The 222380-nt window shown below is 39.9% G+C and overlaps 7 protein-coding genes across 16 annotated transcripts; 4 read left to right on the plus strand and 3 right to left on the minus strand.

The window, feature by feature from the left end:
- Positions 1 to 6451: 6451 nt before the first annotated feature.
- Positions 6452 to 8167, minus strand: c2cd4a (C2 calcium dependent domain containing 4A). Of its 2 annotated transcripts, none has more exons than XM_084734441.1 (2): positions 8023 to 8167; positions 6452 to 7894 (listed from the first exon to the last, which is right to left on the minus strand). In XM_084734441.1, the coding sequence occupies exon 2, from the start codon at positions 7887 to 7889 to the stop codon at positions 6555 to 6557; it is 1335 nt and encodes a 444-aa protein (XP_084590567.1). In that variant the 5' UTR covers positions 7890 to 7894; positions 8023 to 8167; the 3' UTR covers positions 6452 to 6554. The 2 variants fall into 2 exon arrangements, with proteins under 2 accessions (XP_084590567.1, XP_084590566.1); XM_084734440.1 differs by having other exon boundaries at positions 6452 to 7916.
- Positions 8168 to 11781: 3614 nt separating this feature from the next.
- On the plus strand, positions 11782 to 126694 carry tln2b (talin 2b). 2 transcript variants are annotated; one of them, XM_084733442.1, is made up of 57 exons: positions 11782 to 11916; positions 57978 to 58151; positions 58238 to 58335; positions 58495 to 58624; positions 59835 to 59990; positions 60477 to 60619; positions 67879 to 68006; positions 68293 to 68356; positions 68551 to 68655; positions 71509 to 71664; positions 73882 to 73983; positions 74088 to 74164; positions 75441 to 75624; positions 76803 to 76916; positions 77317 to 77425; positions 78807 to 79015; positions 79240 to 79338; positions 80644 to 80811; positions 81092 to 81386; positions 83468 to 83634; positions 84422 to 84550; positions 87176 to 87289; positions 87719 to 87832; positions 87954 to 88088; positions 88271 to 88399; positions 88747 to 88849; positions 90749 to 90957; positions 91398 to 91517; positions 92297 to 92494; positions 93001 to 93140; positions 94882 to 94975; positions 96162 to 96251; positions 96362 to 96484; positions 97410 to 97553; positions 97790 to 97975; positions 98094 to 98234; positions 99560 to 99741; positions 101204 to 101336; positions 101450 to 101551; positions 101677 to 101847; positions 103375 to 103521; positions 105218 to 105319; positions 105466 to 105585; positions 106242 to 106388; positions 107960 to 108126; positions 109552 to 109735; positions 110784 to 110909; positions 113037 to 113153; positions 113825 to 114010; positions 114480 to 114587; positions 116815 to 116920; positions 119202 to 119326; positions 122563 to 122688; positions 122789 to 122851; positions 122938 to 123120; positions 123205 to 123330; positions 125038 to 126694. In XM_084733442.1, exons 2-57 carry the CDS (start codon positions 58016 to 58018, stop codon positions 125164 to 125166), a joined length of 7659 nt encoding a protein of 2552 aa, XP_084589568.1. In that variant the 5' UTR covers positions 11782 to 11916; positions 57978 to 58015; the 3' UTR covers positions 125167 to 126694. The 2 variants fall into 2 exon arrangements, with proteins under 2 accessions (XP_084589568.1, XP_084589569.1); XM_084733443.1 differs by having other exon boundaries at positions 97790 to 97951.
- Positions 126695 to 146391: 19697 nt separating this feature from the next.
- Positions 146392 to 160293, plus strand: tpm1 (tropomyosin 1 (alpha)). Of its 6 annotated transcripts, none has more exons than XM_084733866.1 (10): positions 146395 to 146637; positions 146981 to 147106; positions 151219 to 151352; positions 151679 to 151796; positions 152459 to 152529; positions 153288 to 153363; positions 153634 to 153696; positions 153810 to 153879; positions 154380 to 154458; positions 155856 to 156069. In XM_084733866.1, exons 1-10 carry the CDS (start codon positions 146524 to 146526, stop codon positions 155857 to 155859), a joined length of 855 nt encoding a protein of 284 aa, XP_084589992.1. In that variant the 5' UTR covers positions 146395 to 146523; the 3' UTR covers positions 155860 to 156069. The 6 variants fall into 6 exon arrangements, with proteins under 6 accessions (XP_084589996.1, XP_084589995.1, XP_084589992.1 ...); XM_084733864.1 differs by lacking the exon at positions 146981 to 147106 and adding an exon at positions 147290 to 147415 and having other exon boundaries at positions 146398 to 146637; XM_084733870.1 differs by lacking the exons at positions 154380 to 154458; positions 155856 to 156069 and adding an exon at positions 159420 to 160293 and having other exon boundaries at positions 146392 to 146637.
- A 2026-nt stretch (positions 160294 to 162319) lies between these two features.
- lactb (lactamase, beta) lies at positions 162320 to 166394 on the plus strand. Of its 2 annotated transcripts, none has more exons than XM_084734670.1 (6): positions 162320 to 162793; positions 162915 to 162981; positions 163716 to 163906; positions 164002 to 164320; positions 164426 to 164591; positions 165688 to 166394. In XM_084734670.1, exons 1-6 carry the CDS (start codon positions 162422 to 162424, stop codon positions 166211 to 166213), a joined length of 1641 nt encoding a protein of 546 aa, XP_084590796.1. In that variant the 5' UTR covers positions 162320 to 162421; the 3' UTR covers positions 166214 to 166394. The 2 variants fall into 2 exon arrangements, with proteins under 2 accessions (XP_084590796.1, XP_084590797.1); XM_084734671.1 differs by having other exon boundaries at positions 162320 to 162781.
- Positions 166395 to 168441: 2047 nt separating this feature from the next.
- nrg4 (neuregulin 4) lies at positions 168442 to 172285 on the minus strand. Its single transcript, XM_084734672.1, has 5 exons — positions 171108 to 172285; positions 170865 to 170899; positions 170668 to 170761; positions 169306 to 169458; positions 168442 to 169149 (listed from the first exon to the last, which is right to left on the minus strand). Exons 2-5 carry the CDS (start codon positions 170872 to 170874, stop codon positions 169077 to 169079), a joined length of 330 nt encoding a protein of 109 aa, XP_084590798.1. The 5' UTR covers positions 170875 to 170899; positions 171108 to 172285; the 3' UTR covers positions 168442 to 169076.
- Positions 172286 to 172953: 668 nt separating this feature from the next.
- Positions 172954 to 212625, plus strand: tmem266 (transmembrane protein 266). Of its 2 annotated transcripts, none has more exons than XM_084733541.1 (11): positions 172954 to 174411; positions 176991 to 177099; positions 186785 to 186973; positions 201186 to 201340; positions 203959 to 204032; positions 205568 to 205624; positions 205797 to 205935; positions 207230 to 207345; positions 207940 to 208132; positions 210396 to 210458; positions 210665 to 212625. In XM_084733541.1, the coding sequence occupies exons 2-11, from the start codon at positions 177086 to 177088 to the stop codon at positions 211300 to 211302; spliced, it is 1638 nt and encodes a 545-aa protein (XP_084589667.1). In that variant the 5' UTR covers positions 172954 to 174411; positions 176991 to 177085; the 3' UTR covers positions 211303 to 212625. The 2 variants fall into 2 exon arrangements, with proteins under 2 accessions (XP_084589667.1, XP_084589668.1); XM_084733542.1 differs by lacking the exon at positions 172954 to 174411 and adding an exon at positions 176372 to 176579.
- etfa (electron transfer flavoprotein subunit alpha) lies at positions 212428 to 220839 on the minus strand. The gene is made up of 12 exons (XM_084733543.1): positions 220693 to 220839; positions 218954 to 219103; positions 218709 to 218790; positions 218306 to 218388; positions 217706 to 217805; positions 217351 to 217461; positions 217133 to 217234; positions 216790 to 216858; positions 216630 to 216712; positions 215352 to 215417; positions 214433 to 214513; positions 212428 to 212906 (listed from the first exon to the last, which is right to left on the minus strand). The coding sequence occupies exons 1-12, from the start codon at positions 220729 to 220731 to the stop codon at positions 212871 to 212873; spliced, it is 1002 nt and encodes a 333-aa protein (XP_084589669.1). The 5' UTR covers positions 220732 to 220839; the 3' UTR covers positions 212428 to 212870.
- Positions 220840 to 222380: the final 1541 nt, after the last annotated feature.

Raw genomic sequence — 222380 nt, forward strand, 5'->3', positions numbered from 1 at the left:
CAGCAACTTAAAGCAAAGCAGACAATCATGTTAAAGAGAACATTTTATAAACAAATTAAATTCATTTCCACGTGATTCCTTCTGTATAAGGTCTTACCTTAATTAGATAATGCAGACTCCAGTGAGTTCAGAGCATCATCAGACATTGCCTGTGTGTGTGTGTCTGTTTCAGCCTGTCAGATCTGGTTTCATCTTACGTGATGTGTTCCCACACAAACTAATGACGCAGCTAAAATATAGCGCATAGCCTGCTCATTACTTGCACTAATCTGGTGCAAAGCTGAACATTGAAGGCAGTGTTTACCAGTTTGAACAGTGGGTCATAAACAGTGATGTCATCATGACCCTGAATCACTCGCAGCATCATCACTGATGTCATGGAATATTTTGACCTCTTTAATTAGGTAATTTAATGAAAGTTGTGTAATATTCAAAGACCAAATTTGGCTTTTGAAAGGATTTATCTTTCTTGTAACAAGCATATATGATGTATATTCAGTGTGTTCAACTAGTAAAAGACAAAGACAATGTGAAGGTACTCCACACTTAGACATGTTTGAGGTGTAAACTGAATGATACTGACTGAACTGGGATGAAACAAATTAACTCTGGTGTTATCAAAGTATCATGGCAATTTATTATCATTATGCAACAGCATAATGAAATGAGATGTAGTTCCCTCCTGCTTCACACACATGCAATACAGATAATTTATTAAAATCAGAAGAATAAAAATATAAAACAAAACAAAATAAAGCAATATATACATTTTTTTTACTCTACACATAGAGACCCACAAATTAATTCTGTAGTGCATTTTTTGAAATTGCATTATGTAAAATCTACACAACAAAATTATGATGATGATTACTGTGGTCGACATCTACAAAAAGTTCAACATCTGTTCAAACATTGTCCATCAGCTGAGTTTGTGCATGAAGCATCATCGATATAAAACACCTCCCCTCATCCTGCCAGAGTCTTGCATATTGTGTCCTGTCAGCTTGAAACCAGTTCACCCATGAAGTGCTGCATCTTCATTCAAGATGTGGTGGTGGAGCAGGTCTCTCTCTCTGTGGGAACAACCGTCTCTGATTTTCCTGTTGTTTGGCCAGCCCAAATCCCATTTTGTCATTTTCATTTTCGTTAGCCAGGAGGAGCCTTAAATCCCAGAGGGGTTGGCATGACTCTTGATTCCGTCTCCTCCACTTCCTCTGGGATGATCTGCAGCAGTGCACACAAATTAAAGGTCCAGTGTGTACAATTTAGGAGGATTTATTGACAGAATATGCCAGAAATTGAATATATTATCCATAAGCATGTTTTCAGTAGTGTATAATTACCTGCAAATAGGAACTGTTGTGTTTTTCCCACTTCAGAATGAGCCTCTTATATTTACCGAGGATGCAGTTCCTCTTCCATAGATGTTGCAATGTTGCCCAGAATGGACAAACCATACACTGGCTCTAGATAGGGCCTTTCACATTTTTCGCAAGTTTCACAGCCACTACAGTTTGTCTCACACGTGGAAAGGGACGGTGAAATAAGCGGTATTCAGTTGTGTTCTACAACCTTACCGCTAGATGCCACTAAATCCTACACACTCAAAGGGAAAATTCAGCATTTTTCACATGAATGTCCAGTCAATGTTGCTGGTAAATGTGGTGAGTTGAAGCAATAAAGTCTTCAAGGCCAAAACAGAGAAAGCTGAGCTCAGCAAAAATCTGTCTGTCACGGGATGTAAGGAAGAACTACTGGCTATTTCAGCTTGGATTTTTAGGCTCCACCTCAGGGTAGCCAGGGGGTCGTTTTGTCACCTAATGCTAATTAAACATTAGGGTGGTGATAACATGGCAACATGCACGTGGGCACCAGAAGCTCGTCCGCAGTGCATCCTGGTACTTGCAGGCAAGTGTGAGCAAAACTCTGTTTTCTTGGTCAATATATCATGCACTGAGGAATTTACTTTTCCCAGCTAACTTTATTTACCATCAATATTAATTGGACATCCATAGGAAAAATGGTGATTTTCCCTTTAATATCAGCATTTCTTACCATACCAAATATCTTTGGGATTGGGGGGTTGTTTTTGTTTTGTTTTGTGTTTTTTTTGCAAGGCCAAAAGCAAGCAAAAAAAAACTGTTTATGTCATGAAATTTATATTTAAAAAAACAACAGCGAGATTTCCACCTTCTAATCAGAGAAGACCACCTCACTGAGCAGCTCATGCCTCACACATCCACTCCTCCTCCCCACTCTCATTAGGCTCAGACCTGACATTTTAATGGTCATCTACAGCATGCAGTCACTCCTTTGCCCATTGTATCTATGTTAGCCATCAGAATGCTTTGTCCTGAGAACATCATGCCTCTAAATCTAAAGGATGTTTTTACAGCACATTTGATGGATTGCGTTGGGAACGTAACCTTCGTCACTAAATTTTCGAATCAGTGCGTACCCTGAGAACATAAGGCGGTGGACTACATTGGTGTTACAGTGACATTTTAAGGTGTATTTTATATGTGTTGGCACAATATTAGAGCCTGGTAAAACAGAGAACAAGATAAGGAAGCTGGTTTGAACAGATTCGTTTACGTAGGAAGCTGTAAAACAGACAAGTGAGATATGGTAGGGGAAGGGAAGAGTTGATATTTTTTGATGGGAAAACGTTTTCTTTCCATTTCAAGTGGAGAACACTGAACAGGGAGAAGGGCGTTCAAGATATCTTAGTATACCTTATACTTTCTAAATGTAGTTGTTGTCAATTCTAGGTCATTACTTTGAAATTGTAAATGTGCATTAGCTGGGCGAAGGCATCCTGGTGAGTGAAGGTAACCAGGCAACTGTTATCAAACACTTGAGATTAAGCCAGTGCACTTCCCCTGTTGTGCATTTTCATTCATGATGCACAGCTCTTAGGGAGACAGATGTTTCCTACAGATAATATGAAATCACTTCGACTAATCGGTAGTAAGTACAAAACACGGCAAAGTCTATGTAAACAGCTCGAAACTCCTATTTCCATTTCTCAGGGTTGCATTGTGCTTTTTATTTAAGCAATGTTATATTCAAATGCAAAAAAAATATATCAAGTGTGTCTGTATTGTTTTTTATTGTGACGTATGTCCTTTTGAAACAGGTCAGTGAGGAGTCAATGTTACATTAATACAAAATGAACTAGGGACAGAAAGGCAGTTTGGTGTCATAGGGGTGGAATAGTTCAATAAAAATTTGCAGTGATTTTATTGGTTGGACTTACAGCCATTGCAACATGAGGTCATTACTGAAGATGTACTGTTTTCCAGGAAATTAAATTTGCCCATGAGGTTAAAATACCTGCATGTTTCATACACTACAGCAGGGCTATTCAGCTTCAACAACAAGTGGGCCAAATAGGAAAATCACTGGGGGTTCGTGGGCCACCCAGAATACTGACAAATAATGGCTACAAATGCTTCTTACGGCATAAAGTCAATAGGTATTCTTCTCCAAGCGTATGGGAAAACTGGCAGAAAAGAAACCATGATTTGACTTATGGTGCCTCTTCATGTTGTATTATTACATCACAGCAATGTATTTGTTGCACAGTGAACACACTGATGTATTACTTGTTTCAACTGACAAAGTAAATAAAGACTTATCAGTCCAAATTTTTACAATCAAATTTACGTTACTTTAGCTTCAATAGAGACATTATGAAGGTTGATGTTAGCTTACCTAATGTGAGTTTCTCTGTGGCCCACCAGCCTAGAGTGCAACATGAGGCTTGGATGAGCAAATGTCAGGCAAGAATCACATATAATGCTGTTGCAGCCAATCACACCACAGTCTTCAAAAAGATGCAAAAAAAAAAAGTTGTGTTTCAGTATCAGGACAACAGATCAGATCGGTTAAGTCAAGATACTTGTCTTGTTGATACTTACCATCTAAAGATTGTGCCAGCAGCATTAAAAAGGCTGTTACAAAACACCGGCCTTAGAAAAGTGTCCCACAGCAGACCTTTTTGTCAATATTCTTAAACACCTACATCCTCTGGAACAGATGACCTCCTCCTCCTCACAACTCCAAAAAGAAAAAGAGAGAAAAACTAAAAAACCTGTGTTTATTTAGCCAACAAGACATTGCATGTATGATCTGTGATATTTTGTTTTAAATTAAGCAAATTTGCCTTACTTTAGGACTACTGATTATCCAATTACCCCTTATTTGGTATTTGTTTTTTTGTTTTCTGTTCTTAAAAAATCAAAAAATGTTCTTCAATTATAAAAAAGAAAGATGTCAACAATCTGATCAAGTACACTACATAACACCACTACAAAACATCAAGAACCCTAATATCAACATTGAAAAATCATTAAAAAACAAAATCAGCACTCAGAAATATTAATTACCCTGCCATCAATGCTAAAAATCATAAAGAACCTTAATATCAACTCCCAAAATGAATCCTAAAAAACCCGATGTCAACACTCCAACATGTAAAAAAAAAAAAATAGTAGCAATGCTAAAAATCATTAAAAAAACAAACAAACAATATAAAAACTCCAAAATATCAAGACCCCTGAGATCAACAGTAAAAATCATTAAAAAAAAACAAAAAAAACATATCAACTCCAAAACATCAAGAACCCCAGTATCAACCCTAAAAATTATTTCATGTGAGTCGAAAGTTAATATGAATTGTTAATATGCCGTTATTTAATGCTTTCGTTGATAAAAGACCTTTTTGTATGGGCGGCACCAGCTTGGATCAAGGCTCTAATGCTGCTGTAACCGGCGTGCTATATAAAACCAAAGCTTCTGCTCCTTTGAATGGAGATAGATCAGTGGAAATCCCTCCGAATCCTATCAATGGTTGACCAGAAAGGGGAATCTCAGGTAATTCCCATTTATTACAGGGTATTTCACAGCTGAGTCAACACTCAATACAAAAGTGTCCAACAGCTCCGGGCTCTTCACAGGATCTGGAAACACATTCTGAGCTCAGAGATATTGTTGAAATGTGTAGTTGGTCTGTGTGGGATGTTTATAGGTTTCCTTTTCGGAAATGGGATGCTCCTATGTATTACGCTGACACAAAAGCCTGTGTATTAGACCACATATTGTAGAAACACAAAACCCTTATTTCCATCAAAACAACTGAGAGGGGATTGCAGGTCTTTGTGGCTCTGCTGAATCAAATTGAAAGTGGATCATGAGCTATATTTGTCCAAAGGCTTTTCTCAGTGGCTCAATTCAAACTGTAAAGTCTAGTATAATATTTGCATTATAAAGCATGCGTCATTACCGCCATTGAGCTTTAAAACCAATCTCTCAGCAGGTTATTATTATAGCTTTGGCAGCACTAGCTATTTGCGGATGTTTCTCATCTCAACGTACACACTACTGTATTTTGTTTTGTCTGTATGGTATATAACCAGCAGTTGTCAGTCCCTTACCGGAGCTTTTTTCAGCCCTGAGAAACCTATTAATCTTTAACTAGGAGCTATAGTGGCAGCCGGTGCTTTTAAGCCTGATCTTTATTGCTGAAAGCAGCAGGATATACTTTCCCAGAGTCTACATTTAGAGCTGCTGAACGCTTTAGTTGGGTAAACATGTATCAATATTACATAGAGAGATACTGCTTTTTGTCTTTAACATAAAGGGAGTGTGTTTTGCTTTGTAGTTGTCTGAAAAGAGGCCTATTTGAGTTCATACATCGTATTAAAAGCTGAGCGGGGCTGTTTATCCTGAACTTACAGAGTTTAGTTCACTTCATTTCAGCATTTAGTGTTTTAGCTGCTCAATTTTGAATTCTAGGCCTTTCATTCAGAGCTGAGGTACATTATTATGCCTAGTTTAAGTCATTTGTGGAAGTAATAAAAGTACCATTCGGAAAAAGTCAATGCATGATGACGAAAAAGGAAATCTTTATTAAATTTTCTGGTTCTGCTGATAAATATCACTGCCTTGTTTTATGAAAAACATGCTACTTAATCTCTATAAGCTTCAGCTGTTATTCACTGTTTGTGAAATATAACAGAAAGTGTTTGTGGGGGGAAAAAGGCAAATAGAGCTTCTTTTATGCACTGATTAAAATTATGCATGCTCAACGGTGAAAACGCCCCTCTAAGGTTTCTGGTTTCTGGTGATATTTTTAATCATTGGAAAGGTCAGGAAGAAAACAACAGGCTTAGGAGAAACATGAGACGCCAGCTGATGCTGCGGCCACATTAACACACAGATGAATGAAAAGGCTGTAAATCATTATATTAATATTTTTGTGTTTGTTTTTAAGTGATTGTAAGGGGAGGATTGACTTTTTGTTGGTGCAGTTGTTTTTCTTACAGTAACTTTATCCTAACTTTAGACAACATGTGTGAAATATTTGTCTGCATGGACACAATTTCTGATATTGGCATGAAACTTGTGAGCATAGTCTTATTTTGAAATGTATAAAAGACAAACAACCTCAGTGTTTTCCATAATTTAATCATTATAAAATCTCATTTTACAATACAAAAATGAAATAAATATTCAAAGACATAAATAAACATTCAGGGAAGTACTTAAGTTTATAATGTCACAATGCTAGAAAGAGGCAAATCACAGTCACCCAGGAGATAGTCTCTTTTCAGGGTGGACATTTTGTTCACCACTTTGAAGCGGAGTGACCGCTGACTGAGGTCTTCCTCTGAGATGCTATCAAAGAAAAAATCCTCATTGAAGATTGGATTACGGCTCTTTCTGATGACCGTGCTGCGCTGCTTCTGGACTTTTCCAGGAACCAGAGAGAGGCTAACACTACAGTTGATAATCTTGGGGTCTACAGAGAGAGGATAGAGGCCCTCAGCGCTGATCAGTCGCACTCGTAGTCTTTGGTTATCTGAGCAGTATTCTGCCGAGAGCCTCAGGCTGCCGTCTTTCCCTATGGGCACCATTCTCTCCTTCATTACCCTCTCTCTGTGCAGAGTCAAGTCTATGGGGAAGATGGTTGGCGGTGCCAGGCTGTAGCTGCTGGGCAGGCCTTCCACTAACCCCTCTGATGCCCTCCTCATGACATTGGGGCTGTTGTCTGTGGAGCTGCCTTCATCTGTGGACAGGGAATTGTTCCTGGACACCATTGCCTTCCTCATGTTCCTTGACAACAGCAGTTCATGGCTCAGTGCTTTGAAGAGGGAAGACTTGGCAGGGCACCTAGTCAGCAGCGGCGAGCTGAAAGGAGACGACTCGGTGGAGGAAGTCGTATCACTGTCCAGAGTGGCCTGCCAGTTTAGGGTGTATCCTCTGGGGGAAAGCCTGGAGGTCAGGGAGTTGAGGCTGAACGAGGAAGGAGAAGAGGAGGGCGAAGTGGAGGGGGAGAGCTTGGAGCACATGCTGGATCGACTCCTGGGCAGCAGCAGGGGAGAGGAGCCAGGATCGGCATGGAAGAGCGACTCCTTCCTTCTGGTGTGGGGGCTCTCAAGCAAGGTGCAAAAGCCATAGCAGGTCTGAGCTTTGGCCAGGTGTGGAAGGGATAATGCGGCCTGGCTCTGGGGGTCTGCGTTGGTGGTTTCCTCATCGCTGCAGCCATCGTAGGGGCTCTCATCCACGCTCTCCACCTGGATGATGTGCGGGTTGATGGGCTCATGGCGTGTCACCTCTAGTTCACAGGGAGACGCCGCTTTGATGACACGGGCAGCACGGCTCAGCTCTGTGTTCTTCATCTCCTGCAGGGATGGGATGGTCGGAGGGATGCAGAACTCAGGGATGTTGTCAGGGGTGATGACGTTAGGACAAAGGGAAATCCTCTTCAGTTTGTCCCCTTTTTCTCCGAACATGATGTCGCCAAATTTAAAGCAGAGTTCGGCTGATGGGACAGGCAGGTTAGATCTATCCACTGACACACGGATCTTCTCCACCACCCACATGGGTCCTGTGAGAGAAATTTGGAAGCTCTGTAAAATCAAAAAGATATACTTGTAAGATGCGGAAATCAAACACATGCAAAACAAAAAGGTCAAGGAAAGAAAACTGGCTCATTAACTTTGCAGGTTTTCTTACCTTATATTCTGAATATATAAATAATCCACAAGGTTGTGTCCCAAGCAGGAGGCGCTGATTGCTACAGCTGAAACTTGTGAGAAATTTCCTTGGCTCTTCTTCTTCACAGCAGACGGAGGCTCTCTCTTGTCAAGTCCTGCACATCTGTGGCTGTTTGAGAGATGTAGACAGTTTAAATGAAGCAGGAAACCAGTGAATCTAACACACGCCCCCTGTGCTGCTCGAACAGGATCCTCCCCCCCCGCCTCGGCCACCGGTTCCCATGGAAATATCCAAACTACAACAGAGCTCAATGCCTCTTTAGTAGCCGCCGCACTGGTAAGCAAGATAAGCTTACTACAACTCTAGAACAACTGTTCACAAATAAATGTCAGGCTTTTAATTCACATGTTTGTTTTTCCATTTATTTAAATTAGGTGGCGTATGTGACCTTCTTATGTGAGCATAAACAAGGTGATTTGATAAGATAATGATTCTGAACAATATTTAGTGTACCCTTCAGAGGCAAAAGTTCAAGGGATAAAGCTGGCCTAGGTATACTGAGATTAGGAGAACTAAAGGTCAATCAGGCCTAATAACTGCTTCAGTGAAAACAATGTTTGTTATTGAGCTCCTTGTGGCATTTGAATAAATGTGCCAAGTCCTATCGGTTGATCCATCTGGTATTAGTATATCTTATATCTGCTTATTTCATACTTGATCGATTCTATATCTCATTCATTTTTAAATGAAATTTTACATAAAATCCAACATTATTCCACATAGGGCTGCAATAGGTAGCTGATTAATGGATTAGTTGTCAACTATTAAATTAATCACCAACTTATGTGATAACTGATTAATAATTTTGAGTCATTTTAAGAAAAATATCCACATTCTCTGATTTCAGCTTCTCAAATGTGAATATTTTCCTTTCAATCTCTATGAGAGTAAACTGAATATCTCTGGGTTGTGGACTAAACAAGACATTTGAGGATATCGTCTTTAGCTTTGGGAAACACTGATCAACATTTTTCACTATTTTCTGACATTTTATAGATCAAATAACTTATTCATTAATCAAGAGTAGTTGCAGCCCTACTTTAACATCACTTCACTTGGAAAATTCAAGATAGAAATTGCATCAGTGCATACACAGGCCCCAGTCATTCAGCCTGATATATTTAGATCTCAGACATGAAATTCAACACTACTTCTTGTTCAGGTGAACAATGGATGTCATATATACTGAATATAGTGTATTCATTCATTCACCAGCCAACACGTCACCATCACTGAAGAACAGCAGTGTTGGTACAGCAGATCTTATCACATGTCTCTTTATCTTTATGTGGTTTGTGGTTTCTGAAAAAGTCAACATCCGTGTTAAAAAGGACAATGAGAACATTGATTTATATATTGTCACAGTGACAGTTCAGCCTAAGGTCTTCAACCTTTATTTAAAACATTGTCATGACAGTGCTACCCTCTTGTGGTGGGATGCAAAGCACATGTATGGTCAGTTATCATAAATGTATGACAGTTAATGAAATGCATGACAGAATGCTGTTGTGTTGTGCTGTTTGTGGTGGGTCTGCAGTGGGGAACCTATACTTTCACCACCACGCCCCAAGAAAAAAAGACACAAAATAAATAAATAAAACAAACAAACACCAAACTTGTGTCAGCTCTGCTTGTTTTTTTTTTTTTTGTATATTTACAATAAGATGTTAAAGCAACAAGGATGATGCCTTCAGTTTTGTCCTTGGTTTTCCTTCATCCTCCACTGAAAAGCGGTGAGACTTCCTGTCATAAAGCTCCACTCTGTCCTGATCAAGGTTCAAGTGGAGTAACTTGGTTACCATGTGTTACCAGGCGCTAAAGGAGGACAGCATGATGTCAGCTGCTAACAATATACCAGGAAAATGTTCTAAATGGAGGAACTTCTCAGAAATGTTTTCCAGAATGTTCTTGTCATATCAGAAACTCCAGTATTAGTCTAAAAGATCTCCCAAAGCAAAGGATATAATGAATTTGAGGAAAATTATAATGTTGCTACAAAGAAGAAAATAGAGTGAATGCAGTTTTACCTAATTCAATACATCATACTAATTGGCAGGAGAAGAATTTCACTGTTGTCTGGTTGTCATCAACAATAGATTTTAGGAAACAGTTCAGCAATTTCTGAAATTCAGAGGAAGGGAAGTGTGAATCAAGCAAAAATATCCAGGCAGAACAGGGAGACAGATGATCAATGCTCTGATAATATGAATACAATATACAAATAAAACATATTAATCATGTATATTCAACAGAAATAAAACATAACCCTTGTTGCTGAGTTGAAGAAAAAGATCCCAGACTTTGTCTATACACAGAAAAGGTTTATTTCTCTCAAATTGCATTCACAAATTTATTTAACTCCATCTGCATATAGAGATACTATTGCCCAGGTGTTTCTTGTACTGGTCACAGTAAAAGGCCCCTCTAAAATGAGCAGTTTTACCCACAAAATGCATTTATCAAGCACTGAGTTACAGCTATTTCACACAGGGCTAAGATACTATTTTTTTCCCAGGAGGGAAAAGTCATGACCTGCTCTTCTCTGCCTCTGATTGGCTAAGACTTGTTGCCTTTGTTAGCTGGGTTGGTTAGGTTTAGGTATGAGGAGTGATTGGTTGAGGAGTCAGCTGATAGTAGGCAGGGAGGTTTCTGTAGCCCTACATGAATTAGTCATAGTTCAGTGTTATTGTAACCAGTCCATGGCACATCAGTGCTATTTAATATCATATGTATCAATATGCCACACCACTCAGGGAGATGGATTATCTTGGCAAATGAGAAATACTCACTAACATGAATTTGTAACAAATTTGTGCTTAAAAATTGAGAAATAAACATTTTGTGTACCTGGAAGAAGTCTTAAATCTTTTATTTCAACGAATGAAAAACTGGAGCAAAAACAAAAGTGTTGCATTGATATTTTTGTTGAGTATATATTAATAATTAGTTGATTTATATTGACATGCCCCTATCCTTTTTCGAGTATCTTTGCATGGATGATTGAACGTCTCCATTAGGGGGCAGTATATGCTCAGGTTAATAAAAACAAACACTACACCCACAGAGATGATAAACTGAGGGGGAGATGTAGTCTGACTGATACATTAAATACACTCTGATTAATACAAAGATGTGCAAAACTGTAAATCTAACCAAATCGATCTCTTCAAATACAGAATGGTTTGTGAGTTCATCATTCAGATTGCGAAAACTCATGTACAACAGCCATGCATTCTGGCTGAAACCTGTCTCCTTGTGAATGCTTTTAGTTTGACATGTGCTGTATGGTGTTATTTCTCTGCTGTAGACAGGACCCCGGTTATAACATCATACTCCATGTGCCATTGATTTTGTGTCAAAGTGGGATAAAGCGCACTGTCCTCCGCTGATGGTTGGTGTGCTGACACGCTTTCGGCAGGTGCACTTCACTGCACAAATTCAAAGAATTTTCAAAATAAGAGACAACTCAGAAATCTGAATTTTCGGTGCGTTCATCTTTACGCGACTGTCAGGTTTATTTTATCTCGCAGTATTATCTAATTTAAATCAAGAACTGCCTACTGTTGAGGCTTTCTCAAGCCATCTTGATGCGGCTACATGTCTGATTATCAGAAACCACGGGTGAGTGAGTGTGACGCCGCTTCCTCTCCTCGGCGCAGAGATATGCGGTCGTTTTTCTTTTTTTTTTCCTCCATCTCTCTCTCCACTGTACGATAAACGAGGAGGGGCTTGATGCCGTGGAGGAGGCAGGCAGGCAGGCAGGCTGAGCTGCTGACCCCGCTTGTGGTGGTGTGTGTCGCCTAGCCTTCATCCAAAGCCAGGACGCATGCATTAACGAGTGACAGACATCAGGTAGGATTTCGCCTTCGTTTTTTAATCAGCTGTGTGTGTCTGTAAAACCCTGGCGCCGGTCTCGGAGGTGCTGCCGTTCCTCCCAAACGGGCTCACACTACATGGAGGCAGACCGCTCGGTGTTAGAAGCGCTGGAAACATTTCATATTAACAGCCCGTGGACGACCTTTTCACATGATCACTGTGATGTGCTCCACTTCATCTCCCTGCTCCTCTTTTCGGATTTAACATCAGGCGGTTTTGCTTCATGTGGTGCGTTTTTATAAGCCTGTCAAATCTGTTTCTGCGCCTGATAATGTGACTGACTGCTCTTGACATTGACAGATAAGAGGTAATAAGATGAATATTTCATTGACCTACTTGTTTCATGCGTGTTAATTGTGCAGGTTTGCCGAATTTCGTGTACAGAAGTAGGTTAAATAGGCAACTAATGGTGCTCAGCTCCAGCATCCTCGCTGCTCTGCAAAGAAATGTGCTGTACAGTAACTTGGACTTGACCTGAATGTTATCTGGATCGGCTCAACATCAAAGCTGTGAGACTGTAGTGCATGCAGCCAGGGCAGGGATGTAACCAGTGATGATTTATAGTAGGCTGACAAAAATGTGGGCAGAATAGGCAGGAGATTGTTTATCATGGTCAGTTTGGTCAAGTTTGTTGAGACTGGTAAAGCCCAGATATCATTTGCCCTAAGTGATTAAAAAATCTGCTACTTCAGGCATTCTAGTAGAAAAATGATTTCTTTTTCACCTGACACATGCAGAGGTCAGAGTACATGCTCATTTGACTGTATCTTCTGCAACCTGTTTCATTTTTAATGCACCAAATTGTGCCTTTTATGCATCGATTTGTGGTGGAAATGTCCAAATTGAAAACACAATTCGGGTGACATAATGTAATAAGGCTTGCTTTAAAATATGTTTTCTTATACTGATCTGCTTCAAAGATTAATTAGATAACACTGTCGTATTGAAATTTCAAAGATCAAATCACATGGTCCTGATCTTTTGACTGTCTTTGGACAGCTGCTATGTAGCAGGGATGTACCGATACATTGATCTGGATCAATCGATTCAATGATCTACAATCCAATATGATAGGTTCAAAGTGAAAATATTGATCCATACTGTGATCTTTAAGATATGCTTTTATTTTGAATTTCCCATGGCCATGGCTGAGTCACAAATGTATGAAGAGTTCAGCAGTCATAAAGTTGGCTGATCATAATTAAGTTGCTTTTTGCGAGTTGATATAAATGTAACTGAACATTTTAAAGGGACATATGATATAATCTGATAATCAGCGAGACCTGAATTGAATTAAATCAAAATCGAATCGTGGCAGACTTGCTAGCAAGCTTTAATATGGGCAAGCAACATAACCTTAAGATTAGTTAGTAAACTAGCAAACAACCTCTCAAACTAAACGCAAAGAACATTAATCTAGGAGTACGTTAACCACCATCACAACTCAAAAGTTACTTGGTTTTGAGACTTTTTGACAAAAATGTCACAATATCGGACCTCCTCCTCCTTTTCCCTTCTGGCTCCTCCATGGGCACCATAGTTAACTCTTCTTCTTTCTGTTTTATGACGTATTGCAACCATTACTTTAGAGGTTGCATACTGCCACCTCCAACTCTACCGGTGATACAGTTGCGTCACATTCTAGCTGTTCCTCGAAATAAAAGTCTTCGCTACTTTTATGTTTTTATTAGGGGGGCAAATGCACATGATCTAAATATTGAGGGGGACATGCACCTGCATCATCTCTGAAATCTATTCCTGTGATTTCTGTCACTTCCTCCAGCTGCAGGGAGGATGTGCATTCCCTGATTCAAGGACATATCTCCTTAACCTGCGGTAGGCTGCCCTGCCGCCTCATAGAGATGTGTATGTGCTGCGCTGTGAGCAGATATTTTATGAGCTGTGACATTTGGTTGTTTCACACAGAATGGTACAGGACAGTAATGATAGTCCAACACAGTGACTGTGTGGTGAACTAGCCACACAGTAAACCCCTATACACATCAGCTTCTTTTGACGTTCTTATTTACTGAAGAAGCTTTTGGCTGCTATGAGTGAGCAACTGCTTGAAAAAATGTATGTCACCCCACCCTTCTACAGTATAGAGCAGCTGAGCATTTTCTCTGAGAGGCATCTTGGATATTAAGGGTCAATTCAAGGATACTCATGCTGTGAGGGGGGGTTTCAAACTGATACTGAGGACTGACATGTTTTAGCTGAGTGATATAACTAGAAAAGTCAGGCTGTATCAGCATGATGCAGACAGCTGTGGCTTTATACAGTACAGTGCAGCACCACAGAGGGTGTGTGATTCCAACCGGGAGCACCTACACTCAAAATGTACTCTCTGGTGAAACTGTAAGGCACACATTATTGCAGCATGAAAGCATTCACCAACCACACTGTAGGATGCTACATGGGCTCCTCAGTAATGACAGCAGTGTTGCTTAAAGGGACAGTTTGGATTGTTTGAAGTGGAGTTATATGAAGTACATATCCACAGTCAGTGTATTACCTACAGTACAGTCAGCACAGCCACAGTTTGGAGAAGCAGCAGGGGTAATGGTGTATGAAGCTAGGCAATTTACTTTACAACTTGCTTACAATTTAGAAGGTCAGAAGTAAAATATATTTTCATCACCTAAAAAAAGTGGTATAATTAAAATATTTTCACAGCTTCATCTTGCCATCAGCCAGCGTTTTCTGATGCAATGCAACCAAACTCCTTTTGCAACACAGGAGTTGCTGGTCTACAGCTGCCTCGATCTGTTAGTTTGTGTTATTGTGCTCCTGTGTTCTGAGAGGTAAAATTACTGTTTGGTTGAGAGAGATATTTGGTTTGGTCTTAAGGTAAGGTGAAACAAAGAAAATATTCTAAATATAGCATATTGATCTTTTTGAGCTTGACCTTTTCAGGTGACTAAAATACATTTTGCTGCTGAACCTGTCCATAGCAGTTCATTACTTTTTACTACGCTGGTGCTTCTGCTGCTGGGGTCGTGTCAACCATCATAAAGTACTATAATACACTGACTATGGATAAGTACACCCCCACTTGAAAAAAATTATTTTATCCCTTCCTATCTGAATTTATATCATGTCTCCATAAGATCTCAGTCTTACCTTGATGTATATAATGTGCGAAATAAATGGCAGATGGCTGCACACTGGTTTGACATGTTCTGTCTTTGTGAAAAGTAAACAGTGTCTATACAGCATCTCAAGTCTGAACAGGTTTGATTTTGACAGTTGGAGGTGTCAAGCATGACCAATTTTGCTTTGGCGCTGTGAATTCTGCTTCATGTGTGATGGTCCAAAAGTCCCACCTAATTGATTTACTGTAACAGAAATACAAAAAACCATGAAATGTCTCTGTTATCATAAATATTGACAATTACAGCTGCAACTAATGATTCTTTTCCTTATTGATTAATTTATCACCTAATCATTTTCTCAATTAATAGATCAGTTGTTTAGTCAATAAAATATAAAAAAAAGGGGAAAAATGTTGATCACTGTTTTCCAAAGCCCACGATGATCTGCAACCCAAATATATACAATTTACTGTCAAAGAGGTGTAAAGAAGAAGGAAAGCTGAAACATTTTTCTCAGAAAATGACTCGGAACAAAAATTGATCATCTAAGAAATTTCCAATTAATTCAGTAGTTGACTACTAATTGATTAATCAATCAATTGTTGCAGCGTTATTGTCAACTGACTGTAACACTATCCAGACAAACACAAAGTTGTTGCAGGAATGTAGTCGCAATGTAGCTTTTGTGACATGTGATGTTGTAGCAACCGACCAAGTGCAATTCCAGAACGCTGTCTTCAACACGTTATTTCAGTCGTCGCCAAGTGTTGTCCCAGTGTTTCCACCGCTTTGTGGAGATGTTGTGATGTTTTAGCGACGTTGCGGAAATGTCATTACATAATGTACAGGAAACGACATGCAGAACGATGTTGCAGAAATACCATAGAATACCTGTTACGTTGTAATGTTTCAACAATGTAGCAGCAACTTAACCTGATGATAACTGTTGCAGTAACGTTGCTACAACATCACAAATGATACATCACAATCGCAAGGTTGCAGGGACATACTGTGTTTGTATTGATGTTCTGATACTCCAGAATCTTTTCACTGATCTATACAATTATAAAGATGATGGCTTAAACATTTTGGCAATTTTATTATATTTTATTTCGATCTGAGATGTATGTCAACATATTTTCAAAGAGAATTCATGATATGATCACATGTGCATCACTTATAGAATCTGGAAAAAAGATTTGTTGTTAGCAGATTGGTAAAATGTGCCAATAGAGAATAATCTCCAGATTACATAGTGCTGAACGGCTTTATGAATTGCAAATACCCTTTCCTTATAATGGAATTGAGCAGGATTGTCTGTAGGATTAATGCATTTATGTTTAGACCAGCCGTAACAGATTTGCTCATCGTGTGTACATATATGTGATTGTTTTTCTGTCTGTGCATGGACACAATGTTTGCAGTAGCAAGAGCAAATAACATCATGCAGTCAGGTGTGTCATTTTGTGAAAATACTCGAGCTATGTAAATCTCAGCGGTGGAACGCAGCACCTGTTGGTTCACAATATGAGCCTTTTGCTCTCCCATGTTTAATACAGAAGTGGAGACCTTCTCAGTCAATGAGTACTGCACACTTTCTCACCACGCAGTACACAGATATAATTAGATCACAGCAACACCGGTGTCACAAGCTCATATGCAGCATGCATCTGCCAGCGGCGACTGATAAAGGCTTAGTGTTCCATCAAACAAAACACTAGATGCTATTCACAGGACCCAAGGTTAGAAAAGCGATGCTTGTGCCAAAAGAAATCAGAGAAGTTTTCAGCTTAAAAAGTAGCACAAAATCGTCAAGATTCTACATTTCTTTCTGTCTAAGCTGTTGAAATATTAAATACTGTGATTTTGCTTTGCAGTGGTAATTAAAACCAAACACACTTTTAAATGCTGCCTTCTTCCCTCTCATTGCCAGCTATTGAAGAGGCCATTATCACAATGATTCTGTGTTATGGGAAGCTATTAAGGGTGTCTCTGCTACAACAACTTTAGTTCACACTTTCAACTCGGCGCCTAATTTACTGGGAATCACAAGTCTCAAACCTGGTCTTGAAATGTAGCACTTTTAGCTAGCGTTCATTCAAAGTCTGCGGTCGCAATTCTCAAACTGTTCCATAAATAACAACAGCAAGGTTATGCATTCTCAAGTATTCGAATCCGCAAAGTGTTAAGAACAAGCAATCGGTAAAGACAATGCCTCAACTGTATTTCCGTGCTGCTCATTAGAAAGTGATTTTCCTCTCAGCTGTTGCAGTTGCTCCGTCATCAAGAATACGTTCCTGGTCGGAATTCCCCAGGAAATGTTCAGTTGGAGGCTGGGAAGTAAGAGCATGGAGAGTCACTGGAGAGTGTGATTGTTGAACCATATTTAATGCATGAGTGTGTAGGAGGTGGAAACTAAAACACACCCCATGCTGTCGCTATGACCCAGCCTTTGTGTTTCATGTTTACCAGTGAAATAGATTCCTCCTGTCCTGAACTTTCTCTGTGATCACAGCCTGTTTAGGGTCTGGCTCGCCTCCAGATCGGTTTCTATAGAACAAGAGGTAGATGTATAAGCCAAAGCCGGCTGCCATTCACACTCCTCCACTAGTACATCAAACCGAATTCATAATTTCCGGTATTTTTCCCAACAGATGAATGTGGCAGGCAGTCAATATGTGAGAGCTATAATGCAGATGGGCCTTTTTTTCATGAGCAAACACTTGACCACATTCCCAGCGTGCTTTCAGATTTGAATGAAGGTTGATCTCACTTGTAATTAGAGATTGTAGAGGCTTCAGATGAAATCGACGGCATGCTTGATTAATAATTGGTGGCCATTACATCAATGCGTTCAATATCAGTACCTCTACAGGTCTCTCAGCTGTTGATCCTGTAATGTGTAGCAGATTAATGTAGGGGAGACCTGGGATGGTAGTAACACCCTTTGTTTGGCATCAGTAACTCAATGATTGTTTGCACTAGATGTCTCAAACGTTGATACCTGCAAAATGTATTTGTCTACTACAAATAAAACTCACTTGGACATCTACTACATAATCACAGATAATGTGAGTTAGTTTTAAATATAAAGAATTGCACTGTTACAACCCACCTCACTTCTGGGGTGAGTTGTAACACTAACTGGGGGTAGCTGTATCAGTATCTCCTGTGGGGGAAGAAATCAATTTTCTTAAATATTGTGATTCTTTTTTGTTGCTGACTTCACTTTGATAAAAATCAACTTAGCTCTTTTCTAATTGGTTAAATTGCCAATGTCACAACAAGTATTGTGTTACCACATCCCCCAGTCTCCCCTATTATTTTACTACTTTTAACTTGCAGAATTGTTAAGGAAAGGTACACCAATATAAGTGTAAGGATTTTTTTTGACTGAAGGTAGACAGCCAGAAAGCAGCTGCTGCTTCTTCTTTCCATTTGTTTTCAGATCAGCGGAGCAGACGTCACGTACAGAAGACATCACATCATTTATTGCAATTAAGCACAAAACAAAAAGAGTCCATAGGCAGAGTGATACTATACTGAACCAGCAGCGGAGACTGATACAGTACTCGCAGAGTATTTACTGTACATGTGGTCTGAACCGACACGGCTGTGCTAGTGATGCGTAAGCAGAGTCAAAAAGTAGGTCAGTAGATGCCAGCATGGTGTGCTTCAGGTCAGCGGCAGTGTCGCAGCCTGTGGCACTTCTCATCAGAGGGTCAAATGAGATGCCAGTTTGAAGTGGCAGACGACAGGTCTGACTTCACTGTCGCTCATACATACATACATACATACATGGTCCCAAATTGGGTTAGTGGCATAAAAGAAAAGACGCGAGGGTTCCCTGAGCACCAGCTGTCAGCTTAACTAAATAGCTGTCGACTTACCTTTTGGCTGCCTGGCTGCTTTTACATATTAATGTTAGTAAATTTAGGTGCAGTTTGTCAATTTCAGTTAATTCAATTAAAATTCCTTCACTTAATCTCCTTTTGTGTGAGTGTGTTTTGAGATACGGCTGTTTTTGTTGAAGTTTAATTCAGCAGCGAGTGAGTATTTGTGCATACTTTTTTAATTATTTGCTCTTGCGCATATTGGGTAAATTACCGTATCAGCATTCAGTGGTACTGGGGAATGATCAGTGAACAGGTGTGCAATTAACCCTACTTAATTTTGTAGAGGAAGGAAGTAGTGCTTCAGTGTGTTTGAAGTAGGGCTGCACAATTTCATAAAAAAAAGGTGATTGTTTTTGCATTACAATTTACTTTCTCACTGGAAAAAGCTAAAAACAAATCATGATGATCATGCAGGGAAAATCTGCAGCACTACAGTACTTCATTATAACACTGTTTTGTCACATTTTTCCTTTATTGCAAAAAAAAAATCAGCATCTGTGATTTGTCTACTGCCCTTTTTATTGCAATTCTGACAATATTGCAAATAATTGTTCTGCTTAGTTTAAGTGAAAAATCTCTGTTTTTGTGAGGAGGCTCACTGAATGAACAGGACCATGACCCACTCTGCCTGAGGCAAACTGATTATCAGTGGTAAAAATCATGTGATACATGTGGTAAAGAACATGTGATATATAGCCTTCTCTGTCAAGGGGAGAGTGGCTGAACTAATGCTCTTTTGTCTCTAATATCTCTGTAAAAGAGGTTTGAGTCAATACAATTAAGAATTTGGCATTGCATTTGAGCACTAGAGCAGCTGATGCACATTATTTTTGTTAAAGTCAGTATTTTACCATCTGTTCTTCCAGTGCAAACTGCTGCTTTGTGTTTTAATGCTCACAGAATACATAGAACACAGTTTATCACCTGGTAGTCTTTGTTGAGATATAATGGCTACTTGGGCCCAGTGAATAGTCACCTCGTTGTAACATGCCCAGCTTCCTTTTACTCTTTTGTAGGTAGTAGTGCTCAGAGCATCTAGCTGCCCGAAGTGTCTGTTGAGAAGTGCGTTTGAAGTCACACTCAAAAGAAGATTGCCAGCTAGGTGTTCTTGTGCATTCAGTATCTGAATGGCTGTGTTTTGATGCATAATAGAAGAAAAGTAATTACTCCTGTTATGTACATACAGTGCACTATGTATGTTGAAAGCTTTATGTTGTTATTACTTGTGCTGTGCTTTCGGGAGTGTTTTTTGTTGGGTTGGGAGAAAATTGATTTGTAGATGCATTGTGATTCTTGCCTGAAAGATTATGAATTGATGCAGAAAAGTCAATAATCCCAAATTCCAATGAAACAATAATACATAATGATCTCAACAAATTTGTAAGATCGGGGTACATGTTTCTTATGTATGAAAAAAAATTGAATGGTGCAACAGATGCAAACATGTGCATGGTGGTTACGTTAAGAAGGCTACTTCTTGAGTTTTTGTGAGGATTGCTGAGCGTGAGCAATTGCAAGTGGATAAAATCCTACCAGCACTCCCAGGCATAAAAGCTAGCATATGGAAGCATTTTGGCTTCTATGAAGTTGAAGGGGAAAATGGACAGGAACAACTGTGTGCAAGTTGTGTCTATCTACATAAATTATGGATAATTGCAAATATGCAAAAATAGCAGGTTGGGTTGCAAATTTTGTGCCTTTCCCTTAACCAATAGTTAAATACTAACAATTGATTAATAATTAGTGTTTTTATCATTACTTAGCCAGTAGTCACTCAGTACAAAAACAGATGCTTCATGCACCCAGGTTGAAATAGCCAATGTGGCTATTTACACCTGCAATGTGGCTATTTACAGCCGCAAATAGCCAGCATGGCTGTTTGCATCTTGATGTATGCAGCAAGCCAGAAACAAGCACCCTCGTGTCCATAGCCAACAATGCTTTTTGTTTCCAGGTATAAATAGCCAATACCTAAAACCATGACCTTTCCCTAAACCTAACCAAACTGCAAATGAAAGCTGAAAATAATTATAAAAAAAAAAATTTAACAGTTACCTCTAGGATGTAATTTCACTGTGAAGTAATGGTCGTCCAGGGCAGGACACGAGCCTCGTACCTGGGTACAAATAGAAAAATATATGGTGTATAGAAATCAGAACTTTTGATGCATCAAGATGCATTGATAATCACATTATAATCACATCCTATGAATCAGAATTAAATAGTGGGGGGCCAAGAGTTTTTTGTAGCTAGCATCACAAAGAAAGCACATTAGAGGCACTCTCTGAAAGCCTCTGATGGTTTCATCAGCATGCTGGGAGTGTTTTCCACTGGCAGGGGGTCCCCCAGGAACGCCACAGGAGCCAGAGGTCAATGACAGTGGGGCAGAGATCCTCGTGATCGAGCCACTTGCCATCGATCTGCATCAATGATACATCACAGCCAAATCCAGCTGAGTGGTAGGGGTCCTGCTCCACAGTACAGTTGAGACATTAATCACTCGATGAGAAGACGGACTGTTTTTTTTTTTTTTTTTTACACCCATGACACAATTGTCTAAAAAAAATCAAAGCATTTAAAGTAATCCCAGCCTGTAAATTGCCTGTGATGGGAGATGTCCAGAGGTTGAGAGGCTTACACAATTTTGGGACAGAGGGAGCAAAGGCTGGCTGCAGTTGGGCAGAGGCGAGACGGAGCAACAGACAGATAAAGTAAACCAAATGATATTGCAGCTGAATGGCACCGTTGATCTTGTTTTAGGGAGAATTGACGCGGCAGTAGTTTCACATCAAGGTTAATTGAGGGCCATCAGGTCCTTTGTGTGTACAGCAGCTGTCAGGCTGTTTTTGTGACTGCCTGGGGGAGAGGACTCTCCTGTCTGAAGAGCAGCACTGAAATTACTGCTCTCCTCTGCTCTGATCCTCTGCAGGCTGCCAGGGCTGCTGACCGAGCGAGATCTCTCTGTCTCTGTCTCTCGGCTCAGGGCTGTGTAGTGTCAGCACCTTGAGTCTCAAAGAAGAGCTGTGGACTGCTCTGACACACTCTTGTCGAAATAATTTCATATTGGCCTGGCGGAAGTGCTTTTAGCAGCTGGAAGCTGTACTGTGTAAGTGATTGTGTTACTTTAGCCTCGTGTATTCAGCTCATCAGCAGTGCAGTGACCTTGTGTTAAGGGCAGAGGGACTCTCTGGTTACCCTCACTCGAAGGCGATATCTAGGATTACATTCGTTGCTCTGTTTTTGGAGATGGAATGATAAAGTTGACTCAGGACTCAATAGTATGATTTGTGTTGGTCCTTCTCATAAACCTTTTTCTTACAGTGACCATTTTGAACTTGCATTTCATATCGGGTGGGGAAACTGTACTTTGAGGAGCCAGTACAGTCCTGATATAAACTACTGTGTTGCACAAAGGTCTATGGCTAAAGAAGCCTACAGTTATTGTTGTCATTCTTTTAACTGAAAAATTGGTCAAACAGATTAATGCCATCATGCAGATGGATCCTTCAAAATGTAGTGCTCATTGAGAACAAAATATTTGTCATTTCCCTGCAATAATTAACTGAGTATGTGGATGTGAAAGGGGTGGCTTGAATGCCAAAGCCAAATGGTTTCTAATCGAAGCCGACAATTGTTTTCAATGACAAAGCTCTATAAAAACATTGTACAGAACTTGCCCAGCAACAGAGTTACCGCCTAGCTGACCCTATAGAGGAGCATTAAGCCACTATAGAGACACATTTATTCATATATACTGCAGTACAGTAAGGGGAGTGGGCGGTGGTCAAAAAAGAGAAAGAAAAGAGAAAGATAAGATTGGACTAGAGTTGATATGATACCAGAATTTTAGACTTAGGTACAATAATAGTAAAAAAAAAAAAAATACTCAATACTTGTTTCAATACCACAGCAAAAGAAAAAAAGTTCTAGGGCACACATTTTTTTTATTCTCACTTTTTCAATCAAAAATCTGCACACAGGGCTGGTACAGAAAAAAACACTATTGGGTTTTGTTACACTGCAAACCAAATTTCAACCAGTAAACCTGAACTGAGGTTTTGAATGAGCACTCAGATTTCTTTATTATAGCTTTGGTAAATTCAGTTAAATAGTATCATTTTAAACAATGTGGTATTATTAGATTGGCCAGAAATGCATGCAACACAAAAACAGTTATATCCATATACACATATACACCCAGGAAATTCTGTAGTGCATTTTTGAATTTGATTGAATGTAAAAAGCAGAAATAACATGGTGATAATAATATGGTGAACACAAAAAAAAGTTAGATGTCAGGGAAACATTACCTTTCAGTTTTTGTTCATGAAGCATCATAGATGTAAACACAGAGTCCTCCTCCCCTCGTCCTGCCAGAGTCCCGTGTGTTGCTTCCTGTCAGCTCAGAACTGGTCCAGCTGTCAAGAGCAAGAACTCGATCCGGGATGTTGTGGAGCTGACTTTTTATTAAGGCTGCTGGTGTGCAGGCAGCATTTAATATATGAGAACTCTGGCTGCTTTTGCAAAGTGAAAAGAGGGTTTTTCTAAAATAAATATATGTTTTGTAAAGTAAGGTATCAAAAAATAGTATTGTTTTGGTATAAGTACCAAAGTCAGATATCTTAGCATCAGTAGTATAACAAAGTTTCAGACAATACTCAGCCCTAGTGACCACATTTGGATTCAGACAAACACTTTGCTTCCAGAGTGCACTATTTTCAAGTACAGTGTCCAACATCTGTTAATTTTATAACTGTTCCTTTCATCTGCCCTCCTAATGTGTTGACTCAACCTTAGTTGTTATGCTGATCCTCCGGGTCGAGTCCGACATAAATTCTAAATGGTCTCTGTGGGAATAAGGTCACCTGGCCTGATGGCACAAAATCATTAGCAAAGGAGGGAATTTTAATTCAAGTCAGACATTGATTATACAAAATCCTGATGTTTCATACTGTAACCTTGTTTGTCGGTGCACCGTTGTTCTCCCAGCTGAACGAGAGCTGAATATAAATGCAGACTTTCTTCTGAACATGCATTGTCTGGCAAATCAGAACCGACGAGCTGACTTGAGTTTGTGTTCAATTTCCTGTAACTGTGTCAGCAGCAGCCACTGAATACGGGGAGAAATCAACGTGCTCCTAAAAGTGATTCTAATAATCTCTCATCTCTTTATCGCCTGGTTACATGTTACACAGTTGTGTAATTTAAAGAAAATACAGAAAAAAATACATTATCAGATTACAGATGCATTTAGTAAAAATGGGCATTATTAGTAGGATTACAGTTTAAACATTTATTTTAAAATAAAGAACAATATACCACCATGCACAGTGCTCACACATTTCAATACTTAAACCAGTCAAACCAGTTAATCTTGCACTCTGTTCATCATCATGGCCTTAGTGAGACAAGGTGGAAATTTCAACATTATTTTGCCTTCAAATCAGAAAAGAGGAACAGTATCACAGTACAGTGACAGTTCTGCCCTCATCCCTAAAAAAGTACTGCCATCCTCCAAGAACTTAACATCTAATTTAAAGAAAGATTTACAGAAATCATCATGCAAAATAGTTTTAATGTAACCCTCCCAAACCTGCCCGTATGCACACATGTTGGCCTGTCAGTGACATTGCATAACATCTAATGCTGGATTTATTCAATGTGCTGAGAAACTGAAGACTCTGTTTCTTTGGAATGGCTCCAAGATCTTGAGTGAGTTTGTATATAACAGGACTAAGAAAAAGCAAGCATTCATTCATCTCCTGCAGAGTATAAAAGAGGAGTCATCACATCATCTGACCTCTACAGGGAGGGAAACAAAGCAACTCCAGGCTATAGGAGCTGTTGGCACAGTTTAACAAAGATATCATATCATGTGTACATTATCTGTTTTATTGTTTCCTTTCCATTATGCTCCTTAATTTCTTCCCGGTGGCCATTCTGTCATGTCACTGTTTCAACCTGCTTGTGAATATGTGCAGTGCAGTAAAACAGTCATTCAGTCGAATAATCACGTTATTTTTAGAGGCCGCGCTGAATTCAATCCACAGCTCTGACTCATGTTGTCAAAGTCAGTGAGACATCAAAATAAGTGGTCATTGTTTCGTTGATTCCCCGCCTGTTCAATACAGCACGGCATGAATAGACAGTGCCTTATGTAAGATGAGACATTATCTTGAAAATGCCCTAAATAGGGCAACCATTATGTGCCAACTCTATGGATGTGCTTGAATGTTGTCACAGACAGCTTTCCCAGCACTTTAGCTGTAAGAATTGCTCCCCTTTTCATTTCTTTAAAGCATAATATATCGACCAGTAATAACTGTATGCAATATTAATTGGATAAAGCAGTGGCTACTTAAACAAAGCAAAGGCTTAGTAGCTTTGATTCCAAACACTTAATGAGCTTTACTGTATGAACAGAGGACAGTTCTGTAGTGAAAAACACAGCCCTGTGTGCTACCAATATAGTTGATATTAAATCTAAGGAATACTCTGGGATATTTTATGCATATTAGAGGTTAATCATGAAGTGTTGCCTGTTGAATTTGGCATCTCAAGGCACCTTAAGGAAGAGCATCGCTTTCGAAAAAAAAACCCATTTTGACCACTTTCTTCAGGGAAGCAGTTGAACAGTTTCAGTTTTGACTGCGGCGCTGCTGGCACTTCACTAGATTTGTTAACATCCCCATGAAATACTGAAGGATGTGTCATATTTCTGTCAATGCAGTTGGCATAGGTGAAGAGGAGGCTGTTGATTTGGATTACTGAGGACACTGTGCAGTCACATAGTACCTAATTCCATGGCATTTGAGGATGACTTGGAGGCCTAGCACACATGGATCAGAGCATTTCTTTTCTCTCCCTTGGTTGGACGCATAAATGCACAGTGCAGACTCTCCCTTCCATCTTCTGTTCATTCTGTGAGTTCAGTATAGGGAATATATTAATGCAGACCTGGGCAAAATGTTGCCTGGGGGGTTGGATCCAGCCTACTAATTTCATGTGGTCCACAAGGCTATCATGAGCACTTGGAAATATTGCAATTAAAACCTAGTTAAGACCACCAACTGGTAATGATAATGAACTGTATCTTTTACATTAAACTCTTGTCACTCGTTGCTGTACGTCCATGTTGTAAATTGGCATGCATGAATCCTTTGTACAAACAGATTTGATGGAAATTGTCTCTGCAAACAATTTAAGAACTTTTGTAGCATTCATCAATACTTTCTTACTTCCCGTTTGTTCTTAGGTGAGATCAGACACCCCAGAGAGAAAAAGAAACTTCTCCAACGATGGTCTAATGTGCTCATCCATGACTGTTAAAAAAAAAAAAAAACTTTTTTGTTTGTTTGTTTTCTGTCCTACTTTGGCATTTTCTTTAATTTTCAAGCGTCCATGGCTTGTTGATTTGTGGTTTGCACACAGCAATTATGTCTGCTGCCTTTATCTGGATTTATTGGGGCGTTTCCATCTGCTAATTGCAAAGTTTCTGGGACATGCATCCACTTTAAGATCAAATACGATTCATCATCATACTCAGGTGGGTAAGAACAAACTTGGCTGTTGGTTTCATATTTCATAAATCCTTTGTAGGTTTTTCTTATTTTCCTCTCATTACTTTGTTTAAGAACACATATGAGAGAAAAATAAGAAAACATTTATGCATGAGGCCCATTGTTCTTCTACTGTTGGTGCTACTATTGTGGCAATCTCTATCCGGCATGTGTGGCATATCATAAACTTTTTGAAAAAGTTTTGGACCCTGCCAACAGTAATAATTAGTCCACAATTCCACCGCAAGAACAATAAAGCATCGTAACGACCCTGCATCACTAAATTATAAAGACCATGTCTCAGCTCATTGTCATTACTAGAAGGCTCTTGTATAATAAGCAGTATCCACTTTTATCAAAGAAACAAAACATTGTCTCATACTGAGGCATATGAACAAATTGCTAGGTGTGCAGGCAGTGTGCTGTTCGTAATATTTCTACAAGAGTATATAATGCAGAGAAAAAAGGGAATCAGAAAAACAACCATGAACCGTACATCACTCAGTCTAAGAAGTGTGTGTTTTTATTTTTAGATCTAATATTAGAAAAGTGTTGAAGTTGCAGACAGACTGTTCTTTGCCCAAATGGAGATGCTGTATATAAATTTAAAATGATACGGTGTTAATTTCTTGCCACCATTACCATCTGTTCAGTCCACTATATGGCAGCTGTTTGCTTCTCTCTCCGTCGAGTCTTTAGTTTCCTTAGACGGGAGATTGATGGACCTCGAGCCAACGGAGGGTAGCTGCCCACCCGCAGTGGACATGCTACCCCTACGAGGCTGTATACCCACGAGATGACACCCTCTCGCTCCAGTCTGGCTCTGTTGGAGTCATATGACAGAGCCAGGTGTGCATGCCAGCCTGAGGTCAAGGGTCGTTCTGGTACTAATGGCCACGTCCTGGAGATCCTGCCTTTAAAGTGGCTGTAGCGTAGCTTGGTGCCTCTGGTAATTCTTCATTTCCCCTGATTTGTTTCTGCCGTGTCTCATTCATTATCCATGCTTTCTGCCCTTTTCATAATCCAAAATCAAATGTAGCGCTGCCACATGTGGGATTATTGATGCCGTTATTTAATGACTGTCAGGATCTCTGGCATTTATTTGTGATCTGCAGTAGATGTATGTGAGGAGCTCATACTGGGAAACATGCACTATATTTACAGTTTGATTTGATTTCTCTGTGCTGGGGAAAAGGCTGTCATAAATTACAGGAATCTCATGGAGCGAGGCACTGTGAAGCTTTATAAATTCCCCACTGGGAGGAGGGACAAAGAGACGGCGGAGGAGGCTGTGCTCTGAAAGGCCGATCTGTATGCAGCTTCAGTGGGAGACAGCATCTTCGACACATGGCACAAGCTCAGAGACATTGCTCAGAATGGGGCTGGCTTGTCATGTAAGGTGGCTCACTCGGCTCTCTGTTAGCTCCAGCCTGCAAGCAATCCTCATTCGCTAACTCTTTGTGTGGATGAGGATTGTTCAGGGTATTTTGGTGTTGCTAGCACCAATATTCCTGGGTTTATTTATTCCCAGCAGTCCTTTAGTGAGTGAGACTATCGTTAATTCAGACCAACAGCACTAATGATGCGCTGCCAATATCTTCTGTGCATACACCAGGCCTGCACATCCTGGATGTCTCAATGAGATGGATCTGTCTGCCTCCCTTTGGTGCAGAACCGTGGGACTAATTGAATTACACATCCCCCTCCTTAGCTTCTCAGTCCCATGGGAGTGCACAACTAATCATTCAGAATCTCTGTTTTTCAGAAATGGGGAAGGGCGGCTGTATCAATGGTTCTCCTATGAGCAGCCAACTGTGTAACCTCTCGTTTAGTTTTGCATAACATCTCCATAGCGACCATAGGTTTAGATGTCGTCACTGCGGAAGGTACTTGACCTGTTGACCTCTGAAGGCTGTGGTGGCGCCACAGCTGGTGCCCAGATGTACCCCACAAAGTTGCATTGCTCACTAATGAAAGAAGAGTCCAATTTAGGAAATTTGCTGATGACTTTTCCCCAGAGGACAAAATCTTAATTTGATTAAGTATAACAGCGTATGTGACCTCACTCCACACATTTACGAGAGTTAATTATGTTGGTGTAGTTGGGTAAAATTGTTTTGTTTGGATTCTGTCTTTTGGAAGGATCTGTATATATTTTATTTGGGCTACCCCTGACTGAAGATTTTCTTAGTTGATTAGTTTTGTTTGTTTCAAGTCGTTCGTTTGTGATATCAATTTAATTATTTAAAGATATATTTTTGGAGAAATCTGTCTTTCAGATGCTAACGGTATAACATTACACAAGTTTTGTTATTCAAAACACAGGAATAAATTAGGGATGTTAGCGACAAATTTCACTGGCAATTGAACAGAAATTTTAATTTAGACTAGTTGGCTAGACCAAAAGTACAGAAACGCTAAAAAATTGAGCACAATTTATTAAATGACAGTGTCTGAAAAAAAGTATTGCATGTATTAAGAGCTATTTTAAGCCAATAATCACATTCTTCAATAACCAAATCATATTTAAATGCATCAGAAATGTGTGGAACTTTGTGCAGTGCATTATGAACATTGTTCATTATCCTATAAAACAAACAGCTGCAAATGCAAATGCATTATCTTTAAGATCAAGCAGGATCACAGTGTATGAGGGTAAATGATGCATGTCTTAATGTTAGCTGCTTAACTTTAAAGGACTAGCAGCACAAGTTTATGTATTGCTCCAGTCCAGTGGCAGTTTATTCTGACACAGCCTACATACAACCTGATTTTCATTTTCTAGAAAAAGCTGCAGCCCAGACTAGTGGCCGGCGACTACATAACATCTAATAGGCAACAGTATAATCGGCATTGCACATGAATAAAAATTAATACTAGTATTGTTATAAAATATTAGACTAGTATTTCTGCTGCCAACCAGTGAGGGTGGCAACATTTTATCATTTAGCCTAATCGTGCACATCCCTTGAATGAATAACTTCCAACTTCAGAAAACAAAAAAACAAACAAAACAATTGCAGACTTATTAACACGATGTATGTTGTATGCTTACTAATACGTTCCTCAACTGTTTCACACCTCCTGGCAAGTTATTAAGATAATGGATCTTACCCAGCCCTATGGTGTGATGGGGAGGTGTGTGCTAAAGCACAGAAGCATTAAATATCAAACCTGCCAGAAATCCTAAGCTCACAGTTTAATAAGGACAAAGGATGTAGAGAAGATTAACACTGAACCCAATTAAGCCCAGTTTACTTAACTGTGCTGGCTGAGGTAAAAGCATCTTTACCAACATCCACAGTACAATTATGACAGTATTATGAAACTGTAAAAATAACACAACAAATTAACACGTTGAGTTCAGAGGCAAAATGAATGCACTGAAATTATAATTGATTTTCGTGTAATGTATGCTGTATTATTATCACTGGAGGTCATACTTTACCTGCCGTTTCTGTTTACAGTTAATTGATTTTCTAATTGCTTCAGTTTGTGTCATGATATTCAGGTAATGAAAATCACTTATAAGCATAGAAAATCTGACCCTAATAGTGTTTCATACAACATGACTCTGGATCTAAATGCTAAATTGCTGCAGCATGAAAAGTATGCTATGTATGTATGTTAGAGAGGAAATTGTTGCTCTTTCTTTGCCCTCCGTCAAACATTGGTAAAGCTGTGGTGAAACGTAGGACACTGGATGCACCCTATCATCTGCTATTATGGATGCCTCCGTCTGTCTGTGGTGCTTTCGTTGTCGCCCTTTCATAAATCAGATTTACTGCTACATCTGTAGTGCCCATGCTAATGAAGTAACACCCAGTGCAGAGACACAGCATTGATTTCATTTCCTGCCTCTCTGGCTGCTCCCTGGGTAGCTAGATGGAGATTACATGACGATGTCGTATAAAAGGAGAGATTAAAGAATTTGTATCCAACTGGAGTGTCACAGCTGTGTGCTCAGCCTCACAATTAGATGCTGAAGTTTAAGAGAGAGCAGCAGCGGCGGCAGAGATGGCGCTCAGTCAGTTCCACGGGCTTCCTCTCACTGCTCACAGATCTTTGGAGCGTAACTTTTTGTCTTGTTAACCCGAGCTGGATGTGGAGGTTGGCAGGTTCTTTTCACTCCCACACATCTCTGCCAATGAATCGGATGATACTATCCCTGTCAGAGATCTGCGGAGAGGCAACGATGAAATGGATGGGTTGTCCAGTTATTAGAGAATAGAGGAGGGCACAATTCATTGCCCGCCTGCTTGCATGCTTGCCTGCGTTCATAGTCATGTGCTCACCCAGTGCCCGCAGCTGTATGCCTATCTATCCTATCAGTGGCAGAATGACAAAACAAGGCTAGACAGAATGTGAATACGACTGTGAATGAATGATTTGTGCCATTTCAAACAAATTTAATACCTAATTCCTAAATGTTAAAAAAGCATTCTGTTGGTAGTTTGTTATCTTATAAGGGCTGTAATATCCTCATGTTTACTGCATTTTATACCTGTCTTTCACTGCATTATTACAAGTATAAACTGCAGTTTTCAATATGGCAACTGTCAAAAAAAAGGTCAAAGGGACTGTGTGTTCTTTAATGAGAGCAGTGTCTTACAATCCAGTACTGAAACCATTTTCAGATTTGTTGATTTATGTGAAATTGCCAAACACTGTCTGCATCCAGCTTCCAGATTTTTTTTCTGTTGTATAACCCTGTAAATTAAGTATCTTTTGGCAAAACAAGCTTTTTGAAAACATCACCTTGGCATCTGTGAAATTTTTCACTTTTTCTGACCTTTCAACATTTTTGGATTAACCAAAAAATAATTTACATTTTAAAGGACCAGCATGGCATCCAGTGACGAGCGTGCAGATTGCAATCACCTTGACTCACCCTCCCCTTCCAGGTCACAAAAAGCTAGAGCCAATGTTTGGTTTGTCCAATCTTTGCTACTATAGAAACAGTGATGCAACATTGAACTTCCATCAGCCTGCAGCATTCACTATCTGCGTTTTCAAAGTCCCCCTGTCTCTGTGGGAAACAACAACAACCTCTGAGCTAACAACTGCACACTAAAAATGGTCAATTAGTATCTGACTCACTCACGGTACGGATGTAAATAAGCTAGCAGCTGTTACCTTTTCTTTTGCAATGATTTAGACATTTTAATACCAGGGCTCACCTCCTTCAGTTACTCCCATTACACTATTTTGCAGGGGCGCCGTCACAACATCCCGGACTTAGCACTGGCCGAAATGAATAATTGGTTAGAAATACAAATAACCCAGAGTGTTTTTCCCCTATAGCAGAATTATAATGCATAGAGCCAGACTTTCTCCAGCAGTTAGTGCTGTGGAGATAAGTCTGTGAAAATACCACAGAAGAGGACCTGCACCCTCTGTAGATAAAACGGCTCATTCTAAGGTAACAAAAAACCTCTTATTTTAAGGTGATTATACACTAATGATGACTACTAATTACTTCAAACAGCAATTGTGTTAAATGTCCCTGTTTAATCTCTCTGCAACTTCTAACATGCCTCTGTAGGCGTGTGCATTATAGATTTATGCTAATTTTAGAGCGCATTCTGACAATACAAGTGATTATCTGCAAGAAATATTGCCATGCTCGGTTTCACAAATATCCATTATCTGTTTTGTAGCTTTATCAGTTGAAATAACTTCTTCACATTGTATTTCCCCTCAAGGTAATGTAATGTTAAAGTGCTGAGGACCAAGCGCGTCATCATATACACCTCGTTCCACATTCCTTTGGCACGCTGCAGGCGGTACGTTTGAAGCATCATCACCAAAGTTTCTCATTCATTCGTCCAATTAAATTTGCAGCAGATGCACAGACATGCCTTAAATGTTTTTCTGTGTTAAGGCGCTGAAAACAATTGGAGCATTTGAAACGTCTACACCCTCGTGGTTCTAGCGCATTACTGGGTTTAAGTATTGAACATGCTTGAAGGTTTTTTGAAGCTGCCATCTTCTATGAGTGATCATAGCGAGTGATGCCGTTATTTCTGTCTTGTAGTCACGCGCTGTTCAATTGTGCAGTGTTTTCTTGTGTTGTTCTGATCTGTGACCCACTAAATGTTTTAAACATATGTGTTGTCCTGTAAAGGCCTCCTGACTTCTTATACAACTCAAAAGTTCTCATGATGTCCTGCAGGGTTGTCACCATTTCACCAAAACATGCTGAAATGAATAAGAAATAACATGTAATTAGTTTGGATTAATTTGCATCACATGTAATCTGAAACTACAGTGTAGGATTGATGGTGTTCCCTTCATCCATTGTGCCTCTGCTGCCTCACTTAGGTTACAAGCTAACAGCCAAATCCTCATATTTGTTGTCTTAATGTTACTGCAAAGCATTTGCATTTTACACAGTCAGATAACAGGCTTACCTATGTTGTGATTTTGCTTACTCTGATCAACAGGACATGTTTCCATTTTGTCTCAGTGAAAAGAACCTGCATTGCCTAAAATAACCTAATTTACTGAACGCAATAAAGCGAAAGGCCAGTGCACTTCACAAACCTCTGCCAGCTGGCATACAAAGCCTGGCCTGTTGTACTTATGAATCTGAAATTCATATTCATTCATTCATATATTTCCGATGTTCAAATTTCAGATGAACACCGTTCCTATTTCTATTATTCCTATCCACTTTCTCACGTTTAATGGTCACAGTTTGAAAAAAAAGAAGAGAGATTTTGGACAAAGGAGCCAATTAAAACCATGCTGGAGCTTATTAATTGCTAACTTTATTGATCCCTACAGGGGTAAAAACTTAAATGAAATGATAAGTTGATAATACCCAGATGTTCCTCAGAATAGATCAAGGGAAAGCAGTTGTTAGACTTTTTAATGAGGATATTAACTGCTATGAAGATAAATAGTATGTATAGGATAAGAAGCTGATGTTCAGCTCAGGTAGATAATCACCTCTTTGATGTCCTGGATGGGTGTGTAGAGTTTTTTTTTTTTTTAATTAGCTCTGACATCCTGATTATTTGTTTTCAACTGATGTTGTCCTTACTTGGAATTCAAACCCACACACAGTGTCTATGGCGGATGATTGCCACGTCCTGATCCGTGCTATCGCTACATTTCCCAATTAATGATAAATGGCCAAAGCTGTCATTTGAAAAGACTGTTGATAATAATTTGTGTAGGTGTTGTGTTTAGTGTAGATAATGAAATGTTATTATAGTTACTCAAAAAGCAGAAATAATAAGAATTCAAGTTATTAGCTGGCTGAATGCCCCTACTTAACTAATTAGAAGTCTGTGTCAGCATTAATGAGTTGTGTGCTATGGTGGCAGAATTCATTGAAGCAATTAGTGAATCTCAGAAAGCATGACACTCCGCAGCAAATTGCTGAGCTGTACAGTACCGGGGTCACTCAAAAGTGACAGCAATCAGCAATATGCAGCCCCGAGAATGACCTCTGGTGTACAGACTGTGACAATGAGCCACATGAAAATGTTAAATTTACCATTATGCTGATGCATTGTGTTGTCATGCTGCTTGAAATGATATTATCAAGCGGAGAGTCTGTTTTGCTGCGTGTGTGGTGGAAAAATCTGTTCAGCTGAGTGAGCAATTAGCCAGAAATCAGGAGCAGATGACGAGAGTAAGCTATGAAAGAGACTTCTATAGTCCCCTAACATCAAAGTCACATTCAGTTATGTCAAGAATTTGGACCTCTGAATGAGCTGCTCAGAACCTGTAGTACAAAAGGTTCGACATCTGAGACGGATGTTTTATGTGAAGCAGAATTAAATTAATTCAGTTAATGAGTTAATGGCGATTTTGTTTTTTGTTTTTTAATTTTGCCGCATTGTCCCAAAACATGTACCAAGACTAAAGGCCTTGTTCAGACATCCAGTCCAAATTTTTTTGGCATGTCCAAACACAGCTAAATTGGATTTCTACAGATGCGCCTCAGTCCGGACACTTTGATCACTCAAATCTGATTTCAAAGTGTCTTGTGCGTCACTTGCAATGAGACATGCAATGAAAATGTCAAATCCAGACTGATGGGAGTGCAAAAAAAAACAAAAAGCTGAGCAGCATCCATACTGCTACCAGCAGAACGGTATGGAAGACACAGAACACAACAGCCTGTTTGCAGGCACAGAAATAAATTGTTTGCTGGCACTTTGGGAGGAGGTTTCTGAACAGGCTCTCGCCGTTTCTTGTGATTCATCACTTGAAAGCCGTGTCACCGGCATGTGTAGTTACTGATGCCTGTGTTGTTACCAAACCTACAAATGCAGATTGGTTGGTGAGATCTGGACACACTGGTCTGATCTGATCACTTGCAAATAACAATGTTGACAGTCTATCTTGACTTGAGAAACAAATCTGATGTGTCTGCAGTCTGAGTAAAGCTTAAGGCTCTATAATCATGCTAGCAACAGAGTCCTGCACGGGTCCAGTCTTGCAACCCTGCACCCGCAAAGCTGAGAACCAGAACCGGCCTGTTATCTACACTTAAATACAACCCAACCCACACCTGTGATTTAACACACGTACACAGTCACGCAGCTCCAGTCTGCATTGTTACCACAGTAAGAAAAGCAGATAGTTGGCAATGTCACGACACACAAATCTCATCTGATCACTTGCAGATACCAATGTGGCAGTCGGTCTTGATTTGAGAAACAGATTTGCACCCTCAACAAAACCTAGCTGTCTATAGCCATGCTGACGGTTCTGAGGCTTTATTTAGGCACAATGTGCTTTAAGCTAAATGCTAATGCTCCTAATGACAATTCTAGCATGCTGATGTTTGATCCAGTGATGGTGTTAGATTAAAAAGCCAGGGACCTTAAATGCTTGCGCAAAGTTTCATTATCTATCCAGTAGTTGTTGAGATATTTCATTCTGGACCAAAATGTCCAACTCCCTACAGCCATGCTGCTAGCATGACTAAAAATAGACTAGAATATATTCTTTCACAGTATACCCTCTGCCTCTGTATTGTAAATGTCATCTGTCAAGTCTCATGATACTGTGTATTCTTTGTACACTACATTTTGTCTTCAGCATACAGAGCCCGATAGTCAAATTGGTTAAAAACTGGTTCTCAGACAGAAATGATAAGACTGTCTCTCCTACAATTGAATTTCTTTGGCTGAATGGCATTAGTCAGAGAAAGCTAAATGGTTTGTACAGAGCGACATGAGGCTTCAAATAATTTAGCAAAGCTGCACTGTCTTACAAATGAGCCTGTTCTCCTGTGGACAGGACATGATAAGAGAAACTGAGATTAGCATGACAATTATGGCAGGTAGGTGTTTTAATTTTTTTGCTCTTGCAGTAAGAGAACTACAAATCTTGAAGCTGCAAGCTAATTATGTATTCAACATAGATGCATGTTTGATAATTAAGGAAACACTGTGGTATCAGTGGATATTGTCATGCAAAGTGTAATTTGACTGCAAATAAGCCAGTAATGGTCCTTTGTTAGGCACTGTAGTGGAGATCTCAGAGGTAGAATGTCTTTCCCCGCATCTGCGCGAGGAATCCTTTTCATTCCCTCAGGATATGTGTCCTTTACTGATCACTGAGTAGACTGTAGGTAAGTCAACACAGAGGAAAGCTTCCTTGTTTTCCTAATGGGCTTGAGTTTCACTGACCTCAAGATGTCACATGTTGGCTCCGGGCTCAATTTTGTGCCACAGTATGGTCTACCAACACACGAACCCTAAATGAATAGTGTTTCTGTCGTTTTTGCAGGATAAAGGGGAATAAACTTGCAGAATTGTAAGATGGTGTATGGTTGATGCAGTGTACCTGGATAGTGATGATAGATTTGTAGATTCAGTCAGGAACAAATTCTCATTTTGCTTGTTAGCATCAATCAAAGCCCATCTTCCTCTAATAGGCCCTTCAGGAAGTACTATGTGTATCTTTATATAGCCCATACAAAGACTGACTGCACTCCTGTCTGAATTATTGCAGTTTCATGGATTTTTAATCAGCACAGTGTAAGCCATAAAAATGTATTTTCTTCAAGGACAGGATGCTCTCACACTTTTTGTCGATTTGAGAGCAGAACTGTTCTTACGTTTGCCTCGTCCTTCACCGAATGCTCCATCTTTGACAGGCTGGGTAACAGACTTAATTACACTTGGATTGCAGGGAGGAAAATAACTGCCCAAGTAAAGTATAGTTTGGTCACTAAACCATCTAAATACCTTTCCCAGGTCTCCACATGGTTGTTGATATGAGCACAGTTGTTTATATGCGATCTTTTAAACACACTGGGTGGAAATCTTAGTACCAGTGTAACTTGGTACTGCATATAGAAAAATATGCCATAAAATGTGAGGAAGAATAGTATGAAATTAATGTGTGAAGGCAGTGATTGTAGTGGCCCTCCCACATTGTTGTGTAAATCTACTGCCACTTTTGCAAAGTTGATATGCACAGTAACTTTGGAAAAGACTAAATTACTAGCCTTAAGCTGACTCTCTTCATCTTTTCTTGGTATACTGTATATTGTTAATGTGTTTTTGCTGAAGCTTTGCACTTGAATATGTACATTTTAATTCAGTTTTCTCTGAACAACTGCATGAAAATTAAATTGGCTACAGGCTCCTTGGACATTAATTAAATGCAAATGCAGTAATACACTCAAAATTTTAAACAATTTAGCTCGCAAGAAATCACCAGATATGTTTCTGTTTAAGAAATCTGATCCTATTTTTAGAGAAAGATGAATTTTTGGGGGTTTTCAGAACAAGTCATTTGTACAGTTGCATAACTTTAATACATTTACTCTTACATTGCCAAATTTACACACAATACCACCTGGAAAGTATAGATGAAAAACTGTGCATGATAGTGAAATTTCATATTGGTTGATACATTGATAATTATCGATCATGTAACACTTGACTGATGACATGTTGTGTACTCCAAAGGGTGGAAGGGTGGGACAATAGTGTTATGACAGTTGTCCGTCCATCCATCCATTCATCCATCCCTCCTTCCATCCATACATCTGTCCATCTTTCCAGGCATTCCAGGCGTCCTTCATCCCAGCAAAGCTTCTAAGTTCCTCCTAGGGGAACCAGAGGTGTTCCAGGCCAGGCCTTTTCTTTTTTGTTCATAGTTTCTTCTCTGTCTGTACTTATTTTGTCACTCCATGCTGTTTCTCTTGTTGTCATATGTTGGTGCAGCTGAACAGCACACCTGTTAAATGACTGGTTATGTGTCACTTGTAGCATGCTCCTTTATCAAGGGATGTGACCAGCTGATTATGAGTATTGCATTTAAGTGACTCTATCAAACATTGTATCATTGTAATCATCTTCTTATTGCTATTGATGACATGTCCATTGATGATACATAACACTATTGGCCTTCTACTGGCCTACCATAGTATTAATGGATTGTTTTATTTTCCTGTTCCTTTGGAGCTGTTACATGTTAAATGATAAACTGGCCATTGTGACATTTGATATCCAGCCTGCAAACAGAAAGTCTGTTCATTACTGTGTATTTGTACACTGGTGCTCAGTCAGCATACACAATTATGAATGTACTATGATGATCTATTAATCATAATTTAAAGCTGCACCTGGCAGCAAGAGGCAAATTTATTACAACAACAACAACTTTACTCTGGCAGACTTATTGCCATTTTAGTCCAGCTAACATGCACACTCTTGATAATCGTGATAGTAGCAACAGGTGCAACAGCCTGGCAGGATGTCCATGGACGTTTTGGGAATTTATCAAACCTTTGTGTGCACGCGTCTGGCTCTGGTATCAACAGGAAGAGAATGCATATCATACAGACAGTGATGTACAAAAAGTCCCATACTAATGTGGAAATACTAGATACATGACTCATCTTAAAGTCAGCAATTATTGGTATCCTCCGTGTATGCTTGTCGCTTTTTCCTCTGTAGATGTTCACTTATCTCCTTAGAACACGAGGTTCTGAGTGCATCTTGGTGTTTTTGTTGCAGAGGTTTGTCAGATTGCTTTAAATGTCAACCAACTATTTATGGAGCAGTTGACAGCGTTGCAGTCAAAATCATTACTTCAGAGATTATATGACTCAGACGATCCAATGATATATCTTTAACATTTATTAGGATGCAAGCAGAGAGTCAGAATCTTTTTATGATGGTGACTAAAGGTGGACACATTCTCTTACTCTCATTTCTCACCTGTTTGCAGCAGGCACATGAATTGAACTGACTTTGGGAGCTTAAATCAAGGTCTGAAGAAGGTCTGTAATAAGAAACTCCGGGCTTCTTTATGCACAGATTTCACATATATTTTTTGGCTGTCAACATTTCCTTGGCATTTTGACAACTTTTCTCTGAGCTACCCCTTAAACTTGCTTCACCTTCGACCAAATTGCAGTTTCCTGTTTGCATCTATTACCCTAACGATCCCTGTGGTCAATGAGCCATCTAGCGATGCTGGGTTTGAGCCTGATGATGCGCTTTGCATTCGGCTGCCAGCGAGAGTGAGTGAGTGCAGTGTGTTTGTCTGCATCCACATTAGATGTTGTGCATCCAACAGTCTCTAAGCTCATTACAGTAATCAGGTTAAAAAGAGGGGAACCGGGGAGCGCTTGGCCTGCAGCGTGTTTCCGCTGGACTTCCCCAGCGAGACGGAGAACCTCTCACACAGGCTCCGGCTGAGCTACTGGGACCCGGCCCTGCAGACGCCTGCACCTAATGATCGGCTCCCGCTGCTTCTGTTTGTATGAAACCCACACTGGGGCATTCAGCTGCACCCATGCTGTCATAATGAGCAGCTTGTAATCGTAAAGCCCTTCTGATATACAGCCATTCTTCTCTGAGTTGCTGATCCACTTATTGTGGTTCACACTATCATGTTTAGTATATAAAAAAAAGTTCTGATATTTGTAATTTATTGTGTTTTTTGCACAGATGACACATAAACAATGAAGTACAGATGAAAACAGAGGAAGCTTTTGTTTGTCTTCACAAGAATGCAGAAGTAGCACAATGAAATGTAGTAATATACAAATGTAGATGACTGCACATACACTTGTAGAAATAAATGTGCTAACTAGAACCATAAATGGTTCTTTGGCTTGTCACCATAGTCACATTATCACAGAGAACCCAATATAATAATTTACAACTAGAAATATCAATAAAAGGTTTCACCCAGAGCCCTTCTATGGTGTAGTGGTTCCCTCCAGAACCCTGTCTGCGGGTTGTGTCCTGAATCTTTTCACCCTCTAAGGGTGCAAACAAAAACCCAGTGAGGGGGTTCTACCAAGAACCCATTTTATATTACAAGGGTTTCATCCAGAACCCAGTCAGTGGGTTCTATTGAGAACTCTTATGTGTGAAGAGTTATATCAAGAACCCACTTAGGGGGTTCTGCCAAGAACCCTTTAATATCATGGTACAAAGAGCCCTTGACATAAGAGTGCTTCAAGCACCTCAACAATCATTGAAGAACTCTTTCTGCCAAAAAGAGTTCTTCAAAAGCAAATGGTTCTTCAAAAAGAACCCTTTTGGAACCCTTATTTCTTAGTGTGGGAGAAGTGGCTTTTGTTGCTTTTGGTTTTGTAGCTTATATTTTGCTGAGTCACAAAAGCTGTGATTCAGCAGTAATAATAGTGTTGGTCTTACATAATGCCCCTCCTGTTTGTGACTTGGTTTTATTTTGTATTTTCAGTTTTCTAGTGAAATTCTTGAACACTTTTCATCTGGCCTCATGAGAAACTGCAGAACAAGCTCAGAAAAGTGATTCAGACATGCTTCAGTTGATCTGTAGTAGTGACAGCTTGTGTCTTTAAACACTGTCTGTGTGTAACCATTGAAGAAACTTCAGTGACCATCTGAAGAACCACTAATGAAAGTCAGAGCCTTTTATCATTCACTGGTTTCTTTAGCAAACTGCACTGCTTACAAAAAAGGCCCTATTTTTTTCCTTCAGAGCTGACAGAAGCCACCTGACCTGGGAATTGCCCAAAAAACCGGGGTTGCCATGGCAACCAGCAGATGTGGAGCATGAAATAGTGAGCCTGTGAGTCCTTAACTAAGCGTGGCAGCATCCCTCACATGCTCCTGCTCCGTAGCGCGTGGCTCCTCCATCTCAGGTCCAGCTGCAGGATGTGTCTAGAGGTGTATCACTGCGTTTCCCATCCGTCCCTTCAGCTCTGAGCTGGAAACGTGTGCAGAAAGAATTTCAAATTGTCAGCATGGTTCTCGTCAGTTGACCCTGTTGCACAATATGCTGAGGGGTATGCATGCTGAGTGTGGGTGGGTGGTTAGTTGACCAGATGTTTATGAGACGGGTTTAAGCCAGAGATGTTTGTTCCTTGTAATCAGGAACACTTGGACAGAGTTTAGGCGTGGACACCCAGTAAGAGGGGTGGGAAACTGTATAAGAAATCATTTGATGGCTGAAACGTGTATAATATATAATTAATGTGTGTGTATTGAAGCAATAGTTGGCTGTAATGTATGTTTCACATCATTTTTTGTGTACTTTTTTCCAGTATATTCCACAACCAGAAATTTTGGTTCGAGCCTATAGCACAGTTGCGCATCTAAGTAGGAAGGAGAAAGTTGCTATCTAATTAAACTGTCATAGGAGTACAGAGCAAAAAGAGGCGGGACTTAGGAAGGGTTGTTTGAATAACAGATAACACACTGAGCAGACTCATAAAAATAATCTCTGCTATATCTCCAATCTTTATTTGTTAGTAGGTTGATTAAGTTTTACATGATCGATCAAATTCATTGTTGATAAATCAGAGTTGTCACGAGCCTTTGACTTCATGTTTGACTTTTTTTTTTATCTAAATAGGACAGCGCAAATGAGAAATTCATGTATTTAATGTAGCACCTATCCTCACCTTTTAGCAGTAGAGTATGTACCAGAAAAAGAGGTTTGTCTTCCTTGTTCTTCAGAAAAAAGACCTCCAATTTGTGTGCTGGCCTCCTGTGCACAGCCTCCACTTGAAGAACTTTCTGAAGTGTGCAGAAATTGTCTGAGGAAAGTCTGTTGTATACGCCTTCTTTGGCCAATTTAAACATTTGATTCTCCAGTGCTTTTAGGACTCGCTGAGAGAAAAACAAAGCTGCAAGGAGTCACACAATGATACAGTGCTTGGAATGTACTCCCAAGTTAACAGAATAATGGAGTTTTTTCGTTTGCCTTGACCTTGCACAGTTTGCTTTAAACTTTGTATTGTTGGCTTTAGATATTGACCAGTCATTCATCATATTGTGGGGAGATGCACTCTAGACTCTCTAAAGCTGTTTGGTTAATTGAGTGGAGGGAAAAGGTTCTTGCACAAGTGTTTTCTGTGCAATCTGCCCCTCTTTGTACATGTACATCTTCTTGACTACACTGTGGGGATCAATGCACCAGCAGACGATATCACAGACAGTTTCTCATTCTCACAGTGCAGCCCTCCACACAAAAATGTTACATTATGTTCTCTACAGAACCTTCAACAAAGCAGTGACGCTGAAGTGACACTTTCACAGAGAGGTATTTTCATTTTTCAGACACGCTCTGTCAAAGTGAATCAAAGTCAACTCCCTCAATCTCTTTTTTTTTCTGCTCAACATTTCCATGTACTTGTGACAGGATAGCTGAGAGGCCTCCTGGATGAAAATGGGGTTGTGTATAGTCATGTGCACAGATAAAGCTCTCCCACTGACCTTGTCTGCTTGACATTTAAAAGCTGACTTTAGCTGAAATCCTTAAATTGCTACAGAGCGTGTATACAGTACATCCAGATGACCCTGGAAGCAGTTGAGGCCTTGAGGCCCGAGGCCAGAGTGGATGTGGCTGCTGCTGCTGTCCGGCCTTATATGTCCAGGAAAAGGTGGGCACAGCAGCAGCAGCAGCCATGGCAACTGTGGGCAGAGTTGCTGAACTGGAAACAATGGGCCAACAACATGGCCTCTCCCTGAACCTCCTCTCATGCAGCAACATGGTTTCACTCACCACCAACAGGGGATTTTATTGTTGCAGTGACCACTTTGATAGGGTGATAGATTACCATCTTGGTAAGTGTTGCCTTTGCTCCAGTCCACTAAGCTGAGTAATAACACAAGTAGAGCCCGACTAATATATCAGTTAAATTAATGCTCTTCCAGTGAGAGAACTTTGTAAGTCTTTCATCATTCTGTTTTACAGAATAGGCCTTTTTTTTATCATTATTCTCAAATATCTTTGCATATATGTAATCACAAAGTATAAAGAAAGACAAGTACATAACCGAGGAAAACATCCAGGTACATTCAGAATCAAGCAAACAAAAGGAACAAATCCAAACAAGAACCTAATGCAGATTGTTTTATAGGCAACAGTTTTAGAAATATTTGATGCATTTTTCTTAATCTAAATTTAATATTATATATTATATATTATATAGTTTTTATTAATAGTTACTTAATATGATTAAAAATAGAGCTGAAAGTTTACTGTTACTGGCCTTAAATAATTCTGGATGTTAATGTTTATTCTTTAACTGTAAAATACCCTGCTTCCATTACATTTCTTTATGTCAGAGACATCTGGAGGAAATTTCATTACATCTGGCACACGCATCCACTTGGACGCAAGAATTACCTGATTAGATTTTGAAAGGTCAAAGGTCAATGTCACGGTGACTTCAAAAACCACATTTTTTTTCCTACAACTTAAGAATTGGTACACATAATATGACAAAATTATATAGGATGGAAATGATGAGGTGATGACATTTTTATATCGAAAAGGTCAAAGATCAGCATCACTGTGACATCATGAAGTTCTGCAAAACACTTGCAGCTCCATGTCAGTACTCTGTAAAAATAGTCTCCAGGTGAAAACAGGGTGTACAATATCCTGGCTACATTATGTATCTTTGTCGCAAATATTTGATGAGCACATTTGAGAGATCATTGCGATATTGACTGATATACCAAAATCCTGTATTGCTTGAAGGAAGTGCGCTTCACGTTTAAAGAGACATGTCAGCTTGTGGTGTCCTTAGCTAAATGTTTGGTTTGTTTAAAGAGGCAGAACAATGAATCTCCGCCTATGTGTGTCAGGTTTCCTCCTGCACAGCATGCCAGAGGACATAAAATGCTGATAGAGTCCGTCAGCGTATCGCACTTTGGAGAGGAGCCAGTTTATGTTCTGTTCCACTGCTCTTGATACTGTAATCAGCATGCAAGTGGTAGTAGGCAGTCGGCGACTGAAGTATGAGAGAGAGGAGAGGCTCGGTGCTGGGGATGCAGCATAGACCGGAGATTGGAGTTGCCTGATTTACAGGACATGACACTCCAGGCAGAATATACTGATCGTGGGAGCCAGAGGTGTGAGATCGTCGTCTAAAACTCCTGCTCACAGACTGCACGTGTGTTATCATGCACAGAAACTCCCACATTCACCTCACCCTCTACCTATTGTACCCTTTTTGGTTAGGCTACAATCTAACTTCTACATGATTTGTTGCAAAGTTAATAAAAGATTGTGTTGTTCATTTTCCATGTGTTGTCAGACTGTTGTATAATAAAGTAGTGTTTGGCAGTCTGCTCTTGCAAGCTGCTGCTTTCCTGCATTAGTTTAATTTTGTTGTAGGGTGCCTGCCGGGAAAAGATCGGCGCTGAGATACCGAGAGCTTGGTCGGCATCTTAACTGTGACCTTTGTAATTGTGATGCAATGATTTCACGAGCCGATTCTGCCTTGTACTTACATATTCTTGCACTAATCACTGTCACATCTGAGGAGTATTTTCTTGATACTCCTTAATTTCGCTGTGCCTGTCTGTCTACGTTTGATAAAATAGCATTTCAATTATGTCATGCTGTTTTACTGGCATATAGTGGTCCTTCTATCACACTGTGTAGTGCTGCAGAGAGGAGAAACAGAAGGTGTGTTACTGCAAGTCTCCCTGTTGGTTTGAGTGACATGGATGAAAGAATCTATAGGAGGACACTGTCTTTGATTTGCTTTGATTTGATTTGCAATCAACTGTAATATTTTGGTAAGTTGGTTGTGCTGCTCTTTGGAAATCCCACATTTTCAGTGCATGAAAGATAAGTACGTTAGCTCTGTCCTTTCTATTCACCCACAGTTTTCTTGATTTACTAAGGAAGCTTCAGTTTACACTAGGGATGCTCCAGTCACTTCTTTCTGCCAACACATTCTCGTCCCGATTCGTCACATACTGATTTGTCACCGTCCGGTGCATCTAACACTGAAGTACAGGGTGCCCTTAAGCAGCTGCATCTGATGTGTCCAGAAAGCCTTTTTAATGTGATTAACACTGTGAAACGGTCGCAATTTGGTTAGGTTTACGCACAACAAATTAATACGTTTTGGCACATAAAAAAAACTACTTCTTCGAATATGAGCGTCAAAAATCATGTAACACACATATAATATGCTTTGCAGCTTTTACTCTTTGTTTCATGTTAATAACGGGTCATTATATTGTGTATTTTTCAGTTTTCTTGAACTTTTAGTTCAATAAAACTTTTGTTGTTTTTGTTATAATTGAGTGCAGCTTTCCCACACCCCTATTTGATTTCTCTAGAGTATAGGGATCCTTGATATTTTTTGCCCATTATGCAATGTGCTGTTATTTTTCAGTTGATTTTGGTTGATTGCCAGTGCCAACACAGATGCATGCACATGTGCTTTTCTTAATTGTAGACAACATCTAGTTTTATCCTGTAGTGGAACATTATTTTTTCAACACTAGAATTTTATTAGTTCATTTTTTGACAGTAAAACAACAGCACAATACAACAACATTACCAGGCACTATGACATCCATAAACTTCCACACAGCAGACGTTATATTTTATTATATGGAGTCTTTATATGGTACTGCATAATTTGTATCTAACTCTACATGTTCGGTGCAGCAGAAGTAAGATAAATGACATTTTACAAACAGGGACGGTGAGGAGCGAAAGCCACCAACCACATTCCTTATTCCGACAAACACTTTATCCATTTTGTCCATCTTGACATATAAGTGCCAGGTATTAGTCATTTCTCAATCTTGGAATTACTGTATTATTGCCTGCTCATATCGTGATGTGCCACTGGCAGAGGCAGATGTAAAATACAGTACTTTTCAAAGTATACAAAATAAGAAAACTACTGCTGGAATTTTTTTTCACTGGTGCCTGTTTCTCATTGTTCTTTGCTAATTGGTTGGAATGATCAGGATGACAGCTTTGAATTTAAATTTGGATTTAGTGTTGAAGGAATGTGATTCAGCTCCTCCTTCCATGACCGACGCTGAGCCATCATTGCAAATGGCATCTTTGATTTCTGACACTTCAAAAACTATCCACACCGCAGACGTACTTGCATCACATGCACAAAATTAAAGCGTCATCTCATCTGATCGTATTCCTTCATCATATTATGCCAATGATGTGCTGAAATTATTTTGTAACTCTCAAACATACATAAGGGCAGTTTATGTAAATCTTCTTTCCTTCACATTTCTTTCATATTCAGCCACAAATCTGCACCTGTTTGTGAGAGGTGGGCTCATTTCCATGTTAAACTGACCCTCACAAATCAAGTGAGCCTCAGTAAATACAGCATAATGTGCCGTCACAGCACTTCATCATATCTCCTCCTGTGATTTGTGTGATCCAGCCGTATGCATAAAGGCTCTGAGTACACTTCACTGATTGCATGCGGGTTGCATCTCAAATGACAAGCAAACTGTGCTTCCAGGTCGACTCAGCTTGTCGTTTGATAAACAACACGCGTGTCTATAGGTGCAAAATGCGTCTGAGAGGAGGTGGAGAAGGCTGAATAAATCATGGGGTGTGCCAAGTGCTAAAACTCTCAATCACCTCAGATTGTGCAGGGGTTGCTGTGAAAAAAGATGCTGAAATGAAGCTGTCCTTTTGTTTGACAAAGATGTTCTGTACGACAATACATTTCGCCTGCTGTCATTCACCTGCCCATACTGGGAATTCCGGTCCCTGAAACATCAGTTATGGTACACCAGCACATAATGTTGGAATGCACTGAATGCAGCTCAAGTCAAAAAGTTTATACTTTACAGTTGGTGTGGGAATTGAGCAACGGTAGTGTTTCTGTGAGCAACAACTCAAAATGTCATGTATTGGCACTAATAGTAATAATATGTTTGTTATTATCCACTGTATTTTGGTTCAGGCTCATGTTACAGTGTGAGCACTGATAGACTTATTTGTGCATACTGTTTATATGTATTAATGTGAGATACTGATTATTTAAAGCAGCTACAAGGACTTTTAATATTGTGCTGATTTTGGAGGCCGATGTGGAAAAAAGCTGTGATGTTTCTGCTGTCATAACCACAAAATATAACAGCAATTTAAAAAATGGAAATGTTTATTTGTAATATGAAAAAATATTACCAAAACAAACCTCACTGTAACTTTGCCTGGAAAATGTAAACATAGGCTGTGTCAGTCTCCATCCCCTAAATCATTTTATCTGATTTCAAGGAGAATCCGACTCAGTGGCGGACTTTTAAGTGGAAATATGTAATATATTTACTGTACTACATCATAAAATGGCCATTATATGTCATGAGAGATTAAGAAAACATACCAAGTTGAAATACTGATCTCTCCAACAACAATACTGCAGCCACTCCACTGCAGAACATCTGTTTTTATTTTGGCCTTTGTGATTTTGCCTTTTGCAGCTGCCTATTACAAATTAATTCACTTTACATAGAGCTCATATTAATGCAGTATCTTCACCAAATGAGTGAAACCATTAATAATCTCTGAGAAGGAGTAGATGTTTATAATGGTATAGTTGAGCAGTATGTTAATGCAGGCAGCAGACAGGCAGTCACCAAACTCAAACTCCAGGAGTGTGTGTGTTTTCAGAACACTGGGCTTTTGTTTTCTTAGATTTACATTGACAGACGACTGACAGTGTTATAAAAGATGATCACCTTACAGTGTAGGACACATTGTTCCTTTTCATGGTCAAAGTTACACTCAATCAATTATACTCTTAAACAGATGTGTACATGGATAGCTGGGAACACGACAAACCCACTACTTGTATCTAAGAAAAGCTAAGCCCCCTCAAGCCGCACATACCAAAAGAATAAAACAACCCAACAGAGTCAGCTTATACACACTCATCTTTACCAAAGAAAAAATGGTGATTCATTATCACAGAGCCTGAGAGCTCACAGAGCTACTAAGTTTTTTGAGTGCAGAGACATAGAGGCATTACTGTTAAATTCAGAGTTTCATCACCAGTTAAAAACTTCTTTTAGTACGTTTAACAAAAATGGGAAATCTGTTGCACATTTTTCTTCCTGTATGAAACACACTCTGGATGTAATTGCGGGGAAGAAATTCTTTCCTGCTTAAATCTCCTGTAGCATGTTCAGATCAAACATCCATATGGTACGCAGCGAGCAGTGCTTAATAGGCAAACCTGTGTGGGCTGAGTGGTTTAAGCCACTTGACAAGCACATGTTCAGTATTTTACTCTCCTTAGAGTCATAAACACAGCAATTACATATCCAAATTTTTATGTGGCATGACATAAATATGCAAAGAAATTTACAATGTTAATAAAAGTGAAATTAACCCATAGTGGGTTTAATTTGTGTGATGATTTGTAAAGCACACTTCACAAATAGAGAGAGTACTTAGTGATATGTTTTTAACACTTAACCTTTTTTCAAGAAACAAATTATTATATTGAATATTTCAGAATCGTTTTTTTAACACACTGTTCTTTGGACCTCAAATTATTTTTAGCCCAACCACTGAACTCTTTGCTCCGAACATGCTCCCTGTTTCATATCATTACATCACTTAGTCTGGCTTAGTTATCAGTCAAAAACCAGATGTAGGTTAGTGGACCAGAGGCCAAATACTGTAAATGCTCCAACAGAGATTTATGGATAAAACTGTGGTTGATAATGATAATGAAATCATCGTGGGCTCACTGCGTTGTTGTTTTGGGCTGATCTGCATCCGCAAATGTATGTAATTAAATAAAAATGTTTGGGCAGCATCTGTCTCAGCCACCATAAACCACCACTCCCACTGAGGGACTGACTCAGACGCCAGGTCAACCCCACAGTCAGCATACTGGCTGTCTGACTGGCTGACTGAATGACTAGTTCATTGGTTGACTGACTGCAGCTGCTGGGTGGAGCACTTCTCTTCTAGTAGCTGTTTCTGTCTCCATCTATTAGGAATCTCATTCTTCACATCTGTAAATGAGGGATGAGGGATGGTACATATTGATAACTCTGTGTATTGTGAGCTTCAGTGTGTTGACTCAAGGACTGATGGACAATTTTCAACCAATAATATCTCGGTCGCACTTTATTTTAGTCAATAAGGCAAAAACTATGATAATATGTTCTTTGTCACACAGTATGAGCCTTTATTAGTCCCTTATTAGACTTTATTAGAGGGTAATTAAGACTCATTTCATTTTAGTTTACCATACAGTTCTGTTTTAATGTGTCCCTAATTACCCTCTGAGGAAGTCTGATAAGGGTCTGGGGAAATAGTTTTTACTAATAATATTTTGTTATTTCATACAAAGTATATCTTATTACGTCTTAGGAGTGCAATATAAAATAAAGTGTGACCAGTATTTCAATAATGTAACTTAAAATGTCTCAATTCTCCTAAAGAATTTGCTGTTTAATCTTAAAGAATTATAATTTACAGATTGATGGAATAGATAGAAAAACAGGTGCAGGTCTTGATGAATGCCATTGTCTTTTACAACAAAAGGAAGAGAAGGTTACATTTATTGCGCTGCCTCTGCTGCTGCTGTGGATGCTTTTGAAACGGTGCTGCTGGAGGACGCTCTACTTCGCCGGATATTTTTAGTGTAAGAGGAGCTGCTCTCTCCCTCCCCGCGACAAGGGCAAGATTCATAATTTCTGTCAGTATCCGTGCCCTCAAATTGCATTACAGCAGAGTGTGTCGCCCAGGAGCGCAGCCTGTAGTCCAAAGAGTGGGTCATAGCAGCAGCAAGGTTCATTTTTGAAAAATAAGTCGGTGTTACTGTGAGTGGCTCTGAATTCAGAGCGTGGGTTTAATGCCTTTTTTTTTTACCTGCAGTTTTTTTTTTTTATCTCAACAACCACTGCTTGACTAACACTCTATTTAGTGAAATAATACCATGCAAGCTACTTATAATATGATGGCTTGTTCATAGTAATCCTGGTGAACTTAAAATAGCAAGGGTCAGTTCTCCTTCATAATAACGTCCGGTGATTGCTGTGTTCTGCCGGAGCAAGGATTAATTAATTTATGAAATGTATGGAGGAAGTGATAAGGGTGGAGGCGAAAGCCTTTGACTTATTAATGATTTGAATTGTATTCAGGTGGACTACAGATTCAGTCGGTGTTCTTTGCAAGGAAATGAGCACAAGGACATCGAGATAAAAAAGAGAATATAGTCTCTGCAAGGCAAAAGAAAGCAGATATTTGCAGCTGAATGGTGCATGTAACCAAGCACATGTAGTTGTATATCTGCTACATCTCTGAAAAGAAGATAGAAGCTTGATAATCGTATTTTTGCACTCTTCTCTTGGGCTGGGTGGTATGGACAAAATCAAATATCTCAATATTTTTGACCAGATACCTTGATATCGATATTCCTAAATATTGTGACAATATTGAAGTAATGACTTTGTCATTAGAAGCGAATAATAGACAGTGTTCCTACACTTTTTTAAAAGTGTTTTTTGAACATTCTCAAGGTGCATTTTCAAGCTTTTTGGGTACCTTACAGCGGTGGGATATTACATATTTGTGAACATATACTAAAAATTATTATTCCACTTCTTCATCACAATAAATCAGCTGTTATTGTGCTATAAGCAACTACAGGTATGTTTTGTTAGAGCATTGTACAGAAAGGTGACGAATTAAAGGAAAATACAACAAAGTTTAACGCTTCAAAATGTGTCATTTGTCTGTAAGTCGAAGTCCCTCTTCCTCCGTTGGACCACCATGAGAACTTCAGAAAAAAAATATGTATTGTAGTCAGTGGCGAGAGATAAATATTTTTTGATCCCATTTGAATTGTGCCATGAAGTACGATTATGAAGTTTGTCAGTTTAAAAGATAATTTTACAAGTCAAGAAAGTCACTATTTGTCTTAAAACAGTTGAAGTTCAGACTGTGAAGATAAATAATCAGACAAACTACTCGACCAACGATGACGGTCGAGTAAGTGGCGTCGTGCCCTCCCTGACAGGGTGATGCGGGATCCCGACACGAGGCGGAGGATTCTTGAATCACCCACTCCCCGTTCATTATCCCACTTATTACACCGTTACTTACTGAAATCAATCAGAAGTTTGATACACTATCTTAACTTAAAAATGATTTTATTCATTTAAAAATGATTTTATTGCTCCTCCAGTGTCTATAATCAGAACTGTGTCCATAGCAACAGTCTGTTCTTCATAGCGACGGTCTGCAGAATAGACCTTAGAACGCTGTTATTGACCAATCAGAATCAAGTATTTAACAAAGCCATGTAAAAATAGGATATAACGAGACCCAAACCTGAGACGATATTGAGTCTAATATCATGATACTGATATAATATTGATATATTTATTGCCTAGCCTCTCCTCATCTTGTAAAAAATAACCTTGCTCCATCCATCATTCTTCTGTCAGCTTACAAATATCTGCTTTTTGCATCAGTGTACTATAATCATATTCTTCTCATGTTATTAATGTGCTGAAGGCAAGCTGACAGAAAGATGTCTCAGTGGCCTCATGTGCTGCTTAGATTACAGCCCTGGGCTATTAAATAGATGTATAATAATTTGCTATACATTAGTTGTAAATCAAACACGCCGCATACACATACACACACTCATAAAGACATATTTATGGTGGATTATTAATGCCTACCTCTTGTGTACCATTAGTGATCTGATGTATCAAATTCAAATTAAGATGTGAAGTGCTCATAATGATATCCTAGCAGCCATTAAATTTAGAAACAGCTGTCACATCTGGTAGAAATAGCACACCTGACCTTGACTCATCTCTCCATTGTGGAGTTGAGCAGAAACGTTGTTCCTGGGCTGCAGGAATATTAGATTTTGAATAAACAACAAGCCTTGTTTGCTGCCGCGTGACCCTGAATCGGACTGTCCGTGTTCCAGGAAGACGTCATGGCCTCCTGGGACATCCTATGGTCCTGCAGGAAACTGACCTTGGTCTTCGTTCAGACGGGGATAAAAGGCTGATGTTCAGAGTGTCAGCGCAGAATGTAAAGAGAAGAGAAAAAGGAGGTGTGGTGTGCAGCAGCAGTTTAGCCAATTAGCATTTCCTCAATGCACACATGCTTTAATCCTGCTGTTCTCAACAGTCCTGAGAACTGCTGAGGTCAGGATTACTCTCAGCCCTCCATTCAATGCCACTGACACACTACATGCTTAAATTAAACAATAATAATGGTACACCAGGCAGGAGGTAATATGCTATAGTAAATGCCATTCAGTGTGTTTGTGAGGTTAGTGAAGCCACAGTATTTTGCTGTTGCTTTACTGACTGCTCACTTCATTGGAGCTTTGGGGTTATTCTCAATTGCATCACCGCTTGTTAAAATCTAATCCTCATCCTTTACAATGGTAGTTCTTGCTTTAGAGTCGCCATAGTAATCTACTTTTTATCCCGGTGCGGCTGTTTTTACACACACAATAATCACTGCTGATGGTGTAACTAAGAGTAGAGATGTTTGCATCTGCATCTCTGTTTCTGTTTGTACTCACAGATGCTGCTTAAGCAGAAAGAGTCGCAAGTATCTTGTTTACCATGCAGGGAATCATTAGTGTTTGTCCTGTGATCTCCTGTTAATGGGCTGACCTTGAAAATCCTGAAGCGATGTGGGGGATGGTTTAGATTTAGTATTTTAAAATAAGGAATTACACAGTATACACTGCAAAATATTTATTTTCCATTATAATTTAGCTCAGTTGCTTCCTTTTTATTTTGTTCTCCCTCAGCGGTCTGCAGGTCAGGGAGGTTTATGTGAACCCTACAGTAATTAATAAGCAATTACTTCAGAGTACAATGTCAAGTGCTTGTACTGTGCACTCCTGGATCCTTGCTTTTTTTTTTTATTTGTTTAAAGAACATATCGAGTAGCAACTTTAATTTGTGAAAATGAAAATTGTGATGCAAAAATTATCGTTCCCACTAATTGTGAATCATATCACAATTGCAAATATCTGTCAAAATAATTGCAATAAATATTTTTTTCATATTGTTATGCAGCCCTATTTTCATCCATTCCATTCTTTAAGTTTACCTCAAGTCCCTTGCTTTTAGTATTTTTCCTCTCAATGTTCTGCACATCAGGCAGGTTTTATCAGTAATTAATGAGCAGTTACTTTAGTACAATGTGTTTGCACTGTGTAGTCCTGAATCTTCATGTTTTTTTTTCCTTTGTTTAGAGAGCACATCTTGTATTTCACAAAGTACAAAGACCAAAGTGTATTTTGATAAATACAGGTGGTCTTGGCAGGGTCTGAGACTCTTTCAATGCAACATTTGAAACCCCTGAAAGCCTTAACAACAAAAATTTGGGGAACCTGTGGAAAAAATCTTTACAGAATCATTTGTGACTTGCAATTGTCACTAAAATGGCAAAACGTTTGCATACATAAAAATATAGGATGCTTCTCTTATATTGCCATTGAACACAGTTGTTTCTGCAAAGGCCCTGCAAACAGTCCACAATGAACATGCTGTGCACTTTAGGAAAAGTAACATTTTCCTGTAAAACCCTGAGAAGCAGTGGACTTTTCTCTGCTACAACATCATGGTTACATGCAGTCAAAAAATATGGACTCCAGTCTTGTATATTGCATATTGTAAAACTAGATGGGGGGACTCCTTGACTGTCACCAGGTACTTCGCACACTCTATAATAGACAACCATACCCTGACATCTGGTATAAATTGCGGAGGACAATCATGGGCAGTATCTATGACACATACAGTACAGTAATTGCCATTGGATTTTTGCAGTGAACATGTTCAAAGCTGTGAAGAGCTTGTCTGTTCTTCACAGTTGGAAATAATGGCCAAGGCTCCGTGTAGCCCAGACACATCTCTTGTTATCTTTGTTGTACTCTGCATGTCCAACATCCTCATTTCTACACTGCATGAGAAACACACAGACGTTTGCTCCAGTATTGATCGAATAAAAGCCGCAAAATTGAAGCGCCCCTATACGGCATTGTTTGCACGGTGTCCTTGAAGGAATGTTATTCATTCTTATCCACACCCCATTGTACTCTCAGGGGTCATTCTGCTTCAGATTTGTCGTCCCATCAGAAGCATTTTGGAAGACTGGTGCAAACAAACTGCTCAGGCCTGAAACAAACTGTTTAAGTTTCACGTCGAGCCACCTCCTTGCTTGTTGTGTGACAGACTGGTGCAGTAATCGCAGCAGTTGTTGCTCTCGGGCTGTGCACTGCTGCTGGTATTACAGTCAATCATTAGAGCTGTATCCTCTCCAGATGGCTCCTGCCTTGCCTGGTCTCTATTGAATTGTCCATGTTTAGACTCCCTGGCAAGCTGCTCTTTGGTCATTTTCATGTCTTAATATTTAGAGTAGGGAACAAATTTAATTCAAAGACGGACTCTTTTATGATCGTCACAGGAGATAGTGTTTTGAAATTACATTTTTTGGTCTACCTTGTGGCCTAGAAAGGGTAATAAAATAAACAGGGATAGGAGAGTTAATTTAAAAATGTATTTTCGATACAATTACTAATTACCTACTAAGTAAATGTAGTCTCTAACCTAATATCACAATATTAAAGTAATGTAACTATTTGATTCTGTTACTCTTAGATTGACTCAGTAGCAAATATGGGGAAATTGTTTAACCTAATATTAATCTTTTATGTTTGTTGCAGGTTTATTAATTGTTTTTCTAACTATTCCTTCCTTTGTACATTTAGATTGATAGTGGTAATTGTACACATTTAAATTTAGGCCTACTTTGCTAATTATGCTGTTCACACTTAACACCCAAACTTAAAGTAAATTAGCATCACCTCATTCTGGTATGGGGCTTGTGTTGAGTCACAAGCGGTCCCAAAATATGTCTCAGCAGTATTAGTATTGACAGGTTAGCCATCTAACTAACGTTAGCGCTCTGTCTGCGTAGCTGATGTTAGCAGCTGGTCTTACCTGTTAGTTTAAATTAGATGTTGAGTCCTTGGATGATGACAGTATTTTCACAGCTGGAGGCAGAACTGCATACTGTGATGTTGTTCATCTTTTCTGATTTAAAGACAAAATAATGGAGGAATTTCATGGACACGATGATGAATTGACTATAAGATTAACTGGTTTCACTCGAGACCAGAGTGGTATTGTGAGACTTGAGCAGTTTTGCGATGTGTGTGCAATTCGCATGGTAGTATCGTTCTTTATTGTAACATGAATTTCCCTGCTAAAAATCCCCACTTTTGCTAAATGTATTTCTGTTTTTTTTCTGTAACTGTAATGGAATACAGTTACCTTTATTTTGTATCCTAATTTCATAATCTTGTCACATGTAACCCGTTACTCCCCAAGCCTGAAAATAAATACAATTCAACAGAAAGTGTTCCTCCCTCAGCCGTGGATCCATCCATGCTTGTACAGTAAGCAGAGCTAATGAGGAGCTGGCTGCGTTGGAGTGTTTGCACGAGGATCCTAGTGAAAAATGTGCTCTCACACTACTGTAAGCTCAGGGATTATCATTATCCTCCCGGGTTTCATCATGTGGTTTCTGCAGTACTTACTCTCTGAAGTGACTGATGCTACTCATAACAGATAGTAAAGTGACTGTTGCTTCAGCGGGAGACGGACAAATACCTGTTGTCAGCGGTGAGATGGACCTGTCCTTGAGACTTCCACAAAAATAGACATATTTTTTTCTGCACAATCTATATATTTGGTGTGTCTGTGTGCATGTGGGTGTTGTTACCTGTGAGTCTACACTGTGAGCCTGCCATGTTGTCAGTCTGCTCAGCAGTCTCAAGCTGCTTGTCTAGAAGAGAGTATCTGTGGAAGAAGAGCTGGATGACAAAAACTCGGTGGGGCTCCTCTGCCAGCCTGTATAGAGGAGAGCTCATGCGGTGCCATTACCCCTTCCTCTTTGTGCTTGTCTTTTCCACTTTGTGCGAAGGAAGATTTCAGGGCAGCAAGCAGAGGGGCTATTGGAGAGGAACACATGGCCATGACAGAGCCACACTCACAGGCGGGCTCATTCACAACTCCATCATTATAGAAAATTTACTTCTCAGACTTTCTCTGCTGCTCTGCCTCAGAAAAGGGGGCCTGTGGATGAGCTGTGAATCCTGAGCACAAAAAATCTCTTTGTTTCCAAGTGTGGCTGAGATCTGAATCATGTCAGTGTGACGATTTGAACTTTTGCCTTCATATCCGGCTGTGGAGAGAAATACTGAAATTCTACCAGTCTGGAAGTAGAATTTGGAGCAGGGCTGCACAGAATGGAAAAAGAAAATCATATTGTGATTATCTTGACAGATATTGTGAGTGTGATGTGATTCACGATTAGTTGGAATTAGAACTAGGTATTGTATAAAAATTAAAGATGCTTAAACAGTAATTTTCTCTCTAGATTTGGGTATTGAGGTTTAAAGGTTTCGATAGATTGGCTTTGAATAAGTCAAACTAATTCTTAACAAAAACAAAATTTTGGTTTTATTTTGGTCTAATTGTGGTTAAATAAGAAGAAGAGACCCTCCTGGGTATAGACAGCCCTATTTATCATGTTCATCCTCCTCCCTGCTGAAGCCAAGGTCAAGGAAGAGGAGAAACGCTCTGCAGTATCAGTCTTTCCTTTTTTTGTGCATATGAGAATCTCAGAATACCTGAAATGATTCACCCTAATTGCAGTATGTGACAAAACACCCCCTGATTTGTCTCACAGTGAAGTCTGCTGCTTCTGGGGGAGAGTGCGAGCCAGGAGAAGAGCGAATAATGATGCTGCGGCGGAATGTCATTTTCTGTGTTTTGACTCGGCTCCTGTTATTCCTGACGATTAGAGAGATTTGCACTTATTTCCCTTTTGCTGCTGAAAGGTTATCTCGCTTGCCTTCGTTCAGCTAATTCTACACACACACTGCAATCAGGCCGAACCTTTCACACGCTTAACCCTTTGATATCGGAACAGCAGGGGAGAATGAGGAGCCGCTGTGAGGCTGAGGTACAACATAACACACATTCAATTTCACAGGTAAAAATGTCCCCAGAGAGATAATTGCGAGGATTTGTTCTGCGCCTTGTGGTGTTGTATTATGCCTCAGACACCCCCTCTACTAGACACTCGTAAGCATGATTGTTATGAGAGGACATTTTAATAATGGCCTGTTGATACTGGCCATAACACAGTTCATCTACTTGGGATATTAACCAGGATTATGACTTTATGCACACTGATCCTTATGTAATACCAGGTACATGAACAAGGTAGATTTATTTAGCATTTGCAGCACAGGGTTTCAGAAAAATTTAAGTTGTGCTTCCCTTTCTGCTGCTCACAACATTATATATGGAAATGATACATAAAAATCAAACAAACCATTTTTTATGGTGAGGATGAATTTCAGAGTTTCACAGTTTGAGGGAAAAAAGTGCTCTCTTGTCTGGTGGTACAGCAGTGGATACTTCTGTATCTCTTGCCAGACAGCAGCAGGGTAAAGAGGCTACTCACAAAAAGAACACTGTATACAAAACTGATGCACAGTAGATTGATTGAATTAATAATAAGTCTTAGGATCAGCGTAGGAGCTCAACACTTCCTGTATCTGTTTCAGAGTAAAAGCCCACTAGCTTTTCAGTGGACAAAAATCCTTCATTTCTTAGCAAGACTGGATAAAATTCAGAATTTCTGGTCCAGTTTGGCTTAATATCAAACCCACCACCAAATACTGCTATACCAGCTGCTATAACAAAACAAAAGACAATTGGTTCTGGTCTTGTATCAGCAGATATGGCTCAAAGATGATCAGCAATTGGGATTGGTGGCAAAAAAAATGTGATTGGGGCATCCCTAGTTTCCAGTCAGGTTGATTTCTGTTGCTTCTAACCCTGCTTTTTATAATTTAACCCAAACTAATCAAAAATAATGAACTGTTGAACAAACATCTAAATGATAAGAACTATTTAAAATTACTTGAGATGTACTTGGATGTTTTCCATGTTCTCTCAACTAACATGGAGTGGGTGGGATTTATGATCTGTACTGCAGCCAGCCACTAGGACGCAATGGAGACGTTTTGGCGAGCTTGTCTGTCTTTTATATGTCAATGGCATTGAGCAGTACATTGTTTTCCATACACCACTCTTGTTGATTTCCTCCAGATAAGAATGATAATTAATGATGATATAAATTGTAATAATAATGAATGTTTCCACTTCTGTATTTTCCAGGTGTGTAGGTCGGTGAGGCCATAATACTACCTACCAAGATGGTGGCCCTGTCGCTAAAGATCTGCGTACGCCAGTGCAATGTGGTCAAGACGATGCAGTTTGAACCATCCACGCCAGTGTATGACGCCTGTAGAATCATCAGAGAGAGAGTCCCGGAAGCCCAGACCGGACAAGGTTGGCAGATGACTCAGAAAATGTGATTTACATAATGGAAATCCATAGATCTACATTTGCATGCTGTGTTTCACTTTGTGTTTCAGCGTCAGATTATGGCCTCTTCCTGTCTGACGATGATCCCAGGAAAGGAATCTGGCTCGAGTCTGGAAGAACCCTGGATTACTACATGCTGCGAAATGGAGTAAGATAGTTTGGGGTGGAGAACTGTCAGTGTCACTTACCATCTCTTAAAGTGATTTATATTTTCTACTGGGACCTGAGATGTTCATGCCTCTCTGCTTGCTGGGAGCAACTGCAGTTTAATGACTGGAATGATCGGCTTGTGTCTTGTTTTTCTTAGGATATCTTGGAGTATAAGAAGAAACAAAGGCCCCAGAAAATCAAAATGCTGGACGGTGCAGTTAAAACCATCATGGTGGATGACTCAAAAACAGTCGGGGAGCTGCTTGTCACCATATGCAGCAGAATAGGTGGGTGATAGTCGCCAAGCAGTGCTGCTAATATGAATCTTGTCAAGCCATCGTCCAGGGCTTGAATTATTCATCTTCTGGTTTATTTTTAGTTCAAGGAGTACCACTTGACTTCTTACTGAGTTGCATTATGTTCCTGTATTATTATGTGCAATGAAATTCATATTTGAACAGCAGCATTTGTTAAGCACTTTGGAGCATTCGTGTACGCTTGATAAAGTTCTAATCACTTTTTGTTTAGAGCACACTGGGCATGATTTATCAAGCTCAAACAAGCTTGTTTCTAATAAACGCTGAAGTGTTCTTCCTAAGGGCCAGAGTGTGCCATCTTCGCCTGTCACAGAGGTGTTCCCTAAGCAGTGTATTTCAATTATAATGGGCTGTTTTCAAGCTCAATTGGGTGAGGAGGAGAGGGATGTGTGTCTGGCAGATAGCTTTATTGGAAAATGTTTGTTTAGAGTAGGTCCTTTCTGCGTGGCTTCCTCTCCTCTTCGGCTTCCATTTTAGTTTGCTGGCTCTCTACCAGCTTTCCTTCACTTCTGCTTCAAAGCAGGGAGGAAAGAGATAAGAAAGAGAAGAGTGCCGGGGAATATCAGAAATGCTTTCTCTGCGCTCTTAGAAATAAAGGTGCCAACTAGAACCGCTTTGAACCCTCTGAGAGAGTTCTACCTCAAACCCATCATAAAGGGTTATACCTGGAATCATATGTGAAAGATTTCACCCAGAAACCCTAGAAGAGGTTCCACAGAGAACCCTTATATTGCAAAGGTTTTAACTAGATCCATCCCAGGGGACTTTACTGAGAAGCCTTTTATATTCCAAGAGTTTTAACCAGAACTCACTCAAGAGGATCTACCGGGAACCCTTTTTATATTATGGGACAAACAACTCTGTCTTTCAAAAGAAGATAATTGTATGAAAAGGGTTCAAAATGGAACTCTTAGCCAAAAAAAATATTACTTCAGAAAAGGGTTCTGAGGAGAATCTCAACCCTTCAGGAAGAACCTTTTTGGAACTCTTGTCTAAGAGTGTATGATAACATTTTGAGAGCTCATGAAGTGTATTTGCTTTATTAAAAAATGAACATTGCATAGAAATAGAACCCTCTTGGAACTCTTATTTCTAAATGTGCATCACAGCATTAGTTATCATGCTGGTTTGAGGCGTTTCCTCCTCTGAGAATCCTCTGACTAACTTGTGCCCTTTTCAGGAATTACCAACTATGAGGAGTACTCCCTCATCCAGGAGGTGACAGAGGAGAAAAAGGAGGATGGGATGGGGACCCTGAAGAAAGACAGAACACTGCTGCTGCGAGACGAGAGGAAGATGGAAAAGCTCAAAGCCAAACTCCACACAGATGATGACTGTGAGTATGTGATTGCAAAAGCCTCCAGAAGCGTTGTGTTGGTATCTTGATGGCTTTGCGCCTATTTCTTATTTTCACATTAATGAATCTGACTCAACGCCATCATGTGGACATGTGCTTTATCACTCCAGTCTAATTTATTGCATGGACATATCAAAGTTTAATGAAATTACCACTGTTATCGTTCCCCCAGAGGACATCAATTAAATTTTGAAACATGCGAATGTATAAATCACCCTCCAACTTCGGCTGAAAAATAGCTTTCCTCTCAGCAGAAAATAATGCAAATGACACTGTTTATGCCCTGTCAAGATTTTCACTTCCCTGTGAATAATTTGGTAGATTGTCTGTCAGAGCTCATCTGTCTACCCGGGCTGCCTGGTTAATTTCACCATCAGTATCCTCCTCTGGTAACATCTCTGTAAAGTGAGCGTCTATTCATTTCAGTGAACGTGATAACAGAGTGTGTGTGTATTGATTGGGCAGTGAACTGGCTGGACCACAGCAGGACGTTCAGGGAGCAGGGAGTGGAGGAAAGTGAGACTCTGCTGCTCAGGCGCAAGTTCTTCTACTCGGACCAGAACGTGGACTCGAGGGACCCTGTCCAGCTAAACCTGCTCTATGTTCAGGTAAACCAATTACACACACACCTTTTATGCTGCTGTAGCAAAAAAAACAGAGGAGAGGGAGAGGATGACCTACTGTACTCGCACTTTTTGTGCCCGACCTGCAAAATGAGGCCAAAGCAGGCTGGCATATGAATTACCCTGCAATTTTTGAGGGTGTTGTTTTATTTAAAAATGTTTTAAAGAGAGAGACGAGACAGTGTAATTAGGCTTAATAACTATGCTGTAGCGTGCATCAAACTTTTGGCCAGGTCAGACCAGACTGAAATGTGGGTAGCTCAGATGTGGTCCAGACAGGTTTGACTTGATTCATACTGTACACTGGCGCAACATTATAAATCCCCGCACGTGAAGACAAAGCTTTAGTTCCAGATAGAAAAGCTGCATTTAGTCTGGCTGCTGAGTGCAGCAGAACAAGCTGTAAACACAACACTGACATATTAAAGCTGTAACACATTCAGCAGACACAGCATTAGCATACATTTAGAGTCAAGTTTGTGTCCACCTGATGAACACAAGTCCACTCTTCACTCTCCTCCAGCTGTGTTTTGTCTTCAACAGCTCCTCAGAAAAGTATTTGGCTCTTTAGCCGCTAAATGCTCCATGACGTTCACCAGATAGCAGCTAACTTTGTCTGTCTGTCGTTTGGCGCTGGGCAGGTCACATACAGCTTTTTTACATGAGTTTTTTCAGTGGAAACAGCTGCTGCCGTGGCAGGAAAATATTGATGAGAGCGTAAAGAGTGATCAAAACCAAAACAAGGAGCTGAAAGAAGCTAAAATGCCAGAATAAACAGAGTGGAACTGCAGAGTCTGGTGATAATTTGTCACTACAAGTGACCCCTTTCACATTATTAATGGTAATTTGATCCATTGTTGATAGATAATTATTGATTAGTGCAGCTTTAAGTTATTTGAATGCATTTACTAGTATTGCGGTTCTGATCAGGTTTTTGAAGTATTCATGTTATGTTGTAAGTATGTAAACAGCTTATCCCAGTTTCATAAACCTGGATTAGACCTACCAGGAGAACTCTGATAGAAGTCAGGGTACTGCAGCATGTAAATGCTTTATCCAGGTTTCTGAACCATCTCACAGTGGCTGAGATGGTGAGAAATCAAGACACACCTGCAGGCAACTGATCCAAAACCTTGATACTGTTATGATCATGGAAACAGGACTATGAAGAACCAGGTTTTTTCATGTTCCATGTAGATGCTGAGTGTAATCAAAAACAGGAAACTAATGCACGTGTAAACACACTTTATGATTCCGACCTTGTTCTTATCAGCACCACTGCTGTTTGTTCTGCCCATTGTTGAGCTCTAACCTCGAGATGGCCGGATGTTTTTTTTTTGTTGGGATTAGCTTTGCCCCACCATATTGTGTTCTGTGTTTTGGCATGTCTGGTAAGATTTAGCTTGAGACTGACGTCACATCAAGTAAGCTGTACAGTGCGTGACTGACAGTTCTACACCTGACTGAATGAATGTGCTTCTCAATGGGATGGTATTGTTTTTTGGTTTTTTGTAGAATCCCCATAGCAGATCTTAAGAAATTCTTCATGGCCGATTAATTTATCGTTTATTAATCATTATCCCTAAACCCAAAACTCCATGTTTTGTGTGGCTTCACCGTTCTTTCAAATGGAAATATTCCAGATGTTTTGTGCATAATTTAAAGTCCAGCCTGACACATTTGGTGTCCTGGGAAGCTAGGATCCCCACTGCAACTTCAAATAAGGATTAGTGGGTTTGAACAGTAACTGACTGACCAACCAGTTATTCAGTGGTATTTTAAATATATACATGTTGTAGATTAGTTGTTCCTGAAGTTTGGGAGTTTTCAGAGGCAGAGAGTGATGCCAGTATTCAAACACTTCCCATTGTATTCAGCATATATCTTGTAGGAGAGAGGTATAGTTTGACTTTGTGGGGTTATGCCTGGATGAGGCAGCGTGTGGACAGTTTGTCTTTCTGTTTCTCTGAAAATGTGTGTGTGTGCTGAGCACTGCTAGTTCTACCAGTTTTGTAAAGCGAGGGAGCCCTGCTGGCACCGGGGGGTTCCCTGAGGGGGGTCAGCTGAGTCCAGTGCAGCACTAGTCAGGGTTTGCTCACTGCACACATCATTGCATTCACATTAGTTCCTCCAGCCATGGGAGGGGAGCTCCCCACTGACACCTGGACTCACACACACACACAAACACACATACACAGATGTAGAGGAAGAACATGGCAGAGAGTTAATACACTTGCAGAAATGGGTGCAACCTATTATTTAAAAGACATAGACTAACAATAGGATTGTTACATGCTCTCCCACACAAAATCTCAGCCGTCACTTAGAGATTCGACGTCTGAGCAATGAGTAGTCATTGCTTTTTGACTCTCTTCATCTTTTCAATCCCTGCTGCGTTGGGAGTTCCTGAATCTGTTCATGAAAGACACCCTGCCACCCACCCACCCTGTCTGTTCTCCTCCCTTCTATCTGTCTGTTCCTGTTTTTTGCCTCTATTTTTCTTACCCTCCACTTCCTTCCCTTCCAGTTCGCCTGTCTCCACTCCCTCTCCATCTCCTACACATTCTGACATAATCGTGCACATCCCCACCCTGTTACCCTGGCACACATTACAGCACAGTGCATATCATGCTCTCCTCTCCACACAGACTCATATTTCCGTTCACAATAACAACCCCGCCCCCCTGCCCCCGCCTCCTTTTTGCCTCTTTGTTGCCCTCCCTCATCTATCTTTCCCTCATTCTCTCTCTGACACACACACTTGGATTGTTACATAGGCAGATCACAGAGACTCCTCACATGGCACGGGCTCTAATTTGTCACCGTGTTAAGAAGGCCAAACAGAGCCAGAAGAGAGATCTTTAGCCGAGTGGAACATGCCCACCAGGCTTTTCTTCTGCTTTTTTTTCTTTTTTTATTCCCTTCATTTTTCTCTTTAACATCATTCACAATTCCTGTAATTCTCAGAGACTCAGAGGCATTGACTAATTTGATTCAGATGGTGCAGATGATGACATTATTGCTGGCATTTCTTTGACAGAGCATCCCTGCGAATCAGCGATGATTTCAAATGTTTATTAATGATTTCAAGCCTCCATGAGTTCAAGCACACACACATACGCACACATACACACACACACACACACACACACACACACACACACACACATAATGGGAGCTTTGCCAGTAACAGACTAATCTCCTTTACTACTCGGCCACTCCCTCTCTGTCATGTATTTGTACTAAGGCCAGGATAAACCCCCGCAGCAATAGCATCGCCCTGTGTGTCCTGCTCGTTTGCTTTTACTTTTGCTCTCTTTGCTTGATTCCTCAAGCATACTGTTTATACCACGAGACAGCAAAGTCCAACATAAGGACAGAAGATGAGTTTGTCTTTGTCTGAGCTAGTCATATATAATTAAGGTCCCGTTACCCTACAGAACATAACATCATTTCATGGTGGGGTTTTTTCCAGCAATAGTTCTGAGCTCACAGTGAAGGTGTTAACAGGAAACATAAAGTGTTCTTCAGCTTGTTGTCATAGGAGAACTCTTTTTGGGTCCTGGTAGAACCTGGTTTTTGCTGAAACCTTTCCAAATTCTGGGTGCTAACAAGAAATCAAATCAGCCGGAGGGTTCTACTGAAAACCCATGATATATTCCAAAGGTTTTTACATACCAAATCCACCCTGGGAGTTCTACCTAGAACCCTTTTATTTCTAAAGGTGTCTGTGGAACCCACTCATGGGGTTCTACCTAGATCCCTTTTATATTTCAAAGGTTTTATCTAGAACCCACCCAGGCGTTTTACTTAAAATCCTTTTATATTATGGTACAAAGATTCCTTGATGAAAAACGAAGGGTGAAGAACTCTTCCTTTCAGAAAGGGTTTTCTGGATGAAAAAGGTTCTTAATGGAAACTTCTGTCTAGAAAGAGCATGTATGATAGCACTTTAAGAGCTTATGAATCATTTTTCCTTTATCAGAGAAATAGAAGAGAATTAAGGATCTACTTAGATTTGAATCAAGGTCAGTTCATATATGGTATTGTATCAAATTCAACTTTTCATTCTGAAATATTTTGATTTGTCCTCATAATAAAGCTGTGTTGTGTAGCTTATAAATCTGTTTAGTATTCCTCACATATACTCACTGATTTATTAGCAACTGTCCTGTTGGAACACCGTGTGTGTGCATTTAGTTGCTTTATTGTATTTCTATGTCAGCATTTATTTTAAGGCTGTAGTATTATACTGTGTATACTCTGCTGGGCTGTGGTGGACTGGTTGACCTCAGTGTTGCAGCCTCAGGCTGTATGTGTCACAGCTTTTGATGTCTCGTGCTTCACCTCCACTCATGCAACTCTATTAAAAATGTCCTAGAACCAGCTGTATCACTTGCCATATCTGCTATGAGGAACTCAGGGTCTGTCCTCACTGGCTTGTCTGTTGACAGTCATGGTAGAATTAATTGGCCAAGTGTTTGACCAAGTAGAGGCATATACCTGTAAATTGTCTGCTTAATCTGATTTAGCCAAAGATTAATTAAATGTTAATCAGAAACTTTACTGTATGCTGTTATCACCTGATCAAACTAATATTTAATAGCAATGCAGGACTATTTGACTGTCTGGCTTGCTGACAGATGTTTACTGTGTGAGTGTGTGTGAAAAAAGTACATAAACATAAACAAAAGAAGTGTCATCAGCTGACTAGTCATATTCCTGCAGGACCATCACCACCTAACACTTCTAACTTTACTGATTCGCTCCTACCAACAAAATTTGCCGCCTCATCAAAGAGCAGAATCTTTTCTGCCCACATAACCATTTGCCAGAAGTACTGAAGTCAATTCCTTGACATTCATCAGATAAAGAAATTTACATGGAACATAGAAACTGCTTATTTACCTCCTCATTTACATGATTCTCACAGACTAGTATCCAGGTTCTTGATGTCAAACCATCTTTTTGTGACTCCCTGAGTTAATTCAGGCACTTTTGGTTGCTGGCTGCCTGGCCTCTGTTCCATTTACCACTCTGCTGGATAGTGGTTCCCTCAACTTATTACCAGTAATGTATCAGTAATGGAGGATGAGAGCACCAAGCGATAATATGTATCCTTTGCATTACCGGTGTTATGCTTTCACTTTCATTTTCAGGTGTAGAGCATCATTATGTCAGTTCTCACCATCTTATTTGTTTTACTGGAATTGTTCTGGAAACTCCAGTTGAGGATGCATCTGTAAAACCTGGATAAGGTGTTTAAATCCAGTTTCTCAAAACCAGGATAGACTGGTCCAGGTTTCTGACACCACATTTACATATGCAAACACATAATCAGGATATTCCAAACACGTAACATAGTGTGTATGTAAGATACAACTGTGAAATTTCAAGATATTAAAGGTCGAGTGTGTAAGATTTACAGGGATTTATTGTCAGAATATGGCACAAATGGAATATGATTTCATCAGTGTATAAAATAAGAATTGTTGTGTTTTTGTTACCATAGAATATGGCTCATAAATAACATCTTGATATTTTTAGTCTACTTTGTGATGTACAATATACCTCTTGATTTACACATTATCTCTAAAATAGCATACCATAAATTCTCAGATAGTGGAAACATATCATACCATAAATAATGATGCATTACTGTAGATGAAACTACCTAACAGTAGGGCTGAATCAAATATCATGTTGGTTTTTTTTGAGCAAATACCTCAATGTCAATATTGTGACAATAATGGAGGAATGACTATCGATGCTTTCATAAAATATGAACACAACAAGATTTTTGATAAATAACCATCAGTAATGTGGATATAATGACTGAGTGGGTAAAGGCAAATAATAGAACAGCTATAACCAGTTCAGAAAATTACATTACTTTACTGTAATGCTGCCTTTAAATCCACCAGTTATGCCATATTACAGTATCCAAAATCTAAAATGATATCTAGTTCATATCTCAATATTGATATAATATAGATATATTGTTCAATATTCATCACATGGTGATTTTTAAGATATTAAAGCATTAGTTTCTACTGTAGCTGTGCTACTCTACTTCTGTGTGTGTCTGCAGAACAGATTGTAAACTTATTGCCAACCCTCACTGAGGCTCTTGCAGCCTAAATGATTTTTCTAAATAACTTTGCCCCCCTGGTAAATTCATTCTACTCTATAGCCAATCTGCATTCACAAAGCAATACTTACTTTAAAATTTAAACGTTTTCACCCTTTACTCCTAGCATCTCACTTCACAATAAAACCATCTTGTGAACAGTGAGTAGCGGGGTGAATGGCATGTGTGAGGGCTAATTTTAGGGCGTCTTCTTGTATCCAGTAAGAGCTTATGTACTCCACTGTGGATTGCACTGGGGAAGGGACTTGATTGTGAGCGGAGGAGATTGTTGTCCTCATTACAGCAGTAAGCTGCTGCTTAGTTTTTCATTGATGTAATGGGACGTAAGAACGAGCCGAGTCCATGCCACGCTGTGCACCGATATGCTAATGCTAAAAGCACTGATGGAGCCTTTCTCACTGTCAGCAAGGCCTCTCAGCTTTTGGAGCCATTAATTTTGCAGCAGTGAACTAGAAAGAGGCAGTGAGAGAAGACTGAGGCAGAGCTGACTGCCCCCTGGAGAAAACAGCACACACTGACAACCATTTGAAAGATGTCAACAAATGCTTCTCCCTTTCCATCTACCTAAATGGTGAAGATAATGTAGACAGTCTGGCTGGAAATGCATTGAAACATAAGTGATGTATCAGCAGAAGCCCTGTTTTTTTGCTCAGTGGATGGGAAAAAAAAACATTCATTAGATTTCTTACCAACATATTGAGGGACATTCTGTAATGCAGATGGGATATTGTGAAAGACTGATGCACTTGTGTAATGTGTTTTCCTTTTTAATAACACGTAATGGGCTGTGATGACAAATTGCATCTGAAAAGGCATCTGAATGGCTTTTATTGTCACAAACAAATCTTATTTGGCTCCCCTGTGTGTGGATGAGTCTCAGTTACGATGTCCCTGCTCTAGAAATACACTTAGTCATTCACATAGAAGACGTCTTCTCTGATGTCACGCTGCATTCAAAGCGCACAATGACGTACTCATCAGTCAGCGCTGTTGGGTGAATTTTGGATAATTCTTGTGCCTTTGTAGTTTTTCTGGATGTCTGTTTCTCCCTCTCGCTCACCCCTCCTCCTCCTTCTCTTCATGTCTCCTCCAGGCTAGGGATGATATATTGAATGGATCCCACCCCGTCTCCTTTGATAAAGCCTGTGAGTTCGCAGGGATCCAGGCTCAGATCCAGTTCGGACCCCACGTGGAGCACAAACACAAGCCCGGATTCCTGGAGTAAGCTTTTCCTCTCCAAAACATTCACAATGACTCTGCTCTCGTATGTTCGGTTCACAGCTGTGTGTGTACATACAGCGGTTATCTCCTGCTTCAGCTCAGGCTGTTGCTTCAGGGATTTCCTCCTCCAGTGGAAAGCTCGGGGGTGATGTCAGCTGTTACAACTGCTTTCTGATATGTAGGCAGTAGGGCAAGAGTGACCTCATATGTAGAGGTATGTTAACAGAAAAGGAAATGCCTGTAGCTCCAAAGGGTAACCATGTAAAAATGTCATTTATCTTTATAGCCTGAAGGAGTTCCTACCTAAAGAGTACATCAAGCAGAGAGGGTCAGAGAAGAAAATATTCCAGGTATGTCACTCCAGTGTTGCATTTAGAGAAAATAATGTGTTAGAAATTGCAGGGGGCCTGTGGGAATTACAGTAATTTGTTCTGTGCTGAGGCATAAATTGATGAAATGCGAACCAGGTAGATCACGTAATGTAATGTACAACATATGTAGTAATCAGTCTGAGGTGGAGATGTGACTGATGTCGTCTGTCCAGGACCATAAAAACTGTGGAGAAATGACAGAGATCGAGGCAAAAGTGAAGTATGTGAAGCTGGCCAGGTCACTGCAGACATATGGAGTGTCCTTCTTCTTGGTGAAGGTAAGAGCTAAAACAAATTACCTTAAAATGAGCACTTTACATCTACAGGTGGTGGTTCGATGTCTCACTGTGAGAGAGGGTTCAAAAACGACCCTTCTCACGGTCATGCGACCAAAGATAGCCTGGGACAAAAGGCTAACATAAGCATCTCACAATGTGACTTCTGCTACTACCTATATCTAATAACCAGCCAAACAGAATGTACTGTGTGTGTCGGTGGACAAAGACAGATCATATCAGTGGATGCAACAACACACAATGGTGCCATAATTGATCCAAATGAGAAACACATGAAAATAAAATCTGAATTTGCCTTTAGTAATGACTGATGATACATCTGGTAATGTAAAGCAGGCATGTAATGCTCCTGTACTAATAAATGGCAGCTGTGATGAGGAAGCTGCTCTGATATGCACTGCACTGTCAAACAGGTATGAAAGCTTGCTGAAAACACCAAAAACCCCATTATCACAACAAATCAGAGGCTTCAGAGTGGAAGCTTGTGCGCTTGCAGTTCAGCAGCACACTCAGTGCTCTGAAATACTTGTGACAATAGCAATTCTGTTCTGTTCTGGTTTGGCGAACACAAAAGTGGAATGGAAGTGCGGCATGCGAATGGGATGAAGTCGCACCAGCAGGTATTATAAAAGCTCTCTGACAGCATCCCATTTGGTTACAAACTTGCAGGAATGGGTGGAAAAAAGAGGAAGAGTGCAGCTTGTCTGCTGTGGCCTTAATGGACGATAAATGGGATGTTTGGCCCCGTAGTTAAAGCAGACTGCAGGGTTCAGATTATCTTTGTGTGCCAGTGTGTGTGCGTGTGCGTCCACGTGCGCGAGCACTGTCAGTGTTCGATGAGGAGATGTAGTGATGGAGATTTCAAGACTCTGTTAAATAATTCACTCCAGCTGCACTCTCCTCTTGATGCTAGCAAAGGCAGAAGCACAGACCTGGCTTTGTTGAGGCACATCTAAGAGTTTATTGTAACCTCACATTTCTCATCTGTCAGTCTTTAATCACTGCAGGTTCCAGGTTGGAAAGACCTCTATTGCTGTAAGCTTCACAGATATGAAAGTACTGTACATGGAAAGTACTGTAAATAAGCTTGTATGTGCAGGGATTGATCTAGAAAAATATTTTTAGAGGTGGTCAAATGTATCAGTATTTGCTTGGAAAAGCTCCTGATAGTTTAACTCAAAACATTGATGTTATTGATGCACAAGTAACTGTGGTGATAGGTAAGGATAATACACAATGAAACAAACCGTGACATGATGGTGCAGGACCCTGATGTGAAGTAGGGGAGTCTTGAATCACGGTTTTATGTCACAATACTGACCTCACTGTATATTATCCCACTTATTGACACAAAATATTCATGATGATTTTATCAGGTTAAAAATAATTTTGATGCTCCTCCAGAGGTGTATATAGCAGAAATTAGGTCTTCATCGCACCAGTCTGTTATTCATAGCAGTGGTCTGCTATGCAGAAATGAAAGACCTTAGAATGATTCCAAACCTTCAGACATTTTTCGACGTACATGTTTTTTATTAAACGTGAGCCAATCATATAGCGCAATATATGGCTGGAACATATTATATGTTGATATATATTGAAAGCATCCTGACTGGAGACATCACACGCTGGCATGGGATGTGCACGGCCCAAGACAGGAACACTCTGCATCGGGTCTGCCAGGTCGTCAGCAGAGTGTCAGTGATACTGGGGAGGTGAGGTGCCTCGGCAGAACCAAAACGATACTGAAAGACAATACCCACCCCAGCCACAGCCTGTTCACCCTGCTGCCACCTCCTTCAGGCTGTGGGACTGCTTATTTCACCCTCAGCACTCCTCCATATTAATTAGTTTGTTTATTTTTATTCATGTCCTCAGCCTATTCCAATCAATCAGTCAAGAGGAAACTACCTCGAAATCTCACTATACAACCTTGTTGCATATGATAAGTAAATCACCTTGTATCCTTATATCAAAACTGGGGTAGCAGCAAGGGTGAAAAGACATCTTTTAGGGTGCGTGTGTTTGGTGCAGCAAGGCATTGAGGAGTGTACAATATACAGACCCCCTTCTATTGTGATCTTTTGCATAAGCAGATTTTCCCCAACAATAACCAAGGTTAAACGGTTTGAAATACCATAATACCTCAGCTGCCCACTTCAGATTAGAAAATCAGACTTCCTGCTTGATAATTATGACATTAACCTAAAACAATGGAGGTTTTTAATAAACCTTTGTATGAAGATATCACGAACACTGGAATAATGTTATCTGTCCTTGTGTTTAAGAGCCCTGCTACTAGAAGCTGTTCTATTCATTGGCCTTCGTGTGATTCTCACAGCTCTCCATTTTGACCCAGTGATAAAAAAAACAATAGCCCGGAGGCATGAAATGTACGTATTTTGAACTCCCCCATCTCTACAAACCGCTAATTTTTGTGTCGTCCTCTGCTCCCCTGGAGGGGAGCCAAGTGTAGGCTCAGTCTCTGAAGTGAGCTGTAATAGATTTTCAGTGGGCAGCGAGTGGAGGGCAGTGGAGCTGGTCAGGCAGAGAGCTGGTGGAAGCACCATGCTGGTGTGCTGACAGTGACTAAAGCCTGTGGAGACCCTGTTCAATAAAGCAGCAGTTAAACAAGGCTGAACTCTACCGGGTCACTTCACAGCTGCCCCTTCTCCTCCTCCTCCAGTCGGGGCTTTAAGGCATGGACACAGCATGTGTGTTACGACAGCACCAGCAGAATGGCACAACGATTTCGCGTCCGCGCCCTGAATGAATCATCTGTGTAGGTGTTTAGCACCGACATAAATGTTGTCTGATGTTTCCCCTCTCTGACAGGAAAAGATGAAGGGTAAAAATAAGCTGGTCCCACGGCTGCTGGGGATAACCAAAGAGTCAGTGATGCGAGTGGATGAGAAGACGAAGGATGTGGTGCAGGAGTGGCCGCTGACAACAGTCAAGAGATGGGCTGCTTCTCCCAAGAGCTTCACCCTGGTACTGTGTGACTCTCTGCATCCAGTCCTCAGAATTACAGAGACAGTTGCACCAATAAAGATTAATTTAATCTAAGATTTGTTTGAATCAGAGTTTGCCAAAATTTGGGGATGTAAATTAAATAGAATTTAATCAAAATGAGGATGCTTGCTTAAATAAATTGATAAATAAATGAAAATGGGGGGAAAACCTGTAACTTTCCACTGTTCTGTAGGCTTCTTCCTTAACATTGCATTGTTTGCTAGCTTGCCATGACAGTAAAAATGTTATATTTTTTGCTAGCTAGCTGAAAATAATAACAATGATAAAAGTTATAAAGAAAGGGTTTTTTTTGTTTCCTAGCTCACTAAAAAGTAGCTAAAAGGCAAAAGAACAATGTGGTGAGGAGAAACTTTGCTGGGGTAGATGGGTTACACCACCGCCACACCGTTCGTTGTCGCAATCAAACACAAAGCAGTTGTTAAAGTTTAATGTGTATTTATTGTGAGTCACTAAAGGTACAACAAAACTGAGCTGATCCCAGGGAGCAGATTGGCTTTTCTCAGTTGTACATTCATTTTTAGATCATCACCTTCTCTGATTTGAGTCCCCTTCTTAGTTTGATGGATTAGACACCATTATTTCATGTTTGATACTTTCCACAAAATTAACTATTCTCTTAAATCATTGGTGGTTACATTTTCTCCTGTCACATCTGAAGCAATAAAAAATAACTAAGCCAGTTTAATAAAGACCTATTAAAAATTATAAACGTACTGTTTGCTAGATAAAAGTTAACTAAATGTTGCATTGTTTCCAAGCTAGCTAAAAAGTTAGCTACACTATGACTTCATGATTTTTCTCAACCGATCGCAATCTCTCAATCTCAATCTATTTTGAAATTTAAACTTCATCGAATGTTAAGTTAATTCTGGATCACATTTTGAATTGGAGTTTGATGTTTTCATACAGTACAACAGAATCAAATGCTATCTGGTTTTTGAGTAAAAGCCAAACTGCCAAACTTAGGTTTAAAGAAAGGTTTAGATTTAATCTGTCTTAACTTTAACCTAGTTTAGAAGTTCAGTGCCACATATTTCAAAGTTAAACCATGATTTAATTGGGTTTAAAAATTTGATTTTGTTGATGCAACCCAGCCTTAGAGATTCAGATATTATACACTCCTAATCCTGTCCAAATACTCAGTTATTCTGTGCATGTTGTGCTTTACTCGGCTCTGCATCACGTATTCAAGCTTTCCCCCCAGTTTTCATTTTCACAAACAGCATCCTAAAAATTATTGAGACCTCAGACTCTGGTATTGAATGTTTTTAGCATGCTAGCCGGCCATTTCATCTGAGTTAACAATGGATGCCTGGGGAAGAATGTGCAGAATTGAAATGTATTATTGATCTGAAAGCTTTTTCAATTTTCTTAACCAGCTGTTGGCAACAGTACTGTCTGTTTTCCTCCCGTATTAGAGAGGAGCGCTCCATTTAAAGATTAATAGATTATGCAGATTTTAAAAATACTCCAAGGTATATTTGCCAACATTGATTTAAACTAAAAATATTCACCCTTGCATTTCTGTAGAATGCCTTTGAAGTGAGTTTTGAGATTCACTACTACTAATTTTTAATCAGCTCTTTGGAGGAATGGGATGTGCCATAGAAACCACTTTTTCTCTTCATTAAGGGCAGGTGTTGCCAAGTTTATTCAGAACCTCAACCCAGTAAGGCATTTCTTTGTCTGTGAAAAGACTGTTAAGATGTTATTAGGTATATCAAATGCTTAATAATCAATAGTCCAGTGTTGCTCAGGTATCATGTCTTCTTCTCAGTCCCTGGTGTTGGCCTCTGAAACTAAGTCATAAGACTAATTCTGAGACTACCAACCTTCTGCTGAGCAGAGTCAGAAATGAACGTACATCAGAATGAATGCTGCCCACCATCTACTACAACTAATATACTGATTATCGATAAATACCTCATACAACCCCACATCAAATAAGCCGAACTATCCCTTTAATGTTACACAATTAGAGATGTGCATGTAATCAACATGCAGTAACGTATCACAAATTTGATGTTGTAGATGAATATGATTTATCAAATTTCAGACATCAGAAAGACTTACTTGTGTTAGGTGTCCCCTAATGGGGAATCTAAATAAATAAATGAAAGACAGATGTTAAAATATTTTGCCCTGATTCTCTGCTGTCTTTGTTGTGTTACAAAGGATTTTGGAGAGTACCAGGAGAGTTACTACTCCGTCCAAACTACAGAGGGAGAGCAGATATCACAACTTATTGCTGGATACATTGATATCATTCTCAAGAAGGTAAGCGACTGCATGTAAAAACCTGAATTAGCAACATACATCAAATTCTTCCTACAATTAGGCCACATTATTTACTCTGACGTCTCCTACTCGTCTTTCTACAGAAGCAGAGTAAGGATCGTTTTGGCCTGGAGGGAGATGAGGAGTCCACCATGCTGGAGGAGTCAGTTTCCCCTAAGAAGTGAGTTGTACTCGTGAATTAGCGGCTGTATTGTAGGCTGACCATTCTGATTCAGCGAACACAGTTTAGTCATTCTTCATGAATTTGAACCTTACTGTTTAATTGTGCATGTAATTACATTTCCGCCTGCCCGGCACAGAACCCCCAAGAGAAGAAATGTTAGAATTAAAGACAAAAACAGCACTTTGAATTTTAAGATAACACCATCCTCAATATTCCACAATACAATTTGTTGAATTGCTTCCTCGGACGCTTTTTGTTTTTGCAAACCTAAACACAAAACCTGCCTCAGGGTAAAGCCACTAAATTATCATCTTATTTCCCAAATGAAAGCGGCATCATGTAGAAGGTAAGACATCATGCAGGTTAAGATATCATCTCATTGGAAGCTGTTTTATTCAGTAATTCTTATCTCACAGTTGGACGCCGTCTCTCCTGATTTCCCAATCTCGCTTAGTAACTGATGGAAATGAAGGTAATGGTGATGGACTGGGGCTTTATCACACAGAGCCTGGAAATTTGTTGTCACTGGAAATCCACATGGCTCTTAGTGAAACCGCTCGCTGGCAGAATGGGGCATCATATTCCTGCTGCTTATGGGCCAATTGACTCATGTTGTGGTTCTCAGCACAAAAACATAATTGCTGCCTCTCAAAACAAGCCATAATTAACCAATGGAGTCAGGAGCATCTGTTGAGCTGGGCAGGAAAACAGACATTTTTCCATATAATATTTTTTCTGACAATGCCTACTCACTGTGGGAGCAGTTGTTAGCGTGATAATTGTTTTAATTATAATTTTGAAACAGTTGCGTTATCATTGGGAACAATTATCAGAATTCAAAGATCCACTCGCAAGTAAAACAATTGAAAATAGAAAATACTACATCACCTCCAGGAGTCAGTTTGCAAATTAAAATGCTACCGTGTAACAATTATAGGTTTAAAATAGGATCATTTATAAATGATCTGATGGTTTTTGTAAGGATAGGAGACTATATGAAAAGTGCAATGAACATGATTATACAGTCACCAACCCTGACTAAATTTGTTAGTGCTTAGTTCATTTATATTAGTGACCTTTCCATGACTCACATGATTTCATTTAAATCCTCATTTTTCCACATAACCAGAAGGTCACAGATTTGAATGCATCTGCATACACTCTGTATGTGTATGTTGAACAAAAATGCACAATGAAGGAACCTCATGATTAAAGTGTATTTTATTATGACTTTCTACATCTATTTCCCATCTCTTTTTCTTTCCTGTTTAAGGTCCACAATTTTGCAGCAGCAGTTCAATCGGGTGGGGCGTGTGGAGCACGGCTCAGTGGCACTTCCAGGTATAATTCGGTCGGGGTCTATCGGCGGGCCTGATACCTTCAATATGGGCACGATGCCCTCTGCGCAGCAGCAAATCACCACAGGACAGATGCACAGAGGACACATGCCCCCACTGGTGAGTGAGAGTATTTTCACCTGCAAGCAAATATGAGCTGCGTTCCAGATTGCATACTTTTTCTTTGTACTTTTAGTATTTACTGCAGCTGCACCAGCAAAGTGCATATAACTACTTTGTCATAGCATGTTTCCATGAAGACTGACGCTCTTACTCACATGTCCATTGCAGTCCGTAGCATGAAATTTGAAGAAAAAACTGTGCAAATTTGGAACAGGTGCTATATTACTTTATGTTACGTTGGAGATGCAAGAAACAAAATGATCTGTCATCTGGGAAGCCTGCTGGCTTGCATTCTGCAAAATGCAGCTGGAAGTAGTAGGACATTTTTAACATACAGTGTATTGACACTGATATTTAAAAATGAAATATTGATATCATGTTAATAATACACATATGATCAGATCATGTAAATAACCTGGTGCCTCTTAAATATACTGTACAGTAAATCAGTTACAGTTATAGTTACAGACTATCTCTCCACCTCCCTGTACTCCTAATTTGAGAGTAATTAATTTGCCAAAAAAGAAAAAAACAAACAAAGACAGTACATTTGACCATTTTTTTCTGCTTTACTATAGATATTGTGATAGGATCATTAGTGAATTATTTTAGCCACAATAAACATGTAGTGAAAATCTGATGTTCTGGCATATCAATTCTTTTTTCCAGCATGCTAAATCTGTGCATTGGTAGCAAACACGCCGATGGTGTCTTGGACAAATATTGTATTTCCACTGTGTCACCATATTTTGACATGAAATCGTGTCATCCAACTTTGTGCAATTAAAATACAGAAAGAAAGAACCGAGGGGATGAGAAAATGATGCATCACCTTCACTGTGCTCAATTCTTCTACCTTTTTTAAATATCAGAATACGGTGTTGAGCTCATTCTTACATTTTTTATGAAAGTTGGATCTGCAGCATCTGAAATATTGCTTGTGGTCCTTGCTGTCAACAATAAACCACAACAAACAATATGAAGAGACAAATAGAGAATGAAAAGTTCCTCATACTCGCACTAAAAGTCCATCTGTCTCCTGCGGTTTATAGACATTAGATTGCAAGACAGAGAGTTTCACAGTTTTGCACCCACAGACAATACATTTCACGTATCTAGATTGCTTTTGTTTAGTCATTTGCGCAATGTGTGTCTCTCTTGTTTGTTTCAATCAGAGTCTGGCCCAGCAGGCCCTGATGGGGACCATCAACAGTAGCATGCAGGCTGTGCAGCAGGCTCAGGCTGACCTGGGATACGTGGATAATCCGCCTCCCCTGGGCCACGACTTAGTAAGTCTCCTTTCTACTTACTGCACAGTTTTTAAAAATATTTTAGAATAGATGCAGCATGGATAGATTCAGTACTCCTCCACATTCCATCATTTACAGCAGCCACTCCACTCATAAATGTGTGCTTTCTGATATTACAGCCTCTGGTTTTGCAAAGCAAAGGCAGATTAGACAGAATTAAGCATTCGCATCACATCAAAGTCCATCATATTTCTGAAATATAATTAGGATATAGAACTGACTGTAAATATGGAGGCTGCATTTAATGCCTGAGTGTTTCCAAAGCCGTAGGTGTTGTACAGCCCTAGTCCTTTAATCCTGCACGAGAAAGTTTATACGAGCTGAAAATCACCCACTGTGATGAAAGCCAATAGCTCTGCTTTTCCTCCTCCAACGAAAGGCATCCAGAGTTTGGGTTCAGAACAAAGTGGATGAATCCAAACATGAAATCCACTCTCAAGTTGATGCCATCACCGCTGGAACGGCATCTGTGGTCAATCTCACTGCAGGTGAGTGCCCAGGAGAATACTAAAAGCTAAAGGATGGATCATGATACCATTTTCAGTTTTCATTTATTTCTACACCAGAATTCCAGTTCATGGATCGGGTTTATATTCTTGATTATCAGCCATAATGTTGTAGCAATGCAACGTAGATTTACCATGAGCTATGAGGTTGTGAAATCATGGCATGTGCTCCTGTAGTCTGTAGTAAACTAACAGCACTGTCTCTGAATGGTCGTTACAGTGAAAAGTGTTTACTGTGTTCTGCTAATTCCACTAGCAGGCTGGCTAGTTAGGGAGCTAACATTAGCTCACGTGAGTTGTCTTACTAATCATGTCCTTATGCTGCAGTGAATACAATACAGTGGATTATAACAAAAAGGTGCATAACTTCCAAATGGATTCATGCAGTATGACCAAACTCATGAACCGTTTGTTGTAGACTCTTGCAGAAGAAATCATTGTGCTCAGCAGAATTTCTTTTTCATGTGACAAATGCCTCGCCCCCCTGTACACTTTAGCCACACCCTCTTTCATAACTCATGAGGTGTTTGTCATAGAGCCTAGCAACAGGTATCACTGGACTTGACAGAGTTCCTTTTTCCATTGGTGTGACTTAATCCCCCTCCTTTTACTTAAGCCATGCAGGTATATGGTTGCGTGTGTGTGAATGCATGCACACCTGGATGCATGGGCATACAAACATAGCAGTAGCTGGTGACAGCTGTTGTGAATTTGTGCTTGTTTTTGCTCAGAATCAAATGTTTAATGGTCATGACTTAAAACACTTAATATAAGTAGTTTATGAAACATTATTTAATGGGTGAATGAATGTGGAATTGACTTCCGTTACCATCCAAAAATGCATGGCCACCGTTGAGCTCCATTGCAAAACCAAGATGGGAATCAATAAAAATGTTTTCCAAGTCAGAGTTAAGCACTCCCTGATGATGCTCTTTTAAACAAAGGTGCATTCATCTGATATTTTTCCCTAATAGATATTTCTACTGATAAATAAATCTTGAACTCAACTTCCTGTCAGCATCTCTCTCCGCTCCCTGTTGCTTGGCAAAATGCCAGTCAAGTTCCTGCCAGCCTTTTGCAGGGTTTTAATCTTACTTCGCCATCTGTTTGGTTGCACTTATGCTCCCCCACACTGTCTAATACAAAGTTTTTCTTCTTCACGGCCACTTGGTCCATCAATGTGCTCATCTCCGTGGAACCATTTCAAATGGGCTCTAATTATGACACTGACACTGATGTGTGTGTTACAGCATGTGACATGCAAGCTGCCCCGTGGATTACCTAAATCAACGTGGCAGCAGCACAGCAGATTAAGATGCACAGCAGAGGTGTATTTTTAATGATGGCAATCCATCCTCCACAGGTGAGCCCACAGAAACAGACTACACGGCGGTGGGATGCGCTATCACAACCATCTCCTCCAACCTCACGGAAATGTCTAAGGGTGTCAAGCTGCTGGCGGCGTTAATGGACGATGAGGTGGGCAGTGGACACAAGCTCATGGGTGCTGCCAGGATGCTGGCAGGAGCTGTGTCAGATCTGCTCCGCTCTGTTGAGCCTGCTGCCGCCGAGGTGAGACTCCCGCTGATTATTGTACTGACTTAGACTTCATCCTCTACTGTAATCCCAGTAGCCACAAAGCCACATACAGTGTTGAGCGGCATGCCGTTCCTTTTATCAGTGTCCCAGTGAGGATAATTTTTGATCCAGAAGTCTGTTTTAGATAATTCACGGAGGCCTGTGTATGTGATGGGCCAGGCCAGTGTAATGAATGTGGTGATGTCATCCTCGTACAGCCCAGACAGACGGTGCTGACTGCGGCAGGAAGCATCGGACAGGCCAGCGGGGACTTGCTCCGTCACATGGGGGAGGGCGAGACCGATGAGAAGTTCCAGGTCGGACACCGCCTACTCACTGTTTCTATGACACTGCTGGCCAAACAGGAAGACACACGGATTCTCAACCCCTCTCTAAAAATGACAATACATGCTTATATAATCATATCAGGCTTTATTATTAGACTGTTGCAATGTGGATTTTCTAACAGAGTGTCTCAGATATCCATTAACACTATCTGTGGCCCTTACTATCTGCTTCATTTACCCTCTACATACACATCTTATAGTTGCTAGATGGTTTCTCACAGCATTGATACCACTTGCGTTAGTGTTAATCCCTGGAGAACAGGCCTCATATAGCATCTATACATTCTTGGTCTCATGGAACCAGTACACCTCTGCTACAAGAAGATCAAAGTTGTCTCTAATCCATTTGATTTACTTAAAGGGATAGTTCAGATTATTTGAAGTGGTGTATGAGGTACTTCTCAATAGTCAGCGTATTATACAATAGATTCAAGTCGACACGTCCGTTTGGAGAAGCAGCATGGAAGATAAGTAATGTACTGCTATGGACAGGGTCAGCAGAAAACTCCACTTTTATCCATTTAAAAGAAGGCCCATCTAAAAAAAATCAATACTTGTTTCATTGTACACAATATTTAGAATATTTTCACCACTTCACCTTGCTGTCAGCCTTTTCCAACGGGAAACCACCTTTAGATAGACCACATATTACTGTGTCCCTCTTAACCAGACTCCACTGGAGAAATTTCCTCGCGTTCCTGCCATTATGTAACTTTTGTTGAACTACAACTTACCTTTTAAAACACCGAAGTTACACAATAACACAAGCAAACTAACAGCTTGAGGCTGTGGTAAACCAGTAGCTTTCTTCAAGGTGAAATGACAGTGCCAGTGGAGCAATATTTGACTTATGCAGCAGTTTAATGTGAGAAAGACCTGTCTGACGACAAGGTAAAATAGTGAAAAAACTCTAAATATAGCCTACTCATATTTATTTTGTCTAAAATACATTGTGCTGCTGAGACTTTCCATGCCAGTTCATGGCTTAGCTCCTGTTCTGGTACTTCTCTCTGCTCCCCACTTCAAATAATCCTAAGTATCCCTTTAATTACACAAGTAAAATTTATTATTAATCTCCTAAAATGCATTATCACCATCTGCGTCTTGCTTAAGGTATTTTTACTGTTACACTACTCTTTGTGCACTAGATGTTCAGTACTCTCACTCTATCAACTGAACAAAATGAGTTAAAAACATTTACTTTCTTGGTCCCCTCAGTCACATGTGCGCAGCTGTGCTGTGTTTCAGTGAAGGACATTGATTAATATGTTGCAGGACACCCTGATGAATCTGGCCAAAGCAGTGGCCAATGCAGCTGCTATGTTAGTCCTGAAGGCCAAGAACGTGGCCCAGGTGGCTGAGGACACCATATTGCAGAACCGGGTGATCGCAGCTGCCACTCAGTGTGCCCTGTCCACCTCGCAGCTGGTGGCCTGCACCAAGGTACTGATCTAAAACTTGTTCATCTCTGTAGCCAAGTAGGTAAAGGACATACCAGCAGTCAGGAAATGTATGACACTGGCCATTGTTACTATTTACTGATGAAAAACTGCAGCATTGAACCTTTTTTAAATTTAAAAACAGGTCTTTGTGTCATACTGTGAATGAAATAAGTGGTTATTTTGGTCAGAAACTTCCTTTAGATATATTGTATCTAATGTCATCGTAGTCTTCAGCTTTTGTGATTCATCTGCGTTTCTGCCAACGACTGTGTGTGGTGCAGGTGGTGAGCCCGACCATCAGCTCCCCAGTGTGTCAGGAGCAGCTTGTCGAGGCCGGGAAGCTGGTGGACCGCTCCGTGGAAACCTGTGTCAAGGCTTGCCGCTCGGCCAGCGACGATGGCGAGCTGCTGAAGCAAGTCGGGGCAGCAGCTGGTGTGGTGAGCCAGGCCCTCAGTGATCTGCTGCAGCACGTCCGCCACTACGCCAGCTGCGGCGAGCCCATCGGACGTTACGACCAGGCCACGGACACGATCATGAACGTGACAGAGAACATTTTCACTTCCATGGGTGATGCTGGTGAGTGCCAAAAGAAGTTCTGGTCGTACTTTATTTTATAGTGCACCAATAAGACCTAACAAGATGTACTTTGTATTGAATTAGACAAATCTAGAAGTAATATTTTCTTTATAAGACAGTTTTGAACCTTTTTTTAGACCCTTATTTGATTTTATTAGAGGGTAATTTGGGACACATTACAACAGAACTGTACTATAACTAAAACATAGTATTTCTCACTGTAAGACCATTACAGGACTTTATTAGAGGGTACTAATACTAATAATGATACTAATACTAATAAAGAACATATTCTCTTTAATTTTTGTCTACTTTGATACACAGTACATTCTCTTATAACTTATTACTGTACTGTAAAACAAACTTCTCAAGGATAGAGAACACTGTGGATGAATTCCTCTTGAAAAATGTTTTTAATTTAAGTTGTTCAGTATCTTTGCAGTTTATCTGTTTACTCACAACAAGAGCTCAACAGTAATAAATCAGGTGATCTCTAATGAATACCTGCTTTCACTTGACTTCTCATGTGTTTTGACTGCATGAAAGGGTGCGTTTGTGTTTGTGTTCATGTTAAATGATTGAAAAAACTTTTTCAAAGCTGAGGCCATTTGTTATGGTCCGAGCCATGAGGCTGAAGAATTTTCAAACCCAGCCAATTCTCAAGGGGTTGTAGGAAACATGTCATCCAAAACCACTACAGAGCCCTCAATCTGGACTCAATCAGGCTCAGGGAGGCTTTGAAACTTAAAAGGAAACACATGACCTGGGCATTTTTGGAAGGACAAACTTTTTACCTTCTATAAATCAACACCAAAAAAAAAAAAGAAGAAGAAAAGATCAGCATTCAGTGATTCAAGTTCAGTCTACATATAGTGTATTGTTTGATTCTTGAGGCCATCGGCTGTAGGTTGTAAAGCTCCTAGAGGTCTTGTCTTTCATAGACTTCACTGTGCTGAGTTATTTCGAGCTAGAGGTGGGTGTTTGGGAAACACAGCTTTTTATAGCAGGTGTGTGGGGAGATGTTACATATATTCCAAAGACTTTCATTTGTGTGAGAGAGGATGACTCACTGGAAACCTTCAGCTATAAAAGTTCATGAAGGTGAAAACAATGATGTGTCTCCGTAAGACCAGGATACTTAGGGAGATGTCTTGGTGATGCGCTGGGGTTTGGTGATATGATGATTATATACCATGAGATTATATTCATTTTTCAACTGTCAGACATCCTGTCACGCTGTTCCTTTAATATCTTCGGTTGTATTTGGCCAATGTGGGCAGTGTTGCAAATCAGAGAACAAGACTGATTTAACTCAGTATTTAATGTACAGGATTTTTGCATCAGTTAGATGAAATATCTTTTTTTAGGTATTTCAGTCACTGGATTAGCCATAAATAGATTTTTCTGTTGGTTATTTTAGCTCTATAGAACATCCACAAAATATATATTTCACAATATACATATACTGGTAGTGCAATAAAAAAAAATTCCATATATGATTTTATCCGTATCACACATGCACATGTGCAGTACACTCCTACCCCACTACATTTCAGAGGGAAAAGTACTTCTTGCATTACTGCATTTTTTTCTGACAGCTGTAGATGCTGGTTACATTGCATATTCTGCAGATTATTTTTTCACGTATATTTTTAATGCAGTTATTTTACTTGTAACAGAGTATTTTAATGCTCTAGTATTACTTTTACTTAAGTAAATGATTCGAATACTTCTTACACCACTGCACATTTGTCAGTACTAATTAGCTGCTAAAATTTGAGGAGTGTTGCTATTTGTCTCAGGTTGTTGGGGAATTCCTTTGTCATAAGAAGCACATCCTTGATTCTGACAGATAAAGAGATGATGACAACGCCAAAACTGAATCATCCCTTTCAAAAGATTCTTGCTGTCAAAATGGATACAAATCTACAACAATCTGCACAACAAACAGACAGTTCCCAAAGACAGACAAAAACAAATGTAAATGGTCTGAAGCGCCAAATCAGTTTTTCAGCCCAAATGGACTCTTTGTGCTTTTATCGTAGTTGATAATCTTGATGTCTGTGTGTCTGTATGAACAGGTGAGATGGTGCGTCAGGCCCGGGTGTTAGCCCAGGCCACCTCTGACCTGGTCAATGCCATGAGATCTGATGCAGAGGCCGAAGTTGATGTCGACAACTCCAAGAAGCTGCTGGCTGCAGCCAAACTGCTGGCTGATGCCACAGCTCGGATGGTGGAGGCCGCTAAGGTAAGAGTGAAACCACTTTACTCTCACAATGTAGTGCAACAAATGTGAATAATTATTTGCTAAAGCAGGTATCTAGTTATGTAATTTATTGAAATACAATTTAATAACATAATCTAATTGCTTTCTGTCATTACTCAATGTTTTTCTGTAGTTTAATTACTCCTCCATTCCAAATTAAAACAGGACACAACACAATTCTCATTAGTGTAACCCCATTATAAAAATCAGTTTGATCTACAATTGTTGATTTTGTGTATTTTATTCAGCCTTTCTCTTTTTCTGTTAGCACTGCCACGGTGTTCTTGCATGTCTAATGCCATATTGAATGCAGTGTTAAAAGATGGACTGAACTGAAATGCTTTAATTTGTATTAGAATACATATTTAGGCATTACTGTGTGCACTAGCTACCAGCACCATTTCACATCCAAAATAAAAGGGTGCTGCAGCATCCACAGCTCTTAATAAGCCCCTGGCACTGTCGAGCAGGATATTATCAGTGTGAAATACCCAGGCAAGTGAAACGCTGCTCATGGCACATTAGATGTTTTTGATCTGTGACACATTAATCATCACATCACTGCCATTATCAAAGAGGAAGTGGGAATCTGGTGCTCACGGTTTCCTTGGAAACTGTCAGAAAGCAGACAGAGCTAGTCAGCCTCTTTGCATCTATTGCACAATGTGTATAAGTTGTTAAACTCTCATTGCTGAGCTCTGATAGCTATTGTTATATACTGAATGCGTGTGTCATGGTCGTGTGTGTGTGTGTGTTCGTGTGCTCTCAGGGGGCGGCTGCCTACCCAGAGAATGAAGACCAGCAGCAGAGGCTCAGAGAGGCAGCTGAGGGGCTACGAGTAGCCACTAATGCTGCAGCTCAGAACGCTATAAAGAAAAAACTGGTTAACAGGCTGGAGGTGAGTCATAAGAGTCAACGTGTCATCATCTATGTGTGGTCTGACACTGATCAAAACACAACTGTTCGCCTGATTTCTCCTCAGGAGCAACAATGTCACCGAACATCTCTTTCACACATTCTGTCATCCCTGCAGAATAAACATGAGCAGGGACGAAGAAATCCACTTTGAGATGCATTTATTTAGAGTGAACATATTTTATTTTGAACAACGTACATATGTCCTCTACCAACAACAATGATTTTTTTTAACATTTTGGATAAATGTCTGGACACAATCAGTCCGGAAATTAAAGTTGCACTCAACTTAAGTTGCAGTTACTTTTGTACTGGGATTTAAGAAACACAGGCGCAGGCAGTGGTGGAGAGAGTATTGAAAATCTGTACTCAAGTACAAGTACTTTTACAGTACTAAAATGTGTTAAACTCACCTTAGTACATAGTCACCTCTTATTCACTGTCCCTCCCTACCTCACACATCTGACCTGAAGAGACTGGTCTTCCTCACCCAACCCTGGACATTTCTTTCAAATATATTGAGGAAAGAAATACATGTTTAATAGTAGCAGCACAAAAGTACCATGATGTTACCTTGTCCCTGCTCTGTCTCCATTAACTTTACCCTGACTATCACCAAAGATAGACTAGCATGATAAATTAAACCTTGACTGATGCTTGACCAACAGATACTCTTTGACAAATAAACATCACCTACTATTTCTTCTTCTTTTGAAGTTAAAAAAAACATTTTGTTGCAGTAACTAAGCCACCTAATTTTCGCCTGTAGACTAAATGATCAGATCTACTTTGTGTGGACACAGCATGTTCTTGACTTTCGTGTTACAACAGAAAAGACCAGTGTTGCCACTGCTCTTCTGTACTTCCAGCCCTGTTGTCCCCTAGTAGAAGTAAATGGAGAGTTTGGACATTAGGATGAAGGAAACACATGACAGAATACGAATAATGAAACGCCTCAGCGGCCATTTGTACAAATACGTCCCATTTAGTGTATTTGTCTGTGTTATTTCTCTTTTCTCGTAGCAGTGAGCTATGAATCCCATTAGTGCCTTGAGTGAACTATCTGAGTGTAAAGATCTGTGTTTAGCCTTTGGTGTCAGTTTGCCGCTAATGACTAGCCCCTCTCTGCTCCAGAGCACCCAATGTTCAATTTCCCAAACACATAAACTATGCATTACCCAGGGCTGGGATCAGCCTGCTATCAGACATATATCTCAGCCTGCCTCCCTGCATCAGATGGTCACAGTAATGGTGCTAATGGTCGCCTCCATCAAGGAAATGTGTGCGCCAATGAAGGCCGAAGTGTCATGAGTCTGAAGTGTGCATGTCACAATTATCACGGTCACATTAAGGCCCCTGAAGACCCCTTTAATCTTACCTGTTGTGACGTATCACACTATCAGTCAGTCTCTGTACAGATGTCCATATGCTTATATTTAGAAGCGAATGCAGTATTCTGTATAGAATATTAAAGGAGAAATATGTATTTTTACTGCGCTAAATCATAAAATGACCATGATGTATCATCAGAGATTAAGGAGACATGTTAAGGTGAAATACTGGCCTCTATTAAAACACTACACCTCGTAAGTCCCGCCCCTTCTTGCTCTGTGCTCCAATGACAGTTGAGCAAGCTTGGTACATCAGTCAGCTGGTTTTTGTAGTTAAATATGCTATACGTTAGGCTTGCATATGTTGAAAAGAGAACCAAATTTTGAAGATGGCTGAAGACATTGCTAAGTGACACATAAAAATAACATCTTATATTAGCTAACATTAGCAGTTGATTAACTTAACACAGCAAAAATAAGGGGCAATACTTAGAAATTGTAAATTGATAGTTATAAAAAGCTGATCAACTTACAGTGTGGGATGTTTCGCTTCCCATCATTGTCAAAGTATAATGTCGTGCTCATCTTGCACTCATAAAGGTTCAGTGTTCGTGCAGCATGCAGGCGACCTATCTGAGCTTTAAGTCTGAGGAAGAGGGGAAACAACTGCCTTCAACCACAGATCGTATATTAAGTAGGGATTCACACTATTTAATACACCATCTATGGCTTCAACTTGCTATTTAAACTGCAGTACTCATCCTATAACACTAGGTCTTACATATTCCTCCTTTAGAAATGCAGAAAGTAGACTTCACCATAGAAGGAAAATGCTACTCCCACCCATTATGTCAGTGTTACGTGAAGTCCAGTATTTTTTTTTTCTTAGTATTATGATATCATGTATTCTGGCTTTACTTTTTCATTTTCATCTCCTTATTCACTCAACAAGGAATGTCTTCTCATTCTGTTTTCAATCCTGTCTATCATAATATGAGCTAAGCAGTATATTTTTAGTGCTTTAGTTTTGGAAACATATTGAGGGGAAAGCACCGCTGATCATCTCATGGAATAAAGATTGAGCAGTGCAACCCCACCCATTTCCCTCTTCTTGCACAACATTTGGTTTGTGACCCCTCTTGGTTTGATGAGAACAGCTCTGTCTGAGTACAGAACATGACAGCATAATACTGCACTGAGTAAAAGAATGTTACTCTCGTCCAGGCGCCGCTCTCTTGCTTTAGTCTAAATGATTCCCATTTGTATCTCTTGAACAGATAGCAGCAAAGCAGGCAGCGGCTGCTGCTACTCAGACCATCGCAGCGGCTCAAAATGCTGCTGCTTCCAACAAAAATACTGTCTCACATCAACAGCTAGTACATAGCTGCAAGGTAAGATCACACACTCCGTTTACTGTTGTTTTAAATATCCAGTGTGCAACATTTACAGAGAGTTATTTATTAGCAGAATATGGCAGAATTTGAATTTAACATTCAATATATTCTTTTTTCATTGAAGTATAATCAGCTGAAAATAAATCGTTATGTTTTCCTTACCTTAGAATGAGCCATTTATATTTGTTGAAGTGTGTGTCCTGTTCCACTGAGCCCTGTTGAGCCGCCATATTTCTACAGTAGCCCAGACCTTTACTAAGAAAGAGGCAGGTCTTATAAGTCACAGAATGTGCATAAGTGGTTTGTTTTAGAGTGTTCTATCTCTGTTTTGCAACATTAGGAAAATACACATTGAAATGAGCAACAAAACAAAATTAAACAACACTTAGACTAAACTAAACTAAATTTTGGTGTGTTTAAATGCAGGCAGTAGCAGATAGCATTCCCCAGCTGGTGCAGGGGATGAGGAGCAGCCAGGCCCAGCCTGAGGAGCTTGGGGCCCAGCTTGCCCTCATCATGGCCAGCCAGAGCTTCTTACAGGTTAGACCTTTTCACCCTGACACAGTCAGCAAATATCAAACTCTCTGACACCAGATACACACACACACTTACCGCTCCTTTATGACTTTGCTGTTGTTGTTTTTCTGTCACCCTCTGTAAGCCTGGAAGTAAGATGGTGACGTCTGCAAAGTCAGCAGTTCCGACAGTGGCTGATCAGGCTGCTGCTATGCAACTGGGCCAGTGTGCCAAGAACTTGGCTACCTGCCTGGCTGAGCTCAGGACTGCCACCCAGAAGGTACCTTTACATAACACCGGTGGAGATAGCAGGATTCATCTCACTGATGCGGGACATTCATTGCTATCTTCCTGTGAAATGTTGTTTGATCTCATTTAGAGATACCAAGCACAGCATAAAGGCTGCATGCTTTCTCTATATGGGTACATGCGAGTAACACATTACATGCGTGTTGTTTGAAGGCCCATGAAGCCTGTGGTCCTCTGGAGATCGATTCAGCCCTCAAAACTGTACAGACACTCAAGAGTGAGCTTCAAGATGCCAAGATGTCCGTCATTGACGGCCAACTCAAACCTCTTCCTGGAGAAACGGTCAGTACTGGTATTAAATATACCAGTGTAAGTTTACTGTTTCAGTGCCCTGATATCATTTTAGACAATACAGTTTATTATTAAACTGTAAAATATCCAGCCTCCATTACTTATCTTTGTCTTTGTTTGATAACCACATTTGAGGGATCATTGCAAGATATATAATGTATAAAGAACATCGACTAATATACTGATATCTGAATATTTTCATTCCCTTATATGGGTATTGGTGTCAGGCCCTAATTGAAACATTATACTGTAGATTTCCAACTGTAGAAATACTAACATGACGAGGACATCACAGCTACGAATTAAATTTTTATTTGTGTATTCTGTTGTTCATACAGCTGGAAAAGTGTGCTCAAGATTTAGGGAGTACATCAAAGGCTGTGGGCTCCTCTATGGCCCAGTTGCTGACATGTGCTGCGCAGGGCAATGAACATTATACAGGTAAGAGAAGTGCATTCTGCTCAGAGAGTGGGTCTGGATTAAATAATTTGCTTTTGTGTAGAGTAGTTACATTGCCGGAGTCAATAGATATAATAAACATATGGTTTGCCGACTATAATTTTGTTGAAAAAGTTGTTTCTTTAAACTGCGCCAAGTGGGAGTGTGAGGACAAAGCTGACAGAGAAAATTATGACTCCTTTATTTGTGCTATCACTATTGCCTCAAACTGAACCCTCTGAATCCAGCATTGCTCGGCTGTTTTGCTGTCATTTCTGGCTCAATTGGGGATCTCGGGGGAGGAGAGATGAAGACAGATAGAGAAAAGCATTTCTAACAATGAGTGCTCCCAGGCAGCACTTCATGCTGTGGCCCAGGGTGCTGCTCGCTACTCATTAATCTTATTTTCTCCAGATTTAACATTCCATCAGCAAATGGCTCCACTTGGCTGGTTAATGCAATTTGATGCAATTTGCTGCTTTTCTTCTCGGCTCTGTGTATAATAAGTTAAGGGCACCTCCCATGTGGGGCCATATTTATTATATTAACTCATTTATTTAAACAATGAGGGCATTTCAGTATCACAGTTTGTTCTCTCAGTGTGGTACGGCTAACCCCTGCCAGCTGATTTGCAGAATGCTATTACAATTAGAGTGAAGTTAGGAAATGCACATACCTCTCAGTTCGTATTGCAAAAACTAATGAGATAGAAATTAATGTGTTTAGTAACACATCAGTTTCAATTTCCACAGTAAGATGGTTACTTACTCTCAGTACATAACAATTTTCAACATAGGAGAACGGCATATTTCCTCTATATAAGAATTATACACCTGTGTTACAGCCACAGTTATTTCAATAGATGTCTGTTATGCACATGAAACAGTCACATTCTTGTATTTACTGATACTGTTTTATTCCAATATTTGGGTGTGTTGATCTATCATTCTAGATTGATCGATCTAATGATCTGTGATCCAACATCATGGATGCAAAGTCAAAAAATCGCTCCATATCATAAGCTTTAAAATACACTGTTATGTATCTGTTTCACCTGTGTGTCATGTTTGTGTCCATGTGCACCTCCTTCCTAAAGTGTCAACACCAGGCGGATAATATCAAGCAGCCATGGCGACTAGCAAAAAGATGAACCTTGACACTTATTATTGAGATTTCAGAACATAGTTGTAAATTTAAATAACTTTTCCTACACGTGAAATTCCAGTGTTGCCAGTAAATTGCAGGAACGTACATAGTTGCAATGTCACTTTCAAGACATGTGATGTTGCACCAACTTACCAAGTAAAATTCCACGGCGTTGTGGCCAACATGTTTTTTAAATGTTGTCAGTATGGTGTTCCAGCGTTTCCACCACTTTCTGGATGTGCTGTGATGTTTTAACAACGTTGCAGCAATGTCAGTCTATAAAGTACAAGAAACATCATGCAGAGGACGTTGAACAGACGTCGCAAAAACACCATAGGAAACCCGCTTCACTGTAACATTTCAGCAGTGCAACAGCAACATAACTAATGGTAATGTGGCAGTAATGATGTTACAACTTTACACATGATACGCCACAATCGCAACATTGCAGGAACATACTGTGTTTATAGAGCATGTTCTCATTGTTAAACCATGTTTTCAGTGTTAGTGGATGAAACTATACTTGACTGCACATGACTGGTTACAATTATAATGTGTTGTATTTTTTTCTTTTATGGTCAAAAGCTGAAAAGGCAGGGGTGTCTATAAAGTATATCAATATATCTACATAATATACATCCTGATGAAACTTGTGATTTGCACCCTACTAATATTATTTGCTTTATGATTTTTCTTTGTCACTGTGATTGAAATTACTTATTGTCATTTCAACTCATGTTTGTGGTTGTTTCGCAGGTGTGGCTGCCAGAGAAACAGCACAGGCTTTAAGGACACTGGCTCAGGCAGCCAGAGGAGTGGCAGCCAGCACCAGGGAGCCTCAGGCAGCAGCTGCAATGCTGGACTCAGCCCAGTATGTCATGGAGGGCTCTGCCATGCTTATACATGAAGCCCATCAGGCGCTGGTTCATCCAGGAGATGCTGAGAGTCAGCAGAGACTGGCACAGGTAAGCATAGCTGCCGGTAATATATACCCCCGGGGGCAGTGATATTCATGTAGCGATCTCATTGTTCCTCTCAGGCCCCTCTTTCTCTCCCTCTCTCCTCTGCTGATTTGTAAACATTTCTTCTTTCCATAACAATCATCCCCCTCTAAGCGTTGCTATTTTCTCTCTGCTCTGTCTCTCGCCTGGTATTCCTCTCTCAGGAGTGCCAGAGTAAAACTGCTCATTCTCCCGCAGCCCTTCAGGGGATAAACATATTGTTTGGCATATATCTGTGACAGCAGCATAAATTAGTGACACGGATTACTGTGCGCCACTGTGAGCCCAATTTGCATTTGAGATGTTTTTCCCCTTATGGCCTTGCTCTGGGACTTTGTATTGTGTGGCACATTGTTAGAATGACTAATGGCAGTCCATTGACTGGACATTGTGCTATGTTTCAGGTGGCCAAAGCAGTGTCGCACTCCCTGAATAATTGTGTGAATTGCCTGCCAGGCCAGAAGGATGTTGACATGGCCCTCCGGAGCATCGGAGAGGCCAGCAAGAAGCTGCTGGTGGACGTTGTGAGTCAGGCTTTCACTTGGTCATGTCTTCAGATTTAGACTGGGTTGCACCAACACAGATTGAGTGCATCTAAGATTGATTCTAATCAGATTTAAAAACTAGTTTTAAAATAAGTAAATCCAGATTTAAAATTCAGTAGAGCTATGTTGCACAATTAAAAACTAATCTCAGTTTAGTAAATCCAGGTTCAGTGATGTAAACCAAAATTAAATAGAGTTTAATCGATAGTGTTTGCTTGCTTACCCACATTTAAATACATAGATAAATAAAAAATAAATTTGAGTGCTGTCAGAACCTACTTGCAGCTCTGTATTATATTATTATCGTAAGAAAATGTTTCACTGTTTGATAGCTAGCTAAAAAGTTTATTTAAAAAATATTGCATTGTTTGTTATCTAGCTAAAAAGTTTTTTTAAAAAGCAAAAACCGGAAACTAAAATGTTATATCATAACACACTGTTACATTGTTTGGTAGCTAACAAAAAAGTAAGTTAGGCTAATTAGTCTATTCATGATGGTTCGGCAGAGAAAGTCTTATTTATTCTTATTGATGTTTTTTCATAATGAACTAGTTTAAAACTATGGCGTAATTGGGTTTAAAAATTCAGACTTGTTGATGCAACTCAGCGTTAGCGTGTTTGTATTTCCACAAAAACATCTGTACCGAACACATACATTAAAATATTACCCTATAACTGTACAGGTTATTTCCATTTAACCTGATTTCTGATTTGAGAACTACAGTATTCTCTAATTGATGTGCGTCTTGTCTTTGAAGCTCCCTCCCTGCAATAAGACTTTCCAGGAGGCCCAGACTGATCTGAACCACACAGCAGCTGAACTCAACCACTCTGCAGGCGAGGTCGTCCACTCCTCTCGTGGAACGAGCAGCCAGCTGGCTGCGGCCTCAGGGAAGTTCAGCCAAGACTTTGATGAGTTCCTGGATGCTGGCATTGAGATGGCGGGACACACCCAAGTAGGTTTCATGATCACACAACCCCTCCACACTCCATTGAAACAGTTCAATGATAACCTACTGCCACCAGTGTTTTACACATGAAGAGGAGCATTCAAACCTTCAAAAACATACAAGTCTTACATGAGTGGCCAAGCTCATATTTTCATGTGACTTTATTACCTAAGCTCTTTAAGTCATTTGTTAATTAGACCTTTTCATCTAATTCACTTAGGCACATGATTGTCCCCAAGAGCACTAACACAGTCAGATGTAATGAGATCTTGTGATGTTCTTGTTCTGGTTGTTTTGCTCATTAATTTGGAAAGATCGTCTGGGATTGGAGTTGATGTAGCATGACACCCGAGCTTTAATCAGGCTCAAAGAGGCCTGCTGAGTGAGGAAAGAGGATATAGGTGGTAGGGACCACCAAGGGATACTTTATCCCTTGACAGCTGCAGCTGATACAGTAAATACTGTGTAATCTTAAAAATCACCTGTATTTTTATTTCTCCTTGCCTGTGCAGAGCCAGGAAGACCAGATCCAAGTCATTGGTAATCTGAAGAACATCTCTATGGCGTCCAGTAAGCTGTTGCTGGCTGCCAAGTCTCTGTCTGTGGATCCAGGTGCAGCCAATGCCAAGAATCTTCTAGCTGTGGCAGCAAGGTGCGATAAGATGCAGACGCCTGATGTGAATCATATATCCTCTGTGCTTCTTTCTAATGAATATCTTACAGTATTTGCTGATAAAGTGAACCATTTTGTCCTAAATATGAATGAAATTCATGTCTGCAGAAAGTTATTAAGGTTCAGACTCTGCGCCTAAAAGAGCAATATGTATCAGTTGCATGTGCAAAAATAAGTACAGGAGTCCAGTAGGCTGAAATCCTATTTCAGCTATGATCTATGGTTGAAGACTTGTGGAGGCTCTGCGGGCTGCAGGAGCGCAAGACATGCGCAACATTGTACACTGACAATCGCAAGTGTCATTGAGTCCTACACTGTAATATGATCAGCTGTTTATGACTGTCAGTTGTCTGTCAATGTAAAGTTAAAAAATAAAAATACACACTGACTGCCAGACTCCATGAACATGATGCTCGGTTTAACCATTATAAACATCTGCTGCCTCTACACGATTATTAATGATTTCTTATAAGTTATAGATGGACACTTTGTGATTCAAGGACCGTTCAACATTAATTTTAAGTCTGATAAACATGAAATAGGCAAGCAAAAACAGACGGTCTGGATCAGAATTGAAATTTCAGTGGATGATGACATATCATGGCCATTTTATGATTTATTGCAGTAAATATATTACAGATTTGTCCTTGGATGACCATAGCATTCAAACGTAGGCCCATCCAGATAGCAAGTTGGAGCCATAGAGAGTATATCACATTGGTTCAATCCCTATTTAATATATATTATAATAACATATATATATATATATATATATATATATATATATATATATATATATATATATATATATATATATATATATATATATATAAGTATTATTATTATAATATACATTATATTACTTGACAATAACAAGTGACAACAGGTGTTTTATGCTGTTTATACCTGTCAGTTGTCTGTCAATGTATCCTGAAAACAAAAGCCCACTGCTCTGAAAATATACAGTCTAGAGTTGTTGTTCAGTGACTGCCTGTCTTACTATCTGCCAGACTCCATTAACATGTTGCTCACTTTAACCGTGATAAACATCTGCTCCCTCTTAAAGATTATTGACGACTTATGACGAGTCATAAACAGACATTTACCGATTCAGCTAAAATCCAGCATTAATTTCAACTTTAATAAATGCGAAACAGGCAACCAAAAACAGATGGTCCAGACCAGAGTTAAAATTTCAAAGGAGAACATGCTGGCTGTAGCATTGAGTGAGAAGCCAGGATTTGTATGTGTCCTTAATCTTGAAGACACATCACAGTCATTTTATGATTTATTACAGTAAATATAATACATATTTCTCCTTCAAATGGCAAAAAAAATTCTTCGTTCTGCATCTGTATGTCACTCCTAAGCCGTATCTGTTCGGCATTGCTAAAGGGAGTACGTATCCTTCCCCTAGTGAGAAGCCAGGCAGCAGGTCCCGCAGGGCTTTGGGCCTGACTGACTTCTCTCTGTCTAATTAGGAAGATGGAAGCCTTGGCTAGGGCCTGTCTGTGCTCAGCAAGGCTGAACACAAACTCGAGACAATCTCGGCACTCCTGTGCGCTGAGTTAGCCTATCGCGGTGAGAGGCCAGTGGTGCCATGCTTAAACGGGGGAGCTAAAAGCGTGTGTGAGCGAGTGTGAGTGAAGCCAGGCTGTGCGTGCGTGCCGAGGACACATGTGAGAGCTAAAAAGCCTGTGTGGCTGCCTGTGTGTTTCAGGGCAGTGACAGAGAGTATTAACCAGCTGATCACGCTCTGTACCCAGCAAGCAGCAGGACAAAAGGAGTGTGACAACGCCTTGAGGGAGTTGGAGGTAGCCATCCTCGCATACACTGTACCACACACACACAGACGTCCCTCTCTCCAGGCCTGTTTTCTGTTGCCTGTACATGCCCGTATGCTTTCAATCAGGGAAACTAGCTGCATTTTTCATCCTTTTCTTCCATCTATTTTGCATTTGATTACTTCCATAGAGCTATTAACTGTAGATGGACATTAAAGGAATAGTTGTCATTGTTTGAAGTGGGGTTGTATGTGGTACTTATCCATAGTCAGTGTATTACAGAGAGGAGTACCAGCACAGAAGCTAAGCGATGTACCGCTGAGGACAGTGTCAGCAGCAAAAGGTATTTTAGCCACTTTCAAAATTTCAGTTAAAGTGCTCACTATATTTAGAATATTTTTCCAGTTCCAAAGTTTTCTGTTTGGAAATCACTGTGGTTAAATGGAGATATGTCATCTGATATAATTTGCAGACCCAGAGATCGTGTTGTGGTAGACTTTGTGATATTGGCAAATATCGTATTATCCTCCAAAGAATCGTTATAATGTCATATGTGTCAAGTCACACAATAGGACAAACAAACAAACCAATTTAAGGCAGTGGAGGTAAAATGACTGGTTTTGTCAGTGGAGTCTGGTTGCTTCAGAGAGAATGATATAATGAGCGATTTAACTTCTGTTTCCCTTCAGAAAAGGCTGCCTGATGGCAAGGTAAAGCAATGAAAATATTCTACATGTAGCATACACTTAAACAGATACTGATTTTTTAAGATGGACTTTTTTGAAGTGACTAAAATATATCTTGCTGCTGACCCCGTCCACAGCAGTACATTGCTTAGCTTCCATGCGGGTGCTCCTGCTGCTTTTCTAAACTGTGGTAATACACTGGTGATGGATAAGTGCCTCATACAGTTCCACCTGAAAATATCCAAACTATCCCTTTAACTTCAGATCTGCAATAACTAAATTACAGGACAAGAGCATTTTTTTAAGCCTATGTTCACTTAAACTCAAGTAACTTAAAGTGAAAATAAAGCTGTGCATATTAAAGGCTTGATTTTATAAAAGCAGTATATTCTAATCAGCTTCATTTACATTTTAAGTGTTTCCTTTTTCTAATCTAAATTAAGTCTAAAAGTGTAAAATCATAGCATGAAAGTTCAGCGGTGTGTCCATCGTAGTTTATATTACTATCATGTCTGTCTGTCTGTGTGCAGGCTGTCAGAGGTCTGCTAGATAATCCCAATGAGCCTGTCAACGAACTCTCGTACTTTGACTGCATCGAGAGCGTCATGGAGAATTCAAAGGTACAGGCTTTCAAAATAATTGCGTGAAATATATACTTTAACTGTCAGAGATATTTTACGTGGTAGGCAGCTGAAGATCTAATTTGTTCTCCATCTCCAAAACGCCTCAGGTCCTGGGAGAGTCGATGGCAGGCATTTCTCAGCACTGTAAGACAGGTGATGTGGTAGCCTTCGGGGAGAGCGTGGGTGTGGCGTCCAAAGCTCTGTGTGGGCTGACGGAGGCTGCAGGACAGGTGAGATCACAGCATGGTACTAACTCACTCTGAGTTACCATGCATCTGCTCTCTTCTCAGCTTAATCTGCTCTCGGCTCTCTTTTTCTGTTTACCCTGTTTTTTGATATACGCTTAGAATGAATCGCATTACATTTTAGTCAGGAAAAATAAATTTTGCCATTTTTTACAGTCCATACAGCCCTCTAAACAATGCATGAAAAGAAATTCAATCATCTTCACAAGGTGGAATCCATTCAGAAATGGCATTTAGCCCTGAGCAGGTCACTTTCTATTGGAAACCATGACAGTGAGGCAGGGTGAGTCAGGTTTCATTGGAGGTTTTACAGACTCCCACCCTTAAAGCTGTAAAATAACATCCTCACCTCTATGCAACATTAAGCTGCCTTGTCTGGAAAAGGGCACACTTTGGCAGATATTTGTTCCCTGTGCTTAGCTGCTCTCTGAAAGCTCCCCTGTCATGCACTGTGTACATCATATGAATCTAATCTATTTGTCTATTCATGTACTTGGACTGCATGTGGGGGATGTTAGCTTGTCTGTGACATCAGATCTTAGAGGAGAAAAATCCACCGTCCAGTGGCAAGCTGACGCATGAGTTTAACAGCGTCTATTTGCACCAAGGTGAGAATAGGTGCTGTTTGGCTGTTCACACTGACCCCCTTAGTTTAGCTATAAAGAGCAACAAAGTCTCCTTAAAAGGTTGCAGTAGATGAATGGGTTAAACACCATGTAGGTATAAATAGTCACATTGCCTATTTGATCCTGGGTGCAAATAGCATTGTTGGCTATGGTCACCTGGGTGCTTGTCTCCATTGTGCTAGGCTATATACACCCAGGTGTAAATAGACACATTGGCTATTCCACTGCAGGTGCAAATAGCATCTGCCTTAATATTACTCTGTTTTTGTTTTTTTCTTCTGTAGGCCTCTTATCTTGTAGGTGTGTCGGATCCCAATAGTCAGTCAGGCCACGAGGGGCTGGTGGATCCCATCCAGTTTGCGAAAGCCCACCAGGCTATACAGATGGCTTGTCAGAACTTAGTGGACCCTGCCAGCAGTCCATCACAGGTAAGATGGCCCATGTGGGGCTTGAAAACTTCATAGGACTGTTCCCCAGCATATGGGAACTGCAGCTGGGACAGTCTTGTATATAGATCTCTTGTGACTTGAATTAAATGCCCCATTAAGTTTGAAAACCTTAAAATCGACTGAATGTTGTGAATAATTCACTCTACACGCCTCACCACATTGTCTCATTTTGTACAACTCTGCTTCCTGTTTGTTGGTGTTTCTTTCTTTGTCAGGTTTTGTCTGCAGCAACAATTGTAGCCAAGCACACATCAGCTCTTTGTAACGCCTGCCGCCTGGCATCTTCTAAGACATCCAACCCTGTGGCTAGGAGACAGTTTGTCCAGTCAGCCAAAGAGGTGGCCAACACAACAGCCAACCTTGTCAAAACCATCAAGGTCAACTCCCCAACTGATCAAAACGTTGAGTGTAAATTTGTTACAGAATTTTTTCGTCTTGTGAGAAACTGTGAATGTGTGTATAATTCAGTCATTTACTATAATATGGACAAATATTCACATGGTGCTGTCTTTTTTTCAGGCCTTAGATGGGGATTTTTCAGAAGAGAACAGAAACAGGTGCCGTGTTGCTACGACACCACTCCTCGAGGCTGTAGAAAACCTGTCAACCTTTGCCAACAACCCCGAGTTTGCAAGCATCCCAGCTCAGATCAGCAGTGAGGTATTCATCCATTTTGATGCTTGTTTGTAACACCCAGTTTAGAAAGCTCTCGGTTCTCCAGTCAGTATTTTCTCCCCACTCTTCAGAGAGATTCAATGAATATGTTTGTGACTTTTGCACTCAATCCCCTTTGGACAAGCCCTTTTATATGAGCCAACACAGAAAGTTTAGGTCAGGTTTAGGCAACAAAACTGAACCTCTTTAGGCTTAGGAAAAGATCATGGTTTGTCATGAGGGTGTAAATAGCATTGTAGGCTATGGGCTATGCTTGTCTCTGCCATGTTTGGCTATATACACCCAAGTGTAAATGGCCTCATTGGCAATTTCACCCTGGGTGCAAATAGCATCTGCTTTTTTAATGCTTTTTTTTCTTTTTTATTATTATTTTCAGTTTTCAGTCACAGTTTGTTTACGTCAAGGCTACAAAACCAATTGGCTAGGTTTAGGAAAAAATCATGGCTTGCCATAAAGGTGTAAATAGCTACAATGCCATACACCCCGAGGGCAAATAGCATTGTTGACTATGGACACCTTGGTGCTTGTATCTGCCATGCTAGGCTATATACACCCAAGTATAAATAACCACATTGGCTATTCAACACTTAGTACAAGTAACCACATATGCTATTCCATCCTGGGTGCAAATAGCATGTGCCTGAATACCTTAATATAAGAAAAATATAACACTGTGTAACACCTGCTGCTTTTGATGTTTGCTTGATGCATGCTTATAACACCCTGTTTAGGACGTCCTCTGGTCTCAGAAACATCCGTTAGTATTTTTTCCACACTCTTCAGAGAGATTTAATGAGCATGTTTGTGACTTTCGCCTCAAACCCTTTAGACAAGCCCTTTTATATGAGCCAACACAGAAAGGTTTGTTCGGCGAATACGGGGAGTTTTGGATTAAGGTCCAATTTTCCCTTTTCTTTTAAAATCAAGAAAAGACTCAAGGAGAAAGATGGATTTTTATTTTCCAATCTGAGCGGAACAAGTTCTCGCACAGTCTTCTAAAAGCTTTATGGCTGTAATCTTTCGGAGGGCAGTGTTTAACGGCACTCTCTTTCAGCACAGCTGCTCTAATCTTCAGCTTGTTAATCTAATTGTCGAGGGAGGCTTTGGCTCGGATCATAAAGACTGAAGGTGTTTCTTCCTGCATGTGTGTAAAGCTGTCTTTCTAATCTCATCCCCCCCCTTTGATTGCACCTTTGATCTCTCCAAGGTAGTCAAGAAATATTAACAACTCTGTCATACCAATGTGGCTGGCTCTGTTGAGCTGTTACCTGGGCTGTTGTTTCACCTGCACTTACCTTTTATTTCCACAGGGCTCGGCAGCCCAGGAGCCTATCGTGCGTTCAGCGCGCTCCATGCTCGATAGTTCCACTTACCTTTTGGAAACAGCCCGCTCGCTTGTCCTCAACCCCAAAGATCCTCCCACCTGGTCCATACTCGCTGGCCACTCCAGAACTGTTTCTGACTCCATCAAGAGCCTCATCACCTCCATCAGGTTGGCATTAATCCCACCGACTGTCACATCCGTCTCTGCAGGATTACCCTGAATCAAAGATTATAATTGTTTGCTCACAGTAGGAGGAAAAAATTTTTTTCTGAAACCAGCAGGCTTATTCTGTGATGTCAGTTCATCTGAGCAATAAATTGCCACATAACTTTATATCTGCTGAGATCCCTGCTGCCTTGTAATAGATTCGTGAATGTTATAGAGCGGTGATGAGACGATGAGCTATGGTGGATGTGCAACACTTTTTCTCTAAGGTAGTGCCCCACCTACTTCCATCTTCATCATCATCCTCCAACCATGTGCATACACTATTCTCACAGCAGCCTAGGCCCAGAATAGATAGCGTTTGATTATAACTTGGCTGACAGTATTTTTGGAAAAGCCTTTGTTCGCTCTCTTGTCAAGAATTAGATGAAAAGATTCATACCACCCTCATGTCTGTATGCTAAATATGAAGCTAAAGCCAGCAGCCACATAGTGACTGTAGACTGAAGGCCTTTACACCCAAAAAGCAACGTGATTAAACTGCACAAATTTGTGAATAAGTTGGAGGTGAAATTTTCACACGCTGCTGAATCTGTACCACAGCTGCTTCAGGACGTATTATTTTATGATGGCAGCAAGCTTGAAGAAGCAGAGGAGTATTACATGATTTGTAAATAGTTCCACCTGTGCGCAGTGCTCATTTGGTTATGTCATACTCCAATAGGATAGGGGTCACACGCTTGAAAGACTTTTTTCATTGACTGTTGAAGCTTGATATAAACACCACCGTCATACTGAAGCTCATTTGCGGTTCTTCTCCATATGTCTTTGAAACCGTTTCCTGTGTATTTTTTCTCTTTTATCATATAAAAGAGGGTTCTGTGAAACAAGTCATCCACCGTGTTGAATGTTTTGAATGTGGCGTTGTCAACAACATGTAGTTTGATTGGTCAGATGGGTACATGTCAGAACGAAACTTCAGAAAAATCGACATTGGACCAAAAACATACCAGCTGTAATATCACTCAGTGAATTTCTGTCATTGTTGTGAAAGTTTGCTTTTACAGTATACAGGTTTGAAAATTATTATTAATGTGCAAATTAACTGTACTCCGGCCAAAAAAATGTATCTACTCCACTACAGGAGAGGCTTGATGCTTTCTGTATTTAGGTGGAAAAAATATCTGAATATGTTAGAATCAGTATTGGCAATCAGCCAAAATGAATAAAAAAATATCAACATATCGGATATCAGTAAAATCCAATACCATGCATTCCTACTCATCAGGAAAGTATACAAAGTATTTATCAAGATATCAAACTATTCCTTTCAGTTAAATGGGGCTGTCTGGTCTTTTGTACCATGTTTTTGCAGTTGCATTATTTTGTCTAAATTTTATCATTATTTTCACAGTGATGTAGAAATGTATTGAATGTATGTATTTTTCAATGTTTCTGGTAACAGGGACAAAGCACCAGGACAGAGGGAGTGTGATTATTCCATTGATAACATCAATAAGTGTATCCGGGACATTGAGCAAGCTTCCCTGGCTGCAGTTGGGCAGACCTTGCCCTGCAGAGATGATATCTCCATGGAAGTGAGTTCAAGTACCCCATCAGCCCTATCTTGTCCAAGAGACAGAACTTAATGGGATCTGTAGTCTTTCTGTTGTGACTTATAACGTAATTCTTTGCCATTGTAACTCACCAGGCACTCCAGGAGCAGCTGACATCCTCCGTGCAGGAGATTGGGCATCTGATTGATCCTGTTTCCACGGCGGCCCGAGGCGAGGCTGCCCAACTAGGACACAAGGTGCTGGTCTGAGCATATATCCCCTCATCCCCTCTGGATTTAGAAAGAAAAACCCATTTTGTCTGTTTTCTATCTTGTGATCCAATCCTTCCTCAGACAGCCCTCTCTTACGCTCATTCTCCCAGGTGACACAGCTCGCCAGTTACTTCGATCCACTCATTGTGGCATCCGTGGGCCTGGCCTCTAAGCTGCATGACCATCAGCAGCAGATGACCATCCTAGACCAGACCAAGACCCTCTCTGAGTCTGCATTACAAATGCTCTATGCTGCTAAGGAAGGCGGGGGAAACCCAAAGGTACTAAATACTTCATATGCACAGAGTATTTAGTCTTCTCTGTTTCAAGGGTGACCTGTGAAAATAAAGTAAATTTCAGCAGGTCGAGACAGAAACACAGTCTTTTTTTTCCAGGTAGATCTTTTTTAAGGGAATCAAACCATTCTTTACTGCTGAGCATGACGAATTTCCCTCCACCTCAGCTTCTGTAATTCTCTATTATGGGCTCTTCTTTCAGCTATAAGTCATTTGCTTGTATTAAACTCACAGAGAACAAAGTGGCAGAGGTTCTCACTCGGTTTTATGACTCTCTATTAGGGTTAGAATTGATTTTAAGATTTTAGTGATCATTTGTTAAAACCTGTTCACTGCCCAACTTCTAATCCCATTCTCGGGTGATTCGGCTGTTCCTCAGTCATAATTATCAGAGGTGGGAGTAACTCACACCTGTGCGGATCACAAGCAAGTCTAGCCTGACCTTCAAGTCTCATGCAAATCCCAAATGATTGTGATGAGAATCAAGCAAGTCATGTTGAGTCCCTGCTGTAAGTCGAGCAAGTCACAAGTCAAGTCATACGAAATTCCGAGGATCCCACCTCAGTTTCTACATTTAAATCAGTTGAAAAGACAGTGGTCATGAAAAGTTATGTTTTATTTTCAACAAACAGCTGTTGCAGTCTGCTTACACCTTATAAATTTTACAGATATTGGACGTTTTGTGGCAGTCAATAACAAGTCTTAATAAACAACAACGGCGAGTGGGATCACGAGATTTGCACATGGGAGCGAAATTCATGAGCATGCAGCTGTGTTAGCTAGTAATATATCTACAGTGGTTATATCACATTCATGTACCTTTCTTTGTGGGTTTTATAATAACTGATGAATATTGTGGTACTCATGTCCCATATTTTTGAGCTACCAGCACAAGAAATCACCCTATCATGTTTCAAATTTGTAACTTAAGTCTGACTTAAATCAAGTGACTCAAGTCCCCCACCTCTGATAATCAGAGCCAAAAAATAATAAAATGACCACTTGAAGAACTTCTGTTGTCTCATAAGACTGCCTGTCTACACTGCCTACATTCTGATATATATTATTTATTAGTTGAAAAAAGGGGTCTCCATGCATCTTCCAGCAGTATGCAGCTTAATCAGGTACTTCTCAGTTAAAGGAGAGCAAACTTCCATTTCTTAAAAATCAGACTGATTGATTTGCTTCCTTTAATTGTGCAAACATTCCATTATTACTGTGTCTTCATCAGAGTCTGTTTGCACAGTTAAAGGTTGCAATTCGATCAGTGTGCTCTGGCCCCTTTTTCCCATGGAAGTTTGCTGTTCGGTGTTGTATAGCATGTGACCCTCAGGTCATACAAGTCTTTACAACAGCAGGAATCCAGCCTGCTTGGTGACGTGTCCTCTAGTGAGACACTGAATACTTACCAGCTGTAGGGACACTCTGGAGCTGTTGTCAAGCTGATGAATTTCCTCCTGGCTGGACCAAGACAGTGTCGGAGAAACGTTAATCAGCTGACTGTGTCCTTAGGCGTCCCACACCCACGATGCCATCTCTGAAGCAGCCCAGCTGATGAAGGAGGCTGTGGACGACATCATGGTGACTTTGAACGAGGCGGCCAGTGAAGGGGGCATGGTCGGGGGCATGGTGGAGTCCATTGCTGAGGCCATGGGCAGGGTGAGTGTGTTGTGTTTGTGTGTGTTTTGTTAAGGTCTGCATGTATGTGTGATACTGTCATGACAAGTCTGCTCAGGTGGTTTAACTGGTTGTCACTTATTCCCTGTCTTATTTGTCTGAAGGCAAAATGAGCTTCCCCTGTAAGAGTGATTCCACAGTGGGTGTGCTGAGAGTGTCCTTGTCAGTGACTCTCATTAGTCCAGTAGATGACAAGTTTTAAATCCACAGCCCACTGGTGATGTTAGCTGTCATTCATCCTGCTGGGGGACATGTCACAGCGTTGACAGCACGGTTAATAATTGACGATGATCTGCACACATATACGCTCGGCTTAGATCTTATCCTTCACTTTTAATTTTTATTCCTTATTTTACCCTCAACTTGCAACATATGAGAGCTACCATCATTAAAACACCATTAGCATATATAAAGTGGAACACTTTACAAGAATGCATACATAAAAAAGGTTTATATGTTCGCACTAATGGCTTTTTAATTGTTAAGAAATTATATGGCAATTAACAAGTTGTCCTATAAAAAGAACTTGCCAAATGGGGTGCATCCAGTGTTGGTATTGCCAGCATAGCATGATTTATCTTTGTAGCAGCCTCATAAATTAATCACCCTACGTTTGGATTATCTGAACCCCTATGATATTGTATCTTCTTGCAGCTGCAGTCTTGATAGTTTATTGTAACGTAGGAAATCAAAAATACTATATTAGCAACATTTACCAAGGTTTCCATCATAAATGTAAAAAACTTTATACGTTTTGTCTAAAGTCTGACTGAGACTGGACTTTAATGAATTTAATGTAGATCAGTTTATTCTTTTGAAAACCTAAGCACATAACATAAATAATGCATTTTATAAGGATTCCTTAAATTTGGTTCTTACAGAGCTTTATACTGAGCTGGGCATTTTTCAGCTGGAAAATAAAATTGTCAGTGCTCTCTGGTGGATAAACTACATAATTGAAACACTGTTTATAAATCACATCTTGAGTATTTCTGTACTGCAATTTCCTGTTATTTAGCAGCCAGTGTATATAATAAATAAATAAAGCTGTAAAAAGTTGACATTGGTTATTATATCATATTCACTTTATTGCACATTGAGAAAAAAAAGTTCCTCATATTTAGCATTTTGACATCTAAACACTTATCTATAAAGCATCAATGATACAATGATGATATAATACATAATGTGAATAACTTTTAAAAGTTACAGCTTCTTACTGAGGGTTTAACTAAGTCAGGGTTTTGATAACTGCGTCCCAGGGATCCAGTATTTGATTAAAGATGACAAAGGAAACCCTTGACCTTGTCATAAGATTTGTGGTTGATCTCATTGTGGCTTTTAATGTTAAATTGTGTGAACACCGATCAACCTGTTTGCACATAAGTCACTTAGGAAGTTTGACACTGTAGCTGAATTGCGCATTAAATGTTGGCTGTTGAAAGTTAAAGTATTGAATGGATCCTGATGGTTACAATATAGTGCATTCATTTCATGTGACGTTCCAGGGCGTTTTAAAATATGGTGGTACAATTAATTAAAACCTCAAAACCCATTATAGTATGTTTTTATTGTAAAGTGCTACCAAACTAAATCAAAAGTGTCACATAAATGGGAGTAGTGTAAAAACACGTGATGAATGTGAAATAAATAAGTACTAAAAGGTTGATCTTCACAGGTGGATGAGGGAACCCCTCCTGAACCTGAGGGCTCCTTTGTGGACTACCAGACCACCATGGTGAAGTTCTCCAAGGCCATCGCCATCACTGCACAGGAGATGGTGAGTGCACTAATGCACTGGGATATCTACGCCTGGTTCTGTGTGTTTTCCATTACGTTTCCAATCTCCAATGACAATATTTGTCAGTAGGCCTTCAGAACCATTAATCTGCCTCTGCTGATGATGTATGTTCTCTCCGTTGTCAGATGACTAAGTCGGTGACCTGCCCCGAAGAGCTCGGTGGCCTTGCCTCTCAGGTGACTGTGGACTATGGACAGCTAGCACATCAAGGGCGCCTCGCTGCAGCCACTGCAGAGCCAGAGGAGGTGAGAAGCCACACTCTCTGCCCTGTGGAGTGTGTGGAAAATTACTTACTCTTATGAAAGATTTACACGCTTAAGATCTCTTTGCAATTGTGCTCCAGACTGAAATATCAGCTTAGGTCTGCGTTTTACACCAAAAATGCTTTCGGATGTATCTGCTCACACACTGATGAGAGCAGATGTTTGCTGTTCTTTGATATGACACCCCCTTCCTCAAGGCAGCTCCGGACAGTGTGAGATCAAACAGAAATAAACCCCTCCAGCGTCCATCACTCAAGACCCACATCTTTTCTTCAAGCTTGTCTGTGTAGTCCAGCAATGTGTGGAAACATTGCACTAATAAGCACACAGCTCTTATCAATATCTTGTATATAGCAGGCTGCTGGAAAACCCTGCTGGTTACCATAGCGACATTGTGCCTCTACAAGTCTAAAAGCCTATAGTGATGCTTATAATGAAGTACCACCCACCCATGAATCTCAGTCTGGAAATTAAAGGTGTAGTGCCAGCGTTTCCTCTCTGAGGGTGCTTGAAATCATTTTTCATCCACCCACTGGATAAGAGGCATGCCAGTTTAAGGCATGATTGTAATTGTGTAGCACAGTGACACAAATGAGAGAATGGATGCCATGTAAGTCGATGCCTGGTTGTGCTTTCAGGTTGGCTTCCAGATAAAGACACGTGTGCAAGAGCTGGGCCATGGCTGTATCTACCTGGTCCAGAAGGCTGGAGCCCTGCAGCTCAGCCCCACTGACAGCTTCTCCAAGAGGGAGCTCATCGAGTGTGCCCGTGCAGTCACAGAGAAGGTAAGCGATGTGGACAGAAACTGCTACAGCATCCTTACCTCTTGCAGAAGGAAACTTTTTTTTATTTGTGTATGTCTTGACTTTTTAGGGAAAGTCTAGTTTTGCTGTCAGACTTGCCATCTCTGCTGTTTTGAAGTTTAGAAGCAGCATCAACTCGGCATTAGCATTTTTATGAAAATATATTTCACGCATTGCTCAGTATAGTATTTAAATAAAGTGATACAGAACCTATAAGTTGGTGCAGCTGCCAGATTTCACTGGCAGTTCAGATGTGAATAATTGTTTACTATTCTGTAGCTGACAGGATTGCTTTTGTATTTTAATTAGCATTAATTTTTATTTATTTTTGAAAGTGAGCTTTGGCCTTAAAGGAAAAAATTGGATTATGTGATGTGGGGCTGCATGCAGTACTTATCCATAGTCAGTGTATTTCCTGAAGTAGATTCTTGTTAGCACACGCCCAGTTAGGAGACGCAGAGAGGAATACAGGTATTGAAACTATGCAATTAACTGCTGTGCACAGGGTCAGCAATAAAAGGCATTTTTGCCACTTAAAGGTACACCTCAAAAAAACTATATCAGTTTCAGTGTATGCTGTATTCATTCATTGTCCGTAACCGCTTATCTTTGAAGGGTCACGGGGGGCTGGAGCCTATCCCAGCTGACACTGGGTACACCTCGAACAAGTCGCCAGTTCATCACAGGGCTGACACATAGAGACAGACAACAATTCACTCTCCCAATGGACAATTTAGAGTCACCAATTAGCCTATTATGCTGCATGCCTTTGGACTGGACTGACTATTGATAAGTACAACCATAAACCCCACTTCAAATAAAACTCCAATTTCAATGATGAACTAGAAAAGAGTCAGGAGAATATAGGTTTAATGTTTATTATTATAGGTGATAATAGCTGCTGCTTTTACTGTATTATTATTGCACCATACATGCAGGTCATGACAGCATGCTTTCCTGACCACCCTCACACTGTGCAGTTAATAACAATACTAATGTCTCCCTGCTGTGACCCTGGCAGCAGCTAGTCATGCTGCTCGCACAGTAGAATTTCTCCCCACTCTGAGGCTATGATTTGATTCAGGGCTCATATCAAACTTGAATAATTTGGGGTCTCATGCCTGCTGATATGTGAAGCTCGTGCCTTGTCAAAATGTACCTCTCAGGGCTTTTCCGTTTGTTTATGAGGGATGGGCAGAGAGCTGTCTTCGAGGGAGAGATGTGATTTGCAGAGTCAGGCTCATTGACTTAATGTGATTGTGCAGCATGCTCTGATTTTAATGCATGTTTAACCCTGCTCACTTTTCTTGCTCCAAGCATCCTCATTTAATCCAGCTCGTCCAGATCTTTCGCTCACAACATTTGCAGCCTTGCTCACGTGGTGTATAAAGGCTCCGCCAACTTCATATAAAGAAGAAAAGCTGCTGTTTAATCATTAAACATGTGCAATGCTTAAAGAAACTGGGGCTATTTTTAGTTCTTTTTACACCTCTGAAAACAGCATATTTGCGGGATCGCTCTGCATATCTAATGCTATGCTTTTTATGTTCCAGGTGTCCTTGGTACTGTCAGCACTGCAGGCGGGGAACAAAGGCACCCAGGCCTGTATCACAGCAGCCAGCGCTGTTTCTGGCATCATTGCTGACCTGGACACCACCATCATGTTCGCCTCAGCTGGAACCCTGAACCCTGAGAATGAAGAGTCTTTTGCTGACCACAGGTGCAATGACCTTGCTACAAAAAAAAACAGACTGACCAAGACAGGGTGTGAAATTCAAAACTTTTATCACCTGAAAATAGAAATTTTATGATGTTAAAAATGGTCAATAGATTAATCTATTCAGCTCTGAGGGGATGTCGATGTCCCTGGCTGTCATTACTGTTTTTCAGAGGCTATAATGGGCTCAGTTTTAAAGCTAGAGTGAAGATACTGGTGTCACATGAAAGTAGAAGACATAAGGAATTCCTCTCTGGGTACCAAAGAGTCTCCCCTTTACAGACGCGCCCACTTTATAGTCATCTTTTGTAGATTTGGGCAAAAACCATGCAGACATTTGCATGCAGTATAAATATTTGTTATTTTGCATATTCTATTTAAACATTTCTGCATACTACACCCCCTAAACAGTATTAGAGTATCATAAATTGGGTCTGACTGGAAAGCTGGGACTTTTGTGGATTCATTGAGCCAAATCGTATTCATGCGTGATGATGTCAGTTCCCATAGAAGTCATTTCATTGTGGTGAGACAATTTTTGAAACTTGGCCTCACTGTATAAAACTAAACTATAGTGACCTCTCAGATAATCACAGCCTCATGAAACTTCACAACCACAAACTGAACCTGAAGCATTCAGGGGTTTTATGGCTTTCCCAGGTATATTGGCAATAAGGGATCTCTGAGCAATTCCCAGAACAGAAGTGCTCACCATCCACTCACAGAAAAATGCATTTCTTGCTGAGATATCTGAAGTTTCAAAAGTTCATATCAAATCACAACACAGCTTTTTCTGTGGTGTTTCTCAAGGTCTTGGTATCTTAATGTTGTATTTAAAAGGGATTTCTGACCATTTTTATCAATTCTTGATTGGAGAAAAATGTTAAATTATTCACAAAATCTGCAACAAGAAGAGAAAAATGAAAGCACAATGTTTACTACAGATTTATGACTACAAAAACTTGACAAAGAGCACTAGGCTTAAATTAATCTTCAGGTTCCCTGCTTTCAGATGATGTTTACCACTTCTGTGTGGCATATACTGTTGACCTGCTATCTGCGCCTGAAGACCCTTATCTCCCCCTAAAAATGACAAAAAACAAGTCTATAGTTGGGAGAGGTGGAGTATTAATAGGTGTCATGAGGACAGAGTAACATAACATTTCACAAGGGTAATATAACATTTCAGATTTCCCTTGTTAACTTTTAACACAGCCAGAGCTCCCTTTTTTGATGACTCACTCAGAAGAAGTGCAGTTTGCCAATAAAGCTGAATATTCAGATGTTTTTCCACAAAATGAACATAATTGAAAATTGTCCTTACTAAACACACACACTCTGCTCGAAAAGCAACAGCTTCCTTTCATATTGCTGGTACTTGAGTGTGACGGTGGAGCAGATTGTGACACAGTGTGCCCCGTCCCTCAGGGAGAGCATCTTGAAGACAGCCAAGACGCTGGTGGAGGACACCAAGCTGCTGGTTGCTGGAGCCGCGTCCAGCCAGGAGAAACTGGCCCAGGCCGCCCAGTCGTCAGCCAGGACCATCACCCAGCTCACTGAGGTGGTCAAACTGGGAGCGACCAGCATGGGCTCTGAGGACCCAGAGACACAGGTGATGAAAATCCAAAACACATCTCACACTAAAGAATGTCTAACACGACCACAGATGTTTCAGCCATATGTAGTCACAGATGTACGCCTTTCATTTTCTAGCAAAGCTCAGTTATTACCTCTTAATTCAGCTGCACAGAGCTTTAACCGCCTATTATAACCAATTATCATGATACTAATCTGTGATATTAGTCATCTGCAATCAATGTCTTCTATCTGTCTGTTCACCCAGCTCTTAAAAATAAATGTGCTAAATATTACAATAAAGCTTTCTTCAGCTTGTCCCCTTAGAAGAACAATTTTTGTTTCCCCATAGAACCTTTTATTAATGTTCCACACTGTACCCTTCTACCTTAAATCTAACATAATGGGATATATATAGAGCCATCTCTGAAAGGTTTCACCCAGAACCTTTTATGAGAAGACAAAACCCTTCTACAGTGTTATAGTTCCACCTAGAACCCTCTCTTTCTACCTTCTAAAAGGTGCTAACAAGAACAAGGGGTGCTACTGAGAAGAGTTTTTCTAGAATCCACATGGGGGGTTCTACCATGAAGCTTTTTATGTTCACAGGTTTTTATATAGAACCCACCCACCCTTTTTATATTACCCTTGACGATCCCTTGATGAAAGAGTTCTTCAAGGACCTCAACAATCTTTGAAGAACTCTCTCTTCCAAAAAGGGTTCTTTGAATGAAAATGGTTCTCAGTGGAACCCTTAGCCTTACAAAGAGACCTTTGACAAACTCAAAAAAGGGGTTCTTCAGAAGCCAATGGTTCTGGGTAGGACCTCAGCCTCAGGGAGAACCCATTTAGGACCCTTATTTCTAAGAGAGTAGATTCTCTGTGTAATTGCGGTTTCATCTGATACACATTGTGTCTCCTCTCCTGTGTGTGTTTGCCTCTATCTCTGCACTCCACTAAGTCTGAAGTATCATGACTAGGTGGGAGTGATAAGGGCTGCAGTGTTAAATCCTCTCCCCAGGGTGCTGCTGATAAACCTATACTCTGACCATTGTGCCGTATCGATACCGGCTCTATCTCCTCAGGTGGTTCTGATAAATGCCGTGCGGGATGTGGCCAAGGCGCTGGCCGAACTCATCGGTGCCACCAAATGTGCCGCCGGCAAGCCAGCCGATGACCCGTCCATGTATCAGCTGAAGGGCGCTGCCAAGGTAAAGGAACAGACCACTCAAACAAATGACTGTCATATCTGGTTTAGCAGTGTATTGATTTCAGCAGCACAGGTCCCCAATTTATTATTCAGCTTATGCTTCCTCCGTTAGAAGATACTGCGTGCGTTCTACAAATGTCTTTGTAGTGCTGCTGTGTTCAGTTTGACATATCTGGTAGCACAAAGTAAGGCTTTTTCAAAAGAATGATATGACAGTTCTTATCAGGGTTTGTGAGGTATTCTCTTTCTGTCGTATCTGTATGTGGCGCCAGACCCATCACTAAGATGTGCCTTGTGTGTATACATCTCTGTGTGCGAGAAAGAGTTTGTTTGCTTTACTGAGAGCTATCAATAACCACAGTACTTTCTGTATTGTGACCGTTTAAACAATAGTAGTACAAGTTTTTCAATCACTTTGACTGTCAAGACGTGAAGCTCAGCCTAACAATTCTATTTGTCATGTCAAGTGAGTTTTATTTGTATCTCTCAAAAACAAGTTTGTCTGAGTGTTTTGCAGTCTGTCCAGACATCCCTTATCGGTCGTACACAAGTCCAGTTTTGTAAAATCCTGTTAGCCGTGTCCGGTACCTGTTAATATAAATCCTGCAACCTGACCCATGTTAAAAAATACGCATATACAATGATTCACTTATCACTTGTTACTCACTTGTGGTCTTGGAAAAGTACAGTGTCAGCTGGTGCAGCTTGTGTGCTTCTGCAGTTGTTGATGTTTTTCCTCAGCTATGATGTGTCAGCTCGTGGCTATCAAAAGTTTATTGTTTTTGGCAAAGCAAAGCCACCAACAGGATTATTCACACAGTCTCTGAAGGTGACAAAGTCCTCCCAAACGTCTGACTTGGATTTTTTCCTTTACATCATTCATTCAGATGTTGTAGCTAGTAATCAGCCTTGATCAGGTCAGATCAGTGACGTCCCATTATTTGGCCAGATGTGAATTTAGGGGTTAAAGGTTGTGTTGTAGGCTTTCACAATAAAAAATAAAATAAAATATGGCTGCTGATTTTTCCAGAAAAAACTTATTTTTGTTCTCACCCACTGGCTACCTGCATTTGGTTAATTTTTACCCATGAATTTATATGTTTTCTTCTCATTTCACAACTTTTTGCTGGGTTACCCAGTGGATGCCAACAGGTATTTGAAATACAAATGGGCAATATCTCAGAAAAAAACAATAGTATAATATAAAGTACATATCAAGTATTATTTATTTATTATTGATTTAATTTAATTTTATTTATTATGCATTTTTAGTTTCATGCAAAGTTTTTTCTTATGAAGACTACATCAGAGAAACGATGTTGAGCAGCTTCCAGGTGCCGCCAAGGGCTGTGAGAATCTACAGAAAACATGCACAAGACAGGCAAGAGTTGCCATTTCACTGTTGATCGTCATGCCCGCTGTCACACCTGCCAACTGCTGGAGAATAAAAACTAGAGATCAGACCCTCTGCATCCAACCTTGGTTCAGCTGCAGTCACTGCAACAGAGAAACAGATCAAAGTATTTTGTGAGTGGCAGAGCCTCAGACACCTCTGAACCAAAGATAAACTTCCTTATATTATTTATTCATTTTTTTTTCACAACTGTCACCCCAAGCTCAGCATGTAACTCTAACTGTTGCGTGGGGTTTTCTCATGTTTTCTCATCTAAATGGAATTAGGGCCACCCATGTACTTGGTTATGTTGACAGATTGTTTCTGTTCGTCCAACATATGGTGACCTCCAAGTGGGACCCTCTCAAACTCCTGGCGATCATGTTGCTCAAATTCCTAACCTAATAATGTACAGTCTGCTGAATGCAGCACAGACAGAGCAGACCTTGTCACCATGTATTAAATGTGATTTTTTTTTCCACCCTAGGTGTCATTGAATAAACTATATTACCAGCAGTAAATCACCCTCTTTTAATTTGAAATACATCCCTCAGTCTTCTGATGTCTTTAATGTTCATTAGATAAGCTCCTTCAACACATGTAACCATTATTCACTGTAATGGAATCAGTGAAGGAGAAAGAAAAATAATTTTTTAATGTTTTGCAGCTGAGGAGAAAGAGCTCCACCTCCTGGCCTGACTGTGAGCCTCATCATTACTCCCTTTTATTTGACAGGTCATGGTGACCAACGTGACGTCTCTTCTAAAGACGGTGAAGGCAGTGGAGGATGAAGCGACTCGCGGGACGAGGGCACTGGAGGCCACCATTGAGTGCATCAAGCAGGAGCTGACAGTAAGAGCTTCCTCACAGGCCCCAACCGTTTCTTTATAGTCTTCCGGGAGTCATCTGATGAGACGCAGCCGCTCTCTCTCTGCAGACTTGGCTCAAACAGGGTCAGGGATATCTGTGTCTATTATTCTGAACAAAAACAGGGGGAGTTTTTTTGTTCTTTTTCTTTTATTATCTGTCCAGCTCTTTTTCTTCCTCCTTCCCTCTCAGCCCCTGCAGGTTTCTCTCACAGCCCTTATCAGAGTCTGGGTAGCAGGTGCCGGCAGAGTGAGAAAGGAAGAAGATTTCAAGAGCTTGTTTTTTTTGTAATTTGCTGCTAATCCTTATCGGAGGACCCCCCAGCCCAGAGGAGGCTTTCCCAAGAGCTGCAACCAAAGCCAAATCCAACACAGTCTACCTAAATCATAGTTTTACTGCTACTCAGATCAAAATATACCGTCTGTCTCACTTGTTTACACTTTTTGCTGCTATATAGAGCCCATGTGGACTTCTTCTCTGAGAATGTCTCCATATATAGCACAGGGATAGTTTAGATAATTTGTAGGCGTAGGAGAAGAGTCTACGTTTATCATTTTATTTATTGATAACGCTGACTTAAATCCAAACTATCCCTTTAATACATCTGATGCCACACCGATAACCAACTATCTGTCTGTGGCTCTTCGTTATGTCAGGTGTTCCAGTCCAAGGACGTCCCAGACAAGTCGACCACTCCTGAGGAGTTCATCCGCATGACAAAGGGCATCACCGTAGCAACAGCCAAGGCAGTGGCTGCCGGCAACTCTGCTCAGCAGGAGGACGTGATCGCCACTGCCAACCTGAGCCGCAAAGCCATCTCAGATATGCTGACTACCTGCAAGGTGCTAATCCACATACGGCCCTGCCAGAACAGGCCTCACACAGACATCACCAAGCTGCCAGGGAACATGTGAGCGCAGCCTGCTGAGCGTAGATAGGACATTAGAGTCTAGTCTACTTTATGGCTGCTCCCGCTGGTCGTGACTCAGTCACTTCTCAAAGTCGTGCTGCGGAGAATCAGTCAGGATGTCCTTCAGTGACTGTAGAGCACTTGTAATAAGACGAAAACAGAAGGAGCCTGCAGGCTGTGGCTATAAAAATCAAAACATGGCAAACAAATTTGTGAAGAATTATTTGTGAATTTATTAGCTATGAATTTGATTTGTGATTGTCACCAGATGATGTACTTATCCACATTTAAAATTGTATAAAGGCTGCTCCAGACCTCACAGAGCACATTTTGACTTTTATATCAGGACCTGTGTTAAATCTTAACGTGCCAGTGCGAATGATTTCTGTGTCCTTTTCCAGCAAGCGGCTTTCCACCCTGAAGTGAGCGAGGAATTGAGGAGCAAGGCCCTGCAGTACAGCTCTGAGTGCACCACCGGATACATCAACCTTCTCGAGCAAGTGCTGCAGGTTAGAGACAGTCACATGTCTCATAAATAAAGCATGGAAGTGACTTGCATTTGTGTGTGTGTGTGTGTGTGCGTGTTTGTGTGTGTACGAACAGTGTGGAAGAGAGGATCCTGGTATTTACTATAACCAAGTGAGGTCTTATCTGCAGGATTAAATCCTCTGATGCTTGAAAAAGCGTTCTTGGCTTCCTGCCAGTCATGCTTGCGTTTACTGTAGCATCGCCTTAACTAAAAGAATGAGGATGGTGATAATTTATGTTTTTCTTACTGTCAACAAATCCCACAAAAATACTATCACCAACAATAAATTGAGCCTGCTAACAACTATTATATATTCAGCCAAAGCCTGGTGTAGCTTATTCTTCTTGCCCAGAAACTATTAAAAACAAATAAATAAAATGAGCTGCACTGTTTTACTGAATGACTTGGGTCCTGTAATTTATTTTGGACCAGTCCCATATACTGTACACTGCCCTGCTGCTGTAAATACCCCACAAGTGTGCCAAATGTGTATTAATCCACTGCTGAAAACAGTCCCCAACAAATGCGCTATTTACTCATGTTTGAATGTTTGCTAAACCCTGAATAAAAATATGTAATAATGCTAGCCTTCACCAGTAAGCAACAAAACTGAGGACATGAAATTTGCTTTATTGCCACAATCTGCTGTATCCATCTGTAACCACACTCATCTTAAAAGTTCATTATATCTGACACCAGAGTGTATCTCTGCAGAAGACTGTATTTAATTTCTGAGCACCTTGGTGCATAAATCTGCATATTAATCAGCAAAACTTATTTTCATTAAATTCTTTCGTTCATAATAACACTCCCCATGTGTTATGTGAAGACAAGTGTGTTGACATGAAACAACTACTAATTAAGTTGCTTAATTAATTATCTCACTTGCACAATTAGTTACAGGCACATCATAATGATTCCAGCAGGATGTTTGTCCACTAAAAGTAACTCACTTTATAATTAGTGATCTGGTTTAAAGAATCTGCTGTTACTACTTCTCAGATCAAATAGCTACACAAGTAACAAAAGAATCAAATGGGGAAAATACAACAAAACTAACAGATTTTTCCATAAAGTCAATTATTATTAGTTTCCCTAAATCAATTATTGGTGTTACTGAGCCATGTGACAGGTCCTTTGAGTGCTTGTGTGAGTGACCAATGACGTCAGTCTGTTGCAGGCCACATTTTGGCCTTTGCTGAGGATTCAGAAACTAAAATCTGCAGACCACTTTTGTTTCATCTTAAACCAGAGCATCAGCAGATTGCAGAGATGAATAAATTGATGCCATCTTCACTTTGTGTCTGCACAATTGCAGTATCGGGACATTCAAGGTCCAATAATAAACCAATGTCAAATGCAGACGTCACGTCACTGTAACTCACTCAACTAATTTTCATGAAATTGGTTTGTTATAAACCTAACAGCTTAAACATGATAGTAGTTACTTGTTGAAATTAAACTCAATTAGTGGAGGTGATTTAATCAGCTCTATACCAAAATAGTAACCTTCTGAATAGCCACAACTTCCACTGGAATATGCAGGCTCCAACATATGAATAGGCAAAAAATAAATTGTTTATAATTTCAGTTTTTGTGCTTTGCTCCAAATATGTGGATTTCTATATCTATTATATTGTGAATAACGACCTGGTTGCCTTAAATATTATAAATAAATAATACAATTTTTCAAATATATGGCAGTGTTTGAATTGAGAAGTTTGGACTTTATGATACAAACGGTGAATCCAGGTCACTCAGTTACAATACCACGATACTGTTCTAAGCATCTTAAAGGAAACTGAGACTATACTGTACAAAACACTGTACCAAAACCTTGCATACATCTAGATACCAAAATTTACTGGAACATTGTACAATACTACTACACAAAACTTTTACAAAACATTGCAAATCACTACTGGTTGCATTTGGCACTTGCCAGTTGCAGTTGCCTATTGCCTGGCAGAGATCTGCACTCTGCTGAGTGGACTGTTCTAGTCCTGCACCTCAGTCACGTTCATATTGGCCCTTAAACCTGCTTAAATATTCTTTGCATTCTCTTTCTCCTTACTTGTGTGTGTGTGTGTGTGTGTGTGTGTGTGTGTGTGTGTGTGTGTGTGTGTGTGTGTGTGTGTGTGTGTGTGTGTGTGTGTGTGTGTGTGTGTGTGTGTGTGTGTGCACTTCTTGGTCTCTTGTATTCTCAGGTGCTGCAGAAGCCCACTCCTGAGCAGAAGCAGCAGCTGGCTGTGCACTCGAAGCATGTGGCGGCGTGTGTGACAGAGCTCGTCCAGACAGCTGAGGCCATGAAGGGTGAGGCCACACACACTGCCGATACACAATGCTATGTCTGTCAAACACTCTTGCACAACACATGCAAACAAAAGTTAGGCTTGACAACCTTTCGTTACCGCTGACCCTGTTCTGACTGATGTCCGGATTATATGGACCGTTTAACATACATGAAAGTGTGTATATTTAGTATTTAAAGCGTTTATGGCACCTTATGAAGTCATATAATGTTATTTTATAAGCTTGTGTGCTTTCCAAAAAGAGTTGGCAGCAGATTTTAATTTTAAAATGACTGTGAGACATTATAGCCACTGTAGTGTAAAACTGGGGGAGCTGAAGTTGCAGAACACAGCCAGTCTGAAGCAACGGGATTCCCATCAGGAGCCAACTCAATTTGATAAAATGTAAAAAACCATGACAGGATTGTGTTAGAGATTAGTCAAAGGAGTCCTAATCCTCTTGAATGAATAATATTATAGTGTTATTGAGTCAAGCCACCAAACCTGTCTGCGTCCGCAATAAAGACAGGTCATGAAAATCACTTTAGAATATTGAAATGGTGCCATAGTGTGATTGCTCTGCAAATTGTGCCAAATTAAGCTCTCCAGGATGGTTATGACACAAACGTACCCGAGTGTTTCCTCTAGAAGCCACACTGCTGCATCTGACAGGAGTAATAGATTGTGTTTGGATGAGAATTAGATTTCAGTGTATAGCCTGAGACCCAGCGGGGCTATCCACTTCACCTCTCTAATGTCCCATGTGCTCTCTCCCTCTTTCTCCCCGCTCTCTTTCCCTGCCGCCTCAGATGGAGGTAAGTGGGATATGGTGTGTTTTGTTCCTCCAGATCACCTTTCATAGAGTCAGAAGGGGGTAGAGGAGTTAGCCGGCTCGGGGGTGGGGGTGCAGAACAGATTTCCCCAGAGCTCGACATAATCTATGAAAACATCGTTCCATCTGCTTTACCAAGCTGTTCCCAAACAGCTCTGTTTTATGGGCACTTAAAAACCTATAAAAAGACAATGATCCATCAAATGTGTATTTCTTCTAACTTTTAGTTTATTTAACTTTGAGACATTACTGTCACACTGCAAACAATGCTTTGGAGTGTTTAGAGTGTTGCAGGGATGATGTATTTTTGTAGGCCAACCCAGAAGTTAGCATCACTCTGCAAAAAGTCAAATGGGATTTTTCCATTGGATTTTGACTAAGTAAAGAAAATAAGCTCTGTAGCAAACAATTTTATGGTTCTTACACATTTTGCTCAACAAATAATCTTTGCAAACAAACACCACTTTTAAGATTCTTGAAGTATTAATGTAATTTACCCTTCCTAAGTCCCGCCCCTTTTCACTCTACTTCAGTAACAGTTGAGGAGGCTTAGTGCCTTGGTTGGTTTTGTCCTTTCCCTTTTCCAAATTTTCGAGATGGTTAAGAGATGCTGCTGAGGAACCTCCAAAAGTATTCACATCTTAAGTTTGCTAATATTAGCAAAACTCTTATCTAGGTATCAAGCATTTTCCTAACGTTACCAAATTTACAGAAAAAGGAGAAAGTTGCTCAAGCATCTGAGCAAAAAGGGGGCGGGACTTAGGAAGGATCAGGTGTCAAAAGTAAAAAGTTAACATTTACAGTGAAAAATGAACTTCACCATGGTTGCACCACTAAGTGACAAATGTTCAGCATGATGAGGTTTAATTTCCATGACAACGTCTATAGTGTTATTTAGACACTTGTTTGCAAACTGCCTTTTTTAAGACACATTAAAGTTTCAAAATTCTTGAGTGGGTTTTTTACTGATGTATTTTATATAAACATGAACTCAATTTCTGTCTAGGGCTGTGTGTTTTCAGCATACAACATATATACACACATTATGTGCATGATATTATAATACATGTATTATTAACATGATGTCAATATTTCATTTTTAAGGTATCACAGTTGTCATAAATGCAAGTATTTTTGCAGCACCCTTATTTCAGGCATCAAAAAATCCATTTAAAAAAACATATTGTCTTAGTGGCAAGGCAACTGTGCAAAAATGTCGACTAATTTTCAGGTTTTAGGACTCATTCCTGCAGCACTCTATAGTGGAAGTAGAAGTAAGCTGAGATGTAGCATCTCTCTGATTCCTTGTGTGAATGAGTGCATGAATAATGGCTGAATCATAGTGTTGACCTTTTGTGACATAAAACAAAATGGTATCACCAGAATTAATCTACTGGAGCTTACTTTGTGAGTCTGTGCTAATGAAAAGCCTGTGATAACCAGCGTTTGGGTGTGTGATGTTCCCATTCAGGATCAGAGTGTGTGGACCCCGAGGACCCTACTGTCATCGCAGAGACCGAGCTCCTCGGAGCAGCAGCGTCCATTGAAGCTGCAGCCAAGAAACTAGAGCAGCTGAAACCCAGAGCCAAGCCCAAGGTATAAGTGCCCCTCTCAACCTTTCCCACCCACACAAACCCACGCACAGCTTTCAGCCATTAATCAGCAGGGAGACGACGTGGGCCAAAGGTAGGAAAAAGGTGACACTGACTTTGAAGTGGAGTCATCTTTTTCGGTGACTGAGCTGCTATTTCGACGTCATTAAAGGAGGAAAAAAGTCTTTGTTACACACACCATGTGGACTCAGACAGCTGGTCCACTGAGCTAACGTATGATGCTCGGAAAACTTTTTCTTCAAAGGCACATTCGGACATTATTTTGAGCTGTGTTGCCAGGATACGCAATTACACCGCTGGGTCCTCAAGCTTATGTTGGAATGAGTTCAAATGTGTGATGAACTGTTGTGACCCCTTCTGAAGGAGAGGGCCTCTGTCTTATTGAACTTATTTCCTTTGTTTCATTGCAGTCATTTCTAATCTAAACTGAGGAAGGCTTTTTCGGCCTGTTACTCATCTCCCCCCACGCTGCCGTGTTGCCTAAAAAACAAAACAACTTTGCCTCATCAAACGCAATGAAAATAGACAAAACATAGGAGATGGTAGTGATAGTGAAAGTGAAATTACTTCCGTGTTGTCCTGTTTGCGATGCAAGGTTGTGTTTGTGGTGTGCTACTGCATGATTGTGTTGTTTGTTTTTCTGTCTCTGGAGACTGGATAGTTGGATCCTAGTGCTCTTCCTCCTGTGCCTGTAGTGCTTTCCCCCTTTTCTATACCTCTTCCTGGACACAAAGTGATTGTGAGTTCATCCACCTCTTCCTGTGTGATATGAAGGGAAGCATATTTAGGTTACCCCTGTTTTAATAAAGGCCATATAAAGCTCTGTCTCATACTGTAATTCCACAGCTACAGACTGCATTTATGTTTATGAAAGTGGATTAGTGACTGAAAGGCTTTTCTTCTTTTAGGTGTTAGTGTCTCCCTCTAGTGATCTAATACGATGCAACCGAATAGCATTTAAAAAGGGGGAATAACACTGAACTTTATTACTAGGGATTGCTTCTGCAGGATCAATACAAGCCTCTCATTTGGTGTTGATTCCTATTGGAAATGACTAATAACAACATTATATAAATTCAAAGCATGGATTGCTGCAACATTTCCAAACGCTGACAGCACTTTTGTATAATTTTTGTGCGAGCAAAAAGCCCTGACAGTTTTATTTAGCTGACCTGTGTTACATGACAGTGGAAACCTGTAAGGCATAGGAACTGAGTGCAGAGCAGTGCACAGTCGCACTCTGCTGCATCAGATTTGTGAGAGTTTAATACATCCATGCAGAAAGGAAATGTAATGTGATGTGATGCAACTTTTTACCTGTAGATAAAAATACAGCAAGGTTTGTGCCACGCAGCAGCAGCACCACTTAAAAATAACACATCCTGAAAGTTATAAGGAGGCTGAACAGTAAGAAAAATATAAATATTTATTATTTATCATTTTTTGGGAGGGTGCACAAATGATTATTATTGCTACATTATTAGGAGAAACATAGAATAAGAAGACAAAAATAAGCAAATATAGAATAAAGAGCTTAAGTGTTTTTGTTGTTTTCAAGAGTACAATTTAGAACAATAGGTAGATTAATATTTCTATACATGCAAATATATACATACCTGCATATACATATACACATATCCCCATTCACACGCATCCATTCATATATACACATATTCACATACTAAATATTAAAAAATGCTGTCTCCGTCTAAATATTGCAGTCCATAGAGTACTCTGAAACAGTTGCATTGCATCATATTGAGTTATTAAAATAATTATAATGTTTTAGTTATATTTTTACAGAGACAGAGTCAACAAACTACTACATGTATATAATTTTTATTGCCATTAAGCCATCTTAAAAGTCTGTAAAATAGCACACCAGATTCAAACAGGTTTCATTTATGTGTCTAAAACATCTTGGATTCTCCTTCTTCCTCTTCTTTACTCCCTCTCCTCTCTGCTCCTTCGTCCCTCCCACCACCCCATAAGGAGGGAGGGCTCTCCTGCTCCCAGCATGCCTCCTTGCCCTGCCCGCCCCCTCCCTCATCCTCTCTGAGCCGTTGTAGACCTGGAAGCCTTCTCTGCAGGGCTCTGTCTGATATGTTTGATATATTAGGTTGTTATTCAGTCCAACTATATATCAAACATATTCCTACAGTGTCCCGCCCTGTCTCCAGCCACGTGTGCCTTATGTGTTTATGGAGTTCAATCACATGCTGTTGACTGCTGAGGCAGAGATCTGTTAACTGTCTCTGAACCAGTGCACTGTGATCTTCATAATGGTTTTTAGTTCAGGTTATGAAAAATGGGACATCTGTCATATCTAGTTACCATAATGTTGTCACTTTTCTTTTGTGAAAGATGAAGTTGAACATTGTGCTCGAGGCTGTAGCTACAGTTGAGGACTCTGAGGTCATACAGTCTGTATTTTTTCTGGGTGACGTACTACAGATTAAAAATGAAAACTGAAACTGCAGTTTTTTCATATTTTATTATTTATACATCCGCCACATTATCAACTTATGTATGATATATGGACATGACCTCAATAATTTATGCCCATCTGCGTATTTTTTACATAAGAATGTCACAAATATTTTAGCTAAGATGATGCCAGCAGTCTTCCTTTAACATTATAACACTTGGGCGCAGTATCTAAGCATTTTCCCACAGCCCCTAAGTCAAATGAACAAAAAAAACCTATGCTGAGACATATATTACCAATATTTTTAATAGTTTTTACACATTCCACCTCCAATGTCTGAATACTCTTAATAATTAAAAGTTAAGTGCTCTGTGAAAGGGTGTGCTGTATTATTGCATTATTATTCTTTCATTATATCAGTGGCATAAAATGGTTATAAAATGGCAATAATATTGTTTATCACAATTATTTCTAGGACAATATATGTCCAACATAAGTAGTTACTGTGACGGGCCTATCTATATATAAATTCAAATTATTTTAGGCCTATTCATAAATGATAAATAAATGATTTCACCACCAGAAATTTATTCATGGCAATGTAGAAATGATTTAAACCAGCATTTAGACAAACAGCTGAATAGTCAATAGTTAGTTAATGTTTTTAACTTTCACATACAGTAATTGTCAAATGATCTTAATATTTATGAAATCCTAGCTACTTGGTTGATACAGTAAAAGTAATATATTTATAGTTGTAAGTCTCAATTAACATGTGGTTTTACTTTCAGCAGGCAGATGAGACGCTGGATTTTGAGGAGCAGATCTTAGAAGCAGCAAAGTCCATCGCTGCAGCAACTAGCGCTCTTGTTAAATCTGCGTCAGCCGCTCAGAGAGAACTGGTAGCACAAGGCAAGGTCAGTCAACACACTTACACAGACACTAAACAACACAGTATACATTTCTAATAGCATCAAAGAACATAAATGTAATGATTTCACCCGATGTCTACCTCAGGTGGGATCCAATCTAGCCAATGCAGTGGATGACGGCCAGTGGTCTCAGGGTCTCATATCAGCCGTGAGTTGCAGCACTTTCTCTCCTCCAGATTAAAACCAAATGAAGACCCAACCCAGGAGCATGTGTGACTTTGTTGCTTGTTCTAGGCACGTATGGTAGCAGCAGCCACCAGTAACCTGTGCGAGGCAGCGAACGCTTCAGTGCAGGGCCACGCCAGCGAGGAGAAGCTCATCTCTTCAGCCAAACAGGTTGCAGCATCCACAGCTCAGTTGCTGGTGGCCTGCAAAGTGAAGGCTGACCAGGACTCCGAGGCCATGAGGAGACTGCAGGTAAAACTGAAACTCGCTTTTAATTCAGCCGCGTCAAACTGTGTACCCATGGATTGTGCTAACTGTGAGATGATGTGTTTGAAGGCTGCTGGCAACGCAGTGAAGCGAGCTTCAGACAACCTGGTGAAGGCTGCTCAGAAAGCAGCCTTTGACAAGACTGAAGACGATAGCGTGGTGGTGAAGACCAAATTCGTCGGAGGCATCGCTCAGGTGAGACAAAATCCTGAAAAATGTTTATTATGTGAGACCTGGAACAGAAATCACTCCTATTGTGCGGTTTGCCCTTTTCATCAAGTGTTTGCACCTCTCGCTGATATGCCAAAATGCCAAATGTTGTTTTTCTGAAATTGTGATGAGCTGCTGTGGATAAACAGCCCATCAGCTGCATTTCAAAGCTGTTTACCAGGTTTACCAGACACCCACAGCTGCAAAACATCGCATCTCGTGAAGACTTGAGAACTTGCTTCCTTTTCATCTCTGCAAAAAAAAAGTATTTGACAGTAATTGAAGAGCAAGTGTGTCTTTTTCAAATCTCTAGGGTGCTACAGGAAGCTTTACTTCCCATCCTGATGGATTGAGTTCCTGTCTCAGTGAGTGGTGCAGCCCAGCTGGGCATCAGTTTGTCAGCTTCTCTATCTGTCCAATGAGGCTCAAAGTCTCATGTAGGGAGGAGAATTGTTGCACTGAGGGGAGCACTGAGGGGACGACATTGTTTCTTTAACCACTTTAGACTGCTATTTTCAAAATATTATAGCATACAAAATACTGGCACTCACTGATAAATTGTTTTCTTATTTTTTGTGGGCAAAAAACACAAATGCGTTTCAGCTTAAAGCCATCATGAGCGTGATAATAAATACCAGAAATGACAATTTGTTTAACAGGTGAGGATCAAACTTTAATTCCGGTTGGCACCTTCAGGTTCTTTTGCTCACAATAAGTCTTTATTTATCAGTGAGTGCCAGTCTTCTGTGTGTTTTTGATCCTACTGTAACTATGACGGTGCACCCAATATATTAATTAAGATCTGGAGTGTGCAGGCTGCTAGTTTTTATCAAAATATTATAGTCTAATACAAATTACCCTTACTACTATTATTCATTTTTATCTGAAAACTATTATGGTTGAACATTCTCTGAGATTATATGAAAAATATGCAAGAAGTTCTCTGAGATGACACAAATTTATAAGGGAAAAAAAATGGGGAAATAGTGTTTTTTTGTTAAAGAACCACATTGCTTCACTTTGCAAGAACAGATCAACGTCATCACAACACAGATGCTGCCACTCTCCATGTCGTATGGCTGCAGTGGACCTAATCGATTTGTAAATGAATTTAGCAATAAGAAAATGCTTGAGGATTTATTAATTTGATGATCTGTCATATTGTTTCTTGCTGTGCCATAAATCCAGTATGAATTCTGTGTAGATGTAGATATAACCAGTGATTTCCCTGCGTCTGTCCATTATGTTGTAGTTATCAGCTATCTCATATGTGAAAACAACATACTGATTTGGATCAGGTAATAGCTTTAATCAATTTTCTTGTATTTTACAACTTTTGTCTTGGAAAGTTTTTTTCTCAGAATATTACCCCCTTCCCTGGCTCTGTAATTTTTATGCCTCTGCACTGAAAACAATCTTTAGTAGCAGTTTGTTCTTTTAAGTACTTCTTTCAAAATGCATCAAAACCAGTTTGCTTCACGTGTCCATAAATGTAAAGGCCATTTGGTTCATTGAAAGCTATACCTTTTCACCACAGGATACAGTTTCCTGTACCGTCTCCAATGGGTAGTGCTGTACAGTGTGAGCAGAGTTCTGTGCGGTTATTGGTTTTTCATATCAAGCTATCCACAGGAGTGGGATTATGACAAGCAGAAGCCACATTTTCTGTCAGCTGTTCCCGTTTCTCCTCAGATCATCGCGGCTCAGGAGGAGATGCTGAGGAAGGAGCGCGAGCTGGAGGAAGCGCGGAAGAAGCTGGCTCAGATCCGACAGCAGCAGTACAAGTTCCTGCCCAGCGAGCTGAGGGAGGACGAGGGCTGATTGGCTGAGCGGACGAGGATGTGTGCGCCGCGCTGATGACACCCTCATGTCATGGGGAGCTGTTGCCGATGTACGATTGGCTGCTTTACTCTCATATAACCGAGGAATATACGGCACTTGAAACAGGCCTGTTTGGTGAGAAAAACAAGTGCCTGTATTCTGTAGTGTATTTGTATGTGTGTGCGTGTATGTGTGTGTGTGTGTGTGTGACGTGTGTATGTGTTTGTCAGTTGAATGGCATTGACATTCAGAGTTCAATATGGAGAAGGTTGTTACAGTATGATCAAGTTGTATGATAAACGTATCATTGCTTTGTGAGTGTTACTGCATCATGAGCATTTCTGACTGTTACAATCATGAATCGAAGATGTTACGAATGCAGAAATCCTCTATAATCTTTGAATGTTCTATAATTGTTGAAGGTTTAGAGCAAATAGAGATGAACTGATGATGATATCTCTGCAACTGGCAGAACAAATCTAAGGGTCCATGGAGGGGTGGGAGGGAGGGAGGGGGAGGGTGGCTCATTTCACCACTGGCTTGCATGCACCATAATGTCTATACATATCAATGAAGCTACTAACCAATAGAGTAGTGTAGAGCGGAAAGGCACTTGTATTTTACTAATAAAAATGTGAACTTGGGGTTTGCTGTTAAACTAGCAGATCTTAAGAATCCAAGGATTCTCATTAAATGTTGTTCAGCTTGGCGCCAAACAATGAGGGGTTCTGATTGGAGGGGGAAAAAAAGACCACTGGCCAACACTAGCTATAGAGGGTATGGACATGACACCACAGTATGCAGTCACACCCACTGAGTAGCAAAAAGACGACTGAGTGGCAGCATTAGCTTTGGGAATGAAACAATAATCAGTTTCATGATAAACCGCAATAAATTTCAGCCGATTAGTATTACTATTTTGAATTTTAACTATGGACATAGCAGAGTTTATGCGCTTTGAAAACTTGTGTCAGTGAAACCACTGGCATCGCAAAAGACATGATGCCATTTCAAATCATCTGAGATTTTCAATATAACACTTTAAAAGATTTCAGTGTGTGTATCAGTACTTTCTAAATATTTTCAGCACATTTAAACAATACTGTGATGAGAACTGTGATACTGTAGTCACCGTAATCGTGATGTGAAAATTTCATACTGTCTCATCTTAAGTTAGTGTTCAACTCAAAAATGGCAAAGAGCTGTTGTTGGATTGCCGGTGCAAATAGATGCAACAAGAAATCCGAGCCGTCATTTTTACAGACTGCTGAAAGCTAAATAAAAGAGAAGCAAGTGGATCACTGCGATTCAAAGAAACAACTGGAATCCAGTCATGTGAAAGGTGTTTTGCATTTGCCTTTTTGGGTCAAGTATTTTGGATGTTTGGGTAAAATCATACCTTAAGTTATAAACTGTATTGACTAACTTCACTCATCAAATAAATATTTAGCACCGTGGGCCTCATTAGACACTTTGAGCCCCAGTCTGACTTCGAGAGACGGGGTAAATCTTAAATCTTATCTGAGTTTAGGATGACATTTAGTATTTTTGGTACTGTAGGAACATGTTTCCTAACTGCATTTAGGGAAAATGCTTTACTTAATAATTTCCTTAAGTTAGAAATCATATGAATATATTGAACCACATGAAAACTGAAATATTATGATTGCAAGGCAACTCAAAAAGGATGACACTTTAAATTTCCTGGACCAGGTATTAATGTGTGTCGACTGCCATGATTATTCATTTTCAATTTGACCAGTGTGCCATGTTGTGCCACATGCTGTATTGATCAGATTGGTGGGGTTCCGGCAACACGATTAATGCCTTTTTGTCCATTATAACAAGCTGACCAGTGACAAGTGACGAGCCGTTGTCAAGGATACGGGCAGTCTCATGTGCATTCCAGATATAAATACAGGCATGACGGGACGAGTACCAATCGAAGAATCAAGTTTACTGTTTTAGTTCTAGGAACCCTGATTCCTGACCGCATGTCAGTGTCTGTGAACCACCGTTTCTTTGGTGAGTTGTAAGGATCTCTGTTCAGTCCAACCGCCTTTAATTTAAGCATTTAATTTAATGCATAATTTGTTTCACTCTCGTTTTCCCCACTAAAAGCGGCTGTGTTGCAGGATGTTTTGCCACTCAGTCCAACTGAGGAGGCATGTTGTGGTCAGTGCATACCCTCTATACAGATTTTTATTCTTCACTATAATTTTTTAAATAAACTAGTCGTTCTTAAAGAGCGGACAGGTGTAATCTGTGTTATTCAGAGAATCTGGACTGTATGTGACCAAATATGTCATGCTGCTGTCGCTTCACGTAACCCTGTTAACCAGTTCTTCCCTTGCGTACACAGAGCTGTGTAAGGAATATATGTTTACATTATTTGTCATGTTGTTTCTCTCTTCTCTTCATGTTTTAATTCCTCTCCCCATTAACACTGGCCAGATTTTGTTCGGGTACCCACTGTACTGTACACACACTTAAACACACAGATAGTTATTCTCCACCAGTCACTGCCCTGTCATGGTAAAGGCATTTTCACTTTAGACTGTCTATAGCAATATTTCACACTGAATATTCCAACAAGATGAGACTCTGCGCTGTTATTGGTTATAAGATTGGTTGTGTGCAATGGTATTTGGCTTTGCGCTCTTGAATGAAATGAGCAGACATTATGCACTGAAGTTGCTCATAAACAAACGCACTGAAGAAGGCAATTTAACACTTCCATTGTATTAAATGTAGGACGTTCTCCTAACAAACTAGAAGGAAATAGATTCAAGCTCTGATTGAGGAAACTAATTCAATGTTTTTTTTTGTTTTGCTTTACTATATTAATGTATAATATATATTGGAAATTTGACGCAGTTCATCTCCTCAGTCTGTCAGGACTGCATTGTGTACTAGTGCCTTACTGGAGTCTGCCCTGCGAGCAGCTGAAGATCAGGCTGGGTGGGAGCCTGAGCCTTGTCCTCTCTGGATCAGAACATTTTGCCAGTCTAATCCCCGTCGGGGTCTTAATAAACTGTCACCTAGTCCTTTGCCATACAAAACAATGCCTTGGCTGGTGGCCCACTTGCCTACAACGTTATAATGCTGATATAAAAGGGCATCTGTGGATACCTTAGGATTTAGAGACCATATCGGAAGACTAACACTAGACTGCATTCCATGAGCATGTGGCAATTTGTGTTTGAAGTTGAGAAATTTTGGAAATCATTATGCCAAGTCCCTCTTAAACGTCGGACTGATTAACTCCCTTGTTTCATTGTCTAACCACTATTAAAAAAAAATATGTTTTTATCAGTAAATGTAAGAATTACCCTGAAATATATTGTCTAACTGATTTGTGCGAGTATTAACGGAAATAGAAAAAGTTACTAGCTCTGTTATGAATAGGTGTTGTGCTTTCTTTAACAGACTGCGTTAGTTTTATGATTTGATGCTGTATGTATAATATTTATCTGGTCACAAAAGTATTTTTTGTATTCACCAAAAATAAAGAGTTTCAAACAACCACTACCATTAAGATTATTTTGTCCTTTTTCGTATAGAACAGGGCCAGGTCCTAAAAACCAGCCTAGAATTAGGAATATGTCTCTGCCAAACCATATATAAGTTCAACAGAATTGATACCACTGTCAAATGTATTAAAAACAGTTTTCCCTGAACAGTTCTTTCAACTAGGTCCTAAAATGCTCCTGTGTTATTAAACACAGTATATTATCATAAATAAAATGTAGCTCTGTGGGCGTGTAGAGGAATTCATTTAGCCAAAAATATGTGTTTTAGAGTATAGCTTTAGAGCACAATATATCTTTGAACAAGATATATCCCCTTAAATCATTTCATGTGATGAAAAATACTTACATAGTATACAAATGGTGGTAAATGTCATTTACCTTAAAGGTAGAATCAGTAGAGTTTGTCCCAGCTGTTTTTAAACCCACCAGAAAAATGTTGAGTCTTATTCCCAGGACTTTTTTGGTTTGTTAAAACTGTGTCGAGCCCAGCAAAATGAGAATATAAGTAAATACAGTCAGAGGTTAGGGTCTCTGCAGACACAGTCACACACTTAATGAGTTATAAATGATGACTGAAAGGGATTATATTTTTATGAGTCTATACATTGTATTTTTAAGGAAAATCTTGCATATTATACCTTGAATTGATATCTAACATTTTATATCTGACCAAAGTCTTTTGGACATATTGCATGAGGAAAAACACGTTCCAATTTTTATTCAGTTATATTACAAAAAGTACAAGGGTTGACTTCAAATTTGAACCACTGTTCAAAGAAATTATTGGAGAAATAGGTCATTTATGAAATTTAGAATGTTCTTTATCCATAATAGATGGTTAAAAAGTTTCTATACCAGGGAATTCATTAAACACTTTTAGAACCTGACTAATACATTTGTTTTTTAATGTTTTATAATTAAAGCTACAATCAGTAATCACTGAATTTAACAGTACTGATTCAACATTTGCATACATCCAGATATTTTTTTTTCATATCAGTGCATGCAGTTGACATGAGAAGATGTCTTGTAGGAAAAAGGTCATCCTGCATTCTTTCCAGCAGATGTCAGTGTTATCCTTCAGAGTTCAGTCAAAGGGGTCAGTGGATGTTTGCAGAAATATGCTCTAGTGGAAGGATTGGCTAAGTTTGTCAGACCAAATATGGACATAGTGGATGTGCTTTTTTCCCTCCTGGTTCGCAGACCAGACCTTCAAGTATGCAGTGATTCCCATTTAGATATTTTGGTTCACATGAATTCTGCTCTCTGGGTTACACTGCTTCACAGCTAAAGTCTTCAGTGGAGCTGTTTAGGTGCAGCCTCATGTTGACTTTTTGTTGTTAAATCAGATTTGAACTTGAACTTGAGCCTTTTTCCCCTCAGGTGGTACAAATCTTATTTCACTCTGAAGCTGCTCCTCTGAGCAGCATCTGGGGGCAGACAAAATGTGTAAAGGATGGTTAGAGGTGCCCGGCACACAATACACGGAGTCGTCCTAATGAACTCCATATTTGGTTGTTTGAGTGTTTTGGTCTCATGCAAGGCCAGGCCACACAGTGGAGCAGGGAAACTGAAGCCATGTGTTTAACTGGGAGTGCCCATCCACTACTCACCCTCTCACTCTGCTTTCAGTGTTAAAAACCAGGAGGATGTTTGTCTGGTTAACTCTGGCATTTGTGCGCAGCTATCAAAACCTCAGTAGATGAATGATGTAAAGCAGAGATGTGGCCTGGTCTTATTGTTCATGATTTCAGACTAATTGGTAAACCACTCTGTTATAGCCATGATCAAGTTTCCTCAAAGGTCCTGCATTTATAGCTTTTTTTCTGCAGAATTTCCATTTGGCAGAAGAAGCACCATGGTCAGCATGATGGCTGAAATGAAAACTAAAAATATTTTTGGGTTAGGGTTTTTTTAATGCACTCAACCACCCCTCTGTTCTATTTTTCAAGCTCCCCTTTTGTTTTGTTTTTTTCATTGGTTGACATTAAAGACACTTCCTGTCAAATGTCATTTTCCTTCACATGGACACGCGGGAGACCTTAGCCTTCAGAGCTTTCTGTCAGAAAGTGTTCTGCCAAAATAGTCTCTTTTAACCCAAACCATGATCTTTTCCCTAAACCTAACCAAGCAATCTTGTTGCCTAAACCAGAGGGTCAGCACCCTGCAGCTCCAGAGCCACATGTGGTTTGTTCGCCCCCCTCCAATAGCTCCCTGTGACATTAACAAAAACCTATATAAAATTTAATAACAGTTCTTCGTTTTTAACATTTTAATTGCCATTTATCCTCGTTGTAAGACTAACATGATTCTTACATTTCCAATTGTAAAACTTTGTTGCCTCCACCACTGATGCCACTGAAAAAGAAAAGTTTTAATATTTTGTCAACAAAACTGTGAGTCTCCCCAAGGTAAGTATGGATACTAAATCCAAAAAGGGGGAAAAAAAAGGAGGGAATTTAATAGCTGTGGTGTGTAGTTTTTTTTTGTTTGTTTTTTTGCCTAAAATGTTTCTTTTGAAGGCAAAGGTTGTAATCTAAACCAAACTGTATATAATAGTAATAATAATAATAATAATAATAATAATAATAATAAGAAGAAGAAGAAGAAGAAGAAGAAGAAGTCAACCAAGACCAAAAGTGCATCACATTGGACACAAACCCTGGTCCCCTAGGTGAAAGTCCAAGCTTTCTAGCAGAAAGCCCTGGAGGCTAACTATTCCCAATACCCAGATGTACAAAGATATGGACCCTAAACCCTCACCTTGTCTGGACGACGTTTGATGCTCGATTTGTTGCACTGTGCCATATGTCACTTGTTCCCAATCAGGAGGTCTCAATTCCACTAGAGGTCGCCAAACCTTCACGGGGGTAAAAGGCTTTCTTGATTTTAAGGGTTTAAGAATTTTTTAAATATGCATGTATATACAGTAGGTCTATATCTCAACATTTCATTCATTTATCTGCAAAAAGATATATTTTTAGAATTTAGATAATTATTTAATAGGATAAGGACGCAGTAAAGATCTGAACACATCTGTAAACGCCTAGTAAGCATGTATGATTATTAATAAATTAAAAAATAAATAAACTTTAAAAAGAAAATGAAAATTTCAGTATTCACAGGAAATAACCCGCTCAAAGTTCATCCCGATCCAATTTCCATCCAATTATACACAAACTTCCTGCAGCTAATGTTTTCATTATTTGGATTAATTGCACAGTTTGTCAGTTGTTACATACTGTTTCTGTTACGCATTGAATATAATATGAATTATCCATAAAATATGTCACTGTATCAGGGGTCGTCAGTTTGCTCTATGGTAGAAAAGGGATCCCATGAGGAAAAATGTAGGGAACCACTGGTGTATGCCATTGACCTCCTCAATCCCATAGATATTTGGCAGTTTTTTTATTCATTCCAAAAGTCTCATGAAGGTGTTGATACAATAATCCTTTGCATCAACAGTGGCATCCTAAATGTCTTAAATTCGCGGTGTTGGGAGGTTTGTTTTGCAGTCACTCTGACTCGTGCCATGCCTAATCCCCACGGCCTGGCAGCCATTTAGTTCAGGCTTTGTTCCACGCTCAAGTTCTCAAAGACGAAGCCATGTTAACCCGTGGCAAAACCAAACGACTCTGGGTCAACTCTCCACTTTCATCGTTTCTGCACTAATCTACAGTACACTGAATGAGCCGTGGCAGAGCAACAACAAATGCGCTTTGCTGTTCAAATCCATATGTTTATGTATTTTCCAGTGCGGTCAACAAGCCAGTTACTGTATGCTCAGAAGTGATACTGTGCAGGAATGGAGTCATGGCGTGCGCTAAGAACAGCCTCAGTGAAATTGAGAGATGTCACACTGGACAGCTATGTAGCCACTTATAGCATGTTAATAATACACTTTTAAATTTAGGTGTTTTTCAGTTTCTTAGTTTGCCTTTAACGTTATACTGTAACTATTACTATACTAAACAAATGGGCATACATGAACTGACATGGCTGATATATTTATTTGTTTGGAACCAAATTCTTGTAAGGTTAATATTATAAAAAAAAAAGGTTGAGAGGGCATTATGGTCTTTCACAGAATAGAGGGAGGGAAACTGCCCACAGCCAGCTTTCTCGACTTCTTGAGAAAAGTGATGGAAGAGGAAGTGAGGTTTGGAAAAAATGCACATCAGGAAAGGCTTTTGGGTTTTGGGCAGGGCCATTTGTCCAAAGAATGCTACTGAAACTTTCTCTCTTTTTTTTTATTTTGTAGACAACATCTCAGTGTCACGGTGCTTTTCTTCCTCAGCTAGAATGAATGTATGGGATGTTGTCATCCTTTGTCCCTTTCGGCTGTTTTCCAAGCACACCTGTTCTTCAAGATTTTTATGAACATTTACTGAGATTTTTTTTATATGTTTACACCCACTTGAGATGATTGGCATTCACAGTTCAGTGGTGAAGGCAAAGGAAGGGGTTTAGAAGTGTTTCAGCCACCATGTCAAGCCAAGAAATGTTCAGCTTGCCCAGGCTGATAAAACAGTGGAAACCAGTATTGTTCATGGTTTGAATGTTTGGCTTCAGTCCATTTTGTCAGGAAGTTTCACATACTCTAGACCCAAAGATGGTATGGCAGAGAGAAGGTAGAGGGCACAGGATTAATCACCAAAGCCTCGCAGGAATCCAGCTTCCTTTTTCTTTTTGTTTATGATACCTGTTTTGTATATGAAGTTGACTGAACCAGCTATTTATCCAAGTGCATCCTTCAGCAAGACTCTGAGGCCCTTTCTGTTGAAAGGATGCTGCCAATGTAATGAAGTTTGTGTAAGCACACTCTGAAAAGGCTCCGGAAAGGAAACACTGTGGACGATATCAGTGAATTGATCATCATTTTTTACATATTTTGTGGTCTAAATAACTAAAAGGTACAAAACGTTTTGGTATTGGTCCAGTAGTAACACCATGATTTTTAAATCCCCAGTGAGAGCTACCAGGGGGCTGAAGCAAACTGGAGAGAAGGTGAGTGAAATGCTAATTTTTTTTTTTTTTTAATAAATCATTTTTTTTAATGTAATTATTACTGCATTAATAGAGTTTCCATTGGTCCTTAAAATATCTTAATAATACATTTAACTTGTTGAAACCTGCAGAAACCATGATTTTTTGTTGTTCCTTTATGCTATTTGGGGGGTCTGGATATGGAAAAGTTTGGGAACTCCTGATAACACATTTTAAAGAGAGGTAAAATTACTCTTTATCTAACAGAAAATAGATTTAAAAATACAAGAATTACCCTATAAAAGGATACCCGTTGTTTATGCATACTCACATACCACCACCCCTGCCTGCTCCGAGAAGCGGTGCGCTCTAACATAAACCTGGGAGACAGCAGCTGATGGATCTGAGAGAACCTTTTCCTCAGGTCTGGAACACATGACTATTTTAGGTCATCAGCAGGGATCTCCCAACATGCTGGCTCCATAACGTATCCAACTGTACGGCCTCTGATTTAATGAGAATAGTAAACACAGTCTGCAAGATGACTTCTGTGCAGTCATAACTCAGAGCTGGTTATTGTCTATGTGCTGAGTTAAAACCCAAGAGGTTACAGTAATACTGCTCTTAAAATGATGTAATGGTTGATTTCACAATTTCAAATTTCGAATCTGACAGATATTAATTTTATGGAAGTCATCTGAGACCAGCTGGGTTGGATTAGATGAAATGAAAACCATGCTTTCTATGTAAGATGAGAAAAAAAGTTGGTTCTCATAGTCTGGGCTTTAACTGCCACATTTCATGAGAGTGATATTTTCAGTGTCATATTTCAGGAAATGTTCCACATTCTGCTTTTATGTAATTCAACAACAGACAGAATTCCAGCAGTGGAAAGTAGCAAAGTTCAAATACTTCATTACTGTACTTATACAGAGTTTTCAGGTATCTGTACTTTACTTGAATATTTAATTTTCTGGCCACTTTTTCCTTTAACTCTCTACATTTTAACACAAATATCTGTTCTTTCTACTCCTCACATTTTCAACACAGACTTGTCACTTTAGTTTTAATGCATTTGAGGAGAATTAGTGGTTATTTAATTTTAAATCACTGCCACCTCCTCAACATCAAGACTGCTTTCAGTGTAAATGAACAGAACAATAAGGCACAGAAAAGGCTATTCCTTGGTGTATCCATCAGTCTATATCATGCACAGCAGATATGATGAGAAGAAAATGCTGTAAAAGATGGAACAAGATTAAGACAAAGTATAAGACGTAACAAGACAAAAACGGCGTATAAGATACAATAAGACAAAAAAGATGGAACAACATGAAAGACAAAAAAGAGGTAAAAGACGTATCAACACATAAACGACACAGCAAGAATTAACCAGATGAAAATATGACGTAAAACATGTAAAAACAAAAAAGACATAACCTGAAAAAAACGACGTAGCAAAATGCAACAAGACAAAAATGACACAAATGATGTAACAAGTTGAAAACGACATAAAAACACAAAAACAATGTACAGACAAAAATACTAATAATTACGTTACACAACTAAAAAGACCAACGAAACAAAAATACAAGTAAGAGTACAAAAAAGACAGATGTAGCAAAACAAAAAAGCTGTAACAAAATGAAACAGAGAGGGAGACTCAACCGAGGAAGAAAGGTGAGGTTCGGTTAGCTTTGTGCAGAAACAGCTCCTTCAGAGGACTACTTTTTACTTTTAAACTTTTGTACATTTCAGAGTCTGTACTTTTTCACTTTAATTTGAGTAAAGAAGTTGAATCAGTGCTTCTACTTTTACCAGAGTCCTTGTTACACACAAATATCTGTATCTATACTTGGGTACAGAATGTGTGTATTGTTGTCACCTCTGTAATTCACCCATTTCCATGAGGTAACAGGTGGGTGGTGCTTTGACTGTATGTGGAGTATGTGAGTCAGTTGTAGTCACCTTCAGTGTCCATCCTCTGCTGAGTGACAGTATTTGCTGTCTATTCCTCTCATGAGGGCACAGCAGCTCCTTTCGCTATCATGTAAGGAAGGCTCAGTATTTCTCAGTCAGCACTGACAGCAGAGCTATATTGGGTCTCAGCTGAGACTCAAACCTTGGGTGCTAATTTTGGCCAACCACCAGCACCAGTAGGAATATCCATTAAATGATATTGTCTGACACCATCGCACACTCTTTCAAAGTCTTTTCTCAGTGGTTTGCAATGATTTTTCTCGCTTTTGTTCTTTCCTGCTGTAACAGCGTGGAGAGCGAGCTGTGGAACATGGGGAACCGTCTGTCTCACACTGTGCTGCCGACTGGAACTGATCTGCAGTGTCTCCTGGGATTTAAGCTGTCTAGAGTGAAATGTAACACTCGTCCATCCAAACCCTCAGTCTTAATAAGGAAACTTTGCTCAACACTCGTTAGATGACAAGCGGAGGGGAAAAAAAACGTCCTTGGCTCCTTTTCTTCTCTCAGTCCTGCGGCCTCCCCGCCCTGAATTAAAGCTGAATAAACACTCCACTGAGTGCTCAGCAGATTTTTCTCAACACTCATGCCAATTTTCATGAGAGAATTTGGTGTGGGGAAAGCCAAAATGATTAATCAGTGAGACTTTATATTTATTCATACCATTATGTCTTACATGGACAATGACTGCTCATTGCCCGTCTTCTGCTTTGCAGACAGAGACTCACACTGTAAAAATAAACGATTTGTTTTAACTTGAAAGAGTCAATGATACCAATGAACATTACAGACAAATTTGATTTTCCTTTTACATTTTATCATTTTACACAAAGAAGAACAAAGAAATTTATTACATTTTAAGTAGCGTAGCGACTGAATCAGTGCCAACCTTCATCGTGGTTTCCCAGTGTTTTTGTTATTTTGAAGACACACAACCATGATTTATCTTAAATTGAATTATAGACACAGTCAGTTTCCAAAATGAAGGGACTCAGGAGAGTTTTAACTCTCTGCTGATATGCTGATTGTGTGTCTTTAGAAATGTTTCTTATTTTAAGGGAGTGATTGAACTTCATTCAACTCATCATTTCAAGTCAAAAGACTTCAAGTCAGAAAAACTCATCCTTCTAAGTTCTTAAATGTTCTAAAAGGAAATACTAGACATTTTGAGTGTAACTTCAAGAAATACAACTTATATATGTACATTAAATTAAGATTCCACTGAATTCAAGTATGATTTTTTTTTAGGTGCAGGTTGATACCTTAGTGATCAAAACCTTTCTTCTGCCTTTCCCAATGGTGGAACTATGCACATTTACTAAAATATTTTATTTAAGGACAGTTTTGAGGTTCTCCCCATTTTCAGTCTTTTGCCACTTTATACTCCACTAGCAACATTTCAGCAATATTTATTAGACAACTGTTACACTGATTTTACATTAAAAACCAAATTACAAAACCAAAATTATACACTTATTAAATACAGTGCAAACCTCTTTAACTTCTGAGCCTTGCCGGATCATTCTTTATTAGTCTTCATTTCCAGCTAAAGATCCACAGATCTGTAATACCCTGTCCTATGAAATAAAAGCATTGAATGATTTTAAAATTTTCAATATTAATTTTAAAACTCTGGCTCCAACAAAGACAAATCCATTAATACTGAGAGACATGGGTTTTGCAGCATACACGCTCTCTTTTCCTTTTGTTGTTCTTAATTGTCGTATTTTGTCATTGTTCTTACTTATCCTTTTTTAGCAATTGTTGTCTCAAACACTGTTTGTAGTGGTTGTCTGTCTATGTCCGTTTTATTGCTAATCTCTATGTCTGTGTTGGAGTGTTCTTGTGTTTTATTCCTTCAAAGGCTTACCAGGGACAAAGACAACAAATGAGCTGGAGCTAGAAGTCCTGTACACATGTCATCGGTTATATTTTTATTAAATGGTCCAGTATGTAAGATTTACAAAGAACTTTGCTGTTATAGCTGGTTGAGGTGGAGCTAGTTGTAACAATCTTAGGCCTATAAAGAGTTGGGTAATTTGATCTACTGATTTCCAACCAAGGGGTCAAGCCCCCAACTTAAGGTCACAAGATAAATGTGAGGGGTCATGATATAATTGTCACTGCAGAATGTGGCAGATTCATCAGTGTGTAATCACCTAAAAGTTAGAATCATTGTTTTTCATTACCTGTAGAAGTCATGGGTCCACTTCCAAAGACACTGCCATGTTTCTACAGTAGCTCAGAATGGACAAATCAAACACTGTTTTGCAGCCACCATAGATTCTACTACACTCTAGGAAGGGGAGGGTGAGAAAAGGTGTTTGCAATCTGCAAGCTCACAGCTAGATGCCACTAAAACCTTCCTAGAACCAGTGTTTGGTTCTTATGTAGAAATACAGATGTGCAACATGGCAGCCTCCACTGACGAGGACCCATGCCCTCTGTAGATCTGAACAGCTCATTATAAGTTAGTCTGAAAACATTCTAATCAATATTATATCAAATTTCTCCAATATTTTGCCAATAAATCCCTGTACATCTTGCATGTTCAACCTTTAAATGCAGGAATGTTTTGGCACATTTACGTAACTAAAAGGCTTGGATACTTCTTCCACCTCTGGTCTGTCCCATTCTTATGATGGGAGTGATGTATTCCTTAGACAGCCTTGGAGCATAATTACCCTTTAATTGTTCTGTATATTGTTATCTCAGACATCCAAGGCCTCTGGGCAATAACTAACCAGACCACACCAGGAGGATGTCTATTTATTTTCACGTCTGTGCACTCAGACAGTTGTTTTATGACTGACTTTGCACAACTGTTTTATCTAGCTCCCTAGCTGTGAGTCTGAGCCTGACTGGAAAACAGTCACGGCATCTGATCAAACGAGGGGCTGCAGACAGGCTTTGGTATAAGAATGCAGGTGCCGCAGAGCTGTGGGTTCCTGTGGCATTCCTCACTGTGCGGAGACCACTGTGACCCAGTCACAGTGAGCACAGCCTGCGAGCTTTCAAACAGCCACTCAAAACCACACTGGAATGTCTCATCACTGTAGATTCTCACACACGCTCCTCATTATGGCTTTTCTTCAGCCAAGCTATGGTCATTCTGTGGCTTGAAGTTAACATACTTATAATTAGATATAAAGCCTCACTTTCTCTTTCAACTTTAGGAGACTGGACTTTTTGTTTACCAAAAATGGAAACTGTAAAGGTTTTCATGATTATTATTCTCCCTCAGGGAAGGCTTAGATGGATTTCGGGTCAAACTTTGTATTAAATTTGACAAAAAGTACAAATAATATGCTCAGTAAACAAATACACCTACAGCTAATTAGACAAATTGTAACAGAACTCACGTGGAAACTAAAGAGTATTAGTTTCCACAACCCTTATTAGACTTTATTAGGGGGCAATTGGGGTCTAACAGTGGGAAATAATACATTTTAGTTTACGGTACAGCTCTGGTTTAATGTGGTCCTACATACCCTTTAATAAGGGTCTACTAAAGGGTCTAATAATGTCTAGGAAAGAACATATTATTTCTAGTTGTCCTCTAATTTGGTACAAAGTATGGCTTGTTACATCTCATTAGTGTACTGTAAATAAAGTGAGACTGGATTTGTTTTAAAGAGAGGATAATTAAGGGAAGTTTGTTTGTAGTCACAAAAATAAAGAAAGAGGACAGTAACATACTACCATAGAAGTCCAGCATCCTCCTCCTCCTCTTGCCATTGTTTGATTACTCTGTGCCAGAGGGCTCTGACAGGCAGGACTGTAACAGGGAGAACAGTGGCTGAGCTGGAAGTGCATACCAAGAAGTTTTATAGCCCTGTGGAATGGAAAGAAATATTAAGTACGTCTTTGGACCTCACAAAAAGCCCCCGCAACTTAGCCCTCTCCTCTGTCTCCTCTACCTCGCTTACACCAGAGAGCCCATATATGGACACATATATGAAAGATTCTCCCTCCGTGTGCAAACACGGAAACTTCTAGCCCTGTGACATGAGGGGCAAAAGATTGACGGCAAATATTTAAAGAGAGCTATCAACAAGATGCTGGCCAGCTGGGGACTGAGATACAAAAGCATTTAGAGAAACCAGCAATTATTATGCTGGAAGAGGGTGAAGATATCAACAAGTGACAATTTTAGGGAGATCTTTCAGCAGCCTTTTCATCCCTGAGGGAAGAATTTCTGAGCAGGACACAGCTCTGATGGTTTGGAAGGAATCTCTTATCTGTAACTGGGAGAAGTTCAAGCTGCCTGTAAACAATCATTTACTCCCCACTCCCCTCTTGATTTGCCCTTTTCTGTGTACAAATAAACACAAAGAAAGTGCTAAAAGTGTTGTTCTCCTAAATTGAAGACAGATTTGTATTGCAGAATGTCAGACAGATTGACGTCTTTGTTCCAGTGTTCGTGCTATGACACGTCTGGCCTTTTTGCGAATTTAATTCTACAGAAGAATTGCAGCGCGGCATCCCGCATGCGTTTGAAATGAATCGTGACAGTTCCCCCTGAATGCTTTTTTCTCTCCTCCCCTCTTTTAGTCAAAGCTGACTGAGCAGCATCAGATATGGCTGACATTCTTTGCCTCTCTGTGCGTCCCCATCTGTAGAGGGGGAACACAAACAAACAGTCTGGGAGGAGCCCTGCCGAGGCCACAAATATTCTTCCATTATCCCACATTTGTGTTTGCAGTACTGGAAGCCTTCACTCGTGGTATTTTCACTCCGTAGCTCAACTGAAAAATCTGTCCATTACATCTAAATCTCAACTTTGATTAATGTACCTGTACAAAATATGTACAAACTCCTATTCCAAAAAAGTTGGGACATTGTGTAAAACGTGAATAAAAACAGAATGCAGTGATTTGCAAATAATCTTTTCCTTGTATTCAATTTAATACAGTACAAAGGCAAGATATTAACGTGCAAACTGATAAACTTTTTGTTTATTTTTTGCAAATATACACTCAATCATGGTATGGGGGTATGTTAGTGCACATGGCATCATGGGTAACTGGCACATCTGCAAAGGCACCATTAATGCTGAAAGTTTTGAAGCAACATATGCTGCCATCTAGATCTTCTTCTGGGATGTCCCTTTGTATTTCAGTAAGACAAAGCCAGTTTCTGCATGTGTTACAGCAGCATGGTTTTGTAGTTAAAGAGTTTGGGTGCTAGACTGTCCTGCCTACAGTCCAAATCTGTCTCCCATTGAAAATGTATGATGCATTTGTAAACGTAAAACACAACAGCAGAGACCCTGGACTTTCAGGTCCCTGTACTCACATATCAAGCAAGAATGGGAAAGAATTTAACTTTCAAAACTTCAACAGTTACTTTCTCAGTTCCTAAACACTTGAATATAGGTCAAAACCTTTTGTAAAAACCATGTTTTTATAAGCATTTTACACAATGTCCCACATTTTTTGCAAGTGTAGTTTATAAAACTTCTTTCAAATATCAAATAGCATATTTATCACAGTTTCCCCTAAGAGCAGCCTCAGCAGAACTTTTAAAGAAAAAACAAACATATCCTAAAAGTTTGTGCCCCATTCCTGGCCTGTGAGAGATTTATTACAGGTCTTTACAGTCTGAGAGATGACAGATCCTTTCATTTAACAGCAGCTACTTGTACTCAGCACAAACTTGGCAGAAGAGGAATGCTACCCATCTCCAATGGAACACCTGCACCTGAAATATTTGACCTTCATACCACAGGAATGTGACTCCTCAAATTATTAAACATACTGAAAATTGTGAATTTGTAGCAGCTCACATTGAGCTCACAGTCTCTGTTAACTAGTCGGGGTGTTTTAACAGAATTACAACTGACCAAGGGACGCTTCTGTATGATTTACATCCTTAATGACAGATTTATCACCACACAAAACTGTGTGAGTCAAAGTGTCACAGCCTTATTGCAACTATCCATCAACTAAAATACTGTGGCAGTCTCCGTGGTTGCGGTTAAGTGTCCACCTGTGCTCACTAATATACCAGTTTCAGTCTTACGACTACCAGTATATGTCAGTGGAACATTACAGTGAATAAACCCAGCGGCAGTAGGCCATCGACCAGGCTTGGGTTACAGCTTGGGTTGCACCCTTGCCAGTACCGCCTCTCCGTTTTTTGCTATGCTAAATGATTATGCCCCTGCATGGAGCTATCTAATCCCCGGGGAACCATCTGAAGGAGCCAAGGAGTTCTCTCTATATATATCTGGATGATGTCTGCAGAAATCTTCAGATGGTATTTGACAAGGAGCATGCCAACCCTGCTCTTCTGAGTTTCACTCAGTGGCTCAGTGTGCACTCAACATGTTCCCCTGCTGTTCTGTGTCAGTTGTAATCATTTCTGGTAAAGAACAAGCAGTTTAACATATTTTCTTTTTAGAAAAACTTCAGGCAGGCTTTGTGACAGAGTCTCAACAGACGCAGAGACATACTTTCTCTAATGCAGGAACATATAGCCAGTGAGAGAGCCTTAAATGTCCCTCCCAGGGGTCATCTTATGCAAACATGAATTCAGACACAACAGCCAAGTAAAGCTCAGCTCCTCCTTCAGCCGCGACGGAGTAGAACCGGACATTCCATATACATGGTGGATTGTCACCGTAGGCCTAACGGATTAACTAATACAGTGTTAGAGTATTAGTATTAAGGCACTTGGAAAGGCTGCGGTCACTTAAATTGGCAAAAGGATGAGCTGCACTACCACCTCAAGACCACGAGTTAAAAGTCTGAGAGTTCTTGGGCTCTTTTATCTCTATATCCATGTGAATTTTGGTTATTTGACAGCTTATCCACCAACTTTTCTGCCCCTTTTACATCTCTATTTACTCATTTTATCACTACAAACACTTTTTTGGCCACAGAGTTGTCTCATGTTTTGATGTGGTTCTGTATCCTGTAATTTTTTACAACCTTGGTGATAACTGAGGCAGCCATAAAAATCTGAGCGGGGAGGAAAGTAAATATAATGATAGCAAATATGAATTCTGGCCATTGCCGCACCTGTCTCACTCAGCTGTCGCCTCATGTAGATGAGTGAATCAGGATCCAGAGGATGATCGGGATTCCAGCATGTCAGAGTATTTCAGATCTGTCCAGAAAATGGGGCCCAGTTGTCTGATGACAAGTGCGTTTTATTTTTCCTCACACAGTAAAGCCTCACTACATCCTTTCAGCTGTTTGCAATCTCTGTTTTCAATGCAGACTTTTAAAGACAATAAAGTCTTGTTGGGAAAGATTTGGGACAGAAGATAGTGTAGCAAGAGCAAAGTCTAAAACATTTTTGCTCACAATTCATATTTTTCCCTATGAGTAAGTTCAAATATAATGAGTTTTTATGCTCCAATGCCAATTCAATTGGTACAACATGTAAATGCAAAGACATAGACTTTCATCTGCTGTTCTGGTGGGAGGCTTTAGAGGCCTTGAGAAGCAGAATTTTTTCCAAAGAGCACAAAATTATATGTCTGCATGGAGATTTTTTTTCACTTCAGCGTCCACGAAAAAGAAACTCTTTCTGGAGCTGTGGTGTCTTCAGAACGCCACCACAGCCCCAAAAACTACCTCAAATATTGAAAGACTTTGTTATTACTTTGCCCATGATGCATATACTACAGAGAAATAAAATCAAACTTAACTTATGCTTTATGTCCTTCCAACAGGATGGTCAGTCAGAATGCAGTAGCTTTCAGTTACATCTGGACAGAAGAAGAGATTTGTGACTGCTTTAATCAAATTGAGGGCTTTGGGCCCTGGGCTATTTTTACTGCGCCAATACGTTAAAGGAAAACATCATAATGGAGCTTATTTTCATTCCCCACATGCCACAGCAAATCCAGTGTGCCATCACAAACCTCCCCTGAGTCTATTAAGTGAAAACGCTGCTGAAGATAATTAAGATCATATTCCAAATCAAGACTCAACCAGCGCTCTGCTGTCAGTGCTAAGGATGTAATGAAGACAAGTATACCTGACAATATTGAATATAGATAAAAATATACAGATAATACATGCACTGAGTATCAAAACTACAACTATAATCCAGCATATTTTATATGTAAACTGTGCGTTTACCAAAGCATATGCATATAAAGCAAATGACTTAATTCCGTAAAGGCAATATCATTTCTGTGCAGCAGCAACCTCCAAGTTTTCTATATTTATAGAGGTGAAATCTTTTTTTACTCTTATGCCTGCTGAGAAAAAGAAAAAGAGAACTTTTCCAGACATGTGATCCGTAAACCACATATATTACCTAAGACTTATTCTGATCCAGAGCAAGAGAAAAGCAGGCAGAAATAGGGCCTGACCAATATTTTTAAATGCCAATCACAGTTATACAAATGCCAGCCTATTAGAACGTGGGCTATCCCGAGATTATCAAAATATCTTTCTATTCCTGTGCCTGTCAATCAAAGTCTAAGACAAGCTGTTGCCTAAATTACCAGGACAATACCCTCAATTATAGCAAAGCAATATGATGGGCACATTGTAAACACCATTCCTCATATCATCATCATTCTCTGGTGTTGCCTTGGTCATATTTTAGCACTGATTTAGTGAAGTCTGAAGACTGACCAGCCTGTTTGAATTTACAGGCAGGGACCAGTCTGCCAGGCGTAGCAACAATAATGTATAAAACAGACCAAAGCAGCCTGAGCAGGACAAGGCTTATTTTAGGGGACATATCTAATGGCATTAGACCTTGGACTCTTGGCACAGCGTCTTGGATCCATATTACAGACGAAGGCAGGTGCATGAAAGAGAAGGCGCCCCTAAAAATATCCTGGAGAATCTTTGTGGGGACTTGAAGACACTTGGTGTGTCCTCAGTCGCTGCAGTTGTGTCTTTTAACCTCTCATTCGCTCAATGCATTTATAGGTTAACAGTTTAAAAATCTCAAATTATCAATCAAATAATTCACTTGAAAATAATGCATTATAATATGATAGTATATTAGAATATTGAGAATATAATGATGCATTCTGACCCCTTCTGATTTAAAGCTACTAATAAATGTACACTGTAAAAAATCATACAGTGGAATCAACAGATTCAATGAAGGCATTAAATTTCTAAAGAAACACTATCAGCATATTAGCAGACTTCCCAGCATGCATTTATGAATCATTTTGAATCATCACAGAACTTGTCTTTTCAAACTCATTCAACTTAAAATTTAAGGCAGCCTGGGCACTAACTTTTTAAAGTTAAAACAAGGTTTATTTTTTACAGTGCTCTGTACATAATACTTCATATTCTTCTTTAACAGTTTGTAAAACAGTTATCATTTCTCAAATGACAAGTCAATCAGCTGCTGAGCTGCTGTAATTGAGGTATAAAACCCATCCTGTTGGCTGGCTGGCTGGCTGGTGCTGCCACCACAGTCAAATCACACATCAACAGTTTACAGGGAGGATATCCGATACATTATCAGGTAAACACTTCCCTGTCTTGAGCCCCCTAGACTGTGAACAATGCCTCTAGGGCTTGCTTGGCTTACCGAAAGCATCTCTTCTCAGACAGCCCACATTGCCTTGAGCCACTAAAACTTTTCCCAGAGGAACTTACACTCACCTACCCACCAAAACACACCCACCCACACACATACAGACATACACAGCAGCGGCTGCAAGCTGACAAAAGCCTGGTCAAACTGTTATTGCAGCTGCCTGTGGTTCAAGCCTGTCACAGGGCCAGACAAATAGAAGAACACTGCCACTGTGAGATCAGAAAAGATTGTTTCCATGAAAATTGATTGAAAATGGACCAAAATTTAAAGGTAGAATCAGTAGGATTTTCCAAGCTGTTTGTAAATGTGCCCGAATGATACCAGGACATCAAATACTGACGTATTGGGTTGGTAAAGTGTCACAAGCACAGCAAAATAATGGGAAAAATTATGAAAAACTGGGAAAGGACGGGGTCTCTAAAGACACAAACACCACTACACACTTCTACACTGTAAAAAAAAAAAAGTTGAGAAAACTTTCAAGGCAATCTACTGCAGTAAATTACTGGGTTTTGAACCCAACTAAAAAAAAAGTTTTGCCTAAACTTACATATAATCTTTAGTTGAGATAATTTGCTTCTTTGAATTAACTCGAATCCTCAAGTTTTAGAAACTTGAAAAATAAGCATGTCAAAACTTTTCCACAGTGAGTTGTTGAACACAATTTGTCTTTATTTCACTGCCTGAAAATTAAATGTTTTTGAGGGGGTCTAAAAATCAAAGATTTACTTTTATCTAGAGAAGAAAATTGGATTTTTTCAACATCAGATAGGTGTTTTCTCAACTTATTCATTTACAGTGTAGTCACTCATAAATGATTAAAAGTGAAAACTGTGTTCATATGAGTCTATACATTATTTTACAGGAAATGTTGCATAACTTTAAATATGTTGTCGCAGTGGTAAAACAAACTGTACACAAGTGTCATTCAGAGATTTAATGATCTGCTCATCTTCTCTGTACATTAAATGGCTTCTGTTACATTCCCATTAGGAAGCCCTTCCTTAGGAGCTGCCTGCTTGTCCATCACACCCCATATAAAGGCGTATCAAAAGTCAAATGTTTGGGAGCGACGAATCGCCGAGCAGATCCTTAAAGAACGCCCGGGGACCCGCACACGCCTCCTCCAAAAAAGTATTGGATGTCCAAAGGAATCCAGTCACCCTCCCCTTGAAAGTACATATTTGACAGGGCACAGTAAGGCAGAGCCTGCACTCCAGCTTAGCGTTCAGTTAGGCACAGACGCCCTAAGCCCCTCTCTCCTCGCCCTTGGTTTTCATTTGGACGTTTTTGTTAGTGCAGCCGAAACAGAAAACAAGCAGCCATGGATGCCATCAAGAAGAAGATGCAGATGCTCAAGCTCGACAAGGAGAATGCCTTGGACAGAGCTGAACAGGCTGAGTCAGACAAGAAAGCAGCAGAGGACAGAAGCAAACAGGTCGGCTGATTTTTCTCTTTTGTGGAAAATCCCATAGAAAAAAAAAAAAAAGCAGGAATACCGGTAGCTTTATAAAGCTGCTGCCCTTTAAATGGACCTCCTCCTAAATGCGGATTAATTACTTTCATGGATAATCCCAAATAAGGATTAAATTAACTCTTGATTTTTTTTTTTTTTTTTGGATGTTACATCCTCCTCTCAACTGTTTGGTGATGTAAATATAGCCTAGAAAATGATGCTATACGTTTTTAAATTAGAGAAAAATATTCATTATAAGCTGAATAAATGCATGTTTATTTCATGTTTTGTTTAACTGTATAATGTCTTTTATATGCATGTATAGTTAGAGGACGAAATAAGAGAGTTGGAAAAGAAAATGCGTGTAACTGAAGACGAAAGAGATAAAGTGTTTGAGGAGTTCCAAACTGCTGAGGAAAAGCTGCTGACCGCTGAGGAGGTCGCCACCAAGGTATCTCAACCTGACGTGCATGAGCTCTCCTAACTTTTCTCCCTTCTTTCTCTTTCCTTCCCCTGTCCTGTCCTGTCCTCTCCTGTCTGTCCCGTGTGTCTCTGTCTCTGTGCGCGCTCTCTTTCACGCGCCTCCCCTGCTGATCACCTCTGAAACTGTCCGCGCACTGATCACTCGCCTCAGCTTGAGGACGATTTGGTAGCTCTGCAGAAGAAGCTGAAGGGAACTGAGGATGAGTTGGACAAGTACTCTGAGGCTCTTAAAGATGCCCAGGAGAAACTTGAGCTGGCTGAGAAGAAAGCTACAGATGTAAGTAAAAGAAGGGACTCAGTGGCACCATTCCTGCACCACCACCACCACCACGCTTCCTCACATCTTCATCCTCTCATCACTTTGAGTGTGGGGAGCGACAGTTCAACACTACAGACAAAGAAAGTTTCCACTCTGTGTTGATTTTCTAGTTGAATGGGCGGGTTTTGCACCCACCCATCCTGGAAAATTGATCTTCAAAGTTCAATTTTTTTGATCAAATTATCGTTGAACTGTCGCTTCATGATTTGTCACATGCACAATCACTTACAATCTGCCCAAAGAACGTCAGATTGACTGTTTAATTAACTGATAACCACATTTATTTTCAATTAAATCAATCCATAGACTAATTAATGGCTTGTATTATGTAATAATGTTGTGCTTTTGGCCTACATGGGCTCAGTCTTGTAGGTCCTTGGCTGAGGAAGTCTTTTTTCAGAGTAGCGTAATGTGCAGTCTTCCCATAGAGCGCAGAGAGCAACGCCTGGTTAAATATAGCCCACTGCTTTATATGGTCAAGATAGAGCTCACATCTGCGGGCTGCGCTCTTTGCTTACCACAGGAAAAAAAATGTTTCCCATCAAACTGTCTCAGGAAGCACACTGATTTAAATAAATAAACGGATAAACTGACATTACAAGAGACAAATTAAATAATGTTCCTTTTTAAAATATTTTGTTGCACCCTTTCCCAACTTTTGGATGAATGCATGGCAGGGAAACTATGTAAAAAATTTAGATTTTGGCATTTAAAGGTCGCGACCTGCTGGGGATAAAAAAAACACTTAAGGTCCTCATGAACCTTTTTTCATGACAAGGTCATCGTCAGTGACCGATTTAGGATGACCTTTGTTCACGAGAGTCAATCAGGGGAATCAATTTGTAGTGTGGCTTATCAGATGCCTCCAGGAAAACTGTTGTAATAATCCTTTAATTGGATTGCGCTGGAGAGTTCGGCCAAAGTGTGAACATATAATCTAGTCAGTTTTAGCCTGTCACTCTTGATGTTGTATTTTATTCCTTATAGGTCTAGATGCAGATATAGTTTTTCTTTTATCTTAATATTCCTGTACGAAAGTTTAAATATGGCTTCATGCTGTCCAGACGAATTTAACCTCTACTTAGCGTTTTATGGTCTTGTTTTCTCTTTCATATTCTTGGAAGGATTTTCTGCGATATTTGCACAGTCTAAAACGCAGCCTATAATTACTGCGTTCAATGAAGACGTATTGAATGGCTCAAAGTATTTCACTCGCATGTGTACTGCTCATGATTGGCCGGCAGAGGGTGCTGTGGCACTGTTAGCTCGTCACAATTAATATTATTATAGTGTGTGGACTGTGTATATTATTGTCATTAAAAATGCATTGTTACATTGCATCAGTTCAGTTCCACGCTTTATTATTAACGAGACAATGCAGCAGATTTTTTTACAGCGAAATCCCGGCAGAATACTTTATTTTTCTGTCTATTTTGAAATGAGCGGCACTTCCTGGAGCAGCAGGCATTAATGCAGAGTGCGTTTCCAGCCTGTCTTCACGCAGCTTTCAGGACGTCATCTCGCTGCTCTTCAATTTCTCGGAAATTGTGCTGCAGCTCGTAGTATACTCGTCCTTTTATTTGAAAGATATATAGTTGTAGAGTAAACAATGGCCGGAGCTACGTCGCTGGAGGCCGTCAAACGAAAGATCAAATTCTTGCAAGAACAGGCAGACGATGCAGAGGAGAGAGTCGAGAGATTACAGAAGGAGTTGCTTGCGGAGAGGAAAGCCAGGGAACAAGTAAGCATATGTTTACAGACAGGAGCTGCTTATCAAAATTACACATGCTCCTCTCTGCTGTAACCTTCCCTGTGTTGTGAAGCAGCTTGAATTGATGCACCCGCAGTGAGATAGCGGGATTTCTCTCATGATGCACCGCAGTGCTGCAGGCTGAGCTCTGCACGGCTCCGTGCAGCCAGACGGACTCACTGTGGCACCACAGTGGTACTTAAGTCCACTGAGGGTTTGATAGCCTGCTGCTCCTGGCTTAGCGCGTATAATTGGTAACGTTAGGCCGCTGATGCCCAAGACAAAGCTTGAACAACCGTGTGCACATTGTTTTAATGTGTTGTCTCATCTGCCTTTGTTTCATTCGCATCTCCTTTGATGCGCTGGTGCCATTCAACCTGCCTTCCAGGAAGTTTGTGTCTTTTCAGTTCTACTGGCAGCAACATTTAATTAAATCATTTTCAGCAACCAGGAAGTTACAACTAAAGTGTGGCAACATTTTAAGGTACCAGTGTGCTGTGTGTGAGCTTATGCTCTTTGACTTGCCCATATAAGGACAACAGGTTTTCACAGCTACAAAGAGCGATTTCCCTCCGTGCGAGGTGAACACAGCGGCTGTCATCTAGACGGGAAATAAGTGTTTCTGCAGGGGCTTAAACAGCAGCCCGAGTCTGTCTCAATCTCAGCGTTAATCAGTCATGAGGTGTTTTAAATAAGAGCTGAAAACATTTCTTCAATTCATAGATTATGAGTAACTTCCTTGTCATGCTTCACAACTTCAGATGCACTTTGGTCCAGTAGCGAACACTTATCTTGCGTTTGAACTGCAGGGGAAACAGGACTCTGTCACACTTTTGGTGGTCTGTTTTCACGGTGTGTTTCCAAGTCTCATATCTCCTGAACTTTTTTTAAAAAGCAGAAGTAGCTACAAGTTTGAATAATCGTTTATTTAAATCACCAATTTAGTTGTGGTTTGTTTGAAAGGGGGCAGATAAAGTATACATAGACAATATTATCATAACCAAATGAATTCATGATGACAATATTATTGCAATATCTAGAGAAAATGAAAAAAAATGCTGACAAATTTATCTTTAAATTTCGCAAAAAGAAAAATCCAGAGCTCTCATAATTTAAAACAAGTGTAATAAGGGTGCACTTTGGCAGTGAACACAAAAGTTCAAAAAAGATTAAAAAACCCATTTCATATTTTCTGTTCATTGTGCATTTTGTGTCTTTTTTGGCAAATGAAAGACTCAAATATGAGTCTAGGGACATATAGAGAGGGTCTGTATCCATGACCACAGCTGTATGAAAGTGTAAAAAAAGTGCAAACAAACAATCAGATGAACTAAACAAAGGAAATACCAATTATGTAAGAGCATGCAGTATGTTTAAGAGGTGCTGGATTACTGCAAAAATCACACCATAATCATTCTAATGTGTTTTTCAATTAAAATGAGAATAACAAAGTAAACATTGATATTCCCTTAAATATCACAATTGCAATATCAGTCAAAATAATCACAAAGAAATGTTGTTTTTTTCAAAATTGTTCAGCTCTGCTCATTCAGAGCTATTAACATAGACCAATATGCTGTAAATATGACCAGTTAAATGACACTTAAATGTCTGAGGCAGTTGTGAACTATCCAGGGAGTCTCCTCTGTGTTTGTAGCATGTGAGCAGCCAGTTACGGTGAAATAGTCTCAGGGCCTTTTACTTGAGCCTTGTTAATATTCTCTGTGGGGCCTCGTAATGAGGCAGGGTATTCAACCTCCTGTCAGCCTGGGACATTGTTATCGTTATACATAGTCAATGAGGAGCACAGGGAAGCCTCGTGGGAGGGCTTCTCCCAACAGGTGGCGGGCGCACAGAAACACTTATGAACAACTGAGATTACATTCACCCACCAGGCATAAAACAATAAAAACTCTTACATTCTTTGGGCAGACGTGTATGTATGCACTTGTGTGGTTTCCAGGTTGTATGTTAAAGACGGTGTCCTGACGAGCTCCTCTTCTCTCCCTAGGCTGAGGGAGATGTCGCTTCCCTTAACAGACGTATCCAGCTGGTTGAGGAGGAGTTGGATCGTGCTCAGGAGCGTCTGGCTACTGCCCTGACCAAGCTGGAGGAGGCTGAGAAGGCTGCTGATGAGAGCGAGAGGTGGGTTCTCATGAGCGGCGTGGACTCAGGCCTTTCACTCTGTCGCTGCGGAGACCAGGTGGCAGGGCTGTGTTTGCACCCCTTTGTGTGGGGTACAAGCAGAGCCTCTGTCTTGCAGAGCTGGATGTCAAACAGCTCACTGTCACATGAGCCATGTCAGATAGTGCAGTCATTCCCCTAACATCCCAAATTCTGTATTGCCTCCCTGTTTAACGTCAGAAAAATATAAGCCTTTCACTTTAGAGGGATGTATCAAAGATTTACCGGCCGACGGGTCTCGGCTCCTGATCCTCTAACGTCACACAACTGTTTGTTTCTGCACACAGAGGCATGAAGGTCATTGAGAACAGGGCCATGAAGGACGAGGAGAAGATGGAGCTGCAGGAGATCCAGCTGAAAGAGGCCAAACACATCGCTGAGGAGGCTGACCGCAAATATGAGGAGGCGAGTGTTCCAGCCCCTGGCAGCTGCCCCAAAACTATTGTGCAACACCAAACATGCAGCCGCTCATTTACTACAATCAGTCATTCTGTGACAAACTAGTTACAGTTAGCTGTAATAGGTGAAATTCCAAGATGTAATTGTTTATTTAAAAATATTACAATAATTACAGGTAACTTTTCTATATTTAAAAGACCAATTAGGAAGCATTTTTACCGATATACTGAATACTATACTGCACACTATAATTCTCTAGCATTTATGGATAGTATATAAGAATATAGTGAATGGTTTATAACACGCTGTAATGTAGTTGTAAGCAGATTTAAGCATTTATTGCTAAAAATATACAATGCATGTATAACTCTTGTGGGCACCTAGAAGTGGACGCTGGAGTGTAAATAGATAATGGATGGCGATAGTGCATACAGATTTTTAGAGGGGAAAATTAAAGTTTTTTTACTCCTCCTTTTTTACACTGCAAATATTTGAAAGCTTTAGTTACTAGTTACCTTATAGATTAACGTATTTGCATGTAATACTTCGTTATAGTTTAAATGATGCAACAGTAGACTGGTACATTTTCACTTTAAACCACATTATAATTGTGCCCCAGCCATCAAGTATATGTTGTGTTGTAACACTTTGTTGTGCTGCACCTAAAGGTGGCCCGTAAGCTCGTCATCATTGAGGGTGATCTGGAGCGTACAGAGGAGCGCGCTGAGCTGTCAGAAAGGTACGATCTTTCAATCTTTACGATGCACTTACACTTGCACGTACACTCACAGTCAAACAGTTGGAGCTTTGAGCACTAATACACAAAGTGTCGACATCATTTGAACAGTGTGTGCTGTGTTCTTACTGTCTCTGCTCATCATTTGCATGCTCTCTGTGGTTTGAATGGTTATGGTGTACGCCACACCCACTAACAGAGGAGCTCGAAGAATGGAGGATGAGCTCAGGGTTTTGGAGCAAAGCATGAAATCACTAAACTCCACAGTCACACAGGTACTACAAACAAAAACTAACACTCTTACATCTTTGATGAGTGGCTCTTCTCACTGTCATTCATGCTGCTGAGTCTCTGCATGGCTCGCTGTGCTTGTTCTTTTCCTCTTTTATGCTCTTTTATTCTGGGTATATTAGACTCTTTCACGCCTCCAACACGGCAGAGACTGTGCAAGAATAACACCTCACGTTTAAAATATTATTTACCAAATTATTGATTTCATTATAACCCACTAATCTTTGTGAGTCAGGTTGCTATTCTCACATCCTTGCTTTGTTAAGGCACTTATAAGGTGCTTGGGGTTCCCTCCTCGTTTATATTCCTGTAGTTCTTATTTATTTTGTTTCCTCTCCCCCTCTTTCTTCCATGTCTTCTACCTGTTTTGTGTCCACCTCCGGTTCTGTCCACCCTGGCTTCCCTCCTTTTCATCCATCCCCCTCTTCTTCTCCTCCTTTGCAACTTTATCCTTTTGTCTAAAACCTCAGCAAATGCTCTGAGCTTGAGGAAGAGTTGAAAACTGTGACCAACAACCTGAAGTCACTGGAGGCCCAGGCTGAGAAGGTAAGTGCCACCTTCTGGCCGACTGCATGCTGTCAAACCCCTCAGACTGGGTAGACGGGGAGCAGAAGAACCGGGGGAGTTGAATCTCTTCACTTCAGTTTTATTTCATAATATTTCTTAGATCGTTTATGGGTCCAATTCACTAATTGGACTGCGGTACTCATTTTAGCATGCTAGGGTCTTACATGTTTCTCCTTTAAATGTACTAGGACATTCAGAGTTTGATTCCAGGCCCACATGTTTGACACCTGTCTTGTTTTCGTCCCACAGTACTCACAGAAGGAGGACAAGTACGAGGAGGAGATCAAGGTCCTCACCGACAAGCTGAAGGAGGTAAAGTTTCACGAGGCCATATCTGGAGCTGCAGGCTGAGTCCATGATAATTTATACAAGTCACAGGTGCTGCATTACACGGACTAACTCAAAAATCTGTCTCTGTGACACAGGCTGAGACTCGTGCTGAGTTCGCTGAGAGATCAGTAGCCAAGCTTGAGAAGACCATTGATGACCTGGAAGGTATGATTTTTGTCCCAGAATGTTACTCTGGTTATTATGATATTGTGCAAAGTGCTCAGTGCTCTTTAAAAAAATCTCTTCAGGCCATTCTTTGCTTCACTTTTGAACTCTATTTCTGCTTCCCTCTTGATTCTTTTTCTGTCAGTATCATACTTCTGTTGTGGCAACCCTTATTATTTTCCATTAAGTGTAGTTGATCTATTTTTGCGTTTCAAGGTGAGATGTTTATCAGTGATGTCAAGCCTTAATGTTGACTTAGTGTTCAAGGAGTCGCAGTGAGGGTTGAGGGCTGAGAGCCATATGGACAAGAAAGACACGGTCCATTTCTTCAGACTTTTGTTGCACATTCCATCATTTTCTGGTGTAACTCTGTTTTCCTCTTCTGTTTTCAATTTTTCTGTCACCTCTTCTTGTCTGGACGCTTCACCCTTCACCTCCTTGTCATGCCTCCTTCACCTTTGCTCCCTTTCACTGCACCTCACTGCACCACCCACCAATAGATGAGTTGTATGCCCAGAAACTGAAGTACAAGGCCATCAGCGAGGAGCTGGACCACGCCCTCAACGACATGACTTCCATGTAATTTTCAACTCGTGGTGCCTGCTTGTTTCTCCCCTGCACCTCTCTTTCCTGCACACCGACTGCCTCACCTCCGTCGTCTCCGTTATTTTTCCTTGTATCTATCATAACAAGTGCATCCAACTCTTATGGCTGGTCTGACGTTTAAAGCAGTTATGCAGCTATATTTTTATGTAGTCTTGAAGTTAAATGTCTTCAAACAGACATTTTGGTATCCTGTGTCTGTAAATGAAGCCCACTTTCTCATAATAATGGTACTTATCAGTATCATTGAGAATATTAAACAAGGCTGAAGTTATGTTATGCATGAAAACAAGTCAGCATGAGTTTACATTTTTTTAACTGATTCAACTGTGAATTGTATTACTTTTTTTGTGAAAAGTAATCAGTGGGGATTTTTTTTTTGCAAGATATTTTGACATCCTAAGACAGGCATGCAGGCTGTCTATTGAAATTTTGTTGACTGTATCACAAAAGCATTTCAATTAATCTTATTCACTCACTGTAACTCACGGTTCAGAGTGTTTCATCTTTCCTTTTCTACTAACATGGTCTACTTCTGTCAAGAAGAGAGGCCCCCCCCTCCGGTGTGTTTATGAGATCCCCCATTGAAGATTAACTGTTAACTCTGTGGTTGAGCCGCCCGTTTTACTAAATGGACCTTTCCTAAGTCCCTCCTCTTTTTGCTGTGGAACCTCAGTCAACTTTCTCCTGTTTTCTATACTTACATATGCTATATGCAAGGCCAGGGAACCTAAGATTCGAGAAACTCTCATGCAGATGCATTTGATTGAGCCCAGTAGTGTCATATAAGTGACACTAGATTTGGGAAAAGGTCATGGTTTATGGCTAAAATAAAGCCTTTCACAATGTTAGAAAGGCTTTCTGGCAATCAAAATGAGGTGTTATCAAGGCAACAGGTACTGGACAATCATAGTACAGTAGTAGAGCCATTCACAGCACATTAGGGTGGGAGTTTTGCAGATCTCACAAGTCTCAGGTTCCCTTTCTAGACACGAACAGCAGATATCAGCACAGGAAACAGGAAAAGACAAAGTTCCAGGTTCCTGGGTACCGATCTTGCTCAACTGCTGTTGGAGCACAGGGCAAAAAGGGGTGGGACTTAGGAAGGGAGAATGACGCGGTGCGCCGCCATCTGTCTGGATCTTGCGTTTTTCTCAGAAAGGTCTTGTTGTAATCGGAGGGAGAAACTGGTCCGACCACCGGTTTGTGTTTGTCAGCGTGCACTACATCACAATGCATTTCCACTGTGATGTGGTTTTTGTCGTGTTGTGCCGTGACTCGTGTGACTCTGGTGTATTGTGGTGCGCATCTAAAAATTTCCATAGGTCCGACACCGACCCCTTGGTTCACTATACCTCTTCTCTCTTACACAGATAAATTTTTTACACCTCATCAAAGACGTCTCCTGCCGGCTGAGCAGCATCTGTCTGCTCTCTCCAGCCTTCTCTCCATTTTCCCTTCCCTCTCTGTCTTTGCTTTCGTTTCCTCATGTTTTCATCCTCACGTCAACGTTAAATGCATCCCATCTCTTGTACAGAATCCTAGAATCTTTCTGCATTGTGTAAAAAATAAACACCCTTCCTTCTATGTATGCTGTATCTCTTCACTCTGTCCTTTCTTTTTCTTTTTAATTTCTATTTATTTTCAAGTGGCTCTAATAAAACCAGGAAGCCTTGATTTTAAGTTATGTTTTTTTGATTTTGTTTCTTCATCTCCACAAACCATTAGTTGAGCTTTACCCTGCTTTACTGGTGTAGTTTTAGAGATTTCATTGTTCTTTTATTTTCTTCAATTTTTGTTCTGTGAAGCTGAGATATTAGAAATATCCCGGTAGTGCTATGAGCACGGAAACCTAGAACATCTGCAGGTACTTGACTGAAAGCTGAGCCAAGTTGTCTTCTCTCGTAGCGTTTGAGACTGATGCATGCAAGCACTTTTCAACATTTAGTACTGTGACAGGAGGAGCTGACCGGAAAGATGTGAAAATTGGAGGGAATTAGTGTTGGTTTGTTTCGCAGGAAGATTGTGGTAAAGTAGAGTTTTGAGGTGTAGTTGTAGAATACAGAACAGTATGTTAGATTTGTTGAGCCTCATCTGGTTGCTGGAAAAATTGGATGAAACTGCTATCAGTGATTACGACACATGGGCTTTGTATGATACACAGTATCCTGTCATATACTTGAATAAATATACAATCACACATTCTGAGTGTTTTTATTAGAGTCATTCCCATACATTCAGACACAGAGAGATAAGCAGAAGTGAGAGATTGTGAGACTTCATAATTCAAATGAGACTGCAGAACAAAAGTTGAGCCACATCCTTAAACTCATAAAAATGTCAGACCAAACTGAAGCTCTTAAGTTCTGATGTTGAACAGTTGATGAGATGCAACTGATAGAAAAAATTATGATAGAGCAGTGATACAGTATTCATTGTTTTATTTTTATTTTTTTTGCCACACTATCTATTTTTAAAGATTTTGTTTTAAGGTTAAAGGGAAATTTTGGCGCTTTTCAATATTATATTGCAATAATAATATATATAATATTGTAAGTGTCTGCTATATTGACAGACAGGTGCAATATCTGTTGTTCTTTCTGCATCCTATGACATTGGAGGTGATGAGTTTCTAGGACTAGGATTAGAACTATGTTATTTCAGCCTGGATTTCTATTCTCATTCTCCTACCCAATGTTCATGTTATCGTTTTCAAAATCCCTGCCACTACGGGAAACACCAACAACCTCCAAGCTAGTAACACACACACTGAAAATAGCAAATTACCCTAACCTAGACACTAACTACCAATTTACACAAGCTAGTAGCTAATTAACTTTTCTTTTATAGCCATCTTTTAGCTATTTTAAAGCCAGGGCTCGCCTCCCCACCTTAATATGTTCCACTGAAACAAGTCCCTGTGACACTGTTTCTACTGCATAGTACACTCAGCTCTACTTGGTGCCACTTATCTCTCTCAGTTTTGTTTTCCGCAGCAGATTGTACCTCCTTTACATAAGCGGGAATCTTAGCTGACTGTCATAGCAACACCATGTGAAACTGCCATGACATCATTTTCAACGTGACACAAACACAAGAACAGGGATGACTGTTTGTCACAGCAAGGAAACAAACTTTGTTTCGGAAAATGCTTCAGAGAGTTATGGAAATCCTACATCAGAGATGATTAGGAGACCCTGGTTGGTCCGAGTCGTGTAAGTGATGATCCTCTGACCAATCAGCGGTCTGCAGTGTTTTCTCTCCACCTTTCTGTATCGGCTCAGCTCGCTAAGAAGCTCAACTAAGGCGAGATTAAAAAAGTACCAGGTACTGTCGACAACTTTTGAGGCGAGACTACTGCCTTTGGGTAGCCAGAGAGCATGTTAGATGTGCATTTTTGTCACCTAAAACTATGTTATGGCCTACAAAGTAATAGTATAGGCTGAGGAATTTATTGCTTCAATTGACTACGTTTACCATCAACATTGACTGAACATCCAGAGAAACTCTCATGGAGATGCATTCCTGTATTTTTTGCCTATATTTTTTCCTAAAATAATAATAAAAACAACATTCTCTGAAGGGTTGCTGCCATTGTTCCTTTTAACCTTTCTGGGTTAACTCTGTTCATCATCTGTTTTCACTCTACACACTGTCCTGCCTTGCTTTACCTGTTGCAGACAAAAATCTAAAGACTGGAGTGCCAGACACTCAAAAAGCAAGAACATGAAAACATTGTTTGATCACATTATATAAAGACTAGTCAGATATTGCCGGAGTGAGAAGGTAGGTGTCAGCAGGCATTGCACCTCCTCTTTTCCCTATTTTCCTCTGATTTCCTGTCCTCTCTGTTTTTCAACTTGCTTTCTGACTGCAAAGATCGTCTCTACCAGCAACTTGAGAAAAACCGCCTTCTCACTAATGAACTACGTGTGGCCTTGAATGAGGACTAAATTGTGTGAATGTTTTTGTCTGCTGGTTTTGTTTTCAATGTGTGTATGACAATCCGTTCCAGTGTTAAGATCCAAAGCCCTTCCGTTGCATCGTACACACACAGTACGATGTCTGCACTGCTTGACATTTGTTTTGCTGTTTGTGGAAATGTGATTCAAATATAGTGAAAATCAGGGATTATACAGATCTATCATTTTCAAGTCTTGCAACCTTGCATTATAACATCCAATAATACCTTTTTATGCACTGCAAAAATGAAAACGTTGAGAAAACTCAAAATTTCAAGTCATTGATAATTTGAGTTTCACAAACTCCAAAGTTTTGAGAATGTTTTTGCTCATTAAATTTACTCTTTTTTTTTAAATAAACTTGAATTTTTGAGTTTTAGAACCCCCCGCAAGTATTGTTCACTTACAGCAGTGAAAGTGAATAATGGTTGATAATTTAAGGTTGTCAGTAACAACCATTTAATTTTCAAGCACCAAGATAATGAGGTTCACAGCTCACTGTTGTGTTCATAAAAGACAAAGGATTCAAGTTTATCTAAAGGAGAAAAGTAAATCATCTCAGCAAAAATACTATAGGTTTGCAAAACTTTGTTTTGTTTATTTCAAAACTTAAGAGTTTAACTCAAAACTCAGAAATCTGTGAGGGCACTTGCCTTGAAATTGTGAGTTTTCCCAACTTTTTTTTTTCTTTACAGTGTGCATTGCTGTTGTGTTTATTGCTGTGTATCAAAAAGAACTTTGTTCTAGACTGTAACCTGTTTGCATGGTTGCTTGCATATCATAATATGAGTTTGTTTACTCAGTGTGCTTCTCTTGTTTTCTGTCAGTGAAGCGCAGGTCTGATTCAAAAGCCCTCACATTTAATAACTGACCTGGATGATGTAGCCAGCTTGATTATTAATGCAAGCTAACCAACTGACTCCCTTAATGCTCGCTTGTGTGAAATTAAAACCTCTTCATTTGATGTTCTAACAGAGAAACTGTCACATGCTAAAGAAGAGAACCTCGATATGCACCAGATGCTGGACCAGACTCTAATGGAACTGAATAATTTGTGAAAGCACAGTCTGACCCCACACGCACTGTGGTTTTGGCTTTTTGTACTTGCACCTTGCTTACCATAAAAACCCCTCCTCTCATACCTTGCCTATGGTGGAGATCAAACCAGCCAGATGCTTTTCCTGTTGCACCGTCCTGCCCTCAGTGGAACTCGACCAAGGAGCAAAGCTAAGGGGAAGTAAAGCTTAACCATTCCCTTTGATGAAGCCTAAACTGAGAAACAAGGTTGTTTTCGCAAGCCAGTTTTTTTTCTTGAAATATCTGCATTTTCCAATCCATAAGATATTTTTTTTCTTTTTTTTTGACAAGTCATGTGGTGAAATGACATGTGCCATTGGTTGCAAAGCTTGTTCTGTACATCTGGATTAAAGCTGATCTGGTACGTTCTATTCCACCTTGATTATGCACATACCAAAGGACAAAGTGGAGAAATTTTGCACTTAGCTAAACCTCAACTTTATGCATATTTTGCAGTCTGTCAGACAAACTATATAAAAAAAAAACAGAAAAATTCCTTGCAAGTGTAAGTATACATTGGCTATGCCTGTCAGTATGTATACTGGTGCTACTGTTCTGTTAAGCAATGAGCGAAAATGCTAATGCATTACAGTATACTTTTAGATTTCTTTTAAAACCATGGTTCAAAATTTGTTCATCTTGTCTATAAAGTATGATTTCAGTCATCTGGTTGTGCATTGTTTTAGCATTGTATTAAAGTAGATGTTTCAAGTTTTTGACATATCTGAAATGTACAAAATATGAATATAAATAAAGCACGTTTTGAAAGTTTTCTAATTTTGTTTGTGGTGCATGCTTAGCTTTTTTTTTTGTTTTTGACCTAGATTAAATGTCTTATTAAATTTTGGAGTGACTGAAAACCTGATGCAATGCCCAGGAAAATAACATGTATTTAATAGAATTTATCTTCCCTGCAGAGGTGTAAAATGTGTTAAATGTTCAGAACAACTGGAGATCTGTTCATTTTGCAGCTTTATTGCATTACTTCGGTCTTGGCTCATTTTTGTTTTTTGCTTGACCCTCAGTTTGACTTCCAGCTGGGGGAAAAACACTGTCATGTGTTTCTTTGGTTCACTGGAGCTCGCTGAGCACTACTGGACCATATCACTTCAGTTTCAGGATAATCAAACCAGTGTAGCAATGTTGGAAAACTTTCTAAATGTCTTTAGTTGAGTAAAAGAAACAACACGGTAACTTAGAGATCATGCATTCAGTTTATGTTTATGTATCAAAGTTAAGGCATGCTCATAAATAATTTTTCCATTAATTTTTAAGAAGTGTTGGTGAGCCTGGACCTTAGTTTCTCAGTATATTGTTGGGAAGGTTATTTAAACTATGACTTCATCATGGCCTATGTTTACTATCTTATTATACTCAGTAGCCTCCATACACACTATTATTCAGCATCTTATGTAGGTTTAGACTTGAACAAAAAAATGATCTTCATGTGTGTTGACAGCAGTTAAGTAGTTGGCACGACCTCTGTAAAAGTCCTTTGTTGCACCAGTGAGCAGATAAGAGACTGTGTGTGTGTGTGTGTGTGTGTGTGTGTGTGTGTGTGGTCCTGGGTCAAGGCCTGTGTATGCATTATGGTTAAGATATAGTTTAATCATGAGAATTAGTAACAGTCAAACACGTCAATGAAAATCAGTCCCTTAAAGCCCCACATTTACTGCATTGTCAGTTTTATTCTTAGTTTTGTTATACTTGACTTTACCTGCTGCATTATCCTAAATAAATGTGATCAAATTGACACAATACCATGTTGTCTGCTCTGTACTTTGTGGGAACTTGAAAGTGATTAGGTACATAATGCACAAAAGGTGGCAGGTGGAGGGGTCAAACAACATGTTTTGGTCCTAACAGATTTATCAGGTCTTGCTCAAAATGGAGAAATAATCACCTGCACCTTGTATAACCAACTGCAGGCAGGAGTAATCATTTCATGCTGTTGTCTACCTTATTGAGTCACATTAACATTCGGGGCTGCAACTAAAGATATTTTTTATTATCATTTGCTCTGTTGATTATTTTTACAATTAATTAATCAATTGTTTAGTCTTTAAAATGTAAAAAAGTGTAAAAAGCTTGTTAGAAATTCCCAGAGCCCAAAGTTGCACGTTCAAATTGCTTCTTTTGTCCAACCACTATCATAAATGACAGCCAAAAGCAACAAATTCTCACATTTAAGAAGACTAAACCAGCAAATGTTTGACAATTTTGCTTAAAAAATGAATGAAACGATTAATTGATTTTCAGTAGTTCCTACAATGCATGAACAATTGTCTAGAACTTAAAAGTTTTCGGACACAATTGCACTCTCTGTATCAATATAATAATTATACCTGTAACAATACTCCTTTACAAGTAGGAGTCCTGTTTTCCAAACCTTACTTTAGTATAAAACTAGGAGAGTATTATCAGAAAAATTGTCATTTAAAGTTTTCTTTACACAGCTTATCTTAAGAAGTAGGAAAGTTTTCTCAACCCATAATGAAACACTAAAGTCACCACATTTAGAAATACATGGTTTTCACTGGAAAGAAAGGGTATGCTGAATTGTTATCTTAAAGTAACCACTGACTAAAGAAAAATGTAGTGGAGTAAAAAGCAAAATATTTGCCTCTGATATGTAAGTAAATGTATAAATCTGCATTAAATGGAAATACAGGGCAGTATACTAAAGGAACATCATGGACATAGATAAAGATGTTTTACTGCAAAATACAAAATAAAGAAGAATCTCTCGCGCTCGATTTTGTCTGGATCGTGGTTTGATTACGTTGGTCTGGCTCGATGGTGCAAACCGGAAGCAGGTTGTTTTTAACTGGATCCCATTATTAACCAGGGACCGTTACTGCCAACAAAAGGCAAGAGAAGCAACATATCAAACGTTGACAATGTCCCGGTTGTTTTTGCCAAATCGTTTTTGTGCCAAATGTACCCGAATATCGGCGCGGGAGTCTCCTCTGTGGGGAGCGCGGGCGAAGCCGCGGCAGCAGTCAGATACACGGAGTGTTTTACTTCAACAACAGAGACGATATGTCGGAGGGTCAAACTCGGCTTCTGTTAGATACAGGTTAAAGTCCAGGGCTGTGGTGTGTGGGGTCGGTGTGGGGATTGCTTTAGCCGTCGGACTGAAATATCTCAGCGACACAGACAACGTTTACTGTGATGATAAAGTGCCAGAAGGACCGGGGAGGACTGATCGATACAGCGATGCCATAAAAGTTAGCAGGGAGCTGGTGGAGCGGATAAAGGTAGGCACAGAGGTAGGCCTGTGTTGACTGATCGGTTTATGATTCACTACTGTCTCTGTTACCCCCTTTATATTATCTTCTAACTTCAGTGCCACCTGTTATCAGTTCATTGTTTGTATCTATCATAACCCAGGCTGAGGTCGGGGCTCCAGGGTTGGTGGTTGGGGTCTCTGTGGATGGTGCTCAAGTCTGGTGTGAAGGTTGGTGCAAGCCTGCAAAGTCCACTTTAAAGGTGCTACATGTTGCATTCATACAGATGACAATAAAACCAGTGTATCCAGTCTGGTTTACCTCTGTAACTTTGTATTGTATGTACCAACTGGTTGGGTCAGTGCACCAGGAGCTGGTGAAACAATGGCCCACACACAAATGAATCCTGGTCAAGTGTTAAAATATTAGATAAGATTTTCTATCAAAACAAATCCTGAGCCAGGGCTGCCTTAGTGAAAGTAAAAAAAAATATTAAGAAATTAGAATATAAATAGCTGTTTTGTGCTGTTTTGATTTTTGTGAGGTAAAAATACAGTTTTAAATATGTTTTTCATAGTCTAAGCGTGGCGGGCGGACTGACACTGTGCAGGATGTCAGTCATTTAAACGGATAGTTCAACCATAAATGAAAATTCAGCCATTATCTTACTCACCCTCATGACGATTGAAGGCAGTTTCACGGGAAAACAGCGTTGCAGAATCTCCCAAACACTTTAAATGAGTGGGGACCAGTCTTCAAACAGAAAAAAAACAGAATATGTCTCTGCCTGGTGTAATCCAAGTCTCCAAACCTCCGGCATGAAGGTGAGTAAATAATAACTGAAATTTCATTTTTGGGTGAACTATCCCTTTAAGATTCCCTTTTGGCCCTCCACTCCAACATATTCCATTGTAAACACATAAATGTTCTTACATGATTCATTGAAATTCTTCATGTAATTCAGGGATCGGTTATGCTGATTTGGAGAATCGCGTGCCATGCAACCCAGATACAGTGTTGCGAATCGCCAGCATCAGTAAGCCCCTCACATCTGCAGCTGCTGCACGCCTGTGTGAGGAGGGAAAACTGGATCTCGATGTCCCAGTCCAGAAATATGTCCCAGAATTTCCCCAGAAGCAATTTGACGGACAGGATGTAAGTTACGTTAACAAAATTTTCTTATCAGTAATAATCATGCTGTTCATTTTCATGTCAAGCAGACATGCACGTCATTTATTCTGTTCTTTCAGGTGACAATAACCCCTCGTATGATTCTGTCCCACCTGAGTGGTATACGTCACTATGAGAAGGATGCTAAGAAAGTGAGGGATGACAAGGAAAAAGCTAAGCGACTTTTAAAGCCACCAGCAAAAGAGAAAGAGGATGAGAAGAGCTCATCTGAAAGCAAAGCTAAATCTGCAACAGAGCAGAAAACCAAAGACAAAGAAACCACTCAGGCTCAGAAGAAAAAAGAGTTTGAGCACGAGGAATATTACTTGAAGGACAACTTTGAGAGTGTCATTCAGGCCTTGGACCTCTTCAAGGACGACCCGCTCATTTTCAAACCTGGTAAAGCACATATTTGCTTGCTCGTCACCTTTTCAAATTTGATAAAATTTCTGTTTTAATGTCTTGAAGAGTAAGATTGTTTTGTTTTTTTATTGATATGTGCAGGCACCACTTTTCTGTACTCCACCCATGCCTTCACACTGCTCAGTGCTGTTATGGAGCGAGCTGCTGGACAGCGATTCATCGATCTCATGATGAGCATGTTCCGTGAGTTGGGAATGCTCAATACTGTGCCTGATGAGAACGACCCGATTATTTACCACCGCTCCAGGTAATCAGTAATCACCAATCTCAAGCTATGTCCAAATTACTATACAGGGGAGATGTATCCGTAACATCAGAGTAGAGATCTGATATGTCTTTTGAGATTGCTTTGCTTTGCGAGAGAGGGGATGCCACACTGCAGAGGACCAACAGCCTCAAAGCATGAGATGCACGCTCTACCAACTGAGCTACAGAGGCACCCAAAAAAAAACTGAATATTTTGATTTATGAACCCTTTTTTATTTTCTGATTTTAATATCCTTCTCTTAAAGGGGTTAGTTCATAAAACTTAGATTAGCTAAAACTCAAAAGAGGGACAGACTGAAAGTAAAGTATGAGGATGTGGAAGTATTTGATTTATGTGAAATCATTTTGATGCACCACAGTTACATTTAGAAGTTAGAAAATAAAACATTTTCCCAATTAAATGTGACTTACAGTACAAACCATACTCAGTTCTGGTCCTCTATCCAAATGCAGATACAAAGACAGATCATTTTGTTGGTTGAACAGATACAGATACTAATGATGACATCTCTGTACACCCCTGTTGCATGCATGCATATAATATTACATTTGGGGTAATGACCCAGATTGATTATTAATTATATTGCAAAGCAGAAAGGGGCCAAATGAACATACTTAAGATTTTAAACAATCCTGGCCAGAAAAATACAAATTTACTAATAATCAAGTGTTTGTCTGATCTATGCTTCCTTGACATCCTTAAGACTCTGTTTTTTTATTTAAAATAAGGCTTAAAGCCTGTAATACAGGATGTAAACATAATATGTATTTATTGTTAATTAGTATTTTGTACGTTATTTTGCTCAAACTTGTGATTATGTTAGCTTGTGACCAGTCCCAGACCAGAATGATAGGAAAAGTCACTATTAATGAGCATGTAGTACATTATTTAAAAAATAAATCTGAGTGGGTGTTCACCCAGAGCCCTTCAGTGGGTCTGTGTTTTCCTCCTTTTAACTTTTCTCATCCCTAATCAGTTTACATGCCTGTGTTTTGTTCAGGTTTCTTTTTTTTAATGCCCAACATATTAAAAATCTATTTGTGAGTCCATATTAATCGATGATTCTCCTTCACAGATTTTATCATTTCAACAAGAAAGGACGTGTTGTGAATTGCCCATATGTAGACAACTCCTACAAGTGGGCAGGAGGTGGCTTCCTTTCCACTGTGGGTGACCTGCTGCTTTTCGGAAACGCCCTCCTCTACAGCTACCAGGTGGCCCAACTGAAGGACACTGAGGGTTTGTTCCCGGGCTTCCTCAAACCTCAGACTGTCATAGACCTGTGGGCACCCGTTGACAGGACAGAGGCCAGCTGGGATAAGGATGGACTGTACGCCCAGGGCTGGCTGGTAGTGGAGAAACTACAGAAATATGGGCAGTGCAGGAAGCGCAGGCACTACGTGTCGCACACAGGAGGCGCTGTGGGGGCCAGCAGTGTCCTCCTCGTGTTACCCAGTGAGGAGACACACCAGCGCAGAGGACAAACCCCTGTCCTCCCACAGGGGGTGGTGGTCACCATTATCACTAACATGCAGTCTGTAGGACTGAATAGCACAGCGCTGAAAATTGCACATGAGTTTGACAAAGCCAGAAGCCTGTAAGAGTGAGTTGTTTACAAGAGTGAGTGAGTTTGCATTTCAGATAAACCTGATTTTGATAGATCTTTAAAAAAAAAAAACTCCAAAAGATGTTTTAGGAAATGGAATAAATCTGTAACATGTATTTAATATACATGTGATGAGTTTTGCAAAGTAAACTCAGCTTACCTCCTATTGCACCACTAGGTGGAAGCAAATTACAGCATTTTTAACAGAAGGCCACTGACTTCTGATATCAGTCTGTTGGTTTAATACAGAGGCTCCTGCATTTCTACATTTTGAACGCTAATATAAAAACATTTTAATATATACGTTTCTGCTTTTGAGAGAAATAAAAACCTTTCATACTCAATGGAAAGAAGTCGGTTTCTATTTAAAGCAGCATGGTGAAGTTACTACGTCACATGTGGTGACTTTCAGGGGCCCACCCTGCACAGAAATGTCCTCATAGCAACATGAGATGCTTCTGGAAAAACCCTGTTGTGTGTTGATCTGATGCTGTCACCATGTCAATAATCGATTCAGTGACATTTTCACCGCTGAGCCGACTCGCGATATCATTTTAATGTTATGCCAGTGTCAAAATTGACTTCAGCCACTGAGTACAATCCTGACTTTGTCTTTGAACAATAATTAACACCTGAATGAGTGTCTTGCAAAGCAACATCCTTAATGATGACAGGAATTTTTTGGAGAAACTAAGCTGTCAGCTGTCCAAATTTATTTTTTGTTGTTAGCATCTGTTTGAGAATACTTTTAGTGCATCAAAATTGAAACACTAACAAACTGTTGGCAGTGCAGTCCAGCAAATTTTAATTCTCTCCTTAGCTCACTGAGTTGAAGCATATTTGAAGCCACCAATCTCATTATGAAACCCCTGGGATCTCCAGTGCCCCTGTTTTTAGATTTAAGGAGACTGATGAATGGCTGGGGATACTCTAATTATACAGACTGACTCCCACACACACAGTGTATCACTAAGTTTGCTGCGGCTGTGTGTGTCCAGTTTTGTCAGAGCCACTCTTGGGTTTTAAAATGCAGAGGGGAGACATTTTTGAAAAGTGAGGTCATCCTGACCAGTCTTGGCTACTTTAAGGAGCAATTATGGTTCAGGGTTAAGATTAGTTTTAGGATTAGGTTAAGAATAGGCTAAAGGATGAGATTATGGTGGTTAGGCATAGAGGATGGGGAAATGACTAGTCCATCAGGATCCTCACAAATATGTCTGGGTGTGGGTGCGGTCAACATAAAGCACACAGTCAGAATCATTCAGTAGGGATCATTGTATGTATTTACACAGTTTGAAAATATTTACTAATAACACATTAGGCACACAGGGGGTTATTTCAGAATTTGACACCACTTCACAATAAATCTACCCTTATAAATGGTTTATAATTAAGTTGTAAACTCTTAAATCCTTAAAAAAAAAAGTATTACAGCACATTAGATAAAAGGCCAACAAATAATGAGCCCACATTTATCTGTACTGTTAAGCCTCAGATCTCTGCTTACTTTGCTTAATTGCCTTCTCCATCAGCCAACATTTATACATGTCAGCTTCATCAGATATTTGTTAATAAGTTACCAACATTTGCTCACCATCAGCATATCTAAATAGTCAAAAAGTTATATTTGACAAATTAACATATAAAATTACCAAATTTCTATTTTCAGCATGCAGCATTGTACACTTTATAATTAAGCTCCTTTTACCAGTTATAATTGGTAGTAACTCAATGGTAAGCTTGATTAATAGTAAGCAGTAACTGGTAAGCAGTAATCTTGCCAAATAGTGAGCCCCACATTGATGATGTATGTATGTATGTTCTAACTTGTTTATAAATGTTTATTCATGATTTCTTAAGTCTTAACAACTGAATTATTAACAAATATTTATAAGGGTAGTTTCTGCAGGAATTTCATGGAGGCCATGGCTGCCGTTCCCCCTCAGTTTTGCCTGTTGCCCCTCAAAAAATGATAACCCTGTTTTAATAATTCACCTTGATAATTTACAAATAACATAATACAACAAATAAGACAAGAAACTTAATATAAAATATTACATATTGCTCATATATCATTAATAATAAGTATACAGCCTAATGTTTGTAACACTAAAGTTAACAAACGTAACTTTGGTCCCCCGACTCCCTGTCCCCATCTTCAAACAAGTCCATTGACTCTGATTATTCCAGCGCGTATGAACTTCTAGCTCGGGAGTTTTATTAGTAATTTGTAAATATTAATAAATTATTATGTGAAACAAAGATTTTTTTTATGTTGGCCTATTTCAAACAAAATCTATTTTATTCATCCATTTGAAATAAAATCAGCCTTAACCCTTAGGTTGGATTCAGTATTTCTGTGGACTTAAAATAATTGTTTTATTTGGTGGCCCTGCTGCCCTGACAGTTGGACTTTGCTACCACAAAAGATGGACACCAAAGGCCAAATGCTGAAATTCCAGTCCTGGGTAGTCTTATTGTAAAGTGGTACCCATAATTCCATATTACCAGTTTAATATTCAGAATATTTCACATTTTTCCTTTACATAGTTCAACAATGCTTTGTAAATACATTTCAGTCAAAGCACATAGATTGAAATGTGATTTAACGCGAGTAACACCAGTGCCTGCTTCATAGCTGTGTTAGAAGGGCTACAGTGCAAGGTGCGATTCAGTTCCCACCCACTCACACTTGTTTCACACACCTTGTTTGTTTGTGTGTTAATGAGTTACACGTTTCTGTAGCAAACTGTGTAGAATCCAGGAATCTCATGAGACGATTAATCGAGCTATCAACTCCTCTACCATCCCGTCTAATACATATCCAAAAGAGACACAGATGCACACCAGAAGAATAATCAAACTCTTCGTTGTACTCTCCAGTACGGCTGCTGATTGGTCTGTTGGCTCTGCTGTTTAGCTTTTAACATCCTGCATGTGGACACAAGTAATGGTTATTAGCTTTAAAAGAATATATTCTGGCTGAAGTACAATAAGACTTAATGACACATAAAACGCTTCCACATGTTGATGCTATTTTTAGACGCTTTGAGAATGCTGGTAATCCTTAATCCATAAAGTACTTACTTGCGTACGTAGTAGATAACAACTGCCAGCACCACTAAGATGAGAAGGGCAACAATGACCACGGCTGCAATTAACCCGGCCTCCCCTGCTTTGGTGGAGATGCTGAAGAGCTGGAACTGCTCACATCTGCTGCCTTTGTAATTGTCATTGCACCTGAAGTAATATATGACACACAATAATGTTGGCGGTCTGTTAGCACAGGAGATGTGTGCACAGTATTGCCATGTTGTGACATCAACAGCAATTTGTACATAAATGTTAAAGGGACAGTTCAGCTCAAAATCAAAAACGCATATTTTCCTCTCAACATCTTATCCATCTGGACTGTTTTGATGTGAGTTGCCTATTTGCCTTTTTTCAAATATAATGGAATTAGATTGAGCTTGGCAAGAGAGAAATATACATTTGGAAAATTCAGCAGCAATATCTTTTTCCACAGATAATGACGTGGTTACTCAAGATAATTCTTGATAAGACCTTGTTGCTGTACAAGCATTAAAGGTATAATATGTAAGATTTTCTCATTAATATGTCTAAAACATGAGACATGTTCATACTTTGTTGAATACAGTATCCCAAATCTTTCCCACAATGTTCCGATGTAGAGAAATACTTTATTCAAGGTAACGGTGCATTTTCTATTAGACATCGCTAGCTAGTTGCTATAACCGGGAAAGCATGGAATACATTAGATACATTCTGTTTTGTCACATGTGACTAAATGTCACGCAAATAGAACTTTAATATTACCTCAGCCGCAAACGTGATTTCTGCTTGAGTCATGTCAGATAGATTTTCACCAGCTATGGTTTTTGTTAAATAATGCAGACAAGTCCCATGAGCCCACGCCACATCACATTGTCATCAAACCACATCTTTACGTCTGTTTACAATGTGAGAGACTCCTAGCGACAGAGTTTACATATTGTGTGTGTAATGGCGTCCTCCTTTAGCTGACCTGTAACCTGTCCTCCATGAGTAGATGTTTGCTTCCTTTGTTGGTGGGTGTATTTTTGGTAGAAAGAATAATTCCTACAATTAACCGCTCGCAACAAGGTCTGTAGATTATCTTGAGTAACTAGGTCTTGAAAGAGACATTGCATATGAGTTTTTAAAATGTATTTTTGGCACTTTGAGCACCACAATCTGAGTGCCATCTAGTTCCATTATATTGGAGACAAACTAGACATCTCTACGGCCTAATCTCCAAAACTGCAACTCACATCAAAGTAAACTAGATGCAGAAATAGCACTAAAGATAAGAAGAAAAATATGTATTTTTGATTTAGGGGTGAACTGTTCCTTTAAAGGTTCCTTCTTATATCAATGACAATTGAAAATTAAGTTTTGTATTTAACTTACACACAGGAGAGTGTATTCATGGAGGGTATTTTATAGCAGGTGCCTCCATTCATGCAATAGCTGGCTTCCTGCCCATCACAAAGGTTTCCATGATCTACACAGACAGAACAACATTTCAGAAAGAAAAGCTCTAACAGGACTGAATAATTGCTTTTTAAAAATATTTCATGTCTCTTCTGATCATTTTTTAGGATTACCTGCCATCATTTGTAACGTCTTTTCTTGCTGTTTCCTGAGAACACAAGGAACATTCTTGTCACACAAAAGGAAGTAATCTCACCACCAAGGAAAGTATGTCATAACTACCTGATGCCAAAATGGTAGCAACCCCACATATATAGACAGTTTTTTCAATCTGAAAGGTATCGTGAAGTCATGTTGAGTTGCGAGCGGAATATATCAACACTCTGACAGATATAAATCAAAAAATTTGTCCTTACCAGCTCGTGAAATCCCAGCTTTTTGTCGTTAGTGCTGGTTCCCAGGGTGAGTCATAGTGACGCTTCAAAGTAGCTCAGAACTGCTTTTTGTTGGAGAAGGCACATGTGGGCGTGTTCCTCCCTTAGCCTAAAAAAATGTTGTGATTGCAGTTTGTCCAGATTGCAAATGGCAAGCTAAACGTCAGGATACTAACAGCTGATTGTAGGTAATTTGTTAGTGTGTCATAAATGGTGTCATTTAAATGAGCGTTATGTAAAGAGATACCAGTGGTCTTAAAAAGTCTCCTAGATGTTATTTTGACAATGTTGAGCTCTGTGTGACACTATGAGATGAAAACCTGGGTAGATTACATCCTGTTTTCGTTCTCAGAGGTTTAGTTGCATCATGTGATCAGACTGTGGATAGGTGAGGAAATTACCTATTGTGCATGTGAGCTCAGCGTGTCTGGGTTTGGTTTAGAAACAACTGAATGACTGGTATGCGAAGAAGGCATGAATGGAATCGTGGGAACTTTTTTGTTGTCTAAGAACACATCACACCACTTCCCTCAGACGTGTAATTACTGTTGTGTGCTCAGAACCGTTAGTTGAGTCATTGTTAATTGTTTACTGCGTCCTTATTAGGAAATAATGTATGTAGGGATCGTGTAATAAGGGCCGGACTTTCCACAGATTGCACAGGCTGCAATCAAGCAACACTGGGGAGATGCTCGATTGATTTTGAAGACATTTCTGTTCAGTGTCTAATCATTTCATATCATGTTATGAGCAGGCTACTAAAGGCCTCATCTTATAGGCCAAGCTACAGTGAGCTAATAATCTTATACACTTTATAAAGTGCTTTTTTGTAACTAACAACTAAATTAATACTAAATTAATGCTAATATATAAAAATCATTCACTAATGCATTATAGATCAGTTGTAAAGCACCCAAGTTACTCTTGTTTTTCATAAAGGTTCATAGTTCATCATGTGATACCATGTGCAGAAAATATTGAACAAAATTCATTTATTAACATTTACAACTCCTTGTCACTGGATGAATTATTCTAAAAACACTCTATTAAAGACATATTAAAGAGACAGTTCACCCAAAATCAACAATACATATATTTCTTCCTACCTGTAGTGCTATTTATCCATCTAGATTGTTTTGGTGTGAGTCCCAGAGTTTTGGAGATATCAGCTGGAGAGATGTCTTGAATATAATGGAACTAGATGGCACTCGGCTTGTGGTGCTCAAGGTGCTCAAAAAACAAAACAAAACAAAACAAAACAAAAAAAACATTTACAAAACTAAACATGAATGGCATCCTCTTCTGCCGAAGAGGATGCCATTCATGTTTACATCTTGTGTGTCCATGAGTAGATGCACAACTCTATGTGCTCACAAAGTTTGTGGATTATCTTAATTAACCAGGTCTTGATTTCTGGAAATACATACTGCCGTTGAGCTTTTCTCTTTTGTTTTTCTTTTTGCCATCTTAGCACCACAAGCCAAATGCCATGTAGTTCCAATATATTTGAAAGAAGACAAACATCTCTATGGTCAATATCTCAAAAACTCAGCAACTCATCAAAACAATCTACATGGATAGATAGCACTACAGTCAAGAGGAAAAACTGTCCCTTTAACATCTATAACTGCAGACTTGATTGCCTATTAGAAACTCAGAACCTCATGAGCATTTACTGATGGATTACAGTGTAACCTTTTTTCATATCCTGGCATCCCAAAAGATGTAGTCTTTTTCTGATCTATAAAATGTTAGTCAGTTATTTGGCTGCACTACAGCACACTAAGACATAACAAGACATAGTTTGTATCAAATTAGATGAAAACAATATGATTTTTATGAGACAGTAAACAAACACAGCTATACCCTATTAGAAACCATACATATAAATTATATATGTCTACCTTTATAATTTTGGCCTTGACTTGGTAGATTTGGTCCACATGTCGTATTTAAATGGTGAAGTAACAGATATGTGATTTCACTTTAGTTTACAGTACAGTTCTGTTGTAATGTGTCCCAAATTTCCCTCCAGTAAAGTCTAATGGAGGTTTAATAAATGCTCTAAAACTGTAATAAAGAACTTACTATTTCTCATGTCTGCCCAATGTAATACAAAGTGCATGTTATGTCTTATTGGTGCACTGTTAGAAACGTGGTGTCTAATTAGGGTATAGTTATGTTTGATTGCTGTCTAGAGAGCACATAATTTCTAATTTTTGTCTATTTTAATACAAAGTACAGCTTGTTACGTCTTGCTACAAATTAAAATGCAGCTAATTGTTTATTAGCGTTTAATAAAGCTTTTAGTCCCAACTTATAAAGCCTTTATGAAGGCTTCCTCACTAGAAAATGGTTGCATATTTGATAATATCAACCCAGATAGATTTTGAGGGTACAACTGGAATATGTCATACCTGGTAATATTACAGTGACGCTGCAGACTGATAGATGACTCAGTCGTCATTTAAACTCACTATTGAAGGCTATAAAAACACTTGAAGTCCCTGTCAGAGTATTAGTGATTTTTTTTTTTTTTTTTTTTTTTTTTTTTCGTGCGGGTGGGTTGTTATCGCGAGGAACTCTGAAGCTCAAGAGGTGAAGTGAAGCGAGAGTGTTTTTCTACGTCGACGCATCCAGGGTGGCACAGAAACAGGGACGTCTGCAGGTTCTCATAGCTTAACAGGAATACATGTATGCTTTCACTGATATTATTCCGTGTGTATGTTTTTATGTAAATGTAGCCCGGTTTCCTGCGCGTTGACGGCGCTGCTCGTCACACATCTGTCGCCGCTGGAATCCCGTTTTCAGCACCTGGACAGCTCCCGGTCGTGAACCTCCTCCTCTTCCTCCTCTTCTTCTTCTTCTTATTCCCGGGCACATGGAGTCCCTGGTGTGATTGTGGGGGAAGCCCTGCGAGCACATTATGATGCCTCCCTCTTCCTCCTCCTCTCAAGAAGAAGAAGATGTCGTTCATTTCATCCTGATTCAGTGACAGCCTCATCGTCGTCTCCGCTGAAGGATGCTGCTTTCGGTCCGGAGTAGGTGTTTTCGTCGTGCGCTGTCTTCTCAGAGGCGATACGGGAGCTGCTTGGCCAACGCAAATTTAAGGGGAATCGCAGCCTACACACAGCAAGATCCGAGCTTCCCTCACACTGCTCATCATCATCATCATCATCACCATCATCATCGGCGAGGAGGGAGATATTACCATCATCATCATCTCTGCGAGGGCAAAGGAGTCACGACCACACTTTACACAATGTAGAGCACGAAAACACAAGAGGTTAGTGTGCCTTTGTGCTTGTTTTCCAGTGAGGCAGTTGATGTATTTGTGTTGCTTTAGACAAGAATGAGACTGTGTGGCCTCTAAGCACAGTGAGAAAATGTTAACAGCACCGTAACTGTTTATGTAGCTGTACAGGACTTGGTGGGAAATCATTGCAAATGCATCTTGATTAGGTTAAATGTAGGAAGGCATGGACTGAAATAGCCCCCCGTGCTGGTTTTGGGGGAAATAAAATGGTAAAAAAAAAAAAAAATGCAGCCTTGTGGACAACCACCTCCGCTGATGAAGCAGTTACTGCTGACTGTACTTAAAGTAATAAGTAGTAACTGATACTGTGATTTACTCAAGTCCAAGAATACTTTACTCTGCAGCAAATTGCAAAATACCTTTGAACCCACTTGCCTTTCTGGTCACCTCTACTTTACAGAAAGTGATGCACCTACATCCTACCTATGCAAGTATTTTGGCTGTTAACCTCCTCTCAGAGAGCATGTCTTTTTCACCCCCCTGATTATAATGCTAATGAGCATATTTTTTTGGGTGCTGCTGCAGTGAAACAGTGTCACTCTCAGCCCTTGGATGACCTGGGCTGATTTATCCTGAGTAGCATTTAATCTGCTGTGCTTCACTACATTACTCTGCCGTGGTCTCCTGCGGCTGTGAATGCTGACTCCTCACCTCTCCATGTCTGAGGGTTTCTTCACTGTGCGTTCCATGAAATTAATGAAATGTTGGGAAAGTCATGAAGGTGTAAACAATGCAAATGTAAAAATTACATCACTTTATTGTAATGTAATATGACAATATTTAGTCACCTATCGTGATATTGATATAATATTGAAATATTGCCCGCCAGCTCTTTAGCTGTTCTGTTATTTGCCTTTGCCAATTTAGTCATTATATCCACATTCCTGATGATTATTTATTAAAAATCTCCTTGTGTGTATATTTTGTGAAAACACCAATAGTCGTGCTTACATTATTGTGGCAAAGGTGCAGCAAGTGATTCTGAACAAAGCTAGTTTATTGCTTTAGTCTAATTCCCGGGGCCTCATTCATAAAAATGTTCTTAGATTTGAACTTGGATCATTTCTGTCGGTGTAAGCTCAATTCATAAAAGATACTGAGCTTAAAAACTGTTGCTTGCCCAGGGTTTTAGAAGAAAATTTGTATATGTGCACCTGGGATCTATAGATCTCACATTAGCTTAAAATAGAAGCCCCCTGTCTTAAAACCAGTGATTTCCCCTCATATAATGCCAATACAAATGATGGTTTAGTCAGGACTAGCCATGGACCGAAAGAGAAAAGAAAAGAAGAAGATTGCATTACAGTGATGGTAGAGGAGATTGAAGCTAGTCAACACATATTATTCGGTGGACTAAATAGTGGGGTGACCAACGAAGACAAACCCATTCCCTGCTAAAGCTAAAACAGAGTTCACCACAGGGTAGGGTGCATATGCGTCCCTAACTGCAATACCCCTACATATATATATATATATATAACCACTTATACATGGTTTTCTGCTGAAGTCATATTTGAGATCATAATTTATTCTATGTCCATTTTATAAATGAGGCCCCAGGTTGTGCAATACTAAAGTTTTTGTGAAGAAGACAACAACCAGCTATCTTACCAACCTGTGATTGACCAATGTCTTCTGTCACGGGCTAGATTTTCTGAGGCTTGAAAACAGAACCAAGACCACACCATCTTTTTTTTTTTTTTTTCCATTGAAATTACATTATGCTTATGTGGAACTTCTGCCCAGTGATGCCAGAAACAACATGCCTACGCTAGTTTTAATCTAACACAGTGCATTATATTCTATAAAGTCATATGTTGGCACTATTGGAGAATTTATTGTATGGTATTTGAGACAAAATGCATATACTGAGGGTTATGCCATACCACCCAGCCCTTTGCTGCAGTTATAATTCATCTTTTGCTGACAATTTCACAACTGGGCTTGTTTTTTTTTTATGTTTTTGCTTTCATGTTAAAGCAGCGGCTATGTGTTTGTGACTTTCCTGTCTGGTCATGTCATGTCTGTTCCCTGCAAAGCAGCTGGAGTGGGGCTTTCACTGAGCGGACTTTGACATCAATGGCTCTCTATCCTGTGGCACAAAGACCTAGCATCCTGCTGTACTTGCTATGCAAGAGGTGTGATGTTCCTCAGCCCCTGAATCACAGAGCGGAGCGTATATTGGAGGAGATTTAAAATCCATTACAGTTTAGTGCTCCCCAGGAAAATAGTTGAACAGAGCATGGCTAAAGCTGAAGTTAGGACAGGGTGCCTTCAGGAAAAAGCACAACCACTGATACTTCATTGATAATTTTGCATGCATTTGTGTTATACTCAACTGTGTATAGATATTTCATGATTTTGAGATTAAATGTTTATTTTTTTGACCTTGGAAACAGCAGTTGGCAAAACAATCTCCCCTAAAGGTCTAATTGATCGCTGTTCTGGAGCTCCCAATCATATCTCCTGATCTTCCTCAGCATTATTTGTTTCATGATTTCCTTTTTTCTGTAGTAATTCCATTCTTGATTCTTTTGTGTTTTCTGTAGGTGTGGTAGGAGCCAGGTCTCTGCAGTGGTGAAATCACATTTCACACTTGGGGTCATTTAGTGTGGACGTCTATTTGCAGCAACAAGACCTCGACATGAGCAACCCCCAGTGAGTATAACACCCGCCAGAGTCTTGTTTGAAATCATGTCTGAGAGAGCGTGAAATCTTAAATCTCTATTTATGAACACGCAGTCTTATGCAAAGGGCATCTCAGCGTGGTAGGATATGATTAGCAGAGTGGGACCTGCATATTCTCATGCTCCTCCTGTGAATGACTTTGAGCAAGAGATCAGCGGGAAAGCGGAGCTCGCTCGGCCTCGTCCGGCATCTCTGAGAGTGAGAGAAGCGGCCGGCCGGCCATCTCCAGTCTCCTCTGGCATCTCTTAGCATTCAGGAGGGATGTTCACTTGTCATCTTCTCTTATTAATAATTACTCTGTATGTGGTCCTCCAGACAGGCCCTGCATTCTGATGACAGCCCCGGTTGGGGCTAAGAGAAGGGAAAAAAGAGAGGGAGCAGGGGAATGGAGTGGAGTGGGAGGAGGTGGAGTAGAGTGGAGTGGAGTGAAGGGTGAATGCAAAATGGGTTCAGTCAGCTGCATCTTCTGATTAAAGGCACAGGATGCTGCTTCCAACCAACCAACAGAGATCTTTGTCCGGGCCGCAAAACAGGCAGATTAGTGCAGCTGATTGTTGATTACATGCAGGGTTGGGAGGGTTACTTTAAAAAAGTATTCTGATACAATTGGTATTTACCTGTAATTAAGGTAACCTAATCCAGTATCACAATAGTAAAGTAATGTAACTTAATTATTTTCTGTTACTTTTGAATTATTTAATATCAAATATGGTGAGATTGTTTTGCCTAATGTAATATTTTATGTGTTCTAAGTTTAAAAATATTTTTGCAGCTATTCTTTCCTTTGTTGTGTGCAAATTTACGTTTAGATTAGTAGCAGTAATAATACACATTTAAATGTAGGTTGTTAGGTAGCTATTCACTTTCAAACTTAAAGTAAAATGCCACAGACTTAGTCCAGAGTGGGGCTTCTGTTTTTATTCCAATCAGCAGTATCACCAGCTACAGTGCCCAAATACTCTTCAGTAGAAGTGCTGACAGTTTAGTTAGCTAACTGGATTTCTGTGTAGGTAATGTTAGCAGTTGAGTTTGAATAGAGAAAATAATCAGAGTTAACAAAAAAGAGTCAATATTTAGCTAGGCTTATCACAGCGAGCTATCGTAGCACTACGAGCATGGCTTGAACCTTACCATACCATTATCTGTCCGATATTTTACCTTGAAAACTGCTCAATCCTGACCTCCAAAATGATCAGCAACTGCTCCTAGTCTGCTGCTTTTTTCTCACATACAAGATTAACAACCGTCAGTTTCAAAATGAATGAATGACAAGCTCACAAAGTTTTATCTGGTAATGTCTTTTTTTCTGTAACTGTAATGGAATACAGGTACTTTGCTGTATCCTCCGTAACTCCCAAACCTGATTATTAGCCCATTCAAAGGAGAATGTTGGTGCTAAAGATGTGTAACCAGATAATATAGAGAATGTGTTGATTGGTTAGTAGTATGGAGGCCTGATTTAGTGCTGCTGAATAACGGTGACTCTGTGTGAAGTGACAGATGGGAAACTCTCATGCAGAGAATGGTCTCTGGAGTTATTTTCACCCTTGCTCTCTTAAACTTGATGCTGCTATAAATCCCCTCTCTCTCTCTCTCTCTCTCTCTCTCTCTCTCTCTCTCTCTCTCTGTCTCTCTCTCTCTCTCTCTCTCTCTCTCTCTCTATCTCTATCTCTCTGCTCAAATACAAGAAAAACAAAGGAATTATTGTACATATTTTACATAACAATTTAATTTTAAAAATGTCTCTCTGGAGTTTATATTCAAATACAGTGTATGCAAAGACAAAAAAAAAAAATTTTAAAAAGAGAAACTTACACAGGGACACCACACAAAGCCAAGGAGTCCAGTGGCTTTGAAACAGGTCAGCTAACATTTACTGTAACGAACTTTCACGTCACATGATCCTGCGCCACGTTGCTCTAAATTTCTCAGCGTACTGAAGCCCCCTCTCCAATCAGGTCACTGGCTGAGCAACTATTTTTTATCTCATGATTTTTAATCAGTTGAATTTAGAATTGTAGTTTTCAGTTTTATGCACATTCACTGTTTTTTAGTAAATCTATTGATAATCCTTTCTTGAAACAATCCTTTGGAGATTAATTTTGCTCAAATACAGAGTTTTTAACCTAATAGGAGGCTCTGAATGTTATCCTTTTCCTAAACACTATAATGTGTCTTAACTGTGTTATCCAGTGGATGTTTCTAAAGACATCAATTTTTCTAATTCCTTAAAGGCAGAATGTGCAGGATTTGTTGGTCAAGTTTGGCCCCTCCCCCCTATCTTAACAACCCTAGAAACATCCTATCACAAGCCAATTCAGCTAGCCGTTGGAGTCTACCTGTTCAAGAGAAAACAGGTCAACTCTGCATCGCTCTTCATCCCCACCTTCGCTAAAGGGTGAAAGCCAGCTTCAGATTCACTCTCACCGTGCAATGATTTGGTTTTTTCAGAGCTCCATCCGACATTTCCTCTTGGATGCCTGCTTACAATCCAGCATCTAACCCTAACGCTTTTAGAGTCCCAACCTCCCACGCTGCACGTCGTCATAGGGGCTACACACCCACTGCCCAAAGGTTGACACCCTGAGATGTCACCTACACAGCAAAATAAAAAATACGGGCAGAGAGCAGGGTCTCTGCTGATACAGACACCACCACAGACTTTTAGTGAGTCATAAGCGATGATTGTGAGAGATTGTTTTTAGGAAAGTCCTACTCATTGTGCCTTTAAGTAAAATGTACTGATTTAATATTAAAGTACTTTTCCAAACATAGATTTGTCTTCAGGATAATACATTTAGCATATTCATTTATTAATTTCACTAAATGTCATGATATAAAGATTAGGTTTTGGAATATTCTATTTTAGTTTGTCTTGTTGTCACTAAATGAAAAGAGTGAGGAGACTAAAACCAACAATGAATTGTTGTTACTCACAAATACAGTCTAATATGCTGTAATTTATTCTTATGGCTTGGTGGTGTAGGCCTCCATTGTTATTCAAAAACTATTAAAAACACATTAATGAGGCATACCGTTGAACCGGATGCCATGTTTCTTCATTATGATGAACTCAGTTTATTTTCCATCCTGGTGCAGTAAATACTCACTAACATATCAAATGTGCATGCATCCATGGCTGTAAATAGTCCAAACAAATGTACTATTACTGCTGTTTGATTAACTTTTGCTCATAACAACAGTGTCCAGACATTTGAGGTGTTTTAAAGTACTTGTGGAAACGACTGGACTTGGGGCTGAGTGCCACAGACAGACAGATTGCACAGACATTGCAGGTACTGGTCTTTTTCCAAGTTTTTTTTGACAATAAGAAACTCAGAGAATTTAGACCTCCACCAAATCAATAGTCCATTCTTCTATGATACGCACATCTGCAAGGACAACCACTATGTATTATTGGTATATTTCCAAAATTAGTGGAATTATGTCAAAATTCTGCTTGTGCCTAGCTTAAGCCTCATCATCTCAGCTGTGCATTTATTACGTAATTTGACATTGGAAATATTTCACATACTTAACATACACTTGTGGAAAATATTTTTTTTGTTGTCAAAAACAGTTGTTAAGAAAAAAATATAGGTTCATATGGAAGAATAGCATCCACTTTAATTATGATGGTTTGATGCATGAGCCAAGGAATACATGCCTAATACATGTATCCTCCTTGTGATTTAGGTTTGCTCCAAAATGTAGTGAGTTCTTCCCGGGCCCATGTGACAACCTTCCACCGAGTTTCATGAAAATTGGGCCAGTAGTTTTTCTGTAGTCCTGCTGACAAAGAGACAAGCAAACCACCAAACAAAACGAACCAAAAACATAACCTCTCTGGCAGAGGTAATAATGGGTGCTTTACCCTTTAAGTGCTGCTGTGTGCCAATATGTAACATAAGCTTACAGTTGGTTTCGTGAATGCTTGCACATTGCACTTACTTTTGAAGATCAAGCGGCTGCTGTTTGGACATCTGCATAGTAAATCTTAATGTTTCAGGCGTCACCCTCTCTGCCTACTAATTGAGGTGATATGGACATAAAACGAAGCTTTTTCTCTATTAACACCAAAAACAGCACTCTAAAGACCAACAAAACGCATTCACTCTTCATTGATGCAGTGGAATTGTCAACTGCTGTAATTTCCCCTTGGACCTTGAAATAGCAGGCGTTGCCGAAAAGATCTGATCTTACAAATGTACCATTGTGTCAGGAGCTTCTGTCGGGGCTTCTGCCGCTGCTGCTGGGAAATCTGGCCGGTGCCCATATAAGTGATTTGGCACATTGGTCCCGCTTTCCTGATGATATCAGGACAGTGAATTGCTGTGCACCGAGGGGTAGCCAAGTGTCCGTATACAAACTTATTGGGTAAGACAGAGCGTCTGTGTTGTAGACAGTCGGCCAGAAATACCGTGGCAGTGAGCACTCAGAATGACAATGATACCGATGCCCTCTGCAAACCACCAGTTCATGCTGAGGCTGCACTTTAAAATCCACTGAAGTGACAGAAGCAGGGAATTTATTGCTCAGAATAGGTGATTTAAAATATGATGTGACAGGCATCAGTCTCAACCCTTATCACCTTTATAGAATGGATATATTATACTCAGTTTGATCGGTGCTGTTGCCCCGTGTTGGAATGGAATCGAATATCATTCTAACGATCATTAGCTGGTGTCAATGTTGAGTTTGACTTTTCTTTATGTTAACTCTTGCACACACTCCTCTGCCTTGCTGTATAGTCACACCTGGGTGCTGAAGGTTGAGTGCTGTGCTATAAGGACGTGCCAGCTACAGTTTCACAGCGACTGTTGGAATTGAAAGTAAAGACCACTTAGCCACAACCGCCTCTTACATCAAATGACTATTACTGCTGATACAGTGCAGAGAAAAGTTTGGCGTAGATGCCAGTCATCTCAAACTTGTCTGTGTAATCAAATAACAAAAAGAAGTAAAGTACAAAATAATACAACTTGAACACATTCATGAGGCCTGACATTTTTTTTAAAATGACACTTTATTTGGAGGACTGTTGCATAAGACTTTCATGACACCTGTCATAAGCATAAAGGAGTCTTTGTGACTGACTGTTGGTAAGGTAATGTTGTCTTGGTGAATGTAAAGCTGTCATAACAAAGACTTTGACAGGTTATGTTGTCGTGTTTAATGTCAAGTTCTCATAACAAAGACACTGACAGATCACGTTGTCTTGGTTAATGTCAAGTTGGTAAATGTCAAGTTGTCATAACACATACATTTACAGATTGTGGTGTCTTGGTTAATGTCAAGTTGTCACAACAAAGACACTGAGAAGTTATGTTGTCTGTTTCCATAACAAAGATGATGACAGGAAAAGCTGTCTTGGTTAATGTCTTGTCATAACAAGTTGTTATAACAAAGAAATTGACAGGTTATGTTGTCTTGTTAATGTCAAGCTGTACTGTAAAAAGACAGAACTGACCAAATCACTGACATTAGTCATAAACATTCATAAAGACATGGCAGGTGTCATGTCAGTCTTATGCACGCCACTTCAAATTAAGTTTTACCAAAACAAAGAAAAGATTACATGAACTCTGATTTTAGTTCTCATCTAAAACTAGTTTTAATCTTGTGTAAACTTTCCATGTTGCTGCGAGGAGTCTCACTCCTGACTGACAGTTAACACGGCCCCATCTGCAGCTCTGGAAGTTAACATATTCCCTCCTGATGTATTTTGTGTCAACCTCCTTTATGTGCACTAGTATTAGTATTCAGAGTAAAAAGATATAAATTAGTTTTGCTTTCTGTGGGATTCAGCAGTATTGGACTTCAGGGGTATTTGAGTACCTTTTTCACAAAAAGCTGCTGAAAACTGAGGCTAGAATAGATTAAAAGTGGAATTCATTTAAACTCCAGATCTATGGAATCTCTGAGTATTGCCAAGAAGATGTTCCTATTAAAGATGTCCAAGCAAAAAAAAAGGCACTGCATGTATTTCCAAGAAATGTGTTACTGGGGAGTGTCTCTGTATGGAGCGTGTGACTCGGTTATACCTTGTTGTAAGTGAAAAGGGTGGTGGCGAATAACCTTCCCTCCAGTATTTGCCCACTTTCCAGATGGCCAATCCACCACTGAAGCCTGATCACATATTTTGATATAAGTAGATTTCTATTCAAGGTAAATAATTATTATGCCTGTCATGTTGTGACAAACAGCGCTAACTTGTCTAATCAATGAGTTAGAGCAGGGAAGAAGAGATCTCAGCAGGCTATTATATTTTTATATATCTATTGATCCCTGCATGTTGACTTACAGTGATGTGATGTAAACATACAGGAGGAATAAATATGCATCGCTGTCAGTTTGGAGGGGATAATTCCTAGCAATAATTATATAGAGGGAGGAAATAGACCTCCTTTAAAACACAAATTTTAAAACTACTCTCTCCAAAATACCACTTTATATCGCTGCATAGCTCTATAAATAAATACATTTCTGCGAACATATATCTTTGACCAATCCATTTACTTTAATCTGCCTTGCCCAGCAGCCTATTGCTCAGTTAAGCTCTTGTTTTCTGTTCTTAGGTTCAACGTCCTCTTCTGGTCTCTTCACCTCTGCCATGATGTCTGTAACTTAGTGGCTCTTGTGCCCGGTTACTTTGACCGTGTGCCTGGCTCCAGTTCTGGCATGACATCTACACTGTTCCCTGCTAGTGTTCCCCCATATACATATGTCTAAGACTTTCCTAGAGCTAAGGAAGGTGATTTAAATATCTGTAGCTAAGTTACAGTTAGCAGCAGTTATCAGTAACTTTACTGTCCATCAGGAACCTCACCAAGGGAGTTGAGGCAAAGCAGCCGGAGGACATCAGAAGGAAAACCAAAAAACATTTTCTCCAGAAGATATGATCAACAATCAGTGACATAGTTTGTGGTGTATGACTTAGTGCCGTAAAGTATTACGCACCCTCAACCCACCCACTGAATTTACAAAGTACAAAATCAGGGGTAAAAGCTGATGACGGAGGCGCCATTCACCCTATAACAAGTCAGTGTAGCATCAAAATGAATTTGAAATGATTATTTAAATGTAAAATAGTTACATAATGTTGTTTTAAAGGTGCTCTTTTTGTGTAGTATCAGTAAAATTACTGTAATTGTTGTCCTATATAAATGAAAAGCCAGGGAAAGTTGTATTTTAATTTTATTTTATTTTTATTTCATTATAATATAATAACAATAATGTGTAAAACATTTCCTAACCAGCATTCAGAAATACTGGCTAGTGTAGAAGCATGTTCTTTGGGCCTTTTGGGCTTCATGCTAAGCCTTAGCTCTTACTCTGTATGGGTGCGAGATTTCCCCCCAAGGCATGCATGCTCAATGTTAACCTTTTTGCTTCCTCGTGGCGTTTGCTAATATCACACGCCTCTGAAAAGATCCCAGGCTTTAGCATGCTGCCGGCTGTCCTTGCCTGCATTGTTGAAGGGAGCGAAGTGTTCAGATGTGAAGCCTCCACTCCCTCCCCAGGATGGCAACCAGCCACTCCACCGGGCTCTGCACATAATGGCTCCTGGCCTGCTCTGTGGTTGTCTGGAAATGTGATTTTGATGCACTAAACAGTTTGTGTCTGTCATGACTGATTAGCGTCCTTGTTGCGGTTGGTCAGAGGTGCCAAGTCCACAGTGGGAGGCGCAAGCGTGTTCTGTGGTGAGCATGTTAATATATGGGCGTTTGACCCTCAAGCCAAATAACACATCTAGCAGGAAATGCATAACAACAGGATCAGTTATTTAAAGGATGGAAGGGCGAAACTTTTTATGTTGTGAGGACACGAGGATAACACGAGGCTACCTTAAGACAATATAGCTCAAGTTCAAGTGATTCTCGGTTTCCTGTGAGAATAACAAAATAACCTTTCAAGGGAGTCCATTAAACAGCTATTAGTCAAGAAGTAAGTCAGGAAAAAGGAAGACCTATTTTCCTTTCCAGGCCTGCCTACATTAACATTTAACAGGAAGGTGGGTCTGCTCAGTGATCTTCTACTAACTGTTTCCTCCCACTCTGTTTCACCTCCAGCGCAGAGGTTGTACAATTCACCAACCCAATGGCCTTTGTTCCCTCTGTCTTGTAATCAATGCCTTCCTCCACTGTTAAGCACTGGAGTTATTGATGTCTCCACACTGGCTGCACTGGGACGGCTGCCAAGCTGTGTGAGACTCCTGTTCCAGGGTGACTTCTCCTTGTCTGCTATTGGCTGAACTCAAAGGATCATCACAGCCCCCCCTACACGCTTAAGTTTTAGGACCTCAGTGGCAGACAAAATGACACTTTGTCTGGTTCTGCCAAAAATAGCTAACCTCGCAGAGAAAATAGAGTGGATAAATCAAAATGAAAAAAACAAAGCTGGAACAACATTTATTTATGTCAGTTTGGTCAGCAACCAGTTCTGAAATATCAGAATATTCTTGCGTGCATCAACTGCTGGCATCTGGGCAAGAGCATATTTTTAATCCAAAAGACAAAAAAAAAAAGGTCTGAAGTGATGAATGGAAACCAATGGCTGCCTGGAAGGTGGGAAATCATGCTAGACATAAATGAATTCTTTAGAAAGTAGTTGTGATTTTTAGTTAAAGCTGACATTTATAATCTTTTAAATCAAGAAACCGTTAAAGGGATAGTTTGCATTATTTGATGCAGACTGTATCAATAATAGTGAATTACCAACAGTAGTTGCTTGTCAGCATGCCCTCAGTTAGAAGAAGCAGAGAGGAGAACCAGCATGTAGTAAATATATTTTAGTCGCTTAAAAAAGGGCCACCTGAAAAAGTCAACATCATTTTAAAAGTAGGTAATATTTAGAATATTTTCACCACTTTACCTTGCTATCAGACAGCCTTTTTCTGATGGGAATCTGCCAACATATAAACCAACTATCACTCTCTCCAAATCAACCAAGCTCTTTTGATGAAATCAGTAATTTAACCTCACAGAACACAGGAATTGCTGGTTTACACCTGCCTTGATCTGTTTTTTTGTTTCTCTTATTGTGTGAAATTGGTGTTTTAAAAGGACTGTTTATATTCACCAAAATTGATCTTGTGCTACTGTTGCTAGGGTATTTAATGCGAAGCAACTGTGTGGTTAATACACTGACTATTAATAAGTACCTCATACAGCACCATATCAAATAATCTGAATATCCCTTCAATATTTCCATATATTTGGAATGTAAATCTCCATATTTACTGTGGATTGAGACTTATTTTATTGCATATTCTCCTAATGAGAAATGTAGATCAGCACTTGCCAGGTGAATGTGTCCTTGTTGAGGGTGCCAGAAAACACTGGAAACGAGGAATTTCACACCATGTTTGTGTTTTCATTCATCAAAATTAAGCCTGGTCCCAGTTGTTATTATCACACTTAGCTACCTGTAGGTGCATTGGCTAATTTAAACAAACAGCACACTTCCGTACAAGCTTGCACTGGGACTCGACCTCACACTTCTAAACAGGGTGACATCGTGCAGATACAAATTTTAGCTGCTCTATAATGAGATAAAACATGCAAAACCACCCATGGGTGACACAACACATCCATCCTCTGTGTCTTATGCTGCTCTGACTGTGTGTGTGTGTGTGTGTGTGTGTGTACCACAGGGCTCCTCCCCAGGCCGGAGCCTCAGAGCTGGAGGTGATCTCCCAGCAGGTGGAGGAGGACAACCAGTGCGTGGCCCCTGTCCAACTGGTCAGCTTCGCCTACAGGGACTTGCCTCTGGCCGCCCTGGATATCTCCCTCGCTGGATCCCAGCTCATCTCCAACCCAGATGAGGAGGACAACAGAGAGGGGTAAGTCCAATGAATTCTCTCCTGACACCACACATTTTGAACTAAATTCACATTCCTAAAATATTTACTATTTCACATTCATCTCTTCCTTTTATAAAAATTAGATTTTTAACAGAACCTCCTTCTACTCCGTCTATATAATGACATTGTACTAAACTTATATCTGTAGTTAGTAACAACAATTTACAACTATTCAAAGAACATTTCATAGCAAACAGCAGCAGTTTCTTCTTTCTAACTGGGAATTTGGAAATCCCAATTTTCCTGTTTAAATTAAACGCATCATAATGTATTAGAACTGCAAGGAGATAAAGAGGGAGACAAACAAATACAATGCAGATGCTGTCTGTAACCGAGGCTTTAGTATAGACCAGGTCATACACATACACATGCTGCATGGCCAAAAAAGGTTTTTATTTTATGTCAAAATTTCTGTCCATATTTGCACCATCTCTCTCTCTCTTTTTCTCTCTCTCTCTCTCTCTCTCTTTCTGCTGTTAGTCTGCATTACACTTTTCTCCAAAAACATGAGCATGTTCAATGATCTTTTAGTGCGTTCATGCACAACACTGCGATTCTGCCTTTAGTAAGAACTTGTGACTGGTTTGGCTTGTATGAAATAGGTATTCGGGGATGTGAAGGTCACAATTTGGTTCTGAAACTGCATGAAACTGTTTCAGGAAACAAATTAGTAGCATAATCAATCAATGAAGTCTTTTTATAATTAATTTGTGTAATAAAAAGCTCAAAATGTAATTATATATTGATTGATGTTTCTGATGTTTGCCACCACAGTTAAGAAGACCCTAGAAATACGGTGTCTGAGACATTGTCTCAGCTTGTTGCATGAAGTGCTACATCCATAATTAAGGCAGAATTGCAATTACTACAATCTATAATCTACCCTGGCAGAGAAAAGCTCTGCCGTCACTCTCTCCATTGCTCGTTATTGCACATGGTAATTACACCTGGCGTATTGAATCACCCCTCATTTTATATTAGAGTCCGGGAGTTGGGGATATTTGGCGATGAATTTATTAGTGTCACCATGTTAAATGGACAATGTCTCCACTGATGTGTTCATTTCAGCTCAATGACACAGCAATTTCTCGCTACCAGACGGGCTTCTGTTCCTAATGTTGATTTCTGGCAGAAAACAAAGAGTGTTGTTAGCACCATAGCTTTCCTGAAATGTCAGAGCCCCGCGGTGGTGCTGTTTCTGTTCACGAGGCCTGTACGTCCAGGGTTCATGTTGTTTTCTTATCACCATATCGCCGTGCTGCAGGCTGAGTACTCTCAGGACAGGACACGCCCCTCCCAGAGCACCCCTGTAGCAAGTGTCCATGGCTCTCTACTCAGGAAGCGTGACTCACAACCCTTTGGCATGCTGCGATGCTGGCATCCATGCAGAGAAAGTCGACAAACAGCATAAGCTTAATTAGAGCATCCGGCATTTCGCCATCCAAGCCCTGGTGTGTCAGCTGACCATGTCCGGCTGGACTTTGCCCGGTCTGGCCCCGTCCGGGCCGATGGCTCTGTGGGACAGAGGGCAGGGACAGATGGGTCCTGTCCCAAACACCCACTCTTTCATCATACCTTGTATCTTTCTCACTCTGTCTTGCTCACAAAAAGGGCAGAAAACACACACATAGCAATGCCACAGCAGAAGGCAGGATCTGGCAGCCCGGTAAAATTACCATCACAGTGGACGCTCTCATATGGCACCATATGACACCCTGGTCCCCTGGGATTTGGCATCATGCAGTGGAAAACTCGCATGGCGCCAAGACATTTCTCTGAGGGATTTATCAAGTCAACAATGTGAATATTCTTTCTCGTGAAAAGTACGAAGGCGTCCGTTCTGATCAGAGGAACACCGTCTTCAGACCCCAGGGAGGTTGGAGGTGTTCGGCAGATGAGTGAAAACAGTGTGCAAAATGTCACCTGGTGTGAGCGGTACAGTATGAGCTTTTTAGATTGGAATTCCTGATTTTAAGGTCACAAACATTCCAAGACATACCTGTCAGCACAGTTTCAGTTGTTTGGAAGCTCTAGGAAAAAGTAACAGAGGCAGCTCCTCGTCACATGTACCGGCTGCCTTTGTGACTCATGTGTGTAACATCAGAGGAATGACACAAAGGTGGGATGTGTTGAATGCTGCAAGATCTTAAATTAATCAAGACTATCAAAGGCCTGAATTGCTAATTAATAAACCGACTCATTTAAATTACTCTGTTGGTGCTCTATTTTATTTTTCTCTTATTTTTTTTTAGAATATATAGTCGCGACTCCTCTGCAAACTGTAGGCAAACTTTAGCACTTTGTAAACATTTGTGTACAAGAATGTAAACCCTCATTCCCACACTACTGGTGCTGCAGTGGCTTTGTGCTTTGATTTTAGAGATTAGCAGGTCAGTTTGTTTTCTCAAGCTACTATCGTCCATTCCTGAGATGTTTTTATATCATAGTTATGAAATTTAGTTGATGTTTTTCTATCCTGTGGTAGTAGATACATGAGCAGTACTGATTTCAGTTTGATCATTAAAATGACTGTTTGGTTTGTAACATTTATATTGGTCTCTGGTCAGTGCTTTGGTTTGGACCCTGACATAGTGAAAGAAATAGCTTTATACTAATGGTCAGAAATGGGAAAGAAAAGCCTCATTACTTGTGAATTGAGCCTAAATCTTTGGTGAGGCCTTGGTTTTGTTTTGTTCCATATGATTGTGAAAAAAGAGCACAAGAATACACACCAGAGATGCGCATTTAGTCTTGCATGGCAGCTTCTCATGGCTCTTTATCAGGAGACGTGGGCGATTTATGTAGGAGGTGGATGTTCTTGCGGACTACAAGGGGCACACGCAGTACTTGCAGATTCTGTGCAGTGGTGAGTTGGATGGAAATATTAATAGATTTTGGCAACGCCATCTTTTCCAGAACTTGCTGGAAAGTCCAAGTTGGGGGTGGTGTGATTTCAAATCCACCTTTGGTCACTTAATTATTGTCTTTTTGTATTACTAGATTATTTTTGTACTTCTGTCTTTTTAATAGTGCATACTTTTTGGTTGCTAAAGAATTCTATAGCTACTAATTTTCTAGGATGTAAGCCAACGATCATGTGTGTGCCTGCATGTGTGATCAATGGGAAAGGACCTATTGTCTCACATAGTACTGGACTCATCAGTCATATATTTTTTGTGCACATTTATGGCTGTATGCTCAAGGACCTCTTGTGGTTGTAGTGATTTTTTTTTTTTTTTATTGAAAAATTTCAAAAACTATTTTATTGACTCTTAACCAGCCAGTAGGGGGCTAACAACTGCTAGGCTGAAAACAAGGCTTACCTAATCTGTTGCAGGCCACATTTTGGCCTTTTTCATGGCTCAAAAACTGACATCCATCAAAAAGTGTTGTTTCATCTTAACCTGAAGCAACTGCATATTAATTCCATACCTGAAATCTTATGAGCCACTAAAGTCTCACAATATGAGAAGAATAAAGCCCTTATTTTTTTTAACCTTAAAAGCTACATGGATTGTTATACAGAACCATCTGGGAAGTAGTCATTAGACAGTGTTTGGAAAAGGTTAGGCACTTGGCACGTGACTGGATCAACCATCTGTATATCACTTCTAATATTGAAAACATTAAAACACTGAGAACTATGTAGTTTTGAAGTGTGGACTGGTAGATTGTTTTTTATGATTTCTGTGTTTCGATCAGTTACAAACATACCTCTCAGCGACTTTCCAAATCAGCCCAGCAGTTCAGTTCAGCTCACTTAAGTTCCAACAACCCGGTTACAGAAGAAAAAAAATAATACCATCCTGCCCCTGTTTCAGGTGGTTTTCAGGTTGTTGTAGTGTTTGACACTGAGACAGCAGAACAGACACACCTCCAGCGTTTGCTTCTGGCAGTTGTGGAGGAATTACATTAGATGCTTCACCTTTTGTTGTTTGGCGGAGTTTTGCGCTCTAATATATACACCTTCTATTTTTACATTTTTTATGTTTCTATATTTTGACTAAGCTGTAGCCACTTAACCAGTCTTGCAGCAATCCATGGTTAATAGAGGCTTCAAAAAGGTAATCAGCAGGTTTTTAATAGATGTGCGTAATTGGTGTAAGTGACTACAACTGTTTGTGTGTGCAAAACATACACAGATTGAATTTTAAAATATTTTGGTACTTCACTGTGGTTAAAATTTGGAGGCTGTAATAAACTGTGGCAACATAATGCAGTGTGCATCTGTTTCATCTATTTTCATTTGCCTGCATTTCCCAAAAGTTCATTTAGGATGTCACCAATACTTTGTTAATGTAATTTCAGAATAAGTCGCGGATCAGAGCATACTCAGAGGACTTTTTCGAAGAGGCTGTGTATTGCCTTATTTGACACTGCACATGTATTTGCAGTTAAGTTTTGTGGGTCTGAACAAAGGTGCACCGGCATGCTGGTGTGTTGACATTTTCTTGACCTTCTTCTTACTCCTGTCCTGCCTCTCGTCTCTCCTGTCCCCGCCTGAACCTGCTGTGTCTTTGTTGCCCCCGGAGTAAGAGTACAGGTGGGAGCTGCGGTAGATCACATTGGTACTGTATTCTCAGTCATCAAACTGGCCTCCACTGGTCTTGGAGGCTTCTGAGCCTACTTCCATTGCTCACACACCCAGCTCCAGTTCTTCTGATGCTGCTCCCCGCCAGCATTCCCCTTGCATCAAAGCTCCTGTAGTAGTGTAAACACCAGCTTTCTGGACTGCTAGCTGCACAGCTAACTGAGCTAACTAGCTATTGGCAGCCCCATATGCTGGACCCTGTTTATTTGACGTATGAATCCAGCCAATCTTTAATATATTGCACCTCTTATTGTGACCTTCAACCTGGGTAAACTGGGCCCAGGTTCTATACCCTGGGCTGCACAACCTGCATTTGGTCCAGGATATCATCCCAACATCAGCCTGCCGCCCGCAGCAGCAGCAGCAGCAGCAGCAGCATATGCCGTTGATCTCCTGGGGCCACACTGAGAGGTGTGAGGCGCTGCATCAGTGACAGATGGTTCATACGGGTCAACCTGTCGCTTTGACTGTAGGAGAGAGGAGGCGGAGGGGATAAAGAGAAGGATGGAGGGAGGAATGGAGCAGGCGACCCTCCTCCACACTTTCATTCACAAAGCTGTCGGCTAGAGATCACAAGGAAATGGCTCCATTTGATGAATGTCATATCTGTCCATGTTGGACAGTAGTGTGGGATTAACCCTGTGCCATGTTGCATGGTGACAGCCACAGCTGCCGGCTGATACAGTGTCAGTTGAAATGTTGGATATTAGATAAGCTTAAGTGTGCCCAGGCCAGCTTAGATTTATTACATTACTCAATTACTACAGAGTGCTCAGACTTCCCCGGTGAAATAAAGTTCTCTTGCCACTTTTCACTCACTAAAATGCATTAATACAGCAGTATGTCAACATGCACATATTCAAACTTAGGTTGACAATACTCAAGGTTGAAGAAAATGGAATAATTAGAAAAATGTAGACCGCAGAATATAGCACTGAGGGAGCTTGCCAGAGCCTAGTATGAATCTTGGCAGCAGCAATATTTCATGCGGCTTTGGAACGAGAGCCATACTATACCTGTTCTGTGTTGATGGATGTCTGAAAAGAGAGCAGGATTTCTCTTTTTCTTCCCCCCTCTGACTCTATTTCAAACACACAGAGGAACAGTCCTCTCCATCAAATTGTCTCTCTTGCCTGGCACCATGTGCGACACAATAGATGACATTTGAGTGCAGGGTTTGAGGGTTTGTTAATATTCACAGACATGCAAAGTGTGAGATTGCTTTTTAGGCTGAGAGCGAGAGAGATCAAGTGTCCTGGTGAAAACCCATTTATCAGGGACAGCTTGTCTGCTGCTCTGCACATGGAGCCCCATCCATCTCCATTTGCTTAGTATCTGTGGCCCATTTCTCTGGCAAAGACCAGCTCCGAGTCCCCTCTGCTAGGTTGTAACACAGTGTAGGATGCAAGGAATGGAGCAATGATGGCTGATCACACTCGGAAACCAGTGGAAAGGTCTGGTCATATGGGAAAGCTGCATGTATTTTCATAAGGAGATTTTTTTTTAAATGGTTCACTTTATTTTACAGTACACTAATATAAAAAACTATACTTTGTATCAAATTCAAAACTGGAAATAATGTTCTTGATTAGACAATTAAACCTCACCAGACTTTATTTAGGTAATTCAAACAATTCACTTTAGTTTACAGTACAGTTCTCTTGTAATGTGTACCAAATTACCTTCTAAGAAAGTCTACTAAGGGTCTAACAGTGGGAGATAATACAGTATAGTTTACAGTACAGCTCTGTCTAATAAAGGGTCTAATAGATAATAAATATTATTTCTAGTTTTTGTCTAATTTCATACAAATTATGGCTTGCTGTGTCTCATTGCACCAAAAAAAAAACAGTTTACCTATGACCTAAAGGGAGTGCTAAAGCCTGAACTTTTTTTTTACTGGTATCTGTAATTGATTAGGTCTTTTCATTTGATTTGTTAATTTACCGCAAAAGTGTTTGCTAATTCCCCAGGCATGATAGTGGAAGAGATTAATAGCAATGGGACGTGGAAGCTCTACAATGTACAATTGATTACCTATGATAACTTCACTTTATTCAGCATATTTATTGCTTAGCTGGTTTTCCTCTCTCAGGGCTTCTTTGCTTTTTTTGGCTGTGATAACACAGATGACTCAGCAGTGGTTACACAGGAAAAGGTTTAGACGGTTGTTATGTTGGCATTTGTCTTGATTTTCAAACAATGCAGGCCCCACCTGGTAAAAAAATAAAAAGGCATATCATTCTTCTTCACATGTGTAACATAAGTGAAGGAACAATTGTAACACAAAAAGTTTGAACAGCCTGAATGGGATGAAGTCCTCCAACCTCTGCTGTTGAGTAGCCTGCAGGTGCACAGTTGTGGTCCATTTTCCCCTGCCTGAGCCTGCTGAGTTCAGCAGATTGGTGTGAATTGGTTGGAGTTTATACTGGAGGAACCTGAGTCAAGTAGTATCATTTTAAAATGCTGCCAGAGTAGTATCTGACATCACCCCTTACACCCTCAAAGAAGATACGTTCATTTCCCCCAGTGTTCATATATTTCTCACTGACGGCCAAGACATTTGAGACATCTGCCACTCGAAAAAGAACATAGTTTGTTAAAATAATCTATGAAGTCAGTATAAAGTTAGTTAATTTAGATGTTTGTTTTTTTGTTTTTTTTTTATATGGCATATCATTACCTGCAGCACAGTGTCTTACAGTGGGTCCAAAGATAAACATGAGGGCTAACAAGATGATTAAAAGGTTTAAGAAAGGAAACATATATTTTTTCTGACTTTTAGGTATATATTTGCCTGTGTTCAAATCTTGATATTTTTTCCTATTCCAGCATCTCAAAATCATTCAACATGTGATAAAATCTGAGTACAATAGTACACTTTAATTTACTTATTTTTTTTAGGTGGCTAAAATATGGTCTGCTGCTGAACCTGTCCATAGTAGTACACTGCTCAGCTTTCTACACGGGTACTCCTGTAATACACTGACTTTCTATGAGTACCTCATACAACCACACTTGAAATAATCCGAACTATCCCTTTATGAGTCAGTTGCTGCTTCAGTTTTGTGGGGCATGGGCTAAATAGGCTGGAAAACACTGCACAAAAGTGACCAATATGAAAAAGGTTTCTTTCTAAAAATAATTTAAATGTTTTAACCAAAGCATAATTTGCAGGTGTGCTTGAATAAATGAAAGACCTGCCATGCAGGCACAGTCATCTGAGTCTTGGCCATGTGGAGATTTTTTTTTTTCTCTAGATGGCATGATAAATCGTTTTTTGAGGCAAATGTAATTGTGTGGCAGCTGCCACAGGTCTGCACCCTAATGTGCTGGAGTTTTTCACCGAGCAAAGTTGCTCTGTTGTAAATGTGCAATCAAGACATCAATCAAGAGTTCCAATCAATTATTTAGAGGCCTTGCACAGCAGTGCGAGCGACCCTATTTTAGGCCTTCCTTCGCAAACATTTTGAGGGAGAGGTGGGTGTTTGCAGTTGTTCATTGGCTGTTTGTGTGTGTGTGTGTTACGATCAATACCTCTGACGAGTTGATGGAGTCTTTCAGACTCATTACTTGTAAATGAATTTTTCCCTTTGCAGCCCTTCCCTTCCCTCTCACTCCATCGACACACAAACAGAGCACCACCTCTCTGATTTAATTTCCATTTAACTTGTACCTAATGAGTTTACATTGTATTTTATCCTGTCTCAATTACGGCAGACAGTATAATGAAAGAGATGCTCCTTGTGATAGGCTCCCCACCTCACTGAGAGTTACTTAGCTGGGGCTGCAGCCAAAGCTCTGTCCTGTCTGTGTGAATGGGCCCCAGCAGAGCGACCAGACACCTTCCTCTGTGCCAGTCACTCTGCCTGATGTCTTTGTCCGCTCTGTCCTGTCTGCCTGGCCATTCTGCTGCCACGGCCGCTGTACAGCATGCCATCACTTCCATCTCAGGCCACTATTGATCAGTCTCATGATCTAATCCCCTCGCTCTGCGCTGCTGCCGGCCGCACTTCGATCTTCCCTCAGTGTGTTACCACTGCAGCCGCTGGCCTGTTGATGTCTTTATGAACCTGTCCACAATACACTCTGAGGAATAAAGGTGCTAGAATCATAAAGGGTTCTTTTGCTTGTCCCCATAGGAGAGCCTTTTTAGTTCCTGGTAGAACCTTTTATAAAGATTTCGCTTAGAATTCAATCTAGAACCAAACATAAAGGGTTATACCCTGCACCATCTGTAAAAAACTTAACCCAGAACCCCCAATGAGAGGTTTGACACAGAACCCTTTTATGGTGCAAAAGTTCCATTCAGAACCCTCTGTGGGGGTTCTGTCCAGAACTTTTCCACCTTCTAACAAAAAGCCACACAGGGGGTTCTAGTGAGAATGTTTTATTCCAAGGGTTTTATCCAGAACACACTCAGGGGGTCCACAGAGAAACATTTTATATTACAAAGATTTTATCTAGAATCCATCCAGGGGTTCTATCAAGAACCTTTTTTATATTCCAAGGGTATTATCTAGACCTCACCGAGGGGGTTCTACTGGGTTACAAAGAACCCTTGGCAAAGCCTTGGTGAAAGAGTTCTTCAAAGATTTCAACAATCCTTTAGGAACAAGGAAGGGTTAGGAAGGGTTCTTGGTAGAAACTAAGTCATTCAGAAGGATCCCTTTTGGAACCTTTATTTCAAAGAGTGTACATGCTGACATGTATCTCTCATTTCCTCCACACACAGTGCTTGCATCAGTATGTGTGCATGTGATGTTTACTTGTGCACACACACATACACACACACACACACACACACACACACACACACGTGCACGCGTTTGCGTTTGTGACCGACCCTTAAGGTATTACCCGTTCGATCGGCACCTGCAGTGACCCTGAGAGAGAGTGAGGTGATTTTCTTCCTGCGCTCACTCCATCACTGAAGCAGTCTCACTTCCTCATAAATACTTCAGGTCCTCAGCGTTCAAGGTTTAAAGTGATTTCCCTAAAATTAAGTTTCTGAGCTTGGAGTAATCCATCACTGCCATTTACTCTGCTTCCAGACAGGGTTTTTCTTTACAGGTTTATTAAATTAATACCTTTTCTGCCTGGCTTGTGGGAGAGGTCTGAATGAATTATGATTCCACACAGTATGAGTTAAATCATGCTTTTCAGTCCTGAAGGTACGCAAGGTGTCTCCGAGAGTGTGTGTGCTGCTCATTCCATCTTTTAACTAATGGTCCACAAATGTCCGGTGACTGTGTGTTAGGCGTGTCATTAGGTAAATGTGTCTTTTTCTTGGCTCTCCTCCACCGGCAGATGGGGTTTGACATTGCTCCTTGGGAACAAATCGGTGCTGGAGAAAGTCTCCATGGTACCTGCTAATGATACCATTACCCTCCACCACCTCTTTGTCACCCCGGGTGTTGAGCTCCTAATCTGTTGGCATTGGCTGGTACTGAGGGTTGCTGCAGAGGGCCGAGTGCACCGGTTAGCCTCTGGGAGAGCACTGACATAGTGTGGCCGAGCTCCAGCCTCTCTGCTGACCTTGGTGAAGGATGTAGAGAGGATGTGTAGCTGCAACTGCAAAATGACGCCATTCACTAGGATCCCCTCTCTAAATCTAGTTCACTACAATTTAGCTATTATTTTTATAGTGCTGGTCATGATTCCTATTGGTTATGTTAGTATTGAACCCAGCATATTTAAAACAGAGATCTGGGAACACGGAGACATCTTTCAGAGGTGGCTAATGTACGCCCATTCTTTACGCAAGAAGTACAGACAATTGTGTAAAAAACAAAAAAGACTCAGTAGAAGTACTGAATCAATGTCTTTACATAAGTAGAAGTGAAAAAAATACATAGGCTCTGAAATGTACACACATTATAAAAGTAAAAAGTACCTCTCTGAAGGACATTTCTACTATCTTTTTCTGTGCAAAGCTAACTGATCCTCACTTTTTCTCTAAGTATCTGAATCAATATATATGTAAATTCAATGTATGTTTCAGTGTGTTTGAATTAGAAAAAGCAAGTTGTTTTTTATAACAGCAAGATGTTAGGTAACAGACATAAAAGTTGATAAGTGATGTTGGATTGAATATTTTTTGCTCCCCTGACATTTGACTCAATGAGTTTAGTACTATTATTACCAATAGACCCAATTTACAATAAGCCGGAATAATCGTTCAGCTCAATCTGCATCTTTCTCTGTTCTCTCTTTCTCATTCTTCCTCCTCCAGCTCCCCCCCTCTTCCTCTCTGGCTCTCTCTCCAGTTCACTTTTGGATAAGTCCCAATGCCTTTGAACCGGCAGCACCCCACTTCCTCTCTCAGTGTTTGCCTCCTTCATTCTGGACCAAGAGGAGAGGAGAATAAATTGCATCCTCTCTTGTCCTCTGACAGACTTTGCCCGTAGCTTTCCTCCTATGGGGGACAGGTGACAACGGATACCTGCTATTTTCAAAGAAACATACCGGCTTTCTCAGTGTTGCCTTAGAGAAGGGACACACACACATCTTCCTCTCTGCATTGGGCTCTCTAAGAGTACACCTGAGTAGTGTGTTGTGTGTGCGTGTGTGTGTGTGTGTGTGTGTGTGTGTGTGTGTGTGTGTGTGTGTGTGTGTGTGTGTGTGTGGAATGCAGAGCTGTAACAGGAAGGGAAAGCCCAGTGTGCCTCGTGGAGATTTGTCATTATTTATTGACCATAAATCCCTGGGAGTCTCGGCCAGTCACAGTCTCTGATTGGAGGGACTTGAAGGGGAGAGTGGGGATGGATTTAAGGCAGGTCTGACACTCACATCTTCAGGCACAATGTACCTGGACAAGGAGCAAGCACACGAGGGACACCTGCTCACTCCACACTAATGGAAAATATATAGCAGTGTGGAGGAAGAAGCAGTTCATACCACTGGTTCAGCAGTAGCTGCTGAACCAGTGGTATGAATAACAGTGTGTATAGCAGATTCTGGGTAATAAGTTTTATTATTACTAACTCAGATTGCTTCCTCAATCCTTCCAGTGTTATTATAGTTCTCATGCTTGTTTGTTTTTGTCAAATTACAGTGTTGCACTCATCTTGCGCTCCTGCAGAGTTTCTGTAGCCTGCCTGAACTTCCTCAAGTCTTGAGGGGTTTGACAACTCGCTTCAACCATAGATCGTATACTAAATAAGATTTCAGCTTCAAAGTAATATAATAATTAAACATATAATAATTAAAACAAAAACTAACACTAATACTGAAACCAATACAAACTACACTAAACCTAAACATTTTGAAACAGAAACTACACTGAATTGAAAATTAAAATAAAAACAAAACTGTAATTACTCTGATCGAGGGTTGAAAATTGTATGCACGTTCCTTAATCGATCATTGGTAATATTAACGATCAATTAACATAACTTTGCTTATACCAAATGATACCAAATGCTTTTCCCCCCTCAATAAATGTATAGCATATTATCTGACAGCATTACATAGAGTGTGGAACATATAAAGGTGTATAGGTCTATATATCAAGCACATATACTTGAATATCAGATGACATGCAGTGAACACCCATAAAAATCATCTCTGTCATATTTCAGATCTTTATTTGATAGTAGGTCAATTAAATGTTACTTGGATGGATCAGTTTCTTAATGACCAATTAATAATTCGTGGATTAATTGTTATCATCTCTACCCTGATCCCTTCACTTCCATGCTCTCTAAACAACCAGCCGGGCACGCAAGTATGAGAGAATAAACACTGTCATGAACAAATCAGATGAAGCCATTGTCATTCAGTTAAGCAATCATCTTTTTGGCTGCGTGCGGCTGCACCCTCCAGATGGTGCACATGCAGCCCCACTGTCATGCCGAGAGAGCTACATCATGCGGTCAGCCAGCAAGTCAGTCATCCAGAGCTCAAACAAGAGTATAGCGCCAGTGAGCTAACTACCAGCCTGGCTGTTAGCAAAACAGTCGATTAGATGGGCGTTCTGCCAACCAGTCCGGTAGCCTGTTTCCAGTCCTGTCAACCAGTGAAGCTGTGGGGAGAGGAACTGAACACAGGAAATGTTAATCTCTCCAGAGCCACACTTTATTAACTTTAAAGGTAGAATAAGTAGTGTTTGCTTGTTGTAATTACACCAGAGAGATAGTTGATTGTTGAGTCTCATTCCCAGGTTTTAGTTTGATAAAACATCTAATCACAGCAAAATAATTAATATATTAGAAGGTATGAGCACAGGGTGAGGTCTCTACTGATGCAGGCACCACCACGCACTTCTGATGGCCTCTATAGATGTTCTGATACTTCAGTCGTTAAATCTATTAGTGCTATACATATGAATATGTTCTGACAAGACAAATAAAATATTTATATATTAGGGAAGTAACAATACCAAAAATTCAGGGTATGATAATATCACGATAAAAAGTGCACCATATAATTTAAAGATCATAAGTGTACAGCATTTTTTGTTTGTATAAAATTATTTTTTTCCTTTTAACTTAAAATGCCTCTGCTGTCCTTTAATAAAATAAATGTAGCCAGCTATGACCAAAGCATGTGCAAAAAACTGTCTTTGGTCATAAATGCTTGATTTATATACATACAGCTGCAAAACAAAATAATGCAGCAATTGCTAGTAGTTCTTTTACAGAATAAAATAATTACCCGTGTAATATCACAGTACATATTGTCACTGTCCAGTGCAGTAATAAGACATTTTTTCATTGCAGTATTGTCATATTCAGAATCTTGAGTTTTCCTGGTAAGAGGAAATAAAAACAATAAAATGGCTTGTTAACGCAGCCTGAACGCATTTATATCTCATTTATGCAGATGTTTTCATTAACACGCATCAAGATAATATAATGTGATGCAGAAATGGCAGTAAAAATGGTTCAACAATCATTTATGCACAACTTAACTCTTCCCAATACTTATTGATAAGGCCTGTTGTGAACTGGGTTGCAGTGGTTGTTATTTTTAAAAAATTGGTCCCCAGAGAACAAATTTTGGAAACACTGATGTAACCTGTTTCAAAAAATAGGCACAAACAACTAATGGCTGTTAAAATAATAAGTAGCCTGCACTGCTTGATGATGCACAAAAGGAGAGCTATAATGGGAAGAGGACGGTTGCAGAATTAATGGTTTCATGAGGAAAGGGACAAAGAAACTGACACATGAATTCCTAAGCAGAATTACTTCATACTAATATTTCATCTCAGTGCCAGCAGAACATGTATTAATGCTTCACATTAAATCCAAGAGTGTAAATTAACTTCAGCGTGCGCGCTCTGAATCTGTATGCAGAATAGTGCCCTCTGCTGAAAAACATTTAGAAGAATGTTGACTGATAGAGAAAGAAGGAAAGTCAAGGTTGAATACACCTCACGGTTTGTGTATCTTGACGTTTCTTGTGTTTTATTGATTTGACCTTGGATGCTGCCTGTCAGATCTGCACTCTGTACCAGAATTACATTTTAAAATAACACCACAACAAGACCTACCATTTATCTTTGTGCCCACAGCTCCTCTAACTACCTCTTCCCCCCCCCCCCCCCCTCTCTCTCTCTCTGTCTCTCATCCCGTCTCTCCCCCCACCGGTCAGGTCGAACTGGCTGAAGCCGTGCTGTGGGCGGAGGGCAGCGCTGTGGCAGGTCTGTCTGCTGTCAGCGGGCTTCAACTGTTTCCTTGTGGCCTGTGTCATCTTGGTGGTGCTGCTGCTGACGCTGGAGCTGCTCATAGACACCAAGCTGTTGCAGTGTGAGTGGTAGAAACGTCACCTCAGATAATAAGGATGTGGTTTGTTACACTCATTGTTTATGGTCCTGACTGTAATAGCATTCTTGGAGGAGGGAGAAAAGTGGACCGCTCAGCACTATTGTTTACTAATTGTTATACAAAGGCATTGGGCCAATAGAGACTCGGGACCCACGACAGAGAAAGAACTTAATTAGCACAAAAAGTAAGCTGCAGAGAGATCATGTACTCATCATCTTGTTAGACTGAGCTGCAGTTTGGATGGAAGAGGATCTGGCAAGAGGATTAGACGTGGTTATAAAGCTATAAAGCAAAGAATAAAGAAACAAAAAAACTGTGACAAAAATCAGTTGTGAGACTAGAGATTTCATATTCTTCAATAGGCACAATTTACCCTGCTGTAAACGAGCGGCAACCAGTCAGCTACCTTCCCTGGCAAGCAGTCTTTAATTTGTCACAGCCAATGATAACATTAACAGTGTTGGTTTGAATCTGCGCAAATGATAACAGCATAGAACATTAACACAGAATTGCACCTGCTACTGCACTAATATCCAGGATTGGGAGGGTTATTTTACAAATGTATCCCAATACAATAACAAATTACCTGTTTAACCAAATCTAAAGATCACAAAATTAAAGTAATGTAATTTAATTACTTTCCACTCTATATGATACAATTCTGTGTGGCTGTAATATAATTCAGGACAGTTTTAATAGATGTATAACATGTGTATGAGCATGTGCAGACGGCCTGTAAATACTAACTGCTATCATGGTCTTATGTGTCTACTGTGTAATGAGTCTGTGTCACTGATGATCTAGCCGGGGACCTGAGGCTCCGATCAATCACGGTCTGGGGAATATAATCTTCCCATTAGCTTTGCACACTTAACACAGAATGTCAGGTGGTCGACATACCGCTGTGACCCGTGTCACCCCAGTGCCACCTTCATCTACATCAGCTGGCGCAGTGGAGTCATCCATATTTATCATAAGTGGAAGGTCAGAGGTTGTGACCTGTTTGATGTCACCGGGCTGAGTGAAGAGCAAACACGGCGGAAATGTCGTTCCAGCAGAATCCAAATACATTCAAGTCTTTACTGTTCCCTTGAGACTGACTGACTGACAAGATAGAGCAGACAAAGGAAAAGTAAGACAAATGCGTGAAGGGAGATTAGCAAAGAAAGCAGGCGATACAGATTTGGCTGGTGGATGAGTGCGGGGAGGACTGGAGGAAGATGAATGGACTGATAGACAGATCACTGAACACGGCAAACAAAGACAGATGGAGGGAGAGGTGGCGCATGAAGAGAAATGCCTCAGCTGACAGCCGAGTGCTGTTTGAGGCTGTCCACAATTAGCCTGATGAATAGATGGGTGGCTACAGACACATGCATGTACAGTATGTGGTGAATTCATATTTACGATGCTGCTTCATGCCTCCATCCGTATCTCGTTTTTACAACTTTAATCCACAATGTCAGTGTTAAAGAGAGAGTCTGGATTATTTGAAGTGGGTTTGTAAGAGGTAACTGTCAATAGTCGCAGGACAGGGTCAGCAACAAAAGCTATTGAGGCCACTTATAAATGGTCCACTTAAAAGAATTAATAACAGTTTAAGTGTAAGCTATATACCATGAGACAGCCTTTTTTTTTTTGGACACGAAACCGCAGTTAGACAAGCTAAATATTCCTCTCTAAACCAACCAAACTGCACTGGCAAAATCAGTAATTTTACCTTTCAGAGCACAGGAGTTGCTAACCTACCATTGCTTTTGTTTTATAGTGAGGTGAATCCAGATTATTCACTTTTAAAACACAAAAGTCGCACAGTAACACAAACAAACTAACAGATCAAGGCAGAGGCAGACTAGCAACCCCCCCCCCCCCCCCCCCCCAGAAATTACTGTTTTTGTCTATGGAGATTGGTTAGTTTGGAGAGATTAATATTTACCTTTTATAATGCGGTTTTCCTGTCAGAAAAAGCTGTCTGACAGCAAATTAATTGGTGAAAATATAGCGTACACTTAATATTGATTTTTTTAAGTGGTTGAATTACCTTTTGTTGCCGACCACAGTCCACAGCAGTACACTGCTTTAGAACTGCAATTAATCAGTTGATCAATTAGTTGACAACTATTAAAATAAATCAGCAATTATTTTGATAATCGCTTTGAGTCATTTTTTAAGAAAAAAAAAGAGTACAAATTCTCTGGTTTCTTTACCCCCTGTGACAGTAAACAGAATATCCTTGAGTTCTTGGCAAGATATGCCTTTGAGGACATTATCTTGGGCTTTGTGAAACTATAAACAACATTTTTCACAATTTTGTGACATTTATCTCCCAAACAACCAACCAATTAATCAAGAAAATAATTGACAGATTAATTGACAATGAAAATAATTGTTAGTTGCAGCCCACATCGCTCAGCTTCCCCCTCTGCTTCTCCATACTGGAGGCGTGCTGACCGGCATCTACTGTCAGTAATACACTGATTATTGATAAGCACCTCACGCAACGCCATTTCCAATAATCCAAACTAAAATTAAAATACAGCAGCATTCACCTTTCCCCACTTAATGTCACAGAAACGGTTCCTCTGCTTGTATTCTTACAGTTAATAATGCATTCCAGTTTGCCAGCATCATCCACTGGATCAGCCTGGCCATCCTCTCCGTGTTCTTCACCGAGGTGAGTCTCCATCTCCCCCTCGCTCAACACAACAACAGTCTCACTTACAGCTGATGCAGCGGCCTGTCGATTAATGCTATGTCGTGCAGTACGTGGGGCCAGTGAAGTACACCGACAGATCCTCATTAGAATACTAACAGCACCATGAAACGCCCCATGCCCTCTGTCACTGCTTGATTAGATTCTGATTAGTTGAGGTGAACTTATGTACAGCTCCATTAATGTTAACGGAAGTGACAGCGAAATCACGCAACAAACATCTACATCAGTATTCTGGTTGAAAGAAAAAAAAAAGAAACTTGTTAAAGCTGGCACATTAGGTCCCTCTCGGGCTATTCAATTGATCCGCAGCACAAACTCTTTAAAATGCAGATGGAGCTTTTCTGTGCACCTAGTTTTAAATAATTTCAAGGCCGCAGGTGTGCTGTATTGATTACCATTTTCTTTACAGCCAGCCACATTTGTCTTAGTTCCCTACACTCGGCCACCCCGCTGCTAAGTTTTGTGTAGCTGGAGTTTTACTTATCAATAAAAGCAGCCTCTCAGTGATACATTGACAGAGTGGAGGCTGCAAACTTGAGTATCTGAAATGAGGATGGGGGCTAGGGGATGTTCAGAGGAGACAAAGGGAGAGTTATTTGCCCTCTGCAGCCCCTGCTGCATCAGCAGAAGGAGCTAATTGCGCCGTCTCTAATTGTTTGGATGAAATCCTATCACGCTGTCTGTGTGATGTGTGTGAATATGATGTCATTGATAAAATTACCAGTGGAGTGATGAAAGAAATCTGGATCTCAACTGCAAATTCTGTTTACTGGGAATGTCAGGTTTGTTACTGGGAGATACTGCCCTGCCTGCATCATCTTCAAGTCTCTCTCTGTATGGCTTTCTTTTTTGCAAGCTTTTAGTGAGGCTCAAAGGAGAAATCTGTAATGTATTTTCTGTAACAAATCATAAAATGACCGTGATATGTCATCAGAGATTAAGGAAACATGTTGAAATACACTGTAACTTCTGTTTTTGTTTGCCCATTTCACACTAATTAGATTAAAATTAATTCAGAATGTATGTTGAATGAGTTAGTGTCCGTTTATGAGCCGTAAGAACTCACTGAACTCCAACTCCAGAGATGTGCATTTTCAGATCAGTAGGCTTTTGTTTTCAGGATGATGGGCTGAGCTTTACATTGGCAGACAAACAGCTCACATTGTAGGACTCGCTGTCGCTTAGTATTGTCAAATTACAATTTTGTGCTCATCTTGCACTCCTGCAGTGTTCCTGCAGCCTGCTTGAGCTTAATAATGCCTTCTTGTCTTATATGCTTTTTTCATCTTATATGTTCTTATGTATGTAATACCTTCTTATATGCTTTTTTACGTCCTTGTCATGTACAATGTATCTTTATCTTTGTTTTGGAGTGCATTGAATTTACGTCTGTTGTATGAAATGTGCTACATAAATAAAGCAAACTTGACTTGCATCTTAGCATATGTGTAACCTGCTCCCTGTCTCCATCTCTGTCCCTCTGTGTGTCTCAGACGGTGTTCAGGATCGTGGTGTTGGGGATATGGGATTACATAGAGAACAAAGTAGAGGTAAGCTCCCATGGGTCCCATTAGTCCTGTTACTCGGGGCCCCTTTCACTGCAGTGTCATTCCCTCAATGTCAAACCACTGTTGAAGCCACATACACAGTAACAGTGTCTGTCTGTCTGTGTGTGTGTGTGTGTGTGTGTGTGTGTGTGTGTGTGTTTGTGTATTTTCTCAGGTGTTTGATGGAGCTGTCATCGTTCTGTCTCTGGCCCCCATGGTGGCCTCAACAGTGGCCAACGGCCCCAGCAGCCCCTGGGACGCTATCGGTCTCATCATCACACTGCGCATCTGGAGGGTCAAGAGGATCATTGATGGTGAGGCTGGGAGGGGCTGGGGGCTGATGTCCCCTGCGTCCTGTCCTTTACTGTCAGGTCACAGAGATAGATACTGCAGTGAGCTCTCTGCGGCATCAGCCACATTTAATCTTCAGGTTTATTTTTTCCTCTTTTTTCCATTATTTTCCACCATGGATGATGCAGGACATCATCTGTAGTAATGAACCTGTGGCTTGAGCTCACACAACACCTGCTACCTGCAAATTATTTTATCTTTTATGTGCATAGCGGGCATTTTATTTATTGGGCAGAATGCTTTTTAACAATGTTGCTCCCCCTTGTGGTTTTTGAATATAGTACAGTTACATGTTCGAAGGGATGGTTGGTGACTGTGAGCAGTTTAAATATGTTGTCACCTCTTGCACTAACTGCTCAAAAGATGTAGTTTAAACGCATTAAAATATAACACAATCCAAACCAACATGGCCTACACAGGTGAAAAATAAACATGCTAAATACATTAAATTTTAGCATACTGTGTTAATGATTAGCTAACTTGAAGTTTGCTCATTTGGAACTAATTTTGTACATTTCAGTTGTTATTAAATTGCATATAAGCACACACACATGCTTGATTAATGAAATTAAAGTTTACCGTGTTTGGGCTACTTTTTCAAAGTACTTTGAAGTATAGCTGCTTTAAATAAACTTATATTAAAGTAAACTTATTGTGAGCATATTTAAATATACATCTAATGACATGAAATTACAGTACACTTTAATAAAGCATACTAATAGTGTAAAACAAAAGTATTATTCTTTTCAAAGTAAAATAACTTTATACTTTTAAAATACACTAATGCACAATTTAGAATACACTTCTTGTATGTACACTTAAATACCACTTTAAGTATTCCCAAATTTGAATATTTAGTTTTTGTACACTGAAGTTGAACTAAATTATATTTCACATACATTACTTTTTTTTAATCTGGGTAATACTGAAAATATTACCATAAAATGAGCACCAGTTTTGACATGACCACAACAAAAACTTGACTGAAGCCTCAAAAGGTAGAGAGGCATTTGCAGGGCCATCGTGCTGTTACTCCTGTTATTATGTGCACCTTTTGTACACCGTATTGTAGTAGTCCCTTGTCATGTGCCAGTGAATGTTAAGAATACGCAGGCTGTTGTTTCAACAAAACAGTGGCTTACGCTGATCTACAACATCCATCCTGGGAGGAGAAATCAATTAATGGAAAGTCGATGGATGCAAAATTAAATGTCTCTTATGTAGGAAAGCTAACTATAGTATGTCCTGTCGTTTTAGCCTATGTGCTTCAAGTGAAGGTGGAGATGGAGATGGAGATCCAGCAGTATGAGAAGGCCAAGGCGGTGAGGGAGGAACAACTTGACCGGCTCACCCAGATCTGCCAGGAGCAGGCAGTATGTCCTCTTTTCTGTCTCATATCTCTCACCTACTTACAGTGTACATTTATAGCTGCCTGTGACCAGCAGAGGGCAGTAAAGTACTTTGAAAGAAAACAAATCTGAATTTAAAAAGGCAGAAAAGGCACCTACTAAACAGATTGCATTTTATTATTACATAATACTTTTACAAAAGTCTTGTAGATATCACATAGCCAGCACTGTGCATTATCTTAACTCAATCTATTGACAACTTCACAATGTAATAATGCTAGCTCTTTTATTGTTTTTAAGTCTTATTACTCAGCTGAAGAAAAAGTCTAACTTCATAAGTGTGCTATGTTTCTCAGATGTCGACCCAGAAGAGGAGAAGAGTGTCGACTGTATGTCTGAGAGTTATACTGCAACTATTAGAGAAATCGGAAATGCAGTTTGACATAAGCATACTGCAAATGTAGATGGACGGTGTGATGCAATCAGTGCAGCATGTAATCAAACAAGGACATAAAACACACAAAATGCTTAGACATTGAATATCAGGAAGTTGAATATACAGTATGTTGTTGTGTATTTACTTAGACAGTTCTTGCACTTGTCCCTGTTTCCTTCCAGTTTGAAATCAGGCAGCTGAGGGCCCACCTGGCCCAGCAGGACCTGGATCTGGTAGCAGAGCGTGAAGCAGCCATGCAGATCCACCATATGTGGGGTAAACAGAGCAGCAGTTTCCAGGAGGTAGACGGACTGGCCCCCGGGGCCTCCGAGCATCACGGCCCAGCTAAAGCCAGAGAGCCAGGGGGGCCTGCAGGTAACCATCTGGAAAAACTAAATCCACTGTATTGCAGGCTATCAAAGATTTCTGTGCATGAGGACTAATCCAGGGTTTGTATGGTACATGGTATCCACAAAAAGTGGACAGCCGAATGCAGAGACGGCTTAAGCCTCACTAAGAAAGAGATGTTGGCTCATAAGGGAAGGTTGTAGAGAAACGGTATGAAAATTTCATATCATGATTATACTGACCAAAATTGTCACGGTATGTATTTTTATAATGTGCTGAAAAAATACTGATACACACACTGAAATCCTTTCACCAACTTTTATATTGAAAATGCTGGACGCTGGACAGTATTTACTGTAAATTTTTCAAAGCACTGTAATCTAGGATGACCAGATGTTGTCCCAAATCCCAAATCCCAAATCCTGTCCCTTTTGTCTCAAAAGTTCATCATTATAGTAAAATATAATGAACAACATGTGAATTTGTGAGAATATTTTGATCGTATCTGTAACTGATCTTACTGATGAACTGATGTTACTTTAAAGTATTTTAATCCTTCTAACACACACACCATAATCCCTTTGCCAAATTTCACCCATTCTCATCTGGTCACCCTATAGTTCAAAGTTAATACTAATCTTTGGGAATTAAACCGTGGCTTATCATGAAACTGGCAATTGTTCGATCCCCAGAAGGCTGTAGGTTTATATTCTTAAGGGTTGTTAAGACTAGATAAGAAATTCTTCCTCATCCTAAGCAGCAACACTGGTGTGTCAATACCAATAATGTTTCAAAGGAGTATAACATATGTAGGCTGGTCTTTTCAGAGACCATCATGGCTATTAGAAGTTATTGATAAACGTTATTTAAGACCGGACACGTTGCATGCTAGAGGACAGTGTAATAATAATGGTCATCACACTACAGCACAGTGTTGGTGTCCTCTTCTCAAAAACATTCGTCTCACAATCCACATCAAAATTCTGCCGCCACACCTTGATGGACTATAAACCTTTCACACAGTGATAGGTCATAACTTACAGGGCTTAAAGCAACAAAGCGCTGTCAGTGCAGGTGATGTCAGGGCTCAAAACACTGAGGCTTTTCCTTTATCAAAGCTATAAATCACAGCGTGGCCCGCCATATGTCTGAGCCACGCTGTTTCTACTCAGACATCCTTTTAACCGGGGGGCCGCTCCTCACATACTCATGTCGTATTGATCATCTGGAGATGGTCCCTGTCACAGTTAAGGCTGAACAATGGGCGGCCCCTCCCTGAGATATTCATAAAATAAAAAAGTGAAACCCAAACATCAATGAACACGAGCCATCTAACAGTCCTGTGAGACCTTGGATGGCACTTAAGAGAAACACTTGGACTGATTTAGGATCTGTGAAGTGTTGCTCATTCAGGTAGTGCTGACATAATTTGTTGATTGAGCTTTACTGCACTAGATCAACAAAAAATAACAATTTCATTGACTGACTAGTTATTTATCATGCAAAACAATCTAAATATTTTATTCATGCCACCTTCTGTATGATGATTTTTGATGCAAAGTTAATTTGTTCATGTATTATCTTGTCTGAATGAAACCCACAAAATAAGCATTTTCAAGACAAAACACTGTGGCATCTGGATTAATTTTAGCATTTTCACTATTGTTTCACATATTACACTTAAAACGATTAAATAAAAAATTAAATTAATAATTAGATGCATTGCTTTAATGTAATTGAAAGCAGATATAAGAACATTTTTGAGGTTTACGTACAGTATTCATCAATAATTATAATTTCACCTATTAAGATGTATTTTATACTATTAGAACCATGTTTTACTGTATTATCATTCATTATCTGTTTTACATCATTCTTCACTTCACGGATCCCCTTGCAGTTATGTTATAATGTGTTTATAAACCGTTGCATGTTTGTAAACTGATTATAAATGCCTAATAAGAGGAACTTGTATTGTTACGCTCATAGTACCTAAATATAGGGATGCAACTAATTCACAATAGTGACAAATGTCTAAATTAATTATGTTTCCAGAGCCCAAGGTCTAATATCTTCAAATTGCTTGTGTTGTCTAACCAAGAGTCCAGAACCAACAGGAACTTGTTTGTTAATTAAATGGTAGATTTAAGAACTTAATGTAGTGTGTTAAACTTTCTATTATCTACAAGTCTACAAGTTACTGTTCAAACATTGAGACTGTGAAACTAGAGTTGTATCTCTACAGAGTTTTAGTACACTTACTACAACTATCTCCTTTTATCTTCTTCAGATCACCACGGTCAAGATGATATGAACAACTACATCAGCCAGTACTACAGTGAGCCGAGCAGTGGTGAGCATCAAAACGATCCTGCGTCACTCTTTTCTACAGCCCATGCAACACCACAATATTTCAACGTATATTTGCACTTTATCCTGGTTTGGACCCTTTTTGAGTTAGACTGACTGAACTATAAAGTCTCCTGTGTGTACGTTTTCTTGCATGACAGAATCTGATGAAAAAACTGAGGCCCTGTGTATTACGTGTTGTTCTTGTAGATATGGGGATCCCAGACCCTGCACGTGTCATCACCACAGCAGCCATAGATGTTCACCTGCCTAACAACCCCAGCCAGCTCCCCTCCTCTCTGGTGAGTGCTGATGCGGTGACGTCCGGCCGTCTGCAGCGCACCGGCAGCTCAGTCAGCGAAGCCTCCACCACCACGGTGTCACGCACCAGCTTCAGTGCCCGCCAGCACAGCATCAGCAGCCACACTCTGGGCTCTACCACGGACTGCAGCTCCACGGTGCGCGAGGCCTCCACCTCCACAGATTTCAGCGACCAACGCTGCTACCCTCCTCCCTACTGCAGCCCTCTGGCGCTGGGCACTCAGCCGCGAGGGAGCCCCAGCGCCGTGGTGCAGGAGCTGCTCTCCTCTCTGTCCGAGGACTCCTGTCTCACCCAGAAGGGTCTGGACCCTGTCAACCTGAAACCGCCCAGCCCGGCGGGTTCCACCAAAACCAGCCCCGAGCTGGAGCACAGGGTCAACATCTACAACAAGAGGAACCAGGAGAGCAGAGTCGGGCTGCACTCCAAGCCTCTCATCCACCTTCAGGGCAACGAGCCTCTTCTAGAGGAGAAGTACAGGATGATGGAGCCAGTGGACGCCCCAGTCAACCGTCTGTCAGAGGCATAAGACTCTGAAACTTCACATGACTCACAGGCTCTTCAGATCAACCGCAAAAATTAACGCTCTACTAAACTCTGGTGTCATTTGGAGTCACTGGCACATAAACTGTATGTCTGTCATCCTCTTTGTAATTGTTGAGACTGAGAGGATGAACTCACCACCAGAGCAGCACAAACACAGAGGGGGGGAGGACCGGAGACTTGGTATCAGGCACCACTTATCAGGAATTGACATTCACAAAAACACTTTTTGAGTTTTATGACAAAAGTTTTACCAAAAGAAACCAGCAACAGGGCTTGAGCCCAGAATTTTCAGACAACTGGTCTGTGCAGAAAAAACAAAATCTGGCTTTTGATATGTTAAGTTGTGATTTGATTTCTAGGAAATGAAACGAGTGAGGAGGGGGTGGTGCTGAGGGCTTGGTTCCTCTGATACACTTTGGACTGATGAGATCATGTATCAGAGGGCCACAAACTGTGAATCACTTCCCGTGAGCTACAAGGCATGGATTTTATCACAGGTTTAGGTGTAACAGCTGTTTTGATAGTCGGTCTAATGTCTCCAAACTCACAACGAACAGTCCTCTTTGGTGGGACTGCTGCAGGGTACATTGGATCTTTCTAATCTTTGTCTTTCTATCTTAGCAATGTTAACATTTTTATCTAAATTCAATGAGAGGAAAGAGTGCGGCCAACTTTCAACTGGAGTAGAGTTTTTAATCCAGGTGCCATGACTGGATTCTGACCAAACCCATCTGAGTCAGTTGCTTACTGAGATTTTAACCACAGCATGTCCCTCACGCACCGAATTGTTTGAAAATCTACCTGCACATGATAGATTTGACATCATTCAGGTCTAAAACGTTACCTTTTTATGATTTCAATGTTCAGAAGCTGTGTAAATATTTCAGGATGGGTTTGATCATCATATCACAGCCAAAAGATAGTGAGGGACTTGAAGCGGAGCTATAATAAAATATCGAAAAAAAATTATAGCATGAAACCTTTTGAGATTTGCCTCTTAAATATCGAAACTAACCCTGTTTATTGTACTGTCAATAGGCATTTTCTATCTTGATCATGGAAAGAGGGCATTGCAAAATGAATCCAATAAAGGGAAACCATGGCAAAATGAGAAAACTATTAGTGATTAATTTAATACATTATTTCTTAAGAGCATCTCAATAAGTACACACCCTCAGCATGACGAGCTACATCTTGCAGTCGACTACAGTACAACAGCAAGTCAGAGATCAAGATGTCCTACTGAAAATCAAATACAAATTACTAACCGTACTACAGGCATAAAACACCAGCCAAGGTAAATAAACACTTGTTCTTTAATTTTTAATACTTTTTTAGTATTTATAAAAACTGGCATTTATTTCCACATTGAGAATGTTGTCCTGTTTACAGTCAGAGAGAAGATGTTGATAACGACTATTTCTGCACACAAACACTCACAGCTTCGGAAATATATTAAGGCAGTGGCTACGTGTTCCTGTTGTTGCTCTCTGAATTCTTCTTGCTGCGGATTCCAGCTGTGCGATGGATGTTTGGTGGGGCCGTTTGTCATCACTTGCTCAACGCCTCAGTCATCTCAGGAACAGCCTGAGGAGAAAAGCAGTGCAAATCAACACTTTATACTGGTATTACAGTAAGACCGAACCCAGTGAAGATCTTCTGTTTGAAGTGGGGTTGTATGAGGTACTGATGTTCAGTGTGTTATCTATAGTAGATGGCTGTCAGCATGACCCCAGTTTGGAGAAACAGCCAGAGTACCAGCGTAGGAAGTTCAGCAGTGAAAGGTATTTAGCCACCTAAAAACAATGGTCACACGATAACACAAACAAACTACTACAGTGAAGCTGCAATAGAGTAGAAACTCCTAAAGTGTATTTGCTGCAGGAGTTTGTTGTCCTGAAAACTGGCTCTAGTGTACTTTTAGATCAATGACTCGAACTAAACTTAAATACACTGTGGAAATCTTTAGGTATTTACATGAAGTACAAGCCATTGCTATTCTTTCATCTATTAATAACTGTTGGGACCACTTGAAATATTTCCAGACTTTACCTGTGGGGATAAATGTTTGCCAGCACCTGTCATTTCCATCCCCAGCATACTCCGTATAATGAGATTTATGAGTTTATTACACAAACAGTCATGCATGCTGCTGCTTACGATATAAATGAGCACACACTGACTTTCACCTGAGATTTATCAAGACCGCAGCAGGCACACAAACATTTATCACACTGTTTGCAAGGTTGACAAATACAGAGCAAGACTGTACACAAGAGGCATCTGGCTCATAAATAAACAGGCTGATAATGCAAGTCGTGTAGTTTTAAAGACAGTAAATTTAAAAGCCTTTTATGGTAAATATGAGTACAAAGTTATTAAAATAGATCTCCTTGTGAGTCAGGCAACTTCAGGACTGAATCGCCGCCCACTGCCTGAGTTGGTCCAGGGTATCAATTGTCCATTTGGGGGAAAAAGTAGAAAGCCCATACATTTTAATCAGCTATCTGAGGAGTGATCACATGTAAGGTGATCTCACCCAGTAGGTTGCAACTCTAATGCCACTAGCTATTATTACTAATCACTTCTAGAGAGTTTGCCAGAACACCTGGGCTGCTTGTGCTCTGCTGAGGGGCTAAATAAAACATGACTAACAGGACACACATGAAAATATAAGCTACTAGCCTTTCACAAGCAGTATTGGACTCCAGTGTTGGTCTTGCCAACACCCCTGGCTCACTATCCACATGTACCAGCTAGATACAAGAAAGCAACAAAGCGTGTAAAAGGCCTGGCAAGTAGAGTCTGAATATAAAACTGAAGCCACTTTTTAAGTAACTACTGACTAACTACTTCTTAGATCTTTTGAGATGCTTGTGTGTTTCTCTCTCTCAGCCACAACTCTCCTCTGATTAATTCAAGGACTTAATAATTCAACACTTGCACATTTCCATTAGGTGGAATAAGGCATCGTGCAAAATTTATCAGTGAGAAAGCAAATGTTATATTCTGACTGTCACTCTAAACTCTCAGCCATCAAAACGTGCAGAGTAAGTCCAGACAGAAAGTGAATGAGTGGCGTTAGTGCAGCGATGACAATCACGGACGCTTACCTTGAAAAGATCAGCAACCAAGCCATAGTCAGCCACCTGGAAAATGGGAGCCTCTGGGTCCTTGTTGATGGCAACAATGGTCTGAATAAAAAAGAACATAGTCAGCACTTGTATTAGGTCTGCAACTAATTATTATTTTCACCATTAATTGTTTAGCCTATAGAATGTCCAAAAACTGAAGAATTTCCCAGAACCCAACATCTTCTCATTGCTTATTTTGTCCAACCAACAGTCAATCCAAAACTTTACATTTACTATAATAGATGACAAAGCAAAACAGCAAATATTTACATTTAAGGAGCTGGAACCAGCAATTTTTGCTTAGCAAATGACCGAAATGATTAATTGAATATCAAAATGGTTGGCAACTCATTTCTTTAGATTGACTATTCAATTAATCGACCAATTTTACAGCTCTAACTCCTACAGAACAAAATAATGATAATACAGCCTAAAATATTAATTGCCTATGTCTTCAGCTTAGCCAAAAACATAGAAAGAATGAATGAGCATTCAATTATAAGATATTTAGGTATTTTGACTTAAATGCATAATGTCACAGAAAAGTGATGTTTTATGGCAACAACCCAATATTAGATTCTTAATAGTAAACAACACAGAGACACTGTAACATAATAAACAGTATAACAATTGTAATTATGTTTGTGTCTGCTGTGAACTCATTGTGTGCACACAGACACCGACATGAAACTTCAAAATTTATTTTATGTGGAGTTTTTACTTTGTAGCGAGGAAAAACAATTTTCACAAATTCTGACAAATGTCTGTGACCAAATTCAAGATAGCTAAAGCTGCTTCGTATTATCAATTTACATAGCAATCTACATTGCAAGTGCAACATTGTGTTTTAATATATGAGGAGAAAAAATAGCCATTCATGTAACTCCAGTGACTTTACCTTGCTATCTTTCATTCCAGCCAGGTGTTGAATGGCTCCAGAAATCCCAACAGCAATGTACAACTCCTGTGGACATGAAGAGAAGACAATCAAGACAAGTGTTACTTGCTTGTAGACATGAAGTGTAATCTCACTGGAAAATGTACACCTCAGAACCAAAGTACAGCAGAGCTGACTGATGGTATAATGACTACAGGTGAGTAATCTATCAGAGGATCCTGCTGGGGTGAGTGTGCAGAGGGTCAGCCATTCCCAAACCGGCTGGGAAAACCATCTTTGCCTCTCGGTTTAATGCACAGCCATATGAATATTTTAGTGCTTATTTAATGTTGCAGCTGAGGTCTCGGAGGAACAAGACAGTACAACACAATGTGTCTCACAACTCCAGAAAACACATAAAGCAACATTTTCCACTAACCATACAATACACAACATGATCTGCACGTTTCTATTCTTACAATATCAGTGTATGAAGTGCAACTTCTTCAAATGAGATTATGAAAACTCAAAAGGACAATCCAAGCAAGGTACTTTTGGCCATTCCAACCTGTCCAATCTTGACAAAAAATTACATTTGTGTGGTTCTTCCATCCATCCATCTATCCACGATTTTGTAACTACATTCAAACACTGCTAAGCTGTTTTTAAATACACTCCACCACTGTTCAAAGACTCTTGATATGTTGTTTACAAAAAATTTTATGATGATAATTTGGACTTTAATCAGCAGAGGTGAGATCATCTTAAATGCATACATGTAAACAAAATGTGAATCCTTTATGTTGCAGAATGCACTATAACGTTTTAGATTAGTAAGGTAAAAAACAGCCCAATTTAAACTATACTTGATTAACTTAGCTAGATTCAACAAGCTTGTCATAACATTTGGAAAATCCAATTTGGACAGTCTGGTCCAACCTGAGGCTTGGAGCAGACATCCACTGCACTCTGTTCTAATGGATCGGCTAAATCATTTAGGCCCCTAAATGTGCCATCCAGTACATTTTGCAGGGCCTAATGTGTGGATAATCACAGCTGGGCTAACCCGGCTGAATCACATAATGGGAAGTTAACCTTTTTAAAAAGGGCAGAGCAGCCGCTCTGATCACACTGAATTGCAGGCATGCTGCATCAAGGCAAACAGGCATTTGTCCACAGCAGCAGATTTGTCCACTCTGATAATGCAACTGAGTGTCAAAGATGTTTTTGAATTCAACTGCTGTTGCAGTACAGGATGATGTAAATCCAAATAGACACTTCAGAAGGGAAATAACTTACCGGTGCTACAATTTTGCCCGTCTGTCCAACCTGCATGTCATTTGGGACATATCCAGCATCCACTGCAGCTCTGGATGCACCAACTGTTAAAAGAATAAAAAGTCATTTAAATTCTACCTTTTAAAAAAGTACCTATATAATTATTAACCCAAAACAATACCTGCAGCATTCATCTTGTCAGCAAGGTCATAAAGCAGCTTAAAGTTTTCTCCACTCTTCAAGCCCCTTCCTAAAAAAAAAAAAAAAAAAACACCATTAGTCTACTAGGAAAAAAACTAAAATTTGAAAAACCACACATGCTGCTGAATTCTGTAATAGAATAAGATGCTACTGCAGGTTTAGACTGTCCCAACACTTCCAGTAATAAAATAATAAAAGAATCAATCTAACCTGTGGTTGATCAATGCTTTGACAAAAAACACACATAAATTGACGTTTCAAACAAACTGTGACACTGCTATGGCCGTATTTGTTGTAATTCAAAACACAAAAAGATTTCCCACCTCCTGATACCACCACCTTTGCACTGGTCAGCTCTGGACGGTCACTCTTTGTCAGATTCTGTTCCACCCACTCAGAAACCCCAAGGGGAGAAGAAGCAGCAACTGCAGTCAACAGATCAGGGGACACACAAATGTTGAGGAGGGACACTGTATCAAAAATATATTTATAATGATATGGTAACATGCAGTGTATCAGAACTCTCTGAATGAATCTGTACCTTCTTCTGACGCAGCACTTCCTCCCTCTGTTGAGGCTGCCTCAAAGGATGTCCCTCTGACCGTGAAGACCTTGATGGCCTCATTGCATTTCACAGTGCTGAGAGCATTTCCTATATAATCAAAATATTATTAGCGTGACATATTCAAAAAGCACTCGGAAATCATCAATTAAAACTTGTCAGAGCTAAATCCTGTTGCAAAAACTGAGTGGTGTTTAAGTTTCAGCTGTGTCATTTCAAGTCTGGCCCAAATCCAGGTATCATGATTTAACACTTCTCCTGAGGCATTTCAATACTAATTTATGAGAAGACAAAACAACATTTCTTAATTCTTTAACATAAAAACAGGGCCTACCAGCATAAATGGTTCTGACAAAGGTGTCTGGGGACTTGATCTCAATAATATCTGAAACTGGAGCAACATCCAACTTGGCAGCTACTCTAGGAAGCAGGTTCTGTAGAACAAAACAGTGAATAAGCAGGAAAATATTCACTGACTGAACGTGATGAAGAACAACAAGGAGAAAGAGGAACATAAGTTCATGGACTGATAGACTGACAGAGTGATGGGTACAAAAAGTTTTGTGAACTGTTGTCTATCTTAGAAAACTAAATATTTTAATCAAGAACTTTTGATTTTCAGAACCGATGTGCATATAGTAAAAGAGAGACTCATAATCACAATGCAATTAGCATATGAATACATTTGAACTATATGAGGAGTTTCTGACACCATTCTTAAAACAAATGAACCAACACCAGTTTCATTTATATTACCTGCAGTGCACAATAAAAATCATTTATGAAAATTAAAAAAGAAGATATTAAAAAAAAACAGCAACACTGCTTTAATTTGATTTTAATAAATAAAAAGGTTTGAGACATCTCTTTTTGCAAATGAACCCTTTATACAAAAGCAAATGATGAAACATTAACATGCTTGTCCATGATTTACCTTTCCGAAGGCAGATGCACCAGCACAAATGTGGGTGAAGCTGAACTGCTTTTGTGTCTCAAGGATAAGTGGAGTCAATTCCTCTGTGGAAAGAAAATAAGGGTCAGAAAGCTGAAACAAAATCAGGTAGGTACAGGCCTGCCAATGACTGCAGCTCTGCCAGTTTAGCCAGCTGAAAACATGTAAATAGGGAAACCAAAGACCATCTCCCTCAGCTGTTACTACCAAGATGCCCTTGTGCAAGGCAAGCACTACATCATCCAGCTGTAAATAAGTAGGACTATGCATACATCAGGCAGGTCACTGCTATACAAATAAACAGATCTTCAACATATATTTGCTCTATGAATGAAAGTTAAATAAAAAATAGAATACAGGATCATGTTTCCTTCATGTCACATACCTGGCAAGAAACCTTTGTAAGAATCGTGTTGAGCGACCAGAATCTTCTTCACACCTTGTACTTTGCTGATTTCCTCCACAACCTGAGAAGATAGTAAATAGTTTGATGCACTGCACTACATTTTTTACTACCGTGTCTTTTTGCTTATCCACATGTTAATGTAGTATGGCAATGCCAAGATAACGTCTACATTGTGTCAGAAATGCAACACATTTGGGTGATTCAATCTAAAAAGCAGTTCCTACCTTTGCACAGTTTGTTCCAGCAACCAGACATGACACCTCTCCACCCAGCTTACTGGCAGCAGTGATGGTATTTAGTGTGATGGGGGTCAGTTTCTCATTGTTGTGCTCTGCAACCACCAAGGTGCTTTGAAACCTTTGGAGGAGGCCAGTCTGTTGGAAAAGTTATTTGAAGAAATGAAAATAGAGAAGACATAGGCCTGAGCAACAAATCAATAATACAGAGAAGGATCAGCCACAGACACTTCAAAATAGCAATAACAAAATTGTTAAATAAAAAGTCCAACAGTTCCACTTAAATGCATAAAAAGCCCTGGCTCATCAACAGCCTATCAGATCCCTTGATAGTGAAGCATGCTAGGAGTTACACAAACAGCCAATCATTTACCAGGTGTGTTGGTCAGTTGCACCATCATCATGTGATATATCAACAGAAACAGCGTGGCGTGAGAGAATAATTGCAGATGGCAAAGTAATTGTCAATAAAAAAGGACAGGCTAACTTGCCATTATGGCACATTTTTTCTATTAAGTCTATTACCTGTGTGTCTGCCTTGATAATTAAAGAAGTTAAATTAAAAGTAAGGCAATGAAATTCAAAATGAAGTGTTTAAAGTTCTGGTCTTTATTAAAAATCATGCATAGAAATGATCAAGAATTATAGATACAAACTGAAATGAAACATCATGATATATTTTTCAGCTTTATTGCCCTAGCCAGGCAATTCATCAACATTTACCACTGAAAACATGTCTTCCTTTATAAAAACACTTGAATAAATTAACAACAAAAAACAATTATTATATTAATAGTACAGGAAACGATTTAGCTTTATTGACTGTCATCTTTGCAAGCATACTTGATCATTCAACTTCGCATGTAATCAAGGATGCAGAGTGTGTAATATATTCATTTGTTTGTATTATACAGTGACAATGGTATTATATCCATCACTCTAATAATTAATTTTATTTTGTTATCATTTAGTTTTTAATTTAACCTTTAATTAACGTGGAAGTGCACTGAGATTAAGATACAATTTATTTATCATTCAACGAATTTTGTTACCATACATGCAAATTATTTGAATTATTGGAAGTGAGCATGTAGGTTGGAGGGCAAACAATCTACAGTGCAACCTCTGCAACAGCTGTATCTGTCAAAGTAAAGCAGGCTAATACCAGCCTCATCTGGACAGAGCTGAACACTATCAGTCTATAAAGGTCATTCACATTATGTCAAACAAATACAAAAAAAATTAAATATATTATGCTACTTATTAACCTACTACATACATCTACATATTAAATTAAATGCTTTAGGTAAGAGTTTGGTAACAGTTGCTGCGTCAATGTCAATTCTGAAGTTTTGTAACTTATGTTTTTACGAGGTTTCATAACCGCTAGGCAGGCTATGCTAACATTAGCTAGCGTTAGCTCCAAAACAAACACTGTTCACGTGTATTCATATTAAATCACGTCACGTCATCTTGCATATAAAGTAAATGCCAGAATAAGTAAATCAACGCCGTCGCATGCAAATTCCAAATAGTAACGATACCACCAGCCGAGCAGGACTTGCATTAGCTAACCAGGGTTACGTGTGAACTGGCTAGCCAGCTAGCAGCTGCTGCAAATGCACAAGTTAGCTAACCGACGGGTTTCATCTTCTTAGCTTGCTATAAGTTAACAAATCAACGCAATGTCTGTGTATACTGTTAAGTTATAACTGTCGTACTCTTACCAGCTGTTTCAGGTTGGTTCTGTTTAAAGCTCTGTTCATCTTGGACCCTTCTGGCTGCTGCTTACTCCTCTGTGGTACAGAGACACAACTGTGCCAAAGGTTGTCTGACGTTTGCAACGACTTCTCGCGAGATTGACCGACCAAAAACGAGAACTTCAGGTCAGAGCTCTCTTTCTCTCTCCGACATTCAATAAAATCAAACAGTTGCAAAACAAAATTATTTAAAATAGAAATTAGGCTAGCTTGATGCTTTATGATAATAAGTTAAACATATGAATGCATTCAAGACAACTAATTGATCCATGACTGTCATAAATTCTTTTAGGTTATGAGTGCAATTTTGTTTTTGTTCTTTTCCTCATAGACTAAATAATGTAGGAAAACACCTAAGCATATAGGTTTCGCTGCCGTTCAGCCTATGCTTAAAAACTTTTACAGCCACGGTCCCAAATAACCCAGAAACTACTGACCGAAAATAGAATAGAAATAGAAATTTAACATATATAAATAGTAGTATCTAGTTACAAATGTGTGAAAATCCAATATATGACAATCAAGTTTCCCTTGTCAGAGCTCTTTTGTGTAAAAATATATTTTTGTTAAATTTAGAATCATTACCTCAACATATGTCCCTCATATTAAATATTTTATTTAATTAAATCGGCCTACTCCGCACACATTGGGATGTGAAATACATATCAAAATCCTAAAATTTGAAAGTGCTTAGTGAATGTTCAAATTGAACCAGTCACTCAATAGATTGTATTGTTCCTTTGGATGGTGAGCGACGCACATCTACCAGCCACTTACATATTTTACTTTAAGTCATCTTTCGCGGTATTCGAGGAAATATTAAAAGGCTTTCATGAAAGATTTTCGTGTGTGTGCACGCGCGCGTGCGTGTGTAAGTTTGATTCAACTAATAATAAACTTTGTGTTTTATATTCAGTGAACTACATATTTCTGCCTGTGTGAGGGGAGAGGGAGAGAAAGAGAAGGAGGAGAAACTGACAAATGGATATACAAAAACCTGGCCAACAACTGTCTTTGCTTCAATTAATAAATTTGAACGTTGCTGAGATCCAAGTCGCATAAGTGTGGAGTTGGTCCATGCTTTCGGATCGATTTATTCATACATTAATTGGGTTAACTGAAATTAATTTTTAACTGAAATAACTTAAACTTGTTTGATGTTCGATATTACAGATCTACATTTTTCACAAGAGCAAAAATTTAAACCACAAAAAGTTCTCAGAAAGTAACAAATCTGCTTTGATTTTGTTGTGTGACCCCCGAATAATAAGGCTGATCGGGTATAAAAGAGTTATTAATAGTCATCCATCGGGTCCTTCACTTCACAGCATTTATTTGTTTATTTATTTTTGTTAGTGCTTATCAATCACAAAATCCACGCAGCTCGCGTGTACACGTTTATGGATAATCCATATGCAAAAGTGAAAACATCTTTTTCTAAATGGATGCATTTTATAATCTTATTGATCGCTCAGTGTATCCAAGATCTCTACATGGTATTTCATCCAGTAGAGGGCTCTCTAGGTGAGAATACTGGTTAACTAATACAGTCTCCTCAATGAAACAAAACAAACAGTAGACCTGTTTTAAAATAGTTTTCCTATAAACAATCACTCATCCAACAAAAAATTATTAATAACTCATTTTCAGTTTCG

This window comes from Lutjanus erythropterus, chromosome 13, assembly GCF_056507025.1.
Source record: "Lutjanus erythropterus isolate fLutEry1 chromosome 13, fLutEry1.hap2, whole genome shotgun sequence".
In the NCBI taxonomy this organism is placed as follows: Eukaryota; Metazoa; Chordata; class Actinopteri; order Lutjaniformes; family Lutjanidae; genus Lutjanus; species Lutjanus erythropterus.

Bases quoted from the DNA above. Each gene is read 5' to 3' on its own strand.
- c2cd4a (XM_084734441.1), bottom strand. From the start codon at position 7,889: ATGTGGGTGGTGGAGAAGATCCGTGTGTCAGTGGATAGATCTAACCTG.
- tln2b (XM_084733442.1), top strand. From the start codon at position 58,016: ATGGTGGCCCTGTCGCTAAAGATCTGCGTACGCCAGTGCAATGTGGTC. The intron at 60,620-67,878 runs GTAAACCAATTA...TGTCTCCTCCAG, and splicing joins TAAACCTGCTCTATGTTCAG to GCTAGGGATGATATATTGAA. The intron at 114,011-114,479 runs GTGCTAATCCAC...GTCCTTTTCCAG, and splicing joins ATATGCTGACTACCTGCAAG to CAAGCGGCTTTCCACCCTGA.
- tpm1 (XM_084733870.1), top strand. From the start codon at position 146,524: ATGGATGCCATCAAGAAGAAGATGCAGATGCTCAAGCTCGACAAGGAG. The intron at 151,797-152,458 runs GCGAGTGTTCCA...CTGCACCTAAAG, and splicing joins CTGACCGCAAATATGAGGAG to GTGGCCCGTAAGCTCGTCAT. The intron at 153,697-153,809 runs GTAAAGTTTCAC...TCTGTGACACAG, and splicing joins TCACCGACAAGCTGAAGGAG to GCTGAGACTCGTGCTGAGTT.
- lactb (XM_084734670.1), top strand. From the start codon at position 162,422: ATGTCCCGGTTGTTTTTGCCAAATCGTTTTTGTGCCAAATGTACCCGA. The intron at 162,982-163,715 runs GTTGGTGCAAGC...CATGTAATTCAG, and splicing joins TGCTCAAGTCTGGTGTGAAG to GGATCGGTTATGCTGATTTG. The intron at 164,592-165,687 runs GTAATCAGTAAT...TCTCCTTCACAG, and splicing joins ATTATTTACCACCGCTCCAG to ATTTTATCATTTCAACAAGA.
- nrg4 (XM_084734672.1), bottom strand. The intron at 169,459-170,667 runs GTAAGTTAAATA...ATATTACTTCAG, and splicing joins ATGAATACACTCTCCTGTGT to GTGCAATGACAATTACAAAG. The intron at 169,150-169,305 runs GTAAGTACTTTA...GTCCACATGCAG, and splicing joins GTTATCTACTACGTACGCAA to GATGTTAAAAGCTAAACAGC.
- tmem266 (XM_084733541.1), top strand. The intron at 186,974-201,185 runs GTAAGTCCAATG...CCCACCGGTCAG, and splicing joins GAGGAGGACAACAGAGAGGG to GTCGAACTGGCTGAAGCCGT. The intron at 204,033-205,567 runs GTGAGTCTCCAT...TGTGTGTCTCAG, and splicing joins TCTCCGTGTTCTTCACCGAG to ACGGTGTTCAGGATCGTGGT.
- etfa (XM_084733543.1), bottom strand. From the start codon at position 220,731: ATGAACAGAGCTTTAAACAGAACCAACCTGAAACAGCTG. The intron at 218,791-218,953 runs GTAGGAACTGCT...CTATCTTCTCAG, and splicing joins CTGGAACAAACTGTGCAAAG to GTTGTGGAGGAAATCAGCAA. The intron at 217,806-218,305 runs GTAAATCATGGA...TTTGTTCTACAG, and splicing joins GTGCATCTGCCTTCGGAAAG to AACCTGCTTCCTAGAGTAGC.